We start from the raw sequence: 288,358 nt of genomic DNA, 5'->3' as shown, positions 1-288,358 counted from the left end.
TAATGAAGGGGATGGATAGGGTAGAGTTAGAGAGATTCTTCCTGCTTAGAAAGGATAGCAGGACTAGAGGACACAGCCTCAAGATAAGGGGGGGTGGTGCGGTTTAGATCAGAGTTAAAGAGGAACTTCTTCACTCAAAGGGTGGTGAATCTCTGGAATTCTCTGCCTGTTGAAGTGGTGGAGGCTATTTCGCTAAATATATTTAAGTCACGGGTAGATAGGTTTCTGATAGACAAGGGAATTAAGGGTTACGGGGAGAAAGCGGGAAAGTGGAACTGATCCACTTCAGATCAGCCATGATCTTATTGAATGGTGGGACAGGCTTGAAGGGCTAGATGGCCGACTCCTGCTCCTATTTCTTATGTTCTTAGGTTAAAGCGGGAATGGGATACTGAAAGTGCATGTTCAGCCATGATCATATTGAATGGTGGTGCAGGCTCCAGGGGCTGAATGACCTCCTCCTGCACCTATTCTCTATGTTTCTATAAATGGGCTCTTAAAGAAAGATTTTGAATAAAACAGCAAGGAATTCAGTGACTGACTGTGTTATTTTAACTGTTCCTCAGCTCCAGCCTCTCTGACTCTCGATCTGAATACAGCAAATCCCTGCTGATCCTGTCAAAGGACCAGACCAGTGTGAGACTCGGAGACAAGCTGCAGCCACTCCCTGACACCCCGCAGAGGGTTGATTTCTGGCCCTTTGTCTTGGGGTCAGAAGGATTCACAACAGGGAGACATTACTGGGAGGTGGGGGTGGGGAATGAGAATTGGTGGGGGGTGGGAATAGCCCGAGAGTCTGCAGACAGGAAAGGGGAATTTGCACTGAGACCCGAGACTGGTTACTGGGCTGTGTGGCTGAGTCCCAGCAAAGTCTACGTTGCCTTCACCACTTCTAATACCATCCTCGCCCGGAGTGCGAATCCCCGGAGGATCGGAGTTTACCTGGACTATGAGGGTGGACATTTTACAATGGGGACAACATGTCCCCTCCCCACACTTTCACTGAGAGAATCTTTCCCTTCTTCTATCTGGGATCGAATGAAGAACTACTGACTATCTGCGGGATTAAAATTTTCTAACAGATCAATCCCATAATTTCACAGCATCATCCTGCCTCCTGCCAGCTGTAACTGCTGGGTGTCAGTCTCCGTAGTGGGCCAGACAATGACAGGAATGAGATAGAGAAACTGGTGAACGGATGCGGCAACAATAATCTCTTCCTTAATGTCAACAAAACGAAGGAGATTACCATCGACTTGAAGAAGCGTGAGGAGAACATGCCCGTGTCTACATCAACAGGGATGAAAGGATCAAGAGCTTCAAGTTTTTAGGTGGCCAGATCACCAACAAGCTGTCCTGGTCCCCCCATGCTGACACTATAGTTAAGAAAGCCCACCAACACCTCTACTTTCTTAGGAGACTAAAGAAATTTGGCATGTCAGCTATGACTCTCACGAACTTTTACAGATGCACCACAGAAAACATTCCTTCTTATTGTATCACAGCTCGAGATGGGCTCCTGCTCTGCCCAAGATGCAAGAAACTACAAAAGGTCGCAAACTGGAGAAATTACAACTGATTTCTCAGAGAATAGAAAGTTGGGAGGGGATTTGAGAAAAGTATTCAAAATCCTGAGGTGTCTGGATGGAGCCAATAGGAAGAAACTGTTCCCATGCTTGAAAGGATCAGGAACATGAGGACATAGATTTAAAATAATTGGCTAGAGAAGAAGTAACAATGAGAAAATGCTTTTTCATGCAGCAGGAGATTTCAGGTCAGGAATGTACTGCCCGAGAATGTGGTGGACGCAGATTCAATCAAAAGGGAATGAGGCTGTTATCTGGAAAGGATGAATGTGCAGGGCTATGGAAAGAAGGCAGGAGAATGGCACTAAGTAAACTGCTCATTTGAAGAGTCAGCGTGGGCCAAATGGCCTTCTTCTGCACTGTAACAATTCTGTAATTCTGATGGGGACAGAGGTAAGGGAGCTGAGTGAAGACTGACCTGAGGCACACTCCCATGACTGGTGTTGAAATAGCCAAGGATAAAACCAAAGAGAGTAAACATGATGCTCACAATTGAAGAGGGAACTCAGCACAGCACACAGCTCCAACACAGTGTCTTAACTCAATCTTTGTAGAATTACACGGCTGTTCCTGGGACATGCTCTGTAAATACAAAGCTGAAAAAAGAAATCTTTTTATGAAGAGCCTCCATCTCACTGAGGAGGCTGCAGTCCAATCCACGTCCAACAATCTGCTCTGAAAACTCTGTTCAGTTTCTGAAAGCTGTGACATAATCAACCACAGCAGCGGAGACCATTCACCACATTCTAAAACAATCTGAATTCAACAACCCACGACATTCTCAAAGAGATATTTAATGTCCTGTCTCCCAATGTTAATGGATTCTTTTAAAAAATTGAAGGAGGCCTAGGGAGGTGAACAGAGAGGAATACAGAGGGTAGTGGTGGAGAGGCTAGGGGTAGGTGAGGAAGCAGGTCCTCCAGCTACTGGGCCTGAAGCAGGGGGAGGGGACACTGATGTTAAAAGGGGGCTTTTGTTGGAGGTGTCATCCACCTTCCCACCAAGATCTGAATCTGATTTGCTTTTGGGCTACCCCTACGCCTGGAAACTTTGATTGGCAGCCTGGAAACTGAAGCTGGGTGGGGAGCACCCCGTAGCGGTCAATAACTGGCCTAAGACCTCAATTAGGACAAGACCAGGTGCACTGGCTGAGACCGTGCCCACTTTAGTGTAAAACTGCAGATAGGTTGGGGCAGACAGGAGTCCAGCTTGTCAGCCCATCAAGGAATTTTACACTCTCCCTCACTGTCAAGGTTGAGAATGGGCGGGGGGGACTGTAAAATTCTGTCATAACCTCCATCTTCAATGGTTGAGATAATTACAGCCAAATAAATGCAGAGCAGCAATCAGTAAGCTGCTGGATTGTTAAATAGCCTGGTGTCTAGATCAGACAACTATAGACACTGTAGCAAAGGCTGGATTTGAGAAGGCTGGAGGAGTGATCTGGCCCATCTCCCTCCCACAGGTATAAAGGGGAACTTTCCTGTAGGATCCTCTTTAGCTGGGTTGCCAGCTGACAGTGCACACTGTAGTTCAGTCAAATATGGTAATCGGAACTGTACATCTAGAGAAACTGGGATCATTCTCCTCAGATATTCAATCGAAGGCTTCGATGAAGGGGTTTGATAAACAAAACTAAAGATAAATTCTTTCAATTAGCTAAAAATGTCAGCAACTGGAGGGTGGAAGCAATGCAGGGCCACTTAGAGGCAGAATCGAGAGTACGTGAGAGAATTAAACAACCATATTTGATTCAGAAGTTAGAGACTGACAGGCAATGCAGGATTGGGAGAGAGATCATCAAGTTGAAAAATGAAGAATATCTCTCAAGGGTGATGGTAAAGGTGGGGCGTGAGGGCAGCGGTCTCCAACCGTGGTGGCATGGACTGGACAAACTAATTCTAACAGGTGATACGTACAGATTTAAGAACATAAGAAATAGGAGCAGGAGTAGGCCATCTAGCCCTTCGAGCCTGCCCCGCCATTCAATAAGATCATGGCTGATCTGTCGTGGCTCAGTTCCACCTTCCCGCCCTCTCCCCATAACCCTTAATCCCCTCTCTTATCAAGAACCCATCAACCCGCTTCTTAAAAATATTTAGCGAGGCAGCCTCCACCACTTCAACGGGCAGAGAATTCCAGAGATTCACCACCCTTTGAGTGAAGAAGTTCCTCCTCAACTCCGTTCTAAACCGCCTCCCCTTTATCTTGAGGCTGTGCCCCCTAGTCCTACTGTCTTTTTTGAGCAGGAAGAGTCTCTCCACCTCTATCCTATCCATCCCATTCATCATCTTATATGTCTCAATGAGATCTCCCCTCATTCTTCTAAACTCTAACGAGTACAAGCCTAGTTTATTCAGCCTCTCCTCATAGCTCAATCCCCTCAACTCCAGTATCAGCCTAGTAAACCTCCTCTGCACTCCCTCCAGGGCCAAAATATCCTTGCGCAGGTGCGGCGCCCAAAACTGCACACAGTACTCCAGCTGCGGCCTCACCAATGCCCTATACAGCTGCAGCAAGACCTCCCTACTTTTATATTCAAAAACTTTTATATTTTATATTTTTATATTTTTACTTTTATATTTGTAGATACAAAGACAGGAAGTCAGTGGAAGCATTATACTCTGTTAAATATGTATGAGGACCCGAACAAACCTGATGACCACCCGTCTGGTGGGGACCAGCATTAATGTTTTCACAGGTTCCAGTTTACTCTGATGACTATCGTGGAATGGTGTACGTTCAGCTACTCACCGGAGGAACAGGAGAGTGGATAAAGAAACTCAATATCTGGATATTGCATCAAGCCACCCCCACCAATCATCGAACACAAGTAATCGAGCCATCATGGGGAGGAACTGACAGAGCATGAGGTTTTTGTACCCTGAGGAAAACCAGGCATGTCAATTCGAATTGCTGACCCAGGGGGTGGATGGGTTAAAAAAGGATGGGGCAGGAGTATAGTGTTCACCCTCTTAGGATGGAGTTTTGAAAAAGGTTTAAGGGGAGCATATTCATCAAACCCTGTGTGTTGGGATGATCAGTTGAGATAGACTCAGAGGGTAATTTAGTTATCAAAAGGATATAATATGATTCAAATACTGGATTTGTGGAGATATTTATTCAATGTCACAGAACCTGGCCAACATTGTCAAGAACTATGTAAACAAGTAATAGATAAGACGTGATTGTATAGATATTAGGTATTACCAGCTTAATACTTGTGGATATCAAAAACCTACCCAATGTCCAAACATGGTCGAGCCTCCCCCTGATGGGTTAGTTAGGACTGGGAAAGCTAAAACTTTATTACATGATGTGACAATGGTGTCTCCAGGGGTAACCAACAATACTTACAGAATTGCTCCTGAATCACAGATATGAGATATACTGGGCGATATTGGGGGATTGTTTGGGAGTGAAAACTCAGTATTTAATTCAGTACAACTGTCTGAACTGAATGGCTATTCCTCCTGGGTTGCCACGGAAAGGGATGACAGTTGGAGGCTATGGAACCGAGAATGCACTCACTGCCACAGACCTACAGGGTGATGGACTCATAAAAACATTGAATCAGGTAACTGAAGGGATAACTAAGACCACTGGGGCCTCAGTCAAAGGGTGGATGAAGAGTGAGAATCTTGCCAGAGATCTGATAGATGAGGTTAGGGAAGGATGTCCCGAGGCTTGGTACATTGGGGAGACCAAGCAGACATTACAACAACGGATGAATGAACACCGCTCGACAATCACCAGGCAAGACTGTTCTCTTCCTGTTGGGGAACACTTCAGCGGTCATGGGCATTCGGCCTCCAATCTTCGGGTAAGCATTCTCCAAGGCGGCCTCCACGACACACAACAGCGCAGAGTCGCTGAGCAGAAACTGTGGATCGCCTCAGCTGCGGTGCCCTTCGGCCCTCCCGGGCAGTTGGGTGGCCTCGGCCGGCGCCCAGCAGCTGACTTAGAACTGGTGCGGAGCAGGGGAATCCGAGTTCCACACACATGAGAACAGCCTCAACTGGGACCTTGGGTTCATGTCACACTATCTGTAACCCCCACAACTTGCCTGGACTTGCAAAATCTCACTCATGTTGCTGTCTGGAAACAATGCACATCTCTTTAACCTGTGCTTAAAGCTGTCTCCACTCACATTGTCTGTACCTTTAAGAATTGATTAGCTGTAAAGACTCACAGTCCAATCATTGTGCATGTAAATTGAGTTTGTGTCTTTGTGTCCTGTTTATGATCAGAACTCCCAGCCACCTGATGAAGGGATAGGCTGTCCCGAAAGCTTGTGGCTTTTGCTACAAATAAACCTGTTTGGACTTTAAGCTGGTGTTGTGGGATTTCTTTCTGGGATACCTGGTACTGGCAGCAATCCCAAAAACACAAAATGCTGAAACACTCAGCTGATCAGACAGTTCAGCAGCACCTTTCTTCACAACTGAAAGAGAATTAGATCAGAAAGAAAGGAGGGAAAATAAACATGAGCCTGGACTTCCCAATTCCATGTTCCTGTCACACACCGAGTCCCTATCGGGAAATTCCACACTGCCAGTCTGGACAATGTTCAAAAAAACCCAGGTTGGGAGAGTGAAATTTCCCAGTTTGGGATCTTGCTGTGTGTCAGGAGGTGAATTCAAAAATCTGGGCCTGTTTTCCGAGTACAGAGAAGATAAGAAAGTCCTCCTGGATTAATAACTGGGGGATTGGTGGATAGTTAGAATGTGAGAATGAAAGTGAAATCAGACAGAGCAACACCACCTCCCCCTGGCTCAGAATGGTATTGCAGCAATCAAATTCGATTTTTAAAATCCATGCAGCAGCTCCACCTAATGGCTTCCGGTGATACTGCAACAACATGTTTCCTTGTTCAATTCACCCGCAGATCAAATTAATACCAAAAGTGCTGGAAAAATGCTCAGCCGGTCTCGTCTGTGGAGAGAGAAAAACAGAGTTAACATCTCGAGTGGAATATGAATCTTTTTCAGACGATTTCCAGCATCAGCAGAATTTTGGTTTCATTATAACAGATGAAATTGTTTGATTGTATAAATACAGTTTACCTGATGCAACAACATTACTTGTCAACAAAATAGTAAATCTAAAGCCACAAACTGTCTGTGGATTTATTTTTAACCCAGTAATTTCTCAGAATCTTTATGTTACTCAGGACCTCAAATTGATTTAAATATTTATATCGTTCACACAACTTCATTTCCTGCCTGAAAGGCGATATCAGGATTTTAGTCAGTCCTATCTGATTATATTTCTCCAAGGTTTTCTTTGTATTGATGTTTATTAGGGTAAATCAATAAAAACACTTTTAACATAAACATCCTATTTTACATGGAGCAACACCGCCTCCTGCTGCCTGAGATCGGGACTCCACAGATTTATTTTTCCTGCATTACTGACTTTGGCCACCTGGTGGTGGTAGAACACCGTTGTTTCTTCACGGGAAGCTGATTCTGTAACTGCTTTAGTAACTGACAATAACTAGTGAAGGGTGCATTACAGTTTGTGTCAGTGAATGGCTGCATTAGTCTGTGTAGATATTAGGGATGGGCAACAAATGCTGCCTTTGCCATTGACACCCCCCCTGTTCTGAGCTGCCACCACGTTCTGAGATTGGGTTCTTGGGTTTGGACTCTGGGCCTGGAACTTGGTTCTTAGGCAGACTGTCAACAGATTTTACTATCTGCTTCAACACTTATTGATTAGAACTTCTTCTAAGCAGATGGGAGGAAACAGGAGCACCCGGAGGAAACGTACGCTGAAACAGAGAGAATATTCAAATTCCACACAGTTACCCAAGGCCAGAATTGAACCTGGGTCACTGACGCTGTGAGGTAGCAGTGCCACTGTGCTGCCGTTCCACCCATTTAACGAATTTGCTGGAGATATTTGAAGAGGTACCAGAAAGGGTCGATGAGGACTTGACAGAACCCTTAAGAGTATTGATAGGCAAAGGGATCTGGGTGTACAGATACACAGGTCACTGAAAGTGGCAATGCAGGTGGAGAAGGTCAAGAAGGCATACGGCATGCTTGCCTTCATCGGCCGGGGTATTGAGTTGAAAAATTGGCAAGTCATGTTGCAGCTTTATAGAGCTTTAGTTCGGCCACACTTGGAATATCGTGTTCAGTTCTGGTCGCCACACTACCAGAAAGCTTTCGAGAGAGTACAGAAAAGATTTACCAGAATGTTGCCCTGGTATGGAGGGCATTAGCTATGAGGAGAGGTTGAAGAAACTTAGTTTGTTTTCACTGGAACGACGGAGCTTGAGGGGTGACCTGATAGAATCTACAAGATTATGAGAGGCAGGGACAGAGTGGATAGTCAGAAACTTTTTCCCAGGGTGGAAGAGTCAATTACTAGGGGGCACAAGGTTTGAGGTGCGAGGGGCAAGATTTAAAGGAGATGTATGAGGCAGATTTTTTACACAGAGGGTAATGGGTGCCTGGAACTTGTTGCCGGAGGAGGTAATGGAAACGGATACGGTAGTGACTTTTAAGGAGCTTCTTGACAACTACATGAATAGGATGGGAATAGAGGGATATGGTCCCCGGAAGGGTAGGGGGTTTTAGTTGAGTCAGGCAGGATGGTCGGTGCAGGTTTGGAGGGCCGAAGGGCCTGTCCCTGTGCTGTAATTTTCTTTGTTCTTTGAAGCAAGGCTGCTTGGAGAGTCGAATCAACTCGCTCACTCTATGTGGTGAGTCGGTGGGTCACAAGGGTTGATGACATGGAGTGCGGTGACTTGGTGGCTCTGGGGATGATTTTGAGACCATTGCCAGTGAGACAGTGGATTCCCTCATTCCCTCACCATCAAGGAATTCTCAAAGTTTCCTGGGAGCAGCCAGTATCACTGCTGACTGTTAAACTATTTCTTCTGTTCTTATGTTCTTATTATCATTGTTCTGCCCACATACCATCAAGATATTGAACGAAGGTAAGTTGAGCAGGTTGGGATGTGTCAGCTGATGTAGTTTCTCACTGAACTGCAATGGGAATGGAAGTCAGGTTCCAGTCCCACTCCACTATCACATTAGGCAGAGGCTGCATTCACTTCTACAACCACCCTCAATATTAACAGGAGCAGGGAAGTCTACCTGACACCGGGAAGAGGTTTATGCACTGGCCCAGTGACCTCCCTGTCATTTAGATCCCTGGGAAGGTCAGAGTTTATCTCAGTTATGAATCTGGGACAGTTTCATGTTACAATGCAGACACCAAGTCCCATCTCCACACCTTCACTGGGAAAAAATTCACCCAGAAACTTTATCCTTTCTTCTGGACTGGGGATGAAAACCAGTTTTGAGGTGGTCACACCATCCCTGACAGCACAATGACTTGACACAGTGATTTGGGTCAGGGGCAGAGGTCAGGGGTTGGGTGTCAGAAACCACCATTGACAACAGGTTGTTACTAAATGTGATATTTAATTTCCAAATTGTAAAATCCCCATCAGACTGTAAATAAAAACATTACAAATAGAAATGTCAGAGGATTTAAATATAAAGTACATTAAATATCTTGTGTCTCTCCTTCCTTCATTTACTCCCTGCTTCAGTCAATCAAACAACCAGTCCCATCCTCCATCTCTTCCTCTGTTTCCCAGTCTGTAGCTGGGATTTCTTCCCCGTTTCCATTCCTCACTCTGCTCCCACACTTGACTCCAACGCCTGTTTTGTGAGCGGTGATCACAGTGACCATTCAGCCCAGAGTGTTGAACTTTCCCTTGCAGTTCATTGTAGTGACGATTTCAGCCAGAAGATGGTGATGTCGAGCTGTACAAAGATCAGTAAAGTTTAACAGTGCAATGTCGCCTCCTGCTGCTGGATACCTGGTACTGGCAGCAATCCCAAAAACACAAAATGCTGAAACACTCAGCTGATCAGATTTGATTTGATATTTGATTTGCTTTATTGCTGTGATATGTATTAGTATACGGTGAAAAGTATTGTTTCTTGCATGCTATACAAAACATACTATACATAGAGAAGGAAAGCAGAGAATGCAGAATGTAGTGTTACAGTCACAGCGAGTGTGGAGAGAAAGATCAATTTAATGCAAGGTAGGTCCTGATGGCAGCAGGGAAGAAGGTGTTCTTGAATCGGTTGGTACGTGACCTCAGCCTTTTGATCTTTTTCTCCACGGAAGAAGGTGGAAGAGAGCATGCCAGGGTGCCTGGGGTACTTGATTATGCTGGCGGCTTTTCCGAGGCAGCAGGAAGTGTAGACAGAGTCAATGGATGGGAGGTTGTGTGATGGACTGGTCTTCGTTCATAACCCTTTGTAGTGCCTTGTGTCTTGGACAGAGCAGGAGCCATACTAAGCTGTGATACAACCAGACAGAATGCTTTCTATATTGCATCTGTAAAAGTTGGTTAGAGACGTAGCAGATATGCCAAATTTCCTTTGCCTGCTGAGAAAGTAGAGGTTTTGGTGGGGCTTTCTTAACTATAGTGTCGGTCTGGAGGGACAGGGCAGGTTGTTGGTGATATGGACACCTAGAAACTTGAAGCTCTCGACCATTTCCACTTCATCCCTGTTGAGTTATTCAGGGGCATGCCCTCCATTACGCTTCCTGAAGTTGATGGCTATCTCCTTCGTTTTACTGATGTTGACAGAGAGATTGTCATCGCATCAATTCACCGGATTCACAGAATCCCATCAGTGCAGGAGGTGGCCATTCGGCCCATCGAGCCTGCACTGACAACAATCCCACCCAGACCCTATCCTCATAAACCCATGTATTTGCCCTACTAATCCCCCTGATACTAAAGGGCAATTTAGCATGGCCAATCCACCTAATCTGCACTTGTTCTTTCCTGTACTCCTTCTCATTGTTGTTTAAGATCTGTCCCACTGTGGTGGTGTCATCAACAAATTTGAGAACTGAGTTGGAGGGGAATTTGGCCACAAAGTCATATTTGATTTATTATTGTCACATGTATTAGTACAGTGAAAAGCATTGTTTCTTGTTTGCTATACAAAGCATACCATTCATAGAAAAGGGAAGGAGAGAATGTAGTGTTACAATCATAGCTGGGGTGTGGAGAAAGATCAACTTAACGGAAAGTAGGTCCATTCAAAAGTTTGATGGCAGCAGGGAAGAAGCTGTTCATGAGTTGGTTGGTACGTGTCCTCAGCCTTTTGTATTTCTTTCCCTATGGATGAAAGTGGAAGAGAGAATGTCCGAGGTGCATGGGGTCCTTGATGATACTGCTGCTTTTCTGAGGCAGTGGGAAGTGTAGACACAATAGATGGGAGGCTGGTTTGCGTGATGGGCTGGGCTTTGTTCATGACCCTTTGTAGTTCCTTGCAGTCTTGGACAGAACAGGAGCCATACCAAACTGTGATACAACCAGAAAGAATGTTTTCTATGGTGAATCTGTAAAAGTTGGAGTGAGTCGTAGCAGACATGCCAAATATCCTTAGTCTCCTGAGAAACTGGAGGTATTGGTGGGCTTTCTTAACTATAGTGACATTGAGGGAGAGGTTAGTGCCGTCGCACCAGTTCACCAGATTCTCCATCTCTTTCCTGTACTCAATCTCATCATCGCTTGAACCCAACCTACTAAGGTGGTGTCATAAAGAAACTTGAAAATCAAGTTGGAGGGGAATTTGGCCACACAGTCAGAGGTGTGTAAGGAGTATAGTAAGGGGTTGAGGACACAGCCTTGTAGGGCACTGGTGTGGAGGAGGTGTTGTTGCCTGTCCTTATTGATTGCGGTCATAGAACAGAATCATAGAATCCCTGCAGTGCATAAGGAGGCCATTCTGCCCATCGAGTCTGCAGCATCCACAATCCTACACAGGCCGTATCCCCATAACCTCATGCATTTACCCTAACTAGTCCCCCTGCCAATAAGGGGCAATTCAGCATGGCCAATTCACTGAACCTGCACATCTTCAGACTATGGGAGGAAACCGGAGTATCCGGAGGAAACCCATGCAGACACAAGAAGAATGTGCAAACTCCACACAGATAGTCACCCAAGCTGGGAATCGAATCCAGGCCCCTGGAGCTGTGAGGCAGCAGTGCTAACCACTGTGCCACCGTGCCGCCTGTGGATTAGAAGTTTAGGATCCAGTTGCAGAGGGAGGAGCCGAGCCCCAGGCCATGGAGTTTGGAGGTGAGTATTGTAGGAATAGTGGTGTTAAGGCTGACCTATAGTCAATAAATGGGAGACTGACAGGACTGTTCTTGTTATCCAGGGTTGAAGGTAAGGCCAGGGATATGATGTCTGCTGTGGACCTGTTGTGGTGAACTATAGTGAATCCAGGCAATATGGATCATTTAATTCAGAGAAGCATAGCATCGCGACAGTACAGGAGGCCATTCGGCCCATCGATCCTGCACTGATAGCAATCCTACCAGGTCCTATCCCTGTTACCCCATGTACTTTCCCTGCTAATTCTACTGACACTAAGAGGCAATTTAACATGGCCAATCCACCCAACCCCCACATCTTTGGACTGCGGGAAGAAATCAGAGCTCCCAGAAGAAACCCAAGCAGACACGGAAAGAACATGCAAACTCCACAGGGATAGTCACCCAAGGCCGGAATTGAAATCGGGATCTGTGAGGCAGCAGTGCTAACCACTGTGCCACTCCACAGGACATAAGAATAAGAACATAAGAAATAGGAGCAGGAGTAGGCCATCTAGCCCTTCGAGCCTGCCCCGCCATTCAATAAGATCATGGCTGATCTGTCATGGCTCAGTTCCACATTCCTGCCCTGTCCCCATAACCCTTAATCCCCTCGCTTATCAAAAACCTATCAACCCGCGTCTTAAATATATTTAGCGAGGCAGCCTCCACCACTTCAACGGGCAGAGAATTCCAGAGATTCACCACCCTTTGAGTGAAGAAGTTCCTCCTCAACTCCGTTCTAAACCGCCCCCCCTTTATCTTGAGGCTGTGCCCCCTAGTCCTACTGTCCTTTCTGAGCGGGAAGAGTCTCTCCACCTCTGTCCTATCCATCCCATTCATCATCTTATATGTCTCAATGAGATCTCCCCTCATTCTTCTAAACTCTAACAAGTACAAGCCTAGTTTATTCAGCCTCTCCTCATAGCTCAACCCCCTCAACTCCGGTATCAGCCTAGTAAACCTCCTCTGCATTCCCTCCAAGGCCAAAATATCCTTGCGTAAGTGCGGCAACCAAAACTGCACACAGTACTCCAGCTGCGGCCTCACCAATGCCCTATACAGCTGCAGCAAGACCTCCCTACTTTTATATTCAATCCCCCTCGCTATGAAGGCCAGCATCCCATTCGCCTTCCTGACCACCTGCTGCACCTGCAGGCTGGGTTTTTGTGACTCATGCACAAGGAACCCGAGGTCCCTCTGCACCGTCACCTGCTGCAGTTTTTCGCCACATAAGTAATAGTCCTTCCTACCATTATTCCTACCAAAGTGGACAACCTCACATTTGCCAACATTAAATTCCATTTGCCATTTCCTGGCCCATTCGCCCAGCCTATCTAGATCATTCTGCAGACTCTCCACACCCTCCGCACAATTTGCCGTTCCACCAATCTTGGTGTCATCAGCAAATTTCGACACCCTACACTCCAGATCATCTATATAAATGGTAAATAGCTGAGGCCCCAGCACCGACCCCTGGGGCACTCCACTAGTCACCAACCGCCAATCCGAATAGCACCCATTGACACCCACTCTCTGCCTCCTATTTGACAGCCAATGCTCTATCCACGCTAACACCCTACCCCCAACTCCATGCCCCCTGACCTTCTGCAATAACCTCTTGTGAGGTACCTTGTCAAACGTCTTCTGAAAATCAAGAAACACCACATCCACTGGTTCTCCTCTATCCACCGCCCTAGACACATCCTCATAGAATTCCAATAAATTCGTCAGACACAACTTCCCCTTAACGAAACCGTGCTGCGTCTGCTCTATCAAACAATTCTCCTCAAGATGCCTCACTATTTCCTCCTTGATGACGGATTCTAACATTTTACCTACAGCAGGCGTTAAACTAACCGGCCTATAATTCCCTGCCTTTTGCCTGGCACCCTTCTTAAACAACCGCGTAACATTAGCCGTTTTCCAATCTTCCGGCACTTCCCCGGAATTCAGCGACCTTTCTTCACAACTGAAAGAGAATTGGATCAGAGACAAAGAGGGAAAATAAACATGAGCCTGGACTTCCCAATTCCATGTTCCTGTCACACACCGAGTCCCTATCGGGAAATTCCACACTGCCAGTCTGGACAATGTTCAAAATAGCCCAGGTTGGGAGAGTGAAATTTCCCAGTTTGGGATCTTGCTGTGTGTCAGGCACTGAATTCAAAAATCTGGGCCTGTTTTCCGAGTACAGAGAGGAGATTAATTGGTAGGAAAGGTTTAAAAATATAGATCAGTTGGAGACTTGAGCAGAGAAATGGCAGATGGAGTTTAATCCGGACAAATGTGAGGTAATACATTTTGGAAGGTCGAACACAAATAGGAAATGTATTTCTTCACTTTGGGAATGTTCATTTACAATTAGATTCCTGATCTTAAACAAGGAATTAAAAAGTGACCCGGCAAAAAAGAGATCAGCAATTCCCCCAATGTCAGCAGCAGTCAGCAGCCCAGAACCAAACTGGCAGCATCCAAATGCATCAGGGAAGCTGCTCCCTCCCTCCAGAGGCAGTTCACAGAGACACTGAAACATCCAACTCAGTCCCCAGCCTGGAAATGGGAGTGGAAAATGCTACAAAGACACAAATCACTCGCTATCAGCTGTGGAGAGAGAGAATCCAGGTTAACATCGCGGCTCGAAAGCCTGTCTGTGAACTGGGAGCTGAGAGATCAGCAACGATCAGTGCAGAGCTGGGGGAAAGGAGGAGGGGGAGTGACACCGTTTAAAATCACACACATCTGATCAGAAAAGGGGCAGCAGGGAAATGGAAAAGCGGAGGGTTGGTCGGGGAGAGCTTCAGCTTCACCCCTCACTCTGACATTTCACTCACATCATTCAGGGAAATGTCTGAATCCAGCAACAAAACTCCACCGCAGCCCTTTCCCATCGCTCCCCCATTCATTTCTATTCAAACAGCAGATACAAGTTGTCTTCCCTCAGAGAACCCTGACCGTACAGGAGGAGGCCATTGGGCCCATCCAGTCTGCACCCACTCTCCCAAAGAGCATCTTCACCAGACCGATGAAGATGTGACATTTATTCCTGGGGGCTGCCTGGGGGAGACTTCAGGTCAAAGTGAGTGGAAACAGTTAGTGAATGATCAGAGACAGTGCCCGAGGTTTGTGTCAGACTCTTACTTCAGCCCTTGGCCCAGGATTTGACTCAAAACAACAACAATTTCCATTTGGACGGCAGCTTCAGCAGAGTGAAATGTGCCAAGGTGCTTCACAAGATGATTATCAAACACAATGTGACACTGAGACACATCAGGGCTGTGGGTCAGGTGCAGGAAGGTGGGATTAGAAAGGGCACCTGGGTGTCCTCAGACTGGCACAGACAAGATGGGCCGAATGGCCTCCTCCTGTGCTGTAACTTTTCAAAGGTCCTGAAGTGACCACGACACAACACCTAGAAAGTGACACAGCCTAATTCAGTTTGCTTTGTCTTTGTTTATAAAGCTTTGATCTTTAATAAAAAAAATTTATTGTCCTATTTGACACAGCAATAATTTCCATTCTTTCCTGCTCTGATGAAAAGTCTGTGCGAACAGTTTAAATGAAATCTGCCCAGATTAACTTCTGTCTTTGTTCTCTATTAGAATAATGTAAAAATACAGGAACAAAAATTGAGTGAGGCCAGTTATGGTGGTGATTTCTGGATCAAAATTAGTGAATAAATCTTGTTTATCAGTAATCTGTTTAGATTGCTCATTTTCTCCACCCCTTTCTGGGTGTGGTTTGAATCAGGAAATGAAACTGAAAGTATTTCACTGAACGTTGATCACCCTTTCACTCAGAGCAGAGACAAGGTGATCAGTCTGTCGAGATGGAAGATGAACTTTCCTGTGCTGTTTGCCATGATCTGTATAAAGATCCTGTTTTAATCGACTGTGATCACAGCTTCTGTCGATCCTGTATAACCCAGTACTGGGAGAAAGCTGTCACTGCCTCCTGCCCCATCTGTAGAAAAGAGACTTCCTCCAGGGATCTGAGACCGATCCGCACTCTCTCCAACATCGTGGAACTGTTTGTAAAAAGTGATAAAGGTGATAAAACGCAGCAGGAATGCAGCCGTCACCAGGAGAAGCTGAAAGTTTTCTGTAAAACTGACAATCAGCCCATCTGTGTCATTTGTCAGATTTCAAAAAATCATCAAAACCATGAGATGCTGCCAGTGGAAGAAGCTGCTGGAGAGTTTAAGATGAGGAGATCCTGTGTAAAATAAAACACAGAAACAGATAATGTGACAGAATCTTTGCATCTTCATTGGCCACAGGTGAGAACATAAGAAATAGGAGCAGGAGTAGGCCATCTAGCCCTTCGAGCCTGCCCCGCCATTCAATAAGATCATGGCTGATCTGTTGTGGCTCAGTTCCACTTTCCCGCCCTCTCCCCATAACCCTTAATCCCCTCTCTTATCAAGAACCCATCAACCCGCTTCTTAAAAATATTTAGCGAGGCACCCTCCACCACTTCAACGGGCAGAGAATTCCAGAGATTCACCACCCTTTGAGTGAAGAAGTTCCTCCTCAACTCCGTTCTAAACCGCCTCCCCTTTATCTTGAGGCTGTGCCCCCTAGTCCTACTGTCTTTTTTGAGCGGGAAGAGTCTCTCCACCTCTATCCTATCCATCCCATTCATCATCTTATACGTCTCAATGAGATCTCCCCTCATTCTTCTAAACTCTAACGAGTACAAGCCTAGTTTATTCAGCCTCTCCTCATAGCTCAACCCCCTCAACTCCGGTATCAGCCTAGTAAACCTCCTCTGCACTCCCTCCAGGGCCAAAATATCCTTGCGCAGGTGCGGCGCCCAAAACTGCACACAGTACTCCAGCTGCGGCCTCACCAATGCCCTATACAGCTGCAGCAAGACCTCCCTACTTTTATATTCAATCCCCCTCGCTATGAAGGCCAGCATCCCATTCGCCTTCCTGACCACCTGCTGCACCTGCAAGCTGGGTTTTTGCGACTCATGCACAAGGACCCCGAGGTCCCTCTGCACCGTCGCCTGCTGCAGTTTTTCGCCACGTAAGTAATAGTCCTTCCTACCATTCTTCCTACCAAAGTGGACCACCTCACACTTGCCAACATTAAATTCCATTTGCCATTTCCTGGCCCATTCGCCCAGCCTATCTAGATCCTTCTGCAGACTCTCCACACCCGAAAGAACTGGAGAATGGCCAATGTTATTCCTCTGAGAACAGAAACAGAGACAATCCCTGTAATTACAGGCCAGTGTCAGTGGTGGGGAAGCTGCTGGAGAAGATACTGAGAGACAGGATTTATTCACATTTGGAAATGAATGGATTTGATGGCAGCATGGTTTTGTGCAGGGAAGGTCATGTCTCACCAACTTGATTGAGGTTTTTGAGGAGTTGACAAGAATGATTGATGAGGGGAAAGGCTCTGGATATTTTCTATTTTCTATAAAATGTTGTAGGACATTTAACAGGCTGCTACAAAAGGTAATGTCTCATTGGATCTGGGGTGTGCTGGCTAGATGGATACAGAACTGGCTTGGTCATAGATGACAGAGAGTAGTGGTGGAAGGGTGCTTTTTGGAATGGACATCAGTAATTAGAGGTGTTCCACAGGGATCAATACTCGGACCTTTGTTGTTTGTAATATATATAAATGATCAGGAGGAAAGTGTAAGTGGTCCGATAGTAAGTTTATGGATGACACAAAAAATGGCGGAGTTGCAGATAATGATAGGGATTGTCAAAGGATACAGCAAGATATAGATATATTGCAGACTTTGGCAGAGAAGTGGCAGATGGAGTTTAATCCGGACAAATGTGAGATGGTGCATTTTGGAGGATCAAATTCAGATGCAAATTAGGTAGTAAATGATTTGATTTGATTTATTATTGTCAATGTATTCGTATACAGTGAAAAGTATTGTTTCTTGCACGCTATACAGACAAAGCATACCATTCATACAGAAGGAAATGAGAGAGTGCAGAATGCAGAAGCACTGGGGTTTGCTTAACTATAGTGTCAGCATGGGGGGACCAGTACATGTAGGTGATCTGGACACCTAAAACCTTGAAGCTTTTGACCATTTCTACATTGTCCTCTTTGATGTAGACAGGGGCCATTATACTCCATTATACTCCTTGAAGTCGATGCCTGTCCCCTTCGTTTTGTTGACATTGAAGGAGAGATTATTGTCATTGCACCAGTTCACCAGATTCTCTGTCTCATTCCTGTACTCTGTCTCATCATTGTTTGAGATCCGATCCACTATGACGGTGACATCTGCAAACTTGAAACTTGAGTGGAGGGGAATTTGGCCACACAAGGAGTATAGTAGGGAGTTGAGAACATAGCCTTGTGGGGCACTGGTATTGAGAATGATTGTGAAGGAGGTGTTGTTACCTATCCTTACTGATTGTGGTCTGTTAGAAAACATTAGTTAGGCCACATCTGAAGAACTGCGTTCAGTTCTTATTGCTACACTACTGGAAGGTCAAGGATGTTTTGGAGAGCGTGCAAAGATGATTTACCAGGACGTTCCCTGTTCTGGGGCGTTTTAGGTACAAGGAGAGGTTGGATTAACTTGGATTGTCTTCACTGTAAAGACGGGGGCTGAGGGTGACCTCATAGAGATCTATTAGGAGGCACAGATAAAATGAGTAGTCAGAGGCTTTTTCCAAGGGTGGAAAGGTAAATTACAAGAGGGCACAGGTTCAAGTTCAGAAGTGGAAAGTTGAAGGGAGACGTACGGGGAAAGCTTTTCACACAGAAGGTGGAGGGGGCCTGGAACTCACTGCCAGTGGAGATGGTGGAATCAGGCACATTAGCAAAGATCAAGGTACATCTTGATAGACACATGAACAGGAAGCGAACAGAGGGATAGAAACCACAAATGGGCAATAAGTAGGAGGTCTAAGTAAGGATTAGGAATCGGTGCAGGCTGGATGGGCTGATGGGCCTGTTCCTGTGCTGTTTTGTTCTTTGGAATCCTGAACAGGGAACATAGATTTGGGTTTTATTGTCTCTCAATTTTTATCATTTAATTACTCAGTCTTTCAATGAACTGCCATTTGTATTGCTGCTTCAGAAACCAGGCAGAGATTTTAGGGTGTGTTTAACTTCCAAATCTGAATCTGCCCTCATTCAATAGTAATTTGTTCTTTTGAGACTAACAATTTAGGTAATAGGAGACATAAGAACTAGGAGCAGGAGTAGGCCATCTGGCCCCTCGAGCCTGCTCTGCCATTCAATAAGATCATGGCTAATCTTTTCGTGGACTCAGCTCCACTTACCCGCCAGGTCACCATAACCCTTAATTCCTTTACTGTTCAAAAATTTAGGAGGCATAGATAGAGTGGATAGTCAGAGGCCTTTTCCTAGAGTGAAAAGGTAAACTACAAGAGGGCACAGGTTCAAGGTGAGAGGAGAAAAGTTGAAGAGAGACATACGGGGAAAGTTTTTCATGCAGATGGTGGAGAAAGCCTGGAACGCACTGCTTGTGGAAGTGGTGGAAGCAGGCAATCTAGTGATGTAACTCAGAAAACATTTATTAAGCAACAAACGTAATATTTAACAAACTGGACAGTGACTTTCCTGACTCAAAGTGGTTCTTATTTCCTGATCCAGTCTCATGCACAATGTAACATGTGGTCCAATCGTGCTCTCTCTCTCTCTCTGTCTGTCCCTTTCAGTTCTGAGTTCTCCTGCTCTTCTCTCTCTGTCTGTCTCTGTCTGTTCTGAGCTCTCCTGCTCTTCTCTCTCTGTCTGTCTGTCCTTGTCCATTCTGAGTTCTCCTGCCCTTCTCTCTCTGTCTGTCTCTTTCAGTTCTGAGCTCTCTTGCTCTCAGTTGGTGAGCAGTCTCTTTGGTTTCAAATTCAGCACCTGCCTGGCAGTTCAAAGCTTTTCATTCTTTCAAACCACAGCCCATCTGCCTGATTAATCATGTTTTTGAATTCTGATTGGCTTGAGCAGCACACCATCAGTCCCTGATTGGTTTAGATGGTGCAGGATCAGTTTCTGATTGGTTTGTCAACATCTATTGATCATTTCCTGTTGAATTCTGATTGGCCCTCTAATGTGTCAATTGTTTGTGGGATCATTCCTCCCTTTATATCTTTTTCTGTCATTTTATTCAATTTTATGATTTTCCACTGAGATTACAGATGTCTTTAGAATGTTTCGGCAGCCATGTATTTGGTTTTTTGATTTGATTTATTATTGTCACGTGTATTAGCATACAGTGAAAAGTATTGTTTCTTGCGCGTTGCACAGACAAAGCATACTGTTCATAGAGAAGGAAAGAAGAGAGTGCAAAATGTAGTGTTACAGTCATGGTTAAGGTGTAGAGAAAGAGAAGGAATTGAGATACAAGCGTGAATTATGTCAGTAATACTCAATGTTTGGGCTCTTTTTCCCAGGTGCCTAATTGGTGTAAAGATATCAATATTGTTTGTTCAGTAGAGCTCTCATTAAGACAGATGTTTATCAGTGTGCTTTGAAAGAATAAATTTGTAATTACCTGTTTTTGCCGTATCTGCCAGTGTTTGATATGAAATAATTAAAAATAACGAGAGAACTGAGTGGTGCATAGCCTTACAAAAATTACAAACTTCCAGAAATTACAGGAAGTATATATGTATTTTATATAGAATCAGCACAGAAAGATTATTGATGTGTTAAAGTTGGTTACAGGACACACATATAAAAACAGCAGAGTACATTCTATGTTCATCGAAATAAAAGCCAAGAGAACTACATCGTTATAAAAACTGAGTACAGAACTTAACAGAACCAAAGATGATTATTTATAATACTAAAGTGATCAGATCACTTCAACAGCAAAGACAGAGTAATGAAAAGGTTGCCACATGGTGGGTACATAACCAGTTAGTGGAGCTTTATTGCAGAGGTGTTGCTTGCTTACAACCCCAGATAGAAGCAGGGGAAAATCTTCCAAATGCCTCTGATAATATCACCACGTATTCATGTGACACACTTTACACCAAAATATTGGTTTAAAATACATAACATCCCTCCCCTTTTACTCCAATAGCATGACTACTGACATTAACTTTAACGCTGACTCACTATGAACAATAATTATTTTACCAAGTATCATTATATACAGTTTTATATCGATACAATCAGTTCAAGAGTCTTTTACATGGATGTCAGTTCTGCTTAGGGAAAACTGTCATTTGGAAGTCTTTGCTTTCATGCTCTCGATAGTCTGTTCACCACTTGGCTCAGGTACAATAGCTGATAAAATTGTTTCTGAATTCAGCTCATTTGTGATCATAGGTTCAGGGATTTCCAAACCTTGAGGGCCATCAGTTTGCACCGTATAAGAAATAGGTCCCACCTGCAAGTGTTATGGCAGATACCCACCTCTCACTTATTTAATCATTAACGAAGCTACCAACTAATTCTAAATAATTATTAAACCTAAACTTTTGTACATCAGAGAGTGAAAGATTTGCTTTAAATGGAGTTTGACTTCTGACCAACAACAAAATATTTGTCTAGCACCTTTAATGTAATAAACCATCCTGAGGCCCTTCACAGGAATGTTATAAAGTTCAATGAGCCACATCAGGCAAATTGGGACAGATGGAGCAAAACTTGGAAGCAGGAAGCAAATCACAGAGGTGGGGTTTTTGGGAATGTTTTCAAGGTTGAGAGGTGGAGAATCGGAAAAATTTAGGGAAAAAATTCCAGAGCTCAGGACCTCAGCAGTTAGAAGCAAACTTACCAATAGGGGAGGAATTAAAATCAGGGATAATCAAGAGGTCAGAATTCGATGAGAGCAGATTTCTCAGAACATTGTGGGGCTGAAGGAGATTATAGAAATAGAGAGGAGCAAAGACATGGACAGATTTTAAACAAAGGACATGGAAGATTTAAGCTGCTGGAGGCTCAGATTGCCCCAGATAGATGACCAAGAACTCATGAGTGTATTTAGGATAGTGTAAGTGTATTAAGAAGTTTAGATACGATGTACAATCTAAACAGGCAGAAAAGGCATACGACCCAAAACAAGTTTGTCTGTTTACTGTATCTTTATACCCATGATGGTTTTTTTTTACCCGTTAGGGAATAGTGGAAGATTTTTGAGCTGATTATCAGCCTGTTGAACCACGTTGAAAACTGCTTCTGTGGCCAACAAGTCCTGGTGTTGGAATTTGAACCCAGAGCTTCTGGTCTGAGTTGGGGCGCTACCACTACACCAAAAGACCTCCTGTCCTGAACAAGAGGGGAGAATTTACTGGTCCAATCGGACAAATGAAAGGGAGAATCAGGGGATGCTGATCTCCATGTTTAGGTGGCAGTCTCCTCAACGGATCAGATCTGAGTTCTGCAGTCCTGTCACATCCAGTCATGAATGGTGGTGGACAATTAAACAACTCACTTGAGGAGGAGGATCCGCAAATAGCCCCAAACTGAGTGATGGAGGAGCCCAGCACGTCAGTGCAAAAGATAAGGCTGGAGCATTCGCAGCAATCGTCAGCCAGAAGTGCTGAGTGGATGATCCATCTTAGCTTCCTCCAGTGGTCCCCAGCATCACAGATGCCAGTCTCCAGCCAATTCAGTTCACTCCATGTGATATCAAGAAATGGTTGGAGGCACTGGATACTGCAAAGGCAGTGGACGCTGATAAGATTCCGGCAACAGTACTGGAGGCTGGTGCTCCAGAACTTGCCGCTCCCCTAGCCAAGCTTTTCCAGTACACTTACAAAACTGGCATGTACCCAACAATGTGGAAAATTGCCCAGGTGTGTCCTGTACACAAAAAGCAGGACAAATCCAACCCGACCAATTACCGCCCAATCAGCCTACTCTCGATCATCAGTAAAGTGAGGGAAGGGGTCATCGACAGTGTTATCAAGCAGCACCTGCTCAGCAATAACCTGCTCAGTGACACCCATTTTGGGTTTCGGCAGGGTCACTAGCTTAATTCCAAATGTGAGGTGAGAATGACAGTCCTTGAGATGAAGGCTGCATTCGACCGAATGTGGCATCATGGAGCCCTCGGACAATTGGAATCAATGAGTATTGGATGCAAACTCTCCACTGGTTGGAGTCATATCTGGCAGATAGGAAGATGGTTGTGGTTGTGGAGGGTCAGTCATCTCAGCATCGGGACATTCCTGCACGAGTCCCTCAGGAATCCCCATTATCAATATCCTTGGGGTTACTGTTGACCAGAAACTCACTCCCTGCTTCTCAAAATCTATCCACCATCTACAAGGCACAAGTCAGGAGCGTGATGGATTGTTTGGATGGGTGCATCTCTAACAACACTCAAGAAGCTCGACACCATCCAGGACAAAGCAGCAGGCTTGATTGGCATCACATCCACTCCCTCCACCACCGACGCTCAGTAGCATATCTATAAGTTACTTCGGACTTTATAGAGTTATTATGTGGTGATTTCTTAAAGATAAGAACAGATAAAATCCAGGAGTTGTTTAACCAGGAGCCAGTGTAGGTCAGCAAGCGTCAGGTAGTGGGTGATTGGAACTTGGTTTGAGGAAGGAGAGGGGCAGCAGAGGTTTGGATGGTCTCAGGAGGGTAGAATGTGGGACAGCAGTCAGGAGGTGAGTTGGAATATTCTGGAGGGAGCAATGGTGTGACTGAACTTCTGTTTAAAATTCAAACTTGACAGGTTTTTCTCTATTGGCCAAGGTATTGCCCTGGGAGAGTGAACTGGGGAATGTTTGTTCCTCAAACTTTTGTTTGAATGTAAAAGGTGGAATGTGTGGATATGCTCCTTGTGTCGGTTAAGGACAGGGACTGTGTGTGAATATTTGTGGCTTCCAGTATATGTCAGTGAGCCATATTGTGAGCCTGACTGATAATCCTAAATTGGGCAATGTAATTCTGAACACAATCAGGATTGTTTCGAAATATTGGTGAACTGTGGATTCAATCCAGGAAGTTACCTGTTACATACTGCATTCTCCATGGCAATGACTCCAGCAATCAGAATTGAGTTGCCGACCATTCAGTACTTTCTTCTCATGCAGTTTAAATTGTTGTTCCCTGACTGTTGGTAATTTCTTGTGAGTTGTCCCATGAGTGCAAGGTGAAAAGTTTTGACAGCATGTCTCTTTTTCAGTAAAAACTGCTGAACGTGAAGCAAAAAGAGCCTCATAATAAAAACATTCAGATTTTTAATTTGAACATTATGGTATTCAATTTTGGGTATTTAATTCTGAAAATGTACAAACTAATCATTCTTTATTCAGGAGGAACTGCGAACCGAACTGGATCTGATCCAAGAGAAGCAGGACGAATGTGATGATATAAAGAGTGACTTTGAGGAAACATTAACCCACATTCAGGTAATTCTCATCTTTTGTTCTACATTTTGTACAGAATTATTGATGTCCAGAATTATTCTGTGCAGAATTCTGATCTCCATATTGTAAAATGGAAAAGGTGCAAAAGATATATGTATATGCTGATCCCAGAACTCAGAGATTATACCTTTCTGGAAAGATCAAACCAGCTGGAAAATAGAAGCTGTGAGGTGACCCGATTGAGTTCTTTGAAATTATGAAAGGGTTTGATGGTGTAGATACAGGGAAAATGTTTTATTTGAAGTTTAAATTCCAAGATAGTCACCAATAAACCAAACAGAGAAGTCAGCAAATAGATCCTCAGTTAGAGATTCCTCTCCTGAATAAATTATCATCTGGTAATCTATTGTCCAATGCAACTAATCTATAATCAATTATTTCACTGCATTCATTTTATTAATATAAAATAAGCTCCATCTTCTGAATCAATATCATCTGGTAATCTTGGTCTCGCTGTATTAGAGAATAGTTTTTTCTACATATAATAACTCATATACATTTCAATAAAGTTTAAAGTTTTTAAAGTTTACTTATTAGTGTCACAAGTAGGGTTACGTTAACACCACAATGAAGTTACTGTGAAAATCCCCTAGTTGTCACACTCCAGCATCTGTTCGGGTACACTGAGGGAGAACTTAGCATGGTCAATGCACCTAGCCAGCACATCTGGTGAAGAAAACATTCGGCATGCTTGGTTTCATTAGTCAGAAAATTGAATTACAGGAGTTGGACGTCTTGTTGCACTTGTACAAGACATTGTAAGGCCACACTTGGAATACTGCGTACAGTTCTGGTCACCCTATTATAGAAGGGATATTATTAAATTAGAAATAGGGCGGAAAAGATTTACTAGGATGCTACTGGGACTTGATGGTTTGAGTTATAAGGAGAGGTTGGATACACTGGGACTTTTTTCTTGGAGCGTAGGAGGCTTAGGGGTGATCTTAAAGAGGTTTATAAATAACGAGGGCGTAAATAAGGTAGACAGTCAACATCTTTTTCCAAAGGTCTGGGAGGCTAAAACTAGAGGCCATAGGTTTAAGGTGAGAGGAGAGAGAACAATCAGGGTCCAGAGAGATCACTTTTTCTTGCAGAGGGTGGCGAGTGTCTGGAACGAGCTGCCAGAGGTAGTAGTAGAGGTGGGTACAATTTTGCCTTTTAAAAAGCATTTAGACAGTTATGTGGGTATGACTGGGAAAGAGGGATATAGACGAAATGTGGGCAATTGAGACTAGCTTCATAGTAAAAACTGGGCAGCATGGACAAGTTATGTTGAAGGGCCTGTTTCCATGCTGTAAAGCTCTATGACACTATGATTCTATCTTTTGGACTGTGGGAGGAAACCGGATCATCTGGAGAAAACCCATGCAGACATGGGGAAGAAATAAATAATCAGGATTGGGAATTAACAGGATTGGGAATGTTTTTCTCTCTAACATTCCAACAAGAACAGAACTGCTCAGGCTGAACAACCTTTTGAACATCCTCATTTGATTTTTCAATCTCACTGATATTTTCTAAAGGACCAAAGTGTAAAGACAGAGAAACAGATTAAAGCTGAATTTGAAAAACTTCACCAGTTTCTCCGTGAGGAAGAGAGGATTGTGTTGGAAGATCTGAAACTGGAGAAAGAGAAAAAGAGTCAGGAGATGAAGGAGAGGATTGAGAAGATAACGGAGGAAATCTCATCGCTTTCAATCACTGTTCAGGATATTGAACAAGAGCTGAGTGAACAGGACAACATCAAGTTTTTAACGGTAACTGTTTCTTTATTTTTCTTTGCTTCACTGTCTTGAAGAATGAGGAGGTTTTGTCGTCAAAATCTAGAATATAAAACTCACTGACCAAAATTACCCCAATCACCTGTGACATTTGGATTTCTCTGTCTCACACCCAAGATCACTAATAACTGTCTTTAACATGGAAATGACTAAATCTGGAGCTTGTTTAGTGTAATATTACCGAAGGATAGTTTCATCAAATTAAACAATGCAGAAAATTAGCTTCATTTGAGTGAGAAACCCTCAGAATGGTCAGACCATTCTCCCCTGAGTTGGCCTGTGTGATGTACGTGTCCGCCTCCTCGCCCGCCATAGGAATTGGCACGGGTGAGGGAGCGGACAGTGGGAAGGTCCATTGACTTTGGGCGTGACTTTATGGTTTCGGGATGAGTGAAGCTGCAAAATCCCATCCATAGCAGTTTTTCATGTTTTGGGGAATGTTTTTAAGTTCAGCTTTTTTTCTAAAGGTGATTAGTCTGACTGGAGGGAATACAGTTCAGGTCCTGGGAGAGCAGAATAATTAGTCTTCAACCTGACAAGTGATTAGGTTAAGTAGAGTTAAGTTTGTTTACTTAAGTTCTCCTGGGATTTCAGATTAGAATGATTGACAGGGTTGTGTGACATTGTGGTTTATGTGTAGTCCTGGGTCTGTAGAAGTAGAAAAGACTTTTGCAGAAAGGAGTTGAAGTTTGGCAGTTCAGGTTGAAGTTAGGGGAGCTTTGCAGGTTTCTGAAAGCTCTCTTTGAAAACTCCAAGGCTGTCTACACTCATTCCAGCAAATATATTTGCAATTGCTAACTGTATTTAAAGTGGTTTTTAAGACTGTGAGAATAATGTTGCTTATTTGGAGCTGAAATTGTGATATACTGGAAAGTAGAGTTGTTTCTTTTCATGTTTAAAGATTGTTCATCTATTAAGAGTTGGTTAAGCTGTTCCGTTTTATGAGAGTCACGCTTATACCGTGTTGTGAATAGAACTTGTTTTGACAAAGATTCCCTAATTTGTCAGTGGAATGACTCCTAGAGTGAAGTATCCTTTCCTCACAGTTATGCAAAAATGGAAAATTTGTTGGTGTCTGGTCTGGCTTCATAATATACCTTGGGGTTCTGGTCCAGGACCCTAATGGTCTGAGACACGTGAACTACAATTCAGGATCCACTCAAGCAGTACTTTTGTATCTGCAAAAATATACTTTATTCGTACAGTATCTGAAAGACGTCTTACAAAATTTCAAATTATTATCACAGTAAAGTGCAGTGATGTTTACATATTGTCCAGAATTCCTGATGATCTGATGTGCTTCAGTTCATGAGAACATTACAAATGTTTCAATCCTCAATCTTTTGGCTAAAATCAAGTGTAGTCTTGATGTGCTGAACTTGTTTAAGGTCACAAGGTTACATTAAGGCTTCATTTGAAGCAATTTTTTAAAGCAGTATCTCGGCCTTTTGGTTAAGATGCAAATGAGATTGAGCCTTGGAGGAGGTGCAATGCCTGCTCCAATCAGATTGGATCATGTAGATCAAACCCAATAAGAAGTCTCACAACACCAGGTGAGAGTCCAACCAGTTTATTTGATGTTAATCCCACAAGCTTTCGGAAACGGTGTTCCTTCATCAGGTGTGTGGAAGTCCAACACCGGCACCTCTACATTATGACAATCAAACCCAAGACAGGTAGTGAGAAGCCTGTCTTGTCAGCTTGGATCGGGAATATCTCACTTGCTGACACTCTGAATTGGACTTTGATTGGATTGGACACATAAACAAAAAATATATCTTTTCATTAAAGAGAGTGCAATTCATTTCAAACAATAGACATTGGTCGTGTTGCATTCTGCAGTGTTTCAATACATTTCTATAGAGTTAGAATTAAGCACATAGTCTGAGGGGTTTGATAGTTACTAACCCCTTGTGTCATTGGCTGAATGGTCTTACACAATGGCCTTTCTCCATTGTGCCACTGCGGTGGCTGTCCTTGTGAACAGCTCGTAGAGCACAGAGTCCCGTGTCATGGAGCTACTTGGGATGAACCTCGACAAATGCCACTACATCTCTCTCCAGACTGTCATGCAAAGGCACATTCCACAAGGAGCTTGTGACTGTCTCTTCGCCCACAAATAACTCCGACAGTCTGCTCAGGGAACCATCTGACAGGATCCATCATTTCCGTTTCCCTCAGGGCCTCGAGGACATTCAGTGTAGACTGCTGCTTGATGGACTTATGGATTAAAAAAAGTGCTTTCTCTGGACACATTTTTCTATGAGGGACAGGTGATACAGCATAATTCAACTACTTGGAGCATTCTGTGGAAATGTGACCAGATCCATCCTTTGCAACATCGGGGATAGGTAGAACCTCAGTACTTGGCGGTACTTTGTATTTGTGTCCTGAGGAACTATATACAGCTTGAATCAGCCATGTATAAAGATGGCCATCAGGATGAAAGTACATATTTTCCTCCCTTATCCAGAGATTTGTGAATGGTATCTATTCAGACACAATCCATCTTGGATCTCCAGATTAATCTGAAGATGGCTCGGGTGACTGTTATGGGGGAGGATCGGGGTAAGGGCCCGACTTGCACCACATACAGCAACCCGAACAGTATCTCACACCTGGTGACCTGGTTTTTGCCTGCAATGGAGAGGGATCATTGCTCCCACATGCGCAATTTCTGCTTTACCTTGGCAATGCAGTCTTTCCAAATATTGGCGCCCACCCCAGCCACTCTGAACCATATACCCAGCATTTTTGGGTAATCAGACTTGATGGTGAAAGGGACAGAGGACTGGTCAAAACATTTCCCAAAGAAAATATTAATGTGAATCTCGTTAAACAATAAATTAAATCCAACAATCGGACTTTGATCAGGATTTTACAATTGGATTGTAATTCTGTGAGTTGTGTTGTGCAGGAAGCTGGAGTCATTTGTAATGTTGTGGAGGACAGGAAGAGGCAGTTCCATAAATTTCTATAGTTTAAATGTACCTTTCTGTGGAATTCAGTCTCTTTTTATGATAAAATGTTCTCCAAACACAAACAGTAATAATTGTTCTTGTTCCACAGAAATTTCCGGACATACAGAGAAGGTAAAATTTACACCCTTGATGTGATTTTTATTTCTAACATATTTCTCCCCCAGCCTGGAATGATCCAACACTGACCTTTATCTCCTGTTTCAGAGTGAAGCGAACTCTCCCAGAGCCACAGGAGGTTTACCCTTTAATAAATGTGGGGAAGTACATTTGCTCACTGCAGTACAGAGTGTGGAAAAAGATGCTGACGGTGATTAATACAGGTGGGTGTGAGCTTCCTGACACCAGCTATTAAACAGCTGTCTATTATTAGTAGAAGGGACTGGTCGCTTTAAAATAAATATATCACTGTATTTGTAACAGATTAGATTTTACTTCAGTCAGTTTTCTGTTAAAATACAGAATTGTCCGGTCAGAGAGTCACAGTGACCAGCTCCATCTGCTGAACACTCAGTATTGGGAAGGGATATTGTCCATTCAACCTCCCTTTGTGGGTCATTAATCCAGCATTCTGTTTTTCTTTTTTCCTTCTTCCACAAAACTAGAGCCATCAACATAAATATCTCATCCCTCAGGGTGGATTCCTGCCCTGAATCCTCCCCCAGTTTCCCAAACACCCTGTACGGTACAAGTATGGGCTTCTCCCGGATAGTTGAGATGAGCTGTGAGTTTAGGGTCATCCATTCTGTTTACCTTAATGTTTTTCCCACTTAGTAATAAAGTCCAGCTGGTTATTCTGACACTAGATCCTGTTCCTTCTTTGATTCTTCTGTCTAATTTGTGTTGGATTGTGGTGGGTCAGTAATGTAAGAGACTGGGTGTGGGTGAAAACAGTAAAATGTTTCACTAACAGCTCACTAACAGATGTCCCTCACAGGTGGAAAATCCCTTTTCCAGGTCTGCTGGGACTCTGCTCACATCAGTTCCCGGTCACAAGTGACTGTTTGTTTCCTGCAGAAGGACTTCACTGAAACTGATGTCAGTGGCTGCAGCTTCCAGATAAAAGTCCTTGTCGGGGTCCACAGCTCCCAGAGCTGGGCCAGTCTGCAAGTCCATTTTCAGTTTAATGAAAGCCTTTTCACATTTGTCATCTCAGTCCCAATACTCCCTGTTCCACTAGAGAGGCTACTGCCTTTTCCAGCTCTTTCTCCACGATCTTAAGGAAAGTCTGTTGGTTTTGCAGCTGGGACACGGGGGCGGGATGATTTTCCCCCAAAAAACTAAGCTCCCAACAGGCGGGAATACGGGAGATTTTCCCATCTGTTTTTTGGGCGAGTTTAGTTGAATGAATTTGCGGCACTGAGTGTATCACAGAGTCAAGGGATTTCCGTTGGTGGGGCGAGTGCACATGCACTGATTTCTCAGTCTGCCGGGAGATTGGTTGACAAGCGCATCCCCCCCTTACCTCCCCCGGACGCCTGATGGTCAGACCCGGTATCTGTTGGCCTCCCGATGACCGGACCCGGCCTCTGATCGCCGATCCGGCCCCCCGATGACCGCCATCTCACTAAAACCCATGTCCACTTTGTCTGGAGGGGGTCCCACCCTAAAACCTAAGGGTTTGGATATCGCTCCAGCCCCTGTATCAGCTGTAAATCTTCCCAATATAATGGATTCTCCTGTAGATCAGAGGAGAGGGTGAATCTACTCCCGTGTTGGACACTCCTGTCTCTACTACCTTTCTCTCCCTCCACTATAATATCTACACATTGTCTATCACACTCATCATACCTGAGTGGACAAGGATATGATGTGGGTATGCCGGCGTTGGACTGGTGTAAACACAGTAAAAAGTCTGACAACACCAGGTTTTAGTCCAACCTATTTATTTGATAATATTCTCGCAAGCTTGCGAGAATATTATCAAATAAATAGGTTGGACTAAAACCTGGTGTTGTCAGACTTTTTACTGTGTGGACAAGGATACTCAGGCTGGGTACAGTCCCTTCCTGCTGAATTTCCCGGGACACCCTCTCCCTGGGCCACATGGACCTGACCCTGGGGAGTGTTTTCGTGCTGACACCATTTCATTCATCTGTGGGATTTCTGGAAACTCGGGGTGTTTGTCTCGGGTGTCTCTTGACTCCGAGTCCCCTGACTCTGGCCCTTCATTGGTTTCCTCCACTCTCGGACAAACTGTCCACTTCCCCCACAATTGAAACAGGTCGGGATGATCTGCTTTTCCCCGGGTTTAAAGCGCTTCCCCTCTCGCTGCCACCTCAGTGGGGCCCCGTCATCAACCTGACCCCGCCCCCAGCCTGGTCCCGCCCCCAGACCCCATCTCCGCCCCCCCAAGATTGACCCGCCCCATTCGGGCCCTGCCCCCACCTAGCCCCGCCCCTCACCCTAGTCCCACCGTGGCTCCGCCCCCAACCTGACCCCGCCCCCCCCAGCCTGTCTCCATTTCTCTCTCTCTCTCTCTGCAACGGGGTTTCCTCAGCCTCACTGCAGGGTGTGGTGTCCGGGTAAAACCTTCCCCCCGGGCAGTGTCTTCCCCTTTCCCCTGTGCGCTGTTTAAACTCTTCCCCGGGGGATGAATTTCTAATTCTGGATCATTGCTGATTTTCCCAATCACTAACCGGCTGTGAAAGTTACAGTGAGTCTGACTAACATTTTATCCGTGTCCATCTGTTCCCAGCTCCAGTCACCTTCGACCCTAATACAGCCAGTCCTTCCCTTCTCCTGTCTGAGGACCTGAGCACCGTGAGATACACCGGGAAACGGCAGCAGCTCCCCGACAATCCGGAGAGATTTGATCCCTGTGTCTGTGTCCTGGGATCAGAGGGATTCACATCAGGAAAACATTCCTGGGAGGTGGAGGTGGGAAACAAGACTGACTGGGATGTGGGTGTGGCCAAGGAATCCATCAATAGGAAGGAGGGCATCACCATCAGTCCAGATAACGGATACTGGGCAATGGCACTGGAAGAAGGGAATGAATACTGGGCTTATGAAGAAACGCTGAAACGTTTAGATCTGAGTGTGAAGCCGAGAAAGATTCGAGTCTGTCTGGATTATGAGGGAGGGAAGGTGTCCTTTTATAACTCGGATAACAAGTCCCATATCTACACTTTCACTGGTACATTCGCTGAGAAACTCTATCCTTATTTCAGTCCAGGTCTCACTGATGGGGGTAAAAACACAGAACCCCTGAAAATCTGTCCCCGGACAGTAACAATCCAGGAGGATGAGGGTTTTAACCCTTCATCCAAATAAAGACAGTTTCTTGTAGGTGGGGGTGGGGGGGGGGGGCGGTTTGTCCCTCTGTGGAAGAGGGGTTGGTGTCATTCGCAGATCCTGCCCCCCTCCCATTATCACACACTGTCAGCGGGGGCCGTCCATTCCTCGGGAGGGTGAGGCGGATCCCTCCGGTCCGGCCTGTACCTCCCGGGGATGTGTGAGGACCCCTGCCTGAGGGAGGGCCGGAGGATCCACTCGATATAATCCAGTCACTTCTCACCAAGTCGGACACACTGGAGGCTGGGACGGGCAAGGTCGATGAGGCTGAGCCCACCCGGACACGGGCTGATATCCCCCAGGACCTGCTCGGCCTGATCGAGGAATCGATTAAAAAGACCCCACACACTGGGTCACTGGGTGGGGGAGGGGAAGGCCCCACACACTGGGTCACTGGGTGGGGGAGGAGAAGGCCCCACACACTGGGTCACTGGGGGTTGGGGGGGAAGGCTCTAAACACTGGGTCACTTGAGGGGGACGGGGATGGGGGGTTGAGTGGGGGGGGGTGGTGAAGGCCCCCATTCTCCATCTTTGATTTTAAACCCTGGGATCACTGGTTCTGGGGATGGAGCTCTTCCCTCAGTCACTGTGTGACCCATTGCATGAGGCAGAGCGGGATCCTGAACCACCGTCACCCTCTGACCCAGAACCTCGAGACCACCCCGGGGAGGTGCCCTCTGCGTTCGATCTTGGGGGAGGGGAGGGGAATGGTGACAGAGGCAGAACCAGCTGGGTTGGGTTGGTCCCTGACAGTGAGAAGACGGAAGATGACTGGGGCTCAATGGAGGGCACCGGGGAAGTTTTAGAGTCCGTCATCAGTGGGGATTCCCCCTCATCTTGCTCAGAGAATTCTGAGAATTCCCAGCTGACAGCTCGTGAAAATGTCCAGCTGACCCTCAACCGATGGTTGGAGCTGATGTTTCACAGAAACTTCACATCTTCTGTTGGGAATTTGTGACTATAACTGCTTGTGTATTTCTAAATTCTGAACTCTGACTGGCCTTAATGGTCTAAAGAGGGGCCGATCACGATAGTCTTCAATAAATCATTTTGAACCGTTCTGTGACCTTGTCTGGCTATTTGAGGGCAACGGTGATTATAAGTACATTAACGAGCAAAGCCTCCTCAAAGCCCCAGAACAAGGATCCGGCCCCATGGAAGGTGTACGGAGAGAAGAAGGGCGCTCTGAGGGAGCAGCAGATTATCGAGTTCTGTGGTGTGTTTGTGAGATCACAGATCCGGTTCCTTCAGGACCTAGACCTTGTCTCCCCATCTTCTACTCACTGGAAAAAAGGCAATGACTCCGTAAGCAGCTCCTGGGGCTGCTTCATGATGACGGATCCCTGGTCTTGAGTCAGAGAGTATCAGTGTCGAGGCCCCAGCCGACTCCCAAGCTCTCTTCTCTCTGGATCTGTCCCGTGATGATGCTAAGAACATAAGAAATAGGAGCAGGAGTCGGCCATCTAGCCCTTCGAGTCTGCCCCACCATTCAATAAGATCATGGCTGATCTGAAGTGGATCAGTTCCACTTTCCTGCTTTCTCCCCATAACCCTTAATTCCCCTGTCTATCAGAAACCTATCTACCCGTGACTCAAATATATTTAGCGAGGTAGCCTCCACCACTTCAACGGGCAGAGAATTCCAGAGATTCACCACCCTTTGAGTGAAGAAGTACCTCCTCAACTCCCATCTAAACTGCACCCCCCTTATCTTGAGGCTGTGCCCTCTAGTCCTGCTAGACATGCTGACAGAGGTTTGTGGGAGGATCTGTTGAAGGTCAGTGCAGAGGGTACCCCTTAGCCTGACTGAGCCGACCAGTGTCCCTGACCAGCTCTCGAGGGGCAAGTCCCCGGGGCTGGACAAGCTGACCATAGAGCAGGTTCTGGGATGTCCTGGGGGGTGGGCAGGGAGACTATGCATGGATCCTGAGGGAAAATCTAGTGACCAGAGAAATGTTGCTCTCCATTATTGTCCTGCTGCCCAAGAGGGGCGATCTCCTCCTGTTTATGAAGTGGTGCCCTTTCTCCCTCCTCAGACAGACTACAGGATCTTTGTCAGGACCATGTCTGCTCACCTTGGCACTGTGCTGACCCACAGGATCCACCCTGACCAATCCCACCTGGATCAGGAGAAAGAGTTTGTCGGTGGATCACCAATATTGTGGACATCAGATTCAGGGCCCATTTTGTTGGCGAATCCAGCTCCTGTCCATGGTTCCGGAGTGTCTGATTGAGGGTAACTCCCCTCTCTGCCATTCCACTCTGCCCGTGGAGTTCTATCCTTCACCACTGTCTTTCTGAAATATCACACAAGACTGAATCCTCCACACAAGACCGGCCTAACACTCTGAATCATTAATTTTAATGTAATTCAAAATTATTTCCAAATCTGGGTGCACAATCTTAAATTGAAATTAATAAACTCAATCAGTTACATTTTACTGTGTTATGAACTCAAAAAGTCAATTTTTATTTGATATTACCAGGCCAGGATTCTAAGAAATACATCCATGAACATTACTGAATGAAGAGACATGCTATCAAAGCTTTTCATCTTGCACTCATCAGGACAAATGCAAGAATATCAAATTTCGAAAGGGAGCAGCAATTTGTGCTGCAAAAGAGAAAGGTTGCTGATTGGTTGGCAAAGAAACTCTGATTGGTTGAGGCATTGCCATGGAGAATACACCAGGGAAGTTACAGTTTTTGCTAAATTCAAAAAAGACAGGTATTTGTGACATTCTTGTGTTGTCCTGATGAGTGCAAAATGAAAATGTTCAGCAGTATGGGTACAAACTTACCAAAAATGTTCTAAGTGCCTTAGTGGTGAGAAAACGGGAGTTATTTGCTCCAGTTTTTTCAGCACGCCCTGCACTGCAATCTTTCCTCATTTAGTGGAATGGAAGAGCCTCCGTGTGATTCTCGCTGGCATGGACTGTCCGTGTACGTGATTCACCCAAAGTGGCTGCAGCTGAGTGCCGTTAACAAGGTGAGCTGCATATAAGCATTAACGATGGGACTGATAGTCACGACAGGAAGATGGCAAAGATTTTAAGGTTTTGAATGATCAGATATGACTGAACCCATTCTGCTCCAAGCAGGATGGATTTTCTGTGGCAGCGAACGACAAGTGGAACAAGCTTTGCAGCAGCTTCAAGATATTTGAGAATTTAATTGCAGAGTTCCAATATTGTCCCAATCATCAGCCCGATTTCAAATCTGGAAAAAAGTTGGGGAGGGCATCTGGTAAGGAGTTACAGAAGACAGAATGGGTGGGGGAGTGCAAGGTTTGCATTCACTTCTATTAAACAATGTCTAGCAACAGTCCCAGCTCTGGGATCACCAGACCTGACTCACCATTCCACATATATTGTCACAACAATCGGAATTACTACACTGCTGTAGTAACCCAGCAGCATGGAGACCAAAAGCGACCCGTAGCATCCTATTCAAATAAACAATCAGCAGGTGCCACAGGGGTTAACCAGATGTATTCAAGCCCCTGGATTATTCAGCACGGACAGTCAGAGTAGGCAAACCAATTTGCTCAATGTTGGGGGAAGTAGCTTTGCACACAGAACACACTCTGGTACAAATTCTGAATATGGGAAGGTTGAAAACTGTGTCGGATGTGAGGCAGACTCAAGAGGAAAGCCTGCTCCTGCCAGCAAATAGGCGGATTACTATCGTCAGGGATGAGGAAAGTAACCCAGTGGGATAGATGAACATTGAAGGACCATGTGTGTGGTGTGCAGATGAGATGTGAGGAAGTGAACAGGCTCATAGGGGAGCTGATGTGACCCTGTTTGTCGACAGGTTACAGTAGAGTGAATAGAAAGCCAAGAACAGGATTAGCAATAGTTGAACAGATCGGATGGAATTAAAGGTGGGATTTATTTGATGGACAACGAGAATGGCAATGGTAATTAAAAAATTATTTAAAGTTATTCCAAGAAAACATACTCATTTTATGTGATATCTATGGATGTAGAAACAAAGATTTTTTAAAAGATGAGATCAGATAGGTATTAATGGACATTCGAAAGCCAACAACACGCTTTGAATTTGGGAGAATTCTGACATATGTGCTGTTAACAAGCTAACTTAAAAATAGAACATAGAACATTACAGCGCAGAACAGGCCCTTCGGCCCACGATGTTGCGCCGACCAGTTAAAAAACAATGACCCTCTAACCTAAACCAATCCCTTTCCATCCATAAACCTATCCACAGATCTCTTAAACGCCCCCAAACTAGGCGCATTTACAACTGCAGCAGGCAGGGCATTCCAATCCCTCACCACCCTCTGGGTAAAGAACCTACCCCTGACATCTGTCCTATAACTACCCCCTCTTAATTTAAAGCTATGCCCCCTCGTGCTAGCTTTCTCCATCCGAGGAAAAAGGCTATCACTGTCCACTCTATCTAAACCTCTAATCATCTTATATGTTTCAATAAGATCCCCTCTTAGCCGCCTTCTTTCTAACGAAAACAACCTCAAATCCCTCAGTCTCTCCTCATAGGACCTCCCCTCCATACCAGGCAACATCCTGGTAAACCTCCTCTGCACCCTCTCCAAAGCCTCCACATCCTTCTTATAATGTGGGGACCAGAACTGTACACAATACTCCAAGTGCGGCCGCACCAGAGTTTTGTACAGTTGCAACATGACGCTGCGACTCCTAAATTCAATCCCCCTACCAATAAACGCCAAGACACCGTATGCCTTCCTAACAACCCTATCTACTTGATTCCCAACTTTCAGGGATCTATGTACACATACACCTAGATCCCTCTGTTCATCCACACTACTCAGAGTAAAAATGATTAAAAATGATGCTATTTAAGTCAAAGAATGAGGAATCAAAATGGTAACTGCCTGGAATCAAATAGAAATGTTTGATTTCTGTTTTTAAAATGTTGTGAAGCAAACTGGATAGGATTAGGGTAGAAGATAGAGATCAGAAATTAAACAGCAAATGGGAATTGGGATATTGAGTGCAATTCAATTCAATGGAACATTTTGATCTGGCACTCATGTGTATTCTAGCGAAAGGAAAGTATAAATTGGCTAGTAAATTGGTAGCCTTCTCTTGGCGATATTTGTGTCCATGTCTATGTTTTGTAAGAGAACAGAATTTGATACTCTGACCAATACCTGAGGTATCCGGACCATATTTGGAGAGATGAGCAAAGACTTAGATAAGATCACCTGAGAGTCAGGAAAGTGTTGGTTTGATACTGAGATACTGCAAAAGTGTGCAGATGAGTTACGTACTAAGTAACTAATATGCAGAAAACCAGCCCAAAATAAACCCATTCAAGGGTTTGGAAGTTCTTGTATCTATACACTTAAGATCAGGTCTCAGACATGCACACTACTTGACAAACAACATGACATGAAATGGTTAATGGGGCCAAAGTGATCAAGGCACTGACACACATTCCATAGAGAAACCAATTTCAAAACAATTGGGGCAGAATTAAATGCATCAGTACCTGTCAAAAATGAACAAGAAGCAAAATTATTCTGAAAGGATAAATAATTTGGACAGGAACAATTAAGGGCCTAGTTGCAAATAAACCAGGCAAGGAATATCCATCAGATGGATACAGATAAATGGAGAGCTGGAGAATATTTGAAGTCCGTGCATGTTGTTATTTTGAATGATATTGAGTGAGGTGATCTGCAGGTGGGGAGTGTCAGGGAGAAAGAAGCATCAAGAGACCACATTCCAGTTAATATTAATGGAATTGAACACAAATCATGTGAAGATGAAGCTGGAGTTTACAAAAAGGGAGGATTGTCTTGTTGCACAGATTGCCCCACCCAAGGGTGAGAGAAGAGAAAGAAGTGATTGAGAATAATAATGAGACAAGTGTGGAAAGAGTTGGGGGCAACCCCAGATAGTGAAGGAGTGTGGAGGAAAGAAGGGGAAAGTGGTTGCCCCAAGAAGCATCAGAAAACTCTGAATGGGGATTTACCACCGGACAGGACAATATATTAGATTTAATGGGCTGGTGCTGGTATTGGAAGGGAATGGGAGGAGAAACTGCACAATGTTGCCAGCAATGCACTTTGTGTCCCCAGTACAACCTTGCAAAGGCAATAAAAATAAAACTACATCGCCAACCATGTCCCAGAGGACATTGGGATCGGATACTGATTGAGTTGACAGGTCCGCTACCCCCATCAAAAGGGAAGTGATCTTGCCTAGTAATTATAGATCAATTTACCAGGCGGGTGGAAGCATTCCCCATGAGGGATTCTTCCGCTTTAACAAATCATAGAGGGTGGAAGCAATGCAGGGCCACTTAGACGCAGGATCCGAGAGTACGTGAGAGAATTAAACAACTATATTTGATTCAGAAGTTAGAGACTGACAGGCAATGCAGGATTTGGAGAGAGATCAGCAAGTTGCAAAATGAAGAATATCTCTCAAGGGTGATGGTAAAGGTGGGGCGTGAGGGCAGTGGTCTCCAACCGTGGTGGCATGGACTGGACAAACTAATTCTAACAGGTGATACGTACAGATTTGTAGATACAAAGAGAGGAAGTCAGTGGAAGCATTATACTCTGTTAAAAATGTATGAGGACCCGAACAAACCTGATGACCACCCGTCTGGTGGGGACCAGCATTAATGTTTTCACAGGTTCCAGTTTACTCTGATGACTATCGTGGAATGGTGTACGTTCAGCTACTCACCGGAGGAACAGGAGAGTGGATAAAGAAACTCAATATCTGGATATTGCATCAAGCCACCCCCACCAATCATCGAACACAAGTAATCGAGCCATCATGGGGAGGAACTGACAGAGCATGAGGTTTTTGTACCCTGAGGAAAACCAGGCATGCCAATTCGAATTGCTGACCCAGGGGGTGGATGGGTTAAAAAAGGATGGGGCAGGAGTATAGTGTTCACCCTCTTAGGATGGAGTTTTGAAAAAGGCTTAAGGGGAGCATATTCATCAAACCCTGTGAGTTGGGATGATCAGTTGAGATAGACTCAGAGGGTAATTTAGTTATCAAAAGGATATAATATGATTCAAATACTGGATTTGTGGAGATATTTATTCAATGTCACAGAACCTGGCCAACATTGTCAAGAATTATGTAAACAAGTAATAGATAAGACTTGATTGTAGAGATATTCGATATTACCAGCTTAATAAGATATTACCAGCTTCCAGGGAAGTGCCGGAAGATTGGAAAACGGCTAATGTTACGCCGTTGTTTAAGAAGGGTGGCAGGCAAAAGGCAGGGAATTATAGGTCGGTTAGTTTAACGTCTGTTGTAGGTAAAATGTGAGAATCCATGATCAAGGAGAAAATAGCGAGGCATCTTGAGGAGAATTCTTTGATAGGGCAGACGCAGCACGGTTTCGTTGAGGGGAAGTCGTGTCTGACGAATTTATTGGAGTTCTATGAGGATGTGTCTCGGTCAGTGGATAGAGGAGAGCTGGTGGATGTGGTGTTTCTTGATTTTCAGAAGGCGTTTGATAAGGTGCCGCACAAGACGTTATTACAGAAGGTTAAGTGGCATGGAGTTGGGGATAGGGTGTTAGCGTGGATAGGGGATTGGCTGTCAAATAGGAGGCAGAGAGTGGGGGTCAATGGGTGCTATTCGGATTGGCGGTTGGTGACTAGTGGGGTGCCCCAGGGATCGGTGCTGGGGCCTCAGCTATTTACCATTTATTTTGATGATCTGGACGAGGGAACCGAGTGTATGGTGTTGAAATTTGCTGATGACACCAAAATTGGTGGAACGGCAAATTGTGTGGAGGGTGTGGAAAGTCTGCAGAAGGATCTAGATAGGCTGGGCGAATGGGCCAGGAACTGGCAAATGGAATTTAATGTTGGCAAGTGTGAAGTTGTCCACTTTGGTAGGAATAATGTTAGGAAGGATTATTACTTACATGGCGAAAAACTGCAGCAGGCAACGGTGCAGAGGGACCTCGGGGTCCTTGTGCATGAGTCGCAAAAACCCAGCCTGCAGGTGCAGCAGGTGGTCAGGAAGGCAAATGGGATGCTGGCCTTCATCGCGAGGGGGATTGAATTTAAAAGTAGGGTGGTCTTGCTGCAGCTGTATAGGGCACTGCTGAGGCCGCAGCTGGAGTACTGTGTGCAGTTTTGGTCGCCGTACTTACGCAAGGATATTTTGGCCTTGGAGGGAGTGCAGAGGAGGTTTACTAGGCTGATGCCGGAGTTGAGGGGGTTGAGCTATGAGGAAAGGCTGAATAAACTAGGCTTGTACTCGTTAGAGTTTAGAAGAATGAGGGGAGATCTCATTGAGACGTATAAGATGATGAATGGGATGGATAGGATAGAGGTGGAGAGGCTCTTCCCGCTCAGAAAGGACAGTAGGACTAGAGGGCACAGCCTCAAGATAAAGGTGGGGCGGTTTAGAACGGAGTTGAGGAGGAACTTCTTCACTCAAAAGGTGGTGAATCTCTGGAATTCTCTGCCTGTTGAAGTGGTGGAGGCTGCCTCGCTAAATATATTTAAGACGCGGGTTGATAGGTTTTTGATAGGCAAGGGGATTAAGGGTTATGGGGAGAGGGCAGGAAAGTGGAACTGATCCACTTCAGATCAGCCATGATCTTATTGAATGGCGGTGCAGGCTCGAAGGGCTAGATGGCCTAATCCTGCTCCTATTTCTTATGTTCTTATTAATACTTGTGGATATCAAAAACCTACCTAATGTCCAAACACGGTCGAGCCTCCCCCTGATGGGTTAGTTAGGACTGGGAAAGCTAAAACTTTATTACGTGATGTGACAATGGTGTCTCTAGGGGTAACCAACAATACTTACAGAATTGCTCCTGAATCACAGATATGAGATGTACTGGGTGATATTGGGGGATTGTTTGGGAGTGAAAACTCGGTATTTAATTCAGTACAACTGTCTGAACTGAATGGCTATTCCTCCTGGGTTGCCATGGAAAGGAATGACAGTGTGGAGGCTATGGAACCAAGAATGCACTCACTGCCACAGACCTACAGGGTGATGGACTCATAAAAACATTGAATCAGGTAACTGAAGGGATAACTAAGACCACTGGGGCCTCAGTCAAAGGGTGGATGAAGAGTGAGAATCTTGCCAGAGATCTGATAGATGAGGTTAGGAAAGGATGTCCCGAGGCTTGGTACATTGGGGAGACCAAGCAGACATTACAACAACGGATGAATGAACACCGCTCAACAATCACCAGACAAGGCTGTTCTCTTCCTGTTGGGGAACACTTCAGCGGTCATGGGCATTCGGCCTCCGATCTTCGGGTAAGCATTCTCCAAGGCGGCCTGCACGACACACAACAGTGCAGAGTCGCTGAGCAGAAACTGATAGCCAAGTTCCACACACATGAGAACAGCCTCAACTGGGACCTTGGGTTCATGTCACACTATCTGTAACCCCCACAACTTGCCTGGACTTGCAAAATCTCACTCATGTTGCTGTCTGGAAACAATACACATCTCTTTAACCTGTGCTTAAAGCTGTCTCCACTCACATTGTCTGTACCTTTAAGAATTGATTAGCTGTAAAGAGTCACATTCCAATTATTATGCATGTAAATTGAGTTTGTGTCTTTGTGTCCTGTTTATGGTCAGAACTCCCAGCCACCTGATGAAGGGATAGGCTGTCCCGAAAGCTTGCGGCTCTTGCTACAAATAAACCTGTTTGGACTTTAAGCTGGTGTTGTGGGATTTCTTTCTGGGATACCTGGTACTGGCAGCAATCCCAAAAACACAAAATGCTGAAACACTCGGCTGATCAGACAGTTCAGCAGCACCTTTCTTCACAACTGAAAGAGAATTAGATCAGAAAGAAAGGAGGGAAAATAAACATGAGCCTGGCCTTCCCAATTCCATGTTCCTGTCACACACCGAGTCCCTATCGGGAAATTCCACACTGCCAGTCTGGACAATGTTCAAAAAAAGCCCAGGTTGGGAGAGTGAAATTCCCCAGTTTGGGATCTTGCTGTGTGTCAGGAGGTGAATTCAAAAATCTGGGCCTGTTTTCCGAGTACAGAGAAGATAAGAAAGTTCTCCTGGATTAATAACTGGGGGACTGGTGGATAATTAGAATGTGAGAATGAAAGTGAAATCAGACAGAGCAACACCACCTCCCCCTGGCTCAGAATGGTATTGCAGCAATCAAATTAGATTTTTAAAATCCATGCAGCAGCTCCACCTAATGGCTTCCGGTGATACTGCAACAACATGTTTCCTTGTTCAATTCACCCTCAGATCAAATTAATACCAAAAGTGCTGGAAAAATGCTCAGCCGGTCCCGTCTGTGGAGAGAGAAAAACAGAGTTAACATCTCGAGTGGAATATGAATCTTTTTTAGACGATTTCCACCATCAGCAGAATTTTGCTTTCATTATAACAGATGAAATTGTTTGATTGTATAAATACAGTTGACCTGATGCAACAACATTACTTGTCAACAAAATAGTAAATCTAAAGCCACAAACTGTCTGTGGATTTATTTTTAACCCAGTAATTTCTCAGAATCTTTACGTTATTCAGGACCTCAAATTGATTTCAATATTCAATTCGTTCACACAACTTCATTTCCTGCCTGAAAGGCGATGTCAGGATTTTAGTCCGTACTATCTGATTATACTTCTCCAAGGTTTTCTTTGTATTGATGTTTATTAGGGTAAATGAATAAAAATACTTTTAACATAAACATCCTATTTTACATGGAGCAACACCGCCTCCTGCTGCCTGAGATCGGGACTCCACAGATTTATTTTTCCTGCATTACTGACTTTGGCCACCTGGTGGTGATGGAACACCGTTGTTTCTTCACGGGAAGCTGATTCTGTAACTGGTTTACGAACTTACAACAACTAGTGAAGGGTGCATTACAGTTTGTGTCAGCGAATGGCTCCATTAGTCTGTGTAGATATTAGGGATGGGCAACAAATGCTGGCTTTGTAATTGACACCCCCTCTGTTCTGAGCTGCCACCATGTTCTGAAGTTGGGTTCTTGGGTTTGGACTCTGGGTCTGGAACTTGGTTCTAAGGCAGACTGTCAACAGATTTTAGTATCTGCTTCAACACTTATTTATTAGAACTACTTCTAAGCAGATGGGAGGAAACAGGAGCACACGGAGGAAACGTACGCTGAAACAGAGAAAATATTCAAACTCCACACAGTCACCCAAGGCCAGAATTGAACCTGGGTCACTGACGCTGTGAGGCAGCAGTGCCACTGTGCTGCTGTGACACCCATTTAACTAATTTGCTGGAGTTGTTTGAAGAAGTACCAGAAAGGGTCGATGAGGACTTGGCAGAACCCTTAAGAGTATTGATAGGCAGAGGGATCTGGGTGTACAGGTACACAGGTCACTGAAAGTGGCAATGCAGGTGGAGAAGGTAGTCAAGAAGGCATACGGCATGCTTGCCTTCATCGGCCGGGGTATTGAGTTTCAAAATTGGCAAGCCATGTTGCAGCTTTATAGAACTTTAGTTAGGCCTCACTTGGAATATCGTGTTCAATTCTGGTCGCCACAGTATCAGAAGGATGTGGAGGCTTTCGAGAGAATACAGAAAAGATTTACCTGAATGTTTCCTGGTATGGAGGGCATTAGCTATGAGGAGAGGTTGAAGAAACTTAGTTTGTTTTCACTGGAACGACAGAGGCTGGGGGGCGACCGGATAGAAGTCTACAAGATTATGAGAGGCAGGGACAGAGTGGATAGTCAGAAACTTTTTCCCAGGGTGGAAGAGTCAATTACTAGGGGGCACAGGCTTAAGGTGCGAGGGGCAAGTTTTAAAGGAGACATACGAGGCAGATTTTTTACACAGAGGGTAATGGGTGTCTGGAACTCAATGCTGGGGGAGGTAATGGAAACGGATATAGTTGTGATTTTTAAGGAGCGTGTTGACAACTACATGAATAGGATGGGAATAGAGGGATATGGTCCCTGGAAGGGTAGGGGTTTTTGTTCAGTCGGGCAGGATGGTCGGTGCAGGCTTGGAGGGGGCGAAGGGCCTGTCCCTGTGCTGTAATTTTCTTTGTTCTTTGAAGCAAGGCTGCTGGGAGAGTCTAATCAACTCGCTCACTCTATGTGGTGAGTCGGTGGGTCACAAGGGTTGATGACATGGAGTGCGGTGACTTGGTGGCTCTGGGGATGATTTTGAGACCATTGCCAGTGAGACAGTGGATTCCCTCATTCCCTCATCATCAAGGAATTCCCCAAGTTTCCTGGGAGCTGCCAATATCACTGATAATTGTTAATCGTTGTTCTACCCACACACCATCAAGACATTGAATGAAGGTAAGTATGTTGAGCAGGTTGGGATGTGTCGGCTGATGTAGTTTCTCACTGAACTGCAATGGGAATGGAAGTCAGGTTCCAGTCCCACCCCAATATCACATTAGGCAGAGGCTGCATTCGCTTCTACAACCACCCTCAATATTAACAGGAGCAGAGAGATTGACAGCAGATTCAGACTTCAGACCTTTGGGAAGAGAAGTATGCAGTGTGTGTCCGTAAGGCAATGTATTATTTACCCTCTTGATGTCCAATCACTTTTTGACCATGTAATTGTTTCTGTATTTCCTGTATAGTGATTAATGTAAACCAGTTGGGGTGTAGTCCTGTGTGCGGAGTTTATCTCATGGTGGTAACATGGAACATTGAGGTAACATGGAAATATATCGCTGTTCCTTCACTGTCGCTGGGTCTGAATCCTGGAACTCCTGTGGTGTTTTTACAATCGTAACTTTTACAGGAAGCCAGTCGGATCCGGCTCATTGTGAAACTCACTTTCTCAACTTCAGTCAGAGGGAAGCAAACTCCAGGATGTGTAATTTGGGTCCACAGTGTCGAGCTATCTCTACACCCAAAGGAAGAAAGTCAGTCCAGAATGTTACCTTCCACCCAATAGCCTAAAATCCAACTGCATTCTTAGCTCGATTGTAATTTCCCGGATATTGTAAGGATCCGGAGGAGAACTCCTCAGAAATTATTTTCTCCCAAAGGGAATAGGAGTTGGGTCCGAGGAGTGTTTGATACAAAAGATTAAATGAGACAGTTTAAATTTTAAGTAAACAGATAAATTTAATATTATGAAAAAGCCTGTAACAGAGTGATTATACAGAGAATGTAAATTGCAACACTTAAATAATATTCCGAAAAGATAGTTAATTCTAATATCTATCAGAGAATCCCAAATGTAAACTCTTACTTAATACAAATATTAGATTCTAAAAGAGGAATTGAACATCCATGAAATATCAGAGTAATTTTTCCCTGATCCCCGAGAGTGTGAGACTTGTTAGGATGGATCTCAAAGGGAGCTGATCGCTATCACACTCTCCCCTAACAAATCTGATCATTCAAATTTTGTGGAGATATTTACAATGAGTTTTTGGTGTTGTATAATTAAAAGGCGATGTGGAAGATGATCATTCTCTAAATAATAGACCACCCGACTCATTACCCCATATCAGGTGAGAAAACCCTCCTATTATAATTAAGTTGACCATCCAATTTCTGTTTTTCTGAATTTATTTTTGAAAAACTCGGGCTGTGTTATGGTCATGTTGGTCAAACTGTTTGGTCAACATATCGCGTCCAATGAGACAATAAGACTTGGGGCCTCGTGTTCCTTTACCTGATTGTGGTTTTATTTCTCCCAGCTAACATTGTATTTTAGTGAGATTTGACATTGTGACGACCCTAAGGACAGTGACTTGTAGATGTGTGTAATCTTTATTAGCAATGTCACATTGATGTGAAGGGAGTTCACCATGTATCTGCTCAGTCAGCTTTCACTCTTAGAAAATGCAGCTTGCTGTAGGTTTTACTGAAAAGTAAATTTTAAATGAATTTCTTGTATCTATTCCATATATTAGAGCCCCTATTCCTTTCCACCAGTGGAGAGAATGGAAGAAACCAGACCAATTCTAAATGGGTTTTTTATACTCCATCCCCTTGCATTAAAGACCAATAAAACCATGTTGACTCTGCCTGTATGTGTGACTTATGAAATGTTTTGCTGCAATAAAAGTACAAAGTAGAGGCTAACTCAACTCGGCTTTACTAGAATTCTGACTAGAGAGAGGCAAACTGACAAATGGACAAGTGGAGCACAGCTCTGAGCTCAGTTGGAAAGAAGTTGTGTGTGTCGTGGGACAGTTGGAGCAGAATGAACCAGTGAATAAGGATTGGGAGACTAGAGACGGGAGAAAGATTCATGAGGAGAGGAATTGAACTATTGAATAATAATTGAATAAATTCATCAGACCACTTCAGGTCAGTACAGTTCGAAATTTGATAAAATAATCAAAGACTGGATAAAACTTGAGGTTGGGTTGGAATCACATAAAAATACAGAAAAGTGATTGTAAAAAAAAATTTAACACTCAAATTCTGCCAGAGATCCTGTGGCCAATGAATGTTATTCCTATATTTAAACCAGAAATAGATCAGGGTAAAAAAATCCATCCAGCAGGGAGCCGAGCATCAGTGTCAGGAAAGACACTGGGATCCTGACTCAGTAATGATTTTCTCCATTGCTCTTTCCTCTCAGTCTCTTATAGACTCGACTGTAAAATATATCTGACCGTCAGGAAGTTCAACAAAGAACAAAGAACAACACAGCACAGGAAACAGGCCCTTCGGCCCAACAAGCCCACGCCGCCATTTTCACATTGTGAGTGCCCTCTTCTACCTCTGACCTTTGTCTCCGCCTATTGGACTCCACAATAAAGGAACCATAACCAGATTGAGGGACGCCTAATTTAGGGACAATTTGTTAACACCAATCAGCCTAAGAGCACGTTTTTGGGGTATGGGAGGAAACCAGAGCACCCGGAGAAAACCCACGCAAGCACGGGGAGAATGTGCAAATTCCCACAGACACTGGCCCAAATCCATGTATCTGCACAGCAAACAGTGATAGTCACTGAGCTGTCGTGTTGCCCAGCATCTGGTCCAGTTTAAGCGTACACTAACGACGTGAAGCACTCGGCTACTCTCGAAACAACATCCAAGAGCAGCCCTCGCACGACCCACCGCGTGTATGTCTCTTGTTGGACAACAAGGCGGACCGAATCACCTGTGGATTAAAAGAAAGACATCAATCAACATGTACAACTTAGACAGACAGTCGCGGAATTCTCAGAAGCTCAAACGTTAAGACAAGTGAGCCATAAAATATGTTGGACGGTCCATAGGAATCAACTGATTCCCAGGAATGGCCTAAGGCTCTTGATCCTTATTTAGAACAATCTTTTATATCCCTCCATCTGTAGACCGCTCATGTGCCTATCTAAGTAAGCTTTAAACAACTCTAGCGTGCCTGCCTCCACCACCCTACTTGGCAGTGCATTCCAGGCCCCCACAACCCTCTGTGTGAAAAACCTCCCTCTAACATCCGAATTATACCTCGCCCCTCTCACCCTAAGCCCATGGCCCCTCGTAATTTTCATATCCAAACTGGGAAAAAGCTGACCACTCTTCACTCTATCTATACCCTTCATAATCTTATACATCTCTATTAGATCTCCCCTCATTCTCCACCTTTCTAAGGAGAACAGCCCCAATTTGCCCAATCTCTCCTCATAGCTCAGTCCTTCCATGCCAGGCAGCATCCTGGTAAACCTCCTCTGCACCCTCTCCAGGGTCTGCACGTCCATCCGGTAGTAAGGCGACCAGAACTGGACACAGTACTCCAAATGTGGTCTAACCAACGTTATATACAACTGCAACATTAGACGCCAGCTTTTATACTCTATACCCCTTCCTATAAAGGCAAGCATAAACCATCAACCTTCTTGGCCACCTTCTCCCCCTGTACTGCCACCTTCAAGGACTTGTGAACTTGCATACCTCGGTCCCTTTGCGTTTCTATACTCTTAATAGTCCTGCCATTTATCGTATAACTCCCCCCTACATTATTTCTTCCAAAAAGCATCACCTCGCATTTATCTGGATTAAATTCCATCTGTCATTTCTCTGCCCAATATACCAGCTTATCTATATCCTGCTGTATTGCTTGACACTGCTCATCACTATCAGCAAGTCCAGCCATCTTCCTGTCATCTGCAAACTTGCTGATCACACCAGTTATATACATAAATGACTTGGAAGAGGGAGTAACTGGTGTGATCAGCAAGTTTGCAGATGACACGAAGATGGCTGGACTTGCTGATTGTGATGAGCAGCGTAAACAGCAGAAAAGACTGGGAATATATGAAGTAAAATATACAATAAGACCACTACTAATAATAAATGGCTAACGGCTTTCATAGTTGCATTGTATTTGTAGCACTGAAACAGGCCATTTGGTCCGACAGGTCCGTGCGAGGGTTTGTGCTTCCCACGAGCCCATCCTCCATCTTTTGGTATTTAACTCCATCAAAGTATTCTTCCATTACATTCTCACTTGTACCTATTCAGCTTCCCTTCAAATGCATCAATACCAGTCACTAAGGTCTTCAGGATTATGAAGGAATCTGATTGGATAGATAGGGCAGCGTGGTCAGCACTGCTACCTCACAGCGCCAGGGACACAGGTTCGATTCCCAGCTTGGGTCACTGTATGTGCGGAGTCCGCACGTTCTCCCCTGTGTCTGCGTGGATTTTCTCCGGGTGCTCCAGTTTCCTCCACAGTCCGAAAGATGCGCTGGTTAGGTGCATTGGCCATGCTAAATTCTCCCTCAGTGTACCAAACAGGCGTGGAGTGTGGCAACTAGGGGATTTTCACTGTAACTTCATTGCAGTATCAATGTAAGCCTACTTGTGACTCATAAATAAATTTCCACATTCTAACCTCCGTCTGACCAAGGGGTTACTCCCGAATTTCCTCGAAGTTGGTGAAACAAACCGCTCATCGAATCCCTATAGTGGAGAAGGAGGCCATATGCCCATAATAAATTATTATTAATAATAATAAATAAAATCAAATTGAATGGAGTTTTTGTGCAGAGTTAACCAATTGTACAGATGGAAACAATGCAGTTGATGCATTGAATATATCCAATATTTTAGGTAGAAATGTAATATAAAAGTAGGGAGGTCTTGCTGCAGCTGTATAGGGCACTGGTGAGGCCGCAGCTGGAGTACTGTGTGCAGTTTTGGTCGTCGCACTTATGCAAGGATATTTTGGCCTTGGAGGGAGTGCAGAGGAGGTTTACTAGGCTGATACCAGAGTTGAGGGGGTTGAGCTATGAGGAGAGGCTGAATAAACTAGGCTTGTACTTGTTAGAGTTTAGAAGAATGAGGGGAGATCTCATTGAGACATATAAGATGATGAATGGGATGGATAGGATAGAGGTGGAGAGACTCTTCCCGCTCAGAAAGGACAGTAGGACTAGGGGGCACAGCCTCAAGATAAAGGGGGGGCGGTTTAGAACGGAGTTGAGGAGGAACTTCTTCACTCAAAAGGTGGTGAATCTCTGGAATTCTCTGCCCGTTGAAGTGGTGGAGGCTGCCTCACTAAATATATTTAAGACGTGGGTGGATAGGTTTTTGATAGGCAAGGGGATTAAGGGTTATGGGGAGAAGGCGGGAAAGTGGAACTGAGCCACGACAGATCAGCCGTGATCTTATTGAATGGCGGGGCAGGCTCGAAGGGCTAGATGGCCTACTCCTGCTCCTATTTCTTATGTTCTTATTACAAATAGCGAAGGTCCCAGTACTGAGCCCTGCAGCACACCACTAGTCACAGACCTCCAGCTGATTGTTCTTCGGAGCAGTGGATTTGGAAAGTGCTGGTGGCTGGTGGTGAGTGACTGATTTGCTGTGAATTTTTGAGTTTTCTTCTTTTCCGCTTCGTGGGGTTTTTTTGCTCTCTGTAGAGGAAGTTAGGCGCAGGGGTATTGAGCAACAAAATTAAAATGAAAGGGAGCGATGGGGTCAATATCGTATCAAGCCAGTTAAATCTCACCCACACGGGCTCAGTAAAATCGATTGCTTTTACTTGGCAGAGAAATGGTACATTGTCGATTATCCCTCTGGTTTCTATTGCAAATTAGATGGGAATGTTTCTCAGACACAGCAGAATACTGGTTGTTGCTGGAACCACAGCTGCAGTTTTCTTGGTTCAATATTTTCATTTCTCCTTCTGACAACAAACAGCAACAAATCGATCAAAGGAGGAAGTGACGGTGAACCAAACAGAACAGTCTCTGGCTGCACAATTCAGGACAACGTCTCAGATGATTTTCAGATGATTCTTTCCTCTCTATTAACTGCATTTCCAATTCGAATTTCATCCTCAAATTCTGATTTTCAGCTTCCTAACTCCTCATCATTGATTCAAATTATTAACAACTGTCGTCCCAGCCTTCATCCATGTGGAACATCACTTCGCACCTTCCACCAGTCTAAGTAAAGATTTTTAAAGTCTGACAGCATGTCTCTTTATTCAGCAATGCTCATGTTTGTATTTATTAGAATCCTGGCCTGGTAATAGCAAATAAAAATTGACACTTTGAGTTTATAACACAGTAAAATGTGACAGATTGAGTTTATTAATTTTAGTTTAAGATTGTGCACCCAGATTTGGAAATAACTTGGAATTGTGTTTAAATTAAAGATTCAGAGTTTTCGATCAATCTTAACATTTCAAACCATTTTGTCTGAGTTTATTCTAAAATCAGCCCAGGCTCAGTGACAGTAGAAAGACAGAACAGCGATAAAAGATTGGGAATGGAATGGAAATGTAGGCGAGATAAATAATATCAAAGTGAAACATCCCCTTTGAACCAATCAGTGATTCCGGGTGAGACTCTGTCCAACCAAAGCTTCTTGTGTGGAGGATTCACTGTCGCTCTCCTCCAAAGAGGATAGAACTGGAGCCAATCTTTACACACTTTTATCTGCATTTATTTACAGAATTACACATTAAAAGCATGTGCCTCCGAACCCAACAGTGACAGTTTCAGTCTATCTATTTATTCCTCTTTTGAGCAAATCTAAACAATGAAGTGTCCCATTTGAACGGGGCAGGAATAACCCACTGGAGCAAAGAGCCAAAACTTAACATTTGAACTTTAAGAAAGTTTAAAATTTTGAAACTTTAAAATTCAAATTACGGTTACTTTACAAGGCTGATGTTGCACTGAATCACCACTCCTCCACATTGCCCCCACCACCCTCACAACCCCTCCACACCACATCCCCCTCCATCTCCCCCCCATTCCCCCCCTCCCCTCCACACCCCCACCTCCACCCCCGCTCTGTGGTCATGGAAGGCCTCAAGTGTACCAGTGGGTAGGTGTGCACCTCATCCTTGAGGGACACCCAGGTGTAGCTGTGGAAGAGAGGCAGGCAGTTACACCAAATGATCCCACTGACTGCTCACTGCCTGGACCTGTTAATGGTCACCTTTACCAGGCCCAGGAACAGACCAATAAGGAGATCCTCTGCCCGCTCTCCTCAGCACCGTCTGCTCAAAGATCAGGAGAGTGGGGCTGAAGTGCAGCCAGAAATTGAGCAGCAGCCCCTTCAGATAATGGAAGAGGAGCTGGAATCTCTCACACTCGATAGAAATATTAAACACAGACTCCTCCAGGTTACAGAAATTACAGGCAGCCTGGGAATCAGTGAATTGATTTCACTCTCCATTGCACGGGACTGCCGTGTGTAACACCCTTCACCCCAAATCCCCGATGGACAGAAGGAGGATCCCACATGGACAGCATCCCACTGGGAGACTCTGCCTCCTCCGGACAACAGGACAGAACCTCACAGAGTGTCTGGATGGGCGATGAGATCGAGGGAGTGGAAGCTGTGCAAGAGCCCGTACAGGAAACCCCTCCGGGCAGAGTGGAATGGCAGAGAGGGGATTTACCCTCAATCAGACACTCCGGAACCATGGACAGGAGCTGGATTAGACACTCAGTCACTCAGCACCCTCTGTGCTGTCCTTCAACAGATTCTCCCACAAACCTCTGTCAGCATCATCACTGGACAGATCCGGAGAGAAGAGAGCTCTCCCTTCCTCTTTAGTGTGGGGGTGAAGGGTGTTACACCCTTCCCCTCCCCCACCCAGTGACCCAGTGTGTGGGGCCTTCCCCTCCCCCACCCAGTGACCCAGTGTGTGGGGGCCTTCCCCTCCCCCACCCAGTGACCCAGTGTGTGGGGCCTTCCCCTCCCCCACCCAGTGACCCAGTCTGTGGGGCCTTCCCCTCCCCCACCCAGTGACCCAGTGTGTGGGGCCTTCCCCTCCCCCACCCAGTGACCCAGTGTGTGGGGCCTTCCCCTCCCCCACCCAGTGACCCAGTCTGTGGGGTCTTTTTAATCGATTCCTCGATCAGGCCGAGCAGGTCCTGGGGGATATCAGCCCGTGTCCGGGTGGGCTCAGCCTCATCGACCTCGCCCGTCCCAGCCTCCAGTGTGTCCGACTTGGTGACGAGTGACTGGATTATATCGAGTGGATCCTCCGGCCCTCCCTCAGGCAGGGGTCTTGGAGGGAGTGCAGAGGAGGTTTACTAGGCTGATACCGGAGTTGAGGGGGTTGAGCTATGAGGAGAGGCTGAATAAACTAGGCTTGTACTCGTTAGAGTTTAGAAGAATGAGGGGAGATCTCATTGAGACGTATAAGATGATGAATGGGATGGATAGGATAGAGGTGGAGAGACTCTTCCCGCTCAGAAAGGACAGTAGGACTGGGGGGCACAGCCTCAAGATAAAGGGGGGGCGGTTTAGAACGGAGTTGAGGAGGAACTTCTTCACTCAAAGGGTGGTGCATCTCTGGAATTCTCTGCCCGTTGAAGTGGTGGAGGCTGCCTCGCTAAATATTTTTAAGAAGCGGGTTGATGGGTTTTTGATAAGAGAGGGGATTAAAGGTTATGGGGAGAGGGCGGGAAAGTGGAACTGAGACACGACAGATCAGCCATGATCTTATTGAATGGCGGGGCAGGCTCGAAGGGCTAGATGGCCTACTCCTGCTCCTATTTCTTATGTTCTTATGTTCTTATCCCCGGGAGGTACAGGCCGGACCAGAGGGATCCGTCTCACCCTCCCGAGGAATGGACGGCCCCCGCTGACAGTGTGTGATAATGGGAGGGGGGCAGGATCTGTGAAGGACCCCAACCCCTCTTCCACAGAGAAACAAACCCCCCCCCCCACCCCCACCGACATGAAACTGTCTTTATTTGGATGAAGGGATAAAACCCTCATCCTCCTGGATTGTTACTGTCCGGGGACAGATTTTCAGGGGTTCTGTGTTTTTACCCCCATCAGTGAGATATGGACTGAAATAAGGATAGAGTTTCTCAGTGAATGTACCAGTGAAAGTGTAGATATGGGACTTGTTATCCGAGTTATAAAAGGACACCTTCCCTCCCTCATAATCCAGACAGACTCGAATCTTTCTCGGATTCACACTCAGATCTAAACGTTTCCATGGTTTCTCACAAGCCCAGTATTTATTCCCCTCTCTCAGTGCCATTGTCCAGTATCCGTTATCTGGATTCAGGGTGATTCCCCCTTCCTATTGATGGATTCCTTGGCCACACCCACATCCCAGTTTGTCTTGTTTCTCACCTCCACCTCCCAGGAATGTTTTCCTGATGTGAATCCCTCTGATCCCAAGACACAGTAAAAAGTCTGACAACACCAGGTTTTAGTCCAACCGATTTATTTGATAGTAAACTCACAAGCTTTCGGGGTTAGCCTCTTCGTCAGGTGAATGGAGAGTTCTGGCCTCAGACAGAGCATATAAAGCACAGACAGTTTAGAGATTAATGATTAGAATGCGAATCCTTACACCTAACCTGCTGTTCAAGACCTGAAGTGGCTGACAATGTGAGTGGAAGGAGCACTGATCACAGGTTACAGAGATGTGTATTGTCTCCAGACAGTACAGTAAGTGAGGTTTTGCAAACCCAGGCAAGTCACGGGGGTTACAGATAGTGCGACATGAACCCAAGATCCCTGTTGAGACCGTCCTCATGTGTGTGGAACTTGGCTATCAGTCTCTGTTCAGCGACTCTGCGCTGTCGTGTGTCGTGAAGGCCGCCTTGGAGAATGCTTACCCGAAGGTCAGAGTCTGAATGCCCGTGACCACTGAAGTGTTCGCCAACAGGAAGGGAACAGTCTTGCCTGGTGATTGTCGAGCGATGTTCATTCATCCGTTGTCGTAGCGTCTGCATGGTCTCCCCAATGTACCATGCTTCGGGACATCCTTTCTTGCAACGTATCAGGTAGACAATGTTGGCCGAGTTGCAAGAGTATTTACCGTGTACCTGGTGGACGGTATTCTCACGTGTGATGATGGTATCCATGTCGATGATCCGGCATGTCTTGCAGAGGTTGCTGTGGCAGGGTTGTGTGGTATTGTGGTCACTGTTCTCCTGAAGGCTGGGTAGTTTGCTGCGAACAATGGTCTGTTTGAGGTTGTGTAGGGACAGGGATCAAATCTCTCCGGATTGTCGGGGAGTTGCTGCCGTTTCCCGGTGAAAATCAGCAATGATCCAGAATTAGAAATTCATCCCCCGGGGAAGAGTTTAAACAGCGCACAGGGGAAAGGGGAAGACACTGCCTGGGGGGAAGGTTTTACCCGGATACCACACCCTGCAGTGAGGCTGAGGAAACCCCGTTACAGAGAGAGAGAGACGGGACTCCGGGACTGAATCAGTGGTATGTAGAAATAGACAGTGAGAGAGAGAGAGCCGCAGGGCAGCCGGGCGCTAATCAGAGATCATCCACATTTCAATAATCCCAGCGCACAGGTTCTAACTGCTCCATTAACATTTCCTTGTTTGGAGAGAGAGAGGGTGGTCGGCCTCAACCGGGATCTTAGGTTCATATCACACTGTCTGTAACTCCCAGCACTCGCCTGGGTTTGTAAAATCTCACTTACTGTCCTGTCTGGAGACAGTACACATCTCTTTAACCTGAGCTTAACCCTCTCTCCACTCACATTGTCTGTACCTTTAAAACTTGATGACCTGTAAAGACTCGCATTCCAACCATTATCTTATAAATTCAATTTGTGTCTGTATCTGTCCTGTTTGTGAACACAATTCCCACTCACCTGATGAAGGGTTTGTGCTCCGAAAGCTCGTGGCTTGTGCTCCCAAATAAACCTGTTGGACTTTAACCTGTGAGACTGCTGACTGTGTTTACCCCAGTCCAACGCCGGCATCTCCACATTAAAGCAACTTGGACGTGGGAAATGTCAACGTCTCCACTGTTCAGAGACATGATTGACTGGGGGGTGAAGTCAGGGAGGCCACAAGTGCCAACTATAAAAACAACACACTTTCCCTAAGATCGTGGAGAAAGAGCTGGAAAAGGCAGTCGCCTCTCTAGTGGAACAGGGAGTATTGGGACTGAGATGACAAATGTGAAAAGGCTTTCATTAAACTGAAAATGGACTTGCAGACTGGCCCAGCTCTGGGAGCTGTGGACCCCGACAAGGACTTTTATCTGGAAGCTGCAGCCACTGACATCAGTTTCAGTGAAGTCCTTCTGCAGGAAACAAACAGTCACTTGTGACCGGGAACCGATGTGAGCAGAGTCCCAGCAGACCTGGAAAAGGGATTTTCCACCTGTGAGGGACATCTGTTAGTGAGCTGTTGGACAGTGAAACATTTTACTGTTTTCACCCACACCCAGTCCGCAATTCACCCGAAAAGGGATTACGTGCCACTCCTGCGGGGAAATGGAGGTCTTCCCTGCTGGTGCTGACACCGTCTGTCAGGTGGGATTCACCCATCTGAATGATGCAACCCACGTGATCCTCTGGGGAAGGAAATCTGCCGTCCTTACCTGGTCCGGCCTACATGTGACTCCAGAGTCAAAGCAACTTGGTTGACTCTCAACTGCCCTCCAAGGGCAACTAAGGATGGACAATAAATGCTGGCCAGCCAGCGACGCCCATGTCCCAGGAATGAATAAATAAAAAGCCCATCCAGAGAGACCTGCCAGCCAGCTCTGCTGTTTGGAGCTCGGGGTGCCGATTCTAAACAGTGCCGATGATCTCCACGGTTTGAGACAGACCCTGCTTCCCACAAAGAATGAAATGGTAATATCCCCCCCTCTACCTCCACCCACTGACCAGGGGAGTACCACCATCCCCCTCCTTCCAGTATACAAATAACGGGTCACCTCACACCTCCACACTATGCTGGCATGAGGGTGACCCCCCCCATTCGGCCTTCCCCCACAGAACCCCCTCCCCCATAAATCCCAAATCAGACCTCTTCCACCCTCACACCCCCCCTCAGCTCCGTCAGACCCTCCATTAAATCCCCACTCAGACTACAAGTCTTGGCAATGGTGCATTGGCATAGTGGCACTTTGGCACTGACATCCTGGTCTGGCATCTTGGGCCCTTAAAGGGGGGGGGTCAAGGATTTGATTTGATTTATTATTGTCACATGTATTAGCATAAGGTGAAAAGTATTGTTTCTTGCACACCATACAGACAAAGCATACCGTTCCGAGAGAAGGAAAGGAGAGGGTGCAGAATGTAGTGTTACCGTCATAGCTAGAGAAAGATCAACTTAATGCAGGATAGGTCGATTCAAAAGTCTGATGGCAGCAGGAAAGAAGCTGTTCTTGAGTCGGTTGGTCCGTGACCTCAGACTTTGTATCATTTTTCCAATGGAAGAAGGTGAAAGAGAGAATGCCTGGGGTGCCTAGGACCCTGAGTTATGCTGGCTGCTTTGCCAAGGTAGCAGGAAATGTAGACAGGGTCAATGGATGGGAGGCTGGTTTGCGAGATGGATCGGGCTAAATTCACCATTGATGGATTGGGCTACATTCAAAGCACCCTCCGTGCTCTCATCCCATGTACTCCCTGCGTTGGAGATCTCTGCTGCCTCCCAAAGATACACAAGGCAAACACTCCTGACCGTCCCATTGTATTGCGTAATGGGACCCTGTGCGAGAACCTCTCCGGCTACATCGAGGGCATCCTGTATTGTACAAAGAACCCCCAGCTTTTGTTGCGACACTACGGACTTAGAACATAAGAACATAAGAAATAGGAGCAGGAGTAGGCCATCTAGCCCTTCGAGCCTGCTCCACCATTCAATAAGATCATGGCTGATCTGTTGTGGCTCAGTTCCACTTTCCCGCCCTCTCCCCATAACCCTTAATCCCCTCTCTTATCAAGAACCCATCAACCCGCTTCTTAAAAATATTTAGCGAGGCAGCCTCCACCACTTCAACGGGCAGAGAATTCCAGAGATTCACCACCCTTTGAGTGAAGAAGTTCCTCCTCAACTCCGTTCTAAACCGCCTCCCCTTTATCTTGAGGCTGTGCCCCCTAGTCCTACTGTCTTTTTTGAGCGGGAAGAGTCTCTCCACCTCTATCCTATCCATCCCATTCATCATCTTATACGTCTCAATGAGATCTCCCCTCATTCTTCTAAACTCTAACGAGTACAAGCCTAGTTTATTCAGCCTCTCCTCATAGCTCAATCCCCTCAACTCCGGTATCAGCCTAGTAAACCTCCTCTGCACTCCCTCCAGGGCCAAAATATCCTTGCGCAGGTGCGGCGCCCAAAACTGCACACAGTACTCCAGCTGCGGCCTCACCAATGCCCTATACAGCTGCAGCAAGACCTCCCTACTTTTATATTCAATCCCCCTCGCTATGAAGGCCAGCATCCCATTCGCCTTCCTGACCACCTGCTGCACCTGCAAGCTGGGTTTTTGCGACTCATGCACAAGGACCCCGAGGTCCCTCTGCACCGTCGCCTGCTGCAAAAACTCAGCGCACATGGAGCAGTTGAACCAGGGGTACTCCTTGTCACAGTGGATGTCTCGGTGTTTCTGTACCAGCATCCCCCATGACGATGGCATTACTGCAACTGCCTCAGTACTCAACGCCAACAACTGCCAGTTTCCAGATGCAATTTTACAACTCATCTGCTTCATCCTGGACCACAATGTCTTCACCTTGAAGAACCAGTTCTTCATCCAGACACACAGAACAGCCATGGGGACCAAATTCTCACGTCAATATGCCAACATCTTCATGCACAGGCTCGAACAAGTCTTCTTCACCGCACAGGACCTTCAACCAATGCTATAAACTGGATACATCGATGACATTTTCTTCCTTTGGACTCATGATGAACAATCACTGAAATAACTATATGATGACATCAACAAGTTCCATCCCACCATCAGACTCACCATGGACTACTCTCCGGAATCAGTTACAATTTTGGACAAACGCATCTCCATCAAGGACGGTCACCTCAGCACCTCACTGTACCGCAAGTCCACAGATAACCTCACGATGCTCCACTTCTGCAGCTTCCACCCTAAACATGTTAAAGAAGCCATCCCCTATGGACAAGCCCTCTGTATACACAGGATCTGCTCAGATGAGGAAGATCGCAACAGACACTTCCAGACACTGAAAGATGCCCTCATAAGAACAGGACATGGTGCTCGACTCATCGATCGACAGTTCCAACGCACCACAGCAAAAATCCGCACCAACCTCCTCAGAAGACAAACAAGGGACACGGTGGACAGAGTGCCCTTTGACGTCCAGTACTTCCCCGGAGCAGAGAAGCCAAGACATCTGCTCCGGAGTCTTCAACATATCATTGATGAAGATGAACATCTTGCCAGGGCCATCCCCACACCCCCACTTCTTGCCTTCAAACAACTGCACAACCTCAAACAGACCATTGTTCGCAGCAAACTACTCAGCCTTCAGGAGAACAGTGACCACAATACCACACAACCCTGTCACAGCAACCTCTACAAGACTTGCTGGATCATCGACATGGATGACATCATTTCACGTGAGAACATCATCCACCAGGTACACGGCACATACTCTTGCAACTCGGCCAAAGTTGTCTACCTAATACGCTGCAGGAAAGGATGTCCCGAAGCATGGTACATTGGGGAGACCATGCAGATGCGACGACAATGAATGAATGAACACTGCTCAACAATCACCAGGCAAGATTGTTCCCTTCCTGTTGGCGAACACTTCAGCAGTCACGGGCGTTCGGCCTCTGATCTTCGGGTAAATGTTCTCCAAGGCGACCTTCGTGACACACGACAGCGCAGAGTCGCTGAGCAAAGACTGATAGCCAAGTTCTGCACACATGAGGACGGCCTCAACCGAGGTCTTGGGTTCATGTCATACTATCTGTAACCCCCCAACGACTTGCCTGAAGTTGCAACATCTCACTTACTGTCCTGTCTGGAGACAATACACATCTCTTTAACCTATGCTTAATGCTACCTTCACTCACATTGTCTGCACCTTTAAGACTTGAATAGCAGATTAGCTGCAAAGACTCGCATTCTAATCAGTATTCTGTAAACTGTGTGTTCCTTTATATGCCTGTTTCTGATCAGAACTCCCCACTCACCTGACGAAGGAACAGCGTCGTGGGGGATGCTGGGATTGAGCACCGAGACATCAATTGTGACGAGGACTGGTCCTGGTTCAACTGCTCCACGTGTGCTGAGTTTCTGTAGGAAGTCTGTAGTGTCGCGACAAAAGCTGGGGGTTCTTTGTACAATACAGGATGCCCTCGACGTAGCCGGAGAGGCTCTCGCACAGAGTCCCATTACCCAATACAATGGGACGGCCGGGAGTGTTTGCCTTGTGTATCTTTGAGAGGCAGCAGAGATCTCCAACGCAGGGAGTACGTGGGATGAGAGCACGGAGGGTGCTCTGAATGTAGCCCAATCCATCACGCAAACCAGCCTCCCAATCGTTTCTCACAAATTGTTTAATTTGATGAAACTATCCCTCTATAATATTACACTAAACAAGCTCCAGATTTAGTTATTTCCATGTTAAAGACAGCCATTAGTGATCTTAGTGTGAGACAGAGAAATCCAAATGTCACAGGTGATTGGGGTAATTTTGGTCAGTGAGTTTTATATTCTAGATTTTGATGACACAACCTGCTCATTCTTCAAGACGGTGAAGCAGAGAAACATAAAGAAACAGTTACCGTTAAAAACTTGATGTTGTCCTGTTCACTCAGCTCTTGTTCAATATTCTGAACAGTGACTGAAAGTGATGAGATTTCCTCGGTTATCTTCTCAATCCTCTCCTTCATCCCCTGACTCTTTTCCTCTTTCTGCAGTTTCAGATCTTCCAACACAATCCTCTCTTCCTCACGGGGAAGCTGGTGAAGTTTTTCAAATTCAGCTTTAATCTGTTTCTCTGTCTTTACACTTTGGTCCTTTGGAAAATATCAGTGAGATTGAGGATTTTTAAGAGGTTGTTTTGCCTGAACAGTTCTGCTCACATAAGAATATTATAGAGAAAAATCCCAATCCAGTTTATTCCCAGTCCTGATGATTTGGGGATGTGTATCTGAACATTATTTTCTAACACAGTGACATCTCGTTAATTAGAATTTGTAGTTGATAAATTACTCAGTGATAATTTATGCAGGAGAGGGAACTCTAAGAGGAGATCGAGTTGCTGATTTCCAAAGAAGAGTCATATGGATTCGCAATTCTGTTTCTCTCTCTGCAGATACTGCCAGACCTGCTGGAGTTTATCCAGTATTTTCTATTTTTATTGCTGATTCTCAGTTTGATTTAGTTGGGACTATCTTGGATTTAAAGTCCCCAAGTAGAAATATCTTCCGTATTTTACCTGAATTTTGCCCTCAGGGCAATGCCCAAGTCAGTACGGATGGGAGCAGATGTGAAACCTGCTTCAGCCTGAGATCATACTGCTAATGCGATATTACACAGGGGGGCCAATTAGGGCCAGTCCAGTATGTAACACGTCTACTGGTTGGGCTAATGCTGCATGGAGTGTGAATGCATCAAACATCTGGGTCCAATGAGGACCTGGCAGGGGATTTAAATTCTGAGAAGGCACCTCCCTGAAGGCTGCCAGGAGTTGTGGGGGACGCTGAGTGAGGTTTATTGAATAATTATAAGCAGTCTTGTGTACAGTCTTTGTCCCTCATCAGGAGTACATGGGAGGCAGGTGATCAAGTAAGGTGAACTCTCTGCTCCCCCCTTTCACCAATGAGTGCCTAATACAGATCAGTGCCAGGTGACATGTTCTGATGCCCAGGGATGGCAAGAGAAGGCCACTCCACCTGACTAAGGAGGCCTGGTTGGAGGTTGCCGTCCAGGTCAGCGGGCATGACATTGTGCAACATGTCTGGCTTTGGTGCTGCAAAAGGTTCATTGGTCTCCTGTGATCGGCAAGGAAAAGTGTAGCGATGGTGGGACCTGTGCAGAGAGGTACAGTCGGCTGGTCATTCCCCTGGGCACCCTGAATGTATGCCAACTGGCACTGAAGCCTGCCCTGCCAAGGCTGCACTGTCAGCACAATAGGCCACAATGAATTGGAGGAGGAGGTGTGCCACAGTGAAATGGCTCCCCCTGTGAGGGAGGGGAATTGTGAATGGACCTTAAGGAAGATGGAACATTCCCAGTCAGGGAAAAACAAGTCACAAAGCTGCAGAGTGTCGCTGAGCCGGTGGGGGAATCCCCAATCTGCTGGTCCTCACTCGGAGCGGAAGTGATGCTCTGGAGTTGGATTTCCACCAGCCAGCTAGTGAGACGAGGGTCTGGGATGATGGTAAGACTGCAGGCCCCCAGATGTGTGTGCCACAGATATGGGAAACATTACAGGCCCTTCTTATCAGAAAGTGAAGATGGCCTGCCCATCGCAGCTGTTCGAGCGTGACCAGTGCATCGATTCTGGTGAATGAGCTGCCTGTTGTCTCTGTGCCTCCTCTAAGGGTGTTCAACATGTGGAAAATTTCCAGATGTGGAAAATTAGTGTGTTGTTTTTCCGTTCACGTGAAGTAACATAAACATTGCTTTAATGGGCTGGATTGGTTGGATGTTTTAAATAGTGGTCAGATGGTGCACAAGTTGTGTGCTGTTGTGTGATGCTGGCATCTGGGTTGGGTTTCATTTAATGATTGTTGCGAGATAACCTCATTACAGCGTGAATGTATGCCTACTTGTGACTTGAAATAAATTTTAAAATAAAAACTTTAACTTTGAGCACAGATGCCTTGGGTGCCTCGTTGGATCACAACATCATTGGTGTTCCTGTCCCCTGAATGTTCGTCTGCCTCAACATCCTCACCCAGCACATCCCCAGGCTTTTCCTCTGATCTTTCAGTGGAGTCATCCTTGCTGTGGTCCTGTCTCATTCTCCTCAGGCTCCACTGGGCCCCCTTTGTCAGAGCTAGATTATACAGGGTGTAACCCATGCCCACTATGAGGGAGACACGCTCCGGAAGATATTGCAATGATTCCACAGATCGATCCAGGTATCGGAAGCACATCTTCAGCAGCCGGATGGACCTCTCCATCACCACTCTTATGGATGTATGACTCCTGTTATATTTCTCCTTTTTGCCTCAATTCTTGGGTGACGGAGTGAAACCATCAGCCTCCTCTTCAACGGATAGCCCTGTCACCTAGGAGCCATCCATCCAATCTTGCAGGAGCCATAAACAGCTTTGGGCCCTGGGAGTGCCAGGAGATGTATGTATCGTGTGAATTCCCTGGATAACTCTGGAGAACCTGTGTCCTGTGGTCACAGACAATCTGCACAATTATCGAGTGGTATCCCTTCCTGTTGATGAAAGCTCCCGATTCTCCTGTTGGTGCCCTGATGGAATCTATAACACCCTGCATGACAGGGATCCCAGACATCACTGTAAACCCTTGTGCTCTCTCTGCATGGCCAACCTCATCTGTCTGGTAATGGGTGAATGCCTGTCTGAAGATGGCATCAATCACAAGATTGACACAGCTGTGTGAGCGAATTGACAAACACCTCAGACCAATACTGAGCCCTGAGATGAACTGGAGGCTGAGAGTTTTCGGACAACTGTGACTTTTAAAGCACTGATACGTCCATTCCCTCCACATCCCCAATGCAGTTGGAGGCGAATTTGGGAGCGATCAGCTCGCATTTTGCTGTCACTGTGTCCCTGTAGCCTCTTGCAGCACTGGACCTCAAACATTATCAGCGGGTTAGTGCTCTGCCTGTATACTCTAACCAATGAGTAATGGTGTCTGTGGCATTCCCTCTTGTCTTGGTCTCCCTGCTGGCCCAGCACCAACTAAGCTCATGCCTCTTAATAGTCTCTGGCTGGGATCCTTACCTTGCCCCCTCTCCCTCTGTTCCTCTTCAGAGGAGATCGAACCAGGTAAATACATTCCTCCTATTAGATCAGATACAAAGGACCAATGCCTTGCAAATGAGGAATTGCTGTGCTTTAATCCTCAGGAAAATCTCCAAGGGACGATACAGTCCTGAAATGTTGAAAGGCAGGCTGGAAAAGCTGAAGAATTCCTGAGAAACTCAGGGTGAACTCTGTACTCACAGCGATGAGCAGAGAAAATGTTGCTGATCCTGGGGCCTTTTATCTCACACTTGGATGAAGGGAAATGTGAAAATTGTGACCAGCGCCCACTTGTTTTACCCATGCGAGGAGCTGAGAATCGCACTGGCTGTGTAAAATCGCAGGCATTGGCTTGTTCATGGCATTAATTGGCCCTTTAATTGTCAGCGAGCCACATCCGATTACCGTGTGCGTGATCATGCTCTATGAAGCACATTCAATGTCATTTGATGAAACTTATCCTGGGCTGAGTTGGACACGCACCCAAACCTCCGAACATAAAATTCTGCCCAATGTCTGGACTATCAAATCCTTTCTTCATTTGAAAGACCCCTATCAGGTCACCCCCTCAAACTTCTCTTTTCCAGAGAAAAGAGCCACAGCCGGTTCAATCTTTCCCATTTTAACCTTAGTTCTGGAGTCAACCTTGTGATTATTTTGCACACCATCTCCACTCTCACTTTATACCAATAATATGAGACCAGAATTCTGTACAATACAATTCTACAGCATGTACAGAATGTAGAACAAAATAAGATCAGAAGAACCCGAATGTGGTTAATGTTTTCTCGTAATCGCTTTTTTACAATCTTACGTTCCTTCTTCTTATCCTGGACTGGCTTCAATGAGGTTCATAGTTACTCCTGAACAAAAACATCAGTTAATTTGTATAATTTTCAGAAATAAACACCCAAAAAATGGAATATCATTCTATTAAAATTACAATTTTAATCAAAATTAAAATTTTGAGAGATCCCAGACTAATATAGGTCTTATTTTATTTTCTTCCTATTTAATTTGCACAGTGGGGGCAATGGGACATAATGGGAGATGTATATCATCTTGAGAGATGATGTGGACAATCCATTGTTGGATTGGGGTGGACACAGTAAGAAGTCTCACAACACCAGGTGAAAGTCCAACAAGTTTATTTGGTAGCACCAGCTTTCAGAGCGCTGCCCCTTCATCAGGTGGACTCACCTGCTGAAGGGACAGCGTTCCAAAAGCTCCTGCTACCAAATAGACCTGTTGGACTTTCACCTGGTGCTGTGCGACGTCTTACTGTGCCCATCTTGAGAAATACTCTGCACAATTTCTCGTCTTGATTTCAGAGAGGGATTTCAACCCAGGCATCCCTCCACCCATCTGGAATCTGTAGCTATTGTTGTGAGCCAACTTGTCCTGCCTGAAACCAGATATAGAGAGAGTAAGCAGGAGCATGCCAGGACATGAAAGGTGATGAGCAGATGATCTGCATGGGAAATGTAGATGTGTGCGGGGAAAGCGAGTGGGGTTCTCCCTTGAGCTGGCAGTGATTGAACCCTAGTGCCGAGCCTCCCTGTATGAGGGTAAAGGATGTCATGCTGCCCCTTCACTGCATCCAGCAGTCTGGTGAGGGAGGCTTCTGAGAACCTGGAGGCAGACGTCTTTGCAGCCATGAGTATCCATGGACCCAGAGGAAGTGGTTGGTGAATGCTGGATTGGATTTAAATGGAGCTCCCCATGAGTAATGTGCTTAGCATGAATCAGAGGCCGCCATCCATGGATGTGGTGTGACTCCACTGGAGAATTTTTTTTTTCCAAAGTGCCTTAACATATATTGGGAAAATCCACCATTTCCACGAGCGGATGGCACTCTGCCAAATTCACAGAGCATTCCATCAAATCCAGAGAATCCGTGCAGTGCAAAAGGAGACCATTTGCCCCATTAGGTTTGCACCAACTCTCCGAAAGCGAATCTTACCCAGGCCCACCCTAGTCACCTCACTATAGGAAGGACGTGACAGCACTAAGGGGGCACAGAGAAGATTCACCAGGATGCTGCCTGGGATGGAGCATTTGAGCTATAGAGATTAGATGGGCTTGGATTGTTTTCTTTAGAACAGAGAAGGTTAAGGGGGGCATGATTGTGGTGACTAAGATTCTGAGGGCTCTGGACAGAGTAGGGAACAGCTGCTCCCCTTGGTTGAGGGGGCAATTACGAGGGGGCACAAGGTAAAGGGCAGGAGATTCAGGGGGATTTGAGAAAAGTCTTTTTCACTCAAAAGATGGTGGGAATCTGGAACACACTACCTGGGAAGGTAGCGGAGGCTGGAAACATTACAACCTTTCAGAAATATTTGGATAGACACTTGGAATATCATAACAGTCATGGGTTTGGGACAAGTTCAGGAAAATGGGATTAGCAAGGCATTATTGGTAGTTATTGTTGGTGCAGGCTCGATGGGCCGAAGAGGCTTTTCTACACTGTATGATTCTATGACTCTACAATACCTGCCCTATCCCCATAATATTCACATTTACCATGGCTAATGCACAGAATTTACAGATCTTTGGACACAAAAGCGCTATTTGACATGGCCAATCCACTTATAGTGCATATCTTTGGACTGTGGAAAGAAAATGGATCACCTGGAGGAAATCCACGCAACACAGGGACAATATGCAGACTCCACACAGTCATAGGCTTGAATTCTCCAATGTTGTTCGCCGTGCCACTGTTGCCAGTAAGAATGGACAGTTTGGCACTCAGCCAAATCTCCAGTCATAGCAGCAGGACTGGAGAATCTCAGCTACAGATGAGATTGGAGAACTCTGGCCGTTCTCCCACATTCGACCCTTCGTAAACTACAAGTTATCCAAAACTCTGCTGTCCCTCTCCTCACTCACAGCCAGTCCCATTCTCCCATCACCTCTGTGCTCACTGAGCGACATTGGCTCCTGACCAAACAATACCTTGATTTTAACATTCTCATCCTTGTTTCAAATCCCTCACAATCTTCTAAAATATCTCCGCTGTTGAGAGCACAGCTGATAGTAAATGGAGGTTTATTCCAAATCCCAGAAGAGAAATTTAGAACAATTCCTCAAAATGAATTTTTGCAACTTGACATAATGTGAGGAAAGAGAATGATGTCCTGGTTTTTTGTGATGATTTTAAATGTTTATTAAACAATCAAATAAAAATCAATAAAGTCAACTAGAAGTACACTGAACTAAAACAATGGCTAAATACTGTATCATGAACTTTACCCTTTACATTGAAGACAGGAGCAGGAAGAGGCCATTTGGCCCTTCGAGCCTGCTCCACCATTCATTAAGATCATGGCTGATCATCCAACTCAATAGCCTAATCCTGCTTTCTCCCCATAACCTTTGATCCCATTCGCCCTAAGTGTTATATCCAGCCACCTTTTGAACACATTCAATGTTTTGGCATCAACTACTTCCTGTGGTAATGAATTCCACAGGCTCACCACTGTTTGGAGAAGAAATGTCTCCTCACTTCCTGAATCTCCCCTGAATCCTCAGACTGTGAACCCCTGGTTCTGCTCTCCCCCACCATTGGGAATATCCACCCTGGAGATACCCTGTTCTAGTCCTGTTAGAATTTTATAAATCTCTATGAGATTCCTCCCTCATTCATCTGAATTCCAGTGAAAACAATCCTAACCAAGTCAATCTCTCCTCATACATCAGTCCCGCCATCCCCGGAATCAGCTTGGTAAACCTTTGCTGCTCTCTCTCGAGGGCAAGAACATCCTTCCTCAGAAAAGGAGACCAAAGCTGCACACGATACTCTAGGCGTAGCCTCACCAAGGCCCTGTATAATTGCAACAACACATCCCTGCTCCTGTACTCGAAACCTCTCACAATGAAGACCAACATACCATTTGCCTTCTTTACTGCTTGCTGCCCCTGCATGCTTGCCTTCAGCGACTGGTGCACAAGGACACCCAGGACCTGCTGCACACTCCCCTCTCCCAATTTACAGCCATTCAGATAGTAATCCGCATTCTTGTTTTTGCTTCCGAAGTGAACAACCTCACACTTATCCAAATTATATTGCATCTGCCATTGATTAGCCCACTCACCCAACTTATTCAGGTCATTCTGAAGGATCTCCACATTCTCGTCACAGTTCACCCTCCCATCCAACTTGGTATCATCTGCAAAATTTGAGATGTTACATTTTGTTCCTTCAGCCAAATCATTAATATATATTGTGAATAGCTGAGGTCCCAGCACCAATCCCTGTGGCACCCCATTAGTTACTGCCTGTCAATTTGAAAAGCACACATTAATTCCTACACTTTGTTTCCTCTCTGCTAACCGGGTTTCTATCCAGCTCACTACACTTCCCCCAGTCCCATGTGCTTTAATCTTGCATGATAATCTCTTATGCAGGACTTTGTCAAACCATTTCTGAAAGTCCAAATATACTACATCGACTGGCTCCCTCTTGTCAACTCTACTGGTTACATCTTCAAAGAATTCCAACAGATTTGTCAAGCATGATTTTCCCTCCATAAATCCATGCTGACTCTGTGATCACAGCTGTTGCCATTGCTTTCTAAATACTCTGCTATAAAGTCCTTGATAATGGATTTGAGAGTTTTCCCCACTAACAATGTCAAGCTTATTGGTCTAAAAGTCCCTGTTTCCTCTCTGCCTCCCTTTTTGAATATTGGAGTGACATTAGCTACCCTCCAATCTGCAGGGACTGTTCCAGAGTCTATATAATCCTGGAAGATAACCACCAATGCATCCACTATTTCTAGAGCCACTTCCTTAAAACACTGGGATGTAGATTATTAGGCCCTGGGGATTTATCCGCCTTCAATCCCATCAATTTTCCCAGCGCCATTTCTCTATTAATATTGATCTCCCTCAGTTCTTCAATTTCACTAAATCTTGCATTCTCCAACATTTCTGATATCTGATTTGTATCCTTTGTGAGGACAGAATGAAAGTTTGTATTCGGCCATTTCTTTGTCCCCTATTATACATTCCCCGATTATACATTTCACTATCTTCAGAGCTATTTCTCCCCAAACCTCCACAGCATGTTATAGAGATTTAAAACTATAAAATAATTCAGCAATAGTTACTCCACCAGGCTGTTATATCGACTTTTGGTTGCTTCTGAAATAGAACAAAACAACCAGTTTTTCAAGGCAGGCTTTCATTACAGACAAGAGCTAAGACAGCTATTCCTGCTGTTGGCTGAGTTCTCAAAACAGCTACACTTGCATAGGTTAGAAGTTTCTGAGAAACAGGGGTCAAATTTACCAGCTCATCATGCCGGTCAATCAGCATGGCAAGCTGGTAATAGAATCATAGAGTCATTGAGGTTTATAGCATGGAAACAGGCCCTTCAGCCCAACCTGTCCATGCCATCCTTTTTTTAAACCCCGAAGCTACTCCCAATTGCCCGTATCCCTCTATACCCATCTTACCCACGTAACTGTCTAAATGCTTTTTAAAAGACAAAACTGTATCTGTCTCTACTACTATCTCTGACAGCTTGTTCCAGACACTCACCACCCTTGTGTGAAAAAATTGCTCCTCTGGACACTTTTGTATCTCTGCCCTCTCACCTTAAGCCTATGCCCGCTAATTTTAGACTCCCCTATCTTAGGGAAAAGATATTGACTATCCAGCTGATCTGTGCCCCTCATTATTTTATAGACCTCTATAAGATCACCTCTAAGCCTCCTACGCTCCAGAGAAAAAAATCCCAATCTATCCAGCCTCTCCTTATAACTCAAACCATCAAATCCTGGTAGCATCCTAGTAAATCTTTTCTGCACTCTTCTAGTTTAATAATATCCTTTCCATAATAGGGTGACCAGAACTTACACAGTATGCCAAGTGTGGCCTTACCAATGTCTTGTACAACTTCAACAAGACGTCCCAACTCCTGTATTCAGTATTCTGACCAATGAAACTAAGCATGCTGAATGCCTTCCTCAGCACTCTGTCCACCTGTGACTCCACTTTCAAGGAGCTACAAACATGTACTCCTAGAACTCTGTAATTCTCCCCAACGCCCTATCATTAATTGAATAAGTCCTGCCCTGGTTCGATCTACCAAAATGCATCACCTCGCATTTATCTAAATTAAACTCCATCTGCCATTCCTCAGCCCATTGGCCCAATTGATCAAGATCTCTTGTAATCTGAGATAACTTCCTTCACTGTCCACTATGCCACCAATCTTGGTGTCATCTGGAAACCTGCTAACCATGTCTCCTATATTCTTATCCAAATCATTAATATAACGACAAATAACAGTGGCCACTGTCCTGATCCTTGAGGCACACTGCTAAGATATAGTTAGATCATGATAGAGGTGAAAAAATGGGTTTGCACTCTGATTTTAATAACAGTGAACCCGGGACACAATCATCTGGGCTCACTTGTCTTCAAAGACTTGCAGTAGATGAGGGACAAGATGTGATGGCCTCATCAGAATCATTGGAAGCCATTGAGGTCCCCAGATTGTCAGGGCAGGGGGGGCAGTGCCTTTGACGAAGCTTTTGACCATCTGTCCTAATATCTCCTTATGTGATTTGGTGTCTAATTTTACTTTATATCTCAGGAAGGGCCCCAGGATGTTTTATTATATTAACAGTGTAACACAAGTTGTTGTTGATCAACTTCTATTAATGTCGTCTTTAGACTAAACTGAAGCTGTTTCACCCTCTGTTTCTGGTTTCTGAAGCAGCAATACCAATGACAGTTCATCTAAAGACTGCGTGATTAAATAATAAATATTGAGAGACACTCGAACCCAAATCTATGACTGTTCCCTGTTGAGGATTCTGTTATCTGTTTCTGTGTTTTATTTTACACAGGATCTCCTGACAAACTCTTCAGCAGCTTCTTCCACTGGCAGCATCTCGTGGTTTTGATGATTTTTTTGAAATCTGACAATGACACAGATGGGCTGATTGTCAGTTTTAATAATCTCAGTTTCGCTTTGTGACGGTTTCATTCCAGCTGCATTTTATCACCTTTATCACTTTTTACAAATGTTTCAACAATGTTAGCGAGCATGCAGTCGGGTCTCAGATCTCTGGAGGAAACCTGCTTTCTACAGATGGGACAAAAGGTTGTGTTAGCTTTCTCCCAGTACTGGGTTATACACGATCGACAGAAGCTGCGATCACAGTCCATTAAAACAGAATCTTGATACAGATCGTGGCAAACAACACAGGAAAGTTCAGTTTCCATCTCGACAGACTGATCACCTTGTTCTGTGCTCTGAGTAAAATGGTGATCAATGTTGATCCTGACCCTCCCAATCATGGCTTCCTTTCCAAACCCCTCCACTCTGAGCGAGGTCTAAGTGGAAGATGGGCAATAGGGAGTAAATGGGTGAAAGGAAAACAAGCTGGAGAGTCAGGCAGGGAAGCAGCGACTGGGACAGAATCTCAGGGAACGGAACAGGCTGCTCCAAAATGGCACCAATCAGGTCACCCAGGCTCCGTCACCCCGGCCCATAAACCACGGGAAAATGAAAGATTCAAAGGGCATTTTCACACCCAAGTTGAAGCATGGATTTTAACCCCTTAAAGATATTTAGGGGGACGATAGTAAAACCCTATCAAAATGATTTTCCCCTTCTTATTTCTCAGTTCTACCCATATAGACTCAATGGGTGAACCCTCGGATATATTCCCTCTCTGTGATAATTTCCCTTATCAAGCATGCAACTCCCCCTCCTCTGTTCTATCTTTCCTATAGCATCTGTACCCTGGAACATTGAGCTGCCAGTCCTATCCCTCCCTTAGCCATGTTTCAGTAATAGCTATGATATCTGTCCCATGTACCCATCCATGCCCTGAGTACATCTGCCTATGATGTGGATGTGCCGGTGTTGGACTGGGGTAAACACAGTAAAAAGTCTGACAACACCAGGTTTAAGTCCAACTGGTTTATTTGAGAGTTCTCCATTCACCTGAAGAAGAGGGAAACCCCTCGAAAGCTAGTGAGTTTACTATCAAATAAACCGGTTGGACTTAAACCTGGTGTTGTCAGACTTTTTACGACATCTGCCGAGCCAGTCAGGCCTCTTGCAGATTCAATCTGGACTTCCCCTGCTCTCTGTCTTGCTTTTGCCTGATCTGTCTGGTACTAGGATTACTGACACTGCCTTGGCTGTTTAATGTGCTCTCTTTAACTTCTGTGCTGCCCTGAACCTTCAGTCTCCCGACTGCTTTGGGTCCCACACTCTTGCCAAACTAGTTTAAACCCTCTGGATTGACTCTCTGTTAAACTAGTTTGACAAGTGGGGCAGGAGAGGGAAGGGCTCTACACATTGGACACTGAGTGGGGGAGGGGGGCATAGTGGTCACTGGGTGGGGGAGGGGAAGGCCCCACACACTGGGTCATTGGGTGGGGGAGGGGAAGGCCCCACACACTGGGTCACGGGGTGGGGGAGGGGATGGCCCCACACACTGGGTCACTGGGAGGGGAGGCGGGGAAGGCCCCACACACGGGGTCACTGGGTGGGGGAGGGGATGGCCCCACACACTGGGTCACTGGGAGGGGAGGCGGGGAAGGCCCCACACACTGGGTCACTGGGTGGGGGAGGGGAAGGCCCCACACACTGGGTGGGGGAGGGGAAGGCCCCACACACTGGGTCACTGGGTGGGGGAGGGGAAGGCCCCACACACTGGGTCACTGGGTGGGGGAGGGGAAGGTGCCACACACTGGGTCACTGGGTGGGGGAGGGGAAGGTGCCACACACTGGGTCACTGGGTGGGGAGGCGGGGAAGGCCCCACACACTGGGTCACTGGGAGGGGAGGCGGGGAAGGCCCCACACACTAGGTGATGAAGGAGGGGGGCGGGCGTAGTTATTGATGGAAAATCACTGTGTCAACCCAGAGGAGGGGGGGATCCTCAGTGGAGGAAGCGGGGATTTAGAGTCCATTGCCAATGAGGTGGTAAATACCCTCGAGTCTCCCATTGAGTCGCCCCTCATCCTCTCGGGGAATTCTGGGAGTTCCTAGCTGACAGCTTGGGTCACTGTGATAATGGCAGATGGCCCTTGCCTGATGGTCGGAGCTGACACTGCTTGTCAAGTCCGTCCACTTTGATAGAAAGACCACGGGGAGATGAGCAAGGACATGAATTGAATTGAGCTGCACAGGCTGGATATGTTCCTCATCGGGCTGCTGAGGGATAGAGGATCACAAGTGACTCCAGTCCCTCCCCACAGTCAGGTATTGCTGGTGATTGCATTAAACTTGTGTCATGAAGCCAACCATAGCCATGGCACGAATCAATTCCAGCTTCCAGACTACCTGGATCCACTACAGTTTGCCTACTGCTGCAACAGGCCCACAGCAGACACCATTTCCCTGGCCCTGCACTCAACCCTGGAACACCTAGATAACAAGGACACCTATGTCAGACTCCTATTTATCGACTACAGTTCAGCCTTCAACACTGATTCCCATGAAACTCATCTCCAAACTCCATGGCCTGGGCCTCGGCACCTCCCTCTGCGACTGGATCCTGAACTTCCGAACTCACAGACCACAATCAGTAAGGACAGGCAATATCACTTCCTCCATGATTATCCTTAACACCAGTGCCCCACAAGGATGTGTTCTCAGCCCCCGACTATACTCCTTATACACCTATGACTATGCGGCCAAATTCCCCTCCAATTCAATTATCAAGTTTGCTGACAGCACCACCGTAGTGGGTTGGATCTCAAACAATGACGTGACAGAGTACAGGAACTAGAGAATCTAGTGAACTGGTGTGGCAACAATAATCTCTCCCTCAAAGTCAACAAAATGAAGGAGATTGTCATCGACTTCAGGAAGCGTAAAGGAAAACATGCCCCTGTCTACATCAACAGGGATGAAGTAGAAAGGATCGAGAGCTTCAAGTTTTTCGGTGTCCAGATCACCAACAACCTGTCCTGGTCTCCCCATAGTAAGAAGTCTGACAACACCAGGTTTAAGTCCAACCAATTTATTTGATAGTCCCTCTATCAGATTTAAGGTTGGACTTAAATCTGGTGTTGTCAGACTTCTTACTGTGTTTACCCCAGTCCAATGTCAGCATCTCCACATCTGGTCTCCCCATGCCAAAACTATAGCTAAGAAAGCTCACCCACACCTCTACTTTCTCAGAAGATCAAGGAAATTTGGCGTGTCAGCTACGACTCTCACCAACTTTTACAGATACACCATAGAAAGCATTCTTTCTGGTTGTATCACAGCTTGGTATGGCTCCTGCTGTGCCCACGATCGCAAGGATCTACACAAGATCGTGAATGTAGCCCAATCTGTCACGCAAACCAGCCTCCCATCCGTTGACTGTGTCTACACTTCCCACTGCCTTGGCAAAGCAGCCAGCATAACTCAGGACTCCACGCACCGTGGACATTCTCTCTTCCACCTTCTTCCGTCAGGGAAAAGATACAAAAGTCTGAGGTCACGTCCCAACCGACTCAAGAACAGCTTCTTCCTTTCCGACTTTTGAATGGACCTACCTCACATTAAGTTGATCTTTCTCTACATCCTGGCTGCGACTGTAACACTACATTCTGCACTCTCTCATTTCCTTCTCTATCAACAGTATGCTTTGTCTGTATAGCGCACAAGAAACAACACTTTTCACTGTATGCTAACACAGGTGACAATAATAAATCAAATCAAATTAAATCAAAAAGTTGAATGGGGAGGCCTGGGGAACATTAATTAATTGGACAGTAGAGCACTGAGTGAGAATTACAATTTCTGATCAGATTAGGGTCAGTTTAGTGATTTGGATCCACTCTGCAAACCACTGGGGCCTTTAGGCCTGATTTTCATTCCTGAGGTGGGCAGCCCAAGTCACAAAATGTTCAAACTCTGTTCTCCCATTTTGGAATAAAGAGCCCTGAACAGTGTGATTTTCTCTCTGGGGCAGGTGTCTGAGTAATATCTTTAAGGGGTTAAAAACCATGCACTAACAGGGTATGAAAATGCCCTTTGAGTCTTTCATTTTCCCGTGGTTTATGGGCCGGGGTGACGGAGCCTGGGTGACCTGATTGGTGCCATTTTGGAGCAGCCTGTTCCGTTCCCTGAGATTCTGTCCCAGTCGCTGCTTCCCTGCCTGACTCTCCAGCTTGTTTTCCTTTCACCCATTTACTCCCTATTGCCCATCTTCCACTTAGCCCTCGCTCAGAGTGGAGGGGTTTGGAAAGGAAGCCACGATTGGGAGGGTCAGGATAGGGAAGCAGTGAGTGCAAGGATTGTGAGAGGGCGAGAGTCAGCAAATGAGAGAGTCAGTGAGTGAGAGAGAGCGAGTGAGGGAGTAAGGGAGAGTCACTGAGAGAGAGAGTCAGCGAGTGAGGGAGATTCAGAGAGTGAGGGAGAGTCAGTGAGGGAGAAAGGGAGAGTCAGCGAGAAAGAGAGTGAGCGAGGGAGATTCAGAGTAAGGGAGAGTCAGTGAGTGAACGAGAGTCAGCCTGTGTGAGGGAGTGAGGGAGAGTCAGTGAGTGGGAGAGAGCGAGTGAGGGAGAGTCAGTGAGTGAGGGAGAGTCAGCATGTGTGAGGGAGTGAGGGGGGTGAGCGAGTGACGGGGGCCAGCAAGTGAGAGAGTCAGTGAGTGAGGGGGTCAGCGGGTGAGGGGGGTCAGCGGGTGAGGGGGGTCAGCGAGTGAGGGGGGTCAGCGAGTGTGGGGGGTCAGCGAGTGTGGGGGGTCAGCGAGTGAGGGAGGGTCAGTGAGTGAGGGAGAGTCAGTGAGTGAGGGAAAGTCAGTGAGTGAGAGAGAGTCAGCCTGTGTGAGGGAGTGAGGGGGGTCAGCGAGTGAGGGGGTCAGCGAGTGAGAGAGTCAGTGAGTGAGGGGGGTCAGCAGTGAGGGGGGTCAGCGGGTGAGGGAGGTCAGCGAGTGAGGGGGGTCAGCGGGTGAGGGGGGTCAGCAGGTGAGGGGGGTCAGCGGGTGAGGGGGGTCAGCGGGTGAGGGGGGTCAGCGGGTGAGGGGGGTCAGCGGTTGAGGGGGGTCAGCGAGTGAGGGAGGGTCAGCGAGTGAGGGAGAGTCAGTGAGTGAAGGGGGTCAGCGAGTGACGGGGGTCAGCGAGAGAGAGAGTCAGCCTGTGTCATCAAGTAGAAATAGAGTTTGAATTTTTTGGCTCGATGTTGTAGGCTGACTTTTACATGAGATCGACAATTATGGTAATAAAAATCTACATTTTTACAAGAGCCGGCCTGTCAGGGTGGCAGATTCCCGAACAAAATTTGTGACTAACTTGGGTTTATCTGATTTCTGTTACGTATTTTCCTCACCCTTTTCTGGGTGTGGTTTATAATAATATTACTGTTGAAATCAGGAAGTGAAAGTGAAAGTATTTCACTGAACATTGATCACCATTTTACTCAGAGCAGAGACAAGGTGATCAGTCTGTCGAGATGGAAGATGAACTTTCCTGTGCTGTTTGCCACGATCTGTATAAAGATCCTGTTTTAATGGACTGTGATCACAGCTTCTGTCGATCCTGTATAACCCAGTACTGGGAGAAAGCTGTCACTGCATCCTGCCCCATCTGTAGAAAAGAGACTTCCTCCAGGGATCTAAGACCTAACCGCACTCTCTCCAACATGGTGGAACTGTTTGTAAAAAGTGACAAAGGTGATAAAATTCAGCCAGAATGCAGCCATCACCAGGAGAAGCTGAAAGTTTTCTGTAAAACTGACAATCAGCCCATCTGTGTCATTTGTCAGATTTCAAAAAATCATCAAAACCACGAGATGCTGCCAGTGGGAGAAGCTGCTGAAGAGTTTAAGGTGAGGAGATCCTGTGTAAAATAAAACACAGAAACAGATAACAGAATCCTCAACAGGGAACAATCATAGATTTGGGTTTGAGTATCTCTCAATATTTATTATTAAATTCTTCAGGATGCAAGTTGACAATAGAATTCAAAGTTACAGGCAAGAAATGAGAGAGAACCATGATGGTTGTTTTCAGCGAGCTGCCAGTTGCAATCTTATGGCACTTAGTGCAAAAAAAGAGCCAGAATGCAGTTCTTGCCAGTAGGGGGGAGGAGATGGAGCCTGAGCTCGCTGCGAAACAGTAAAAAGTCTGACAACACCAGGTTTTAGTCCAACCTATTTATTTGATAATATACTCGCAAGCTTTCGGGTTAGCCCCTTCGTCAGGTGAATGGAGAGTTCTGGCCTCAGACAGAGCATATAAAGCACAGACAGTTTAGAGATTACTGATTAGAATGCGAATCCTTACACCTAACCTGCTGTTCAAGACCTGAAGTGGCTGATAATGTGAGTGGAAGGAGCACTGATCACAGTTTAAAGAGATGTGTATTGTCTCCAGACAGTACAGTAAGTGAGGTTTTGCAAACCCAGGCAAGTCACGGGGGTTACAGATAGTGCGACATGAACCCAAGATCCCTGTTGAGACCGTCCTCATGTGTGCGGAACTTGGCTATCAGTCTCTGTTCAGCGACTCTGCGCTGTCGTGTGTCGTGAAGGCCGCCTTGGAGAATGCTTACCCGAAGGTCAGAGGCTGAATGCCCGTGACCACTGAAGTGTTCGCCAACAGGAAGGGAACAGTCTTGCCTGGTGACTGTCGAGCGATGTTCATTCATCCGTTGTCGTAGCGTCTGCATGGTCTCCCCAATGTACCATGCTTCGGGACATCCTTTCTTGCAACGTATCAGGTAGACAATGTTGGCCGAGTTGCAAGAGTATTTACCATGTACCTGGTGGACGGTATTCTCACGTGTGATGATGGTATCCATGTCGATGATCCGGCATGTCTTGCAGAGGTTGCTGTGGCAGGGTTGTGTGGTATTGTGGTCACTGTTCTGAAGGCTGGGTAGTTTGCTGCAAACAATGGTCTGTTTGAGGTTGTGTGGTTGTCTGAAAGCAAGAAGTGGGGGTGTGGGGATAGCCCTGGCGAGATGTTCGTCTTCATCAATGATATGTTGAAGACTCCAGAGAAGATGTCGTAGCTTCTCCGCTCCGGGGAAGTACTGGACGACGAAGGGTACTCTGTCCACTGTGTCCTGTGTTTGCCTTCTGAGGAGATCGGTGCGGTTTTTCGCTGTGGCGCATCGGAACTGCCGATCTATGAGTCGAGCACCATATCCTGTTCTTATGAGGGCATCTTTCAGGGTCTGGAGGTGTCTGTCACGATCCTCCTCATCTGAGCAAATCCTGTGTATACGGAGGGCTTGTCCATAGGGAATGGCTTCTTTAACATGTTTAGGGTGGAAACTGGAGAAGTGGAGCATTGTGAGATTGTCTGTGGGCTTGCGGTACAGTGAGGTGCTGAGGTGACCGTCCTTAATGGAGATGCGTGTGTCCAAGAATGCAACTGATTCTGGGGAATTCTTGGACACACGCATCTCCATTAAGGACGGTCACCTCAGCACCTCACTGTACCGCAAGCCCACAGACAATCTCACAATGCTCCACTTCTCCAGTTTCCACCCTAAACATGTTAAAGAAGCCATTCCCTATGGACAAGCCCTCCGTATACACAGGATTTGCTCAGATGAGGAGGATCGTGACAGACACCTCCAGACCCTGAAAGATGCCCTCATAAGAACAGGATATGGTGCTCGACTCATAGATCGGCAGTTCCGATGCGCCACAGCGAAAAACCGCACCGATCTCCTCAGAAGGCAAACACAGGACACAGTGGACAGAGTACCCTTCGTCGTCCAGTACTTCCCCGGAGCGGAGAAGCTACGACATCTTCTCCGGAGTCTTCAACATATCATTGATGAAGACGAACATCTCGCCAGGGCTATCCCCACACCCCCACTTCTTGCTTTCAGACAACCACACAACCTCAAACAGACCATTGTTTGCAGCAAACTACCCAGCCTTCAGGAGAACAGTGACCACAATACCACACAACCCTGCCACAGCAACCTCTGCAAGACATGCCGGATCATCGACATGGATACCATCATCACACGTGAGAATACCGTCCACCAGGTACATGGTAAATACTCTTGCAACTCGGCCAACATTGTCTACCTGATACGTTGCAAGAAAGGATGTCCCGAAGCATGGTACATTGGGGAGACCATGCAGACGCTACGACAACGGATGAATGAACATCGCTCGACAGTCACCAGGCAAGACTGTTCCCTTCCTGTTGGCGAACACTTCAGTGGTCACGGGCATTCAGCCTCTGACCTTCGGGTAAGCATTCTCCAAGGCGGCCTTCACGACACACGACAGCGCAGAGTCGCTGAACAGAGACTGATAGCCAAGTTCCGCACACATGAGGACAGTCTCAACAGGGATCTTGGGTTCATGTCGCACTATCTGTAACTCCCGTGACTTGCCTGGGTTTGCAAAACCTCACTTACTGTACTGTCTGGAGACAATACACATCTCTTTAAACTGTGATCAGTGCTCCTTCCACTCACATTATCAGCCACTTCAGGTCTTGAACAGCAGGTTAGGTGTAAGGATTCGCATTCTAATCAGTAATCTCTAAACTGTCTGTGCTTTATATGCTCTGTCTGAGGCCAGAACTCTCCATTCACCTGACGAAGGGGCTAACCCGAAAGCTTGCGAGTATATTATCAAATAAATAGGTTGGACTAAAACCTGGTGTTGTCAGACTTTTTACTGTGTTTACACCAGTCCAACGCCGGCATACCCACATCATGACTCGCTGGGAAAGCCAGCTGCAGAGATCTTGGCGTGCCGTTATACAAGGTCCCCGATCTCCCAGTGCAGTGGGAAATCTCCTACCTCCCAAATTGGGGTGGCACTTCGGCACACAGTGGTTACACTGCTGACTCGCACTGCCAGGAATCAGGGTCAATTCTTGAAGGACTGTGTGGAGTTTGCGCATTCTCTCCATGTCTGTGTGGGTTTTCTCCGACGCTTCGGTTCCCTCCCACACTCCAAAGGTGTGCAGGTTAGGTTGGTTGGCCATGCTAAATTGCCACTTAGTGTCCCCAAGATCTATATGTTAGGGGGATTAGCGGGGTTAATACGTGAGGTTACAGGGATAGAGGCTGGGGAAGATGCTCTGTCAGAGTGTCGGTGCAGGCTGATGGGTCAAATGGCTTCCCTCTGCATCGTAGGGAGTTTATGATTCTATGTGATAAGGGGATCTTACGACAGATGGTCAAAACTTTGGTCACAGAGGTAGTTTCTCTGGAATGTCTCCGAAGAAGAAAGACAGAGTTTTCAGGAGGAAATTGCAGAGTTTGAGGCCTAGTCAAGTGAGGGCACTACTGTCAATAATAGAGCAGATTCAGAGATATTCAAAAGGCAAGAAATATACAAGCTGCTAGAGAAAAATAATGATCACATGAAAATAGCAGGTACATCCAGTAAATTGGAATATTTTTGACTGGTTATATGTTTTAAAAAACTATTGGACTGCTTAAAGTCAGGGGCAGTTTGGATAGGTTAGTGCAGCTAGTGCTCGTACTTTTGATGAGACTAGCAACAGGTCAAACAGATGCTTTCCGAGGGCAAGCTGGTAACAATGTGAAATAGAACATAAAGGGTCTGAAGATGTATTAGCATTTCAAAGGAGGAAACTTTGCATTTACATTCTAAAATGGAAACTCACGAAACGAAGGTAATTAAGTTTCACTTCTGAAGAATGGTGGCACAGTGGTTAGCACTGATGCTTCACAGCACCAGGGACACTGGTTCAATTCCTGGCTTGGGTCATTGTCTGTGTGGAGTTTACATGTTCTCCCTGGGTGGGCTTCCTCCAGGGGATCTGGTTTCCTCCCACAGTCTGAAAGACATGCTGGTTAGGAGCATTGGCCTGAACAGGCACCAAAGTGTGGCGACTAGGGGAATTTTACAGTAACTTCATTGCAGTGTTAATGTAAACCAACTTGTGACTAACAAATAAACTTTAAGAGGCTAGTTCAGATACGGGAAGATCGAAAAGGAAAAAAACTATATCAGAAGTATCCAACTTGTCCAACTGTAGCTGTTTTAAGAACTCAGCCAACAGCAAGCTGCATCCACGAAGAAAGCCTGCCTTGTAAAACCAGTTGATTTGCTCTATTTCAGAAGCAACCCAAAATAGATAAAACTGCCTGGTATGGGAACTATTGTTGAATGTGTCACACTTTTTGAGATATGACCAACTCACTAAGTTAACATTTTATTACAAAAAACAGAACTTCTGTGGTAATCACTTATTGACTTTATGATGTCGACATCAGAGTTGTTTATTAGTAAGAGGCAGAAACAGAAAGGCAATGGGCTGAACAGTTGAATGAACACATTAACAGTAGAGATAATTTCTGAATACTACATAAGAACATAAGAAATAGGAGCAGGAGTAGGCCATCTAGCCCCTCGAGCCTGCCCCGCCATTCAATAAGGTCATGGCTGATCTGAAGTGGATCAGTTCCACTTACCCGCCTGCTCCCCATAATCCTTAATTCCCTTATCGATCAGAAATCTATCTACCTGTGACTTAATACTATTTTAAATTAGTTTCAGTTTAAATCAGAATACTATTTTAAATCAGTTTAAGACATAAAAATCAAAACATGGTTGAACTTCATACCTTGAGCAACATATTATTCTTTGATATTCCTAATTTCAATGTTTAGAAAGTCAGGTGGTGCCTAAATCTGGTGACTGATCCCAAACACCAGTTTTACACAGACAGCAAACTGAAAGTTTACATCAAACTGCTGCACGTGAAGAAACTGAAGCCTCATAAAAACCTGAGAGCTCAGAGAATTTTAATTTTAACCAAGTGTTATTTAATTTTTGGGTGTGTATTTCTGAAAATTGTACAAATTAACTGATGTTTTTGTTTAGGAAGAACTGCGAAACTCACTGAAGCCAGTCCAGGACAAGAAGGAGGAATGCTGCGCTGTAAAAAGTGATTACAAGAAAACATTAACCCACATTCAGGTATTTCTGATTTTATTTTACTTTCCATTCTATACACTTACAGAATTACAAGATGCAGGATTCTGTGTTCATATTATAGATATAAAGAGAGAGTGGAGATGGTGTATAAAATATTCACAAGGTTGATCCTGGAACTATGTGGGTGGCACGGTGACACAGAGGTTAGCACTGCTGTCTCAGAGCACTAGGGACCTGGATTCGATTCGTGGTTTGGGTCACTGACTGTGCAGAGTCTGCACGTTCTCCCCGTGTCATAGAGTCATAGATTCATAGAGATTTACAGCGTGGAAACAGGCCCTTCGGCCCAACTTGTCCATGCCGCCCTTTTTTTTTAAAACCCCTCAGCTAATCCCAATTGTCCGCATTTGGCCCGTATCCCTCTGTATCCATCGTACCCTTGTAATTATCTAAATGTTTTTTAAAAGATAAAATTGTATCCGCCTCTACTACTACCTCTGGCAGCTTCTTCCAGACACTCACCACCCTCTTTGTGAAAAAATTGCCCCTCTAAACACTTTGGTACCTCTCCCCTCTCACCCTAAACCTATGCCCTCTAGTTTTAGACTCCCCTACCTTTGGGAAAAGATATTGACTATCTAGCTGGTCTGCGCCCCTCATTATTTTATAGACCTCTATAAGGTCACCCCTCAGCCTCCTACGCTCCAGAGAAAAATGTCCCACTCTATCCAGCCTCTCCTTATAACGCAAACCATCAAGTCCCGGTAGCATCCTAGTAAATCTTTTCTGCACTCTTTCTAGTTTAATAATATCCTTTCTGCATGGGTTTCCTCTGGGTGCTCCCATTTCCTCCACAGTTCGAAAGATGTGCTGACTAGATGTACCCTCAGTGTACCCGAAAAGGCGCCGGAGTGTGGCAACTAGGGGATTTTCAGAGTAACTGCATTGCAATGTTAATGTAAGCTGACTTGTGACACTAACAAATAAACTTTAAAATTTAAAAGAGTTTAAATTGGAAAGATTGAACTGGCTGTGGCTCTTTTCTCTGAAAAAGATTATGGGGAATGGCGGGGGGGAGAGGGGGACCTGATAAGGGTCTTTCAAATGAAGAAAGGATTGATAGTCTGGAAGTGGGCCAGAATTTTATGCTTGGATGTGTATCTGACCTGGTCGAGAATAAAATTTCATGAAACAACATTGAGTACGATTTCCCGACATCACCACGCACGTGTAAAAATCGTATGCGGCCCACAGAGCAGCAACACTTTCTCTCATTCTGAGCTCATTGTTGTGTGAGTACAGAGTTGTTCCTGAGTTTCTCAGTAATTCTTTAGCTTTTATTAGCGTGCCCTTTCAGCATTTCGGGACTGCATCATCACAAGAAAATTTCCGTGAGGATTGGAGCAAGTGATCCCTCTGTATCTGCTCTAATGGGGAGAATGTATTCAGCTGGTGTGATCTCCTCTGAAGAGGAACAGAGGAACAGGAGGGAGAGGAGGCAAGGCGAGTGCAGGCAGGATCCCAGCCAGAGACCGTTGAGAGGCACAGGCTGAGTTGGTGGTGGGGCTCAGCAGGGAGACCAAGGCGGGTGGGGATGCCACAGACACCATTACTCATTGGTTAGAGTATACAAGCAGAGCACCAACCTGTAATAATGTCTGAGGTCCATGACATTGGAGGTTACGCCTCTCCAGGGATAGGGACTTATGCATCCTCGAGAGTGGTGGTGCAGAGGTCCAGTGGATTGCTCAAGATGCGCTTTTGATACTTTGACTGATCCAAAGGATTGCAAACACTATACAGTTACAAGCCCATGCAGCATCTGGCGACTGTTCAAAACACCTCAGCCCATTACAGTAAAGAAAACGCTTACATTAGCTTAGATTAACAGGAAAAGAACGTATACATTTGCCATCCCTAACACAAGCTTCAAAATGACAAATAATGTCACCCATAACACGTCCCTATTGTGCTGAAGGTGCCTTAGATTGACGCCTCTGGGTGCTGTGTCTTAGTGCACCCCTCACCATGACTTTCCCCTTCTCCCCTATCTGGCAGTGACATTGGAGGCAGCCTGCTGACTTTGCTGTCCAGGTGGCCGTTGGTGGTAGTCCTCTGACTGGTGGAGCCTGAGTTGTCTCCGGCTGGGAGGGAGAATCCAGCCCCATGGCTGGCCATTCCGCAGGAACTGTGGCTTCATCACGGCAAAGAGTGGAGAAGCTGCTGCCCTCGTTCGGAATGCCCTGTGAGAACATAAGAACATAAGAACATAAGGAATAGGAGCAGGAGTAGGCCATCTAGCCCTTCGAGCCTGCCCCGCCATTCAATAAGATCATGGCTGATCTGTCGTGGCTCAGTTCCACTTTCCCGCCCTCTCCCCATAACCCTCAATCCCTTCTCTTATCAAAAACCCATCAACCCGCTTCTTAAAAATATTTAGCGAGGCAGCCTCCACCACTTCAACGGGCAGAGAATTCCAGAGATTCACCACCCTTTGAGTGAAGAAGTTCCTCCTCAACTCCGTTCTAAACCGCCTCCCCTTTATCTTGAGGCTGTGCCCCCTAGTCCTACTGTCTTTTTTGAGCGGGAAGAGTCTCTCCACCTCTATCCTATCCATCCCATTCATCATCTTATACGTCTCAATGAGATCTCCCCTCATTCTTCTAAACTCTAACGAGTACAAGCCTAGTTTATTCAGCCTCTCCTCATAGCTCAATCCCCTCAACTCCGGTATCAGCCTAGTAAACCTCCTCTGCACTCCCTCCAGGGCCAAAATATCAAAGAACAAAATCAGCCCGGGAAACGGGCCCTTCGGCCCAACGAGCCCGCGCCGCCATCTCAACACCACCAGTCCCCCTCTCCACCTACGACCCCTGTCTATTGTTTTATGGCCATCCAGATTGAGGGAAACTGATTTAGGGACAATTTATTCCTGCCAACCAGCCGAATAGCACATCTTTGGGGTGTGGGAGGAAACCGGAGCACCCAGAGAAAACCCACGCAAGCACGGGGAGAATGCGCAAACTCCCACAGACACCGGCCCAAATCCATGTGTCTGCACAGCAAACAGTGATAGTCACTGAGCTGTCGTCTTGCCCAGTATCTTGTCCAGTTTAGGCACACACTAGCGACATGAAGCACTAGGCCAATCTCGAACAACCAAGAGCAGCCCCAGTACGACCCATCGCGTGTATGCCCCTCGCTGGACACGAGGTGGACCGACTTAAAACCTGTGAATGAAAAGAGAAAAAACATTGTCATACCATACCCATTTACATTACCAGGGACACCCCAATGCTAATGACCCTTATTTAAAACAATCTCCTATATCCACCCATCTCCAACCCAGTCATGTGCCTGTCCAAGTTACTCTTAAATGACTCTAGCGTGTTTGCCTCCACCACCTTACTTGGCAGAGCATTCCATACCCCACTACCCTCTGTGTGAAAAACCTCCCTCTAATATCTGTGTTGTACCTTTCCCCCCTCACCTTAAGTCCATGGCCCCTTGTCCTACGTGTCTCTATCATAGGAAATAGCTTACCTCTGTTTACTCTATCTATACCCTTCATAATCTTATATACCTCTATTAGATCCGCCCTCAGTCGGCGTCTTTCAAGGGAAAAGAACCCCAATTTCTTCAATCTTTCCTCATACCCCAGTCCTTCCATACCAGGCAACATCCTGGTAAACCTCCTCTACACTCTCTCCAGAGTCTCCACATCCTTCCGGTAGTAAGGCGACCAGAACTGGACGCAGTACTCCAAATGCGGCCTAACCAACGTTCTGTACAACTGCAACATTAGACTCTAGCTCTTATATTCTATACCCCTTCCTATAAAGGCTAACATACCATAGGCTTTCTTCACCACACTCTCCACTTGCACTGCCACCTTCAAAGACTTGTGCACTTGCAACCCCAGGTCTCGCTGCGATTCTATACTCCTTACAGGCTTACCCTTTACCATATAACTCCCCCCTACATTATTCCGGCCAAAATGCATCACCTCACATTTATCCGGATTAAACTCCATTTGCCATGTATCTGCCCAATCAACTAGCCTATCAATATCCCGCTGTATTGCCAGACACTGCTCCTCACTGCCCGCCAATCCAGCCATCTTGGTGTCATCAGCAAATCTGCTGATCACACCACCTACTCCCTCTTCCAAATCATTTATATACACTACAAAGAGAAGAGGTCCCAGTACTGAGCCCTGCGGCACACCACTAGTGACAGACCTCCAGCTAGAAAAAGACCCCTCCACTACTACTCTCTGACTCCTCTTTGCAAGCCAGTTCTCTACCCATCTGGATACCTGACCACATGTCCCATGAGCTTTAATCTTCTGTACCAACCTACCATGAGGGACTTTGTCAAAAGCTCTACTGAAATCCATATAGACGACATCAACAGCTCGTCCTTTGTCGACCATTTTTGTCACCTTCTCAAAGAATTCTACCAGATTTGTAAGGCAAGCCTTCCCCTTAACAAAGCCATGCTGCGAATCCTTAATCAGATCGCAACGCTCTAAGTGCACATAAATCCTATCCCTAAGAGTCCTCTCCATCAACTTACCTACCACTGACATCAAGCTCACCGGCCTATAGTTACCCGGGCTATCCCTCCTACCCTTTTTAAACAATGGTACCACGTTCACTATCCTCCAGTCCTCTGGGACCTCACCTGTGTCCAAAGAAGAGACAAAGATTCGCGTCAGAGGCCCAGCAATCTCATCCCGCGCCTCTCCAAGCAGCCTAGGATAAATGCAATCGGGCCCCGGAGATTTATCGGTTTTAATGCCATCTAAAAGCCCTAACACTTCTTCCCTCGTAATCGATAGATCTTTCAATTGGTCTACTGCTCCCTCAATGACCGTACTAGACATCAAGCCCCTCTCCTTCGTGAATACCGACGCAAAGTATTCATTCAGGATCTCCCCCATTCCCTCTGCCTCTAAGCACAATTCCCCACGTTTGTCCCTGAGAGGACCGATTTTACCCCTAGCCACCCTTTTGTTCTTAAGATAGGAGTAAAATGCCTTTGGATTCTCCTTAACCCTACCTGCCAAAGCCATCTCATGCCCCCTCTTTGCTCTCCTAACTCCCCGTTTGAGATCCCTCCTTCTCTCTCTGTATTCCTCCAACGCTCTCTCCGTTCCCAGCTGCTTAGACCTGACATATGCCTCTCGTTTCTTCCTAACCAGGTCTTCTATATCTCTAGTAATCCATCGTTCCCTAATCCTACCTTTCCCATCCTTTCTCCTAACTGGCACATGCCTTTCCTGCACCCTTTGCAGTTTTCCCTTGAAAGACTCCCACATGCCTAACCTGGTCTTGCCTTCCAACAGCCTATCCCAGTCTGTATCCCTAAGCTCCTGCCTAATCCGGCTGTATCTAGCCTTCCCCCAATTTAGCACCCTCCCCTTAGGACAGCTCTCGTCTTTTTCCATCCGTATCCTAAAGTAGACGGAGTTGTGGTCACTATTAGCCACATGTTCACCTACCGCAACCTCAACCACCTGACCCGGCTCATTTCCCAGAACTAAATCCAGTATCGCCCCCTCTCTAGTCGGGCTATCTACATACTGTTGCAAGGATCCTTCCAATACACATCTTACGAATTCCTCCCCATCAGACCCCCCAGCTCTAGGCACCTTCCAATCCACCCCAGGGAGATTAAAATCTCCCACTACAACAACCCTGTTCTTCCTACACTTATCCAAAATGTCCCTACATATACCCTCTTCCACTGCCTGTGGGCTATCGGGTGGCCTATAGTACACTCCTAGCATAGTCATGGCCCCCTTCCTATTCCTCAACTCCACCCACAGAGACTCAATTTCCAGCCCCTCCATGTTATCCTCCCTCTGCACCACTGTGATCTGCTCCCTAACTAAGAGTGCCACTCCCCCTCCTCTTTTCAACCTCCCTCTATCACACCTAAAACACTTATACCCTGGAATATTTAGCTGCCAGTCCTGCTCCTCCTTTAACCATGTCTCTGTCACTGCCACCACATCTAAATTCCTCGCGAACATCAAGGCCCTAAGTTCATCCGACTTTCCCGTCACACTCCTCGCATTAAAACAGATGCACCTAAGACCCTCAGGCCCTCTCGGATCCTTCTTCTCCTGGGGGATTTTCCTATCATCTAGACTTCCCCTGACCTCCAACTCACTCCCAGTGCCTGAGCTGTCTCTCTCCTCCCCACCCCACCGCCATACTAGTTTAAACCCTGCTTAAATACTCCAGCCAACCTCCCAGCTAAAATATGTGTCCCCTTCCCATTTAAGTGTTCCCTATCCCTCTTATACAAGTGCCCTTCCTTTGCAAAGACTTCCCAATGGTCAACAAAACTAAAACCCTCAGTCCTGCACCAATCCCTCAGCCACGCATTCAGCTGCAGGATCTCATTATTCTTATCCCTGCTATTGCTGGGCACTGGCAACAGCCCAGAGATCACCACCCTGGAGGCCCTGCACTTCAGCCTGGCTCCCAACTCCCTGAACTGCATACGTATTTCCCCCCTACTCTTCCTTCCTATGTCCTTCTCTCCTACATGTATAATTACATCCGCCTGGGTCCCTTGGCACTTCAACATTCCCTCTACCCTCTCCGACACATCCTGTACCCCTGCTCCAGGGAGGCAGACCACCATCCTGGAGTCCCGCTTTTGCCCACAGAACCGCCTATCAATTCCTCTAACCCTCCCGTCCCCCACCACTATCTCACATCCAGCCCCCTTCCTTCCCTCTGAGGCATTTTCCTCTTCCCCTTGTGCCCTTTCCACCTCAGTTGGTGCCTTACCCCTGCTATCTTGAGAGACTACCCCTGGGGTAGTCTTTGGAACATTACTCCTCTTCTTTTTCCCCTTCCTAACTGTAACCCACCCATCCCCCCTCCTTGGCTCTGGGATCCCCTCTTGAATCTGGTTCCTATTCATTAGTGCCTCATTTTCCCTCACTAAAAATAAATCCTCCAGCCTCAACTCCAGTTGCCTAACCCGGGCCCTCAAACGCTGCAACTCCAGACATTTGGTGCAGATGTGGACTCTCTGGAGATGCTGTGTCTCCAGGAACTCCCACATATTGCACCTTACACAGCTGACACGTCTCCCTGCCATTTATTTGACTACCCTTAGACCTATGGACACACTTTGAAAAATTTGACCGGTAACTCACCTTGCCTAACCCTGAGGAACCATAGAAACAACAGGAAGCTCAGCCAGCAGCGTGAATTGCATTTGGACCTCTCTGCTCATCAGTGATGGACAGCACTTAGCAGAGACACTTGGTTCCTCATCCATCACTCACACTGGCAGTGATCTCCTGAGGTCGCAGTCAGTGCGCTGGTTTGCAGGTTCAAACACTTCCCCTGGAATTCCTGAGGGTGTCCGTTAAGCTGTCTCTTCAGTCGTCACTCTGTCAATTGAGGAGGCTGTGCACTCAGTGCTCAGGGTTAACACAGTGCTCAGGTTCCACACAGATTCCTCAATGATGGAGACCATGGCATTCAGATCCTCGTGGATCTCTGCCCTTTCTGCCCACGCATCCCGCTGGATATGCAGCTTCAGAGGCTCACCATCTGCCCCGGACTCAGCATGGTCCTGGTCTTCAGCAGTGCTCCCAATGTCAGCATCCTGGGATCACTTTGCCTCTTCCACCTCCTCATGTGGGTGTGCTGGACCCTCACCACTGTGCACCACCTGTAAAGGTGATGACCTAACACCCACCAACATGTGAGTATCTGAACTGATGCCTGGCTCTGAGGTACAGCGTGACACAGGCGCCGGAGCAATGTTCCCTTGGCGCTTAGGGGGAGGTGCTTGGGGTGGACTGCGGCTGGTGCAGTTGGCTCATCTGTGGAAAGAAGCCACATCAGTCAATTCCATCATCAACGTCACTACACATGCAAGGCTGCCTGTTGAGACACTGGAGTGATGTTGTACTGTCTGTATTGGAGCTTCAGAGGCCACTCTGGCTGGGGCAGCTCACTTTCTAATGAGGGTCCCATGACATGTTCCTATGGCACACACATCTGGGACCTGCACTCTTACCTTCATCCCAGATCTCACCAGGACTGGAGGAATGAGCTGGCTGGTGGAAATTCAACTCGAGAGCATTTCTCTCACTCTGAGTGAGGACCAGCAGATTGGGGATTCCCCCACTGGCTCAGCGGCACTCTGCAGCTTTGTGACTTGTCTTCTCCTGACAGGGGAGACTTCCATCTTTCTTAAGGTTCATTCACAATGTCCCCTCCCTCACATTGGCAATTGGCAGACCATTAAACACTGGCACACCTTCGCCTGCAAAGCACCACAGCCTATTGTGCTGACAGTCCAGCCTTAGCAGGGCAGGTTTCAGTGCAGTTGATACACATACTCAGACCTCTGAGCACTGAGGAGACTGAACACCTAACTACACCTCTACACAGGTCCATGCCATCTCTGCACTAACCCTTATCAACCACAGAAGATTATCAAACCTTTTGCAGCACAGCAGCTAGGTACAGCACCACAACCTGGTGTCCACTGACCTGGGTGGTAGTCACCGACCAGGCCTTCTTTGTCAGGTGGGGCACTTTCTTTCCCTGAGCATCCAAATGTGCCACTTGGCACTGACATCCTGCACTAGCACATCCAGGCACGCATTGGTGAAACAGGGGGCAGGTAGCCCACCCAACTTGCCCACACGCTTTCCCTGCCTTCCTGGTGCCGATGGAGTGACTATACACAGCTATTTATAACTGTTAAATAAACCTCACTCAGCTTCCCCCACAACTCCAGCCAGTCTTCAGGGAATTGTCTCCTCCGAATTAAACCTCCTGCCCGTTCCTCATTGGACCCAGTGCCCGACACATTCACACCTGCGCACAGTGTTAGCCCAACTAGCAGACGCGTTACACTCTGGCCAGGCCTGAATTGGTCACCCAGTGTAATCTCACATTAACAACAGGAACAGTTTCACATCTGCTCCCACCCACACTGACTTCGGGTGCACCCCGAGAGGAACATCAGGCCATACAGGAGGTGTTTTTATTTGAGAAAGAATCTAAAACCTAGATTTTAAATCAAAAAATAGTCCCTACTAAAGCAAACAGAGAAATCAGCAACTCGATCCCCCAGTTAAAGCTCCCTCTCTTGAATAAGTGACCATCTGGTAATCATTTGTCTAAACATCTAATCGATTAACTAGATGTCACTACATTAAGGAATAATATTCTTTATATAAAATAAATCAGATAAACAGCCCCACTGGCTTGGTCATAGAAGACAGAGGGTAGCAGTGGAAGGGTGTGTTTCTGAATGGAAGGCTGTGACAAGTGGAGTTCCTCTGGGATCAGTGTTGGGACCTTTGCTGTTTGTAATATGTGTATAAATGATTTGGAGGAAAATATAACTGGTTTGACTAATAAGTTTGTGGGCGACACAAAGGTTGGTGGAATTGTGGATAGCGATGGAGACTGTCAGAGGATACAGCAAAATATAGATTGGTTGGACACTTGGACGGAGAGATGGCAGATGGAGTTTAATCCGGACAAATGTGAGGTAATGCATTTGGAAGGTCCAATACAGACAGGAAATATACAGTAAATGGCAGATTCCTTAAGAGTACTGATAGGCAGAGGGATCTGGGTGTGCAGGTACACAGGTCACTGAGAGTGACAATGCAGGTAGAGAAGGTAGTCAAGAAGGCACACGGCATGCTTACCTTCATCAGCCAGAGCACTGAGTTTAAAAATTGGCAAGTCATGTTGCAGCTTCACAGAATCTTAGTGAACCTGCCCTGCGAAGGCTGGACTGTCAGCACAATAGGCTGCAGTGCCCTTGGAATATAGTGTTCAGATCTGGTCGGCACACTACCAGAAGGATGTGAAGGTTTTAGAGAGGGTACAGAAAAAATTTACCAGGATGGTATGTAGAGCATTAGCTACAAGAATTAGCTTTGGAGAAACTTGGTTTGCTCTCACTGGAGCGACGGAGGTTGAGGGGAGACCTGATAGAAGTCTACAACATTATGACAGGCATGGACAGAATGGTTAGTCAGCAGCTTTTTCCGAGGGTCGAAGAATCAATTACTAGCGGGCGTAGGTTGAAAGTGCGAGGGACAAGGTTTAAAGGAGTGTAAGAGGCAAGTTTTTTATATAGAGGGTGGTGGGTGCCTGGAACTCGTTGCCAGGGGAGGTAGTGGAAGCAGATATGATGGTGAATTTTAAGGGGCATCTTGATAAATACATGAATAGGATGGGAATGGAGGGATATGGTCCCTGCAAGGGTAGGGGGTTTTAGTTCACTTGGGCAGCATGGTCGGTGCAGGCTTGGAGGGCCAAAGGACCTGTTCCTGTGCTGTAATTTTCCTTGTTCTTTGTCAAATTATCAGGATTGGAAATTAACAGGATTGGGAAGTTTTTCTCTCTAATATTCTGATATGGACAGAACTGCTCAGGCTGAACAACCTTTTAAACATCCTCATTTGATTTTTCAATCTCACTGATATTTTCTAAAGGATCAAAGTGTAAAGACAGAGAAACAGATTAAAGCTGAATTTGAAAAACTTCACCAGTTTCTCCGTGAGGAAGAGAGGATTGTGTTGGAAGATCTGAAACTTGAGAAAGAGAAAAAGAGTCAGGAGATGAAGGAGAGGATTGAGAAGATAACGGAGGAAATCTCATCGCTTTCAGTCACTGTTCAGGATATTGAACAAGAGCTGAGTGAACAGGACAATATCAAGTTTTTAACGGTAACTGTTTCTTTATTTTTCTCTGCTTCACCGTCTTGAAGAATGAGCAGGTTGTGTCATCAAAATCTAGAATATAAAACTCACTGACCAAAATTACCCCAATCACCTGTGACATTTGGATTTCTCTGTCTCACACTAAGATCACTAACGGCTGTCTTTAACATGGAAATGACGAAATCTGGAGCTTGTTTAGAGTAATATTATAGAGGGATAGTTTCATCAAATTAAACAATGAAGAAAATCAGCTTCATACAAAGTGAGAAACCCTCAGAATGATCAGACCATTCTCCCCTGAGTGTACATTTCCAGTACAGCTGTTGGTCTGAGACTGGGAACAACAATCCAGGATCCTGCCAGGCTTTGCTTTATGATTGCAAAAATATACTTTATTCATAAAATATCTTAAAGAACACGCCAAACATTTCAAAATGACCATCACACAAAGTGCAATAATATTCAGCTTCTTTATGTACATTCTGTTAAACATTGAGCTGCTTCAACACAAAGAAACATTATGGACATTTCAAAATGGCCCTTACAGATGGTGCTAAGGTATTGAAAGATTATCTGCAGAGATCAAGTTGCACCCTGAGTTGCATGAATACAATTGTGAGAAGGATAATATTTACTGTATACATTCAGTGACTCATTTGGTCCAAGAGGGTTCTGCTCCCTTCACTTTACTGTGGTTGAAAGGTCTTAGACAGTGACCTTCCCCAGTGGGATTCTGCAGCAGCTGCCCCAAGCTTCAGTGCGTCCCTCAGCACATCGTCCTGAGCTTTGGAATGTGCCAGTCTGCAGTTTCTTGCGCTGGAAGGCCAACAAGTTTCGGGCAGACCAAAGAGTGTCTTTCACGGCGTTGATGATTCTCCAGCAGCAGCTGATGATTATATTGGAGTGTATCCCTGGGAACAGCCCGTAGAGCACAGAGTCCTGTATCACGGAGCTGCTCATGATGAATCTTGACAAAACCACCTCATCTTTCTCCACACCTTCTTTGCAAAGGCTGATTTCACAAGAGGGTGGACAACAGTCTCTTCAAGGGCAATGTGCAGATGGGGTGAGACTCATGCCTGTAGGAAGGATCTGACGGGAGGGCCTTTCTCACTACCAGCCAAGTTAGGTTTTGGTACTTGTTTGAAATTTCTGGTGATGAGGTGTTCTGCCACATGACCTTAACAGTCTGCTCAGGGAACCATCCAACAGGATCCACCATCTCCTTTCCCTTCAGGGCCTCTAGGCATGCTGACCACTGCCAGATGGGCTTATCATCAAAGATGTTTCTCCACATAAACGTTTCCATGAAGGAAGGTGGTATGGCACAGTCTAAGTACTTGGAACGTTCTGTGGCAATGTGGCCAGACCCATTCTTTACAATACTGAGGACAGATAGAACCTCAGTACGTAGAGGCACCTAATGTTTGCGTACCGAGGATCTACGCACAGCTTCATGCAGCCAGACACAAAGGTGGCCATCAGGATTCGGACAATGTTTGGCATGCTTTTCTCCCCTTTATCTAGAGGTTTGTATATCACTACAAACATGGTCCATTTTTGACCCCCAAATGCAGCAGAAAATGGCTTGCGTGATTGCCACACACAGGAGTGGGGAACGAGTCTGACCTGTGCCATGTACACCAATACTGAGAGCACCTCACACCTGATGACCAGCTTCTTGCCTGCAATGGAGAGGGAGCATCATTCCCATATACCCAGGTTTTGGTTCATTATAGCTACTCGCTCTCTCCAGATTCTAATGCATGCCCTGATCCCTCCAAACCATATTTCCAGTATCCTCAAGCTGCCTGATTTGACAGTAAAGGAGACTAATTGTTGATCCACCCAGTTCCCAAAGAACATGGCCTCACTCTTCCCACGATTTACCATGGCTTCCCAGGCCTGTTTGAACTGGTTGCAGATGTTGATGTTTGTGCATCAACAGCGGATCCGAGCAAAAGACGGCAACATCATCCAAGCACAGTGCCTCTGCTGCCTGGGATTGTCACTGCTCTTATATTTGAATTCTTCCTGGTGGACTCAGCAAATGATTCTAAACAACACACAAACAGGAGAGAGGGGCAGCCCTGCCTGACTACAGATTTAATTGGAAAGCTTTCTGATTCTCACCCATTAACTGAAACTGCACTACTGGTGTTTGTGTCGAGCAGTTGGATTCAGATTCTCTCCCAAACCCCATTTTGGAGAGCACATCCATCATCTAGGTGTGCAATATTCTGTCAAAGACCTTCTCCTGCTCCAGTCTTATGACCTTTTACCTTCACCTGAACAGACAGCAGAGAGCTCGGTTTAACATCTCAGCTGAAAGCCGCTCCCTGTGACAATGGAGTTCCCACTCAGCTGGTTGCTCATTGAGCTCAGTGTGACTCACAGCAAGTGTAGCTGACATTAGAATTCATTCTGTATGCTTCAGCTTTCCAGCTTACACTAAGTGCTCTGACACTCTATCTGAACAAAAAACGAGGAACAGTACAGTACAGGAACAGGCCCTTCGACCCTCCAAGCCTGCACCAATCACGTCCTATCTAGACCAACTGTCTGTATCTCTCTATTCCCTGTCTGTTTATGTGTCAATCCAGATGAGTTTTAAATGTCGCAAATGTATCTGCCTCAATCAACACCCTTGGCGGTGCATTCCAGGCCAATACTGTCCTCTGTGTAAAAAACCTTCCCCCGCACGTCTCCACTGAACCTTTCCCCTCTTATCTTGAACTTGTGTCCCTTATAATTGTCATTTGTGTCCTGGGAAAAAGCTTCCAAAAATTCACCTTATCTATGCCCCTCATAATTTTATAAACTTCTTTCATGTCATCCCTCAGCCTCCGTCTTTCCAGGGAGAACAATCCCACTTTATTCAATCTCTCCTCATAGCTAATACCCTCCATACCAGGAAACATCCTGGTAAACCTTTTCTCTCTCCAAAGCCTCCACATCTTCCTGGTTGTGTGGTAACCAGAATTGGACACATATTACAAATCTGGGTGAACCAATGTTTTATATAACTAACATAATTTGCCAACTTTGATACTCGGTGCCCCAGCCAATGAAGGTAAGCATGCCATATGCTTTCTTCACCACCTTTTGCATCTTTGCTGACACTTTTAGGGATCTGTGGACCTGCACACCCAAACCTCTCTCTGTGTCTATGCTCCTGATTGTTCTGGAATTTATTTTACAGCTCCCACCTGAATTGGATCTACCAAGATGCATCACTTCGCATTTGTCCGGATTAAATTCCATCTGCCATTTCTCCACCCAATTGTCCAGCCTATCTGTATCCTGCTGTACTCTCTAACAATCTTCATCACTATCCACAACTCCAGCAAACTTAGTATCATCCACAAACTTGCTAATCAGACCAGCTATGTTTTCTTCCAAGTCATTAATATAGATTACAAACAACAGAAGTCCCAACACTGATCCCTGCGGAACATACCAGTTACAGACCTCCATTTAGAAAAGCATCCTTCCACCGTTATCCTCTGTCTTCTATGGCCAAGCCAATTCTGAGTCCATCTAGCTAGTTCACCCTTGATCCCATGTGGTTAAATCTTTTGCACCAACCTGCCATGAGGGACCTTGTCAAATGCTTTACTAACGTCCATGTAGACAACATCCACACCCCTTCCCTCATCAATCATTTTTGTCACCTCGTCAAAAGACTCAATTAAATTAGTGAGAGATGACCTCCCTCATGCAAAACCTTGTGTCGGTCGCGAATAAGACCATTCAGTTCCAAATATGTATAGATCCTAAGAGTCTTCTCCAACAATTTCACTATCACTGACATCAAGCTCACTGAACCATAATTACACAGATTATCCTTGCTACTCTTCTTAAATAACAGGACAACATTGGCTATCCTCCAATCCTCTGGGACCTCACCTGTGGCCAACGAGGAAGCAAAGATTTATGTTAAAGGACCGGTAATTTCATCTCTTGTCTCCCTCAGTTAGCTGAGATAGATGCCATCTGGCCCTGGGGATTTGTCTACCTTAATGCTTTTTAATACAGCTAACATTTCCTCCCTCGTAATGACGACTTGTTCTAAAGGGTTTACATATCCCTCTGAGACACCACCGATCCATGTATCCCTCTCCTTTTGAACACCAATGCAAAGTACAAAATAGGATAACTGCAGACAAAGATTCAAATGCAAGTTTGATGAGCCCCAAGGCTGAACGTAAAACTAACTTTGGAGCTTTATCCATCTTTCTCGGATAGATAGTGATTTAAGAACATAAGAACATAAGAAATAGGAGCAGGAGTAGGCCATCTGGCCCTTCGAGCCTGCCCCGCCATTCAATAAGATCATGGCTGATCTGTCGTGGCTCAGTTCCACTTTCCCGCCCTCTCCCCATAACCCTTAATCCCCTCTCTTATCAAAAACCCATCAACCCGCTTCTTAAAAATATTTAGCGAGGCAGCCTCCACCACTTCAACGGGCAGAGAATTCCAGAGATTCACCACCCTTTGAGTGAAGAAGTTCCTCCTCAACTCCGTTCTGAACTGCCCCCCCTTTATCTTGAGGCTGTGCCCCCTAGTCCTACTGTCTTTTTTGAGCGGGAAGAGTCTTTCCACCTCTATCCTATCCATCCCATTCATCATCTTATACGTCTCAATGAGATCTCCCCTCATTCTTCTAAACTCTAACGAGTACAAGCCTAGTTTATTCAGCCTCTCCTCATAGCTCAACCCCCTCAACTCCGGTATCAGCCTAGTAAACCTCCTCTGCACTCCCTCCAAGGCCAAAATATCCTTGCGCAGGTGCGGCGCCCAAAACTGCACACAGTACTCCAGCTGCGGCCTCACCAATGCCCTATACAGCTGCAGCAAGACCTCCCTACTTTTATATTCAATCCCCCTCGCTATGAAGGCCAGCATCCCATTCGCCTTCCTGACCACCTGCTGCACCTGCAGGCTGGGTTTTTGCGACTCATGCACAAGGACCCCGAGGTCCCTCTGCACCGTCGCCTGCTGCAGTTTTTCGCCACGTAAGTAATAGTCCTTCCTACCATTCTTCCTACCAAAGTGGACCACCTCACACTTGCCAACATTAAATTCCATTTGCCATTTCCTGGCCCATTCGCCCAGCCTATCTAGATCCTTCTGCAGACTCTCCACACCCTCCGCACAATTTGCCTTTCCCCCAATCTTGGTGTCATCAGCAAATTTCGACACCCTACACTCGGTTCCCTCCTCCAGATCATCTATATAAATGGTAAATAGCTGAGGCCCCAGCACCGACCCCTGGGGCACCCCACTAGTCACCAACCGCCAATCCGAATAGCACCCATTGACCCCCACTCTCTGCCTCCTATTTGACAACCAATCCTCTATCCACGCTAACACCCTACCCCCAACTCCATGTCCTCTGACCTTCTGCAGTAACCTCTTGTGAGGTACCTTATCAAACGCCTTCTGAAAATCCAGAAAGACCACATCCACCGGCTCTCCTCTATCCACCGCCCTAGACACATCCTCATAGAACTCCAGTAAATTGGTCAGACACGACTTCCCTTTAATGAAACCGTGTTGCGTCTGCCCTATCAAGCAATTCCCTTCAAGATGCCTCGCAATTTCCTCCTTAATGACGGATTCTAACATTTTACCTACCACAGACGTTAAACTAACCGGCCTGTAATTCCCCGCCTTTTGCCTGGCACCCTTCTTAAACAACGGCGTAACATTAGCCGTTTTCCAATCCTCCGGCACTTCCCCGGAATCCAGCGACGTCTGGAAAATAACCACCAAGGCATCCACTATCACCTCCGCCATTTCTTTCAGAACCCTCGGATGCATTCCATCCGGTCCTGGGGACTTGTCCACAATCAGCCCCTCCAGTCTGTCGCGCACCACCTCTCTAGTAACAGTAATGTCATTAAGACCCTCCAGTCCTACCACCTTTCCATCGCTAACACCCGGCAAATTATTCACGTCCTCCTCCGTGAAGACAGAAACAAAAAAGTTATTCAAGACCTTAGCCATATCCCCATCCCCTACCACTAGGTCCCCTTTCTCATCCGCTAAGGGACCAACGTTCACCCTAGCCAGCCTCTTCCTTTTTATATATTTATAAAAACTCTTGCTATCCTTTTTTATATTAAGTGCTAGCCCAGCTTCATAGCTTCTTCTACCCTCCTTTATCAACTTTTTTGTCAATCTTTGTTGACATTTAAACCTTTCCCAATCCTCTTCTCGCCCACTGCTCTTAGCTACTCTAAATTCCTCCGCTTTTAATTTAACACTTTCCTTCACCTCCTTCGTTATCCACGGCTTATTACCTCTCTTCCTACTGTCCTTTTTAACCATCGGAATAAATTTCTGCTGAGCACCAAGAAAGATCTCCTTAAAGATCCTCCACTGCTCCTCAGCAGACCTACCTTCCAACGCGCTCCCCCAGTCCACATTCGCCAATTCTTCTCTCATCCTACCATACTCCCCTCTATTCAAACAAAGGACACGTGTCCGGGAACCCACTTTCTCCTCCTCCATCTGCAACAGAAACTCCACCATACAATGATCACTCTCTCCAAGAGGATCCTTCACCTCAAGGTCCCTAATTCTACCCGCCTCATTACATAGCACCAGATCCAAGATAGCTCGCTCCCTCGTCGGCTCCAACACACACTGTTCCAGGAAACTATCCCGGCAGCATTCCAAGAACTCCTCCTCGAGCCCACCTCGTCCAACATGGGTCGACCAATCAATATGCAGATTGAAATCCCCCATAACTACTGCCGTCCCATTCCTGCACGCCGCACTTATTTGCGCGTTAACAGCCCGCCCCACCTCCAGATCATTATTCGGGGGCCTATAGACGACACCCACCAGCGTCTTCCTCCCTTTGCTGTTCCTAATCTCCACCCACAACGATTCCACTTTCTGCTCTTTGGCTCCGATATCATCCCTTGCTACCACCTTGATGCTGTCCTTAATCAGCAGAGCTACGCCACCCCCTCTTTCCTCCTGCCTATCCTTCCTAAACACTTGATAGCCCTGTACATTCATCTCCCAGTCCCTGTCACCTTGCAGCCACGTCTCTGTAATGGCCACCAGATCGTATCCATTTGTGTCGATCTGCGCCACCAGCTCATCCACTTTATTCCGAATGCTTCGTGCATTCAGATAAAGCGCTTTCATCCCAGCCTTCTTCTGGACCCTATTTGCCGTAACGCCACCACTTGGGACATCCTCAGCCTCTTCCCTTACCTGTACCCTATCCTTAACTGTAGACCTCCTAACATCACCTACCCTCGCACCCTCCCCCCCCCTAATTAGTTTAAAGCCCTGTCTACAGTTCTCTTTACTCGATTCGCCAGCACTCTGGTCCCAGCACGATTCAGACCAACCCCATCCCGCCCGAACAAGTCCCACCTACCCCAATACTGGTGCCAATGCCCCATAAATTCGATCCCATTCCTCCCACACCAATCTCTGAGCCACCCATTCACTTCCTTTATCCTGTCAACCCTACGCCCGTCTGCACTCGGTTCAGGCAGTAGCCCAGAGAAGACCACCTTGTCGGTTCTACTTTTTAATTCCATTCCCAGCTTCTCATACTCCCTCCCCAGATCCTCAGTCCGCACTTTGCCTACGTCGCTGGCACCCACATGTACCACCACAACTGGGTTCTCACCCTCCCACTCCAGATTCCTCTGCAGCCCAGCTGCGACATCCTGTACCCGAGCACCAGGCAGACAACACACCCTTCTGTGCACTTTGTCATTGTGACAAAGGACAGTGATTTCTATTGGATAACACTGGGAAAGGTTCACAAAAACATTTGTGTCCAGGACACATACAAATTATAAAATGAAAACATTAAAGTGAATCTCTTCAAACAATCAATTAATTCCAGTTATTGGATATTGATCAGGACTTTACAATTGGATTGTAACTCTGCAGGGGAAAGGTTCACATCCTGCCCACCATGGGAATTGTAGTGGGTGGGGAGCAAATCATGCACAAGTCCGTTGACCTCGGGTGGGATTTTCTGGATGAGGGGTGAGTGCAGCTGGAAAATCCCACTCTGTGAGTCATGTTGAGCAGGAAGATCGACTCATTTGTAATATTGTGGAGTAACTCACGGTCCAGGAAGAGGCAGTCCCATAACTTTCTATATGTAAAATGTACTTTTCTGTGGAATCCAGTCTCTTACTTTACTTTTTGTGATAAAATGTTCTCCAAACATAAACAGTAATAATTGTTCTTGTTCCACAGAAATTTCCGGATATACAGAAAAGGTAAAATTTACACCCTTGATGTGATTTTTATTTCTAACATATTTCTCCCCCAGTCTGGAATGATCCAACACTGACCTTTATCTCCTGTTTCAGAGTGAAACAAACTCTCCCAGAGCCACAGAGGGTTTACCCTTTAATAAATGTGGGGAAGTACATTTGCTCACTGCAGTACAGAGTGTGGAAAAAGATGCTGACGGTGATTAATACAGGTGGGTGTGAGCTTCCTGACACCAGCTATTAGACAGCTCTCTCGATCATTAGTAGAAAGGACTGGTCTTTTTAAAATAAATATACAATTGTATTTGTAACGGATTAGATTTTACTTCAGTCAATTTTCTGTTAAAATACAGAATTGACAGATCAGAGAGTCACAGGACCAGCTCCACCTGCTGAACACACAGTATTGGGAAAGGATATTGTCCATTCAACCTCCCTTTGTGGATCATTAATCCAGCATTCTGTTTTTCTTTTTCCTTCTTCCACAAAACTAGAGCCATCAACATAAATATCTCATCCCTCAGGGTTAATTCCTGCCCTGAATCCTCCCCCAGTTTCCCAAACACCCTGTACAGTACAAGTATGGGCTTCTCCTGGATAGTTGAGATGAGCTGTGAGTTTAGGGTCATCCATTCTGTTTACTTTCATGTTTTTCCCACTTAGTAATAAAGTCCAGCTGGTTATTCTGACACTAGATCCTGTTCCTTCTGTGATTTTTGTGTCTCACAATAGTTGGATTGGATTGTGGTGGGTCAGTAATGTAAGAGACTGGGTGCGGGCGAAAACAGTAAAATGTTTCACTGTCCAACAGCTCACTAACAGATGTCCCTCACAGGTGGAAAATCCCTTTTCCAGGTCTGCTGGGACTCTGCTCACATCGGTTCCCGGTCACAAGTGACTGTTTGTTTCCTGCAGAAGGACTTCACTGAAACTGATGTCAGTGGCTGCAGCTTCCAGATAAAAGTCCTTGTCGGGGTCCACAGCTCCCAGAGCTGGGCCAGTCTGCAAGTCCATTTTCAGTTTAATGAAAGCCTTTTCACATTTGTCATCTCAGTCCCAATACTCCCTGTTCCACTCGAGAGGCTACTGCCTTTTCCAGCTCTTTCCCCACGACCTTAAGGAAAGTCTGTTGGTTTTGTGGCTGGGACACGGGGCGGGATGATTTTCCCCAAAAACTAAGCTCCCAACAGGCGGGAATACGGGAGATTTTCCCATCTGTGTTTTGGGCGAGTTTAGTTGAATGAATTTTCGGCACTGAGTGTATCACAGAGTCAAGGGATTTCCGTTGGTGGGGCGAGTGCACATGCATTGATTTCTCAGTCTGCCGGGAGATTGGTTGACAAGCGCATCCCCCCCTCACCTCCCCCGGTCGCCTGATGGTCAGACCCGGTATCTGTTGGCCTCCCGATGACCGGACCCGGCCTCTAATCGCCGATCCGCCCCCCCGATGGCCACCATCTCACTAAAACCCATGTCCACTTTGTCTGGAGGGGGTCCCACCCTAAAACCTAAAGGTTTGGATATCGCTCCAGCCCCTGTATCAGCTGTAAATCTTCCCAATATAATGGATCCTCCTGTAGATCATAGGAGAGGGTGAATCTACTCCCGTGTTGGACACTCCTGTCTCTACTACCTTTCTCTCTCTCCACTATAATATCTACACATTGTCTATCACACTCATCATACCTGAGTGGACAAGGATACTCAGGCTGGGTACAGTCCCTTCCTGCTGAATTTCCCGGGACACCCTCTCCCTGGGCCACATGGACCTGACCCTGGGGAGTGTTTTCGTGCTGACACCATTTCATTCATCTGTGGGATTTCCGGAAACTCGGGGTGTTTGTCTCGGGTGTCTCTTGACTCCGAGTCCCCTGACTCTGGCCCTTCATTGGTTTCCTCCACTCTCGGACAAACTGTCCACTTCCCCCACAATTGAAACAGGTCGGGATGATCTGCTTTTCCCCGGGTTTAAAGCGCTTCCCCTCTCGCTGCCCCCTCGGTGGGGCCCCGTCATCAGTGACTGGAGTTTCCCTCCGCTGTACAAGGGGAGCCACAGGTTTTGGTGGATCAGGGGCTTCTAACAGGGGCTGCCGGACTGTCCGGTTTCTAACTCACTATCCCTCAAACTGAGGAACACTCACTTCTCCAACCAGCCCCGGGGACACGGCACAGACTAAACCACCATTGACTTGACTCTCTCGCTCTTTAATCCGTCTCTTGTATTCAGCACGGTCCAAGTGTGGCTGCTTGTTTCTGTAACAACCTGATGTTGCTTCACTCCGTCTCTCTCTCTCTGTCTCTCTGTCTCTCTCTCTCCGTCTCTCTGTCTGTCTCTCTCTCTCTCTCTCTCTCTGTGTTTCATGTCCCTGTTCTCCCAGTCCAGCTTTCTCTCTCTTGCAGCCATTGGACAGGATGGCAGGTCCCTCCGGGTCGCATCAGGACACAGGAGGGGAGGCACCTTCAGGGGTCGCATTCGTGTCACCAGCAGACGAGCCCCCCTCTCTCTGCCTGTCGCTCTGTCTCTCTCTCTGTTTCTCTTCCATCGTTTTTACAGATCCCTCATTCAGTTCTCCTGGGCCCCGGCCCCGCCCCCCCACCCAGAGATATGACCCGCCCCTGGCAATGCCACACCCCCCATTCAGGCCCTGCCCCCGCCTAGTCCCGCCCCATCCTGGCTCCGCCCCCAGTCTGACCCCGCCCCCCCAGCCTGTCTCCATTTCTCTCTCTCTGTCACGGGGTTTCCTCAACCTCACTGCAGGGTGTGGTGTCCGGGTAAAACCTTCCCCCCGGGTAGTGTCTTCCCCTTTCCCCTGTGCGCTGTTTAAGCTCTTCCCCGGGGGATGAATTTCTAATTCTGGATCATTGCTGATTTTCCCAATCACTAACCGGCTGTGAAAGTTACAGTGAGTCTGACTAACATTTTATCCGTGTCCATCTGTTCCCAGCTCCAGTCACCTTCGACCCTAATACAGCCCATCCTGAACTTCTCCTGTCTGAGGACCTGAGCACCGTGAGATACACCGGGAAACGGCAGCAGCTCCCTAACAATCCGGAGAGATTTAATTACTATCTCCGTGTCCTGGGATCAGAGGGATTCACATCAGGAAAACATTCCTGGGAGGTGGAGGTGGGAAACAAGACAAAGTGGAGTGTGGGTGTGGCCAAGGAATCCATCAATAGGAAAGGGAAAATCACCCTGTATCCAGGTTCCGGATACTGGGCAATGGCACTGAGAAAGAGGAATAAATACTGGGCTTGTGAGAAACCATGGAAACATTTAGATCTGAGTGTGAATCCGAGAAAGATTCGAGTCTGTCTGGATTATGAGGGAGGGAAGGTGTCCTTTTATAACTCGGATAACAAGTCCCATATCTACACTTTCACTGGTACATTCACTGAGAAACTCTATCCTTATTTCAGTCCATATCTCACTGATGGGGGTAAAAACACAGAACCCCTGAAAATCTGTCCCCGGACAGTAACAATCCAGGAGGATGAGGGTTTTAACCCTTCATCCAAATAAAGACAGTTTCATGTCGGTGGGGGTGGGGGTGGGGTTTGTTCCTCTGTGGAAGAGGGGTTGGTGTCCTTAGCAGATCCTGCCCCCCTCCCATTATCACACACTGTCAGCGGGGGTCGTCCATTCCTCGGGAGGGTGAGACGGATCCCTCCGGTCCGGCCTGTAACTCCCGGGGATGTGTGAGGACCCCTGCCTGAGGGAGGGCCGGAGGATCCACTCGATATAATCCAGTCACTCGTCACCAAGTCGGACACACTGGAGGCTGGGACGGGCGAGGTCGATGAGGCTGAGCCCACCCGGACACGGGCTGATATCCCCCAGGACCTGCTCGACCTGATCGAGGAATTGATTAAAAAGACCCCACACACTGGGTCACTGGGTGGGGGAGGGGAAGGCCCCACACACTGGGTCACTGGGTGGGGGAGGGGAAGGCCCCACACACTGGGTCACTGGGTGGGGGAGGGGAAGGCCCCACACACTGGGTCACTGGGTGGGGGAGGGGAAGACCCCACACACTGGATCACTGGGTGGGGGAGGGGAAGGTGCCACACACTGGGTCACTGGGTGGGGGAGGGGAAGGCCCCACACACTGGATCACTGGGTGGGGGAGGGGAAGGTGCCACACACTGGGTCACTGGGTGGGGGAGGGGAAGGCCCCACACACTGGATCACTGGGTGGGGGAGGGGAAGGCCCCACACACTGGGTCACTGGGTGGGGGAGTGGAAGGCCCCACACACTGGATCACTGGGTGGGGGAGGGGAAGGTGCCACACACTGGGTCACTCGGTTGGGGGGGTGGGGTAGGGGGAAAGCCCCCTTTCTCCATCTCTGATTTTAAACCTGGGGTTGCTTGTTCTGGGGTTAGAGCTTTTCCCTCAGTCACTGTGTGACCCGGTGCCTGAGGTGGAGCGGAGCCCAGAACCACTGTCACTCTCTGACCCAGAACCTCCAGAGCAGCCCAGGGAGCGGCTCTCTGCCCTCGATCCTGGGAGGGGGATGGTGACAGAGGCTGGTATGACTGGGGTGAGGGCTGGTGGTCACTGATAGTGAGAAGACTGAGGAGGACTGGGACTTAGTGGAGGGCACCGAGGAGGATTTAGAGTCCATCGTCAGTGGGGGACTCCCCTTCATCTCCCTCAGGGAATTCTGGGAATTCCGAGCTGACAGCTCGTGGCAAAGTCCAGCTGACCCTCAACCGATGGTTGGAGCTGACGTCTCGCAGAAGGTTCACATCTTCTGTCGGGAGACTGTGAGGGGTTCAATGAGGGGACAGAAGACCAGGATCGAGGGGTGGGAGCAGGAGGTGCTCGACCTGGAGTTCACTCTGAGTTGAGGACTGAGGGGGAATAGTACCCATACTAATAATTATAGAAGTGAAGAGTAGCCATATTAATAACTGTGTCAAGTGAAAGGTTAAACCACAAAAAAGCCTGCACACAGTTTAACAGCAGAGACATGCATATCAGGATAGTAAGCTGCTATTGCCAGGCAAAGGCCGAGTGTCTGAGTTACAGACCTTTCATATAAACAGAAGGGGAGGAAGATGCCTTTGTCTGGGACAGGCCATTGAAGCAGACATTTGGAATAGGAGGATTGATTTGTGTTCTCACACTCAGACACAGCTGGAGTGTCCAAAGATAGTTGGAACAATAACCTACAATCAAAACTCAACTCTGATTGGATATTACAATTAAGCAAGCGTAATGTGATTGTGATTTGTTTCAATATCTGTATCTTATGAATGATGTAACCTTAATCTATAACTGTGAGTGGATAGAGATAACTCCTGTACATTGATTGGTATATGTTAATTACTTGTAATCAAATTTGAAACTATAACTGCTTGTGTATTTCTAAATTCTGAACTCTGTCTGGCCTTTATGGTCTAAAGAGGGTCCGATCGCTACAGTCTTCAATAAATCATTTTGAACCATTCTGTGACTTTGTCTGGCTATTTAAGGGGAATGGTGATTATAAGTACATTAACGAGCAAAGCATCCTAGAAGCCCCACAACAAGGATCCGGCCCCGTGGAAGGTGTACGGAGAGAACAAGGGCGCTCTGAGGGAGCAGCAGATTATCGACTTCTGTGATGTGTTTGTGAGATCACAGATCCGGTTCCTTCAGAACCTGGACCTTGTCTCCCCATCTTCTACTCACTGGAAAAAAGGCAGCGACTCCGTAAGCAGCTCCTGAGGCTGCTTCATGATGACGGATCCCTGGTCTTGAATCAGAGAGTATCAGCGTTGAGGCCCCAGCCTATTCCCGAGCTCTCTTCTCTCTGGACCTGTCCAGTGATGATGCTGACAGAGGTTTGTGGGAGGATCTGTTGAGGGTCAGTGCAGAGGGTACCCCTTAGCCTGACTGAGCTGACCAGTGTCCCTGACCGGCTCTCGAGGGGCAAGTCCCCGGGGCTGGACAAGCTGACCATAGAGCAGGTTCTGGGATGTCCTGGGGGGTGGGCGGGGAGATTACACACTGGTCCTAAGGGAAAATCTAGTGACCGGAGAAATGTTCCTCTCCATTATTGTCCTCCTGCCCAAGAGGGGCGATCTCCTCCTGTTTATGAAGTGGTGCCCAGTCTCCCTCCTCAGCACGGATGACAGGATATTTGTCAGGACCATGTCTGCTCACCTTGGCACTGTGCTGGCCCACAGGATCCACCCTGACCAATCCCACCTGGAAAGAGTTTGACGGTGGATGATCAATATTGTGGACATCAGATTCAGGGCACATTTTGTTGGCTAATCCAGCTCCTGTCCATGGTTCCGGAGTGTCTGATTGAGGGTAAATCCCCTCTCTGCCATTCCACTCTATCCGGAGGGGTTTCCTGTACGGGCTCTTGCACAGCTTCCACTCCCTCGATCTCATCGCCCATCCAGACACTCTGTGAGGTTCTGTCCTGTTGTCCGGAGGAGGCAGAGTCTCCCAGTGGGATGCTGTCCATGTGGGATCCTCCTTCTGTCCATCGGGGATTTGGGGTGAAGGGTGTTACACACGGCAGTCCCGTGCAATGGAGAGTGAAATCAATTCACTGATTCCCAGGCTGCCTGTAATTTCTGTAACCTGGAGGAGTCTGTGTTTAATATTTCTATCGAGTGTGAGAGATTCCAGCTCCTCTTCCATTATCTGAAGGGGCTGCTGCTCAATTTCTGGCTGCACTTCAGCCCCACTCTCCTGATCTTTGAGCAGACGGTGCTGAGGAGAGCGGGCAGAGGATCTCCTTATTGGTCTGTTCCTGGGCCTGGTAAAGGTGACCATTAACAGGTCCAGGCAGTGAGCAGTCAATGGGATCATTTGGTGTAACTGCCTGCCTCTCTTCCACAGCTACACCTGGGTGTCCCTCAAGGATGAGGTGCACACCTACCCACTGGTACACTTGAGGCCTTCCATGACCACAGAGTGGGGGTGGAGGTGGGGGTGTGGAGGGGAGGGAGGGAAGGGGGGGGAAGGGCGAGGAGATGGAGGGGGATGTGGTGTGGAGGGCTTGTGAGGGTGGTGGGGGCAATGTGGAGGAGTGGTGATTCAGTGCAACATCAGCCTTGTAAAGTAACCGTAATTTGAACTGTAAAGTTTCAAAATTTTAAACTCTCTTAAAGTTCAAATGTTAAGTTTTGGATCTTTGCTCCAGTGGGTTATTCCTGCCCTGTTCAAATGGGACACTTCATTGTTGAGATTTGCTCAAAAGAGGAATAAATAGATACAGACTGAAACTGTCACTGTTGGGTTCGGGGGCACATGCTTTTAATGTGAAATTCTGTAAGTAAATGCAGATAAAAGTGTGTAAAGATTGGCTCCAGTTCTATCCTTCACCACTGTCTTTCTGAAATATCACTCTTTGGAGGAGAGTGACAGTGAATCCTCCACACAAGACTGGCCTAAGACTCTGAATCATTAAATGTAATTCAAAATTATTTCCAAATCTGGGTGCACAATCTTCAACTGAAATTAATAAACTCAATCAGTCACATTTTATTGTGTTATGAACTCAAAGTGTCGATTTTTATTCGATATTACCAGGCCAGGATTCCAAGAAATACATACATGAACACTGCTGAATAAAGTCACATGCTATCAAAGCTTTTCATCTTGCATTCATCAGGATAAATGTAAGAGTATCAAATTTCAAAAGGGAGCAGCAATTTGTGCTGCAAAAGAGAAAGTTTTGCTGATTGGTTGGCAAAGAAACTCTGATTGGTTGAGGCATTGCCATGGAGAATACACCAGGGAAGTTACAGTTTTTGCTAAAATTCAAAAAAGGCGAGTATTTGTGACATTCTTGTGTTGTCTTGATGAGTGCAAAATGAAAATGTTCAGCAGTATGGGTACAAACTTACCAAAAATATTCTAAGTGCCTTAGTGGTGAGAAAACGGGAGTTATTTGCTCTGGTTTTTTCGGCTCGCCCTGCACTGCAATCTTTCCTCATTTAGTGGAATGGAAGACCCTCCGTGTGATTCTCGCTGGCATGGACTGTCCGTGTACGTGATTCACCCAAAGTGGCTGCAGCTGAGTGCCGTTAACAAGGTGAGCTGCATATAAGCATTAACGATGGGACTGATAGTCACGACAGGAAGATGGCAAAGATTTTAAGGTTTTGAATGATCAGATATGAATGAACCCATTCTGCTCCAAGCAGGATGGATTTTCTGTGGCAGCGAACTCCAAATGGAACAAGATTTGCAGCAGCTTCAAGATATTTGAGAATTTAATTTTAGAGTTCCAATATTGTACCAATCATCAGCCCGATTTCAAATCTGGAAAAAAGTTGGGGAGGGCATCTGGTAAGGAGTTACAGAAGACAGAATGGGTGGGGGAGTGCAAGGTTTGCATTCACTTCTATTAAACAATGTCTAGCAACATCCCCAGCTCTGGGATTACCAGACCTGACTCACCATTCCACATATATTGTCACAATAATGGGAATTACTACACTGCTGTAGTAACCCAGCAGCATGGAGACCAAAAGCGACCCGTAGCATACTATTCAAATAAACAATCAGCAGGTGCCACAGGGGTTTACCAGATGTATTCAAGCCCCTGGATTATTCAGCACGGGCAGTCAGAGTAGGCAAACCAATTTGCTCAATGTTGGGGGAAGTATCTTTGCACACAGAACACACTCTGGTGTAAATTCTGAATATGGGAAGGTTGAAAACCGTGTCGGATGTGAAGCAGACTCAAGAGGAAAGCCTGCTCCTGCCAGCAAATAGGTGAATTACTATAGTCAGGGATGAGGAAAGTAACCCAGTGAGATAGATGAACATTGAAGGACCATGTGTGTGGTGTGCAGATGAGATGTGAGGAAGTGAACAGGCTCATAGGGGAGCTGATGTGACCCTGTTTGTCGACAGGTTACAGTACAGTGAATGGAAAGCCAAGGGCAGGGTGAGCAATGGTTGAACAGGTCGGACAGAATTAAAGGTGGGATTTATTTGATGGATAATGAGACTAACTGGTGATTAAAAAAACATTTCAAGTTATTTTAAGGAAACATACACACTTTATGTGGTATCTATGGATGTCGGAACAAAGATTTTTTTGAAGATGAGATCAGATAGGTATTAATGGACATTTGAAAGGCAACAACACTGTTTGAATTTGGGAGAATTCTGACATATACACTGTTAACAAGCTAACTTAAAAATGATGCTATTTAAGACAAAAAGGAATCAAAATGGTAACTGCCTGGAATCAAATAGAAATGTTTGATTTCTGTTTTTAAAATGTTGTGAAGCAAACTGGATAGGATTAGGGTAGAAGATAGAGATTGGAAATTAAACAGCAAATGGGTGTTGGGAGATTGAGTGCAATTCAATTCAATGGAACATTTTGATCTGGCACTGATGTGTATTCCAGCGAAAGGAAAGTATAAATTGGCTCGTAACTTGGTAGCCTTCTCTTGGCGATATTTGTGTCCTTGTCTATGTTTTTTAAGAGAACAGAATTTGATACTCTGACCAATACCTGAGGTATCCGGACGACATTTGCAGAGATGAGGAAAGACTTCGACAAGATCACCTGAGAGTCAGGAAGGTGTTGGTATGATATTGAGATACTGAATAAGTGTGCAGATGAGTTACATACTAAGTTACTAATATACAGGAAACCAGTCCAAAATAAACCCATTCAAGGGTTTGGAAGTTCTTGTATCTATACACTTAAGAGCAGGTCACAGGCATGCACACTACTTGACAAACAACATGACATGAAATGGTTAATGGGGCCAAAGTGATCAAGGCACTGACACACACTCCATAGAGAAACCAATTTCAAAACAATTGGGGCAGAATTAAATGCATCAGTACCTGTCAAAAATGAACAAGGACCAAAATTATCCTGAAAGGATAAATAATTCGGACAAAAACAACGGAGGGCCGGGTAGCTAATAAATTTGGCAAGGAATATCCATCAGATAGATACAGATAAATGGAGAGCTGGAGAATATTTGAAGTCCATGTTGTTATTTTGAATGATATTGAGTGAGGTGATCTGCAGGTGGGGAGTGTCAGGGAGAAAAGAGCATCAAGAGACCACATTCCAGTTAATATTAATGGAATTGAACACAAATCATGTGAAGATGAAGCTGGAGTTTACAAAAAGGGTGGATTGTCTTGTTGCACAGATTGCCCCACTGGAGGGTGAGAGAAGAGAAAGAAGTGATTGAGAATAATAATGAGACAAGAGTGGAAAGAGTTGCGGGGGCATCCCCAGATAGTGAAGGAGTGTGGAGGAAAGAAGGGGAAAGTGGTTGCCCCAAGAAGCATCAGAAGACTCTGAATGGGGATTTACATCCGGACAGGACAATATATTAGATTTAATGGACATAATATATTAGATGTATAATATATTCGATTAATATATTCGATTGGATATAATATATTAGATTTAATTTCAATTGTTTTGAAATTGGTTTCTCTATGGAGTATGTGGTATTGGAAGGGAATAGGAGGGGAAACTGCACAATTTTGCCAGCAATGCACTTTGTGTCCCCAGTACAACCTTGCAAAGACAATAAAAATTAAACTCGATCACCAGCCTCGTCCCAGAGGACCTTGGGATCAGATACAGATTGAGTTTACAGGTCCACTACCCTCATCAAAAGGGAAGTGATCTTGCCTAGTAATTATAGATCAATTTACCAGGTGGGTGGAAGAATTCCCCATGAGAGATTCCTCCGCTTTAACAAATCATAGAGGGTGGGAGCAATGCAGGGCCACTTAGAGGCAGGATCCGAGAGAACGTGAGAGAATTAAACAACTATATTTGATTCAGAAGTTAGAGACTGACAGGCAATGCAGGATTTGGAGACACATCAGCAAGTTGAAAAATGAAGAATATCTCTCAAGGGTGATGGTAAAGGTGGGGCGTGAGGGCAGCGGTCTCCAACCGTGGTGGCATGGACTGGACAAACTAATTCTAACAGGTGATACGTACAGATTTGTAGATACAAAGAGAGGAAGTCAGTGGAAGCATTATACTCTGCTAAAAATGTACGAGGACCCGAACAAACCTGATGACCACCCGTCTGGTGGGGACCAGCATTAATGTTTTCACAGGTTCCAGTTTACTCTGATGACTATCGTGGAATGGTGTACGTTCAGCTACTCACCGGAGGAACAGGAGAGTGGATAAAGAAACTCAATATCTGGATATTGCATCAAGCCACCCCCACCAATCATCGAACACAAGTAATCGAGCCATCATGGGGAGGAACTGACAGAGCATGAGGTTTTTGTACCCTGAGGAAAACCAGGCATGCCAATTCGAATTGCTGACCCAGGGGGTGGATGGGTTAAAAAAGGATGGGGCAGGAGTATAGTGTTCACCCTCGTAGGATGGAGTTTTGAAAAAGGTTTAAGGGGAGCATATTCATCAAACCCTGTGAGTTGGGATGATCAGTTGAGATAGACTCAGAGGGTAATTTAGTTATCAAAAGGATATAATATGATTCAAATACTGGATTTGTGGAGATATTTATTCAATGTCACAGAACCTGGCCAACATTGTCAAGAACTATGTAAACAAGTAATAGATAAGACGTGATTGTAGAGATATTAGATATTACCAGCTTAATACTTGTGGATATCAAAAACCTACCCAATGTCCAAACATGGTCGAGCCTCCCCCTGATGGGTTAGTTAGGACTGGGAAAGCTAAAACTTTATTACATGATGTGACAATGGTGTCTCCAGGGGTAACCAACAATACTTACAGAATTGCTCCTGAATCACAGATATGAGATGTACTGGGCGATATTGGGGGATTGGTTGGGAGTGAAAACTCGGTACTTAATTCAGTACAACTGTCTGAACTGAATGACTATTCCTCCTGGGTTGCCATGGAAAGGGATGACAGTGTGGAGGCTATGGAACCGAGAATGCACTCACTGCCACAGACCTACAGGGTGATGGGCTCATAAAAACATTGAATCAGGTAACTGAAGGGTTAACTAAGACCACTGGGGCCTCAGTCAAAGGGTGGATGAAGGGTGAGATTCTTGCCAGAGATCTGATAGATGAGGTTAGGTCTGAAACTAAAGATTCGAGATTTGGAACCAGTCCTCAACCTTGATTTGAACTCTGCGATTTGGTCTGGTTATTTGAAGGGTACAAATTAAAAGGCCTTCAACAATTAATAATCTTTCCACCTTGTTGTATTTAATTGTGGTAACAATATGGGTTATTAAATGGAAGACGGAGGTAACCAAACAGTTAAATGCAGAGTTATAGTGGTGTAAACAGGAATGCTTTATGTAATATATTAAGTGATGTATGTGATATAACACTGATACTGTGTAATTTGAATGAATTTATTTGATTGTCTTGCGGTTTGATTTTCACTTCCATGTTGATTTGGTCATGGGTAAGTGATCCATTTTGCCTGTGGCTTCAGGGATCAAGAGGAACGACTGTAGCCGAATAACTTTCAGAGATTCAACTTCAATCAAGCAAAGCAGGTTTTTGGTCAATGTTGTAAGCACGCTAGGATTTCCTGTGGCCAAGCTGGCCTGAGACTTATTCCAACGAAAGAGCTGAAGGCGGGGAGCCAGTGTCTCCTTATCTGGGCACTGGAATGCGGGCTACATGCAGTAAGGCATAAACATGATGGGGTCTGGTGGGTCCTGGCCCTCTGTGCTGGGTCTATCTGATTGGCTTCATCAAACAGTTTTTGATCAATTCATTGGCTGGCGGCCAAAGACCCATTGAGGCGTAGGAATGCTAACAAAGAGCTTGTGTTCAGGCAAAATCTGGACCAACATTCACAGAAAACAACAAAAGAAGACTGATAGTTACGTGGCAAAATCCTGGCCAGGTTTCGTATGCAAGTGGAAATCAGCCTCAATTTCAGTAACGGATAGAGAGTATTTATGCATTGCAGGAAATGACTAGTTTCTAAGTAGCTAAAAAATAAAGAAACAAAAACAGAAAAATGCTGGAAAATCTCAGTGGGTCTGACAGATCTGTGGAGAGAGTTAGAGCGAACATTTTGAGTCTGGATGAACCTGTGTTAGAGACCAGAATAATGAAAGTTGTGTTTAAACATTCAAAGACGACTTAGTGTTTTCATTCGCTATTAGAGGTTAAAACACACAAGTTTGAAGGACAAAATAAATTAAATATCTTGTGTCTCTCCTTCCTTCATTTACTCCCTGCTTCAGTCAGTCAAACCACCCAGTCCCATCCTCCATCTCTTCCTCTGTTTCCCAGTCTGTAGCTGGGATTTCTTCCCCGTTTCCATTCCTCACTCTGCTCCCACACTTGACTCCAACGCCTGTTTTGTGAGCGGTGATCACAGTGACCATTCAGCCCAGAGTGTTGAACTTTCCCTTGTAGTTCATTGTAGTGCCGATTTCAGCCAGAAGATGGGGATGTCGAGCTGTTCAAAGATCAGTGAAGTTTAACAGTGCAATGTCGCCTCCTGCTGCTGGATACCTGGTACTGGCAGCAATCCCAAAAACACAAAATGCTAAAACACTCGGCTGATCAGACAGTTCAGCAGCACCTTTCTTCACAACTGAAAGAGAATTAGATCAGAAAGAAAGGAGGGAAAATAAACATGAGCCTGGACTTCCCAATTCCATGTTCCTGTCACACACCGAGTCCCTATCGGGAAATTCCACACTGCCAGTCTGGACAATGTTCAAAAATGTGGATATGCCGGCGTTGGACTGGCGTAAACACAGTAAAAAGTCTGACAACACCAGGTTTTAGGTTGGACGAAAACCTGGTGTTGTCAGACTTTTTACAATGTTCAAAAGCCCAGGTTGGGAGAGTGAAATTCCCCAGTTTGGGATCTTGCTGTGTGTCAGGAGGTGAATTCAAAAATCTGGGCCTGTTTTCCGAGTACAGAGAAGATAAAAAAGTCCTCCTGGATTAATAACTGGGGGATTGGTGGATAGTTAGAATGTGAAAATGAAAGTGAAATCAGACAGAGCAACACCACCTCCCTCTGGCTCAGAATGGTATTGCAGCAATCAAATTAGATTTTTAAAATCCATGCAGCAGCTCCACCTAATGGCTTCCGGAGATACTGCAACAACATGTTTCTGTGTTCAATTCACCCGCAGATCAAATTAATACCAAAAGTGCTGGAAAAATGCTCAGCCGGTCTCGTCTGTGGAGAGAGAAAAACAGAGTTAACATCTCGAGTGGAATATGAATCTTTTTCAGACGATTCCCACCATCAGCAGAATTTTGCTTTCATTACAACAGATGAATTTTTTTGATTGCATCAATACAGTTGACCTGATGCAACAACATCACTTGTCAACAAAATAGCAAATCTAAAACTACAAACTATGGATTTATTTTTAACCCAGTAACTTCTCAGAATCTTTATGTTACTCAGGACCTCAAATTGATTTCAATATTCAATTCGTTCACACAATTTGATTTCCTGCCTGAAAGGCGATATGAGGATTTTAGTCCGTACTATCTGATTATATTTCTCCAAGGTTTTCTTTGTATTGATGTTTATGAGGCTAAATCAGTAAAAACACTTTTAACATCAAAATCCTATTTTACATGGAACAACACCGCCTCCTGCTGCCTGAGATCGGGACTCCACAGATTTATTTCTCCAGCATTACTGACTTTGGCCACCTGGTGGTGGTAGAACACCGTTGTTTCTTCACGGGAAGCTGATTCTGTAACTGGTTTGCTAACTGACAATAACTAGTGAAGGGTGCATTACAGTTTGTGTCAGTGAATGGCTCCATTAGTCTGTGTAGATATTAGGGATGGGCAACAAATGCTGCCTTTGTTATTGACACCCCCCCTGTTCTGAGCTGTCACCATGTTCTGAGATTGGGTTCTTGGGTTTGGACTCTGGGTCTGGAACTTGGTTCTTAGGCAGACTGTCGACAGATTTTAGTATCTGCTTCAACACTTATTTATTAGAACTTCTTCTTAGCAGATTGGAGGAAACAGGAGCACCCGGAGGAAACCTTTGCTGACACAGAGAGAATGTTCAAACTCCACACAGTCACCCAAGGCCAGAATTGAACCTGGGTCACTGACGCTGTGAGGCAGCAGTGCCACTGTGTTGCCGTGACACCCATTTAACTAATTTGCTGGAGTTGTTTGAAGAGGTACCAGAAAGGGTCGATGAGGACTTGGCAGAACCCTTAAGAGTATTGATAGGCAGAGGGATCTGGGTGTAGAGATACACAGGTCACTGAAAGTGGCAACGCAGGTGGAGAAGGTCAAGAAGGCATACGGCATGCTTGCCTTCATCGGCCAGGGTATTGAGTTTAAAAATTGACAAGTCATGTTGCAACTTTATAGAACCTTAGTGAGGCCACACTTGGAATATCGTGTTCAATTCTGGTTGCCATACTACCAGAAAGCTTTCGAGAGAATACAGAAAAGATTTACCAGAATGTTGCCCTGGTATGGAGGGCATTAGCTATGAGGAGAGGTTGAAGAAACTTAGTTTGTTTTCACTGGAATGACGGAGCTTGAGAGGCGACCTGATAGAATCTACAAGATTAGGAGAGGCAGGGACAGAGTGGATAGTCAGAAACTTTTTCCCAGGGTGGAAGAGTCAATTACTAGGGGGCACAGGTTTGAGGTGCGAGGGGCAAGATTTAAAGGAGATGTATGAGGCAGATTTTTTACACAGAGGGTAATGGGTGCCTGGAACTCGTTGCCGGGGGAGGTAATGGAAATGGATACGGTAGTGACTTTTAAGGAGCTTCTTGACATCTACATGAATAGGATGGGAACAGAGGGATATGGTCCCCGGAAGGGTAGGGGGTTTTAGTTGAGTCAGGCAGGATGGTCGGTGCAGGCTTGGAGGGGCGAAGGGCCTGTCCCTGTGCTGTAATTTTCTTTGTTCTTTGAAGCAAGGCTGCTGGGAGAGTCCAATCAACTCGCTCACTCTATGTGGTGAGTCGGTGGGTCACAAGGGTTGATGACATGGAGTGCGGTGACTTGGTGGCTCTGGGGATGATTTTGAGACCATTGCCAGTGAGACAGTGGATTCCCTCATTCCCTCACCATCAAGGAATTCCCAAAGTTTCCTGGGAGCTGCCAATATCACTGCTGACTGTTAAACTATTTCTTCTGTTCTTATGTTCTTACTATCATTGTTTTGCCCACATACCATCAAGATATTGAACGAAGGTAAGTTGAGCAGGTTGGGAAGTGTCGGCTGATGTAGTTTCTCACTGAACTGCAATGGGAATGGAAGTCAGGTTCCAGTCCCACTCCACTATCACATTAGGCAGAGGCTGCATTCGCTTCTACAACAACCCTCAATATTAACAGGAGCAGGGGAGTCTACCTGACACTGGGAAGAGGTTTATGCACTGGCCCAGTGACCTCCCTGTCAGTTAGATCCCTGGGAAGGTCAGAGTTTATCTCAGTTATGAATCTGGGACAGTTTCATGTTACAACGCAGACACCAAGTCCCATCTCCACACCTTCACTGGGAAAAAATTCACCCAGAAACTTTATCCTTTCTTCTGGACTGGGGATGAAAACCAGTTTCTGAGAATCTGCTCTGGTTCTGATCCAGATCTGGAAAATGGGTGGGTCCTTGAGGTGGTCACACCATCCCTGACAGCACAATGACTTGACCCAGTGATTTGGGTCAGGGGCAGAGGTCAGGGGTTGGGTGTCAGAAACCACCATTGACAACAGGTTGTTACTAAATGTGATATTTAATTTCCAAATTGTAAAATCCCCATCAGACTGTAAACAAAAACAATACAAATAGAAATGTCAGAGGATTTAGATATAAAGTACATTAAATATCTTGTGTCTCTCCTTCCTTCATTTACTCCCTGCTTCAGTCAATCAAACAACCAGTCCCATCCTCCATCTCTTCCTCTGTTTCCCAGTCTGTAGCTGGGATTTCTTCCCCGTTTCCATTTCTCACTCTGCTCCCACACTTGACTCCAACGCCTGTTTTGTGAGCGGTGATCACAGTGACCATTCAGCCCACAGTGTTGAACTTTCCCTTGCAGTTCATTGTAGTGCCGATTTCAGCCAGAAGATGGTGATGTCGAGCTGTTCAAAGATCAGTAAAGTTTAACAGTGCAATGTCGCCTCCTGCTGCTGGATACCTGGTACTGGCAGCAATCCCAAAAACACAAAATGCTGAAACACTCGGCTGATCAGATTTGATTTGATAGTTAATTTCATTTATTGCTGTCATATGTATTAGTGGAAGGTGAAAAGTATTGTTTCTTGCACGCCATACAAAGCATACCATACATAGAGAAGGAAAGCAGAGAATGCAGTCTGTAGTGTTACAGTCACAGCGAGTGTGGAGAGAAAGATCAATTTAATGCAAGGTAGGTCCTGATGGCAGCAGGGAAGAAGGTGTTCTTGAGTCGGTTGGTACGTGACCTCAGCCTTTTGATCTTTTTCTCCACGGAAGAAGGTGGAAGAGAGCATGCCAGGGTGCCTGGGGTACTTGATTATGCTGGCGGCTTTTCCGAGGCAGCAGGAAGTGTAGACAGAGTCAATGGATGGGAGGTTGTGTGATGGACTGGTCTTCGTTCATAACCCTTTGTAGTACCTTGTGTCTTGGACAGAGCAGGAGCCATACTAAGCTGTGATACAACCAGACAGAATGCTTTCTATATTGCATCTGTAAAAGTTGGTTAGAGACGTAGCAGATATGCCAAATTTCCTTTGCCTGCTGAGAAAGTAGAGGTTTTGGTGGGGCTTTATTAACTATAGTGTCGGTCTGGAGGGACAGGGCAGGTTGTTGGTGATATGGACACCTAGAAACTTGAAGCTCTCGACCATTTCCACTTCATCCCTGTTGATGTATTCAGGGGCATGCCCTCCATTACGCTTCCTGAAGTTGATGGCTATCTCCTTCGTTTTACTGATGTTGACAGAGAGATTGTCATCGCATCAATTCACCGGATTCATAGAATCCCATCAGTGCAGGAGGTGGCCATTCGGCCCATCGAGCCTGCACTGACAACAATCCCACCCAGACCCTATCCTCATAAACCCAAGTATTTGCCCTACTAATTCCCCCGATACTAAAGGGCAATTTAGCATGACCAATCCACCTAATCTGCACTTGTTCTTTCCTGTACTCCTTCTCATTGTTGTTTAAGATCTGTACCACTGTGGTGGTGTCATCAACAAACTTGAGAACTGAGTTGGAGGGGAATTTGGCCACACAGTCATATTTGATTTATTATTGTCACATGTATTAGTACAGTGAAAAGCATTGTTTCTTGTTTGCTATACAAAGCATACTGTTCATAGAAAAGGGAAGGAGAGAATGTAGTGTTACAATCATAGCTGGGGTGTGGAGAAAGATCAACTTAATGGAAAGTAGGTCCATTCAAAAGTTTGATGGCAGCAGGGAAGAAGCTGTTCTTGAGTTGGTTGGTCCGTGTCCTCAGCCTTTTGTATTTTTTTCCCTATGGATGAAAGTGGAAGAGAGAATGTCCGAGGTGCATGGGGTCCTTGATGATACTGCTGCTTTTCTGAGGCAGTGGGAAGTGTAGACACAATAGATGGGAGGCTGGTTTGCGTGATGGACTGGGCTTTGTTCATGACCCTTTGTAGTTCCTTGCAGTCTTGGACAGAACAGGAGCCATACCAAACTGTGATACAACCAGAAAGAATGTTTTCTATGGTGAATCTGTAAAAGTTGGAATGAGTCGTAGCGGACATGCCAAATATCCTTAGTCTCCTGAGAAACTGGAGGTATTGGTGGGCTTTCTTAACTACAGTGACATTGAGGGAGAGGTTAGTGCCGTCGCACCAGTTCACCAGATTCTCCATCTCTTTCCTGTACTCTATCTCATCATCGCTTGAACCCAACCTACTAAGGTGGTGTCATAAAGAAACTTGAAAATCAAGTTGGAGGGGAATTTGGCCACACAGTCAGAGGTGTGTAAGGAGTATAGTAAGGGGCTGAGGACACAGCCTTGTAGGGCACTGGTGTGGAGGAGGTGTTGTTGCCTGTCCTTATTGATTGCGGTCATAGAACAGAATCATAGAATCCCTGCAGTGCATAAGGAGGCCATTCTGCCCATTGAGTCTGCAGGAACCACAATCCCACACAGGCTCTATCCCCATAACCTCATGCATTTACCCTAACTAGTCCCCCTGACAATAAGGGGCAATTCAGCATGGCCAATTCACCGAACCTGCACATCTTCAGACTATGGGAGGAAACTGGAGCATCCGGAGGAAACCCATGCAGACACAGGGAGAATGTGCAAACTCCACACAGATAGTCACCCAAGCTGGGAATCAAACCCAGGCCCCTGGAGCTGTGAGGCAGCAGTGCTAACCACTGTGCCACCGTGCCGCCTGTGGATTAGAAGTTTAGGATCCAGTTGCAGAGGGAGGAGCCGAGCCCCAGGCCATGGAGTTTGGAGGTGAGTATTGTAGGAATAGTGGTGTTAAGGCTGACCTATAGTCAATAAATGGGAGACTGACAGGACTGTTCTTGTTATCCAGGGTTGAAGGTAAGGCCAGGGATATGATGTCTGCTGTGGACCTGTTGTGGTGAACTATAGTGAATCCAGGCAATATGGATCATTTAATTCAGAGAAGCATAGCATCGCTACAGTACAGGAGGCCATTCGGCCCATCGACCCTGCACTGATAACAATCCTACCAGGTCCTATCCCTGTTACCCCATGTACTTGCCCTGCTAATTCTACCGACACTAAGAGGCAATTTAACATGGCCAATCCACCCAACCCCCACATCTTTGGACTGCGGGAAGAAATCAGAGAACCCAGAAGAAACCCAAGCAGACACAGAAAGAACATGGAAACTCCACAGGGATAGTCACCCAAGGCCGGAATTGAAATCGGGATCTGTGAGGCAGCAGTGCTAACCACTGTGCCCCTCCACAGGACCTTTCTTCACAACTGAAAGAAAATTGGATCAGAAACAAAGAGGGAAAATAAACATGAGCCTGGACTTCCCAATTCCATGTTCCTGTCACACACCGAGTCCCTATCGGGAAATTCCACACTGCCAGTCTGGACAATGTTCAAAAAAACCCAGGTTGGGAGAGTGAAATTCCCCAGTTTGGGATCTTGCTGTGTGTCAGGCGCTGAATTCAAAAATCTGGGCCTGTTTTCCGAGTACAGAGAGGAGATTAATTGGTCGGAAAGGTTTAAAAATATAGATCAGTTGGAGACTTGAGCAGAGAAATGGCAGATGGAGTTTAATCCGGACAAATGTGAGGTAACACATTTTGGAAGGTCGAACACAAATAGGAAATGTATTTCTTCACTTTGGAAATGTTTATTTACAATTAGATTCCTGATCTTAAACAAGGAATTAAAAAGTGACCCGGCAAAAAAAAATCAGCAATTCCCCCAAAGTCAGCAGCAGTCAGCAGCCCAGAACCAAACTGGCAGCATCCAAATGCATCAGGGAAGCTGCTCCCTCCCTCCAGAGGCAGTTCACAGAGACACTGAAACATCCAACTCAGTCCCCAGCCTGGAAATGGGAGTGGAAAATGCTACAAAGACACAACTCACTCGCTATCAGCTGTGGAGAGAGAGAGAATCCAGGTTAACATTGCGGCTCGAAAGCCTGTCTGTGAACTGGGAGCTGAGAGATCAGCAACGATCAGTGCAGAGCTGGGGGAAAGGAGGAGGGGGAGTGACACCGTTTAAAATCACACACATCTGATCAGAAAAGGGGCAGCAGGGAAATGGAAAAGCGGAGGGGGTTTGGTCGGGGAGAGCTTCAGCTTCACCCCTCACTCTGACATTTCACTCACATCATTCAGGGAAATGTCTGAATCCAGCAACAAAACTCCACCGCAGCCCTTTCCCATCGCTCCCCCATTCATTTCTATTCAAACAGCAGATACAAGTTGTCTTCCCTCAGAGAACCCCGACAGTACAGGAGGAGGCCATTGGGCCCATCCAGTCTGCACCCACTCTCCCAAAGAGCATCTTAGCCAGGCTGATGAAGATGTGACATTTATTCCTGGGGGCTGCCTGGGGGAGACTTCAGGTCAAAGTGAGTGGAAACAGTTAGTGAATGATCAGAGACAGTGCCCGAGGTTTGTGTCAGACTCTTACTTCAGCCCTTGGCCCAGGATTTGACTCAAAACAACAACAATTTCCATTTGGACGGCAGCTTCAGCAGAGTGAAATGTGCCAAGGTGCTTCACGAGATGATTATCAAACACAATGTGACACTGAGACACGATGTGGGTATGCCGGCGTTGGACTGGCGTAAACACAGTAAAAAGTCTGACAACACCAGGTTTTAGTCCAACCTATTTATTTGACAATATACTCACAAGCTTTCGGGGTTAGTCCCTTCGTCAGGTGAATGGAGAGTTCTCCATTCACCTGACGAAGGGACTAACCCCGAAAGCTTGTGAGTATATTGTCAAATAAATAGGTTGGACTAAAACCTGGTGTTGTCAGACTTTTTACACTGAGACACATCAGGGCTGTGGGTCGGGTGCAGGAAGGTGGGATTAGGAAGGGCACCTGGGTGTCCTCAGACTGGCACGGACAAGATGGGTCGAATGGCCTCCTCCTGTGCTGTAACTTTTCAAAGGTTCTGAAGTGACCACGACACAACACCTAGAAAGTGACACGGCCTAATTCAGTTCGCTTTGTCTTTGTTTATAAACCTTTGATCTTCAGTAAAAGAAATTTATTGTCCTATTTGACAGAACAATAACTTACACTCTCTCCTGTTCTGATCAAAAGTCCATGTGAACAGTTTAAATTAATTCTGTCCAGATTAACTTCTGTCTTTGTTCTGTGAGAATAATGTAAAAATATATCTACATATTACAGGAACACAAGCCTGTCACAGTCGTGAATCCCTGAACAAAATTAGTGCATCAAATTTGTTTATAAGCAATTTATTTGTATTGCTCATTCCCCCACCCCGCCCTTTCTGGGTATGGTTTATAATACTGTGGGAAAGTATTTCACTGAACATTTCACCCCTTTTACTCAGAGCACAGAACAAGGTGATCAGTCTGTCGAGATGGAAGATGAACTTTCCTGTGCTGTTTGCCACGATCTGTATAAAGATCCTGTTTTAATGGACTGTGATCACAGCTTCTGTCGATCCTGTATAACCCAGTACTGGGAGAAAGCTGTCACTGCCTCCTGCCCCATCTGTGGAAAGGAAACTTCCTCCAGGGATCTGAGACCCAACCGCACTCTCTCCAACATCGTGGAACTGTTTGTAAAAAGTGACAAAGGTGATAAAATTCAGCCGGAATGCAGCCGTCACCAGGAGAAGCTGAAAGTTTTCTGTAAAACTGACAATCAGCCCATCTGTGTCATTTGTCAGATTTCAAAAAATCATCAAAACCACGAGATGCTGCCAGTGGAAGAAGCTGCTGGAGAGTTTAAGGTGAGGAGATCCTGTGTAAAATAAAACACAGAAACAGATAACAGAATCCTCAACAGGGAACAGTCATAGATTTGGGTTTAAGTATCTCTCAATATTTATTCTTTTAATTGCTCAGGCTGCAATTCTCCCATCCTGTGAATATTTTAGCAGAGCAGGCCAGGAGAATCCCATGGAGGTTGATTCGTGGGGTTTGCAGAAATGTTTGCGCCCTTTACAGATAAAGATCTGTATAAGGTCTTTACACAGATCGTGGCACACAGCACAGGAAAGTTCATCTTCCATCTCGACAGACTGATCACCTTGTTCTGTGCTCTGAGTAAAAGGGGGATCCATGCATCCTCCTCCGCTGGATTTCCAACTGGTCTGCTCCACATCGGAAATCAGTGGTGAGAAGCAGGAATGATTTAAATAATACAATTTAAATGAGATTAGCGGTCCCGGGACTACAGTCTCTAGGCCCACTTGCTGCTCCCACCCCAGAGTGTTTCACTCCAGTGGGGATTACACTTGCTCCCCATTTCCGGGGAACTAGCAGCTCCAGTCTGCTGGAGCGAAGTGGGGTGTAATTGGGGTACACCCCGGGATCGGGCAGCTGGGTGGTGACCCCTGGGCATGGACACCCTGGCAGTGCCAGCCTCTGCCACTGGTACTGCTGAAGGGGCAAAGTGAAAATGCCCAGGTGACACTGTGTCTTTGCCCTGGGCATCAGGCAGTGCCAAGGGACCAGGGCGTATCGGGGGGTCGGGGGGGGGGCGGTTCTGATGGAGTGAGGCCTACGGGGCAATCGCTGGGAGTTGGGGTTCCCACTGCCACTCTGCCTCGGTATCGATCGGGGAAGGAGGAGGTTAATGATCAGGGCGGGCTGGGGGTGTGGGCTCAGCCTGCTGGGGAGTCCTGAACTGCAGAGAGGGCACCGGGGCTGTGGGCGTAACTGTCAGGGGGAGAAATGGGGCTGGGGGGGCGAAGGTGGAGAGATCGGGGGATGGGCCGGAAGGGCAGGGCTCAGGGCTGGGCCTGGGAATTGTTGGGTGGCCAGTGATCGGGGGTGCGTTGCAGGGCTGGCCAGCAAAGAGATTGTCAGTGTGGGGCCACTGCGCATGCGGCAATCTTGGTGCTGACGGATCAGCGCGTGTGCAATGGTCTGCTCAGCACACTGAGTCCTCACCCTTCACTCCTAACCTGGGCAGCTCGATGACAGGGTAGTAATGTCCTAGTCCGTAACAATTTTTCTGGTGTCATGGTGACCATGGTGGCACTGTGGTTGGCACTACTGCCTCACAGCACCAGGACCTGGGTCCTGCCTTGGGTCACTGTCTATGTGGAGTTTACATGTTCTCACTGTGTCTGCGTGTGTTTCCTCCGGGTGCTCCAGTTTCCTCCCACACTCCAAAGATGTGCAGGTTACGTGGATTGGCCATGCTAAATTACTCCTTCGTGTTCAAAGATATGCAGGTTGGGTGGATTGGAGATAATCAACGCGCAGGATTATGAGGGTGGGGCAGGGAGTGGGCCTGGTTAAGATGCTCATTTGGAGGGTTGGGGACGACTCAATGGGCCCAATGCCTTCCTTCTGAATGGATTTGAGGGGAATAGTGAGTCATAGTTTGGATTTGGGAACTTTTTGAAAGTTTATTTCAAAATGTCGAACCCAGTAACCCGAACACCAGTTTTTCACAGACTGCAAACTGAACATCTACCTCAATCTGCTGAATAATAGAAGGATATTTAATTTTGTGGTTTCTATTTCTGAAAATTGTACAAATTAATTGATGTTTTTGTTCAGGAGGAACTGTGAGACTCACTGAAGCCAGTCCAGGTCAAGAAGGAGGAATGCGGCACTGTAAGAAGTGATTATGAGAGAACATTAACCCGCATTTAGGTTTTTTCTGATTTTGTTTTGTTCTACATTTTTACACACTGTCGAATTCTACTGATCTCTCTGTAATGAGAACTAGAAAGAGGCAGTGGAGTAAGTTAAAAAATAACCACAAAGATGATTCTAGAAATAAGACCTTAAACCTATTGGGAGAGATTAAGTCGACTGGATCTTTTCTCTGGAAAAGACAAGCTGAGTTATTTATCATTGTGACAGGGTTTGATAATGTAGATACAGAGAAAATGTTTCTACTTGACCTGGAATTTAAAATCCAAGAGAGAGTCACCAATAAGCTAAATAGAGAAATCGATCCCCAGTTAGAGATCCCTCTATTGAATAAATGATTACCTGGTCACCTTTAATAACCAATCTTATCGACAAGATTTCACTGTATTAAGGAACAGTTTTCTCTGTATATAAATTACACATTCCAATAAATTATCAGGATTGGGAATTAACAGGATTGGGAATGTTTTTCTCTCTAATATTCTGATATGGACAGAACTTTTCAGGCTGAACAACCTTTTAAACATCCTCATTTGATTTTTCAATCTCACTGATATTTTCTAAAGGATCAAAGTGTAAAGACAGAGAAACAGATTAAAGCTGAATTTGAAAAACCTCACCAGTTTCTCCGTGAGGAAGAGAGGATTGTGTTGGAAGATCTGAAACTTGAGAAAGAGAAAAAGAGTCAGGAGATGAAGGAGAGGATTGAGAAGATAACGGAGGAAATCTCATCTCTTTCAGTCACTGTTCAGGATATTGAACAAGAGCTGAGAGAGCAGGACAACATCAAATTTTTAACAGTAACTGTTTATTTGTTTTTCCTTCACCGTCTTGAAGAAGGAGCAGGTTCTGTCATCAAAATCTAGAATATAAAACTCACTGACCAAAATTACCCCAATCACCTGTGACATTTGGATTTCTCTGTCTCACACTAAGATCACTAACGGTTGTCTTTAACATGGAAATGACTAAATCTGGAGCTTGTTTAGTGTAATATTATAGACAGATAGTTTCATCAAATTAAACAATGAAGAAAATCAGCTTTATACAGAATGAGAAACCCTCAGAATGGTCAGACCATTCTCCTCTGAGTGTACATTTCCAGTACAGCTGTTGGTCTGAGACTGGGAACAACAATCCAGGATCCTGCCAGGAAGTAGCTTTGTGTTTGCAAAAATATACTTTATTCATATCTGAAAGAACATTCCAAACATTTCAAAATGACCATCACACAAAGTGCAATAATATTCAGCTTCTTTATCTACGTTCTGTTAAACATTGCGCTGCTTCAACACAAAGAAACATTATGGACATTTCAAAATGGTCCTTACAGATGGGGCAAAGGTTTTGAAAGGTTGTTTACAGAGTTCAAGTTGCACTCTGAGTTGCATGAATACAATTGTGATAAGGATAATATTTACTGTATACATTCAGTGACTCATTCGGCCCAAGGGGGTTCTGCTCCCCTCAGTTTACTGTGGTTGAAAGGTCTTTAACAGCAACGTCCTCCAATGGGACTCTACAGCAGCTTGATGGGGGTTAGTTTAGAATTCTACTGCTAGACCCTTCATTTTAGTTTTACCACAGTAAGTAGGCTAGGTTAAGGTAATTACAAAGTGCCTTATATATATAGTAAGAATTCACAATGTGCCTGGAACAATATAGGCCAATGTATTATAAACTGTATATCCACAAATTAATCAGGTATTATAAGCTTAAACCGTGTTTTCAACCTCTCTTGTGTGCCGTAGCCAACTTTGTTCTGAATGCAGCATGATGGGAAACACAGTGGTAGACAGACCAACTTCTTGAATACAGTGGAGCACAGAAAAGCAGCTTCCGTTATCTGTTTTTAGATATGCGAAAGGCAAGTTTATTCACAAGCTTGGTCTGTAAGGGAGTGGTTTTGTTCGTGGGTAGCGAGGCTGGAGCAGTCTCTGAAGCTGATAAAGAAGGTCCAGGTTCCAGCAAGAGAGTGATTCCTTTCACCAATGAAAAACTACAGATGTTAATAATAGCCTTGGTTACTGGTAGTGACGTGGGTTAGGTTTCCTGAGTAAAGGGGAAGGAACCTACATGGGCAATAAGCTAATAATCTCCTATTCCTGTAGAACGTTATCGGCTAAGATAATAATATTGAATGTTGTGATTAGACCCTGCAGTCTGATTGGCAAGATGAGGTGGGATATTGAAATGTGCAGAATAATATAATAATTCTATGGGCAATATTAGGTCAGAGAGCACAGTTAACCCTCAATGACTGTGTCTGTCCCCTGATGCATGCATTAGCAAATAAATTCCTTTTCGTTCTTTAAATATATGCTGTATTTCGCAATCTATGTATTGGTTGAGTGAGGTTCAACAAATACAGGGCACCTGAAGGGGAACACCCCTCAGAAAATTCCTCCTACAATGTCTGCCTTGATCTTGTTTTCTCCTTAATATCTCCTTATCTGGCTCAGTGTCAAATTTAGTTTGATATTGTTCTTGTGAACGTCTTTGGGACAATTTACTGCAGTAAAGGCTCTGTATAAATGTAAATTGTTGTTGTTTGATTCAAATCCAAGATCTAGGGTTGAAGTAACAGTTTAACACATACTGAGGGCACTGCCCTGGATAATCCAGTAATAACATCTCCTCCAGGATAATCCAGTAATAACATCTCCTCCAGGATAATCCAGTAATAACATCTGCTCCAGGATAATCCAGTATCAATGCCTCCACTCACTTTTAACCAGAGTGTCTCTCAGACATGTCCAGAAATAGATTCTATATCTTCACACCCACTTCACTGATTTTTAAACCTTTTCTACCTACTCATCTCCTCTCTGTACATGGAATACAGGCCCTGGTTTATGTACTCTTTCTCCACCTCTGACTGCATGGCCTAATTCCCTTCCAACTCGATCTTCTGGTTTGCTGATGACACCACTGTAGTGGGTCGCATCTCAAATAATGACGAGACAGAGTACGGGATAGACGTTCTGGTACAGGGTAGAGAATCTGGCGAACTGGTGAGATGACAATAATAAGATGACAATCTGCCTCAATGTCAACAAAACAAAGGAGATAGTCATTGACTTCATGGTGAAGCATAGTGGAGGACATGTCCCTGTTCACAGCAGTGGCTGAATTAGAAATGGTCGAGATTTTAGGTGTCCAGATCACCAACAACCTGTCCTGGATCCCCCCATGCCGATACTACAGTGGAGAAAGCCCACCAACGCCTCTACTTTCTCAGAAGACTAAGGAAATTTGGCATGATTGCTATGACTCTCACCAACTTTTAGAGATGCACCATAGAAAGCATTCTTTCTGTTTATATCACAGCTTGGTACGTCTCCTGCTTGGTATGTCTCCTGACTACAAGAAACTACAAAGGGTTGTGAATGAAGTCCAGCCCATCACACAGACCAGCCTCCCACCTATTGACACTGTCTACACTTCCAGCTGCCTCGAAAAAGAAGCCAGCATAATCAAGAACCCTTCGTACCCCGGACATTCTCCCTTCCACCTTCTTCCATCAGGAAAAGATACAGAAGTCTGAGGACACATGCCAACTGACTCAAGAACAGCTTCTTCCCTGCTGCCAGACCTCGCATTAAGTTGATCTTTCTCCATACCCTTGATATGACTATAACACTACATTCTGCACTCTCTCTTTTCCTTCTCTATGAAAATATGCTTTGTCTGTACAGCATGCAAGAAACAATACTTTTCATTGTATCCCCATACATATGGCAATAATAAAATCAAATCAAAAAAAAATTCCTGGACAAGTGATCACCCTCTGTTTTTCTGCCCCACAATGCCAGGAGGATTAGTGCCCACTCTCCTTGCCACCTGCTCAGTGCCATGGATACCTGTTTCCCATTGGCTGAAAGCTCTGTCCCTTTCATGTCACCCTTTCTGTGATTTAGGTAATTTTCTGGGTGAATCATGACTATCTCCCTACTGCGTATTCACCTCCAGTCAGCTGATGTATCCCAGACAGTATGTGCAGTCCATGTGCCCTTGTGAAATCTCAACACTTCCTGTTACAAGCTCTTAACAATTCGTTAATAACTTTAATTGGACTTATTTGGGGATCAAACAGGATTGTGTTTCTGGCCTCACCTTATGAATGTTGCTGGAAGCACGAACAGTGTCACAAAACCAACATACCAGCCCTCCTGATGCTTGGGATTCTGCCCTTTCTGCAGAAGATGTTGCTCATCACCAGTCAAGGCTTCTTCTGTGGAAGGTTTGCTGTAGCTCTCCTCCAAGGCCAATTGGTGAGTGAAAGAACTGGAGCCAATATTTAGGCATTTTATATACATTCATTTACAGAATGGCACATGAGAAGCAAGCCTCTCTCAACCTAACAGCCACAGTTTCAGACTCTTTGGGTGCCCATTACCAATTAGGAGGGTGGGAGAAATTTTTACCCAACTGTATCAAAAATGAAATCAAAATATATGTCCAGGGTTGATGGTTCAGTCCGGGAATCCCAATGCCCACCAGTCTCAGGACAACCTCAAATGTAATGGTGGACACTGTGTGCCCCCTCTCCAGGGTCACCCAGAGGGACATATCTGCAGAAGAGAGGCAGCCAGCCGAGTGAAATGATGCCTTGATCTGCCCACTGCCTAGATCTGTTCATGGCCATCATCACTAGGCCCTGAAACAGACCAACAAGAAGGTCCACAGCATCGGGTGGCCAATGATCAAGAATGTGGAGCTGAACTACAACCAGAAATTGAGGAGCAGTCCCTTCAGATAATGGAAAAACTGCCTTGCAAACACCATATAAATATTAAACACCGATTCTTCGAGGCTACAGAAATTACAGCCTATGAATTGGCCTAATACTCCATTGTATGGGACTGCCATGTCCCAACGCTCTCCATTCCAAATCCCTAATGGGCAGAGGGCAGCCTCCCACATGGACAGCATTTCACCAGGAATCTGCCTGCTTGAGATAGCAGGACAGAAGGTCAGGGCAAACTGGAACAACTAATGGTGATGTGCCTGAAGATTGGATGGTGACAAATGTTGTGCCTTTCTTTAAAAAAGGGCTGTAGGGAAACACCTACGAACTATAGGCCGGTGAGCCTCATATCTGTGATGGGTAAGTTGTTAGAAAGTATTCTGAGAGCAAGGTCTGCAGGCATTTAGAGATGCAAGGACTGATTAGGGACAGTCAGCATGGCTTTGTGAGTGGAAAATCATGTCTCACAAATTTGATTGAGTTTTTTGAAAGAGTAACCAAGAAGTTGGACGAGGGCAGTGCAGTTGATATTGTCTACATGGACTTTAGCAAGGCCTTTGACCAGGTACTGTGTGGTAGGTTATTGCATAAGGTTAAATCTCATGGGATCCAGGGTGAGGTAGCAAAATGGATACAAAATTGGCTTGATGACAGAAGCTAGAGGGTGGTTGAAGAGGGTTGTTTTTCTGGAGGCGTGTGACCAGCAGTGTGCCTCAGGGATCAGTGCTGAGTCCACTGTTATTTGTTATTTATATTAATGATTTTGATGAGAATTTAGGAGGATGATTAGTAAGTTTGAAGATGACACCAGGATTGGTGGTACAGCGTACGGTGAAGAAGTTGTCTAGGATTGCAACGGGATCTTGATCAGTTGGGCCAGTGGGCTGACAAATGGCAGATGGAGTTTAATTTGGATAAATGCGAGGCGATGCATTTTGTAGATCAAACCAGGGCAGAAGTTATTCAGTTAATGGTAGGTCGTTGGGGAGAGTTATAGAATAAAGAGATCTAGGGGGTACAAGTTCATAGCTCCTTGAAAGTGGAGTCATAGGTGGACTGAATCGTGAAGAAGGTATTCAGTATGTTTGGTTTCATCAGTCAGAACATTGAATACAGGAGTTGGGATGTCTTGTTGAGGTTGTACAAGACATTGGTAGGCCACACTTAGAATACTGTGTTCAGTTCTGGTCACCCTATTATAGAAAGGATATTATTAAACTAGAAACAGTGCAGAAAAGATTTATTAGGATGCTGAATGGGACTTGATGGTTTGAGTTATAAGGAGAGGCTAGATAGACTGAGACTTTTTTCTCTGGATGATAGGGGACTTTGGGGTGATCTTATAGAGGTCTATAAAATAATGAGGGGCATAGATCAGCTAGATAGTCAATATATTTTCTCAAAGGTAGGGGAGTCTGAAACTAAAGGGCATAGGTTTATAGTGAGAGGGAAGAGATACTATAGTTGAGAATTCTGATTAATTCGAAATACCCAACATGAGGATAATTAGTGGCTAATGTTTTAATGTGGTTTGAGAATAATAAAAAATATTTAAATAACAACTTAATAATGTCTCTAAGAAATGAATTTGTAACATGCCAGTAAAATTAAAGATGTATTCATGAAAGATACCAGCACAAATCAGACACAAGTTATGCCACAAAGTAAATTACCCAGGCTGGGAGATAATGTCAAAAGATAAAGGTGTCTTCATTTAGTATTGGATCTGATTTAACTGTTTAGAGAATTGCTGAATCGTTAGCCATTTTTGGGAGAGGACTTCTGTAAAACAGACAGATAAATGACAGATCAATATTTGAAGGTGTCAAAATATAATTGAAGGGCATGCCATTATTAGATTGACAGAAAAGTGAATGAATGAAATTGCTTTTAATTAATTGCTGGACTCATTAATCTAATGACAAAAACTATAACCATTCTGATTTTTGGCATGAAATTTAAGATCTTTTGAGAATACCTCATAGCACATTTGCTGTGTAGATGAATCAGAGATCCTCTGAAAGAAATTTGTCATGTTTTAATTGTATGGTTGTCTGAACATTTTTAATTTGTAATGTTTTTGATTCTAACATTTCAATGTTTTAATAAAAACTAGTTTAATTGAAGAATTTTGTTGAACTGAATAAACTTTTCTTGCCCTTGTGAAATGAAATGTTTAATGAAAAGATTTAGTCTTTCAATTAATCAGGCCACCTAGAAGAATTTCCCACTACAGATATCAAAGGGTCCAGAGGGGCAATTTTTTCCACAGAGGGTGGTGAGTGTCTGGAACAAGCTTCCAGAGGTAATAGTAGAGACGGGTACAATTTTGCCTTTTAAAAAGCATTTAGAAAGTTACATGGGCAAAATGAGCATAGAGAGATATGGGCCAAATGTGGGCAATTGGGACTAGCTTAGTGGTTAAAAAAAAGGGGGCAGCATGCACAAGTTGGACTGAAGGGCTTGTTTCCATGCTGTAAACCTCTATGACTCTATAAATTGGAGGATGTGTAGAGGAAACCGGGGGAATAAATTTAAGACAAAAACGGAAAATCTCAGCAGGTCTGACAGCATTTGTGGAGACAAAATAGAGCCAACATTGAGTCTGGATGACCCTTCATCAGAGCCAAAGATGCTGTCAGACCTGCTGAGATTTTCCAGCATTTTCTGTTTTTGTTCCAGATTCCAGCGCCTGCAGTATTTTGCCTTTCTCTTAGAAATAAACTTAAGGTCGGGGCAGGAGATTTAGAGGGGATTTGAGGAACATCTATTTCCCCAGAGGGCGGTGGGAATCAGGAACTCACTGTCTGAAAGGGTGATAAAGATGGGAACCCTCAGAACATTTACGAAGCATTTAGATAAATGCTTTAAATGCCATAGCATACAAGGTTGTGGAACAAGTGCTGGGAAATGAGGTTGGAATACATTGGCGTTTGATGGCTGGCACAGACACAATGGAACAATTTTGAGCCCGCAGTCTATCTGCAGGAATGGCAGCGAGCACTCAAAATCCAGAAAATGCAAGTTTGCGCTGGTGTGTTTTTGAATTCTTATCTTTCCGGTCCCTCACCTGCAGAAAAGTGTGAAATATGCCTGGGACCACAGAAAGCTCATTTTAATACATCATGCCAGCACCATTTACAACAGCTCGACATAAGTATGAACCAAGGGGGATTTTGGAGCTGAGCTCTCAGGCAGCCAGCACCCCCAGGGGCATTCATTGCACAGGAGACATCGGACAGGACTCGGAGGACACAGATAAATGACACCTGAGTGGGAATGAGAGTCTCACAATCTCCATTTCAGGGAGAGGGGTGGGAAAGGGTCACCTACAGGCCTTACTTCCCCTTCATGTCGATGCGCCCCTTGTTTTAAAGGGGTTACGGAGGCTGGTGTGCAGGCAATGCTCCCCATGATGTCCGTCCTGGGTTCCCATCCATATCGCAATTAGGGAGTACCTTTTCTTAGTAATGGTTGGCAAGAGGGTAGATGGGCTTGAAAACAAGAGGCTCAGCACAGGGGCAACTGTGAGTTACCCGGGGCGGGGCGGGGGGGGGTGGGGTGTCCCATAAGAGCCCAGGCTGTCAGGGCACAGATTCAGCAATGGGCTGCGTCTCCCCTCTTATGACCTGAAAGGCCTCACACTCAGGGGAGGATGACTGCATTGTGATTGGAACCCACACTCAGGAGACAGTGTGAGGACAAAGGGAGAGGCTGCTCAGAAGATCAAAATTATCAGGGATGTGCTGATGTGCAGGGTAGATCTCAATAGGTCATGGAAAGCTGCTCATCTTTGCACCTCTTGTGGCCTTGGAGAAAAAGGGTGCCCTCTGGGAATGAGCTGGATTTGCTCATTGCTGGCCTTACACCATTTAACTGTGCCTGATCTGTCACAAGAGACAGACACTTGGCTGAACAGCCACTCTAACCTCCCTTCACTGGTGATTATTGCCAGTAAATGTGTGCAGCCAGACAGCCCAGCTGTTTAGTGGAGGCCAATTGTTAACGCTTTTTAATCCGATGTCCCAGGCATTGAGCTGACATCCGCAGAAAGGTTACAAAATCGCACAGGTAACACTGATGTGCCCCCCCTTATGCAAGGTGTGATGGTGATGTCTATCACCAAACATCCCAGTCAAGGTCACGACAGGATGTATTGGTGAGGCCCCTCTTCAGGATGCAAACACTGGTCATGTGCAGCCACTTGATTGCCCTCTAACATGACGGCAGGTTTCTTTGCGCCAGGGGTGGTGTTTGGGGAATGCGGACACATTTGGTGCCACTGAGACCCTGGTGAGTTGATGCGCTGCATCCTGAAGTTGACAGGGACCAATGTGACTATAGTGCCCGAGTGGAGGGTGTTGAGGCACCTACTGAGTGTGCTGCAATTGGATGTTAGTCCCAGACGAATTGAGGGAGGAGGGTTGGGACTCTCTCAAGAACCTTCATAGCCCACTGTGCGATTCTTTTCTTTAAGGTGAACAGTCTGGGGGATCATGGAGCCTGTCGAGTTGCTGTCTTACTTACTGACACAGAGCAGCAGCAGACACATCAATGTGCTGTGGCACCAGGTCAGGACCAGTGCCTTACAGAGGAGGGAGAGACTGAGCCTCTCAGTGTTCCAGGGACGGCATCACAGATGCGTAGATACAGGCCGAAGGTATTCTGCTGTCGGGCATCATGTCGGCAGATGTCAGAGATGTCGTGTCGTAGAAAGCTCTCTGTCTCAGGGGACGGTGGAATACATCTGCCAGACTCTGCAAAAGCTGTCTTAGATACACTCAATAACCTGGCCTTTCATAACCCTCTGTGGCAATGAATTCCATAGATTCACCACCCTCTGGCTGAAGAAATTCCTCCTCATCTCAGTCCTACTCTGAGGCTGTGCCCTGGGATCTTAGTCTCTCGTATTATCAGTGATATGCCTGAAAGAGCCATCAAATAAGCTTATCACAGGTCTCGCACTCCAGGGATGCGCAGCATCAGCTATTATAGGGCCCACCAACATCAGGGATCCTGGTTCACATCCATCTTACATCTGAGGTGGGCAGTCTGGCAGCACCTCGACAGCCCTTGGCCTTTTGATCACTAGACAGCACTGTTAGACATTAGTGGGGTGAGCTTTGATGGAGGGAGGTGGGGGAGGATTCCAACAACAAAGAACAAAACAGCCTGGGAAACAGGCCCTTCGGCCCAATGAGCCTGCGCCGCCATTTTAACACCACCAGTTCCCCCCCTCCATCCATGACCTTATCTATTGTTTTATGGCCATCCACATTGAGGGAAACTAATTTAGGGACAATTTATTACTGCCAATCAGCCTAATAGCACATCTTTGGGGTGTGGGAGGAAACACCCCTATCATGGATGGAGTTTGGGGGTGGGGAGTGGAACTTGAGGGGGTGGGGGTGGCATGCCAGCAGCAATGCCTCCTTATTGAGTTGCTGGAGTGGGAGGGACATTGCACTGCCATTCTCACATTCCATAGGGATGAGGTGCCAGATGAGCATGTTGGTTCCCAAGCTTGGTGCACTATCAGACAGGATAGTGGCTCTGTGGTTGAACAAGGTGACATTTATTTCAAAACATTCAATACAAAATGGTGATCTACCTAGACTAGTGCCTATATTCACCTGCACCCACTGAGATCCTGCATTCAAGACTTGAGGAATAACAGCCTGATAACTTTGACCTTCTGATTCCTTTGTCCTCACATTGCCTCCTGAGTGTGGGTTCCAATCACTCTGTTTCTTAATCTTCCTCACTCTCACGCTATGTCTAGGTGTATCCCCAGGATCCATAGCTGAAGTTGAGGCAGCCTGCTGACTTCCATGCCCTGTTGCCTGAGATGACCTTGGTGGGCATCCTCTTGGGGAGCCAGGCCTTTGCCAACACCAGGCGTCAGATCATCCCTCCCCCACCCTTCCTTCCCCATCACCATGCTCCCCCCAGGAGCTGCTATGCACCTCACACTCCGGTTCCCACTCAAGCTCCATGCCTGCAACACTTCATCACTATCGTAAATGTCAACACTCCATTGCAGGACAAACTCAGATACAACGGGTGGCAGTGAGCACAGCCATCTGGAATTATATGGCAAATCCTCACACATTTTGAGGAACAAGCCCTCAAGCAGATGGGGGTGGAGGAAAACCGTGCCTGTGCTGCTGTTGAAGTGGAATCCTCAACACGTATGCTGTTATTCCTCAGTCTTGAGTGAATAATCAATGTTCCCTCAGTATCCCCTGTAACGCATGGATGATGCCATCTCCCTTCTTTTGCAGGCCAACCAGTAGAACAACGGAGTCCAACAACTCAGAGGGGGACTTCTCCAACCCCACCATTGAAGCGTCCCAGCTGTCAGCCACACCAGCGCAGATACTCACATCTCAGTGGGATAATGAAGCAGGCAGGCTCCTGAGTCACTCATTGGTGAGCACCACACACCTGATTATCTACAGCAGGTGGAAGCAGGGATGTCCCAGGAGAGCGGCAATCAGAGGATTGCTGGAGGCCAGGACTCTGCCGAGCCCCACTGCTGATGATGTGCCCCTGGGTCCAATCATCCCACAGCTGCTGAAGCTGCAAAGGCAGACTCATGAGTATCAGGAAGGGATGTCAGCATTCCTTCTCGGACTGCAAGGCCAACTGGAGCAGTCCCATCATCATCTATCTGAGGGGATGGTGCTGTCACTTCAGCACAGTGAGACCGACACTGCAAGAGTGGCGTCTGTGGTGGAGACCTTAGTGCAGGAACAGCGTTCCATGGCAGGAGATTCCTGATGTGGATATGCCGGCGTTGGACTGGGGTAAACACAGTAAAAAGTCCCTTTGTCAGGTGAATGGCGAAGTCACCTGATGAAGGGACTAACCCCGAAAGCTAGTGAGTTTACTATCAAATAAATCGGTTGGACTTAAATCTGGTGTTGTCAGGAGATGCCTGAACCATGGCTCAGCTCAATACCTCTATGGCTGAGCCTGTGAGCTCCGTGGTGCTGGTCTTCAGCTGCATGGTACAAGTGTGGACCCACCAGTGTCAGCACCAGAGGATGGTGGGGCTACTGGATGTCATTCCAGCTGCTCCTTTATCCCACGATTTCTTAAGACAAGCAACCTGGTTCACTGATGTCCTTTAGGGAAGGAAGTCTCTCATCCTTACAGGGTCTGACCTACATGTGACCCCAGAGCCACAGCAATGGCCTCTGAAGTAGCATATCACTCAGTTGTCTCAGGGTAATTGTATTTTGTTACAAATGCCAGTGGTGCCCACATTCAATGAGAGGGTAAAGAAAGTGAAAATATAAATAATACTGTGAATTAATTTACTAAGTTTGTTTTCTTTTGTATAAGTTAGGTTTTATTAATTGTATTTCTTGAAAATTACGTCTTTAGGTTTTTTTTAAGTTGATAATGATGATGTTCGATTGATGTGAAGTGTGTCCTTAAAGAGTTAATGAGAACAGAACACGAGAGCAGCCAAACACCTTATTTAGCGAGTGACTCACTTCGAAAGTGAAAGCTTTCTGGGATTAACTGATGCGAATTCTTTTACGCCTTACAGATCTGGTAAAAAAAATCGATTAGATAGTCAGAAAGTAAGAGGTAAGTAGCAAATATTCTTTATTTTCAGGGAAGGATGTACCTGTATCAGGGGAAAGGAGACAGAGGGTGTTTTATTACAGAAAACCATAAGAGTCAAACACAGTCCGGAAAAAGGCCGAAGCAGGAAGTCCCTTCGTGACAACTCGTAAATGAAACTTTTAAAATGAAATAATTTAGCCCTGTAGATAATTGCTCGATCTCCTGTTTAAGAAAAAAGCCATTTTATACAGTAGTCCATGTTGAGGAATTGCTACACTTGTTTCAGACAGTGATCCTGAACACTGAAGGGTGATCCGAGCAGCTCCTCTCTGACACTGCACGACAGCTCCGTCAATATTAACAAAAACCCAGTATTACAGATCGGTGTAAATCGGAAACATATACTGTATTAAAAAAACCCAGGAACAGGCAGCAGTTCAAACAACATCCGCATTAAAAATAATTTGTTATATACCTTGAACCGAAGGAGGGAATTAGACAGTTTAAAGTGCTCGAACATGGTAACTCTCTGGGAACTTTTACAAACTGTTATCCAACTTATTTAAAGTCTTTGAACTTGAACAGGAAATAAACAACAAGTAAAAGTGAAGGTGGAGGCACAGACTAAAATCTATACCTCGGGGACCGTGCCTGGTATAGACGTTTTATGAAATGTGGTCTTGTTCCCGTTCCACATTACCCTCCTCGTACTGATTTAAAAACTCTCATCTCATTTGGATTTTTAAGAACATAAGAAATAGGAGCAGGAATAGGCCACCTAGCCCCTCGAGCCTGCCCCGCCATTCAATAAGGTCATGGCTGATCTGAAAATGGTTCAATTCCACTTACCCGCCTGCTCCCCATAACCCTTAATTCCCTTATTGATCAGAAATCTATCTACCTGTGATTTAAACATATTCAACGATGTAGCCTCCACCACTTCAATGGGCAGAGAATTCCAGAGATTCACTACCCTGAGAGAAGTTCCTTCTCAACTCTGTTCTAAACTGATTCCCCCTTATTTTGAGGCTGTGTCCTTCAGTTCTTGTTTCCTTTCTAAGTGGAAAGAATCTCTCTGCCTGTTCTTTATCCAGCCCCTTCATTATCTTATGTCTCTATAAGATCACCCCTCGGCCTTCTAAACTCCAACGAGTACAGGCCCAATCTCTCCTCATAATCTAACCCCCTCGTCTCCGGTAAGAACCTGGTGAACCTTCTTTGTACTCCCTCCAAGGCCAATATATCCTTTCGCAAATAAGGGGACCAAAATTGCACACAGTACTCTAGTAGCAGCCTCACCAGTACCTTGTCCAATTGCAGCAAGACCTCCCTGCTTTTATATTCTATCCCCCTCGCTATAAAGGCCAACATTCCATTTGCCTTCTTGATCACCTGCTGCACCTGCAGACTGAGTTTTTGCGATTCATGCACAAGGACCCCCAGGTCCCTCTGCACAGTAGCAAATTGTAATTTTTCACCATTTAAATAATAGTCCATTTTACTATTATTCCTTCCAAAGTGGATAACCTCACACTTTCATAGTTCCAATCACTGAGGTTGGCCCAGAAAATTCCAGATATGCAGGGTAATTTTCAACCACAAAAATCCATCAGCTCAGACACCAGACGGACTATCTGTGAGCACAGTGAGTTGTCTAAGCTCTTATTTTCCCAAGACTCTTGGCAGTTCCGTGTTCTTCGTATTAGCATTAACCATAGCTGTGATTTCCCCTCTGGCTGTAAGTGCTATATATGAGGTGGGTGTGCTGGTAGTTACTGGATCCCTGCCAGGACAGTATTACCAGGTGATCTATATCCTTTTTCCACCAAACTCCTAAAATACTGGAATTTAATCTACTTTGCTGATTGTTAATGTTTTCCCTTCCATCAATATTCTCATTATTCACACATTTTGTTTTAGATTTCTATTTTTATTTCTTTGATCTTGTTCCACATTCTGTTCCATGTGGCTGATCACTTTTGCAATTTCATCGTGCTGTTTTGCAGGCAATGCAGAGGTCACTCTGTGTCTTTTCCTGTGTCCCTGTTTTCTTTCCTTGTTCCTTTTTAAATATTGTTCATTTGTAACATCTTCCTGTCCTGACAAAGGCTCTATCACTGAAACCAATGCTTGAATTTTTAAAATGCAGAGTACATCCAGACTCTAGGTTGCAACATTTGTTTCAAAAGGATTAAGCATCAGAGTTGACTTGGTAACAGACTTTTGCATTCTGTCAGCCTAGCCATTTTAAAAGGACAATCAACTATTAAGAGGCTATCAGATTTGAATTTGATAGTGTTGCCAGCATCAAACCAATCCTGGTGTAAGAAAATTGAGATTATCGCAGGTATAAAGGCCAGAGTGACGGCCATCTTAAAGCGAATATCTCCAGCGGCCAGGGCAGCCAGCATTCATCTCCATCCCCAGTTTAAATATCCCTTAAGAGAAGTATCCAGCTATCTAACAGAAGGATACCAAGTCAGACAGCAGACAACTACCAAAGAACTCCAAAAGCTTCTGAATTCCATCAAGCCTCAATGTAAAATTTCTATGTGACTAAAATTCCATTATTACTGTTTTTCATTTCTGGTAATACATTTATTGCTTGATGGCATGATGGCATGGTGACTAGCACTGCTGCCTCACAGTGCCATGGTATTCCAGTCTTGGGTGACTGTGTAGAGTTTGCATGTTCATCATTGCGTGGGTTTCTGTCTGGGTGCTGTGATTTCCTCCCACAGTTCAAAGATGTGCAGATTGGGTGGATTGGCTATGCTAAATTACCCCTTAGTGTCCCAAGATATGTAGATTATTGGGGTAAATGCACATAGATGGGAAGAGGGGGGTGGTGGACCTGGATAAGAAGCCCTGTCAGTGTCAGTGCAGATTCAGAGGGCTGAATGGCCTCCTTCTGCCCAGTAGGAACATCAGAACATAAGAAATAGGAGCAGGAGTAGGCCATCTAGCCCTTCGAGCCTGCCCTGCCATTCAATAAGATCATGGCTGATCTGTTGTGGCTCAGTTCCACATTCCCACCCTCTCCCCATAACCCTTAATCCCCTCGCTTATCAAAAACCCATCAACCCACGTCTTAAAAATATTTAGCGAGGCAGCCTCCACCACTTCAACGGGCAGAGAATTCCAGAGATTCACCACCTTTTGAGTGAAGAAGTTCCTCCTCAATTCTGTTCTACACCGCCCCCCCCTTTTATCTTGAGGCTGTGCCCCCTAGTCCTACTGTCCTTTCTGAGTGGGAAGAGTCTCTCCACCTCTATCCTATCCATCCCATTCATCATCTTATATGTCTCAATGAGATCTCCCCTCATTCTTCTAAACTCTAACGAGTACAAGCCTAGTTTATTCAGCCTCTCGTCATAGCTCAACCCCCCCAACTCCGGTATCAGCCTAGTAAACCTCCTCTGCACTCCCTCTAAGGCCAAAATATCCTTGTGTAAGTGCGGCGACCAAAACTGCACCCAGTACTCCAGCTGCGGCCTCACCAATGCCCTATACAGCTGCAGCAAGACCTCCCTACTTTTATATTCAATCCCCCTCGCTATGAAGGCCAGCATCCCATTCGCCTTCCTGACCACCTGCTGCACCTGCAGGCTGGGTTTTTGCGACTCATGCACAAGGACCCCGATGTCCCTCTGCACCGTCGCCTGCTGCAGTTTTTCGCCACGTAAGTAATGGTCCTTCCTACCATTATTCCTACCAAAGTGGACCACCTCGCACTTGCCAACATTAAATTCCATTTGCCAGTTCCTGGCCCATTCGCCCAGCCTATCTAGATCCTTCTGCAGACTCCCCACACCCTCCGCGCAATTTGCCATTCCACCAGTCTTGGTGTCATCAGCAAATTTCGACACCATACACTCGGTTCCCTCCTCCAGATCATCTGTATAAATGGTAAATAGCTGAGGCCCCAGCACCGACCCCTGGGGCACCCCACTAGTCACCAACCGCCAATCCGAATAGCACCCATTAACCCCCACTCTCTGCCTCCTATTTGACAACCAATCCTCTATCCACGCTAACACCCTACCCCCAACTCCATGCACCCTTACCTTCTGCAATAACCTCTTGTGAGGCACCTTGTCAAACGCCTTCTGAAAATCAAGAAAGACCACATCCACCGGCTCTCCTCTATCCACCGCCCTAGACACATCCTCATAGAACTCCAGTAAATTTGTCAGACATGACTTCCCTTTAACGAAACCGTGCTGCGTCTGTTCTGCCAAGCAATTCCCCTCAAGATGCCTCGCTATTTCCTCCTTGATGACGGATTCTAACATTTTATGTACGACAGATGTTAAACTAACCGGCCTATAATTCCCTGCCTTTTGCCTGCCACCCTTCTTAAACAACGGCGTAACATTAGCCATTTTCCAATCTTCCGGCACTTCCCCGGAATCCAGCGACGATTGGAAAATAACCACCAAGGCATCCGCTATCACCTCCGCCATTTCTTTCAGAACCCTCAGATGCATTCCATCCGGTCCTTGGGACTTGTCCACAATCAGTCCCTCCAGTCTGTCGAGCACCGCCTCTCTAGTAACAATAATGTCATCGAGACCCTCCAGTCCTACCACCTTTCCATCTCTAACACCCGGCAAATTATTCACGTCTTCCTCCGTGAAGACAGAAACAAAAATGTTATTCAAGACCTCAGCCATTTCCCCATCCCCTACCACTAAGTCCCCCCTCTCATCCTCTAAGGGACCAACGTTCACCCTAGCCAGCTCCTTCCCTTTTATATATTTATAAAAACTCTGGCTATCCTTTTTTATATTAAGCGCTAGCCCAGCTTCATAGTTTCTCCTACCCTTCTTTATCAACTTATTTGTCAATCTTTGTTGGCATTTAAACCTCTCCCAATCCTCTTCTCGCCCACTACTCTCAGCTACTCTAAACGCCTCCGCTTTTAATTTAACACTTTCCTTCACCTCCTTTGTTAACCACGGCTTATTACCTCTCCTCCTACTGTCCTTTTTAACCATCGGAATAAATTTCTGCTGAGCACCAAGAAAGATCTCCTTAAAGATCCTCCACTGCTCCTCAGCAGACCTACCTTCCAACGCGCTCCCCCAGTCAACATTCGCCAATTCTTCTCTCATCCTACCGTACTCACCTCTGTTCAAACAAAGGACGCGTGTCCGGGAACCCACTTTCTCCTCCTCCATCTGCACCAGAAACTCCACCATACAATGATCACTCTCCCCAAGAGGATCCTTCACCATAAGGTCCCTAATTCTACCCGCCTCATTACATAACACCAGATCCAAGATAGCTCGCTCCCTTGTCGGCTCCAACACACACTGTTCAAGGAAACTATCCCGGCAGCATTCCAAGAACTCCTCCTCGAGCCCACCGTGTCCAACATGGGTCGACCAATCAATATGTAGATAGAAATCCCCCATAACTATGGCCGTTCCATTCCTGCACGCCGCACTTATTTGCGCGTTAACAGCCCGCCCCACCTCCAGATCATTATTCGGGGGCCTATAGACGACACCCACCAGCGTCTTCCTCCCTTTGCTGTTCCTAATCTCCACCCACAACAATTCCACTTTCTGCTCTTTGGTTCCTATATCATCCCTTGCTACCACCTTGATGCTATCCTTAATCAGCAGAGCTACGCCCCCCACTTTTTCCTCCCGCCTATCCTTCCTAAACACTTAGGATACCCCTGGACATTCAGCTCCCAATCCCTGTCACCTTGCAGCCACGTCTCTGTAATGGCCACCAGATCGTATCCATTTGTGTTGATCTGCGCCACCAGCTCATCCACTTTATTCCGAATGCTTCGTGCATTTAGATAAAGTGCTTTCATCCCAGCCTTCACCTGGACCCTATTTGCCAGAACGCCACCAACCATACTCACGCCCCCGACTCCCTTTATTGTTGGGACATCCTCGGCCTCTTCCCTTACCTGTACCCTATCCTTAACTTTAGACCTCGTAATGTCACCTACCCTCGCACCCTCCCCCCCCCCTAATTAGTTTAAAGCCCTGTCTACAGTCCTATTTACACGATTCGCCAGGACTTTGGTCCCAGCACGGTTCAGACCAACCCCATCCCGCCCGAACAGGTCCCACCTACCCCAATACTGATGCCCCATAAATTCAAACCCATTCCTCCCACACCAATCCCTGAGCCACCCATTCACTTCCTTAACCTTATCAACCTTACGCCCGTCTGCACTCGGTTCAGGCAGTAGCCCAGAGATAACCACCTTGTCGGTTCTACTTTTTAATTCCATTCCCAGCTTTTCATACTCCCTCCCCAGATCCTCAGTTCGCATTTTGCCTACGTCGTTGGCACCCACATGAACCACAACGACCGGATTGTCACCCTCCCACTCCAGGTTCCTCTGCAGCCCAGATGTGACATCCTGGACCCGAGCACCAGGCAGACAACACACCCTTCTGTGCACTTTGTCATTGTGACAAAGGACAGTGTCAATACTCTTAACCCCACTATCCCCAATTACGACTACGTTCCTTTTCACCTTCTCTTTGCCTATGCCCTGCTGCATCACTGTACTGTGCGCAGTTTGCTCACCAACCTCACCTCCCTCGTTCTCGTCCAGGCTGGAAGCAAGAACCTCAAACCTGTTATGCAGATTGAGAGGCTGAGGCATCCGCTCCCCACCCTCCTCCCTCCGCTCCCCACCCTCCTCCCTCCGCTCCCCACCCTCCTCTTGTTCCTGACCCTTAGAGTTAGCCAGTCCAGGGGGGGTGGATGTCTCTTGCACCCCATTGTCAATGGCACCCTCTCTCCCCCTGATGAGCCTCAGTGTCTGTAGCTCAGAGGCCAGCTCATCTATCTTGAGCTGGAGCTCCCCCAGCAACTGCAGACACGGTCACTGGGAAGGACCCTGGGGTCCACCAGTTCCCACATCATACAGAAACAACACATCACATGCCCCTCGATTATTCACTGTAGTAATATTGAAAATTTCCACACAAACTTACCTGGCCCTTTTTCTCCCCAGCCCTTTTAATCCTAAGCCCTAATAGCTCACTCTGCGTCCCACTCACTCCGCTGCCCGCTGTCTACACCAGGCCTCCTTTTAAACCTGGCGCTGTTTTAAAACCTGCTCCCCCACAACTCCCTGCTATCCACTCCCTTACAATTCTTAAAGCAGTAGATACAAAAAGCCCGCAAAAATGCTTTTAAATGATTTAAACAGTTCTACAAGGTAAGTTCTTACTACGAAAGTGCTTTCAACTTATTTAAACAGGTTTTTAACAGATAATTTCTTATCTGTCTCTCTGCTCCTTCACTCGTCTGCTCCAGATATTTTGGCCTTGGAGGGAGTGCAGAGGAGGTTTACTAGGCTGATACCGGAGTTGAGGGGGTTGAGCTATGAGGAGAGGCTGAATAAACTAGGCTTGTACTCGTTAGAGTTTAGAAGAATGAGGGGAGATCTTATTGAGACGTATAAGATGATGAATGGGATGGATAGGATAGAGGTGGAGAGACTCTTCCTGCTCAGAAAGGACAGTAGGACTAGGGGGCACAGCCTCAAGATAAAGCGGGGGCGGTTTAGAATGGAGTTGAGGAGGAACTTCTTCACTCAAAGGGTGGTGAATCTCTGGAATTCTCTGCCCGTTGAAGTGGTGGAGGCTGCCTCGCTAAATATTTTTAAGAAGCGGGTTGATGGGTTTTTGATAAGAGAGGGGATTAAGGGTTATGGGGAGAGGGCGGGAATGTGGAACTGAGCCATGACAGATCAGCCATGATCTTATTGAATGGCGGGGCAGGCTCGAGGGGCTAGATGGCCTACTCCTGCTCCTATTTCTTATGTTCTTATGTTAAGCTTGCCGATTTCTTCTGGGCCAAAGGTGTGTTAAGGAGGCTCAAGCTTGAACCTTCCTGAGCTGGCCTGTATTTAGATGGAATTTCTCATAAGCACCAGCTCCCAAAATTCCCTCTGGAATGGTCACAACTTGAACCATCTCTGGGAAATTTCTTCCACACCATTCCACTCTGTGTGGAGAGATTTCCTGCATCACTGTTCCCTGCCATCACAAGATGGCTGCTAATATCTGAGAGGGAGGTTCAGGTATAGGGGAAATTAGAAAACCCAAATTGAAGGAGGAGGTAAGAGTGCAGGTTGGCAATGTGGCAGATGGTTACTAGACAATAAAAGAGAGGACAGAACTGGTGAATGTTTTTATGCACCAAGGAATTATAAAAGAGTAGGGAAATTTACCAGTAGAACAAATTTAAAAGCTTTGTATCTAAATGCATGGAGCATTCAGAATAAAATTAATGAGTTAACGGCACAAATAGAAACAGAAGGGTATGATTTGATGGTGATTACTGAGACATGGTTACAACAAGACCCGATCTTGGAACTGAATATCCAAGAGCACGCAGCATTTCAAGAAGATAGACTGGAAGAAAAAGGAGGTGATGCAGCTTTGCTAATGAAGGAAGGAATCACTGCCGTAATGAGAAATGACATAAACACAGAAGATCAAGATGTGGAATCAGTCTGGGTAGAAATAAGAAATAGCAAAGGGAAGAAGTACTTGGTAGGAGTAATCTATAGGTCCCCAAGGAGTAGTTCTGCAGAAGGACACAGTATAAACCAGGAAATATTGTGGGCTTGCAAGAAAGGAATGCCAATAATCATGGGTGATTTTAATATGCACATAGATTGGAAGAATCAAATTGGCAAGGGTAGCCTGGAGGCAGAGTTCATTGAATGTATTAGAGGTTATTTCTTGGAACAGTATATTGTGGGACCAACCAAGGAGCAGACTACTCTGGATTTGGAATTGTGTCATGATGAGGGATTAATTGATGACCTCACAGTTAAGGATCCTCTAGAGAGTAGTGACCATAGTACGATAAAATTCAAAATTCAGTTTGGGGGTGAGAAAGTGGAGTCCCACATGAGTTCTGGAATTAAACAAAGGAAATTAAATAGACATGAGGGCAGATTTGGCCCAAGCAGAATGGGCAGGAAGGTTAAAAGGTCGGACAATGGAAAAGCAGTGGCAGTTGTTTAAGGAGATATTCAAGTCCTCACAACTAAAATACATCCCAGTGAGGAAGAAAGATGGTAAGGGGGTAAAAACGATCCATGGCTAAACAAGGAGGCCAAGAACAACATAAAGACAAAAACTAAGGTACACATATTGCAAAGGCCAGTGGCAGGCTGGAAGATTGTGAAACTTTCAAACATAAACAAAGGGATACTAAAAAGTAATAAAAAGAGCTAAGGTAGCTTATGACAGAAAACTAGTGCAAAATATCAAGAAGGATAGCAAAAGCTTCTGTAAGTATATAAAAGGGAAGAGAGTTGCTAGGGTGAATGTTGGTCCCTTGGAAGATGAAACAGGAAAATTAATAGTGGGGAACACTGAAATGGCAATGATGCTAAATCAATACTTTGCCTCAGTTTTTACAGTGGAGGACACTAGTATCATTTCTATAGGAATGGGCAAGTCAGAGGTAATAGAAAGGGTAGAACTTAGAACAATCAACATCGATAGGGAAAAGGTACTCAGGAAATTATTGGGATGGAGGTCTGATATGTCCCCGGGCCTGAGGCCTACATCCTAGGATATTGAAAGAAGTGGTGGTGGAGATAGTGGATCCATTGGTTATAATATTCCAAAATTCCCTGGACAAATGAAAGGTTCCAATGGACTGGAAAAATGCTAATGTAAAGCCCTTATTGGGAAATTACACACCAGTTAATTTAACAACTGTTGTTGGGAAAGTGTTAGAATCAATTATCAAGGAAGAAATATCAGGACACTTGGAAAGTCAAAACACTATCCATCAGAGTCAGCATGGTTTTATGAAAGGCAAATCATGTTTGACTAATTTGCTAAAGTTCTTTGAGGATGTAATAGGCAAAGTGGATAATGGGGATCCTGTAGATATCCGGACTTCTGGAAGGTGCTTGATAAGGTGCCGGACAAAAGTTAATTCACAAGATTAGATTACATGGGATTAGGGGTAATTTATTAGCTTGGATATGTGACTGCCTGAGTGACAGAAGACAGAAAGTCAGGAAAAATGTTTTTTTTCTGGCAGGCATGAAGTAACGAGTGGAATGTCACAGGGCTCGGTCCTTGGGCCCCAACTATTTACAATGTAGGCTAATGACTTGGATAGAAGGTTCAATAGCCAAATTTGCAGATATCACAAAAATAGGCGGGACAGTAAGTTGCAATAAGGAAATAAAAACCTTACAAATTGATATAGATAGGTTAGGAGAGTGGATCAAATTGTGGCAAATTGAGTTTAATGTGGATAAGTGTGAGGTCATGCATTTCGGTCGCAAAAATGGCAAGGCGACGTATTATCTAAATGGTGAGAGACTTCGGGGTGCCCCAGTGCAGAGGGATCTAGGTGTCCTCGTTCATGAGTCACAGAAAAGTAGCATGCAGGTACAGCAGATAATAAAGAAAGTGAATGGAATGTTGTTATTGGTAGCAAAAGGAATAGAATATAAAGGTAAGGAAGTATACAAGGCATTGGTGAGGCCACACCTGGAGTATTTTGCACAGTTTTGGTCCCCATATTTGAGGAAAGATGTAGTGGCATTGGAGGCAGTTCAGAGGAGGCTCAGTAGATTGATTCCAGAGGTGACGGGCTTGTTGTATGAAGAGAGATTGAACAGTTTAGGCCTATACTCTCTGGAATTTAGAAGAATGAGGGGAGATCAAAGTGAGGTATTCAAGATGTTAAAAGGTATGGATAAAGTAAAGTGGAGCAGATGCTTCCTCTTGTGGGACATTCTAGGCTGAGAGGTCATAGTCTTAGGATAAGGGGTAGCACATTTAAAACAGAGTTGAGGAGAAACTACTTCTCCCAAAGGGTTATGAATTTGTAGAATTTGCTATCCCAAAGTGCACTAGATGCTGAGACAGTGAGTAAATTTAAGGAGGAGTTGGACAGATTTTTAATTGGTAATGGATTGAAGGGTTATGGGGAGAAGGCAGGAAAATGGGGATGAGGAACCTATCAGCTATGGTCCAATGGCAGAGTTGACACGATGGGCCGAATGGCCTAATTTTGCTCCTATACCTTATGAACTTACGACCGCATGCATATTAGTCTCTGCATGTGCTGAAATACAATGGGGTCACATTTGTTGGGCCAACATGGCGATGTAACAGGGTCCAGAGATGACATCAATTTCAGGGAAAACACCAAATGAACACAGAACTCTTTCCCTTTCCTGGGAAAAATCCTCAAAGGTGTCAGATGGGGAAGGCCCCAGGAAAAGCTGCAGCTGAGGAACAGTGAGATATAAGCGATTGAGGCTGGAGGGAAGAGTACAGTCACGGGAGATTGAGACTGGGCTGGTAGCAGGGAGTTCACAGCGGAGGGGTGGCATGGTGGCACAGTGGTTAACACTGCTGCCTCACAGCACCAGGGACTCAGGTTCAATTTTGGTCTCAGGTCACCTTGTAGAGTTTGCACATTTGTCTGTGTGGGTTTCTTCCGGGTGCTCCAGTTTCTTCCCACACTCCAAAGATGTGCAGGTTAGGTTGATTGGCCATGTTAAATTGACCCTCACGTCAGGGGGAATAGTGGGGTAAACTTATGGGGTTACGGGAATAGTGCCTGGGTGGGATTGTGGTTGGTGCAGATTCGATGGGCCGAATGGCCTCCTTCTGCTCTGTGGGGATTCTCTGGGAGAGCTTCACAGGTCTGCTTTATATTCATCAGGATTAATCTCTGATAGTTTTCTGGGCTGCTTTGTGAAATATGTTTCTAGAAATCTCCAAACATAAAATCTGTATTTGTTTGGCATTGTACATTGAAGCTGAAACAATGGACTGTGATCGGGTCACATACAATTACACTATTATTGATCAACATTCCTTTAACAGTTAATATTATATTAAATGCCCAATTTATTATTTACTGTTCCTAATTTTATACAAGTGGACGTTTCACACTGGCAGGAGTTAAAATCGATGAAAGAAATTCACTCTTCCTTGTTTCTGGACTATACCCCGCCCCATGCTCCTGAACCTCAGACTAACACACCGGATCTGTGCATGCACACACTGGCTACAAATGCAGCCCTCCTGCACAGTCTACACCCTCAATCTCCTCTTCCATCAAATCATACTCTGACATGTCAGCTTTCTGTCCTATAGAACTAGAGATCCCCAATGGAGAGCTCTCTCTCTCCCTGTCCTCATCTTTGACCACCCTGTGGGGAGAGTGACAGGAGGAAGTAGGAAACCTCATCACGAGCCAGACAGGCACTTAAACTAAATGCAGCCTATTGGCAGTGATCATCTCCCAGCCCAGCAGGAGAATTTAAATCAAATTCATAAACCTGGAACTAAAGCTACACTCAGTAATGGTGACCATGTCAACTCTCAGAAATTGTTCTCAAAACCAATCTGCTTCACTAATGTCCTCGCTAAATATTTTTAAGACGCAGGTTGATGGGTTTTTGATAAGAGAGGGGATTAAGGGTTATGGGGAGAGGGCGGGAATGTGGAACTGAGCCACGACAGATCAGCCATGATCTTATTGAATGGCGGGGCAGCCTCGAAGGGCTAGTTGGCCTACTCCTGCTCCTATTTCTTATGTTCTTATGTTTAGGGAAGGAAATCTGCCTTACCCAGTCTGGTCAACATGTGACTCCAGAGCCACAGCAATGTGGTTGACTGAAGTAACAAACCACTCAGTTGTCTCACTGCCACCTTCTGAGGGCAATTAGGGATGGGAAATGAATGCTAGTGCTGCCCACATTCCACAAAAAAAATTTTAAAAAGTTAAAACTCTAAATAATATTATTTATAATATTTAATATTTATGAGTAAATAATATTATGATTTAATTTATTAAGTTTCTTTTCTATTGTTTGAGTTGGGTTTTATTAATTGTCCCCATCCAAAATGATTTTCTCTGTTTGTCTCTTTAAGAGTTAACTGAAACTGTCCATGAGACCAGCTCAGCACCTTATCAGCAATAGGTAATTCAATTGGTAACTCATTAAAAAGTGAAAGTGAATGTTCAAGGACTAAGTGCTGTGAATTCTCTTACTCCTGATGGAACTGGTGAAAGGATGTGGAAAATCTTCAATTATTCAGTCAGAAACTAAGAGGTGAGTGCCGAATAATCTTTATTTCTCGGGGAAAGTTTGTCAGCAGGATTTGGATGTTCTTATCAGGAGGAAAGATTGAATTAAATTCAAGGATTTGAGCTGAGATCTGCTGGATAATCTCCAGTGAAACGCCTTAACAGGGTGTTAAACTGGGTCGATGTGTGTAAGGGAACAGGAGGCAGAGGGCATTTTATATATCAAACCATGATACCAGAGAGAGAGAGAGAGACAAAGGAGGAATGTTGTCTTTTTGACCTGTAAATTAACCTGGATATTTGAAGTCAAGTAAGTCAACTAAAATGAGGGCGGCATGTTAGCACTACTGCCTCTCACAGTACCAGGGATTCTAGCCTTGCGTGACTTTTTTATTTATTCGTGTGACATGGATATTGCTGGTTGGCTAGGTCGGCAGCTGGAGAACTTTCTGGAAGGTGTGCGGGAGTTCCCAAAGGCGGCTTTGAACTGAACTGCTGAAGCTTGAGAGCTTCGATGAAAACGAACTCCTAGCCACCTGACGAAGGGACAGGCTGTCCCGAAAGCTTGTGGCTTTTGCTACAAATAAACCTGTTTGGACTTTAAACTGGTGTTATGGGATTTCTTTCTGTTTTACCCCAGTCCAACGCCAGCATCTCCACATCATGTTGCTGGTTGGCCAGCATTTATTACCCATCCCTACGTGTCCTTGTTCAGAGGACAATTGTAAGTCAACCACATTACTGTGGTCTGGAGTCACATGTAGGTCAGAACAAGTAAGGACAGCAGATTTTCTTCCTTCAAGGACTTGATTGAACCAGATAGGTTTTTCCAACAATTGACAATGGTTTCGTAATCGTCAGTAGATTTTTAATTCCAGGTTTTTTTAAATTGAATTTAAATTTTACCATCTGCCGTGGCAGGTTTTGAACCCAGTCCCCAGAACATTAACTGAGTTTCGGGATTAATACCATGAGGCCATAGCTGTCCTGTCTGTGTGGAGTTTGCACATTCTCCCAGTGTCTGAGTGAGTTTCCTCCGGGTGTTCCAGTTTTCTCCCACAATCCAAAGATGGGCAGGTCAGGTTGATTGGCCATGCTAAATTGCCCCTTAGTGTCAGGGGGATTATCAGGGTAAATACATGAGGTTACGGGGAAAGAGCCTGGGTGAGATTGTTGTTGGTTCAGGCTCAAAGGGCTAAATGCCTTCCTTCTGCACTGTAGGGATTATATGATTCAATTCAGCTGTGCTGATAATTGCTCAATCTCCTGTTTGAGAAAGAAACCCCTTTTATTCAATAGTTTCACATTGAAGAATTTCCACACTCAATGTACCTTAAGTAGAATTTTCAGAGAGTGATCCAGAACACTGACTTTCTGCCTGAAGGGTAATCCGAGCAGATCCTCCCTGACACTGCACAATAGATCAGCCAATATTCATCAAAATACACAGCAACTACAGGTGGTAAAAACAAAAATGGAATACTTTCCAGTAGTAACATCAATTACGATTGGAACACACTGCCTACTCCAATGAGCAGTCCTTGCAGTCAACAGAGTTTGAATTGAAAAGGTCAGACTCTGGTTTTAGCAGTAGTTTTAAAATTCAGCCCAATAAACTCCCTTAAAAAGCAGATTCCCACCATTTTTAATCACATCCGAAGGTGTATGATTGCCTTTCTTGACTGCATTTGTTGCAGTGAACTGTGTACTTACTGAGCTTAATTGTCTTTTTAATTGATATCTAAATAACATGGGCGGGTTCCTGACCTTTTGACCTGCCCTGTGTACCGTATTATCAAAAACTGCTGTGATGATTTTGTAAACGGTGCCCAATGTCATCAGGCCCCATAATACACTCTGCGAAGCAGGAAAATGCTCCTGATCACAGAGTATATCATTCCAGCCCTTGTTTGGTGCCTGATGAAGGTGATCTGTGAGGTATGGCCTTGTTCCACATTCCACATGGGAAAGCAGTGATTCAAATCCTTAATTTGTGATGCGGATTTATTTGGTTCCAGTCAGCGGAAGAGTGTTGAAGGTGTGCAGGATACTTTACAAGAAGTAGTTTTGAAACTACAGCTACCTGTGAGTTGTGAATGCAATTAGTTAAATGTTCTCTTTTTACAAGGCTTGATACGAATGTAACAGCAGGGCATACCTCAGCATCATCAAAACACCAGGCTTTGTTAGGAACAAGAGATATTTCTTCATAAAGAGAAATCAGGTACAGGGAATATCAGTCAAGGCTGCCTTGGGGAAGGGCCCCAGTTCATACGTGCCTATACATGGCTGATTGATGCTTCTCCTGAGAGAGAGAGAACTCCACCCTCTGGTGTGACAGGTCTCTCAAGCCAGCTGACCCTATAAGAACATAAGAACATAAGAAATAGGAGCAGGAGTGGGCCATCTAGCCTTTCGAGCCTGCCCCGCCATTCAATAAGATCATGGCTGATCTGTCGTGGCTCAGTTCCACATTCCCGCCCTCTCCCCATAACCCTTAATCCCCTCGCTTATCAAAAACCCATCAACCTGCGTCTTAAAAATATTTAGCGAGGCAGCCTCCACCACTTCAACGGGCAGAGAATTCCAGAGATTCACCACCCTTTGAGTGAAGAAGTTCCTCCTCAACTCCGTTCTAAACCGCCCCCCCCCCCTTTATCTTGAGGCTGTGCCCCCTAGTCCTACTGTCCTTTCTGAGCGGGAAGAGTCTCTCCACCTCTATCCTATCCATCCCATTCATCATCTTATACGTCTCAATGAGATCTCCCCTCATTCTTCTAAACTCTAACGAGTACAAGCCTAGTTTATTCAGCCTCTCCTCATAGCTCAACCCCCTCAACTCCGGCATCAGCCTAGTAAACCTCCTCTGCACTCCCCCCAAGGCCAAAATATCCTTGCGTAAGTGCGGCGACCAAAACTGCACACAGTACTCCAGCTGCGGCCTCACCAATGCCCTATACAGCTGCAGCAAGACCTCCCTACTTTTATATTCAATCCCCCTCGCTATGAAGGCCAGCATCCCATTCGCCTTCCTGACCACCTGCTGCACCTGCAGGCTGGGTTTTTGCGACTCATGCACAAGGACCCCGAGGTCCCTCTGCACCGTCGCCTGCTGCAGTTTTTCTCCACGTAAGTAATAGTCCTTCCTACCATTATTCCTACCAAAGTGGACCACCTCACACTTGCCAACATTAAATTCCATTTGCCAGTTCCTGGCCCATTCGCCCAGCCTATCTAGATCCTTCTGCAGACTCTCCACACCCTCCGCACAATTTGCCGTTCCACCAATCTTGGTGTCATCAGCAAATTTCGACACCATACACTCGGTTCCCTCCTCCAGATCATCTATATAAATGGTAAATAGCTGAGGCCCCAGCACCGACCCCTGGGGCACTCCACTAGTCACCAACTGCCAATCGGAATAGCACCCATTAACCCCCACTCTCAGTGCGGGTACGCAGCGTCTCCGCCGTACCCGTGCGGGTACGCAGCGTCTCCGCCGTACCCGTGCGGGTACGCAGCGTCTCCGCCGTACCCGTGCGGGTACGCAGCGTCTCCGCCGTACCCGTGCGGGTACGCAGCGTCTCCGCCGTACCCGTGCGGGTACGCAGCGTCTCCGCCGTACCCGTGCGGGTACGCAGCGTCTCCGCCGTACCCGTGCGGGTACGCAGCGTCTCCGCCGTACCCGTGCGGGTACGCAGCGTCTCCGCCGTACCCGTGCGGGTACGCAGCGTCTCCGCCGTACCCGTGCGGGTACGCAGCGTCTCCGCCGTACCCGTGCGGGTACGCAGCGTCTCCGCCGTACCCGTGCGGGTACGCAGCGTCTCCGCCGTACCCGTGCGGGTACGCAGCGTCTTCAATTTCTTCCAAAGTATCCTGGGATTGATCCCATCTGGCCCTGGGGACTTGTCTACTTCAATGCCTTTTAACACACCAAACAACTCCTCTTTCATTATATTGACCTGCCTGAGAGTATTCACACACCCTACCTTAACCTCAAATCCCTCATGTCCCTCTATTTGGTGAATACAGATATAAAATACTCATTAAGGATCTCACCCACTTCCTTTGGGTCCACGCATAACCTCCCTGCATTATCCTTGAATGGGCCTATTCTTTCCCTAACTATAATCTTGCGCCTAATATAGGTATAAAATATTTTGGGATTCTCCTTAACCCTGCTGGCCAAGGACATTTCATTGCTCCTTTTGGCCTTCCTAACTTCCCATTTGAGCTCCTTCCTACTTTCTCTACATTTTTCAGGGCTTTGTTTGTTTCAAAGTTCATTTATTAGTTTCACAAGTAGGCTTACATTAACACTGCAATAAAGTTGGCGTGAAAATCCCCTAGTTTCCACACTCCGGTGCCTGTTCGGGTACACTGAGGGAGAATTTAGCATGACCAATGCACCTAACCAGCACATCTTTCAGACAGTGGGAGGAACCAAGAGAAAACCCACGCAGACATGGGATTACGTGCAGGCTCTGTACAGACAGTGACTCAAGCCAGGAATCGAACCCAAGTCCCTGGCATTGTGAGGCAGCAGTGCTAACCACTGTGCCACCGTGCTGCCCCACGTGATTTAGTTGCTGAGACCTCACGTATGCTCCCGGTTATTTTTGACGAAGCTGACAATTTCTGCTGTCATTGAGGGTTCCTGAATCTTGTTATTCCTGTCCTTTGCTCTCACAGGAACATGCCTGTCCTACACTCTAATCAACTGGTCTTAAAAGACTTCCCTATGTCAAATGTGGATTTACCCTCAAACAGCTGCTCCCAATCCACATGCTCCAATTCTTGCTAATTCAGTGATGGTTGGCCTTCCCCCAGTTGAGGACCACTCTTGTCTTTATCCATAAGTATCTGAAAACTTATGCCGGACCTGCCACACCAATGCTGAACACCCCCCTTCCCTCCCCTCCTACCTCTCCCCCAACCCCCCTCTTGGCCCTGCCCTCTGTGAGACCCTGGCCACTTGGCACAGCCCAGTGTTGGAGGCCTCAATAGCCTCCAGTTCCACCAGTGGGGCCATTACGTCTGGTTCCTGTTGCTGGGGACCAGGTGTGGACCTCCACAGCAAAGATGGGAAACTATCTGTGCCCGGAAAATTGCATCAGAGCTCGCTAAACAGATTTTAATCAGTCACTGAAAATTAAAATCAGCCTTGCGCCATTCATCAACTGTCTCACCTGTCTCAGGATTATCTTCTGATGAAAACCTGTCTTCGTGTTTTATGAAAGACTCCAGAGAAAGGCACTAAACAACATATAGAGGTAAAAAAAATGCAACCCACAAATGTTCATTAGGTTTCTTCAGGATTCAGGCCCAAGAGTCTTTTATATTTCACCAAAACCTTACCATCGCTGGTGCACAGCCTGTTTGACAGGTGTATATGAACACTGTACATATATGATTGACAAGACAATTAATGAGACTGTTTTCTCTCTGTCTCTCACAGGCGATGGTTCATCTGATAAGGTCTCAAGATGAGAGAGGTTCAGCGTATTGTGTTGCTGCTGTTTATGATTCTGGTCTCAGTACATGGTATGAATCATTATAGCTTCTTTAGTTACATTAGAAGTAGTTCACCAATGTTGTTTATCATTGATGAAAGATTCACTCTTCTATAGTATTGGCAATATTTATATAGTGTAGAGGATAATGTCAGGAACACTGATCATGTAGTGATTAAATAAATCCCAATTCCCAATAGGAATTGATGGGTGCTTTTCAAATGGTCAGGCAGTAACTACTGTTGTGTCACAGGGATCGGTGCTGGGACCCCAGCTATTCACAATATATATTAATGATTTGGATGAAGGAACAAAATGTAACATCTCAAAGTTTGCAGAGGATACCAAGTTGGATGGGAGGGTGTGAACTGTGACGAGGATGCAGAGATCCTTCAGAATGACCTGGACAGGTTGGGTGAGTGGTCAGATGCAGTATAATTTAGATAAATGTGAGGTTATTCACTTTGGAAGCAAAAACAAGAATGGCTGTAAATTGGGAGAGGGGAGTGTGCAGTGTGACCTGGGTGTCCTTGTGCACCAGTCACTGAAGGTGAACATGTGGGGGCAGCAGGTGGTAAAGAAGGCAAATAGTGTGTTAGTCTTCATTGCGAGAGGTTTTGAGTACAGGAGCAGGGATGTGTGTTGCAATTATACAGGGCCTTAGTGAGGCCACACCTAGAGTATTGTGTGCAGTTTTGGTCTCATTTTCTGAGGAAGGATGTTTTTGCTCTCGAGGGAGAGCAGCGAAGGTTTACCAGGCTGATTCCGGGGATGGTGGGACTGATGGATGAGGAGAGATTAACTGGGTTCGGATTGTTTTTGCTGGAGTTCAGATGAATAAGGGGAATCTCATAGAGACTTATAAAATTCTAACAAAACTAGACAGGGTAGATGCAGGGAGGACATTCTCAATGGTGGGGAGTCCAAAACCAGGGGTCACTGTCTGAGGATTCAGGGTAGACCATTTAGGACGGAGGTGAGGGGAATTTCTTCACCAAAGAGTGGTAAGCCTGTGGAATTCATTACCACAGGAAGTAGTTAATGCCAAAACATTGAATGCATTCAAGAGGCAGATGGATATAGCACCTGGGACGATTGGGATCAAAGGTTATGGGGAAGAAAGCAGAATTAGGCTATTGAGTTGGATGATCAGCCATGGTGAGAATGAACGGCGGAGCAGGCTCGAAGTGCCAAATGGCTTCCTCCTGCTCCTACCTTCTATGTTTAATTCCATTTTTATTTCCAAGTTGATTTTTATTAATAATGTGAATTTTCTATTGGTTTTTTGTTAATTCAGTTTTTCAGCTTTGGTCATTATTCTGTGAAAGCTACCAATAACTTCCCTTTATGTGTATTCATATACTAGGAATGTTATTCACAGATTTAATTGTGTGTTCTGACACACTCCTGCTATATAACTCTAGTGTAACCCACAGGAAACTGGAGAAGACCAGGTGACAAATAATTCTCACTGGTCCCAGGATTTCTCGGCTGGCCTTGTTAAGAATCACAAAGTTATGGCACAGGAGGCTATTTGGCCCATTGTGTCTGCACTAACTATCTGAGTGAGCAATGCACCTAGCACCATTTCACCAGTTACTCCCCTTAACTCTGCACATTCATCTTTTCAAATAACAAGGAGCAGAATCTTTATCCATCAGTGGCAGTGGGAATTCCCTGAAATGGAATATCCATGTCCCACTTTCAGAGGAAGAGAAGTCAGTCCACCAAGTGAGATGAAGCAGCCACTGTTCAAATGCTTACAAGTATGTCCCAGTGGAGATCCCAATTGTCTCTTGGGGAGCAACTTTAGACTGTGTGCAAAGTAGATTTATGAAGGTGTTCACAGAAAGTGGAAAAACCATTGAGATAAAAACAGAAAATGCTGGAAATAATCAGCAGGTCAGGCAGCATCTGTCTGGTGAAAACCCCAGAGTTAATGGCCAGACCTTGATGTGGCTGTGGCTGGTGAACACATGCCCGAGACATGAAGTCTGTTATATCACATGAAAAGACTTTGAGAGCGATTCCCTTGCAGCTGGTGTGGTCGGTTCATCTGTAGAAGGAAGGCAGAGCATCAATGAATTCAATCATCATCACTATACATGCTTGGTGGCCTGCTGAGACACTGGAGAGATGATGCCATCTGTATTGGAGCTTCAAAGGGTACTCTGGCTGGGAAAGCCCACTTTCAGTTAAGAGGGCCCATGACCTCTCCCGTATCTGTAGCACACATATCTGGGACCTACATTCTTACCCCCATCCCAGATGCCTGTCTCACCAAGATTGGAGGAGCAACTGGAAATCCAGCTCCAGAGCATTATTCACACTCCTGGTCAGGACCAAAACAGTTCATTTACAGGATGTGGGCTGTCTCGTTCAACATTTAGTGCCCATTCTTAGTTCCCATTCAGAAAATGGTGGGTAGCTGAAAAGTTTCCCATTTAGAAGGTGATGGGTAACTGATAAGTCTCCTGTTCAGAAGGTGCTGGTGAACTGATTAGTTTCCCATTCAGAAGATGGTGGTGAGCTGCCTTCTTGAACCTCTGCAGTCCCTGAGGTATAGGTAAACCACAGTGCTGTCAGGGAGCCTATTGAAGGCTAGTGCACCCGACTTGCCCACCAACTTTCCATGGCCACCTGATGCTGATGACATTGCTGGACAGCAGTAAAGTCATTGGTCTCAAGCCACAAAGTACCCTCAGCCTCTCCCACAAATCCTGACAGCCTTTAGGGAGCTAAAGCTCATCACTGGACCCTGTGCCCTACACATACCTGCCCTTGCTCACACAGACATCCAACCAGCAGACCAGTTACAAACTGGGTGGCCATTAATTGGCTACCCAGCATAATATCATGTTAACAGTGTGATCTCAGGTGGGACATTTACATTCACCCGTGCTGATTTCAGGCTTGTCAGGAGGGTAAAGGTCAAACTAATGTTTTAGGTCTGTGACCTTTCATTAGCATAAGGAAGTTAGAAAGATAATAGTTTTGATCAAATTAAAAGGAAGCAAGAAGAACAAAAGGGCAGCTCTGTGACAGGGTGGTGGGCAGCAGAGATGACATAAGAAAGGTTTTCACAGTACAAAGGCAAAATGAGTGTTAATTGATTAGGCAAAGAAACCAAAGATATGTCTGGATGGGGTTTGAATGGCTTGAAGAGCAGCTGTCCGAATGCACAGTGAAAGGTTTAATAAAGCAGTAAAATGAACCAGTAAAAAAACACATACATAAAACAAGATGGGGCCAGAGGTGATAATCTAAAATTGTAAAGGAATTTTCAGTGGGATGAGAAAGATCCATTTGTCACTGTCCACATGGACATTAATGACATAGGGAGGACTAAGAAGAAAGTTCTGCTGAGGCAATAGGAGCAGCTCAGGGACTAAATGAAAAAGCAGAATCACACATACAATAATCTCTGATTTACTAGCTAACCATGAGCAAAATGAGTGCGAGAAATTTGAGGAAACGTATTGAAATAGATAGAAACCTGGCTGGCAGAGAGGAAACAAAGGAATTTATGGTGCTTTTCAAATTGGCAGGCAATAACTAATGGGGTGCCACAGGGATCAGTGCTGGGACCCCAACTATTCACAATATATATTAATGATTTGGATGAGGGAACAAAATGTAACATCTCAAAGTTTGTAGATGACACCAAGTTGGGTGGGAGGATGAACTGTGACGAGGATGCAGAGATCCTTCAGAATGATCTGGACAGATTGGGTGAGTGGGCTAATCAATGGCAGATGCAGTATAATTTGGAGAAGTGTGAGGTTATTCACTTTGGAAGCAAAATCAAGAAGGCAGATTACTACCTGAATGGCTGTAAATTGGGAGAGGGGAGTGTGGAGCGGGACCTGGGTGCCCTTGTGCACCAGTCACTGAAGGCGAATATGCAGGTGCAGCAGACGGTAAAGAAGGCAAATGGCATGTTGGCTTTATTGTGAGAGGTTCTGAGTACAGGAGCAGGGATGTATTGTTCCAACTATACAGGGCCTTGGTGAGGCCGCACCAAGAGTATTGTGTGCAGTTTTGGTCTCCTTTTCTGAGGAAGGGTGTTCATGCTCTTGAGGGACTGCAGTGAAGGTTTACAAGGCTGATTCCAGGGATGGTGGGACTGACGTACGAGGAGAGATTGACAAAGTTAGGATTATTTTCGCTGGAGTTCAGACGAATGAGGGGAGACCTCATAGAGACTTACAAAATTCTAACAGGGTAGATGCAGAAAGGATGTTCCTGATGATGGGGGAGTCCAGAACCAGGGGCCACAGTCTGAGGATTCAGGGTAAACCATTTAAGATGGAGGTGAGGAGACATTTCTTCACCCAAAGAATGGTGAGCCTGTGGAATTCATTACCACAGGAAGTACTTGATGCCAAAACATTGAATGCGTTCAAGAGGCGGCTGGATATAGAACTTGGGGCAAATGCAATCAAAGGTTTTGGTCCCCTTATTTGCGAAAGGATATTTTGGCCTTGGAGGGAGTACTGAGAAGGTTCACCAGGCTGATACCAGACACGAGGGGGTTAGCTTATAAAAAGAACAAAGAACAACCCAGCACGGGAAACAGGCCCTTCGGCCCAACAAGCCCACGCCGCCGCATCACCCTACACCTATTCTACCCTGCGTATCTACAAATAGAACCCCTAACTTAGTCAGATTCAGGGGAGAATAGTGTCAATTTGGTAAACCAATCAGCCTAAAAGCACATCTTTGGGGTGTGGGAGGAAACCGGAGCGCCCGGAGGAAACCCACGCAACCACAGGGAGAATGCGCAAACTCCCACAGACACAGGCCCAAATCCATGTATCTGCACAGCTAGCAGTGCTAGTCACTGAGCTGTTGCGGCGCCCGTCTACCGGTCCAGGATCAAGCGCACACACCAACATGAAGTACTAGGCCACTCCTGGAACCTCCAAGAGTAGCCCACGCACGACCCACCGTGTGCATGCCCCTCGTTTGACACCGAGGTGGACCTCCACCTGCGGAATAAAAAGACAAAAACGTTAATCACAAGTCTGCCTTTCCGGTGTCTCCCGGGGTTCTAACCCTTATTTAATAACCCCTACCATAACCCTCCATCCTCGTTTCACTCGTGTCTATCTAACTAAACCTTAAACGAGTCCAACGTTCCTGCCTCCACCACCCCACTCGGTAGCGCGTTCCATACCCCCACAACTCTCTGCGTAAAGAACCTTCCTCTCATATCCAAATTATACCTCTCCCCCCTCACCCCTCACCCTTAAATCATGTCGTCTCGTATTTGTACCCAATCTAGGGAGCAGTCTCTCACCATTGACTCTGTCTATTCCCTTCAGTATCTTGTATACCTCTATCATGTCCCCCCTCAATCTCCGTCTTTCCAAGGAAAGACATATGCTTATGAGGAGGAATTAAATAGACTGGGCCTGTACTTGATGGAGTTTAGAAGGCTGAGGGGGATCTTATACAGACTTACAAGATAATGAAGGGGCTAGATAGGGTAGAGGTAGAGAGATTCTTTCCACTTAGAAAGGAAACCAGAACTAGAGGGCACAGCCTCAAGATAAGGGGGGGCAGTTTCGAACGGAGTTGAGGAGGAACTTCTTCACTCAAAGGGTGGTGAATCTCTGGAATTCTCTGCCCGTTGAAGTGGTGGAGGCTACCCCGTTGAATATATTTAAGTCACGGGTAGATAGATTTCTGGTAGACAAGGGAATTAAGAGTTATGGGGAGAAGATGGGAAAGTGGAACTGATCCACTTCAGATCAGACATGATCTTGTTGAAGGGCGGAGCAGGCTCGAAGGGCTAGATGGCCGACTCCTGCTCCTATTTCTTATGTTCTTATGTCCTTAAGTTATGGGGAAAAAACTCGATTAGGCTATTGAGTTGGATGATCAGCCATGATCTTAATGAATGACAGAGCAGGCTCAAAGGGCCAAATGGCCTCCTCTTGCTCCTATCTTCTATGTTTCTATTAAATTGGTAAATGGTAAATTAGATCAGAAAGTTGGATGCATGATAAAAGGATTGATGTGGGAGAAATAGGTTTTGATTCATGGGGCATGGCCCCAGTCAAGGTGAATGAGGGAGGTAACCCAGTGTGGCCTTCACCTGAACCATGCTGAGACTGGTGCCCTGGTGAATCATACAGCTAGGGCTGTAGAGAGGGGCTTTATACTAAATAGTATCAGAAGCATAAAGGGACTTGGGAGTCCTTGTTCAAGATTCTCTTGTGGTAAACGTGCAAGGTCATTTGGCAGTTAGGGAAGCAAATGCAATGTTCGCATTCATGTCAAGAATAGCATTCATGGCCAGGATACAAGAACAGGGATGTACGTTTGAGACTGTATAAGGCTCTGGTCAGAGCCCATTTGGAATATTGTGAGCAGTTTTGGGCCCTGTATCTAAGGAAGGATGTGCTGGCCTTGGAAAGGGTCCAGAGGAGGTTCACAAAAAAGATCCCTGGAATGAAAAACTTGCCGTACGAGGAGCGGTTGAGGACTCTGGGTCTGTACTCGTTGGAGTTTAGAAGGATGAGGTGGGGGGATCTTATTGAAACTTACAGGATACTGCGAGGCCTGGATAGCTTGGACGTGGAAAGGATGTATCCAACTGTAGGAAAAACTAGAACTGAAGAGCATTAGCAAATTCCCCTCCAGGATATTGGTACCCCTCTGGTTCAGGTGTAGACCATTCCGTTTGTATTCTGAGACCAACTCCTTCCAAAGTCTGAACCTGCTAAATTCTGAGCTTGCTTTTTCCAGGCGACGGTTGTCTTTGTCATCCAGCTAGTGTTGATGGAGGTGCCAACTCTACTTTCCTAATAGTTTCCTATCTAGCAGACATGACATGGACAGGGTGACCAGTATTGTATTTGAAGAGACTATCTCTTATTTTGATTTGATGACCCAGGACACTTTTTGACCCATATTTCTAGGTCAGTTTGTGGGTCTGGGAATCTGAATGATTGGTAAATGTATTTCTCCTTCTGCAGATTCATGAGTATCTATTTTATTTTCAATGCTATTGTTCACTAGGTAAGTTCATCATACAAGGACCTGATTATCCAGTTGTAACTGCTGCAGGTGAAGATGCTGTATTGGAATGTCAGCTTGTACCAGATCTATTCGTCAGAACCATGGTGGTGAGATGGATGAAAGCGGGTCTTGCTGCACCAGTACATGTGTACAGAAACGGAGGAGATGATTTTACTGTTCAGCACAATGATTACAGAGGAAGAACCGAACTGTTTAAAGATGAACTGACCAAAGGAAACATTTCTCTTCGAATAAAAAACACAACAGCATTTGATCAAGGAATGTACAGGTGTTTAGTTGATGACAAAACCGATTCTGAAAGATTTACAGTTGAACTGGAAGTTGTAGGTTAGTAAATCTCTACTCGCATGTTAAGATTTGGAGAAGTTATATCTTTGCCTTATTTAAATCACCTGTTTAAATTATAACTAATTTAAAATAGATTTATTCAGCAGTCGGTGTAATATGATATACTTGATAATTCTAAATGCCCATGCTCCCTGTGGTGAAGCTACAATTAACAGGGATGTGAGCGATGGGGCAATAACATTCTCAGGATGATGAAATTTGTCCTGCAGTAAAAGCTGATTTATGTCAGTAAATTTCATGAAGAATATATTATCAACACTGGCTTGTTAAAGAAAATATTCAGAATAACAGAAACTAAAGGATGTTTAAATTGAGGATAAAAGCTCAGTTTACCCAGCATTTTTTATATTTTTATTTAAATTGTTTGTTTACTATGGCTTAATTAAGAACACACTGGTAATAACATTCATTTTCTATTTCTGACTGAATTCTGAACTTTAAATCAATGAAGAATAATACTGGATCTGTCTATTTCAGCATCACATACATTCCATTGATGGAGTAGTCACAATCCTCTGGGGTGGACATTTCCAAGGTTCACAACTCTTTGAGTGAAGAAATTTCTCCTCATCTCAATTTAAATGATCGGCCCCTTTGTCCTGAGACTGTGCCCCCGTGTTTTCATTGCCCTGACCAGTGTGCAAACAATCTCTCAGCATCCACACTGACCAGCCTCTTCAGAATTCTGGATGTTTAAAGGAAATGTCCACTCGTATTTCTAAACTCCAGAGAATAGAGGCACAATTTACGCAGGCTGTCAGCATAAGATGCTTACAGAGACCAAAATTACACACGGTATTACAGGTGTAGTCTCAGCAAAGCTCTGTAGAATTAGAGCAGGAGAGTTTTATTCTTTTTTGGAAATCACCTCACAATAAAGGCCAATATACCTTTTGGCTTTCTAATTACTTGCTCTACCTGCGCGCGAGCTTCCTGTGTTCCTTCTATAAGTGTGACATTCCAAACTCTGGCCTATCTGACTTCACTACCCAGTCTGCAATATCTGCAGCCAGTTTTTTCACTTGAATTCACATTGTGTTGATTAGTATGAGTTGACACAAACCTGGTACAAAAGTTTATAAGGGGGCATGTGGATGTGTGGGGGGTTGGCATGTGGATGTGTGGGGGGTTGGCATGTGGATGTGTGGGGGGGTTGGCATGTGGATGTGTGGGGGGGTTGGCATGTGGATGTGTGGGGTGTTGGCATGTGGATGTGTGGGGTGTTGGCATGTGGATGTGTGGGGTGTTGGCATGTGGATGTGCGGGGGGTTGACATGTGGATGTGTGGGGTGTTGGCATGGAGAGTATGAGGAGTTATCGGAGGTGATGGAGGACAGGAATTTGCATGAATGGGCCTATGGGGACTGGGTGGAGAAGGGAGGGGTGTTGGGGTTTCGTTGCCCCCTTAAATGATCTTTGAACTTCAGGATTTATGAAAGAACAGTGTTGCACAGACTGTTGGGTTTAACCAAGATTTTGATGTTTATTGAAACCAACTGATGTCCCTAACATAGATACTTCTGTGATTAATATAAAACTCACAGTACAAAACCCCAAAATTTAAAACAGCCCAACACAATAAACAACACAAAAAGAAAACACACACCGCCAAAACACTCTGTCCCAAAGCTCCAGTTTCACCCACTGTGATTCCCAACCTTGATCCTCCATCCGACTGCAGCTCCAATATTCTGGGCTCTTCTTTTGTAATAATATACCTTCCCAAAACGTACCTCCTGATCTTCCAGTGTCCAGTTAGCTGATTCCAGGTAAGGTCCAGTTAGGTTTCTTCAGCTCCTGCTGGGTGAAACAATCCAGGGTTTTCAATGGAAGGTATATCCAAATGAATATTATCAGTTCTTATTGTGTGAGCAACTCTCCTGCTGTCTGAGGTGACCCAGTAACAGCACCTGGCTCCAAGGTTAATGAGGGTTTGAATGATCCAATCCCAGTATTACTGTCTGTGTACACACCAGATTTGCATAATCCCTTGAGCGTATATGGTATTGATCTGTCCTCTGGGCCGTTGTATTGGGGAATCTGACTTCTGGATTACATTAGTAAATGGAAGGTAATGGCATTTTCTTGGTACCATTGATTCTGACCTATCAGGACACAATGTGTAAATTTTTTGGATCAGCCACTGATTTTACCAGATATCTGAATTAACCCCTTGCTGTCCAGCCCTGAACGAGCTGCAGTCAGTTCCAGTCCTCAGATCAAAGCATTTCTGTAGATTTGAAATGTATATCCCATAAACTGCACAGTTGGAGGGGATTCCCATTTGCCGGAAGTGTGAGGGGTGAGAGATAGAGGCTCAATGTTTGACATTACAACTGAAACAAAACCACAGAGTCTTTTAAACGGATCTCCTCAGTGCTCAGCAGCCCCTGTGGCTGCCTGCGATTAGCATCCAGAGGTGGCAGCCTGACCTCATCCCCAATCCCCTAATCCCCTCCGGAGTGGAATTTGCACCATTTGGGGCACCGTTTTCCAAAGGTGGTTGTACAGAGTCAGAAGTATTCCATGATTGGGTCCACAAGCGGAATTCCAATCCCTCAGATTTTTTGCTGAAAACCTGGAGCTTGAACCCTCAGCTCTGTAAGAAATTTAGACACCTGGACCCAGATATCTGTGCCCCAGTGGAGCTGCTCATTTTCAACTGGGAATTCAGCTACAGCTGAAATGAGCCTGCACACCTTCTCCAGGATAAGCCCAGGGTAAACTCAGTGAGTGCAGGAGAGGCAAAGGGGATGGGAAAGCAGTTTGATTTTCAATTTGTGAAGGACTGAGTGAGACCAGGTATTAACCAGTGTAACATTTCCTGGGTAAGGATCCAGATAAGTCCCACATTTCTGATCCAAGTCTCTGACACTCAGCTCAGTGGTGGAGACATGATGTACCACAAACGAGCTCACTGGGGATTAAACTTCTGGACAATTACCATGTGTACACAAGCCAGAAATTCCAGAGTCCCAACACGTAACACAGACTCCAGTTTTTGCTGCTTTGGACATTGGAAGATGTGGCTGTACTTTTAATCAGCAACAATCTTCAGCTCAGATTTTTCTGTCTTTAATATCTTTTCCTCTGGTGAATTGAGATGATGGCCAGGGATTTTAATCCGTGGTTGGATCCTGGTAAAATCTGGCAGGATGTGCACTGTGCTATCTGACTGAACCATTGCTAACCCTGGTGAAATTTCCCAAGTGAAGATTATCCAGGATTCCTGCCAGTGTCTGGGAGTTCTCCATGGGGGTGTAGTCATGAGAAATGACAGCTAATGCTATTAGAGATAGAGGCCCCCGGAATCTTCCGAGAGGGGCAGTCACTGACAGCTGAACAACATTTACCTGGCACCAATAAGCTTACAAAATGATCCAACACTGTACAGCCAGTCAGTCATGTCTATATTCCAGTATCGTCCAATATCTTAACAATGTGTTTTAACTCCATTATTGCCAATGCTGGTGAAAAATCAGGCTTTGGCATCTGTCAATGCCACTTTGATTCAAACATTCCCAATTAATACCCCAAGAAGAAAAATCTGCAGGGTGGGCAAGATCTTGATCCTAATTTATAAATAACCTCATTCCTGCAGCTCAGAATATAAAGGAGAATATGAGAGAGAGAGGATGACAACAGAACTTTGAAAATCCATTGACATTACCAGGATTATTGCTCTGAGTCTAACATTATCACCTCCCATGTATATTTCTGTGTATTTGGTCAGTAATAAATGGATTTTTTTTGGTTTTAGCAATTTCCTCCCTCCCTCCCCTCCAAGTTGATTACATCTGCCATGGGTATTGGTGTCCTCTGCTGCCTTGCATAAATTGAAATTAATTAGTCTGAAGAACCTACATCTAATTTACATTAATCACCCGTGTCTACAAGAACATATTTAGATCATACTCACACCAAGGTCATGTTATTACCAGACTGTATTTAGATATTAATACTATTAAATGGATACTTCTCATTGACCACAGGAAATGTTCTTGGGGGATACATTAATGGCGTTATATCAATGAATGTTCTTGCTGTTGCTCCAAATAATTGTCTTTTTTGAACCTGTTCATTGTTTATTGCAGGGTTTGGGTGTGAGCCCTGGATTCAGATGAAGGGATATGTTGATAATGGAATTGAGCTAGTGTGTAAATCCAGTGGATGGTTTCCTCAGCCGGAGATACAGTGGACCAGTGAGGATGGACGTTATGTAATACAATCTGAAACAAGTTACCAGCAGGATTCCAGAGGTCTAATGGATGTCCAGAGCAACATTGTAATAACAAGAGAATCATCAAACAGGCTCAAGTGTCATCTACGCAACGTAGAATTGAAAACAGAACAAGAAATTTCAATCAGGATATCAGGTTTGTAAATTAAAACATTAGATCAATAAAGGAAAAGGTGATTTTTAAACTCCACAAATCGAAAGTAAGGTTTAGGGTTTGAGAAATTCTAACACTAGGGCCCTCAGCTTTGCTTCACCAACAAGGTACGAATAACCAGTATTTATGAATCAAGGAGAATTTATGAAGGAAAATTTTACATATACTTACAAGGAAACCGAGAAGACAGCATAGCCATTTCTCATCACTCAAGATCCTAGGAGTTCTTGGTACAGCCAACGCAGGCGATGTCTCTCTCTCTCTCTCCTTTTCCTTTGAAGTGGTATTGAATTGTGTCCAGAACAGCCAAAGCCCAGAAGCCAAGACTTCTCAACTTTTATCCCTCAGTCTCTCATTATTCAGGGTTTCTCTTATTTGGAAATAGTCTAAATTCACTTCTTCAATTGGCTGTGGAGTGCAATTCATCTTGTGTCACCCGCATCTGTAACTAAAGCCATATAGACGAAGGACAAATATTCATCCCTTTTCCCCTGGGTCCCTCCGAGTTTACATTCCATTACAAATACATTTTCTTCAGATACAGAGAAGCCATTCATAAAGCCACATACTCTTGTCAACAACGTTTTAACCATAATATTTGAAAAGTGTCCCTCTAATACAGAGCAATACAGGGGTTTGAAGTTTCATCCTAAGTTCAAACTACTTTAGCAATTCCTTCAAACTGATTTTTAAAAAACACCTGAACGTACTCTGGGCAATGAAGACAGTGTACAGCTACTCTGTGTAGGATGCAAAGGAACTGAAAGCTGTAAATCAATAAAATGATTCTGTTTCTCATAAACAACTGCCTTCCTGTAAAGAATTCAAACTAGCAGAAATTCAAACTGAATCATTTAGAAGATTTAAGGAATAAATTACACAGATATTACAGACCCTAAAAATAATAGAATAATCAAATTCTTACACAAACAACAGTCTTAACTGTCCTCAAGATGCCATACTCTGATAGTCCAAGACTAGAACAAAGGAACAAAGAAAATTACAACACAGGAACAGGCTCTTTGGCCCTCCGAGCCTGCACTGACCATGCTGCCCGACTGAACTAAAGCCCCCTACCCTTCCACATAGGGGACCACATCTCTCTGTCCCCATCTTCCTCATACATTTGTCATGATGCCCCTTAAAAGTAACTATCATATCTGCTTCCACTACCTCCCCTGGCAGTGAGTTCCAGGCACCCATCTCCCTCTGTGTAAAAGAAAACTTGCCTTGTACATCTCCTTTAAACATTGCCCCTCGCACCTTAATCATATGCCCTGAGTAATTGACTCTTCCATCATGGGAAAAAGCTTCTGACTATCCACTCTGTCCATGCCTCTCATAATCTTGTAGACTTCTATCAGGTCACCCCTCAACCTCTGTTGTTCCATTGAGAACAAATCAAGTTTCTCCAACCTCTCCTCATAGCTAATGCCCTCCATGCCAGGCAACATCCTCGTAAATCTTTTCTGTACCCTCTCCAAAGCCTCCACATGCTTCTGATAGCGTGACAACCAGAGTTGAACACTATATTCCAAGTGCAGCCTAACTGAGGTTCTATAAAGCTGCAACATGACTTGCCAAATTTTAAACTCAATGCCCCCGCCAATGAAGGCAAGCATGCTGTAATGCTTTCTTGACTACTTTCTCCACTTGCATTGCCACTTTCAGTGACCTGTGTGTCTGTACACCCAGATCCCTCTATCAATACTCTTAAGGGTTCTGCCATTTACTTTGTATCTCCCATCTGTATTAGACCTTCCAAAATGCATTATCTCACATTTTGTCTGGATTAAACTCCATCTGCCAGGGAAGATCTGGCAATGGGATCTTGGTCAACTGGACAATTGGGGTGAGGAGCAGCAGATGGAGTTTAATTCAGATAAACGTGAAGTGTTGGATTTTGGTAAGACAAACTAGGGAGGACTTAAACAGTTAATGGTAGGGTCTTGGGGAGTGTTGTCGAACAGAGAGATCTGGGGTGCAGGTACATAGTTCCTTGAAAGTGGCATCACAGGTAGACAGGGTGGTGAAGAAGACATTTGGCACACGTGCCTTCATTGGTCATAGCATTAAGTACAGGAGTTGGGATGCTATGTTCGAACTGTACAAGACATTGGTAAGGCCACGTCTGGAGTATTGCAAAAAAATTCTAGTTGCCCGGCTATTGATTTATTATTGTCACAGGTATTAGTATGTGGTGAAAAGTATTGTTTCTTGCTTGCTATACAGACAAAGCATACCATTTACTGAAAAGGAAAAGGTGCAGAATATAGTGTTACAGTCATAGCTAGGGTGTGGAGAAAGATCAGCTTAATATATGGTAGGTCCATTCAAAAGTCTGATGGCAGCAAGGAAGAAGCTGTTCTTGAGTCAGTTGGTAAGTGACCTCAGATTTTAGTATCTTTTTCCTGACAGAAGAAGGTGGGAGAGTGTATGTCCGGTGTGTGTAGGGTCCTTGATTATACTGGCTGCTTTGCTGAGGCAGCGGGAAGTGTAGACAGAGTCAATGGATGGGAGGCTGTTTTGCGTGATGGACTGGGTTTCATTCACAATCCTTTGTAGTTTCTTACGGTCTTGGACAGTGCAGGGTCATACCAGGCTGTGATACAACGGGAAAGAATGCTATCAGTGATGCCTCTGTAGAAGTTGGTGAGAGTTGATGTGTCAAATTTCCTTAGCCCCCTGAGAAAGTAAAGGTATTGGTCGGCTTTCTTAACTATAGTGTCGGCATGGGGGGACCAGGACAGGTTGCTGGTGATCTGGACACCTAGAAACTTGAAGCTCTTGACCATTTTCACTTCATCCCCACTAACGTAGACAGTGGCATGTTCTCCACTACGCTTTCTGAAGTTGGTGACTATCTCCTTTGTTTCGTTGACATTGAGGGAGAGATCAGTTCACCAGATTACCTATCTCTTTCTTATAATCTGTCTCATCTTTGTTTGAGATCTGATCCACCACATGGTGTCGTCAGCAAACTTGAAAATGGAGTTGGAGGGGAATTTGGCCACACAGTCAGAGGTGTATAAGGAGTAGTTCAGGAGAGGGGGCTCTGATATCCCAATGCCTGCGATGATGGGGAAGGTGGGCTTTAACTTTGATTTGAGATAAGGATGCTCCAATCCCTATGGAGCTGGCCTTGCCGGCATCTTTAGGTCCCACCCCTCAAAATAATGGCACAAAACATAACCACTGCTACTTTTTGCAGAAGTGTGGGACAATCTGGAGAGAAAACTTGCCTGTTCCTCTGGGGAGAAAGACACCGGTTTTCATTCAGTACCTGACACTTTAGCTGGAATTTTCCAGCTGTTTATTCCCTGTCGCCGCTGCCGGCAAAAATGGAGAATTTGGTGCTCGGCCAAATCTCCATTCACTGCAGCGGGATTAGAGAATCCCAGCTGTGAGTGAGTTCAGAGAATCCAGCCCTTTGCCATTTTTTGGGAAAATTCCACCCAAGCTCTTTCTCGCATCACTTCTGCATTTTGTGTTCAAAGCATTAACTTTGTGTCTGAGTCCTTGTACAATCAACCCATGAAAAAATGTCTACCCATTGTCTACATTATCCATACCTGTCTAATTTTGTATATTCTTATCAAATCTTCTCTGAATCTTCAAAGAGAACAATCCCAGCTTCTCCAACCTTGCCTTGCAGTTAAAATCATCTGGTAAATCTCCTCCACACACTCGAGGACCCTCACATCCTTCACAAACTGTTGGGAACCAGAACAGGATGCAGTGCTGTAGTTGGGGCCTAACCAGGGCTTTAGAAATGTTCAGCATAACTTTTTTATTCAGTACCTCAATATATTGAAGTTCAAGATCCCAAATCCTTTTCTCACAGCTCTCTTATTTGTCCTGCTACATTCAAAGATCCAAACACATCAACTCCCCTTTCCCTCTGTCCCTGTGCAATCTTTAGAGTTGCCTCTCTTTATCCTTCTGCCAAAATATATCACTTCATACTTCTCTGAATTCCAACTGCTAGTCATTTGTCAGTCTGTTAGCCTGTTTATGTCCCAGTCCAATGGATTGATATTAGCCTCACTGTCAGATGCACCTCTGAATTTGATAAAATCGGCAAATTTTGAAAATTTACTCTGCATTGGTATTCCAATTTCTAAATCCATATACATCAAAAAAACCAATGGTTATCTTACTGAGCAAAACCACTGCCTATCCTCCAATCTGAAAAGGAACCATGGGCCTGATTTTACCATTGCATTGCACTCATTTTCAGATGTGAAAACATGGTAAACATAAGAACATAAGAAATAGGAGCAGGACTAGGCCACCTAGCCCTTCGAGCCTGCCCCGCCATTCAATAAGATCATGGCTGATCTGTCGTGGCTCAGTTCCACATTCCCGCCCTCTCCCCATAACCCTTAATCCCCTCGCTTATCAAAAACCCATCAACCCGCGTCTTAAAAATATTTAGCAAGGTAGCCTCCACCACTTCAACGGGCAGAGAATTCCAGAGATTCACCACCCTTTGAGTGAAGAAGTTCCTCCTCAACTCCGTTCTAAACCGCACCCCCCTTTATCTTGAGGCTGTGCCCCCTAGTCCTACTGTCCTTTCTGAGCGGGAAGAGTCTCTCCACCTCTATCCTATCCATCCCATTCATCATCTTATACGTCTCAATGAGATCTCCCCTCATTCTTCTAAACTCTAACGAGTACAAGCCTAGTTTATTCAGCCTCTCGTCATAGCTCAACCCCCTCAACTCCGGCATCAGCCTAGTAAACCTCCTCTGCACTCCCTCCAAGGCCAAAATATCCTTGTGTAAGTACGGCGCCCAAAACTGCACACAGTACTCCAGCTGCGGCCTCACCAATGCCCTATACAGCCGCAGCAAGACCTCCCTACTTTTATATTCAATCCCCCTCGCTATGAAGGCCAGCATCCCATTCGCCTTCCTGACCACCTGCTGCACCTGCAAGCTGGGTTTTTGCGACTCATGCACAAGGACCCCGAGGTCCCTCTGCACCGTCGCCTGCTGCAGTTTTTCGCCACGTAAGTAATAATCCTTCCTACCATTATTCCTACCAAAGTGGACCACCTCACACTTGCCAACATTAAATTCCATTTGCCAGTTCCTGGCCCATTCGCCCAGCCTATCTAGATCCTTCTGTAGACTCTCCACACCCTCCGCGCAATTTGCCGTTCCACCAATCTTGGTGTCATCAGCAAATTTCGACACCATACACTCGGTTCCCTCCTCCAGATCATCTATATAAATGGTAAAAAGCTGAGGCCCCAGCACCGACCCCTGGGGCACTCCACTAGTCACCATCCGCCAATCCGAATAGCACCCATTGACCCCCACTCTCTGCCTCCTATTTGACAACCAATCCTCTATCCACGCTAACACCCTACCCCCAACTCCATGTCCCCTGACCTTCTGCAATAACATCTTGTGAGGTACCTTGTCAAACGCCTTCTGAAAATCAAGAAAGACCACATCCACTGGCTCTCTTCTATCCACCGCCCTAGACACATCCTCATAGAACTCCAGTAAATTTGTCAGACACGACTTCCCTTTCACGAAACTGTGCTGCGTCTGCTCTATCAAGCAATTCCCCTCAAGATGCCTCGCTATCTCCTCCTTGATAATGGATTCTAACATTTTACCTACAACAGACGTTAAACTAACTGGCCTATAATTCCCTGCCTTTTGCCTGGCACCCTTCTTAAACAACGGCGTAACATTAGCCGTTTTCCAATCTTCCGGCACTTCCCCAGAATCCAGCGACGTCTGGAAAATAACCACCAAGGCATCCACTATCACCTCCGCCATTTCTTTCAGAACCCTCGGATGCATTCCATTCGGTCCTGGGGACTTGTCCACAATCAGCCCCTCCAGTCTGTCGAGCACCGCCTCTCTAGTAACAGTAATGTCATCGAGACCCTCCAGTCCTACCACCTTTCCATCTCTAACACCCGGCAAATTATTCACGTCCTCCTCCGTGAAGACCGAAACAAAAAAGTTATTCAATACCTTAGCCATATCCCCATCCCCTAAAGTCGGGCGTAAGACGAATAGTGTAATCCGTGCCTGCTTCCATGCCGGTTCCCCCTTTATCATGGCCTGACAATTCACATACATTTAAATTGATTAATGGGCTGCATTTCCCCCTTTACCAACGTGTTCACCCATCGGTGTGAAACAGACCTGCTTCATATAAATCCGATTCGGGCGCTCCAGTTAGTGAGGGGGTCAGTGTCGAGCGTGCAGCGGCTCTCTGCGATCAGCTGGGAGGGAGGAGCAGCTGCCACACTGCCTGAGATCAGTGGAAGGGAAGGGGGGGGGGTCCGCTGCCACTCTGCCTGAGATTGGTGGGGGTGGGGGAGGGGTAAAGAGGAGGAGAGACCTGAGATCGGTCTGGGGGAGGGTGGGTGGAGAAGGGGTTCAGTAATGTTGTGGGGTGGGGCAATGTCTGTGGCGGCCAGGGGGAGGTATTATCCAGCCCGGGAGGGATGTGGCAGGGGAGCATTGGAGGAAATGACATTCCATTGTTTTTGTTTTCTGCGCAGTTGGAGGTGCCGATCGGAACTGTAGGGTTTCGGGTGGGTTCAGCCCCACCCACAGGCTTCTACAGTGAGATATTTTTGTCGGCAGAGTGTGTATCGGGGCACCTCAGAACGGGTCTAAAAGTCAAATTTGAAACACTGCCTGTTTCAAGTCCATCCAACACTTAGAATCAAAATGGTAAAATAAAGCCCCCATATCCCACCACTCACTGGTTTCTGTCCTGAAGCCATTTATAAAAATCCGAGCTGAGACTTACCCTCCAATTCTGTGCAGCTCAGTTTTGTTAACCAGCCTTTTACTTTGTGAAACATTTTATTATAATCCTTACAGGTGACATCTCTTGCCTTCCCTTCGTTAAGGTTGTTTGTTAATGCATCAAGAAATTTAATTAGATTGATCAAGCGTGACCTGTCCTTTACAAAACTGTGCTGACTTTCTTTATTTCACTCAAACCTTTCCGTGTCTGGTCATTTTTTCCTGATTATTCACCAAAATCTTGCTGCCGTTTACCCTGGCAGGATCTTCCAGTCCTGCCGATCGCGCACACCCCCACTGTGGGTCTCCCGGCAACAAGGGATGCATTAATTGGGAAAACCCTTTAACGACAGTGGGGCCAGAAGATCCCACCCCGGCAGTGACCGGTGCACTGCCTCCCACTGCCATGGAACACACCCCGGAGGATGAAAATCCTGCCCATTGTTTCTAAAACCTTATCCACCATAAATATTAAAGTGATCAGTCTGTAATTCCAAACACTGTCTGTCATCCTTCCCTGAACCAGGCTGTTATATTTGTCACTCTCTATTCCTCTGACACTATCCCTGTATCTTGGAGAGTTTATGAAAAATATTTCAACTACCTCCATCTCCACTTCCTCCAGCAGCCGCAGTTTCAAGCGATCCGAATCAGGTAACTCATCCATTTGACCATAGTCAGCCTTTCCAGTACACTCCTCCTATCAATTTTCACCCCATCCATTACCTCTTTCTCAGTAAACACTGATACTCATCAAGTATTTTCACTTTGCCCTGTATCTCTGTGTGTGTGTCACCCTCTTTGACCCGAATAGGCCCCACATTTTCCTCTTCCTCCCTGTTTACTATTTATATGCCTGTCAAAGATTTTTGGTTCCCTTTTGGGTTAACTGATATTCTATTCTCATATTCTGTCTTTGCCAGTCTTATTTTCCTCATCAATTCCTCTCTCAACTTTATATTTGGCCTGGCCCTCACCTGAAGAGTTCACCTGGACCTCTTTGATTTTGGTCCAGCAGCTTCTCAAACTCTCTCCTCATCTTTGGCCCCTTTAAAGATTCCCCATTATTCTGTTTGAGATTTTCCTGACTGTCTTTGATTCTATTTTACTCGGGCGAGCTCCCTTCTCATCCTATTCAAATAACCCTCTTTTTAGAAGTTTCACTTTAGTTTGTTTCTTGCTCTTCTCCATCACAAATCTAAACCTTTTGTTACAATGGTCACTTTCACACAAATGTAAAGACATTTGGTCCACTTGTGCCACCTCACTCCCCAGCACCAGATCCAGCAATCCCACCTTTCCGGTTGGACTGAGAAATACCGATCAAGGAAATTTTCCTGAACACACTTCAGAAATTCCTCCACGTCCTTTTCTCCTTTATGTTTGTATAATTCCAATGGATATTTTGGGTAATAAAATCTCCCAAATCACTACTCCCTGGTTTTAACATCCTTCTTAATTATTTTTTACTTTAAGAACATAAGAAATAGGAGCAGGAGTAGGCCATCTAGCCCTTCGAGCCTGCCCCGCCATTCAATAAGATCATGGCTGATCTGTCGTGTCTCAGTTCCACATTCCCGCCCTCTCCCCATAACCCTTAATCCCCTCTCTTATCAAAAACCCATCAACCCGCGTCTTAAAAATATTGAGCGAGGCAGCCTCCACCACTTCAACGGGCAGAGAATTCCAGAGATTCACCACCCTTTGAGTGAAGAAGTTCCTCCTCAACTCCGTTCTAAACCGCTCCCCCTTTATCTTGAGGCTGTGCCCCCTAGTCCTACTGTCCTTTCTGAGCGGGAAGAGTCTCTCCACCTCTATCCTATCCATCCCATTCTTCATCTTATACGTCTCAATGAGATCTCCCCTCATTCTTCTAAACTCTAACGAGTACAAGCCTAGTTTATTCAGCCTCTCCTCATAGCTCAATCCCCTCAACTCCGGTATCAGCCTAGTAAACCTCCTCTGCACTCCCTCCAAGGCCAAAATATCCTTGCGTAAGTACGGTGACCAAAACTGCACACAGTACTCCAGCTGCGGCCTCACCAATGCCCTATATAGCCGCAGCAAGACCTCCCTACTTTTATATTCAATCCCCCTCGCTATGAAGGCCAGCATCCCATTCGCCTTCCTGACCACCTGCTGCACCTGCAAGCTGGGTTTTTGCGACTCATGCACAAGGACCCCGAGGTCCCTCTGCACCGTCGCCTGCTGCAGTTTTTCGCCACGTAAGTAATAGTCCTTCCTACCATTATTCCTACCAAAGTGGACCACCTCACACTTGCCAACATTAAATTCCATTTGCCATTTCCTGGCCCATTTGCCCAGCCTATCTAGATCCTTCTGCAGACTCTCCACACCCTCCGCACAATTTGCCATTCCCCCAATCTTGGTGTCATCAGCAAATTTCGACACCCTACACTCGGTTCCCTCCTCCAGATCATCTATATAAATGGTAAAAAGCTGAGGCCCCAGCACCGACCCCTGGGGCACTCCACTAGTCACCATCTGCCAATCCGAATAGCACCCGTTGACCCCCACTCTCTGCCTCCTATTTGACAACCAATCCTCTATCCACGCTAACACCCTACCCCCAACTCCATGTCCCTCGACCTTCTGCAATAACCTCTTGTGAGGTACTTTGTCAAACGTCTTCTGAAAATCCAGAAAGACCACATCCACCGGCTCTCCTCTATCCACCACCCTAGACACATCCTCATAGAACTCCAGTAAATTTGTCAGACACGACTTCCCTTTAATGAAACCGTGCTGCGTCTGCTCTATCAAGCAATTCCCTTCAAGATGCCTCGCAATTTCCTCCTTAATGACGGATTCTAACATTTTACCTACCACAGACGTTAAACTAACCGGCCTATAATTCCCCGCCTTTTGCCTGGCACCCTTCTTAAACAACGACGTAACATTAGCCGTTTTCCAATCCTCCGGCACTTCCCCGGAATCCAGCGACGTCTGGAAAATAACCACCAAGGCATCCACTATCACCTTCGCCATTTCTTTCAGAACCCTCGGATGCATTCCATCCGGTCCTGGCGACTTGTCCACAATCAGCCCCTCCAGTCTGTCGAGCACCGCCTCTCTAGTAACAGTAATGTCATTAAGACCCTCCAGTCCTACCACCTTTCCATCGCTAACACCCGGCAAATTATTCACGTCCTCCTCCGTGAAGACAGAAACAAAAAAGTTATTCAATACCTTAGCCATATCCCCATCCCCTACCACTAGGTCCCCTTTCTCATCCTCTAAAGGACCAACGTTCACCCTAGCCAGCCTCTTCCTTTTTATATATTTATAAAAACTCTTGCTATCCTTTTTTATATTAAGCGCTAGCCAGCTTCATAGTTTCTCCTACCCTTCTTTATCAACTTCTTTGTCAATCTTTGTTGACATTTAAACCTCTCCCAATCCTCTTCTCGCCCACTACTCTTAGCTACTCTAAATTCCTCCGCTTTTAGTTTAACACTTTCCTTCACCTCCTTTGTTATCCACGGCTTATTACCTCTCCTCCTACTGTCCTTTTTGACCATCGGAATAAATTTCTGCTGAGCACCAAGAAAGATCTCCTTAAAGATCCTCCACTGCTCCTCAGCAGACCCTCCCTCCAACGTGCTCCCCCAGTCAACATTCGCCAATTCTTCTCTCATCCTACCGTACTCCCCTCTATTCAAACAACGTACGCGTGTCCGGGAACCCACTTTCTCCTCCTCCATCTGCACCAGAAACTCCGCCATACAATGATCACTCTCCCCAAGAGGATCCTTCACCGCAAGGTCCCTAATTCTACCCGCCTCATTACATAACATCAGATCCAAGATAGCTCGCTCCCTCGTCAGCTCCAACACACACTGTTCCAGGAAACTATCCCGGCAGCATTCCAAGAACTCCTCCTCGATCCCACCGCGTCCAACATGGGTCGACCAATCAATATGCAGATTGAAATCCCCCATAACTACGGCCGTCCCATTCCTGCACGCCGCACTTATTTGCGCGTTAACAGCCCGCCCCACCTCCAGATCATTATTCGGGGGCCTATAGACAACACCCACCAGCATCTTCCTCCCTTTGCTGTTCCTAATCTCCACCCACAACGATTCCACGTTCTGCTCCTTGGCTCCAATATCATCCCTTGCTACCACCGTGATGCTATCCTTAATCAGCAGAGCTACGCACCCCCCTTTTCCTCCCGCCTATCCTTCCTAAACACTTGATAGCCCTGTACATTCAGCTCCCCGTTCCTGTCACCTTGCAGCCACGTCTCTGTAATGGCCACCAGGTCGTATCCATTTGTGTCGATCTGCGCCACCAGCTCATCCACTTTATTCCGAATGCTTCGTGCATTCAGATAAAGTGCCTTCATCCCAGCCTTCACCTGGACCCTATTTGCCAGAACGCCACCAACCATACTCACGCCCCCTACTCCCTTTATTATTGGGACATCCTCAGCCTCTTCCCTTACCTGTACCCTCTCCTTAACTTTAGACCTCGTAACGTCACCTACCCTCGCACCAGCCTTTGAACAAGAACAACAAAGAACAGTACAGCACAGGAACAGGCCCTTCAGCCCATCAATCCTGTGTCAATCATGTTGTCCTATCCAGACCAACCGCCTGTATCCCTGTATACCCCTCCTGTTCATGTGTCTATCCAGATAAGCCTTAAATGTCGTTAACGTGGCTGCCTCAACCACCTCACTTGGCAGTGCATTCCAGGCCCCCATCACCCTCTGTGTAAAATACTCCCCCCGCACATCTGCACTGAACCTTCCCCCCCTCCGCCTACCTTGAACTTGTGTCCCCTTGTAATTGACATTTCTGCCCTGGGAAAAAGCTTCTAACAGTTCACCTTATCAATTTTAATCAATCCCCTCATAATTTTATAGACTTCTATCCAGCTGTCTCAGCTTTCGTCTTTCCAGGGAGAACGATCCCAGTTTTTTCAACCTGTCCTCACAGCTAATACCTTCCATGCCAGGCAACATCCTGGTAAACCTTTCCTCCAAAGCCTCCACATCCTTCTGGTAGTGTGGTGACCAGAATTGGACACAGTATTCCAAATATGGCCAAACCAATGTTTTATATTACTGTAATTTGCCAACTCTTATACTCGATGCCCCGGCCAATGAAGGCAAGCATACCATGTGCTTTCTTCACCACCTTTTCCTTTGACATCACTAAAACTAGCAGGGGAGGGCCCAGTTTAACAAAGAGTTCCAGTCCCTAGACAATGAGAGACATCAGTGATAGTGATTGAAATGGACAGAGGCTCCATTCACATCAAATCATTTAGTAATCTGCTAGCTAATTTTTGGCAGTTCCAGTGGACTGTTGAAGTTATATCAGGATGCTGTCCAAACAACTTGAGCTTTCCATTTCATGTACTTTTACCACTTTTGAATACTCTAAAAGAACAGTTTTTCTGGTATATGTTGTGGATAATATCATTATTGTAATTCTGGTTTTTACTTCACAGGTGATATCTTCCCTGTTGCTCCTGTTTGGCCGGCGCCTTTGCTCGTCACCATTTGCCTTCTAATTGTAGCCATTTCTGGTATGATTTATTGGAGTGTGAAATACATAAAGCCACGCATAAAAGGTACTTTCTCAATGTAACAAAATTATATATAAATACAGTCCTGGAAATCCCATGGGGATTCTCTATTCTCCTGCTGTAGATTCAGTGGAAATGGCAGAAAAACTGTTTCAGTGAGAGCTCAGTTGGTCTTCCATCGAGATAAGAACAGCTCCGTGGAATGACAGGATTATACCCGTACCCGATAAAATTGAGGACATGTCACGGGAGAATGGTAGAAAGGCTATTTGGGTAACATTACAGCACCCACTCCACACCCCCCACCCCCCAAATCTGCCAGAGGGCTCCTGTTAATTTCTTTTCTGGATTTGTTTCAACGTTAAATGTTTGGGCTCACACTGGTGGGTGGTGGAGTGAACATTGAAATGGAAAATGGAGGAATAATTCAACTCACTTTGTCAAATGATTATAAATACTAATAATTGTATTTTAATAGCATTCAGCATAGAAACATAGAGAATAGGAACAGGAGTAGCCCGTTAGGCACTTGGAGCCTGTTCTGAGATTTAATATGACCATGGGCTGATCCTGTATCTCAATGCCACATTCCAGTACGCTCCCTTTACCCCTTGACATTTCATCTTCCCCTTATCAACCTTTGCACATAAACTTTTACCTGTGTTAATTTTGTTCAAAACAAGCCCACAATTGCACAATCCATTGTAAAATAAAATGTTTTCATGTTCTCCATTGAAGTATATTTTTCTTTACCTTTATCTACATTAAAATCGCTTGGCCTATTGACAAAATAATTGTCCTACACTGTATTCTGAACATGACATCAAGTAAAGCGTCTTCTGTATAGTTTCAGAATAGAATAAAGAATAAGGAAATAAGTGTGAACACTTTTGTCATGTATTATTACTTCTGTTACTTATTAATCCTTTCTATTCCTAAAGCTCCCAAAAATATTTATTAGCTCTTCATCTATTTTGCTGTTTATTTCCCTGTTAATTACAAGATGTACCACATAAGAACATAAGAAATAGGAGCAGGAGTAGGCCATCTAGCCCCTCGAGCCTGCCCCGCCATTCAACAAGATCATGACTGATCTGAAGTGGTTCAGTTCCACTTTCCCGCTTTCTCCCCATAACCCTTAATCCCCTTGCCTACCAAAAACCTATCTACCCGCGTCTTAAATATATTTAGCGAGGTAGCCTTCACCACTTCAACGGGCAGAGAATTCCAGAGTTTCACCACCCTTTGAGTGAAGAAGTTCCTCCTCAACTCTGTTCTAAACTGCCCCCCCTTATCTTGAGGCTGTGCCCTCTAGTCCTGCTGTCCTTTCTGAGCAGGAAGAATCTCTCCACCTCTACCCTATCCATCCCCTTCATCATCTTATACGTCTCAATAAGATCCCCCCTCATTCTTCTAAACTCTAACGAGTTCAAGCCCAGTCTATTCAGCCTCTCTTCATAGTTCAACCCCCTCAACTCTGGTATCAGCCTAGTGAACCTCCTCTGCCCTCCCTCCAAGGCCAAAATATCCTTGCGCAAGTGCGGTGACCAAAACTGCACACAGTACTCCAGCTGCGGCCTCACCAGTGCCCTGTACAGTTGCAGCAAGACCTCCCTGCTTTTATATTCAATCCCCCTCACTATGAAGGCCAGCATCCCATTAGACTTCCTGACCACCTGCTGCACCTGCAGACTGGGTTTTTGTGACTCGTGCACAAGGACCCCGAGGTCCCTCTGCACCGTAGCATGCTGCAGCTTTTCGCCCTTTAAATAGTAGTCCCTCCTACTATTATTCCTGCCAAAGTGGGTAACCTCACACTTGCCAACATTGTATTCCATCTTCCAGGTCCTCGCCCACTCGCTCAGCCTATCTAGGCCCCTCTGCAGAATTTCTACACCCTCTGCACAATTTGCTTTTCCACTTATCTTTGTGTCATCAGCAAATTTCGACACCCTACATTCAGCTCCCTCCTCCAGATCATCTATATAAATGGTAAATAGCTGAGGCCCCAGCACCGATTCCTGGGGCACTCCACTAGTCACCAACCGCCAATCCGAATAGCACCCATTGACACCTTCTCTCTGCCTCCTATTTGACAGCCAATCCTCTATCCACACTAACACCTTACCCCCAACTCCATGCCCCCTAACCTTCTGTAACAACAAACTCTGTGTATTAGATTCTTTGGGTCTGGGATTTGCCACAGTCTTTACCTTTTAGAGTGATAGGGTCAATGTACACATCATGCCTTTGATTACTTGATACTCCATAATATCCATCTATCTATCCTTTAAATAACTGGTTTGGACTTTATATAATTTCACCAAAACTGAAGTAAAATAATTATTCAATTATCTATGTTCTGTTTATTCAGACCTGTTACCCTCACTTGAATTTGGTTCTTTCCTCCCTCCCCCTTTCTCTGTCTCTGTTTAAAACCTGTTAAATCTCTATTATTTCCAGCTCTGATGAAAGGACATCTTCCTGTTTCTCTCTCCATAGCTTCCACCTGACTCACTGGGTATTTCCAGCAGTTTTTGTTTTTATTTCCAGTTTCCAGCGTCTGTAATATTTTGCTTTTGATTTAATGAAGTTTTCTAACATTCAAAACAATGGTTTTCTTTATATTTTTTACAGAGCTCGAACTTCGGAAATTCATCGTCGAACTTGGTAAGAGTTCAATATTGAAATATTCACATTTTGCAAAGTACATTTGTTTTGGGATTAGCTAATTATACATAATGATGATATGACTATGCTTTAACCCAAAGGTGAATAAACTGATCATCTTTAGAATGAGTGAACATTTCAATAATGATTGACATTTGATTTAAATATATTAGGTAGCAATTTCCAGGATCTTGTGCTGCCACAGGAGTTTCAGAAAGACCAAACAGACAATAAGAAAAACGTGTATGATTCTGGTCCAACCACATAAAAACACGGTGCTCACTAATCTCACACAGATGGAATTATTTTGACCATTCTGAGTTACATTGATAACATAATTTGTGGAAACCTGTGGGTACATAATGTTGTACACACACCAGATACAAGATAGAGTTTGGCCCAAAATTGTTTCGCACAAGACCATGATAGCCCAGTAGAGGATGGAGAATTACATCATTAATCTGATTTTGATTTGATTTATTACTGTCACATGTATTAGTATACAGTATAAAGTAGTGTTTCTTATGCACTATACAGACAAAGGATACTATACATAATGGAAAGATGGCAGAATGTAGTGTTACAATCATAGCTAGGGTGTAGAAAAAGATCAACTTAATGCGAGGTAGGTCCATTCAAAAGTCTGATGGCAGCAGGGAAGAAGCTGTTCTTGAGTTGGTTGGTGTGTATCCTCAGACTTTTGTATCTTTTTCCCAACAGAAGAAGATGGAAGAGAATATGTCTGGGGTGTGTGGGGTCCTTGATTATGCTGGCTGTTTTTTCAAGGCATTGGAAAGTTCAGACAGAGTCAATGGATGGGGGCTAGTTTGAGTGAAAGACTGGGCTTTGTTCACAACCCTTTGTAGTTTGTCACAGTCTTGGACAGAGCAGGAGCCATACCAAGCTGTGATACAACCATAAAGAATGCTTTCTATAGTGCATCTGTAAAAGTTGAGAGTCATAGTGGACATGCCAAATTTTTTAGTGTCCTGAGAAAGAGAGACATTTCTTAACTGTGGTGTTGGTGTGGAGGGACCAGGACAGGTTATTGGTGATCTTTCCCTTTGTTCTCCTTCATTTTGTTGACATTGAGGGAGAGATTAATGTTGTCGCACCAGTTCATCAAATTCTCCATCTCTTCCTTGCACTGTGTCTCGTCATTGTTTGAGATTCAACCCATAAAGGTGGCGTCATCAGCAAACTTGAAAATCGAGTTGGGGGGAAATTTGGCGATACAGTCAAAGGTGTATAAGGAGTATAGTAAGGGGCTGAAGGGACAGCCTTGTGGGGGACCGGTGTTAAGGATGATCGTAGAGGAACTGTTGTTGCCTATCCTTACTGATTGCGGTGTGTGGGTTAGGAAGTCTAGGATCCAGTCACAGAGGGAGGAGCTGAGCACCAGGCCATGGAGTTTGGAGATGAGCCCCATAGGGATAATGGTGTTAAAGAATGAGCTGTAGTCTACAAAAAAAAGCCTGTTATGTTAACTAGTTGCCCCATGGTTGCGTGTAAGGCCAGGGAGATGGCATCTGCTGTGGACCTGTTGCAGCGATAGACTGTCTGGGAGGCCGGAATTGATTTGTGCCATGACTTATCCAGCTGAAAATCTCTGCCAGATCCCAGGTTTAAAGGAGAATGTATTGGGCCACCCATTGTAACAAATAGACAGATTGCTGTAATGCAATTTAATTATTGAATACCTTTTGATTCAATCTTCTTTACAGCTGCACTGCCTTTTTTCTAATGTTTAGTGAGTTTATAAAGTAGAGAAAGTACTTCTATTTATGCAGGATCTTGTATGTCCGCAACACATCCCGAAACACTCCGTGTGTGTAATTGTGACAGACAATGGCTGAATTCTCCGGCCGTTTATGTTGGTGGGATCATACGGTCCCGCAGACAGTGCACCCCTGCCATGGGTTTCCCGGCAGTGTGGGATGGATTCAGTGGGAAATACCATCGACAGCAGCAGGACCAGAAGATCCCACTGCCGGCAAATGGCACAGCAGCTCCTGCTCTGACAGGGAGGCCAGAGAATCCCGTCCAATTTTTTGATGTCATGGTCCCACAAAAAGCAATGCGGTAATGTCTGGTTAATCTGTTTTTACTGGTGCTGATTGGGAGATAAATAAATATTTTCCAGAACACTGGCAGAACTCCCCTGCCGTTCTTTGAATAGTACCATGGAATTTGTTATAGAAACGAGAAGCAAGAGTAGGCCATTCAGCCCTTCGAGCCTGCTCTGCCACTTGTTGTGATCGTGGCTGATCATCAAATCCAATATCCCGATTCCCCCGCCCAAGTTTCCCCCCATATCCCTCGATCCCTTTAACTCCAAGAGCTATATCTAATTTCTTCTTGAAATCAGGCAATGTTTTGGTCTGAACTACACTGTGGAAATGAATTCCCCATTTGCCACAGTTGAATTTAGAAATGCCAGCTTTTCGTGGTTGGCATAAAATCTCATCTAAAAGCTGGTATTTCCAAAAATGTAATGCTCCATCAACACTGCAGTGAAATTTCAACTTGGATTATGCTCTAGATTATGTACTAGAGTTTTACAGCACAGAAAGAGGCCCTTTGGCCCATTGGGTCTCTGCCAGCCATCAAATACCAATCTATTCTAATCCCATTATCCAACACTTGGCCCGTAGCCTTGTAAGCTAAGATGTTTCAAGAGCTCATCTAAATGTTAAGGGGTCCCGCTGCTTCCACTGTTTCAGGTTCCAGATTCCCAACACCCTCTGGGTGAAAAGCTTTCCCTCCAATCTCCTCTAAATCTCCAGCTCCTTACCTTATCTATGCCCCCTTGTTACTAACCCCTTTACTGAGGGGAAAAGCATTGTCCTATCTATTTTGTATCTACCCTATCGATATCCCTCATAATTTTGTACATAAGAACATAAGAAATAGGAGCAGGAGTAGGCCATCTGGCCCTTCGAGCCTGCCCCGCCATTCAATAAGGTCATGGCTGATCTGTCGTGGCTCAGTTCCACATTCTTGCCCTCTCCCCATAACCCTTAATCCCCTCTCTTATCAAAAACCCATCAACCCGCGTCTTAAAAATATTTAGCGAGGCAGCCTCCACCACTTCAACGGGCAGAGAATTCCAGAGATTCACCACCCTTTGAGTGAAGAAGTTCTTCCTCAACTCCGTTCTAAACCGCTCCCCCCTTTATCTTGAGGCTGTGCCCCCTAGTCCTACTGTCTTTTCTGAGCGGGAAGAGTCTCTCCACCTCTATCCTATCCATCCCATTCATCATCAACACCTCGGTAAGGTCCCCCCTCAGCCGCCTTTGCTCTAAGGAAAACAACCACAGCCTATCCAGCCCCTCTTCATAGCTGAAATGCTCCAGCCCAGGCAACATCCTGGTGAATCTTCTCTGCACCCTCTCCAGTGAAATCAAATCCTTCCTCTAGTATGGTGGCCAGAACCGTACACCGTACTCTAGCTATGGCCTAACCAGTGTTTTATACAGCTCTATCATATTGCTCTTATATTCTGTGCCTCAGATAATAAAGGGAAGTATCCCATATGCCTCCTTAATCACATTATCTACCTGTCCTCTTGACTTTAGTGATCTTTGGACTTGATGCAGAGCATTTTGATTTTAGAGTGCAACCACACAGACAAATAATTCCTGTTGTAAGTTAAATATATCCATTTTACAGAGAACTCTGTCCATTGTGCTGTGGAACCTTGTTGGAATTGTTAGTAAGTTTAGAAAGGTTTTCTGTGGAAAACAGAAGAAAAAGAGTTCTATGTCAGATGTTTTGACTGACAGTACTAAAAGGTGATAAGGAGCCACAATGTGGGTTTTGAACCAGTTCAATGCAGATTTATTTTAAGAGCCATTGCCAGGATGAAGTCTAACAGAGATAAGAACCTGTGAATGACTCTGGTGATATCATGTGACCCATGACACAGATGAATTGCTTTACAATACATAACATCCCTCACCCTTTACTTCACTAGTCCGACAACAAACTTTTAAACATTAATGATTATCCCCGATGAACATCAGTTACATTGCCAAGTGCTATTGTCTACATATGTACAATTAATCTGAGAGTCTTTTTGGTGGACATTGACTCCATTTTGGTGAGATACAACATTCTGGAGTCTGATCTTTGACATCTTCGCTGGTCTGTTCCTCTCAATTATCAGGTACTTCATCTTGTGGAGTTGCTTTGCGTCAGCTTCCAGAGATTTTGGCTGTTCTACTGGAGTAGAATCTGAACTTGGTTCTGTAGTAATCTTTGGCTCAGAAATTTCTCAACCTTGGGTTTCTGACGTACTGATACCGTCTCCGCTAATTCACTTATTGAATCGAGGATTAGATTTGTGTGTCTCTGTCATATTCTCTCATAAGTTGCATTGAATAAGAAATCAGCCCTGTCTTCGCTGGGATGATTGCAGGTGCCACTTCTCACTTGCCAAGTAGTTTCTTCTCCTTGTTTTAAAATTATAAACATTTTGTTTTGATGTTTGTTCACAGTGAATAACTTGTGCTTGTTGTTGCTCTATTCCTGTAGAATCAGTAGATCAAATCCAGTTCTCAGTTTCCTTCTCAGGAATTTCTGGTGAATTTTGTGTGGTGAGATGAGCTGTGTTCCAATGGGACATGAGAAGCTTGTTTCCTCTCATGGATAATGGACCTTCTTCTTTGAAACATGACATGAAAGAATCCAGTGAGTGTACTAGCCTTTCTGCCAATCCGTGAGTGGATGGATGATATGTGTTGCATACCATTACCTTCAGGTAATCCACAAATTCCTGGGATGTGAAATGTGTCTCATTATCACTGACTAGTTGTTCGGTTTCCAAATCTTGCTAACAATGCACTCAACCTCTATATGGTTCTTTCCATCATGATGGATTTCATTCTCCTGCATTTGGGCTGCTTTGAATGCAGATCCACCAGGACAAGTAAAATGTAGCCTTCAGTGGATCCCACGGAGTGATATATATCCTCTACCAAGGTTGTTTTAGCCTGTCCCATGGGAGAAACGGTTGTAAGAGGTGGAGTATTCCATATTCTAGTGCATGACTGACATTGCCCCACTTTTTTTTCTATTTGTGAGGAAAGCCCAACCACTAAAAATAAACTTGTGCTCGCTCTTTTATCTGCACTGTTCCTGGATTCAGCTTTGTAAGCACGGAGGGATATCTCCCTGATAGCAATACTCCATTTTGGACAGTTAATTCAAGTTCTTTCATTATATGAGGACTGAATTCAGGATTCTTCTTTTGTTTGTTCAGTGACGTACCTCTTAATATCATGTCTGTGACCCTACTAATTACCAGGTTATTCCTTGTCTGCCTTTGCTACTGGGACATTCTCTACCTGGGAGAAATAAAATTTGCTGATGTAGCTGTCTCTTGGTTTTGGTTTTGTCTTGTAGTGGAAATACATTAGCTTGCTGTTCTGATCTCTAATACTTGATTTTGTAATTATGCGCTGATAGTATCAATGCCCAACATTATAGACAACTTGTGGGTAATAATGGAATGGAGCAAAAATAGTTGTCAATATCCTGGGGTCAGTTAATGAAGTAACTTGTTGGCCAGACAGGTACTGGTGAAATTGTTTAATGCCAAAAATGAGGGGCTCTTTCTCAAGTTGTGCAAAATTTTGTTCTGTGCTTAATAACATTCCTGATACAAATGCTATTGACAATGCCTCCTCAGTGGCCATAATGTGAGATGCAGTAGTCCCCACCCCGTAGGGTGGTGCATCACATAGAAACATAGAAGGTAGGAGTAGGAGAGGCCATTTGGCCCTTCGAGCCTGCTCCGCCATTCATTACGATCATGGCGAATCGTCCAACTCTTTAGCCTAATCCTGCTTTTTCCCAATAACCTTTGATCCCATTCACCCTTAGTGCCACCTCTTGAATACATTCAGTGTTTTGGCATCAACTACTTCCTGTGGTAATAAATTCCACAGGCTCATCACTCTTTGGTGCAGAAATGTCTCCTCACTGCCATCCTAAATGGTCTACCTGAATCCTCAGACTGTGACCCCCCTGGTTCTGGACTCCCCCACCATTGGGAACATCCCTCCTGCATCTACCCTGTCTAGTCCTGTTAGAATTTTATAATTCTCTGAGATACCCGCTCATTCCTCTGAACTCCAGCGGAAACAATCCTAATCTAGTCAATCTCTCCTCATACATTAGTTCTGCCATCGCCAGAATCAGCCTGTAAACCTTTGCTGCACTCCCTCGAGAGCAAGAACCTCCTTCCTCAGAAAAGGAGACCAAAACTGCACACAATAGTCTAGGTATGACTTCACCAAGGCCCCATATAGCTGCAACAACACATCCCTGCTCCTGATCTCAAAACTTCTCGCAATGAAGGCCAACATACAATTTCCCTTCTTTACTGCCTGCTGCATTTGCATGCTTATCTTCAGTGACTGGTGCACAAGGACACCCAGGACCCAGCCATTCAGGTAGTAATCTGTTTTTGCTTCCAGAGCAAATAACCTCACACTTATTCAAATTATACTGCATCTGCCACTGATTTATCCACTCACCCAACCTGTCCAGATCATTCTGAAGGGTCTCTGCATCCTGGTCACAGTTTACTCTCCCACCCAACTTGGTATCATTTGCAAACTTTGAGATGTCACATTTTGTTCCCTCATCCAAATCATTAATATATATTGTGAATAGCTGGGGTCCCAGCACCGATCCCTGTGACACCCCATTCGTTACCACCTGCCAATTTTAAAAGCACACATTAATTCCTACTCTTTGTTTCCTCTCTGCCAACCAGTTTTCAATCCATCTCAATATACTTCCCCCAGTCCCATGTGCTTTAATCTTGCACGATAATCTCTCATGCAGGACTTTGTCAAACTCTTTCTGAAAGTCCAAATATACTATATCAACTGGCTCCCCCTTGTCAACTCTACAGGTTACATCTTCAAAGAATTGCAACAGATTTGTCAAGCATGACATTCCTCTTTATAAATCCACTCTCTGTCTGATCCTGCCACTGCTTTCTAAATGCTCCGCTACAGAGTCCTTGATATGGATTTGAGAATTTTCCCTACTACCGATGTTAAGCTTACTGGCCTATAATTCCCTGTTTTCTCTCTACTTCCCTTTTTGAATATTGGAGTAACATTAGCTACCCTCCAATCTGCAGGGACTGTTCCAGAGTCTATACATTCCTGGAAGATAATCACCAATGCATCCACTATTTCTAGAGCCACTTCCTTAAGTACTCTGGGATGTAGATTATCAGGCCCTGGGGATTTATCTGCCTTCAATCCCATCAATTTTCCCAGCACTATTTCTCTACTAATATTGATCTCCTCCCTCAGTTCTTCCCTCTCACTAAATTTTGCATTCTCCGATGTGTCTGGATCTGATTTGTGTCCTCTTTTGTGAAGACAGAAACAAAGTATGGATTCAGTTACTCAGCCATTTCTTTGTCCCCTATTATACATTCCCCTGTTTCTGCCTGTAGGGGACCTACATTTGTCTTTACCAACCTCTTTCTCTTCACAAGCTGGTTAAATATTCAACTCTGGGTTACAGTGAACCAATATTGTTGTTTGCATGAGCATCCTTTAACTCCTTTGTATACACTTTCACATTTCTTTATCAATTGCATTGCTGGTTAGCACACAATAAATTATGAAGTGGCTTTGGTGCTATTGCAAGGTTTGGGATGAAATTCCTGCAATAATTGATTAGTCCTTAAAATGATCACAACTGTGACATGTTCTGTGGTCTTGGCACATCTAGCATCACTGTCATTTTCTAAGCTTCTTTGTGGAGGCCATCTGTGTCTATTACGTGACCAAAATAACTGATAGATGATTTGAAATATTCACATTTTTCTTTCTTTAGGCGGAGATAGTTTAAGTTTATTTATTAGTGTCACAAGTAGGCTTACATTAACACTGTAATGAAGTTACTGTGGAAATCCCCTATTCGCCATAATCCAGCGCCTGTTCAGGTCCACTGAGGGAGAATTTAGCATGGCCAATGCACCGAACCAGCACATCTTTCGGACTGTGAGAAGAAACCAGAGAACCCAGAAGAGAACATGCAGACTCCGCACAGTCACCCAGTTGGGAATCGAACCCGGGTTCCTGGCGCTATAAGGCAGCAGTGCTAACCACTGTTCCACGCCACCCAAGACGCTCCAGTATTTCCTCTAAGATTTGTGAATGTTCTTGTTCAGTCCTACACGTGAGTAGAATGTCATCCAAATAATTCTGGAGACCGTTGAGGTCACTTAAGATTTAGTCCATTGATCTCTGGAATATGGCTGGTGCCGATGTTATTCTGAATGGTAGGTGCTCATACTGGAATAATCCCTTGTGGGTAACAATCATTGAGACTCAGTTACCACCCTCATCTGGAGGCATGCTTGGCACAATCCATCTTACTCAACAGCTAACCACCAGCCAGTCCAGAGAATAAGTGTTTGATTAGTGGTAAGGGATACTGACCAACACACAGTACTGGACTTATCGTCGCCTTAAAGTCCCCATTGATTCATACAGAATCCTCAGATTTAATGACTGGGTGATTTGGGTTTTCATTGTTACAGGTTCAATCACTCTGTCCTTGATCTATTTTTTGGTTCTACTTCTGCCTTCAGTTTAATTGTATAAGGCACAGGTCTTACCTTGAAGCATTTAGGGTTGCTATCAGGTTTGATTTTGAGCTTTGCTTCCAATCTCAATCATTGATCCTCGGGTATTCTCAAATATCTTCCTATAGTTCTCCAGAAGTTTTTGTAGTGTGTTCTTGCTGTCAACGTCCAGTTTAGTTTGATTTTGTGTAACCATGCTCTTCCAAAGAGTGCCGGAAATTTCCCATATGCAGGGGCAATTCTGCTGATTGACCTTTAGCTTCTAATTGAACCATGACATATCCCTACAGTGGAACTACCTCCTCAGGATGAATTGTATTTCAAGGTTTTAGTGGTAAATGTTTAAGCTTGTGATTGTATATGCTTTCTGGGAGAAGTGTGACAGCAGCATATCTATTTCCATCTTCTTGTCGGTCTAACTTTGGATAAACCCAGAGCCTTCACAAATACCTTTTGTGGATTGGACACCTAATTTAAGTTCTTGAATCTTTTCTAATCTTGTATCATCTTGGAAATTTTTGTCCTGATCAAATATTTTGTAGACCTATGTTTTTGGATCTTGATATGTTCTTGCATTTGCATACCTTTGAGGTTTGAGAAGTCTGTTATGTCCAAAATATCTCCATTGTGTGCCACAGTTTTTACATCTATTTTCTCTACTCCAACATTCATGTGACAAGTGTCCAGCCCGAGCACACCTATGGCATCCCTGCATTTTAAGACATTTCTTCTTGTCCATTTCCATCTTGTGCATTTTGGCTCCAATTTGGGAAGTTTCTTTCATGGCCAATTCCATGGACAATGTAATCTCAACAGCAAGCTTTACTGTTAAAGAACTTTGATGAGCAATCACTTTGAATTGTTTCATTTCAAAGTCCACAAACAAGTCTGTCTCACAAGAGTGTCTTTGAGGGTCGAGCCAACTTTGCAATTCTTCATTAACTTTCTCAGGGCTACAATGAATTGCAGTATTTTTTGCCCTCTTCTTGGCTGCATCAATAAAATTGGAATCTCTCAGCAATTATTAGTGGCTTAGATGAAAAATTACTTTGTCAGTTCCTTGTTAGTTTTTTCTGTAGGCTTCTCAAAATGGACAAGGTTCTGTAGCAATGTAAAGGGTTTACATGCTACTACACATAGGAAAATGACTACTTTAAGTTCATCCAATAGCTTGATAAATTTGAAATCTCTCTTTGTAAGCAATCCATGTTTCTGCATTTTCTTCAAAAGCCTCTATGTACCCTTTGGCCTTTGCCCACCATTTGCAGTTACTGGTTGTTAAATTGTACTTTCTTTGACTTCCTCACATTTTTTTTGTTGGACTTGTAGTTTTCTGGAAAATTTCAACTGCTTCTTTTGGGCAATAAATCTCCACTTCACTAAGCAAAGAAGGTTTTGCTTATAATTATTCCTTTTTTTGGAGTAGTAACTCCCCATTAAGAGTACAGAGACTCTCTCTCTTTGAGTGCCTCTGTTGCTGCAGCCCATCATGTGCGAGGACCCCACAGCCTGGAAATCTGTCCAATTTCGAAGTGGTAAGTAAATGTTCTCTTTCATCTGCTCACAATTTTTTTTCAACAATGTTGAAAATGACTCTGGTGATGTCACAGCACACCAAGTGACCAACCACACAAAGATGCATTTCTTTACAACGCATAACAAGAACCAATACCAAAAATTCTCAAAGGAATCATCAACTAGCCCTGTGTTAAAGACCAGATCAGAAACTCCAAGGCATTTTATGAAATTAGCCTAGGCCTATCTTTTACATTTGATTTTAGTATTAGGGTGAGCATAGGATGCTTCACACCAGGTATGATTCAAGTGATCCACTAGTAAGCTTTTATCAAACTTTATTTAAGAACACAGTTGGAACATAACAAAGGGAATTAGCATAACTTCTACAAATTAAAATACCAAAACATGACAAAGTATAATTCTTTACTGCTAGCTATCTATTTTGTTCCAATTTAACAATTTCCCACATAGATATAAATCCCTTCTTTAGAACGAGTTAGCACTGAAACCAAAGCTATGTATATAGGTACTAGATTTCCAGCCTTTTGCCACTTGTGGAGAGTGATCCATACAAACTTCTGTCTTATAATTCTCATGTCGCAACTTTCAGAGAAAGTTCCACCACAGACAGTAGAATCTCAGAGAAAGAGACTAATTTCTTAGCAGATTCCAGTCTCCAGACCTCAGAGAGCAAGAGATACAGAGAAAGTGATCTCTCTCTAAAGATTCCAAAATGCAGACTGCCTTGAGTTCTCTGAAAACCTAGCTGTACCCAGTCATATGATCTTTCCTGTCAATCAAGCTCTACTCAGAAATATCTCAGCAGAAAACACAAAATAACAGAACCCTGCATTAGTCTAGATTAGAACAAAGATTGTAGCAATTAAGATCAATTATGCTGCTGCAATATCAATATTGGATATCAATACTGCTGGATCCGGATAAAATGGCTCTGAATGATTGGAACAAACCCTGCACAAGAAATATGACTAAAATATATTTCCTTTAGCATCAGACCTCTCCCTTTAAGAAAAAAATGAATCATCAATATGCAAAAATGGCTACAAAACCTTTGTTTTCTACTTTATACACATGCACATGTACTGTCTGAGAATCCATCCTTTTCAGATGTTTAACTGAGGCTCCATCCACCCTCTTGGGTGAGTGCTAAATAGATCAAGCACTATTTTGGAAAGGAATGGAGCGTTTCTGCTCAATGTCTTGGTCAATAGTTAATTCTGAAGCAACATCACTAAACTGTATCATCTTTGATTTATTACTGTCACATATATTAGTATACAGTGAAAAGTATATTCCTTGTGCACTATACAGACAAAGCATATGGCTCATAGAGAAGGAGAGAGTGCAGAATGTGGTGGTACAGTCATAGCTAGGGTATAGAGAAAGATCAACTTAATATAAGGTAGGTCCATTCAAAAGTCTGACAATCTTAATTATTGATTGTTATTTGTGGAACATTTCTGTGCATAAATTATCAGTAAAACATTCAGGAACATCTTGAGGATGTCAAAAGTACTGAATAAAGGTAGTTTAGCTCAGTTGGCTGGATGGCTGGTTCATGACACAGAACAAGGCCAACAGTGTGGGTTCACTGTCCGTACTGGCTGAGGTTATTCATGATGGTCTGCCTTCTCAACCTTACCCCTCACCTGAGGTACGGCTATCCTCAGGCTAAAATCACCACCAGTCAGCACTCCCATTTGAGGCGCTGGTCATCTGAGACATGCTGACTTTACCTTGCCTTGTACAATTGCTCAGAAATTATTATAAGGTTCGACTTTGATTGAAAACAGTATTCAAAGCATTATAAAACTGAGGAATGGGACAATGTTTAATCAGACAATGATAATCAGATAAGTAAAATATTTTACTAAATTCCCTTTTATTTTGTAGATCAGTGGAAGCTTCTTGTTGAATCAGAAATGAAAGTATTTTACATAAACTGTTATGTATTAATTAACAAATCTCCGAGGGCTTATCATTGTTATTCAGAACTGTAACAGGATCAAGGTGTTTTGTGAAATAATACCAGGGACATTGACTAATTGGCATTGAGGTATCACTGGGTTGGAGGGCACTAAGGAGAGTGTCTGGGACAGCATGGGATCCAGTCTCCAGATGCAGAATTTTGAAAAGTTCCTCGGAAGGTTCTGAGAATAATGACCCGTGATGAAGGGTCAAGGAGTGGGGTCCAAGGATTTGGGATGGAAGTCTGTGTCTTGCTGTATTCTTTGCCTGGGGACTAGGGATCTGTGATCACTGAGACAGTCCCAGGTTCTGGAAGTTTGGGGGTGGGTAACGAGAAGCTACAGAAAAGATGCTCTGATATTCGCTAGACTGAGGAGGAGATTTGACAATGTTCAGAGTAGTCGTTGTTATGGAGATTGCCGGGATCTGTTAATACAGTGGGAAGAGGGGGAAGTTTCAGACTAGTTTGGAGGTGAGAATTACATCACCTGTTTTCATCGATACCTTGTGTCCACAACCTTGTTACGTCCTCAGAGCTCCCTCAACACCCCCCATTCCCTGCCCCCCCACCACCTCCGCAAACCGATTTGACATTATTAGTTGTTCTTGTCTTTACATTTCTGTCTTAAAACATTGAGTAATAAATGATCAGCTTCAAGCACCTCAAGACCAGGATACAATATAGAGAGTGAGGAAGGGTGTCTTAGTCTACAGGGAGACTTGGACAAGTTGCAGAGCTGGACCGAGAGGTGGCGGATGGAGTTTAATGCGGAGAAGTGTGAGGTAATTCACTTTGGTAGGAATAACAGATGTGTAGCGTATAGGGCTAACGGGAGGACTCTGAATAGTGTGGATGAACAGAGGGATCTAGGTGTATGTGTACATAGATCCCTGAAAGTTGGGAATCAAGTAGATAGGGTTGTTAGGAAGGCATACAGTGTCTTGGTGTTTATTGGTAGGGGGATTGAATTTAGGAGTCGCAGCGTCATGTTGCAACTGTACACAACTCTGGTGCGGCCGCACTTGGAGTATTGTGTGCAGTTCTGGTCCCTGCATTATAGGAAGGATGTGGAGGCTTTGGAGAGGGTGCAGAGGAGGTTTACCAGGATGTTGCCTGGTATGGAGGGGAGGTCCTATGAGGAGAGAGCGAGGGATTTGAGGTTGTTTTCGTTAGAAAGAAGGCGGCTACAAGAGGACCTTATTGAAACATATAAGATGATTAGAGGTTTAGATAGGGCGGACAGTGATAGCCTTTTTCCTCGGATGGAGAAAGCTAGCACGAGGGGGCATAGCTTTAAATTAAGGGGTGGTAGTTATAGGATGGATGTCAGGGGTAGGTTCTTTACCCAGAGGGTGGTGAGGGATTGGAATGCCCTGCCTGCTGCAGTTGTAAATGCGCCTAGTTTGGGGGCGTTTAAGAGATCCGTGGATAGGTTTATGGATGGTAAGGGTTTGGTTTAGGCTAGAGGGTCATTGTTTTTTAACTGGTCGGCGCAACATCGTGGGCCGAAGGGCCTGTTCTGCGCTGTAATGTTCTATGTTCTAATATCATGGTGTTGAATTACACCCTTTCAGTATTTCTCCCTCTGGGAGGGTGGGATTGATGGATTAGTGCCGTGTTGGTTAGATTCATTTCCTGAGGATATTTACTGTCAAACACATTTACTTCCAGATTCTCTGGATGGTGATAGTGCATTGACTCTGTCAGCTAAGCTCAGATATTTCTTAACACAGGCAGGTATCCTGATTTATCAGGGAGTCTCGTCCGGTACAGAAACTACAATAGGATATCCAACAAAACATTGAAACAAGAGCAGACCTGTGCCTTGTTTCATCCGTTTAAGGAGCTATTGTGTAACTATTTCCTGCTAACCCCAATGACAGGTCGAATTCGGACTCCAAAACTATTCAGGCTGACCCTGAGAATCCTTTGAGATTGGTTCAACTGAACTCTGACAAGACGCTGTGACAGAACACAGACACATCCGAGCAATCCCGAATACTATCAGATACTGACTCTGCATTGGGTTACCCCGAATGTTCCCAACACTCAGAACCCTCACTCCAACAAGTGAACAGTTTTCCTCACAAGGTCTCGGTGTTATATTTTCACAGTCTATTTCACCTGTCATTGTGAACAGTATATTTCAGATTCTCACATTCAGAACTCAGGCACGGGAACACTGCCGAGCTGAATGGGCTGATGGTGAAATTTGGACACAAGCTGCCCACAATTTGTCAATGAAGTTTCGTTTATGGAAGAATCTGTGACCGACACTCCCATCAGGCAAAACTCTTGTGTTTGGTCCCTGATGGGGGCCATCTGGGCAAACCTAACTTCCACTTCAAAATGAGTAAAGCCACAGGAGGTCCATGAGGAGGACCTACAGAATTCTGAAGGGATTTGATAGGGTGGATACTGAGAGATAGATTCCGCAACCAGCGGAAACAAAAACGAAGGGGCACAGTCTCAGGATAAGGGCCGATCATTTAGGACTGAGATGAGAAGAAATTTCTTCACTCAAAGAGTTCTGAATCTTTGTAATTCTCAATCCCAGAGGTTGTAGTGCTTCATTTGAGAACTTTTTAGGTTGGGATAGATAGATTTATAGTTTCTCAGGGGATTAAGGAGTATGGAGAGGAGGGGATAACGGATTTCAAAACCTAAGATTATCTGTGAACATACTGAATGGCAGAGCAGTTTCAACAGGCCATCTGGTCTAGTCCTGCTCCTATTTCTTGTGTTCCTGTATTGATTACATTTAAAACGTTTGTAAAACACTTGCTATGAAGTTATTTACAGATTAAGTCATAGAGAAAGACTGAGAGAAAGAACATTTCGGACAGAGTGAATTAATTCCTGTCTAATTTGTTTGTGTTTTCAGAGTGGAAGCGAATTTGTGAATGTGAAGGTAAGATCTTTATTATTGTAAAACACAATAAGAAAGAATAAATCAATACAAAACCTGATAAACTGTTTCAAAAAACTGACAGCTTAAAAAATAAACCAGACCAGGCCCAACAATCTTCAGCTTCTTCATCAATTACCTTCCCTACATCATAAGATCAGAAGTAGGGATGTTTGCCAATCTTTCACAATGTTCAGCACCATTCGTGACTCCCCAGATACTGAAGCAGTCCATGTTCAAATGCGACAAGATCTGGGCTTGGGCTGGTAAATGGCAAGTAAGCGCCACACAAATGCCAGGCAATGATCACCACCAATAAAAGACACCCTAACCACTGCCCCTTGACATTCAATGGTGTAACCATCACTGAATCCCCCACTGTCAACATTCTTGGGGTTACCATTGACAGAAACTGAACTGGACTCACCACATAAACACAATGGCTACAACAGCAGGTCAGAGGCTCGGAATACTGTGGTGAGTAACTCACCTCCTGACTCCCCAGTGCGTATCCACCATCTACAAGGCACAACTCAGGAGTGTGATGGAACACTCCCCACTTGCCAGGATGGCCAGCTCCAACAACACTCAAATAGCTTGACATCATCCAGGATGAAGCAGCCTGCTTGATTGGCACCACATCTACTAACATTCAATCCCTCTACCACCAATGCTCAGTAACATCAGTGTGTACTATCTCCAAGAAGCATTGCAGAAATTCACCAAAGATCTTTAGACAGCACCTTCCAAACCCACGACCACTTCCATCTCAAAGAACAAGGGCAGTAGATAAATGGGAACACCACCACATGCAAGTTCCCCTCTAAGCCACTTACCATCCTGACTTGGAAATATGTCATTGGGTTAAAATCCTGGAATTCCCTCCCTAACAGCAACCCACAGAACATGGACTGCAGCAATTCAAAAAGGCAGCTCACCACCACCTTCTCAAGGCAACTAGAGATGGACAATGAAACCAAAAGAGAAAATGCTGGAAAATCTCAGCAGGTCTGGCAGCATCTATACTGCTTACAGATGCTTCCTGACTTTCCAGCATTTTCTTTTTTGGTTTTCAGATTCCAGCATCCACAGTAATTTGCTTTTATATACAGATGGTCAATAAATGCTGGCCAGCCAGTGATGCCCATGACCCACAAATCAATACAAAAAGCTGGAAAATTGTCTTCAGTAAAGATCTAACATAAAGGCCACAGTTTCAGTGTGACCAAACAAGCGAAATTCATTTTGCATTGAATTTCAGAACTTTTAATTGTTGTTTTGAGATCCGATTCCACATTTTAGTTTGTTTGAATTCTCTCCCATATGAAATTGAAAAAGAATTAGTGACAATGGGAGAGCAGTGGGACAGACATTAACTTGTTCTGAATGATGCAGCTTCCATGTCCAATGTTGTAATTTAAAGGAAACAGGGTGGATGCTGAAAGGATGTTTCCCCTTGTGGGAGAGACTGGAACTCGGTGACACAGTTTAAAAATAGGGGGTTTCCCATTTAAACCAGAATGAGGAGTTATTTTTTCTCCTCCAGAGAGCAGGAGAGATAAGATCATTGAATATTTTTAAGGCAATGTTAGATTCTTCACTAGAACCAAAGAACCATAGAAAATTTACAGCTCACAAACAGACCTTTTGGCCCTTGTCTGTGCCGAACCATTTTTTTGCCAAGTTCCACTGACCTGCACTTGGACCATATCCCTCCACACCCCTCTCATCCATGTACCTGTCCAAAAGTGACCCCGCATTTACCACTTTATCCGGCAGCTCATTCCACATTCCCACCACTCTCTGCATGAAGAAGCCCCCACTAATATTCCCTTTAAACTTTTCTCCTTTCACCCTTAATCTATGCCCTCTGGTTTTTAGCTCCCCCAGCCTCAGTGGAAAAAGCCTGTTTGCATTCAATCTGTCTACACCCATCAAAATCTTATACACCTCTGTCAAATCTCCCCTCATTCTTCTTTGCTCTAGGGAATAAAGTCCTAACCCATTTAATCTCTCTCTGTAACTCAGCAAAGCAAAACTAACAAAGATTATCGGGGATGGGTGGGCAGGAATGTGAAGTTGAGACCATAATCAGATCAGCAAGTTCGAGGGGCTGAATGGCCTCCTGTTCCTAATCCGTATGTTTGTTTGTTCAGAACACCATTCCATTACATTTACCAACATTTTGAAGCATATTGTGATCCTTTGCTTTTCTCTGTATTTTTCTGTTTTTTATTTTATAGAACATAAGAACATAAGAAATAGGAGCAGGAGTAGGCCATCTAGCCCTTCGAGCCTGCCCCGCCATTCAATAAGATCATGGCTGATCTGAAGTGGATCAGTTCCACTTTCTGACTCTTAACTGCCTCTCCAAAACGGCCAAGCAAGCCACTCAGTTCAAGGGCAGTTAAGGATAGGCCACAAATGTTGTCCCAGCCAGTGACGTCCTCTTCCCATAAATTAATTTAAAATACAATCACCATCCCTGGATATGTCTTGTTCCACTGGCAGGACAGACCCGGCAAAGGTAACACATTCAGGAGGAATTTGCACTGACAATCCTCAACATTGACTCTGAGCCCCATGTAGTCTCATAGCATCAGGTCACACACAGGAAAGAAAATCTCTTGTGCAAGGAAACTTGTGCTCCAAATGTACCACCCCAGCCCACCCCTCTCAGCTGGTGAATCAGTACTCCCCCATGTTGAACACCACTTGGGGTAGCACTGAAAGTGGCAAGGGGCAAAATGTACTCTGGGTGGGCTCTTCAATGTCCATCACCAAGTGGCTCTGTGGTACCACCACAGTCCAGGCTAGCCTGGTCCTAAGGGGCAAAGCTGCTAGACTGGGACAGGTGGTGAGGGAACCAACAAAAGGGAAAAACTTATTAACCTCACCCTCATCAACCTGCCTGTCGCAGCTCCAGGCGTACCTGAAAGTGAGGTGTCATCCTGGTGAAACTACAACACAGGATGACTTGCATATTAAACATCATAAGCAGCAAGTCATAGACAGAGCAAAGCAATTACAGAATCAATGGGTCAGATCTAACCTGTGCAATCCTGCCACATCCAGTCGTGAATAGTGGTGATAATTAAACAACTCACTGGAGGAAGAGGCTGTACAAACATCTCCATCCTCAATGATGGGGAATCCAGCACATCAATGCAAAAGATAAGGCCGATGCATTTGCTACAATATTCTGAGTGGATGATCCATCTCAGTCTCCTCCAGAGGTCTAAGAACATAAGAAATAGGAGCAGGAGTAGGCCATCTAGCCCTTCGAGCCTGCCCCGCCATTCAATAAGATCATGGCTGATCTGAAGTGGCTCAGTTCCACTTTCCCGCTTTCTCCCCATAACCCTTAATCCCCTTGCCTACCAAAAACCTATCCACCCTTCATTATCTTATACATCGCTATAAGATCCCCCCTCATCCTTCTAAACTCCAACGAGTACAAACCCAGTCGATTCAACCTCTCTTCATAGTTCAACCCCCTCAACTCCAGTATCAGCCTAAGTGAACCTCCTCTGCACTCCTTCCAAGGCCAAAATATCCTTGCGCAAGTGCGGCGACCAAAACTGCACACAGTACTCCAGCTGCGGCCTCACCAGTGCCCTGTACAGTTGCAGCAAGACCTCCCTACTTTTATATTCTATCCCCCTCCAGTTTGATTGGAATCCAATCTGCAAACACTCACTCCCTCCACCACCAACAAACAAATTTCAGCCGAGTTTACCATCTACAAGATGCACTGCAGAAACTCAGCAAGGTTCCATAGGCAACACCTTGCAAACTTCCAAAAATAAGAGGTCTCTTTTTTAAAATCGATATAAGGAGATTATTTTTCTGAGAGTCAGTAGTCTGTATTATTTTTTCCAGAATGCATTGGAGGCTGGGTCATTGAATTTATTCTACACTGAATTTGATAGATTTCTGATTGACAAGGGAGTCATTATCGGGGTGGGGATACAGACATGAAAGTAGAGTTGAGACCACAATCAGATCAGTGAGAATGTTGTTGAATGATGGAGGAGCCTCGAGGGGCTGAATGGCCTACTCCTGCTCCGAGGCCCTATACCAACTTATGTTACTTTATAGCCCTGTGTATCCATCCACAGAGTGTACAATATGTACTGAATTGATGAGACAGATAATAACAATGGCATGTGTGGAGTTGCTAACACAAAACACACATTCACAAATCTTCTTTTGAAAAAATATTATTGTTTTTATACCACTATAAAGGCTTCAGACAGGCCAGTAAAGAATCAAACACAACAGTTTCAGCACCTCTTAAGTTGTGCAAATGAACACAATCACTGAAAGAATAATTTATTATAATCACTTAAGGATGTCAATCAAGAAAAGTCAACCTTTATGTCCAGGTGTGAAAACAGAACCCCACTGAGATCATCCTTTTGTGAATCTGGGCTCTCGGCCACTTGGGCTGTAGAAACCATAATATTTTTTGAAAAGACGATTAGTGAATAGGTGTTTTATTTCTGAGCAGTTCCACAGATGTCATTGCTACTGTATGGCTCATTGATTCTGTACATAGTCTACACTGGGTTAATGGGCATTGAAGGGCCATTGAGTTCACATGGGTGGATGGGAGGAGTGAGTTGGCACTGAGATGGAATGGAGTGAGGGGTGAATGGTGGGCGCATGGAAGGATCATGGGGGCACAGCTAAGACTCTTTTACTTTATCTGTCCCCGAATCCTGACTGTCACAGCTTCTCTGTAGGGCCGTGGACCATAAGTAATGGAGAGACTGGCCCAACTCAACAAAAATTAGGGAGAGCTATGAGATGCCTGACTCCACAACGGATCTGGCAAGATGCTACTCGCAACCTTATCCTGTATCAGCAAAGAATTGGGGGGGGGGGCCTGGGGGGTGGGCGAGGGGATGCTGTGAATGGGGCAGGAATCCCAGCATCAAATCAATGTTTTAGTTTCTTCTCAGTTCCCCTGTTGCTCTGCCTCTAGTGACTTTACCAATCTCTTAATTTATTCTGTGCATCTTTACCCAGTGATTGGGCTTTCTACAAAGTCCGCAGTTTGATCCTCAGGTGGGACATTTCCTTCTGCCAGTGAACTCATGTGGACATTCACAGCTCTTATCTTTCTGTCTGGTTTGCAGCCTTTTGTAGATGTTTCACTGCTGCCTTTCCTGTAATTTAGCTGAATACCAGCTGTTTGGATAGTCAGCGTCTTCATATCTCTGCTCCTGTTTCCATGTACTCTGGCAATGTCTACAGTCTCTGATATTCTGAACTTGTTCTTTCTAATCAGATCTTTTTATACATCAGGCTGTGTAGAATCGCAAATGAGCTGATCTCCCAACTTTCATCGCTTTCTCTGAATTTACATTTTCTGGCCACGTTTCTCAGTCTCATTCAGAAATTATCAACAGGTTCACCTCAAGATTTGAAATTCACATTGGTGAATCCATTGGTTTGACTTTGGCTGAAGATGAGTGCTGAATTGTTTTTAAGGTGAAAAGTTCTTAGCTGTGTCCCCATGCTCCTTCCATGCACCCATCATTCCCCCCACCTCACTCCATTCCATCTCAGTGCCAACTCACTCCTCCCATCCACCCATGTGAACTCAATGGCCCTTCAATGCCCATTAACCCAGTGTAGACTATGTACAGAATCAATGAGCCATACAGTAGCAATGACAGACGGGGAACTCCTCACTCATCTTCCAGTTGCTGGGAAGATGAATCCTTTCTGTCCTGCCCATAAAGGATGTAGCTGACCCTTTCCTCTTCACTATAGTGTCTTTTAGAAACTTACTGAATGTCAATCTGCACAAAACAAAATTTCACAAATGTCTCCACCAACATCATCAGCCTCCCATTTCATCCTGATCTGAAGCTGTGAGCTCATTGCTGTGGCAGTAATCATTTCATTTTCCTGCACTTCAGTCAGTTTGTTCTCTCTGCTATGAATTCAAGTTGATTTTTCTCAATCTAATTCAACATTCATTTTGTTTATACTGATTGAGTTTTACTCACACACTCTGGCTGCCATCTTATGGTTCCCAGAATCTGAAAGAATTACACTTTGTCTCAGCTCCAACCTTCAACCTTCTAAACTCCAAAGAGTACAAGCCCAGTCTACTCAATCTGTCCACATAAGCTAACCCCCTCATCTCCAGAATCAACCTGGTGAACCTTCTCTTTACCCTCTCCAAAGCTAATATATCCTTTCTTAAATAAGGGGACCAAAATTATACACAATACTCTAAGTGCGGCCTCACCAGTACCCTGTACAGTTGCAGCGTGACTTCCCTGCTTTTATATTCTATCCCCCTCGAGATAAAGGCCAACATTCCATTCGCCTTCTTGATCACCTGCTGCACCTGCAGACTGAGTTTTTGTGATTCATGCACAAGGACCCCCAGGTCCCTCTGCACAGCAGCATGTTGTAATTTTTCACCATTTAAATAATAGTCCATTTTACTATTATTCCTTCCAAAGTGGATAACCTCACACTTACCAACATTATACTCCATCTGCCAGATCCTTGCCCACTCACTTAGCCTATCCAAATCTCTCTGCAGACTTTGTGTCTTCCACGCAATTTGCTTTCCCACTCATCTTTGTATCATTTGCAAACTTTGTTACCCTACACTCAGTCCCCTCCTCCAGATCGTCTATGTATATGGTAAATAGTTGAGGCCCCAGCACCGATCCCTGCGGAATGCCACTAGTCACCGCCAACCAGAAAAGCACCTATTTATTCCAACTCTCTGCTTTCTGGTAGATAGCCGATCCTCAATCCACGCTAACACTTTACCCCCACTCTGTGTACCTTTATCTTATGCAGCAACCTTTTGTGAGGCATCTTATCGAATGCCTTCTGGAAATCTAACTACACCACGTTCACCGGTTTCCCTCAGTCAACTGCACTCGTTATATCCTCAAAAAATTCCAGTAAATTACTCAAACATGACTTTCCCTTCATGAATCCATGCTGCGTCTGCTTGATTGAACCATTTTTTTTCCAGGTGTCCTGCTATTTCTGCCTTAATGATAGATTCCAGCATTTTCCCAACTGCAGATGTTAAGCTAACCCGCCTGTAGTTACCTGCCTTTTGTCTACCTCCTTTTTTAAACAGTGGCGTTACATTCGCTGTTTTCCAATCAGCTGGCACCTCTCCAGAGTCCAGTGAATTTTGATAAATTACAACTCATGCATTTGCTATTACTTCTGCCATTTCTTTTAATACCCTGGGATGCATTCCATCCAGACCAGGGGACTCGTCTACCTTTAGTCCCATTAGCGTACCGAGCACTACCTCTTTAGTAATAGTGATCGATTTAAGGTCCTCACCCCCCTACAGTCCCATGACCATCAATTATTGGTATGTTATTTGTGTCCTCCACTGTGAAGACCGACACAAAGAACTTGTTTAAAGCCTTGGCCATTTCCTCGTTTCCCATTATTAAATCTCGTCTTCTAAGGGACCAACATTTACTTTAGCCACTCTTTTCTGTTTTATATATTTGTAAAAGCTTTTACAAATCAGTTTTTATATTTTGTGCTAGTTTCCTTTCATAATCTATCTTTCCTTTCTTTATTGATTAGTAATTCTTTGTTGTTTTTTAAAGCTTTCCCAATCTTCTAGTTCCCCACTAATTTTGGCCACTCTGTATGCATTGGTTTTTAATTTGATACTTTCCTGTATTTCCTTAATTACCCATGGCTGATTATCCCTTTTCATACATTCCTTCTTTTTCACTGGAATATATTTTTGCTGGCTACTGAGAAAAATCTCCTTAAAAATCCACCACTGTTCCTCAACTGTCCCACCAATTAGTCTGTGTTCCCAGTCTACATTAGCCAACTCCGCCCTCATCCTATTGTAATCCCCCTTGTTCAAGCAGAGGACACTGGTTTGGGACGCTACTTTCTCACTCTCCATCTGTATTAGAAATATTGTGATCACTCATTCCAAGAGGATCCCTCACAAGGAGATCATTAATTTTACCTGTCTCATTACACAGGACCAGATCCAAGATAGCTTGCTCCCTCGTAAGTTCTGTAACATACTGTTCGAGGAAACTATCGCGACAGCATTCTAAGAACTCTTCCTCAAGTCCACCGCATCCGACTTGAGTTGACCAATCAATATGGAGGTTAAAATCCCCCATGATTGTTGCTGTTCCATTTTTACATGCATCCGTTATTTGTTTGTTTATAGCCCACCCCACCTTGAAGTTATTATTTGGGGGTTATATACTATGTCCACCAGTGACTTTTTCCCCTTACTATTCCTTATCTCCACCCACACTGATTCCACATTTTGCTCCTTAGAGCTTATATCGTCTCTCACTGCTGCCCTGATGTTATCCTTAATTAACAGAGCTAGCCCACCTCCTTTTCCTTCCTGTCTGTCCTTCCAAATTGTCTGATACCCCTGGATATTTAATTCCCAGTCCTGGTCACCCTGCAACCATGTTTCGTAATGGCCACTGATTTGTGCTGTCAACTCATTCACTTTGTTTCGAATGCTACGTACATTCAGGTAAAGTGTCTTTATGTTAGTCTTTCTGACCTGGACCCGATTTGTTAGTGCATTCCTTTGTTTGCATGCTCTTTCCCTTCCTGTCACAGACTGGTTATTCTTCCCCAGACCATCTCCCTGCACTGCGTTGACACCTCCCTTCTCATGCCTGTCACCCATTTTACTCTGCCTGACGTTAGATTCCTGCCACCTTCTATTCTCTCTGTTCTATTACGTGCTCTGGAAACTTTACTAACCTCTCCTGAGCCCTCGGCTCCTTTAACTAGTTGAAAGTCCTCATCATTAACCTGCATTCCTACCCTCTCCTTTACCTTTGATTTTCTAATTCTCCAAACAACTGAACTCTCCCCCACCACTATTTAGTTTAAAGCCCTATCTACAGCCCTAGTTATACGATTCACCAGGACTCTGGTCCCAGCACGATTCAGATGAAGACCATCCCATCGGAACAGGTCCCCTCTTCCCCAATACTGGTGCCAATGTCCCATGAATTCAAACCCATTCCTCCCACACCAATCTTTGAGCCACGCGTTTACCTCCCTCATCTTATTGACCCTGTGCCAATTCGCTTGTGGCTCAGGTAGTAATCCAGAGATTATTACCTTTTTGGTTCTGCTTTTTAATTTTGCTCCTTGCTTTTCATATTCCCTCAGTAGAACCTCTGTTCCTGTTCTACCTGTGTCGTTGGTACCTACGTGGACCACAACTGGATTTTTACCCTCCCAGTCTAAGTTCCTCTGCAGCCCAGATGAGATATCCTGAACCCAAGCACCAGGCAGGCAACACAACCTTCGGGATTCTCGATCCTGGTCACAGAGAACTGTGTCAATGCCCCGAACTATACTATCCCCCAACTACGACTACATTTCTTTTTTCTCCCCCCACTTGAACGGCTCCCTGTACCACGATGCTGTGGTCAGTTTGCTCATCCTCCCTGCAGGCCCCGTTCCTGACAACACAGAGAGCAAGAATCTCAAACCTGGACAGGTTCAGGGACTGAGGTTCCTGGAACTCTACCTCCTGGATCCCTCTACCTGCCTCATTCGCAGTCACACCCTCTTGTCCCTGACCACTGGCTGAATTCAAGTTAGTTAGTCTAAGGGGTGTGACTGCTTCCTGAAACACAGCGTCCAGGTAACTCTCCCCCTCCCTGATGTGTCGCAGTGTCCGAAGCTCAGAATCCAGCTCATCAACCCTGAGCTGGAGTTCCTCACACAACCAACACTTACTGCAGACATGCTCACTGGGAACCACAATGGGGTCCACCAGCTCCCACATCATGCAGGAAGAACACATCACCTGACCCTCCATCCTCATTTTATTTACTTAGTTTTTAAGTTTAACTGAGAACTAAACCTACCCTGCCTCACCTGTTTCTGCCTAAGCCTGTTGAACCTAAGCCCGTTGAACCAAAGCCCTTCAGCCCTCACTCTGCTATCTGCTCACTCCACTGTCCGCTAACAATGCTGCCCGCTGGATAGTGCGGCCTGCTTTTTAAACCTCCCGCGTGCTTAAAAAAGTTTTAAAATCTTTCCCAGGTCACCCCGCGGCCGGCCTACTTCCGCTTTTCACTGAAACCAGCGGAAAAAGAAACCCCGCGATAAAGTAAGGAAAAAAGTCAATCCCTTCCCCTTTTTACTCCAGCCACACATCGCTCCTCTCTGCCTTGCTCCGGTCAAACAATGAGAATCAAAATCATTTTGGAAAAAAGTAACAATATAACAACAACCTGACAGTCTTTAACATGAAGAAGGGGACAGAATCTTTCCAATATCTCCTTCATCCTCTCTCTCCCTTCAGCCAGTTTTCAGTTTCTGATGTTTATCACTGAACCTCATTTGGAGAAAGTCAGAAATGTCTTTAATCTGATATCTGTCATAAACGGTCGCAGTTTTCTTTATATAAACACCGTGAATGCAATGAAAGCAAAGTGTTTTGAGAAATTCAAAACTGAATTTCAACCGAATATCTTCAAAGCTTCACGACTGAGGCTTATCTTTTATAAAAACAAACTCTCTGGTACATTTCACAACAGCAAAACTAAATTCAAGCTCTGAAAAAATAACAAATTTTAAATTGGCAGCATTAAAGGAAATGAAAGAAAGAGTTAATGACTTATAGCTGTGCAGAGCAGGGTGTATACTGCCATCACAGAGAATTTTCTGGAGACAGACTTTCATTCTGCAGACAGAAACTTTCCATCCATTCTCACACACACACACTGAAAACAAAATCTAATTGCCTTTCGTATGAGCTTCTCCCGGATAGTTGAGATGAGCTGTGAGTTTAGGGTTATCCATTCTGTTTACCTTAATGTGTTTCCCACTTTGCAATAAAGTCCAGCTGGTTATTCTGACACGAGATCCTGTTCCTTTCTGTGATTTTTGTGTCTAACAATAGTTGGATTGAATTGTGGTGGGTCAGTAATGTAAGAGACTGGGTGTGGGTGAAAACAGTAAAATATTTCACTGTCCAACAGCTCACTAACAGATGTCCCTCACAGGTGGAAAATCCCTTTTCCAGGTCTGCTGGGACTCTGCTCACATCGGTTCCCAGTCACAAGTGACTGTTTGTTTCCTGCAGAAGGACTTCACTGAAACTGATGTCAGTGGCTGCAGCTTCCAGATAAAAGTCCTTGTCGGGGTCCACAGCTCCCAGAGCTGGGCCAGTCTGCAAGTCCATTTTCAGTTTAATGAAAGCCTTTTCACATTTGTCATCTCAGTCCCAATACTCCCTGTTCCACTAGAGAGGCTACTGCCTTTTCCAGCTCTTTCTCCACGATCTTAGGGAAAGTCTGTTGGTTTTGCAGCTGGGACACGGGGGCGGGATGATTTCCCCCAAAAACTAAGCTCCCAACAGGCGGGAATACGGGAGATTTTCCCATCTATTTTTTGGGCGAGTTTAGTTGAATGAATTTCCAGCACTGAGTGTATCACAGAGTCAAGGGATTTCCGTTGGTGGGGCGAGTGCACATGCACTGATTTCTCAGTCTGCCGGGAGATTGGTTGACAAGCGCATCCCCCCATCACCTCCCTCGGTCACCTGATGGTCAGACCCGGTATCTGTTGGCCTCCCGATGACCGGACCCGGCCTCTGATCGCCGATCCGGCCCCCCGATGGCCGCCATCTCACTAAAACCCATGTCCACTTTGTCTGGAGGGGGTCCCACCCTAAAATCTAAGGGTTTGGATATCGCTCCAGCCCCTGTATCAGCTGTATATCTTCCCAATATAATGGATCCTCCTGTAGATCAGAGGAGAGGGTGAATCTACTCCTGTGTTGGACACTCCTGTCTCTACTACCTTTCTCTCCCTCCACTATAATATCTACACATTGTCTATCACACTCATCATACCTGAGTGGACAAGGATACTCAGGCTGGGTACAGTCCCTTCCTGCTGAATTTCCCGGGACACCCTCCCTGGGCCACATGGACCTGACCCTGGGGAGTGTTTTCGTGCTGACACCATTTCATTCATCTGTGGGATTTCTGGAAACTCGGGGTGTTTTTCTCGGGTGTCTCTTGACTCCGAGTCCCCTGACTCTGGCCCTTCATTGGTTTCCTCCACTCTCGGACAAACTGTCCACTTCCCCCACAATTGAAACAGGTCGGGATGATCTGCTTTTCCCCGGGTTTAAAGCGCTTCCCCTCTCGCTGCCCCCTCGGTGGGGCCCCGTCATCAGTGACTGGAGTTTCCCTCCGCTGTACAAGGGGAGCCACAGGTTTTGGTGGATCAGGGGCTTCTAACAGGGGCTGCCGGACTGTCCGGTTTCTAACTCACTATCCCTCAAACTGAGGAACACTCACTTCTCCAACCAGCCCCGGGGACACGGCACAGACTAAACCACCATTGACTTGACTCTCTCGCTCTTTAATCCGTCTCTTGTATTCAGCACGGTCCAACTGTGGCTGCTTGTTTCTGTAACAACCTGATGTTGCCTTCACTCCGTCTCTCTCTCTGTCTCTCTCTCTCTCTCTGTCTCTCTCTGTGTTTCATGTCCCTGTTCTCCCAGTCCAGCTTTCTCTCTCTTGCAGCCATTGGACATGATGGCAGGTCCCTCCGGGTCGCATCAGGACACAGGAGGGGAGGCACCTTCAGGGGTCGCATTCGTGTCACCAGCAGACGAGCCCCCCTCTCTCTGCCTGTCGCTCTGTCTCTCTCTCTGTTTCTCTTCCATCGTTTTTACAGATCCCTCATTCAGTTCTTCTGGGGTCTGGCCCCGCCCCCAACCTGACCCCGCCCCCGGCCTGGCCCCACCCCCACAATCCTTCCCACCCCGCCCAGCATTGACCCGCCCCTGGCCTTCCGCGCCCCCCACTCAGGCCCTGCCCCCGGCCTGCACCCGCCCCCGAGTAGCCCCGCCCCTCACCCTGGCTCCGCCCCCAGACTGGCCCCGCCCCCAGCCTGTCTCCATTTCTCTCTCTGTAACGGGGTTTCCTCAGCCTCACTGCAGGGTGTGGTGTCCGGGTAAAACCTTCCCCCCGGGCAGTGTCTTCCCCTTTCCCCTGTGCGCTGTTTAAACTCTTCCCCGGGGATGAATTTCTAATTCTGGATCATTGCTGATTTTCCCAATCACTAACCGGCTGTGAAAGTTACAGTGAGTCTGACTAACATTTTATCCGTGTCCATCTGTTCCCAGCTCCAGTCACCTTCGACCCTAATACAGCCCATCCTAAACTTCTCCTGTCTGAGGACCTGAGCACCGTGAGATACACCGGGAAACGGCAGCAGCTCCCCGACAATCCGGAGAGATTTGATGACTATCTCGATGTCCGTGTCCTGGGATCAGAGGGATTCACATCAGGAAAACATTCCTGGGAGGTGGAGGTGGGAAACAAGACTGAGTGGGATGTGGGTGTGGCCAAGGAATCCATCAATAGGAAGGAGGAAATCACCCTGAGTCCAGATAATGGATTCTGGGCAGTGATACTGAGAGAGGGGAATGGATACTGGGCTTGTGATAAATCATGGAAACGTTTAGATCTGAGTGTGAATCCGAGAAAGATTCGAGTCTGTCTGGATTATGAGGGAGGGAAGGTGTCCTTTTATAACTCGGATAACAAGTCCCATATCTACACTTTCACTGGTACATTCACTGAGAAACTCTATCCTTATTTCAGTCCAGGTGTCAGTTATTGGGGTGAAAACACAGAACCCCTGAAAATCTGTCCCCGGACAGTAACAATCCAGGAGGATGAGGGTTTTAACCCTTCATCCAAATAAAGACAGTTTCTTGTAGGTGGGGGTGGGGGTGGGGTTTGTCCCTCTGTGGATGAGGGGTTGGGGTCCTTCGCAGATCCTGCCCCCCTCCCATTATCACACACTGTCAGCGGGGGCCGTCCATTCCTCGGGAGGATGAGACGGATCCCTCCGGTCCGGCCTGTACCTCCCGGGGATGTGTGAGGACCCCTGCCTGAGGGAGGGCCGGAGGATCCACTCGATATAATCCAGTCACTCGTCACGAAGTCGGACACACTGGAGGCTGGGACGGGCGAGGTCGATGAGGCTGAGCCCACCCGGACACGGGCTGATATCCCCCAGGACCTGCTCGGCCTGATCGAGGAATCGATTAAAAAGACCCCACACACTGGGTCCCTGGGTGGGGGAGGGGAAGGCCCCACACACTGGGTCACTGGGTGGGGGAGGGGAAGGCCCCACACACTGGGTCACTGGGTGGGGGAGGGGAAGGCCCCACACACTGGGTCACTGGGTGGGGGAGGGGAAGGCCCCACACACTGGGTCACTGGGTGGGGGAGGGGAAGGCCCCACACACTGGGTCACTGGGTGGGGGAGGGGATGGCCCCACACACTGGGTCACTGGGTGGGGGAGGGGAAGGCCCCACACACTGGATCACTGGGTGGGGGAGGGGAAGGCCCCACACACTGGGTCACTCGGTTGGGGGAGGGGAAGGCCCCACACACTGGGTCACTGGGTGGGAGAGGGGAAGGTGCCACACACTGGGTCACTCAGTTGGGGGGGTGGGGTAGGGGGAAAGCCCCCGTTCTCCATCTCTGATTTTAAACCTGGGGTTGCTTGTTCTGGGGTTAGAGCTTTTCCCTCAGTCACTGTGTGACCCGGTGCCTGAGGTGGAGCGGAGCCCAGAACCACTGTCACTCTCTGACCCAGAACCTCCAGAGCAGCCCAGGGAGGGGCTCTCTGCCCTCGATCCTGGGGGTGGGATGGTGACAGAGGCTGGTATGACTGGGGTGAGGGCTGGTGGTCACTGATAGTGAGAAGACTGAGGAGGACTGGGACTTAGTGGAGGGCACCGAGGAGGATTTAGAGTCCATCATCAGTGGGGGACCCCCCCTCATCTCCCTCAGGGAATTCTGGGAATTCCGAGCTGACAGCTCGTGGCAAAGTCCAGCTGACCCTCAACCGATGGTTGGAGCTGACGTCTCGCAGAAGGTTCACATCTTCTGTCAAGAGACTGTGAGGGGTTCAATGAGGGGACAGAAGACCAGGATCGAGGGGTGGGAGCAGGAGGTGCTCGACCTGGAGTTCACTCTGAGTTGAGGACTGAGGGGGAATAGTACCCATACTAATAATTATAGAAGTGAATAGCAGCCATATTAATAACTGTGTCCAGTGAAAGGTTAAACCACAAAAAAGCCTGCACACAGTTTAACAGCAGAGACATGCATATCAGGATAGTAAGCTGCTATTGCCAGGCAAAGGCCGAGTGTCTGAGTTACAGACCTTTCATATAAACAGAAGGGGAGGAAGATGCCTTTGTCTGGGAGAGGCCATTGAAGCAGACATTTGGAATGGGAGGATTGATTTGTGTTCTTACATTCAGACACAGCTGGAGTGTCCAAAGATAGTTGGAATAATAACCTACAATCAAAACTTAACTCTGATTGGATATTACAGTTAAACAAGCGGAATGTGATTGTGATTTGTTTCAATATCTATCTTATGAATGATGTAACCTTAATCCATAACTGTGAGTGGATAGAGATAACTCCTGTACATTGATTGGTTTATGTTAATTACTTGTAATCAAATTTGAAACAATGACTGCTTGTGTATTTCTAAATTCTGAACTCTGTCTGGCCTTTATGGTCTAAAGGGAGTCCGATCGCTATAGTCTTCAATAAATCATTTTGAACCATTCTGTGACTTTGTCAGGCTATTTAAGGGGAATGGTGATTATAACTACATTAACGAGCCCCACAACAAGGATCCAGCCCCGTGGAAGGTGTACGGAGAGAAGAAGGGCGCTCTGAGAGAGCAGCAGATTATCGAGTTCTGTGATGTGTTTGTGAGATCACAGATCCGGTTCCTTCAGAACCTGGACCTTGTCTCCCCATCTTCTACTCACTGGAAAAAAGGCAGCGACTCCGTAAGCAGCTCCTGGGGCTGCTGCACAATGACGGATCCCTGGTCTTGAATCGGAGACTGTCAGTTTCGAGGCCCCAGCCTATTCCCGAGCTCTCTTCTCTCTGGATCTGTCCAGTGATGATGCTGACAGAGGTTTGTGGGAGGAACTGTTGAAGGTCAGTGCGGAGGGTACCCCTTAGCCTGACTGAGCTGACCAGTGTCCCTGACCGGCTCTCGAGGGGCAAGTCCCTGGGGCTGGACAAGCTGACCATAGAGCAGGTTCTGGGATATCCTGGGGGGTGGGCAGGGAGACTACACACGGGTCCTGAGGGAAAATCTAGTGACTGGAGAAATGTTGCTCTCCATTATTGTCCTCCTGCCCAAGAGGGGCGATCTCCTCCTGTCTATGAAGTGGTGCCCAGTCTCCCTCCTCAGCACGGACTACAGGATCTTTGTCAGGACCATGTCTGCTCACCTTGGCACCGTGCTGGCCCACAGGATCCACCCTGACCAATCCCACCTGGATCAGGAGAACGAGATTGACAGTGGAACAGCAATATTGTGGACATCAGATTCAGGGCCCATTTTGTTGGCTAATCCAGCTCCTGTCCGTGGTTCCGGAGTGTCTGATTGAGGGTAAATCCCCTCTCTGCCATTCCACTCTATCCGGAGGGGTTTCCTGTACGGGCTGCTCTTGCACAGCTTCCACTCCCTCGATCTCATCGCCCATCCAGACACTCTGTGAGGTTCTGTCCTGTTGTCCGGAGGAGGCAGAGTCTCCCAGTGGGATGCTGTCCATGTGGGATCCTCCTTCTGTCCATCGGGGATTTGGGGTGAAGGGTGTTACACACGGCAGTCCCGTGCAATGGAGAGTGAAATCAATTCACTGATTCCCAGGCTGCCTGTAATTTCTGTAACCTGGAGGAGTCTGTGTTTAATATTTCTATCGAGTGTGAGAGATTCCAGCTCCTCTTCCATTATCTGAAGGGGCTGCTGCTCAATTTCTGGCTGCACTTCAGCCCCACTCTCCTGATCTTTGAGCAGACGGTGCTGAGGAGAGCGGGCAGAGGATCTCCTTATTGGTCTGTTCCTGGGCCTGGTAAAGGTGACCATTAACAGGTCCAGGCAGTGGGCAGTCAATGGGATCATTTGGTGTAACTGCCTGCCTCTCTTCCACAGCTACACCTGGGTTTCCCTCAAGGATGAGGTGCACACCTATCCACCGGGATGCTTGAGGCCTTCCATGACCAATGCTGCGGAGTGGGGGTGGAGGCGGGGAGGGAGTGTGGAGGTAGAAGTGCAGGAAGTGTTGGAGAGAGAGCATGTGGGGGCCGTGGGGGTGATGTGGAAGGGTGGTGTCTCAGTGCAACATCAGTCCAGGTAAAATAATTTAAAGTTTTGGAGCATTGATCAAATTTGTTCAAATGGGACACTTCATTGTTTAGATTTGTTCAAAAGAGGAATAAATAGATACAGACTGAAACTGTCATTGTTGGGTTCGGAGGCACATGCTTTTAATGTGAAATTCTAAATAAATGCAGATAAAAGTGTGTAAAGATTGGCTCCAGTTCTATCCTTCACCACTGTCTTTCTGAGCTATCATTCTTTGGAGGAGAGTGACAGTGAATCCTCCACACAAGACTGGCCTAAGACTCTGAATCATTAATTTTAATGTAATTCAAAATTATTTCCAAATCTGGGTACAGAATCTTAAATTGAAATTAATAAACTCAATCATTCACATTTTATTGTGTTATGAACTCAAAGTGTCGATTTTTATTTGATATTACCAGGCCAGGATTCTAAGAAATATATACATGAACACTGCTGAATAAAGAGACATGCTATCAAAGCTTTTCACCTTGCACTCATCAGGATAAATGCAAGAGTATCAAATTTCAAAAGGGAACAACAATTTGTGCTGCAAAAGAGAAAGTTTTGCTGATTGGTTGGCAAAGACACTCTGATTGGTTGAGGCATTGCCATGGAGAATACACCAGGGAAGTTACAGTTTTTGCTAAAATTCAAAAAAGGCGAGTATTTGTGACATTCTTGTGTTGTCCTGATGAGCACAAAATGAAAATGTTCAGCAGTATGGGTACAAACTTACCAAAAATGTTCTAAGTGCCTTAGTGGTGAGAAAACGGGAGTTATTTGCTCCGGATTTTTCGGCACGCCCTGCACTGCAATCTTTCCTCATTTAGTGGAATGGAAGAGCCTCCGTGTGATTCTCGCTGGCATGGACTGTCCGTGTACGTGATTCACCCAAAGTGGCTGCAGCTGAGTGCCGTTAACAAGGTGAGCTGCATATAAGTATTAACGATGGGACTGATAGTCACAACAGGAAGATGGCAAAGATTTTAAGGTTTTGAATGATCAGATATGAATGAACCCATTCTGCTCCAAGCAGGATGGATTTTCTGTGGCAGCTAACTCCAAATGGAACAAGATTTGCAGCAGCTTCAAGATATTTGAGAATTTAATTTTAGAGTTCCAATATTGTACCAATCATCAGCCCGATTTCAAATCTGGAAAAAAGTTGGGGAGAGCATCTGGTAAGGAGTTACAGAAGACAGAATGGGTGGGGGAGTGCAAGGTTTGCATTCACTTCTATTAAACAATGTCCAGCAACATCCCCAGCTCTAGGATTCCCAGACCTGACTCACCATTCCACATATATTGTCACAATAATGGGAATTACTACACTGCTGTAGTCACCCAGCAGCGTGGAGACCAAAAGTAACCCGTAGCATACTATTCAAATAAACAATCAGCAGGTACCACAGGGGTTAACCAGATGTATTCAAGCCCCTGGATTATTCAGCACGGGCTGTCAGAGTAGGCAAACCAATTTGCTCAATGTTGGGGGAAGTAACTTTGCACACAGAACACACTCTGGTACAAATTCTGAATGTGAGAAGGTTGAAAACCGTGTCGGATGTGAGGCAGACTCAAGAGGAAAGCCTGCTCCTGCCAGCAAATAGGCAGATTACTATAGTCAGGGATGAGGAAAGTAACCCAGTGGGATAGATGAACATTGAAGGACCATGTGTGTGGTGTGCAGATGAGATGTGAGGAAGTGAACAGGCTCATAGGGGAGCTGATGTGACCCTGTTTGTCGACAGGTTACAGTAGATTGAATGGAAAGCCAAGGACGGTGAGCAATAGTTGAACAGATCGGACGGAATTAGAGGTGGGATTTATTTGATGGATAATGAAACTTACTGGTGATTAAAAAAACGTTTAAAGTTATTTTAAGAAAACATACATACTTTATGTGGTATCTATGGATGTCGGAACAAAGATTTTTTTGAAGGTGGGATAAGATAGGTATTAATGGACATTTGAAAGGCAACAACACTGTTTGAATTTGGGAGAACTCTGACATATACACTGTTAACAAGCGAACTTAAAAATGATGCTATTTAAGACAAAAAGGAATCAAAATGGTAACTGCCTGGAATCAAATCGAAATGTTTGATTTCTGCTTTTAAAATGTTGTGAAGCAAACTGTTGTGAAGACACTGTCGACTTTAAATATTTAAACACAACTTTCTTTATTCTGGTCTCTAACACAGGCTCATCCAGACTTGAAATGTTCGCTCTAACTCTCTCCACAGATCTGTCAGACCCACTGAGATTTTCGTGCATTTTTCTGTTTTTGTTTCTTTATTTTTTGCTACTTAGAAACTAGTCAATACCTGCAATGCATAAATACTCTCTATCCGTTACTGAAATTGAGGCTGGTTTCCACTTGTATACGAAACCTGGCCAGGATTTTGCCACGTAACTATCAGTCTTCTTCTTCCAGATGTTGTTGTCTTCTGTGAATGTTGGTCTGGATTTTGACTGAACACAAGCTCTTTGTTAGCACAACAAGGGAGGAAAGATTATTAATTGTTGAAGGCTTTGACATTCAGCCTTTAAATTTGTACCCTTCAAGTAACCAGACCAAATCACAGAGTTCAAATCAAGGTTGAGGACTGGTTCCAAATCTCAAATCTTTAGTTTCAGACCTAACCTCATCTATCAGATCTCTGGCAAGAATCTCACCCTTCATCCACCCTTTGACTGAGGCCCCAGTGGTCTTAGTTAACCCTTCAGTTATCTGATTCAATGTTTTTATGAGTCCATCACCCTGTAGGTCTGTGGCAGTGAGTGCATTCTCGGTTCCATAGCCTCCACACTGTCATCCCTTTCCGTGGCAACCCAGGAGGAATAGCCATTCAGTTCAGACAGTTGTACTGAATTAAATACCGAGTTTGCACTCCCAAACAATCCCCCAATATCGCCCAGTATATCTCATATCTGTGATTCAGGAGCAATTCTGTAAGTATTGTTGGTTACCCCTAGAGACACCATTGTCACATCATGTAATAAAGTTTTAGCTTTCCCAGTCCGAACTAATCCATCAGGGGGAGGCTCGACCATGTTTGGACATTGGGTAGGTTTTTGATATCCACAAGTATTAAGCTGGTAATATTGAATATCTCTACAATCAAGTCTTATCTATTACTTGTTTACATAGTTCTTGACAATCCTGGCCAGGTTCTGTGACATTGAATAAATATCTCCATAAATCCAGTATTTGAAGGCATACAGCATGCTTGCCTTCATCGGCCAGGGCATTGAGTTTAAAAATTAGCAAGTCATGTTGCAGTTTTATAGGATCTTACTTAGGCCACACTTGGAATATAGTGTTCAATTCTGGTCACCCACATTACCAGAAGAATGTGGAGGCTTTAGAGAGGATACAGAAAAGATTTATCAGGGTGTTGCCTGGTATGGAGGGCATTAGCTATGAGGAGAGGTTGGAGAAACTTGGTTTGTTCTCACTGGAGCGATGGAGGTTGAGGGGAGACCTGACAGAAGTCAATAAGATTATGAGAGGCGTGGACAGAATGGATTGTCAGAAGCTTTTTCCCAGGGTGGAAGAGTCAAGAGGGCATAGGTTCAAGGTGCAAGAGGCAAGGTTTAAAGGAGATGTATGAGGCAGATTTTTTTACACAGAGTGGTGGGTGCCTGGAACTCATTGCTGGGGGAGGTAGTGGAAGTGGATACAGTAGTGACTTTTAAGCGGTGTCTTGACAAGTACATGAATAGGATGGGAATCGAGGGATATGGGCCCCGGGTTTTAGTTAAGTCAGGCAGCATGGTCGGTGCAGGCTTGGAGGGCCGAAGGGCCTGTTCCTGTGCTGTAATTTTCTTTGTTCTTTGAATTACAGGAGACCTTGAGGAACCTCCAGGTGATGGTTTTAACAGGTATCTGCTGCTCTCATGGGGATAGGCCAAGATAATTGGAGGTCAGTTAGCTCAGTTGGCTGGACAGCTGGTTCATTGTGCAGAGTAATGCCAACAGCATGGGTTCAATTTCCATACTGGTTGAGGTTATTTTTGAAGGCCTGCCTTCTCATCCTAGCCCCTCACCTAAGGTGTGGTGATTGTCAGGTTAAATCACCACCAGTGAGCTCTCCCCCTCAAAGGTGGGGGTGGGGGTCAGGGAGGGGGAGGGATTCATCTGATACTTTTTACCTTCAAAACTGTAATGATGGTGAGTTTGGAATTGGTGAGTTCCTGCAGTGCATCTTGTAGACAGAACATATTGCTGTCAAGGCCACTATCCTGAAGAACTCCTGCAGTGATGTCCAGGAACTGAGAGATTTGCTGTCCTGATGTTGTCAAACGTGCCTTGGTGAATTGCCAGTCTCTGATCTTATCGTGTCACCACAGTATTTATATGCTGGGCCAGTTCAGTTTCTGGTAAGTAGTAACCTCCAAGATATTGACAGTGGAAGTTTCAGTGATTGTACTGTGATTAAAGAGGGGATGGTTAGATTCTATAGTGTTGGAGATGATCATTGCCTGGAACTTGTGTGGCACGGAAGTTATTTGCTCCTATCAGCCCAGGCCTTGGGCTGAAACAGACTGTTTCAGTATCTATGAGGTTACAAATGAAACTGAACACTGCAGTAATCATCAGCACAGCGATGGTGGAGCAGCTGGAGATGGTTGGGCCGATGACACTAACATGAGGAACCCCTCCTGAGCCTGAGGTCACAGCCTTGTGGGGCACCGGTGTTGAGGATGGTCATGGAGGAGGTGTTGTTGCCTCTCCTTACTGATTGCAGTCTGTGGGTTAGGAAGTTCAGAATCCAGTTGCAGAGAGAGGAACTGAGCCCCAGGCCACAGAGTTTGGAGATGTGTTTCACAAGAATAACGTGTTGAAAGATGAGCTGCAGTCAATAAATAGGAGTCTGACACAGATGTCTTTGTTACCGAGGTGTTCCAGGGTTGAGTGCAGGGCCAGGGAGATGGCATCGCTGTGGGTCTGTTGCAGCAGAAGGTGAACTCTAGTGGATCCAGGCATTCTGGGAGGCCAGAATTGAATCTGGGCATGAATAACCTTTCTCAGTGATGGATATCAGAGCCACAGGGCGATAGTCATTAAGCTGTCTGGCTTTTCTTTGGTACAGGAATGATGGCCGTCTCCTTGAAGCAGATAGGTTGAAAATGTCTGTAAAAACTCCACCAGCTGGTCTGCGCAGGATCTGAGTGCTCATCTGGATACCTCGTCTTGGGTTCATGTCACACTATCTGTAACCCCCATGACTTGCCTGAGCTTGCAAAATCTCACTAACTGTCCTGGCTGGAGAGAATACACACCTCTCTAACTTGTGCTTGGTCCTCTCTCCATTCACACTGTCTGTACCTTTAAGACTTGATTCCCTTTAAAGACTCACATTCCAACCATTATCTTGTAAATTGAGTTTGTGTCTATATATGCCCTGTTTGTGAACACAACTCCCACTCACCTGATGAAGGGGCAGTGCTCCAAAAGCTTGTGCTGCCAAATAAACCTGTTGGACTTTAACCTGGTGTTGTGAGACTTCTTACTGTGCCTACCACAGCCCAACACCAGCATCTCCTCATCATACCCCATCTGGGGCAGTCACTTTCCATGGGTTGACCTTCGAGAAGGCTGCTCTGACATCGGATGTGGGCTCATCTGAGGCTTCTGAGGTGGAGGACACGCTCTCGCTGACCTCTTACTCGAAATGGGCATTCAACGCGCCAAGCTCATCGGGAAGGGGTGCATTGGAGCCGGCGATTTTACATGCCTGTATCTTGTAGCCTGTTATGTCTTGCAACCCTTGCCATAATCGGTGGGAGTATGTGTGGCTAGCCTGGGACTCCAGCTTGGTCCGTTACTCTGTTTTGGCACCTTTGATGGATTCTTCAGCAAGAGATGTCTCTCTTGGAGCTAAAGGGATCACGAGATCTGGGGGGAGGGGGGAATCACAAAATTGAATTCGATGATCAGCCATGATCGAAATGAATGGTGGAGCAGGCTCGAAGGGCTGAATGGCCCACTCCTGCTTCTAGTCTTCATGTTTCTATCGTAAAGAATGACGGAGCAGGCTTGAAGGGCCGAATGGCCTCCTCCTATTTTATATCACCTTTTAAATTTATTATTGTCACATGTATTGGGACACAGTGAAAAGTATTGCTTCTTACATGCAATACAGACAAAACATCCCATTCAGAGTATATAGGGGAGAAGTAAAGAAAGAATAAAGAATATAATGTTACACTCATAGCGAAGGTGTAGAGAAAGATCAGATTAATATAAGGTAGATCCATTCAAACATCTGATGGCAGCAGAGAAGAAGCTGATCAGTCAAATGATGAAACCCAATGACTCAGATGCCAGGTACTTACAACCAATCTGTGCCTTGAGTCACCTCCTTAACTCATTGCGCACACATTCCAAAGACCGTGCTACTCCACTGGGAGGGAGAGTGGGAATAAAGTCACCAGTGGTTTGGAGCTCTGATCGACATCACTAAACTGACCCAAATCTGATCAGAAATTTTAATTCTCACTCAGTGCTCTACTGTCCAATCAATTAATGTTCCGCAGGCCTCCCCGTTCTATTTATAGAACTAGAGAATCATACAACAGAAGAAGAGGCCATTCAGCCCACTGTGTCTGTTCTAGCTCTTTGAAAGAGCTATCCAATAATTTCACTCCCCTGTCCCTTCTCGGGTATTGATCCAATTTTCTTTTGAAAGTTCCTATTGAATCTGCTGGATCTGAGATTGATGGACACAAACCTGATCAAACACAAGAGGCGTCAGAGATGGCAATGGAAGGTGAGCAGGGAACAGAGACAAAGGGAAGTCACGTCAAAGAAAGGAGCAGAACTTCCTGGAGGTGGACATTCAGCTCCACTGCTCACACTTTGAGCTGCCTGTTCTCTAAACACTTTGGAATGATTTCCCCAAATTGACACTAAGTGCCCATGCCAGCCAGAAAACCGGAATGTGAATTCCTGTGCCCCAAAATCTGGAAACATGACTACGTATTTGGAGAAACACAATATTCCTTCCTCCCGTCACTCCTGCCCCCCGACCTCTCAGCTTTCCCCCCAATACCTTCACCCTCCCCCAGCTTTAACGCCATCCTCAACACCTTCATCAGCCCCATCCCAGCTTTACCCACTCTTAGGCCCTCCTTTCCAACCCACACATTTGCTGCATCCTTACCAGTGCATGGAGAAGATCCTGAATTTCTGAAGCAAATCCCACCTCAGTGAAGCTGAACCGGTTACATGGAGACCTCCCACCTTCCGAGAGCTGCTCCCCGTTGGTGTCATATGCATGAGGATCCACCCACCACTTGATGCTTGATGTGTTCCTCTGGGGTCTGGTAGCTGAATGACTCCATTATCTTCTCATTGAACATCGATGATATGAGCAAGGCTCTGAAGGTAAATCAGTTTGACACATGGAATAGCCTTCTTATCGGTTTGACACATGGAATAGCCTTTTCCTGAGTGAGGTACTGCATGAATATACTGTCACAAAAGGAAAATTACCTTTCAAATAGCTAAATCGCAGAATCACAGAATTGTTATAGCACAGGAGACCATTCAGCCCATCATGTCTTCAACAGCTTCTCAAATGAACATTATAACTTAACACCATTCACCAGCCTTGTGAATGCACATAGAATTATCCATTGCTAGGAGAAACTTTGTGAAAAAGAATTTTCCCACAGAAATGTGTACAAGTTCCACAAAGACACACTGGAAGGGAATCCATTCCACTGTGAGGTGAGTAAGGCTTTGTTTCAGGTTCCTTCTCCCTTATTTGTTCTTTTCTGGGATATGAGCATCATTTGCAAGGCCAGCATTTATTCTCCATCCTTAATTGCCCTGAACTGAGTGGCTTGCTGGACCTTTTCAGAGGGCAGTTAAGACATCGCTGTGGGTCTGGAGTCACATGTAGGCCAAGCCTGGTAAGTGTGACAGATTTTCTTCCCTAAAGGACATTAATGAACCAAATGGGTTTTTATAGCAATTGATCATATTTCATGGTCAATATCGTTGAAATTAGCTTTTCAATTCTCGATTTTATTGACTGAATTTAAACTGCACCATCTGCTGTGGTTTGATTTAAACCTTTGTCCAAAACAAGAACCTGGGCCTGTAGATTACCAATGACAATATGCTACTGTCTCTCTAAAGAGTCATCTGATGATAAACAACAACAAATGGACTTTCTGACATGAAAAAGACGCATCCTAGTGAGAAGAAGAATATTTGTTCATTATCGTTATTAGACATCTGACTGGTTGTCTCCCTCCAGCGAGCTCAGCGTACAGGAAGTCCTTGTGTATATGACTGACTTCCATCATGTGGGTGTGTTCTAGCCAATTAAACCACCTCTGCTTCACGAGCAGTAACAAACTTCGAAGCTCTGCCTTTGAGAGGAAGACCACATTTACCATTTTGTCCAGTCAGGTTACACCGCAGACAGTGAAGATGGAAATCGTTGAGCTTCTTTTCCTGCTGGCTGTAAGTTGTCCCTGATTCCGTCACACAGCAAGGTGCTGAGAACATCGGCCTATAAACTATCAGCTCGGTCCTAAAAGTCAGCCGGGCGTTATTCCATGTGTGTTTCATGAGTGGTCCAGAACTGGTGCCCCCACCACCTCCCCACCACCAACCCCCCCACCCCACCTCACTCCCGTAACAAATTCTACTGCCTTGGTCAGTGTCAACCAATCTGTCCCTTGATGCAAAACTTGACTGCATCACCTCCCAGTAATCCCATTTCTCGAGGAGAGAAGGCAGTCTGTTCAAACCTTCCAATAGTTCCAATCTATCAGCTCTGATAACATTCTTGTAATGTGTTTGCATTTCACAGGTTGTCCTCTATCCTACATTTAAATCATCTTTCTGTCTGGTGTCTGCTGCAATGGAAATGAGAAATTCTCAGCAGTTTTTAAGAATATGTATTTTAGTATTGCTGTTTGGATAGAGACAATCAGCCTCTGTCAACTCAGCCACGTGTTTTATTTATTTCAGGAGGAAGCTGACAGGAAAAGGAGGTCGGGCATGGCCTTTACTGGAACTCTGCGCAATTTGATAAAATAACTAGAAAAGTCCATTTCTAACCAACTCTTTGACATTTACAGGATTCGGGAGGATTATAATATGCCACCCCAGCTACTGAAAAATTCTTCAGCTCTTTGCAGTACAGAGTGTGGAGAGAAATGCTCGATACCTTCGACCCTGGTAAAGCTCATATATGTTCATTTGTCTGCTTTATAACTCATATCTTTATGTTGTGAATCAGATATCAACCAGACTAGGTTTTAGTACCAAACTGTTGTTTAACATCCTCATTAAATACAACCTTCAATGGAATTAAAGTGTTATTCATTCACCAGATTCAACTTCTAAAAGGCCTTCAACAAGTCACCTGAATATTTCAGCTTCTCCAACAGAAGTAACTCAGGGATCCTGGGCTGAAGCACTGCCTCCAAAAACCTGCAATACTTTCCTGAATTCAGTAAGAGACAGTTCATCCATTTTACCTCCCTCATCCCAACCATGGCCTTTCCTTCCTCACAGAATCTTGCCTTTTCCACAATATAGCTTTCTCCCGATGTACTTCCACCTTGTGTATCCAACTCACGATCATGAATAAGATTGGGCAGAAAGCCTGGGAATGAAGCCTTGTTTATCCATGCTGAGAGGAGAGAAGTTACAGGGTGATATGGAGTTAGCTGTGTTCACTGTGGGCATGGAGAACAAGCACTGGCTTTTAACCCACTCCCTGAAAGTGTCACCAAGGTTTATTTCCTCAGTTATCCTGAGGAAATATTCCACTCTCCCTAAACGAATGTCTTTTCTCCATAATCCAGGAAAGGAATCAGGGTTTGACAGTGTGGCCACTAAATAGTGGGAGCAACTGCAGAGTAGAGACAAGGCAGAAGAGAAAGCTATTGTTATTGGAAATAAAAACCATGAAGCAATATATAGATCAAATCCAATAGTAAATCAACAGATGAGAATAAAGATTATAAAAAAGAATGAAAGCATAAAACTAAAAGTTCTGTATCTGAATGCATGTAGCATTCCAAACAGGACAAAAGAACTGGGAGCACACATAGAAATAAAGATGTTCTGTCAAGGGGTTATTTAGACTCAAAATGTTGGCTCTACTCTGTCTCCACAGATGCTCATGATGTGAGTATGCCGGCGTTGGACTGGCGTAAACACAGTAAAAAGTCTGACAACACCAGGTTTTAGTCCAACCTATTTATTATCAAATAAATAGGTTGGACTAAAACCTGGTGTTGTCAGACTTTTTACTGTGTCCACAGATGCTGTCAGAGCTGCTGTGATTTTCCAGCATTTTTCTGTTTTTGTTCCAGATTCGTAAAGATGATCTGATAGCCATTATGGAGACATCGTTGCGGAAGTACATGAATTGAAACCTAAATATTGAAGGGGATGGAATATTCATGAAGGGCAGGAAGAGAGGAAAAGATAAAGGGGTGGCTGTGTGAGTTAATAATGATATTAGCACAATAGAGAAAGATAACCAACATTCAGGAAACCAGAATGTGATTTGTGCAGAGTTGAAAAATGTTAAAGGCAAGAAGTCACTATGGAGTCATGTACAGATTGTGTAACAGTAACCACTTCGTAGGATCGAGCATAAAAAAAATTAGAACTTGTCAGAAAGGCAATAATTCTGGGAGATTTTAATTTATATATAGATGGGAAAGGTCAGATGGGCAAAGGTAGTCTAGTGAATGTTTTCAGGATAGTTAGAATATATTCTGGAAACAACCAGAGAGCAGGCTATACTAGATCTGGCACTGTGCAGGGAGATGGAAGTAATTAACGATCTCACAGTGAAGGTATCTCTAGATAACAGTGAACCCAATTTTACATTCAGTTTGAAGGAGAGAGCAGTGGGCCTGAGACTATGTTTTTGAAACTGAAATAAGGGAAATTATGCGACATGAAAACTGAGCTGGCTCAAGTGAACTGGCAAATTAGGTTAAGTGACAGATCAATAGAGATGCAGTAGCAAACATTTATCGGGACATTTCAGAATACACATAATAGTTACACTTCAACTAGTGAGAAAAACTACAAAGGACAGGCCCAACGTACATGGTTTACTAGAAAGGTCAAAGGTGGAATGAGACTTAAGGAAAAAACAAATAATTGTGCAAAGACAGGGGAAACATCAGAAGATTGGACAGAATATAAGGGGCAGCAAAGGAAGACTAAAAGATTAATAAGGAAGGAAAAATTAGAGTACAAGGGAAAACTAGTCAGAAATAGCCAAAAATATAGCAAGAAATTTTATCAATATCTAAAAATGGAAGTAGTTAACAAGTGAGTGTTAATCCTATATAAAATGGAGAATTAATAATTGAAAACAAGGAGATGGCAAGTGAATGGAACAGATATTTTGCATTGGTCTTCATTATAGAAGATAGAAGTAACTTTCCAGAATCCTGTAAACCTGGAAATGGAATGGAGAAAGGAAGTCAGGAAAACTGCAGTCACCAGAGAAGTGGTACTGAGTAAATCTTTGATCGATGTGCTGACCGGAGCTTGGGTTTTAATAGACTTCATCCTAGAATCTTAAAAGAAGTGGCTACTGAGATAGTTGTTGTATTGGTTTTAATTTTGCAAATATAACTCTATTAATCAAACACGAGAGGAAGACAGAAAGGGGAAACTACAGACCAGCTAGCTTCGCAACTGTCATTGGGAAAATGATAGAAGGTATTGTTAAAAAAAGTTATAGCAGGACATTTGGATCAGTTCAACATAATCAGCCAGAGTCAACATGGCTGTGTGAAAGTGAAATGTTGTTTAACCGACTTACCAGAGGTTTTTGAGGAAGGAGCTGTGGATGTGGACTTAATATTGTGCAACATCAAAAATTATTACAAAAAATAAAAGCTCATGTTATAGGGGTAACGTTGGCCAGATAGAAGATTGTTTGTCTAACAGACATCATAGAGTAGGCATAAATAGGTCTTTTTTAGGTTTGCAGCAAATAATGTCACAGGGATCAATGCTGTAACCTCAATTGTTTACAGTTCGTATAAATTGTATGAAGAGGTAGATGAGATAGTTGCCAAATTTGCTGATGACACAAAGATAGGTAGGAAAGTAAGTTGTGAAGAGGACATAAAGAGGCTACAAAAAGATATTGATAAGTTCAATGAGTGGGCAAAGATCCAGCAAATGGTGTATAATGTTGGAAAATGTGAATTTGTTCATCTTAGCAGGAAGAATAAAAAAATTATTTAAATGGTGAGAAATTTTAGTGCTCCTAGGTGCAGAGGGATCTTGGTATCTTTGTGCATGAATCACAATAGGCTAATACACAGGGATAGCAAGTAATTAGGAAAGCAAATAGAATGTTATTGTTTTCTGTGAGGGAAATTGAATCCAAAAGTAGAGAGGTTAGGCTTCAGTTGTATAGACCAATAATGAGACTACATCTGTAGTACTGTGTACAGTACTCGTCACCTTATTTAAGTATGTAAATGCATTGGAAGTAGTTCAGAGAGGTTTTATGAGACCAATTCCTGGAATGGGGAGGTTGCCTGATGGAGAAATGTTGGACAGACCAGGTTTGTATCTGCTGGAGTTTGGAAGAATAAGATATCATTTGATTGGCCATATAAGATCCTGAGGGGTTTTGACAGGGTGAATATGGAGAACATGTTTCTTCTTGTGGGGGAAACTAGAACTATGGGGGAGGGGCAGGGAGCAGAGATGGGAGGGAGGGGGGGTCACTATTTTAAAATAAGGATTGCCTATTTAAAATGGAGATAAGGCAAAATGTATTCACTCAGAGGGTTGTCTTTGGAACTCTCTTCCTGAAAAGGTGATGGAAGCAAAGTCTTGGATACTTTTAAGGCAGAGGTTGATAGATTCTTGGTGAGCAAGGGGGCATGTTGATATTGTGGGTAGGTGGGATGTGGATTGAGAACTATTAGAATTTGTTAAATGGTGGAGAGACTTGAGGAACCTCATTTATTTGTTAGTGTCACAAGTCGGCTTACTTTAACACTGCAATGAAATTACTGTGAAAATCCCCTAATCGCCACACTCCAGCGCCTGTTTGGGGACACTGAGAGAGAATTTAGCATGGCCAATGCACCAACCAGCACGTCTTTCGGACTGTGCGGGGAAACCAGAGCACCTGGAGGAAACCCACACACAGGGAGAATGTGCAAACTCCACGCAGACAGTGACTCAAGCCGGGAATTGAACCTGGGTTCCAGGCGGTGAGGCAGTAGTGCTAACCACTGTGCCAACCTGCCACCCAAATGGCCTCTTGTTCATGTAACTATGTATTTCTTATGTATGTATCAACACCTCCAGGATTAATATTGTAAACTGTAAAAATAAAACAGAATGTGGACCCAGTCCCTGCTCAACTCTCACCACATTGGACAGTCAGAGTGATCCCAGAAATGTAACCCTCAGGTTGGAGCAGATTTCAATAATACTGGAATTCCTGGCAATTCCCATGAGTTGGCCAGAAACAGCAGCAAACCCAAGGACTGGGAAAATTTAAAATTCAGCAGAGGAGGACAAAGGGTTTAATTCGGAAAGGGAAATTAGAATACAAGAGTAAGCTTACAGCAAATGTTACAGTTCTATGTTCTATGTTCTATGTTCTATGTTCTATGTTCTAAATATAAAAACTGACAGCAAAAGCGTCAATAGATATGTGAAGAGAATAAGACTGGTGAAAACAAATGTAAGTCCCTTACAGTTAGAATCAGGTTAATTCATAATGGGCAACGAGGAGATGGCAAACCAGCTGAACAAATACTTTGAGAATATTTTCACTAAACAGGACACAAATAACCTTCCAGAAATATGAGAAAACAGAGGGTCTAGCATTAAGGAAAAACTGAAGGAAATCCTTATTAGTCAGGAAATTGTATTGGGGAAATTGCTGGGATTAAAACCCAATAAGTGCCGAGGGCCTGATGCTGTGCATCCCAGAATACTAAAGAAATGGTCCAAGAAATAATGGATGCATTGGTGATCATTTTCCAGCATTCTATAGACACTGGAAGGGCTCCAACTGATTGGAGGATAGCTAATGTAACCCCACTTTTTAAAAATGGAGGGAGAGAGAAAATGGGACTGGTAGTGTGGAAAATGCTGGAGTCAATTATTAAGGATGTAATAATAACTGAGCATTTGGAAAGCAGTGACAGCATCAGTGCAAGTCAGCATGGAGATATCAAAGGGAAATTGCACTTGACAAATCGACTGGAATTTTTGAGGATGTGACGAGTAGAGTGGACAAAGGTGAACCAGTGGATGTTGTATGTCTGGACTTTCAAAAGGCTTTTGGCAAGGTCCCACACAAGAGATTATTAAGCAAAATTAAAGCTTATGGCATTGGGGGGTCATGTATTGACATGAATAGAGAATTGGCTGGCAGACAGGAAGCAGAGAGTGGAAATAAATGGGTCCTTTTCAGAGTGGCAGGCAGCGACTAGTGGGATACCACAGGGTTCAGTGCTGAGACCCCAGCTGTTCACAATATACATTAATGATTTAGACAAAGGAATTGAATGCAGTATCTCCAAATTTGCAAATGAGCCTCAGCTGGCTGATAGTGTTTGCTGTGAAGAGGATGCTCAGAAGCTGCAGGGTGACTTCGACAGGCTGACTGAGTGAGCAAATACTTGGCAAATGTAATATATTATCGATAAATGTGATGTTATCCATTTTGGTGGTAAAAACAGGAAGGAAGATTGTTATTTGAATGGTGGCAGTTTAGGAAAAGGGTGAGTGTATCGTGACCTGGGTGTTATGGTGGAACAGTCGCTGAATGTTGGCATGCAGGTACAGCAGGCGGTGAGGAAAGCTAATGGCATGCTGGCCTTCATAACAAGAGGATTTGAGTATAGGAGTAAGGATGTCTTGCTGCAGTTATACAGGGCCTTGGTGAGGTCACACCTTGAGTATTGTGTGCAGTTTTGTTCTCCTAGTCTGAGGAAGGACATTCTTGCGAAGGAGTCAGCGAAGGTTCACCAGACTGATTCCCAGAATGGCAGGATTGACATATGAAGAAAGACTGAATCGACTGGGCTTGTTCTCACTGGAATTTAAAAGAATGAGAGGGAAACTCATAAACATATACAATCCTGATGGGACTGAGCAGGCTAGAAGCGGGAAGAATGTTGGGAAAGTCCAGTACTAGTGGGTCACAGTTTAAGAATAAGGGGGTCAGCCATTCAGGACTGACATGTGGAAGAAATTCTTCACTCAGAGAGTTGGGAACCTGTGGAATTCTCTACCACAGAAAGCTGTTGGGGTCAGTTCATGAGATATGTTTGACAGGGAACTGGACATGGCCCTTGCGGCTAAAGGGATCAAGGGATATGGAGAGTACTGTGTGCAGTTTTGGTCGCTGCACTTGCGGAAGGATATATTGGCCTTGGAGGGAGTGCAGAGGACGTTCACTAGGCTGATACCGGAGATGAGGGGGTTGGCCTATGAGGAGAGATTGAATAGACTGGGTCTGTACTCATGGGAGTTTAGAAGGATGGGGGGGGATCTTATAGAGATGTATAAGATAATGAAGGGGATGGATAGGGTAGAGGTAGAGAGATTCTTCCTGCTTAGAAGGGATAGCAGGACTAGAGGGCACAGCCTCAAGATAAGGGGGGGGAGGTGGTGTGGTTTAGATCAGAGTTGAGAAGGAACTTGTTCACTCAAAGGGTGGTGAATCTCTGGAATTCTCTGCCTGTTGAAGTGGTGGAGGCTGCCTCGCTAAATATATTTAAGTCACGGGTAGATCGGTTTTTGATAGACAAGGGAATTAAGGGTTGTGCGGAGAAAGCGGGAAAGTGGAACTGATCCACTTCAGATCAGTCACGATCTTATTGAATGGTGGGGCAGGCTTGAAGGGCTAGATGGCCTACTCCTGCTCCTATTTCTTATGTTCTTAGGTTAAAGCGGGAATGGGATACTGAAAGTGCATGTTCAGCCATGATCATATTGAATGGTGGTGCAGGGTCCAGGGGCTGAGTGACCTCCTCCTGCACCTATTCTCTATGTTTCTATAAATGGGCTCTTAAAGAAAGATTTTGAATAAAACAGCAAGGAATTAAGTGACTGACTGTGTTATTTTAACTGTTCCTCAGCTCCAGCCTCTCTGACTCTCGATCTGAATCCAGCAAATCCCTGCTGATCCTGTCAAAGGACCAGACCAGTGTGAGACTCGGAGACAAGCTGCAGCCACTCCCTGACACCCCGCAGAGGGTTGATTTCTGGCCCTTTGTCTTGGGATCAGAAGGATTCACAACAGGGAGACATTACTGAGAGGTGGAGGTGGGGAATGAGAATTGGTGGGGGGTGGGAATAGCCCGAGAGTCTGCAGACAGGAAAGGGGAATTTGCACTGAGACCCGAGACTGGTTACTGGGCTGTGTGGCTGAGTCCCAGCAAAGTCTACGTTGCCTTCACCACTTCTAATACCATCCTCGCCCTGAGTGCGAATCCCCGGAGGATCGGAGTTTACCTGGACTATGAGGGTGGACATTTTACAATGGGGACAACATGTCCCCTCCCCACACTTTCACTGAGAGAATCTTTCCCTTCTTCTATCTGGGATCGAATGAAGAACGACTGACAATCTGCGGGATTAAAATTTTCTAACAGATCAATCCCATAATTTCACAGCATCATCCTGCCTCCTGCCAGCTGTAACTGCTGGGTGTCAGTCTCCGTAGTGGGCCAGACAATGACAGGAATGAGATAGAGAAACTGGTGAACGGATGCAGCAACAATAATCTCTTCCTTATTGTCAACAAAACGAAGGAGATTACCATCGACTTGAAGAAGCGTGAGGAGAACATGCCCGTGTCTACATCAACAGGGATGAAAGGATCAAGAGCTTCAAGTTTTTAGGTGGCCAGATCACCAACAAGCTGTCCTGGTCTCCCCATGCTGACACTATAGTTAAGAAAGCCCACCAACACCTCTACTTTCTTAGAAGACAAAAGAAATTTGGCATGTCAGCTATGACTCTCACAAACTTTTACAGATACACCACAGAAAACATTCCTTCTTATTGTATCACAGCTCGGTATGGGCTCCTGCTCTGCCCAAGACGCAAGAAACTACAAAAGGTCGTGAATGTAGCCCAATCCATCACTCAAACCAGCCTCTCATCCACTGACTTTGTCTACACTTCCCCCTGGCTTGGAAAAGCAGCCAGTATAATGAAGGACCCTGTGCACATTCTTTCTTCCACCTTCTTCCATCGGGGAAAAGATACAAAAGTCTAAGGCCATGTACCAAACAACTCAAGAACAGTTTCTTCCCTGCTGCCATCAGACTTTTGAATGAACCTACCTTGTATTAAGTTGATCTTTCTCTACATCCTAGCTATGGCTGTAACAATACATTCTGCACTCTCTCATTTCCTACTCTATGAATGGTATGCTTAGTATAGCTCGCAAGAAACAATGCCTTTCACTGTATGCTAATACATGTGACAATAATAAACCAAATTAAATCAGGTGATGCAGATGGCCCTAGTGTTACCTGAGGTCAGACTGAGTACAACCCAATTACAATGTCTTGCTGGTGATATTTCTTTGGTTAATCGGTACAATGGAATAAGTTCATGGCAGCTACTCCAGAGACTCCTGTAAAATTATATAACATCAAAAACATTGTGAATCAATAGGCCACAGAGGGAGACTTAAAACACAATCACTGTTCTCTCAGCACTGAAGTGTCACCTCGGATTCTGTGCTTAAGCCTGTGTGAACGGCCCCAAGGATGCTGAACATCAGTTATATAGACAAACTGGAGAAATTACAACTGATTTCTCAGAGAATAGAAAGTTGGGAGGGGATTTGAGAAAAGTATTCAAAATCCTGAGGTGTCTGGATGGAGCCAATAGGAAGAAACTGTTCCCACGCTTGAAAGGATCAGGAACATGAGGACATCGATTTAAAATAATTGGCTAGAGAAGAAGTCACAATGAGAAAATGCTTTTTCATGCAGCAGGAGATTTCAGGTCAGGAATGTACTGCCTGAGAATGTGGTGGATACAGATTCAATCAAAAGGGAATGAGGCTGTTATCTGGAAAGGATGAATGTGCAGGGCTATGGAAAGACGGCAGGAGAATGGCACTAAGTAAACTGCTCATTTGAAGAGTCAGCGTGGGCCAAATGGCCTTCTTCTGCACTGTAACAATTCTGTAATTCTGATGGGGACAGAGGTAAGGGAGCTGAGTGAAGACTGACCTGAGGCACACTCCCATGACTGGTGTTGAAATAGCCAAGGATAAAACCAAAGAGAGTAAACATGATGCTCCCAATTGAAGAGGGAACTCAGCACAGCACACAGCTCCACCACAGTCTCTTAACTCAATCTTTGCAGAAATACACGGCTGTTCCTGGGACATGCTCTGTAAATACAAAGCTGAAAAAAGAAATCTTTTTATGAAGAGCTTCCATCTCACTGAGGAGGCTGCAGTCCAATCCACGTCCAACAATCTGCTCTGAAAACTCTGTTCAGTTTCTGAAAGCTGTGACATAATCAACCACAGCAGCGGAGACCATTCACCACATTCTAAAACAATCTGAATTCAACAACCCACGACATTCTCAAAGAGATATTTAATGTTCTGTCTCCCAATGTTAATGGATTCTTTTAAAAAATTGAAGGAGGCCTAGGGAGGTGAACAGAGAGGAATACAGAGGGTAGTGGTGGAGAGGCTAGGGGTAGGTGAGGAAGCAGGTCCTCCAGCTACTGGGCCTGAAGCAGGGGGAGGGGACACTGATGTTAAAAGGGGGCTTTTGTTGGAGGTGTCATCCATCTTCCCACCAAGATCTGAATCTGATTTGCTTTTGGGCTTCCCCTACACCTGGAAACTTTGATCGGCAGCCTGGAAACTGAAGCTGGGTGGGGAGCGCCCCGTAGCGGTCAATAACTGGCCTAAGACCTCAATTAGGACAAGACCAGGTGCACTGGCTGAGACCGTGCCCACTTTAGTGTAAAACTGCAGATAGGTTGGAGCAGACAGGAGTCCAGCTTGTCAGCCCATCAAGGAATTTTACACTCTCCCTCACTGTCAAGGTTGAGAATGGGCAGAGGGACTGTAAAATTCTGTCATAACCTCCATCTTCAATGGTTGAGATAATTACAGCCAAATAAATGCAGAGCAGCAATCAGTAAGCTGCTGGATTGTTAAATAGCCTGGTGTCTAGATCAGACAACTATAGATACTGTAGCAAAGGCTGGATTTGAGAAGGCTGGAGGAGTGATCTGGCCCACCTCCCTCCCACAGGTATAAAGGGGAACTTTCCTGTAGGATCGTCTTTAGCTGGGTTGCCAGCTGACAGTGCACACTGTAGTTCAGTCAAATATGGTAATCGGAACTGTACATCTAGAGAAACTGGGATCATTCTCCTCAGATATTCAATCGAAGGCTTCGATGAAGGGGTTTGATAAACAAAACTAAAGATAAATTCTTTCAATTAGCTAAAAATGTCAGCAACTGGAGGGTGGAAGCAATGCAGGGCCACTTAGAGGCAGAATCGAGAGTACGTGAGAGAATTAAACAACTATATTTGATTCAGAAGTTAGAGACTGACAGGCAATGCAGGATTGGGAGAGAGATCATCAAGTTGAAAAATGAAGAATATCTCTCAAGGGTGATGGTAAAGGTGGGGCGTGAGGGCAGCGGTCTCCAACCGTGGTGGCATGGACTGGACAAACTAATTCTAACAGGTGATACGTACAGATTTGTAGATACAAAGACAGGAAGTCAGTGGAAGCATTATACTCTGTTAAAAATGTATGAGGACCCGAACAAACCTGATGACCACCCGTCTGGTGGGGACCAGCATTAATGTTTTCACAGGTTCCAGTTTACTCTGATGACTATCGTGGAATGGTGTACGTTCAGCTACTCACCGGAGGAACAGGAGAGTGGATAAAGAAACTCAATATCTGGATATTGCATCAAGCCACCCCCACCAATCATCGAACACAAGTAATCGAGCCATCATGGGGAGGAACTGACAGAGCATGAGGTTTTTGTCCCCTGAGGAAAACCAGGCATGTCAATTCGAATTGCTGACCCAGGGGGTGGATGGGTTAAAAAAGGATGGGGCAGGAGTATAGTGTTCACCCTCTTAGGATGGAGTTTTGAAAAAGGCTTAAGGGGAGCATATTCATCAAACCCTGTGAGTTGGGATGATCAGTTGAGATAGACTCAGAGGGTCATTTAGTTATCAAAAGGATATAATATGATTCAAATACTGGATTTGTGGAGATATTTATTCAATGTCACAGAACCTGGCCAACATTGTCAAGAACTATGTAAACAAGTAATAGATAAGACTTGATTGTAGAGATATTAGGTATTACCAGCTTAATACTTGTGGATATCAAAAACCTACCCAATGTCCAAACACGGTCGAGCCTCCCCCTGATGGGTTAGTTAGGACTGGGAAAGCTAAAACTTTATTACATGATGTGACAATGGTGTCTCTAGGGGTAACCAACAATACTTTCAGAATTGCTCCTGAATCACAGATATGAGATGTACTGGGCGATATTGGGAGATTGTTTGGGAGTGAAAACTCGGTACTTAATTCAGTACAACTGTCTGAACTGAATGGCTATTCCTCTTGGGTTGCCACGGAAAGGGATGACAGTGTGGAGGCTGTGGAACCGAGAATGCACTCACTGCCACAGACCTACAGGGTGATGGACTCATAAAAACATTGAATCAGGTAACTGAAGGGTTAACTAAGACCACTGGGGCCTCAGTCAAAGGGTGGATGAAGGGTGAGATTCTTTCCAGAGATCTGATAGATGAGGTTAGGTCTGAGACTAAAGATTCGAGATTTGGAACCCGTCCTCAACCTTGATTTGAACTCTGCGATTTGGTCTGGTTATTTGAAGGGTACAAATTAAAAGGCCTTCAACAATTAATAATCTTTCCACCTTGTTGTATTTAATTGTGGTAACAATATGGGTTATTAAATGGAAGACAGAGGTAACCAAACAGTTAACTGCAGAGTTATGGTGGTGTAAACAGGAATGCTTTATGTAATATATTAAGTGATGTATGTGATATAACACTGATATTGTGTAATTTGAATGAATTTATTTGATTGTCTTGCAGTTTGATTTTCACTTCCATGTTGATTTGGTCATGGGTAAGTGATCCATTTTGCCTGTGGCTTCAGGGATCAAGAGGAAGGACTGTAGCCGAATAACTTTCAGAGATTCAACTTCAATCAAGTAAAGCAGGTTTTTGGTCAATGTTGTAAGCACGCTAGGATTTCCTGTGGCCAAGCTGGCCTGAGACTTATTCCAAAGAAAGCGCTGAAGGAGGGAAGCCAGTGTGTCCTTATCTGGGCACTGGAATGTGGGCTACATGCAGTAAGGCATAAACATGATGGGGTCTGGTGGGTCCTGACCCTCTGTGCTGGGTCTATCTGATTGGCCTCATCGAACAGTTTTTGATCAATTCATTGGCTGGCGGCCAAAGACCCATTGAGGTATAGGAATGCTAACAAAGAGCTTGTGTTCAGGCAAAATCTGGACCAACATTCACAGAAAACAACAAAAGAAGACTGATAGTTACGTGGCAAAATCCTGGCCAGGTTTCGTATGCAAGTGGAAATCAGCCTCAATTTCAGCAACGGATAGAGAGTATTTAGTTTCTGCATTGCAGGAAATGACTAGTTTCTAAGTAGCTAAAAAATAAAGAAACAAAAACAGAAAAATGCTGGAAAATCTCAGTGGGTCTGACAGATCTGTGGAGAGAGTTAGACCGAACATTTTGAGTCTGGATGAACCTGTGTTAGAGACCAGAATAATGAAAGTTGTGTTTAAACATTCAAAGTCGACTTAGTGTTTTCATTCGCTATTAGAGGTTAAAACACACAAGTTTGAAGGACAAAATAAATTAAATATCTTGTGTCTCTCCTTCCTTCGTTTACTCCCTGCTTCAGTCAGTCAAACCACCCAGTCCCATCCTCCATCTCTTCCCCTGTTTCCCAGTCTGTAGCTGGGATTTCTTCCCCGTTTCCATTTCTCACTCTGCTCCCACACTTGACTCCAACGCCTGTTTTGTGAGCGGTGATCACAGTGACCATTCAGCCCAGAGTGTTGAACTTTCCCTTGCAGTTCATTGTAGTGCCGATTTCAGCCAGAAGATGGTGATGTCGAGCTGTTCAAAGATCAGTAAAGTTTAACAGTGCAATGTCGCCTCCTGCTGCTGGATACCTGGTACTGGCAGCAATCCCAAAAACACAAAATGCTGAAACACTCGGCTGATCAGACAGTTCAGCAGCACCTTTCTTCACAACTGAAAGAGAATTAGATCAGAAACAAAGGAGGGAAAATAAACATGAGCCTGGACTTCCCAATTCCATGTTCCTGTCACACACCGAGTCCCTATCGGGAAATTCCACACTGCCAGTCTGGACAATGTTCAAAAACCCAGGTTGCGAGAGTGAAATTCCCCAGTTTGGGATCTTGCTGTGTGCCAAAAGGTGAATTCAAAAATCTGGGGCTGTTTTCCGAGTACAGAGAAGAAAAGAAAGTTCTCCTGGATTAATAACTGGGGGATTGGTGGATAGTTAGAATGTGAGAATGAAAGTGAAATCAGACAGAGCAACACCACCTCCCCCTGGCTCAGAATGGTATTGCAGCAATCAAATGAGATTTTGAAAATCCATGCAGCAGCTCCACCTAATGGCTTGCGGTGAAACTGCAACAACATGTTTCCTTGTTCAATTCACCCGCAGATCAAATTAATACCAAAAGTGCTGGAAAAATGCTCAGCCGGTCTCGTCTGTGGAGAGAGAAAAACAGAGTTAACATCTCGAGTGGAATATGAATCTTTTTCAGACGATTTCCACCATCAGCAGAATTTTGCTTTCATTTCAACAGATGAAATTTTTTGATTATATCAATACAGTTTACCTGATGCAACAACATTACTTGTCAACAAAATAGTAAATCTAAAACCACAAACTATGGATTTATTTTTAACCCAGTAACTTCTCAGAATCTTTATGTTACTCAGGACCTCAAATTGATTTCAATATTCAATTCGTTCACAGAATTTGATTTCCTGCCTGAAAGGCGATATCAGGATTTTAGTCCGTACTATCTGATTATATTTCTCCAAGGTTTTCTTTGTATTGATGTTTATGAGGCTAAATGAATAAAAATACTTTTAATAAAAAAATCCTATTTTACATGGAGCAACACCGCCTCCTGCTGCCTGAGATCGGGACTCCACAGATTTATTTTTCCTGCATTACTGACTTTGGCCACCTGGTGGTGCTGGAACACCGTTGTTTCTTTCCGGGAAGCTGATTCTGTAACTGGTTTACTAACTTCCAATAACTAGTGAAGGGTGCATTACAGTTTGTGTCAGTGAATGGCTGCATTAGTCTGTGTAGATATTAGGGATGGGCAACAAATGCTGCCTTTGCCATTGACACCCCCTCTGTTCTGAGCTGCCCCCATGTTCTGAGATTTGGTTCTTGGGTTTGGACTCTGGGTCTGGAACTTGGTTCTTCGGCAGACTGTCGACAGATTTTAGTATCTGCTTCAACACTTATTTATTAGAACTTCTTCTAAGCAGATGGGAGGAAACAGGAGCACACGGAGGAAACGTACGCTGAAACAGAAAGAATATTCAAATTCCACACAGTCACCCAAGGCCAGAATTGAACCTGGGTCACTGACGCTGTGAGGCAGCAGTGCCACTGTGCTGACACCCATTTAACTAATTTGCTGAAGTTGTTTGAAGAGGGACCAGAAAGGGTCGATGAGGACTTGGCAGAACCCTTAAGAGTATTGATAGGCAGAGGGATCTGGGTGTACAGATACACAGGTCACTGAAAGTGGCAATACAGGTGGAGAAGGTCAAGAAGGCATACGGCATGCTTGCGTTCATCAGCCGGGGTATTGAGTCTAAAAATTGACAAGTCATGTTGCAACTTTATAGAACCTTAGTGAGGCCTCACTTGGAATATTGTGTTCAATTCTGGTCGCCACACTACCAGAAAGCTTTCGAGAGAATACAGAAAAGATTTACCAGAATGTTGCCCTGGTATGGAGGGCATTAGCTATGAGGAGAGGTTGAAGAAACTTAGTTTGTTTTCACTGGAACGATGGAGCTTGAGAGGCAACCAGATAGAAGTCTACAAGATTAGGAGAGGCAGGGACAGAGTGGATAGTCAGAAACTTTTTCCCAGGGTGGAAGAGTCAATTACTAGGGGGCACAGGTTTGAGGTGCGAGGGGCAAGATTTAAAGGAGATGTACGAGGCAGATTTTTTACACAGAGGGTAATGGGTGCCTGGAACTCGTTGCCGGAGGAGGTAATGGAAACGGATACGGTAGTGACTTTTAAGGAGCTTCTTCACGTCTACATGAATAGGATGGGAATAGAGGGATATGGTCCCCACAAGGGTAGGGGGTTTTAGTTGAGTCAGGCAGGATGGTCAGTGCAGGCTTGGAGGGGTGAGGGGCCTGACCCTGTGCTGTAATTTTCTTTGTTCTTTGAAGCAAGGCTGCTTGGAGAGTCCAATCAACTCATTCACTCTATGTGGTGAGTCAGTGGGTCACAAGGGTTGATGACATGGAGTGTGGTGACTTGGTGGCTCTGGGAATGATTTTGAGACCATTGCCAGTGAGACAGTGGATTCCCTCATTCCCTCACCATCAAGGAATTCCCAAAGTTTCCTGGGAGCTGCCAATATCACTGCTGACTGTTAAACTATTTCTTCTGTTCTTATGTTCTTATTATCATTGTTCTGCCCACATACCATCAAGATCTTGAACGAAGGTAAGTTGAGCAGGTTGGGATGTGTCGGCTGATGTAGTTTCTCACTGAACTGCAATGGGAATGGAAGTCAGGTTCCAGTCCCACTCCACTATCACATTAGGCAGAGGCTGCATTCGCTTCTACAACAACCCTCAATGTTAACAGGAGCAGGGGAGTCTACCTGACACCGGGAAGAGGTTTATGCACTGGCCCAGTGACCTCCCTGTCAGTTAGATCCCTGGGAAGGTCAGAGTTTATCTCAGTTATGAATCTGGGACAGTTTCATGTTACAATGCAGACACCAAGTCCCATCTCCACACCTTCACTGGGAAAAAATTCACCCAGAAACTTTATCCTTTCTTCTGGACTGGGGATGAAAACCAGTTTCTGAGAATCTGCTCCGGTTCTGATCCAGATCTGGAAAATGGGTGGGTCCTTGAGGTGGTCACACCATCCCTGACAGCACAATGACTTGACCCAGTGATTTGGGTCAGGGGCAGAGGTCAGGGGTTGGGTGTCAGAAACCACCATTGACAACAGGTTGTTACTAAATGTGATATTTAATTTCCAAATTGTAAAATCCCCATCAGACTGTAAACAAAAACAATACAAATAGAAATGTCAGAGGATTTAGATATAAAGTACATTAAATATCTTGTGTCTCTCCTTCCTTCATTTACTCCCTGCTTCAGTCAATCAAACAACCAGTCCCATCCTCCATCTCTTCCCCTGTTTCCCAGTCTGTAGCTGGGATTTCTTCCCCGTTTCCATTCCTCACTCTGCTCCCACAATTGACTCCAAAGCCTGTTTTGTGAGCGGTGAGTGTTGAAGCCCAGAGTGTTGAACTTTCCCTTGCAGTTCATTGTAGTGCCGATTTCAGCCAGAAGATGGTGATGTCGAGCTGTTCAAAGGTCAGTAAAGTTTAACAGTGCAATGTCGCCTCCTGCTGCTGGATACCTGGTACTGGCAGCAATCCCAAAAACACAAAATGCTGAAACACTCGGCTGATCAGATTTGATTTGATAGTTAATTTCATTTATTGCTGTCATATGTATTAGTGGAAGGTGAAAAGTATTGTTTCTTGCACGCCATACAAAGCATACCATACATAGAGAAGGAAAGCAGAGAATGCAGTATGTAGTGTTACAGTCACAGCGAGTGTGGAGAGAAAGATCAATTTAATGCAAGGTAGGTCCTGATGGCAGCAGGGAAGAAGGTGTTCTTGAGTCGGTTGGTATGTGACCTCAGCCTTTTGATCTTTTTCTCCACGGAAGAAGGTGGAAGAGAGCATGCCAGGGTACGTGGGGTATTTGATTATGCTGGCGGCTTTTCCGAGGCAGCAGGAAGTGCAGACAGAGTCAATGGATGGGAGGTTGTGTGATGGACTGGTCTTCGTTCATAACCCTTTGTAGTACCTTGTGTCTTGGACAGAGCAGGAGCCATACTAAGCTGTGATACAACCAGACAGAATGCTTTCTATATTGCATCTGTAAAAGTTGGTTAGAGACGTAGCAGATATGCCAAATTTCCTTAGCCTGCTGAGAAAGTAGAGGTTTTGGTGGGGCTTTCTTAACTATAGTGTCGGTCTGGAGGGACCAGGGCAGGTTGTTGGGGATATGGACACCTAGAAACTTGAAGCTCTCGACCATTTCCACTTCATCCCTGTTGATGTATTCAGGGGCATGCCCTCCATTACGCTTCCTGAAGTTGATGGCTATCTCCTTCGTTTTACTGATGTTGACAGAGAGATTGTCATTGCATCAATTCACCGGATTCATAGAATCCCATCAGTGCAGGAGGTGGCCATTTGGCCCATCGAGCCTGCACTGACAACAATCCCACCCAGACCCTATCCTCATAAACCCATGTATTTGCCCTACTAATCTCAATATAAAGGGGGTGCGGTTTAGAACGGAGTTGAGGAGGAACTTCTTCACTCAAAGGGTGGTGAATCTCTGGAATTCTCTGCCCGTTGAAGTGGTGGAGGCTGCCTCGCTAAATATTTTTAAGACACGGGTTGATGGGTTTTTGATAAGAGAGGGGATTAAGGGTTATGGGGAGAGGGCGGGAAAGTGGAACTGAGCCACGACAGATCAGCCATGATCTTATTGAATGGCGGGGCAGGCTCGAAGGGCTAGATGGCCTACTCCTGCTCCTATTTCTTATGTTCTTATGTTCTCTCTCTGTCTGTCTCTGTCAGTTCTGAGTTTTCCTGCTCTTCTCTCTCTGTCTATCTGTCTCTTTCAGTTCTGAGCTCTCTTGCTCTCAGTTGGGTAGCAGTCTCTTTGGTTTCAAATTCAGCACCTGCCTGGCAGTTCAAAGCTTTTCATTCTTTCAAACCACAGCCCATCTGCCTGATTAATCATGTTTTTGAATTCTGATTGGCTTGAGCAGCACACCATCAGTCCCTGATTGGTTTAGATGGTGCAGGATCAGTTTCTGATTGGTTTGTCAACATCTATGGGTCATTCCCTGTTGACTTCTGATTGGCCCTCTAATGTGTCAATTGTTTGTGGGATCATTCCTCCCTTTATATCTTTTTCTGTCATTTTATTCAATTTTATGATTTTCCACTGAGATTACAGATGTCTTTAGAATGTTTCGGCAGCCATGTATTTGGTTTTTTGATTTGATTTATTATTGTCACATGTATTTAGCGTACAGTGAAAAGTATTGTTTCTTGCGTGTTGTACAGACAAAGCATACTGTACATAGAGAAAGAAAGAAGAGAGTTCAGAATGTAGTGTTACAGTCATGGTTCGGGTGTAGAGAAAGAGAAAGATTTGAGATACAAGCTTGTATTCTGTCAGTAATACTCAATGTTTGGGCTCTTTTTCCCAGGTGCCTAATTGATGTAAAGATATCAATATTGTTTGTTCAGTAGAGCTCTCATTAAGACAGATGTTTATCAGCGTGCTTTGAAAGAACAAATTTGTAATTACCTGTTTTTGTCATATCTGCCAGTGTTTGATATGAAATAATTAAAAATAATGAGAGAACTGAGTGGTGCATAGCCTTACAAAAATCACAAACTTCCAGAAATTACAGGAAGTGTATATGTATTTTATATAGAATCAGCGCAGAAAGATTATTAATGTGTTAAAGTTGGTTACAGGACACACATATAAAAACAGCAGAGTACATTCTATGTTCATCGAAATAAAAGCCAAGAGAACTACATCGTTATAAAAACTGATTACAGAACTTAACAGAACCAAAGATGGTTATTTATAATACTAAAGTGATCCGATCACTTCAACAGCAAAGACAGAGTAATGAAAAGGTTGCCACATGGTGGGTACGTAACCAGTTAGTGGAGCTTTATTACAGAGGTGTTGCTTGCTGACAGCCCCAGATAGAAGCAGGGGAAAATCTTCCAAATGCCTCTGATAATATCACCACGTATTCATGTGACACACTTTACACCAAAATATTGGATCAGATCTCCACAGCAGTCAGGAGGTGAGTTGGAATATTCTGGAGGGAGCGAAGGTGTGACTGAACTTCTGTTTAAAATTCAAACTTGACAGGTTTTTCTCTATTGGTCAAGGTATTGCCCTGGGGGAGTGAACCGGGGAATATTTGTTCCTCAAACTTTTGTTTGAATGTAAAAGGTGGAATGTGTGGATATGCTCCTTGTGTCGGTTAAGGACAGGGACTGTGTGTGAATATTTGTGGCTTCCAGTATATGTCAGTGAGCCATATTGTGAGCCTGACTGATAATCCTAAATTGGGCAACGTAATTCTGAACACAATCAGGATTGTTTCGAAATATTGGTGAACTGCAGATTCAATCCAGGAAGTTACCTGTTACATGCTGCATTCTCCATGGCAATGACTCCAGCAATCAGAATTGACTTGCCAACCATTCAGTACTCTCTTCTCATGCAGTTTAAATTGTTCCCTGACTGTTGGTAATTTCTTGTGAGTTGTCCCATGAGTGCAAGGTGAAAAGTTTTGACAGCAAGTCTCTTTTTCAGTAAAACTGCTGAACGTGAAACAAAAAGAGCCTCATAATAAAAGTGTTCAGATTTTTAATTTGAACATTATGGTATTCAATTTGGGGTATTTAATTCTGAAAATGTACAAACTAATCATTCTTTGTTCAGGAGGAACTGCGAACCGAACTGGATCTGATCCAAGAGAAGCAGGACGAATGTGATGATGTAAAGAGTGACTTTGAGGAAACATTAACCCACATTCAGGTAATTCTCATCTTTTGTTCTACATTTTGTACAGAATTATTGATGTCCAGAATTGTTCTGTGCAGAATTCTGATCTCCATATTGTAAAATGGAAAAGGTGCAAAAGATATATGTATATGATGACCCCAGAACTCAGAGATTATACCTTTCTGGAAAGGTCAAACCAGCTGGAAAAAAGAAGCTGTGAGGTGACCCGATTGAGTTCTTTGAAATTATGAAAGGGTTTGACGGTGTAGATACAGGGAAAATGTTTTATTTGAAGTTTAAATTTCAAGATAGTCACCAATAAACCAAACTGAGAAGTCAGCAAATTGATCCTCAGTTAGAGAATCCTCTCCTGAATAAATTATCATCTGGTAATCTATTGTCCAATGCAACTAATCTATAATCAATTATTTCACTGCATTCATTTTATTAATATAAAATAAGCTCCATCTTCTGAATCAATATCATCTGGTAATCTTGGTCTTGCTGTATTAGAGAATAGTTTTTTCTGCATATAATAACTCATATTCATTTCAATAAAGTTTCAAGTTTTTAAAGTTTACTTATTAGTGTCACAAGTAGGCTTACATTAACACCACAATGAAGTTACTGTGAAAATCCCCTAGTTGTCACACTCCAGCACCTGTTCAGGTACACTGAGGGAGAACTTAGCATGGTCAATGCACCGAGCCAGCACATCTGGTGAAGAAAACATTCGGCATGCTTGGTTTCGTTAGTCAGAAAATTGAATTACAGGAGTTGGACGTCTTGTTGCACTTGTACAAGACATTGTAAGGCCACACTTGGAATACTGCGTACAGTTCTGGTCACTCTATTATAGAAGGGATATTATTAAATTAGAAATAGGGCGGAAAAGGTTTACTAGGATGCTACTGGGACTTGATGGTTTGAGTTATAAGGAGAGGTTGGATACACTGGGACTTTTTTCTTGGAGCGTAGGAGGCTTAGGGGTGATCTTAAAGAGGTTTATAAATAATGAGGGCATAAATAAGGTTGACAGTCAACATCTTTTTCCAAAGGTCTAGGAGGCTAAAAGTAGAGGCCATAGGTTTAAGGTGAGAGGAGAGAGATACATAAGGGTCCGGAGAGATACGTTTTTCATGCAGAGGGTGGCGAGTGTCTGGAACGAGCTGCCAGAGGTAGTAGTAGAGGTGGGTACAATTTTGTCTTTTAAAAAGCATTTAGACAGTTATGTGGGTATGACTGGTATAGAGGGATATAGATGAAATGTGGGCAATCGAGACTAGCTTAATAGTAAAACCTGGGCGGCATGGACAAGTTATGTTGAAGGGCCTGTTTCCATGCTGTAAAGCTCTATGACACTATGATTCTATCTTTCGGACTGTGGGAGGAAACCGGATCATCTGGAGAAAACCCATGCAGACATGGAGAAGAAATAAATAATCAGGATTGGGAATTAACAGGATTGGGAATGTTTTTCTCTCTAACATTCCAACAAGAACAGAACTGCTCAGGCTGAACAACCTTTTAAACATCCTCATTTGATTTTTCAATCTCACAGATATTTTCCAAAGGACCAAAGTGTAAAGACAGAGAAACAGATTAAAGCTGAATTTGAAAAACTTCACCAGTTTCTCCGTGAGGAAGAGAGGATTGTGTTGGAAGATTTGAAACTGGAGAAAGAGAAAAAGAGTCAGGAGATGAAGGAGAGGATTGAGAAGATAACGGAGGAAATCTCATCGCTTTCAGTCACTGTTCAGAATATTGAACAAGAGCTGAGTGAACAGGACAATATCAAGTTTTTAACGGTAACTGTTTCTTTATGTTTCTCTACTTCACTGTCTTGAAAAATGAGGAGGTTTTGTCGTCAAAATCTAGAATATAAAACTCACAGCCCAAAATTACCCCAATCACCTGTGACATTTGGATTTCTCTGTCTCACACCCAAGATCACTAATGGCTGTCTTTAACATGGAAATGACTAAATCTGGAGCTTGTTTAGTGTGATATTACAGAAGGATAGTTTCATCGAATTAAATAATGCAGATAATTAGCTTCATTTTTGAGTGAGAAATCCTCAGAATGGTCAGACCATTCTCCCCTGAGTTGGCCTGTGTGATGTACGTGTCTGCCTCCTCGCCCGCCATAGGAATTGGCACGGGTGAGGGAGCGGTCAGTGGGAAGGTCCATTGACTTTGGGCGTGACTTTATGGTTTCGGGATGAGTGAAGCTGCAAAATCCCATCCATAGCAGTTATTTTATGTTTTGGGGAATGTTTTTAAGTCCAGCTTTTTTTCTAAAGGTGACTAGTCTGACTGGAGGGAATACAGTTCAGGCCCTGGGAGAGCAGAATAATTAGTCTTCAACCATACAAGTGATTAGGTTAAGTAGAATTAAGTTTGTTTCCTTAAGTTCTCCTGGGATTTCAGATTAGAGCGATTGACAGGGTTCGGTGATATTGTGGTTTATGTGTAGTCCTGGGTCTGTAGAAGTAGAAAAGACTTTTGCAGAAAGGAGTTGAAGTTTGGCAGTTCAGGTTGAAGTTAGGAGAGCTTTGCAGGTTTCTGAAAGCTCCCTTTGAAAACTCCAAGGCTGTCCACACTCATTCCAGCAAAGACATTTGTAATTGCTAACTGGATTTAAAGTGGTTTTTAAGACTGTGAGAATAATGTTGCTTATTTGGAGCTGAAATTGTGATATACTGGAAAGTAGAGTTGTTTCTTTTCTTGTTTAAAGATTGTTCATCTATTAAGAGTTGGTTAAGCTGTTCCACTTTATTAGAGTCACGCTTATACCGTGTTGTGAATAAAACTTGTTTTGACAAACGTTCCCTAATTTGTCAGTGGAATGACTCCTAGAGTGAAGTATCCTTTCCTCACAGTTATGCAAAAATGGAAAATTTGTTGGTGTCTGGTCTGGCTTCGTAATATACCTTGGGGTTCTGGTCCAGGACCCTAACGGTCTGAGGCATGTGAACTACAGTCCAGGATCCACTCAAGCAGTACTTTTGAATCTGCAAAAATATACTTTATTTGTACAGTATCTGAAAGACGTCTTACAAAATTTCAAATTATTATCACAGTAAAGTGCAGTGATGTTTACATATTGTCCAGAGTTCCTGATGATCTGATGTGCTTCAGTTCATGAGAACATTACAAATGTTTCAATCCTCGGTCTTTTGGCTAAAATCAAGTGTGGTACTGATGTGCTGAACTTGTTTAAGGTCACAAGGTTACATTAAGGCTTCATTTGAAGCAATTTTTTAAAGCAGTATCTCGGCCTTTTGGTTAAGATGCAAATGAGATTGAGCCTTGGAGGAGGTGCAATGCCTGCTCCAATCAGCTTGGATCATGAAGATCAAACCCAATAAGAAGTCTCACAACACCAGGTGAGAGTCCAACCAGTTTATTTGATATTAATCCCACAAGCTTTCGGAAACGGTGTTCCTTCATCAGGTGTGTGGAAGTCCAACACCGGCATCTCTACATCATGACAATCAAACCCAAGGCAGGTAGTGAGAAGCCTGTCTTGTCAGCTTGGATTGGGAATGTCTCACTTGCTGAGACTCTGAATTGGACTTTGATTGGGTTGGACACATAAACAAAAAATATATCTTTTCATTAAAGAGAGTGCAATTCATTTCAAACAATAGACATTGGTCATGTTGCACTCTGCAGTGTGTCAATACATTTCTATAGAGTTAGAATTAAGCACACAGTCTGAGGGGTTTGATCGTTACGAGCCCCTTTTGTCATTGGCTGAATGGTCTTACACAATGGCCTTTCTCCATTGTGCCACTGCGGTGGCTGTCCCTGTGAACAGCTCGTAGAGCACAGAGTCCCGTGTCACGGAGCTACTTGGGATGAACCTCAACAAACACCACTACATCTCTCTCCAGACTGTCATGCAAAGGCACATTCCTTGTGACTGTCTCTTTGCCCACAAATAACTTCGACAGTCTGCTCAGGGAACCATCCGACAGGATCCATCATTTCCGTTTCCCTCAGGGCCTCGAGGACATTCAGTGTAGACTGCTGCTTGATGGACTTATGGATTTAAAAAAGTGCTTTTTCTGGACACATTTTTCTATGAGGGACAGGTGATACAGCATAATCCAACTACTTGGAGCATTCTGTGGAAATGTGACCAGATCCATCCTTTGCAACATCGGGGATAGGTAGAACCTCAGTACTTGGCGGTACTTTGTATTTGTGTCCTGAGGAACTATATACAGCTTGATTCAGCCATGTATAAAGATGGCCATCAGGATGAAGGTACATATTTCCCTCCCTTATCCAGAGATTTGTGAATGGTATCTATTCAGACACAATCGATCTTGGATCTCCAGATGAATCTGAAGAAGGCTCAGGTGACTGTTATGGGGGAGGATCGGGGTATGGGCCCGACTCACACCACAAACAGCAACCCGAACAGTATCTCACACCTGGTGACCTGGTTTTTGCCTGCAATGGAGAGGGATCATTGCTCCCACATGCGCAATTTCTGCTTTATCTTGGCAATGTGGTCCTTCCAAATATTGGCACCCACCCCAGCTGCTCTGAACCATATACCCAGCATTTTTGGGTAATCAGACTTGATGATGAAAGGGACAGAGGACTGGTCAAAACAGTTCCCAAAGAAAATATTAAAGTGAATCTTGTTAAACAATAAATTAAATCCAACAATCGGACTTTGATCAGGATTTTACAATTGGATTGTAACTCTGTGAGTTGTGTTGTGCAGGAAGCTGGAGTCATTTGTAATGTTGTGGAGGACAGGAAGAGGCAGTCCCATAACTTTCTATATTTTAAATGTACTTTTCTGTGGAATTCAGTCTCTTTTTGTGATAAAATGTTCTCCAAACACAAACATTAATAATTGTTCTTGTTCCACAGAAATTTCCGGATACACAGAAAAGGTAAAATTTACACCCTTGATGTGATTTTTATTTCTAACATATTTCTCCCCCAGTCTGGAATGATCCAACACTGACCTTTATCTCCTGTTTCAGAGTGAAGCGAACTCTCCCAGAGCCACAGAAGGTTTACCCTTTAATAAATGTGGGGAAGTACATTTGCTCACTGCAGTACAGAGTGTGGAAAAAGATGCTGATGGTGATTAATACAGGTGGGTGTGAGCTTCCTGACACCAGCTATTAAACAGTTCTATGATTAGTAGAAGGGACTGGTAGCTTTAAAATAAATATATCATTGTATTTGTAACGGATTAGATTTTACTTCAGTCAGTTTTCTGTTCAAATACAGAATTGTTCGATCATGGGGGTGATTTTCCAACCTCACCACGCCTGGCGCGCATTGTGCCACTCCCAGAAAATCATGTGTGGGATTAAAAATCAGTTTCACACTCAGTGCCAAACTTTACAATCATCCCGTTCACTTTCTAATGGAGCAAACCGGATTGCACTCAAAAATTCTAAGTGCTGAACGAGGAGAAAGGAGCTGTCTTTAAAATAAATATATAATTGTATTTGTAACAGATTAGATTTTACTTCAGTCAGTTTTCTGCTAAAATATAGAATTGTCAGGTCAGAGAGTCACAGGACCAGCTCCATCTGCTGAACACTCAACAGTATTGGGAAGGTATATTGTCCATTCAACCTCCTTTTGTGGATCATTAATCAGCATTCTGTTTTTCTTTTTCCTTCTTCCAGAAAACTAGAGCCATCAACATAAATATCTCATCCCTCAGGGTGGATTCCTGCCCTGAATCCTTCCCCAGTTTCCCAAACACCCTGTATGGTACAAGTATGGACTTCTCCCGGATAGTTGAGATGAGCTGTGAGTTTAGGGTAATCCATTCTGTTTACTTTAATGTGTTTCCCAATTAGCAATAAAGTCCAGCAGGTTATTCTGACACTAGAACCTGTTCCTTCTTTGATTCTTCTGTCTAATTTGGATTGGATTGTGGTGGGTCAGTAATGTAAGAGACTGGGTGTGGGTGAAAACAGTAAAATGTTTCACTGTCCAACAGCTCACTAACAGATGTCCCTCACAGGTGGAAAATCCCTTTTCCAGGTCTGCTGGGACTCTGCTCACATCGGTTCCCGGTCACAAGTGACTGTTTGTTTCCTGCAGAAGGACGTCACTGAAACTGATGTCAGTGGCTGCAGCTTCCAGATAAAAGTCCTTGTCGGGGTCCACAGCTCCCAGAGCTGGGCCAGTCTGCAAGTCCATTTTCAGTTTAATGAAAGCCTTTTCACATTTGTCATCTCAGTCCCAATACTCCCTGTTCCACTAGAGAGGCTACTGCCTTTTCCAGCTCTTTCGCCATGATCTTTAGGAAAGTCTGTTGGTTTAGCGGCTGGGACACGGGGGCGGGATGATTTTCCCCAAAAACTAAGCTCCCAACAGGCGGGAATACGGGAGATTTTCCCATCTGTTTTTTGGGCGAGTTTAGTTGAATGAATTTGCGGCACTGAGTGTATCACAGAGTCAAGGGATTTCCGTTGGTGGGGCGAGTGCACATGCACTGATTTCTCAGTCTGCCGGGAGATTGGTTGACAAGCGCATCCCCCCCTCACCTCCCCCAGTCGCCTGATGGTCAGACCCGGTATCTGTTGGCCTCCCGATGACCGGACCCGGCCTCTGATCGCCGATCCGGCCCCCCGATGGCCGTCATCTCACTAAACCCATTTCCACTTTGTCTGGAGGGGGTCCCACCCTAAAACCGAAGGGTTTGGATATCGCTCCAGCCCCTGTATCAGCTGTAAATCTTCCCAATATAATGGATCCTCCTGTAGATCAGAGGAGAGGGTGAATCTACTCCCGTGTTGGACACTCCTGTCTCTATTACCTTTCTCTCCCTCCACTATAATATCTACACATTGTCTATCACACTCATCATACCTGAGTGGACAAGGATACTCAAGCTGGGTACAGTCCCTTCCTGCTGAATTTCCCGGGACACCCTCTCCCTGGGCCACATGGACCTGACCCTGGGGAGTGTTTTCGTGCTGACACCATTTCATTCATCTGTGGGATTTCTGGAAACTCGGGGTGTTTGTCTCGGGTGTCTCTTGACTCCGAGTCCCCTGACTCTGGCCCTTCACTGGTTTCCTCCACTCTCGGACAAACTGTCCACTTCCCCCACAATTGAAACAGGTCGGGATGATCTGCTTTTCCCCGGGTTTAAAGCGCTTCCCCTCTCGCTGCCCCCTCGGTGGGGCCCCGTCATCAGTGACTGGAGTTTCCCTCCGCTGTACAAGGGGAGCCACAGGTTTTGGTGGATCAGGGGCTTCTAACAGGGGCTGCCGGACTGTCCGGTTTCTAACTCACTATCCCTCAAACTGAGGAACACTCACTTCTCCAACCAGCCCCGGGGACACGGCACAGACTAAACCACCATTGACTTGACTCTCTCGCTCTTTAATCCGTCTCTTGTATTCAGCACGGTCCAAGTGTGGCTGCTTGTTTCTGTAACAACCTGATGTTGCTTCACTCCGTCTCTCTGTCTCTCTCTCCGCGCCCCCCAGCCTGGCCCCGCCCCCAGTCCCCTTCCTCCCCCGGCCTCACCAGCCATCGAATCGTCCTGGGCCATGCCACGCCCCCCATTCAGGCCCTGCCCCCAGCCTGCACCCGCCCCCACCTAGCCCCGCCCCTCATCCTGACCCCGCCCCCCAGCCTGTCTCCATTTCTCTCTCTCTCTGTAACGGGGTTTCCTCAGCCTCACTGCAGGGTGTGGTGTCCGGTTAAAACCTTCCCCCCGGGCAGTGTCTTCCCCTTTCCCCTGTGCGCTGTTTAAACTCTTCCCCGGGGGATGAATTTCTAATTCTGGATCATTGCTGATTTTCCCAATCACTAACCGGCTGTGAAAGTTACAGTGAGTCTGACTAACATTTTATCCGTGTCCATCTGTTCCCAGCTCCAGTCACCTTCGACCCTAATACAGCCCATCCTTACCTTCTCCTGTCTGAGGACCTGAGCACCGTGAGATACACCGGGAAACGGCAGCAACTCCCCGACAATCCGGAGAGATTTCATCGCTATCCCTGTGTCCTGGGATCAGAGGGATTCACATCAGGAAAACATTCCTGGGAGGTGGAGGTGGGAAACAAGACCAACTGGGATGTGGGTGTGGTCAAGGAATCCATCAATAGGAAGGGGAAAATCACCCTGAATCCAGATAACGGATTCTGGACAATGAAACTGAGAGAGGGGAATGAATACTGGGCTTGTGCTAAACGTTCAGATCTGAGTGTGAATCCGAGAAAGATTCGAGTCTGTCTGGATTATGAGGGAGGGAAGGTGTCCTTTTATAACTCGGATAACAAGTCCCATATCTACACTTTCACTGGTACATTCACTGAGAAACTCTATCCTTATTTCAGTCCATGTCTCACTGATGGGGGTAAAAACACAGAACCCCTGAAAATCTGTCCCCGGACAGTAACAATCCAGGAGGATGAGGGTTTTAACCCTTCATCCAAATAAAGACAGTTTCTTGTAGGTGGGGGTGGGGGTGGGGTTTGTCCCTCTGTGGAAGAGGGGTTGGGGTCCTTCGCAGATCCTGCCCCCCTCCCATTATCACACACTGTCAGCGGGGGCCGTCCATTCCTCGGGAGGGTGAGACGGATCCCTCCGGTCCGGCCTGTACCTCCCGGGGATGTGTGAGGACCCCTGCCTGAGGGAGGGCCGGAGGATCCACTCGATATAATCCAGTCACTCGTCACCAAGTCGGACACACTGGAGGCTGGGACGGGCGAGGTCGATGAGGCTGAGCCCACCCGGACACGGGCTGATATCCCCCAGGACCTGCTCGGCCTGATCAAGGAATCGATTAAAAAGACCCCACACACTGGGTCACTGGGTGGGGGAGGGGAAGGCCCCACACACTGGGTCACTGGGTGGGGGAGGGGAAGGCCCCACACACTGGGTCACTGGGTGGGGGAGGAGAAGGCCCCACACACTGGGTCACTGGGTGGGGGAGGCGAAGGCGCCACACACTGGGTCACTGGGTGGGGGAGGGGAAGGCCCCACACACTGGGTCATTGGGTGGGGGAGGGGAAGGCCCCACACACTGGGTCACTGGGTGTGAGAGGGGAGGCCCCCAACATACTGGATCACTGTGTGGGAGAGGGGAAGGTGCCACACACTGGGTCACTCGGTTGGGGGGGTGGGGTAGGGGGAAAGCCCCCATTCTCCATCTCTGATTTTAAACCTGGGGTTGCTTGTTCTGGGGTTAGAGCTTTTCCCTCAGTCACAGTGTGACCCGGTGCCTGAGGTGGAGCGGAGCCCAGAACCACTGTCACTCTCTGACCCAGAACCTCCAGAGCAGCCCTGGGCGGGGCTCTCTGCCCTCGATCCTGGGGGTGGGATGGTGACAGAGGCTGGTATGACTGGGGTGAGGGCTGGTGGTCACTGATAGTGAGAAGACTGAGGAGGACTGGGACTTAGTGGAGGGCACCGAGGAGGATTTAGAGTCCATCGTCAGTGGGGGACTCCCCCTCATCTCCCTCAGGGAATTCTGGGAATTCCGAGCTGACAGCTCGTGGCAAAGTCCAGCTGACCCTCAACCGATGGTTGGAGCTGACGTCTCGCAGAAGGTTCACATCTTCTGTCGGGAGACTGTGAGGGGTTCAATGAGGGGACAGAAGACCAGGATCAAGGGGTGGGAGCAGGAGGTGCTCGATCTGGAGTTCAGTCTGAGTTGAGGACTGAGGGGGAATAGTACCCATACTAATAATTATAGAAGTAGAAGTGAATAGTAGCCATATTAATAACTGTGTCAAGTGAAAGGTTAAACCATAAAACAGCCTGCACACAGTTTAACAGCAGAGACATGCATATCAGGATAGTAAGCTGCTATTGCCAGGCAAAGGCCGAGTGTCTGAGTTACAGACCTTTCATGTAAACAGAAGGGGAGGAAGATGCCTTTGCCTGGGAGAGGCCATTGAAGCAGACATTTGGAATGGGAGGATTGATTTGTGTTCTTACGTTCAGACACAGCTGGAGTGTCCAAAGATAGTTGGAACAATAACCTACAATCAAAACTTAACTCTGATTGGATATTACAATTAAGCAAGCGTAATGTGATTGTGATTTGTTTCAATATCTATCTTATGAATGATGTAACCTTAATCTATAACTGTGAGTGGATAGAGATAACTCCTGTACATTGATTGGTATATGTTAATTACTTGTAATCAAATTTGAAACTATAACTGCTTGTATATCTCTAAATTCTGAATTCTGTCTGACCTTTATGGTCGAAAGAGGGTCTGATTGCTATAGTCTTCAATAAATCATTTTGAACCATTCTGTGACTTTGGCTATTTGAGGGCAACGGTGATTATAAGTACATTAATGAGCAAAGCATCCTAGAAGTCCCACAACAAGGACCCGGCCCCATGGAAGGTGTACGGAGAGAAGAAGGGCGCTCTGAGAGAGCAGCAGATTATCGAGTTCTGCGATGTGTTTGTGAGATCACAGATCCGGTTCCTTCAGGATCTGGACCTTGTCTCTCCATCTTCGACTCACTGGAAAAAAGGCAGCGACTCCATAAGCAGCTCCTGGGGCTGCTGCACGATGACGGATCCCTGGTCTTGAATCGGAGACTATCAGCGTTGAAGCCCCAGCCTACTCCCGATCTCTCTTCTCTCTGGATCTGTCCAGTGATGATGCTGACAGAGGTTTGTGGGAGGATCTGTCGAAGGTCAGTGCAGAGGGTACCCCTTAGCCTGACTGAGCCGACCAGTGTCCCTGACCGGCTCTCGAGGGGCAAGTCCCCGGGGCTGGACAAGCTGACCATAGAGCAGGTTCTGGGATGTCCTGGGGGGTGGGCAGGGAGACTACACACGGGTCCTGAGGGAAAATCTTGTGACCGGAGAAATGTTCCTCTCCATTATTGTCCTCCTGCCCAAGAGGGACGATCTCCTCCTGTTTATGAAGTGGTGCCCAGTCTCCCTCCTCAGCACGGACAACAGGATCTTTGTCGGGACCATGTCTGCTCACCTTGGCACCGTGCTGGCCCACAGGATCCACCCTGACCAATCCCACCTGGATCAGGAAAAAGAGTTTGACGGTGGATCATCAATATTGTGGACATCAGATTCAGGGCACATTTTGTTGACTAATCCAGCTCCTGTCCTTGGTTCCGGAGTGTCTGATTGAGGGTAAATCCCCTCTCTGCCATTCCACTCTGCCCAGAGGGGTTTCCTGTACGGGCTGCTCTTGCACAGCTTCCACTCCCTCGATCTCATTGCCCATCCAGACACTCTGTGGCATTCTGTCCTGTTGTCCGGAGGAGGCAGGGTCTCCCAGTGGGACCCTGGAGAGATCCTCCTTCTGTCCATCGGGGATTTAAGAACATAAGAACCTCAGAAATAGCAGCAGGAGTAGGCCACCTAGCCCTTCGAGCCTGCCCCGCCATTCAATAAGATCATGGCTGATCTGAAATGGCTCAGTTCCACTTTCCCGCTTTCTCCCCATAACCCTTAATCCCCTTCCCTACCAAAAACCTATCTACCCGCGTCTTAAATATATTTAGCGAGGAAGCCTCAACCACTTCAACGGGCAGAGAATTCCAGAGATTCACCACCCTTTGAGTGAAGAAGTTCCTCCTCAACTCTGTTCTAAACTGCGCCCCCCTTTATCTTGAGGCTATGCCCCCTAGTCCTGCTGTCCTTTCTGAGCGGGAAAAGTCTCTCCACCTCTATCCTATCCATCCCATTCATCATCTTATACGTCTCAATGAGATCTCCCCTTATTCTTCTAAACTCTAACGAGTACAAGCCCAATTTATTCAGCCTCTCCTCATAGCTCAACCCCCTCAACTCTGGTATCAGCCTAGTGAACCTCCTCTGCACTCCCTCCAAGGGCAAAATATCCTTGCGCAGGTGCGGCGACCAAAACTGCACACAGTACTCCAGCTGTGGCCTCACCAGTGCCCTGTACAGTTGCAGCAAGACCTCCCTACTTTTATATTCAATCCCCCTCGCTATGAAGGCCAGCATCCCATTTGCCTTCCTGACCACCTGCTGCACCTGTAGGCTGGGTTTTTGCGACTCATGCACAAGGACCCCGAGGTCCCTCTGCACCGTCGCATGCTGCAGCTTTTCGCCGTGTAAGTAGTAGTCCTTCCTACCATTATTCCTACCAAAGTAGATAACTTCACACTTGCCAACATTGTATTCCATCTGCCAGGTCCTCGCCCACTCGCTCAGCCTATCTAGATCCTTCTGCAGACTTTCCACACCCTCCGCACAATTTGCCGTTCCACCAGTCTTTGTGTCATCAGCAAATTTCGACACCTTACACTCGGTTCCCTCCTCCAGATCATCTATATAAATGGTAAATAGCTGAGGCCCCAGCACCGATCCCCGGGGCACCCCACTAGTCACCAACCGCTAACCCGAATAGCACCCATTGACCCCCACTCTCTGCCTCCTATTTGACAGCCAATCCCCTATCCACGCTAACACCCTACCCGCAACTCCATGCCCCCTAACCTTCTGTAACAACCTTGTGTGCGGCATCTTATCAAATGCCTTCTGAAAATCGAGAAACACCACATCCACCGGTTCCCCTCTATCCACCGCACTAGACACATCCTCATAGAATTCCCATAAATTCGTCAGACACGACTTCCCCTTAATGAAACCGTGCTGCGTCTGCTCTATCAAACAATTCTCCTCAATGTTGGGGTGAAGGGTGTTACACACGGCAGTCCCGTGCAATGGAGAGTGAAATCAATTCACTGATTCCCAGGCTGCCTGTAATTTCTGTAACCTGGAGGAGTCTGTGTTTAATATTTCTATCGAGTGTGAGACATTCCAGCTCCTCTTCCATTATCTGAAGGGGCTGCTGCTCAATTTCTGGCTGCACTTCAGCCCCACTCTCGTGATCTTTGAGCACATGGTGCTGAGGAGAGCGGGCAGAGGATCTCCTTATTGGTCTGTTCCTGGGCCTGGGAAAGGTGACCATTAACAGGTCCAGGCAGTGGGCAGTCAATGGGATCATTTGGTGTAACTGCCTGCCTCTCTTCCACAGTTACACCTGGGTGTCCCTCAAGGATGAGGTGCACACCTATCCACTGGTACGCTTGAGGCCTTCCATGACCAATGCTGCGGAGTGGGGGTGGAGGTGGGGAGGGAGTGCGGAGGTAGAAGTGCAGGAAGTGTCGGAGAGAGAGCACGTGGGGACTATGGGAGAGATGTGGAAGGATGGTGTCTCAGTGCAACATCAGCCCAGGTAAAATAATTTAAAGTTTTGGTGCTTTGATCAAATTTGTTCAAATGGGACACTTCATTGTTTAGATTTGTTCAAAAGAGGAATAAATAGATACAGACTGAAACTGTCATTGTTGGGTTTGGAGGCACATGCTTTTAATGTGAAATTCTGTAAGTAAATGCAGATAAAAGTGTGTAAAGATTGGCCCCAGTTCTATCCTTCACCACTGTCTTTCTGGAATATCACTCTTTGGAGGAGAGTGACAGCGAACCCTCCACACAAGACTGGCCTAAGACTCTGAATCATTAAATGTAATTCAAAATTATTTCCAAACCTGGGTGCACAATCTTAAACTGAAATTAATAAACTCAATCAGTCACATTTTATTGTGTTATGAACTCAAAGTGTCGATTTTTATTTGATATTACCAGGCCAGGATTCGAAGAAATACATACATGAACACTGCTGAACAAAGAGACATGCTATCAAAGCTTTTCATCTTGCACTCATCAGGATAAGTGCAAGAGTATCAAATTTCAAAAGGAAACAACAATTTGTGCTGCAAAAGAGAAAGTTTTGCTGATTGGTTGGCAAAGAAACTCTGATTGGTTGAGGCATTGCCATGGAGAATACACCAGGGAAGTTACAGTTTTTGCTAAAATTCAAAAAAGGCGAGTATTTGTGACATTCTTGTGTTGTCCTGATGAGTGCAAAATGAAAATGTTCAACAGTATGGGTACAAACTGTTCTCTGGAGCTGTGATTTCGACGAGTGGCTGCCTTTTGGTGAGTGTGCTGCATTGTAATTACTGTATTTTGACTTAATTCTAGTTCGGGAGGGTTTTTTGTTTATTTTGGCGCTCCGTAGCGGGAGATAGGCGCGGGGGCTGCTGGGAAGGGAGCGCGGGAGTATAAAAAGAAGGCCAAGGTAGATAGCGGGCAGCGTCGGGAGCGGGCAGCGGAGTGAGGCGGGAAGCAGAGTGAGAGGTAAAAGGGCTTAAGCTCACTGGGCTTGGCCGAGCGCAGGCTTGGTAACAGGAATTAATAGGACACCTTAATCGGGGACAAACATAATGGCAGGGTCTAGGGTTACACGTGTTCACTGTGTTCGTTGTCATATGTGGACATTTCTGGAGACAGCACATCTCCCGAAAGCCCACATATGCGGGAAATGTCTAGAGGTGCAGAGATTAAGGGCCCGGGTGAGGCAGCTGGAACTGAGGCTGGAGGATATGTTTTTAGTTAGGGAAAATGAGGAAATAATAGATAGGGACAGTAACACTGAGCAGATACCAGGACCTAGGAGGAGAGATGGATGGGTTACAGTTAGGAAGAGCAAAAAGAAAAGGAGTCATAGCACTAGGACCACCCCGGAGGAATTACCCCGGAATATCAAGGGTGGGGTGACAGCTGGGGTAGAGAAGGCAAGGGAGGGAGATCAGAATACCTCGGAGGAAGGGAAGAGTGCAGGGTGTGAGATAGTAGTGGGGGATGGGAGAGTCAAAGGGATTGACAGGCGGTTCTGTGGGCAAAAGCGGGACTCTAGGATGGTAGTCTGCCTCCCTGGAGCAGGGGTACAGGATGTTTCAGAAAGGGTAGAGGGAATTTTGAAGGGTGGAGGGACCGAGTCTGATGTGATAGTGCACGTAGGAGAGAAGGATGTAGGAACAAAGTGCAGGGGGGACATACGTAGGCAGTTCAGGGAGTTGGGGGCTAAGCTGAAATGTAGGGCCTCCAGGGTGGCGTTCTCTGGGCTGCTGCCGGTGCCTGGGGCTAGCAGGGCTAGAAATAATGAGATACTCCAACTAAATGCGTGGTTGAAGGATTGGTGTAGGGCAGAGGGTTTTAGATTCGTAGACCACTGGGAAGTCTTTATGAAAGAGGGGCAAATATACAAGAGGGATGGGGTACAGTTAACTGGGAAGGGTGTGCATATCTTAGCTGGAAGGTTAGCTGGAGTGTTTCGGCAGGGTTTAAACTAATATGGAGGGGGGGTGGGGATGTGGACGGAACTGGGATTGGGGATAGGGTAAGCCCGGAGGGTAGGAAGAAGGATCGGATTGTTTCTGAGGGTCTTCGGTGCATGTGTTTCAATGCTAGGAGTGTGACTGGCAAAACAGATGAACTGAAGGCAATAATGTTCGAAAGGAAGTTGGAAGTGGTGGCGGTGACAGAGACTTGGTTAAAGGAAGGGCAGGACTGGCAGTTGAATGTTCCTGGGTATAAGTGCTTCAGGCGTGATAGGGGTGGGTCGCTGAGAGGTGGGGGAGTGGCGTTGTTAGTTAAGGATTGCATCATAGCAGTGCAGAGGGAGGGAGGTATAGAGGATATAGGAATCGAGTCGCTATGGGTGGAGTTGAGGAATAGGAAGGGAGATGTTTCTATGTTGGGTGTGTACTACAGACCGCCCAACAGCCCGAGGGCTGTGGAAGAAGGGATAAGCAGGGACCTTCTAGATAAGTGCAGGAAGAATAGGGTGGTGGTAGTGGGAGATTTTAATCTCCCCGGGGTAGACTGGAAGGTGCCGAGATCAGAGGGTGCTGACGGGGAGGAATTTGTACAGTGTGTAATGGAAGGATCCCTGGAGCAGTATGTGGATAGCCCGACCAGAGAGGGGGCTATACTGGACTTGGTTCTGGGGAATGAGCCTGGGCAGGTGGTTGACGTTGAAGTAGGAGAGCAGGTGGCTAACAGTGACCACAACTCTGTCTGGTTTAAGATATCAATGGATAAAGATGAAGCCTGTCCTAAGGGGAGGGTGTTAAACTGGGGGAGGGCTAGATACAACCGGATTAGGCAGGATCTTAAAGATACGGACTGGGGTAAGCTGTTTGATGGCAGGTCGACGCTGGGTATGTGGGAGTCTCTCAAGGGAAAACTAAAATCTTTGCAGGAAAGACATGTGCCGGTCAAGAGGAAGGATGGGAAGGGTAGGATTAGAGAGCTGTGGGTAACTAGGGATATTGAGGACCTGGTCAGGAGGAAGAGGGAGGCGTACATTAGATCTAGGCATTTGAGGACAGAGATAGCGTTAGAAGAATACAGAGAATGTAGGAGAGAACTTAAAAGGGGCATCAGAAAGGCAAAAAGGGGCCACGAAATGGCTTTGGCGGGTAGGATTAAAGAAAATCCTAAGGCATTTTACTCCTATGTTAGAAATAAAAGGATGGTTAGAGGGAAGATTGGTCCTCTCAGGGACAGAGGAGGGGAACTATGCTCGGAGCCTGGGGGAATGGGGGAGATCCTGAATGAATACTTTGCGTCGGTATTCACGCAGGAGAGGGGCCTGATGTCTGGTGCTGTACTTGAGGAGTTTGAGGATCCGTTGAGGGAAATAGTCATCACGAGGGAAGAGGTGTTGGGACTTTTAGACAGTATAAAGACGGATAAATCTCCGGGGCCTGATGGCATCTATCCCAGGCTGTTAAGGGAGGTGAGGGATGAAATTGCTGGGCCTCTGACGCAAATCTTTGTCTCTTCTTTGGACACAGGTGAGGTCCCAGAGGATTGGCGCATTGCAAATGTAGTACCGTTGTTTAAAAAGGGTCAGAGGGATAGCCCAGGGAATTATAGGCCGGTGAGCTTGACTTCAGTTATAGGCAAGCTAATGGAGAGGATCATCAAGGATAGGATGTATGAACATCTGGAGCGCTGCAATCTGATCAGGGATACGCAGCATGGCTTCGTTACAGGGAGGTCGTGCCTTACGAATCTAGTGGAATTTTTTGAAGAGGTGACAAAAACGGTTGACGAAGGACAAGCCGTTGATGTCGTCTATATGGATTTCAGTAAGGCGTTTGACAAGGTCCCTCATGGTAGGCTGATAGAAAAGGTGAAGGCTCATAGGATACAAGGCCAGGTATGTAGATGGGTGGAGAACTGGCTTGGGAGGAGGAGACAGCGAGTAGTAGTGGAAGGCTCCTTTTCCAATTGGAGGTCTGTCACCAGTGGTGTGCCGCAGGGCTCGGTACTAGGACCTCTTCTATTTGTGGTATATATTAATGACTTGGAAGGTAGGTGGTGTGATCAGCAAATTTGCTGATGACACTAAGATGGCTGGATTGGCGGGTACTGAGGAGCAGTGCCTGGCAATGCAACAGGACATAGACAGGCTGGTAGATTGGGCAGATAGATGGCAAATGGAATTTAATCTGGAGAAATGCGAGGTGATGCACTTTGGCCAGAATAATGTGGAGGGGAGTTATACGATAAAAGGTAGAACTATCCGGAGTATAGATACGCAGAGAGACCTGGGGGTGCAAGTGCACAAGTCCCTGAAGGTGTCGGCGCAGGTGCAGAATGTGATGAGGAAAGCGTATGGTATGTTAGCCTTCATAGGAAGAGGTATAGAATATAAGAGTAGGAGTCTGATGTTGCAGTTGTATAGAACGTTGGTTAGGCCTCACTTGGAGTACTGTGTCCAGTTCTGGTCGCCGTACTACCGGAAGGATGTAGAGATCCTGGAGAGAGTGCAGAGGAGATTTACCAGGATGCTGCCTGGTATGGAAGGGCTGTCTTACGAGGAAAGATTGAACGAACTTGGGCTGTTTTCCCTTGAGAGACGTCGGCTGAGGGGGGATCTAATAGAGGTTTATAAGATTATGAAGGGGATAGATAGAGTAAATGGTGGTAAGCTTTTTCCTCTATTAGAAATGGATAGAACGAGGGGTCACGGGCTTAGGGTGAGGGGGGCTAGGTATAAGACAAATATTAGAGGGCAGTTTTTCACGCAAAGGGTAGTGGGGGTGTGGAATGCACTGCCGAGTAAGGTGGTAGAAGCAGGCATGCTAGGGTTGTTTAAGAGTCACTTAGACAGCCACATGAGCGGGCTACATATAGGGGGATATAGTAGGCCTTACTAAACATTGTAGGCTTGGGAATACGTTTTGCCTCAGGGATGTTAGTCTTTGCCTGTTTAATAATGAATTTTTTTGTCTCCACAGGCATTTAAGTCCAGCAAGGGGCATGCATGCGGCAGGTTGTAGTGGGCTGCTCTTGGACGTTGCTTCCGGAGTTGCCTATTGCTTCATGTCGTTAGTGTGCTTAAACTGGACCATCTCAAGGGCAACATGACAGCTCAGAGACTATCTCTGTTACTGTGCGGACACATGGATTTGGGCCTGTGTCTGTGGGAGTTTGCACGTTCTCCCCGCGGTTGCGTGGGTTTCCTCCGGGTGCTCCGGTTTCCTCCCACATCCCCAAAGATGTGCTTTTAGGCTGATTGATTGGGTACTAAATTGTCCCTAAATTGGACCTCCCTGATCCTCGCACATTAGGTGTAGACTAAAATCATGAATAGGTCACTGAGACAGTGGGACGGCGGCGCGGGCTCGTTGGGCCGAAGGGCCTGTTTCCCGTGCTGTGTTGTTCTTTGTTCTAAAAACGTTCTAAGTGCCTTAGTGGTGAGAAAACGGGAGTTATTTGCTCTGGTTTTTTCGGCACGCCCTGCATCACAATCTTTCGTCATTTAGTGGAATGGAAGAGCCTCCGTGTGATTCTCGCTGGCATGGACTGTCCATGTACGTGATTCACCCAAAGTGGCTGCAGCTGAGTGCCGTTAACAAGGTGAGCTGCATATAAGCATTAACGATGGGACTGATAGTCACAACAGGAAGATAGCAAAGATTTTAAGGTTTTGAATGATCAGATATGAATGAACACATTCTGCTCCAAGCAGGATGGATTTTCTGTGGCAGCGAACTCCAAATGGAACAAGATTTGCAGCAGCTTCAAGATATTTGAGAATTTAATTGCAGAGTTCCAATATTGTACCAATCATCAGCCCGATTTCAAATCTGGAAAAAAGTTGGGGAGGGCATCTGGTAAGGAGTTACAGAAGACAGAATGGGTGGGGGAGTGCAAGGTTTGCATTCACTTCTATTAAACAATGTCTAGCAACATCCCCAGCTCTCGGATTACCAGACCTGACTCACCATTCCACATATATTGTCACAATAATGGGAATTACTACACTGCTGTAGTAACCCAGCAGCATGGAGACCAAAAGTAACCCGTAGCATACTATTCAAATAAACAATCAGCAGGTACCACAGGGGTTAACCAGATGTATTCAAGCCCCTGGATTATTCAGCACGGGCAGTCAGAGTAGGCAAACCAATTTGCTCAATGTTGGGGGAAGTAACTTTGCACGCAGAACACCCTCTGGTACAAATTCTGAATATGGGAAGGTTGAAAACCGTGTCGGATGTGAGGCAGACTCAAGAGGAAAGCCTGCTCCTGCCGGCAAATAGGCGGATTACTATAGTCAGGGATGAGGAAAGTAACCCAGTGGGATAGATGAACATTGAAGGACCATGTGTGTGGTGTGCAGATGAGATGTGAGGAAGTGAACAGGCTCATAGGGGAGCTGATGTGACCCTGTTTGTCGACAGGTTACAGTAGAGTGAATGGAAAGCCAAGGACAGGGTGAGCAATAGTTGAACAGGTCGGACGGAATTAGAGGTGGGATTTATTTGATGGATAATGAGACTAACTGGTGATTAAAAAAACATTTAAAGTTATTTTAAGAAAACATACACACTTTATGTGGTATCTATGGATGTCGGAACAAAGATTTTTTTGCAGATGAGACAAGATAGGTATTAATGGACATTTGAAAGCCAACAACACTGTTTGATTTTGGGAGAATTCTGACATATGCGCTGTTAACAAGCTAACTTAAAAATGTTGCTATTTAAGACAAAAAGGAATCAAAATGGTAACTGCCTGGAATCAAATAGAAATGTTTGATTTCTGTTTTTAAAATGTTGTGAAGCAAACTGGATAGGATTAGGGTAGAAGATAGAGATCGGAAATTAAACAGCAAATGGGTGCGGGGAGATTGAGTGCAATTCAATTCAATGGAACATTTTGATCTGGCACTGATGTGTATTCTAGCGAAAGGAAAGTATAAATTGGCTAGAAAATTGGTAGCCTTCTCCTGATGATATTTGTGTCCTTGTCTATGTTTTTTAAGAGAACAGAATTTGATACTCTGACCAATACCAGAGGTATCTGGACCATATTTGCAGAGATGAGGAAAGACTTTGACAAGATCACCTGAGAGTCAGGAAGGTGTTGGTATGATATTGAGATACTGCATAAGTGTGCAGATGAGTTACGTACTAAGTAACTAATATGCAGGAAACCAGTCCAAAATAAACCCATTCAAGGGTTTGGAAGTTCTTGTATCTATACACTTAAGAGCAGGTCTCAGACATGCACACTACCTGACAAACAACATGACATGAAATGGTTAATGGGGCCAAAGTGATCAAGGCACTGACACACATTCCATAGAGAAACCAATCTCAAAACAATTGGGGCAGAATTAAATGCATCAGTACCTGTCAAAAATGAACAAGGAACAAAATTATTCTGAAAGGATAAATAATTCGGACAGGAACAATTAAGGGCCTAGCAGCTAATAAACTTGGCAAGGAATATCCATCAGATAGATACAGATAAATGGAAGGCTGGAGAATATTTGAAGTCCATGCATGTTGTTATTTTGAATGATATTGAGTGAGGTGATCTGCAGGTGGGGAGTGTCAGGGAGAAAGGAGCATCAAGAAACCACATTCCAGTTAATATTAATGGAATTGAACACAAATCATGTGAAGATGAAGCTGGAGTTTACAAAAAGGGTGGATTGTCTTGTTGCACAGATTGCCCCACTGGAGGGTGAGAGAAGAGAAAGAAGTGATTGAGAATAATAATGAGACAAGAGTGGAAAGAGTGGGGGGCGTCCCCAGATAGTGAAGGAGTGTGGAGGAAAGAAGGGGAAAGTGGTTGCCCCAAGAAGCATCAGAAGACTCTGAATGAGGATTTACATCCAGACAGGACAATATATTAGATTTAATGGATATAATATATTAGATTTATAATATGTTTGATTAATATATTAGATTGGACATAATAGATTTTATTTCAATTGTTTTGAAATTGGTTTCTCTGTGGAGTATGTGGTATTGGAAGGGAATAGGAGGGGAAACTGCACAATTTTGCCAGCAATGCACTTTGTGTCCCCAGTACAACCTTGCAAAGGCAATAAAAATTAAACTCGATCACCAGCCTCGTCCCAGAGGACCTTGGGATCAGATACAGATTGAGTTTACAGGTCCGCTACCCTCATCAAAAGGGAAGTGATCTTGCCTAGTAATTATAGATCAATTTACCAGGTGGGTGGAAGAATTCCCCATGAGAGATTCCTCCGCTTTAACAAATCATAGAGGGTGGAAGCAATGCAGGGCCACTTAGAGGCAGGATCTGAGAGTACGTGAGAGAATTAAACAACTATATTTGATTCAGAAGTCAGAGACTGACAGGCAATGCAGGATTTGGAGAGAGATCATCAAGTTGAAAAATGAAGAATATCTCTCAAGGGTGATGGTAAAGGTGGGGCGTGAGGGCAGCGGTCTCCAACCGTGGTGGCATGGACTGGACAAACTAATTATAACAGGTGATACGTACAGATTTGTAGATACAAAGAGAGGAAGTCAGTGGAAGCATTATACTCTGTTAAAAATGTATGAGGACCCGAACAAACCTGATGACCACCCGTCTGGTGGGGACCAGCATTAATGTTTTCACAGGTTCCAGTTTACTCTGATGACTATCGTGGAATGGTGTACGTTCAGCTACTCACCGGAGGAACAGGAGAGTGGATAAAGAAACTCAATATCTGGATATTGCATCAAGCCACCCCCACCAATCATCGAACACAAGTAATCAAGCCATCATGGGGAGGAACTGACAGAGCATGAGGTTTTTGTACCCTGAGGAAAACCAGGCATGTCAATTCGAATTGCTGACCCAGGGGGTGGATGGGTTAAAAAAGGATGAGACAGGAGTATAGTGTTCACCCTCTTAGGATGGAGTTTTGAAAAAGGTTTAAGGGGAGCATATTCATCAAACCCTGTGAGTTGGGATGATCAGTTGAGATAGACTCAGAGGGTAATTTAGTTATCAAAAGGATATAATATGATTCAAATACTGGATTTGTGGAGATATTTATTCAATGTCACAGAACCTGGCCAGTATTGTCAAGAATTATGTAAACAAGTAATAGATAAGACTTGATTGTAGAGATATTAGGTATTACCAGTTTAATACTTGTGGATATCAAAAACCTACCCAATGTCCAAACATGGTCGAGCCTCCCCCTGATGGGTTAGTTAGGACTGGGAAAACTAAAACTTTATTACATGATGTGACAATGGTGTCTCTAGGGGTAACCAACAATACTTACAGAATTGCTCCTGAATCACAGATATGAGATATACTGGGCGATATTGGGGGATTGTTTGGGAGTGAAAACTCGGTACTTAATTCAGTACAACTGTCTGAACTGAATGGCTATTCCTCCTGGGTTGCCACGGAAAGGGATGACAGTGTGGAGGCTATGGAACCGAGAATGCACTCACTGCCACAGACCTACAGGGTGATGGACTCATAAAAACATTGAATCGGGGAACTGAAGGGATAACTAAGACCACTGGGGCCTCAGTCAAAGGGTGGATGAAGAGTGAGATTCTTGCCAGAGATCTGATAGATGAGGTTAGGTCTGAAACTAAAGATTCGAGATTTGGAACCAGTCCTCAACCTTGATTTGAACTCTGCGATTTGGTCTGGTTATTTGAAGGGTACAAATTAAAAGGCCTTCAACAATTAATAATCTTTCCACCTTGTTGTATTTAATTGTGGTAACAATATGGGTTATTAAATGGAAGACGGAGGTAACCAAACAGTTAAATGCAGAGTTATGGCGGTGTAAACAGGAATGCTTTATGTAATATATTAAGGGATGTATGTGATATAACACTAATGTGTAATTTGAATGAATTTATTTGATTGTCTTGCAGTTTGATTTTCACTTCCATGTTGATTTGGTCATGGGTAAGTGATCCATTTTGCCTGTGGCTTCAGGGATCAAGAGGAACGACTGTAGCCGAATAACTTTCAGAGATTCAACTTCAATCAAGCAAAGCAGGTTTTTGGTCCATGTTGTAAGCACGCTAGGATTTCCTGTGGCCAAGCTGGCCTGAGACTTATTCCAAAGAAAGCGCTGAAGGCGGGGAGCCAGTGTCTCCTTATCTGGGCACTGGAATGTGGGCTACATGCAGTAAGGCATAAACATGATGGGGTCTGGTGGGTCCTGACCCTCTGTGCTGGGTCTATCTGATTGGCCTCATCGAACAGTTTTTGATCAATTCATTGGCTGGCAGCCAAAGACCCATTGAAGCGTAGGAATGCTAACAAAGAGCTTGTGTTCAGGCAAAATCTGGACCAACATTCACAGAAAACAACAAAAGAAGACTGATAGTTACGTGGCAAAATCCTGGCCAGGTTTCGTATGCAAGTGGAAATCAGCCTCAATTTCAGTAACGGATAGAGAGTATTTAGTTTATGCATTGCAGGAAATGACTAGTTTCTAAGTAGCTAAAAAATAAAGAAACAAAAACAGAAAAATGCTGGAAAATCTCAGTGGGTCTGACAGATCTGTGGAGAGAGTTAGAGCGAACATTTTGAGTCTGGATGAACCTGTGTTAGAGACCAGAATAATGAAAGTTGTGTTTAAACATTCAAAGTCGACTTAGTGTTTTCATTCGCTATTAGAGGTTAAAACACACAAGTTTGAAGGACAAAATAAATTAAATATCTTGTGTCTCTCCTTCCTTCGTTTACTCCCTGCTTCAGTCAGTCAAACCACCCAGTCCCATCCTCCATCTCTTCCCCTGTTTCCCAGTCTGTAGCTGGGATTTCTTCCCCGTTTCCATTTCTCACTCTGCTCCCACACTTGACTCCAACGCCTGTTTTGTGAGCGGTGATCACAGTGACCATTCAGCCCAGAGTGTTGAACTTTCCCTTGTAGTTCATTGTAGTGCCGATTTCAGCCAGAAGATGGTGATGTCGAGCTGTTCAAAGATCAGTGAAGTTTAACAGTGCAATGTCGCCTCCTGCTGCTGGATACCTGGTACTGGCAGCAATCCCAAAAACACAAAATGCTGAAACACTCGGCTGATCAGACAGTTCAGCAGCACCTTTCTTCACAACTGAAAGAGAATTAGATCAGAAAGAAAGGAGGGAAAATAAACATGAGCCTGGACTTCCCAATTCCATGTTCCTGTCACACACCGAGTCCCTATCGGGAAATTCCACACTGCCAGTCTGGACAATGTTCAAAAAGCCCAGGTTGGGAGAGTGAAATTCCCCAGTTTGGGATCTTGCTGTGTGTCAAGAGGTGAATTCAAAAATCTGGGCCTGTTTTCCGAGTACAGAGAAGATAAGAAAGTTCTCCTGGATTAATAACTGGGGGACTGGTGGATAGTTAGAATGTGAGAATGAAAGTGAAATCAGACAGAGCAACACCACCTCCCCCTGGCTCAGAGTGGTATTGCAGCAATCAAATTCGATTTTTAAAATCCATGCAGCAGCTCCACCTAATGGCTTCCGGTGATACTGCAACAACATGTTTCCTTGTTCAATTCACCCGCAGATCAAATTAATACCAAAAGTGCTGGAAAAATGCTCAGCCGGTCCCGTCTGTGGAGAGAGAAAAACAGAGTTAACATCTCGAGTGGAATATGAATCTTTTTCAGACGATTTCCACCATCAGCAGAATTTTGCTTTCATTACAACAGATGAAATTGTTTGATTGCATCAATACAGTTGACCTGATGCAACAACATTACTTGTCAACAAAATAGCAAATCTAAAACTACAAACTATGGATTTATTTTTAACCCAGAAACTTCTCAGAATCTTTATGTTATTCAGGACCTCAAATTGATTTCAATATTCAATTCGTTCACACAATTTCATTTCCTGCCTGAAAGGCGATATGAGGATTTTAGTCCGTACTATCTGATTATATTTCTCCAAGGTTTTCTTTGTATTGATGTTTATTAGGGTAAATCAATAAAAACACTTTTGACATCAAAATCCTATTTTACATGGAACAACACCGCCTCCTGCTGCCTGAGATCGGGACGCCACAGATTTATTTCTCCAGCATTACTGACTTTGGCCACCTGGTGGTGCTGGAACACCGTTGTTTCTTTACGGGAAGCTGATTCTGCAACTGGTTTACTAACTTACAACAACTCGTGAAGGGTGCATTACAGTTTGTGTCAGTGAATGGCTGCATTAGTCTGTGTAGATATTAGGGATGGGCAACAAATGCTGCCTTTGCCATTGACACCCCCCCTGTTCTGAGCTGTCACCATGTTCTGAGGTTGGTTTCTTGGGTTTGGATGCTGGGTCTGGAACTTGGTTCTTATGATGTGGGTATGCCGGCGTTGGACTGGCGTAAACACAGTAAAAAGTCTGACAACACCAGGTTTTAGCCCAACCTATTTATTTGATAATATTCTCACAAGCTTTCGAGGGGTTACCCTCTTCGTCAGGCACCTGACGAAGAGGGTAACCCCTCGAAAGCTTGTGAGAATATTATCAAATAAATAGGTTGGACTAAAACCTGGTGTTGTCAGACTTTTTACTTGGTTCTTAGGCAGACTGTCGACAGATTTTAGTATCTGCTTCAACACTTATTTATTAGAACTTCTTCTTAGCAGATGGGAGGAAACAGGAGCACCCGGAGGAAACCTTTGCTGACACAGAGAGAATGTTCAAACTCCACACAGTCACCCAAGGCCAGAATTGAACCTGGGTCACTGACGCTGTGAGGTAGCAGTGCCACTGTGTTGCCGTGACACCCATTTAACTAATTTGCTGGAGTTGTTTGAAGAGGTACCAGAAAGGGTCGATGAGCACTTGACAGAACCCTTAAGAGTATTGATAGGCAGAGGGATCTGGGTATAGAGATACACAGGTCACTGAAAGTGGCAATGCAGGTGGAGAAGGTCAAGAAGGCATACGGCATGCTTGCCTTCGTCAGCCAGGGTATTGAGTTTAAAAATTGACAAGTCATGTTGCAACTTTATAGAACCTTAGTGAGGCCACACTTGGAATATCGTGTTCAATTCTGGTTGCCATACTACCAGAAGGCTTTCGAGAGAGTACAGAAAAGATTTACCAGAATGTTGCCCTGGTATGGAGGGCATTAGCTATGAGGAGAGGTTGAAGAAACTTAGTTTGTTTTCACTGGAACGACGGAGCTTGAGAGGCGACCTGATAGAATCTACAAGATTAGGAGAGGCAGGGACAGAGTGGATAGTCAGAAACTTTTTCCCAGGGTGGAAGAGTCAATTACTAGGGGGCACAGGTTTGAGGTGCGAGGGGCAAGATTTAAAGGAGATGTATGAGACAGATTTTTTACACAGAGGGTAATGGGTGTCTGGAACTCGTTGCCGGGGGAGGTAATGGAAACGGATACGGTAGTGACTTTTAAGGAGCTTCTTGACATCTACATGAATAGGATGGGAATAGAGGGATATGGTCCCCGGAAGGGTAGGGGGTTTTAGTTGAGTCGGGCAGGATGGTCGGTGCAGGCTTGGAGGGGCGAAGGGCCTGTCCCTGTGCTGTAATTTTCTTTGTTCTTTGAAGCAAGGCTGCTTGGAGAGTCCAATCAACTCGCTCACTCTATGTGGTGAGTCGGTGGGTCACAAGGGTTGATGACATGGAGTGTGGTGACTTGGTGGCTCTGGGGATGATTTTGAGACCATTGCCAGTGAGACAGTGGATTCCCTCACTCCCTCATCATCAAGGAATTCCCAAAGTTTCCTGGGAGCTGCCAATATCACTGATGACTGTTAAACTATTTCTTCTGTTCTTATGTTCTTATTATCATTGTTCTGCCCACATACCATCAAGATATTGAACGAAGGTAAGTTGAGCAGGTTGGGATGTGTCGGCTGATGTAGTTTCTCACTGAGCTGCAATGGGAATGGAAGTCAGGTTCCAGTCCCACTCCACTATCACATTAGGCAGAGGCTGCATTCGCTTCTACAACAACCCTCAATATTAACAGGAGCAGGGGAGTCTACCTGACACCGGGAAGAGGTTTATGCACTGGCCCAGTGACCTCCCTGTCAGTTAGATCCCTGGGAAGGTCAGAGTTTATCTCAGTTATGAATCTGGGACAGTTTCATGTTACAACGCAGACACCAAGTCCCATCTCCACACCTTCACTGGGAAAAAATTCACCCAGAAACTTTATCCTTTCTTCTGGGCTGGGGATGAAAACCAGTTTCTGAGAATCTGCTCCGGTTCTGATCCAGATCTGGAAAATGGGTGGGTCCTTGAGGTGGTCACACCATCCCTGACAGCACAATGACTTGACCCAGTGATTTGGATCAGGGGCAGAGGTCAGGGGTTGGGTGTCAGAAACCACCATTGACAACAGGTTGTTACTAAATGTGATATTTAATTTCCAAATTGTAAAATCCCCATCAGACTGTAAACAAAAACAATACAAATAGAAATGTCAGAGGATTTAGATATAAAGTACATTAAATATCTTGTGTCTCTCCTTCCTTCATTTACTCCCTGCTTCAGTCAATCAAACAACCAGTCCCATCCTCCATCTCTTCCTCTGTTTCCCAGTCTGTAGCTGGGATTTCTTCCCCGTTTCCATTCCTCACTCTGCTCCCACAATTGACTCCAAAGCCTGTTTTGTGAGCGGTGATCACAGTGACCATTCAGCCCAGAGTGTTGAACTTTCCCTTGCAGTTCATTGTAGTGCCGATTTCAGCCAGAAGATGGTGATGTCGAGCTGTTCAAAGATCAGTAAAGTTTAACAGTGCAATGTCGCCTCCTGCTGCTGGATACCTGGTACTGGCAGCAATCCCAAAAACACAAAATGCTGAAACACTCGGCTGATCAGATTTGATTTGATATTTAATTTCATTTATTGCTGTCATATGTATTAGTGGAAGGTGAAAAGTATTGTTTCTTGCACGCCATACAAAGCATACCATACATAGAGAAGGAAAGCAGAGAATGCAGTATGTAGTGTTACAGTCACAGCGAGTGTGGAGAGAAAGATCAATTTAATGCAAGGTAGGTCCTGATGGCAGCAGGGAAGAAGGTGTTCTTGAGTCGGTTGGTATGTGACCTCAGCCTTTTGATCTTTTTCTCCACGGAAGAAGGTGGAAGAGAGCATGCCAGGGTACGTGGGGTACTTGATTATGCTGGCGGCTTTTCCGAGACAGCAGGAAGTGCAGACAGAGTCAATGGATGGGAGGTTGTGTGATGGACTGGTCTTCGTTCATAACCCTTTGTAGTACCTTGTGTCTTGGACAGAGCAGGAGCCATACTAAGCTGTGATACAACCAGACAGAATGCTTTCTATATTGCATCTGTAAAAGTTGGTTAGTTACGTAGCAGATATGCCAAATTTCCTTAGCCTGCTGAGAAAGTAGAGGTTTACATAAGAACATAAGAACATAAGAACATAAGAAATAGGAGCAGGAGTAGGCCATCTAGCCCTTCGAGCCTGCCCCGCCATTCAATAAGATCATGGCTGATCTGTCGTGGCTCAGTTCCACTTTCCCGCCCTCTCCCCATAACCCTTAATCCCTTCTCTTATCAAAAACCCATCAATCCGCTTCTTAAAAATATTTAGCGAGGCAGCCTCCACCACTTCAACGGGCAGAGAATTCCAGAGATTCACCACCCTTTGAGTGAAGAAGTTCCTCCTCAACTCCGTTCTAAACCGCCTCCCCTTTATCTTGAGGCTGTGCCCCCTAGTCCTACTGTCTTTTTTGAGCGGGAAGAGTCTCTCCACCTCTATCCTATCCATCCCATTCATCATCTTATACGTCTCAATGAGATCTCCCCTCATTCTTCTAAACTCTAACGAGTTTTGGTGGGGCTTTCTTAACTATAGTGTCGGTCTGGAGGGACCAGGGCAGGTTGTTGGGGATATGGACACCTAGAAACTTGAAGCTCTCGACCATTTCCACTTCATCCCTGTTGATGTATTCAGGGGCATGCCCTCCATTACGCTTCCTGAAGTTGATGGCTATCTCCTTCGTTTTACTGATGTTGACAGAGAGATTGTCATTGCATCAATTCACCGGATTCATAGAATCCCATCAGTGCAGGAGGTGGCCATTTGGCCCATCGAGCCTGCACTGACAACAATCCCACCCAGACCCTATCCTCATAAACCCATGTATTTGCCCTACTAATCCCCCTGATACTAAAGGGCAATTTAGCATGGCCAATCCACCTAATCTGCACTTGTTCTTTCCTGTACTCCTTCTCATTGTTGTTTAAGATCTGTCCCACTGTGGTGGTGTCATCAACAAACTTGAGAACTGAGTTGGAGGAGAATTTGGTCACACAGTCATATTTGATTTATTATTGTCACATGTATTAGTATAGTGAAAAGCATTGTTTCTTGTTTGCTATACAAAGCATACCATTCATAGAAAAGGAAAGGAGAGAATGTAGTGTTACAATCATAGCTGGGGTGTGGAGAAAGATCAACTTAACGGAAAGTAGGTCCATTCAAAAGTTTGATGGCAGCAGGGAAGAAGCTGTTCTTGAGTTGGTTGGTCCGTGTCCTCAGCCTTTTGTATTTTTTTCCCTATGGATGAAAGTGGAAGAGAGAATGTCCGAGGTGCATGGGGTCCTTGATGATACTGCTGCTTTTCTGAGGCAGTGGGAAGTGTAGACACAATAGATGGGAGGCTGGTTTGCGTGATGGACTGGGCTTTGTTCATGACCCTTTGCAGTTCCTTGCAGTCTTGAACAGAACAGGAGCCATACCAAACTGTGATACAACCAGAAAGAATGTTTTCTATGGTGAATCTGTAAAAGTTGGAGAGAGTCGTAGCAGACATGCCAAATATCCTCAGTCTCCTGAGAAACTGGAGGTATTGGTGGGCTTTCTTAACTATAGTGACATTGAGGGAGAGGTTAGTGCCGTCGCACCAGTTCACCAGATTCTCCATCTCTTTCCTGTACTCAATCTCATCATTGCTTGAACCCAACCTACTAAGGTGGTGTCATAAAGAAACTTGAAAATCAAGTTGGAGGGGAATTTGGCCACACAGTCAGAGGTGTGTAAGGAGTATAGTAAGGGGTTGAGGACACAGCCTTGTAGGGCACTGGTGTGGAGGAGGTGTTGTTGCCTGTCCTTATTGATTGCGGTCATAGAACAGAATCATAGAATCCCTGCAGTGCATAAGGAGGCCATTCTGCCCATTGAGTCTGCAGCAACCACAATCCCACACAGGCTCTATCCCCATAACCTCATGCATTTACCCTAACTAGTCCCCCTGACAATAAGGGGCAATTCAGCATGGCCAATTCACCGAACCTGCACATCTTCAGACTATGGGAGGAAACTGGAGCATCCGGAGGAAACCCATGCAGACACAGGGAGAATGTGCAAACTCCACACAGATAGTCACCCAAGCTGGGAATCGAACCCAAGCCCCTGGAGCTGTGAGGCAGCAGTGCTAACCACTGTGCCACCGTGCCGCCTGTGCATTAGAAGTTTAGGATCCAGTTGCAGAGGGAGGAGCCGAGCCCCAGGCCATGGAGTTTGGAGGTGAGTATTGTAGGAATAGTGGTGTTAAGGCTGACCTATAGTCAATAAATGGGAGACTGACAGGACTGTTCTTGTTATCCAGGGTTGAAGGTAAGGCCAGGGATATGATGTCTGCTGTGGACCTGTTGTGGTGAACTATAGTGAATCCAGGCAATATGGATCATTTAATTCAGAGAAGCATAGCATCGCTACAGTACAGGAGGCCATTCGGCCCATCGACCCTGCACTGATAACAATCCTACCAGGTCCTATCCCTGTTACCCCATTTACTTGCCCTGCTAATTCTACCGACACTAAGAGGCAATTTAACATGGCGAATCCACCCAACCCCCACATCTTTGGACTGCGGGAAGAAATCAGAGCTCCCAGAAGAAACCCAAGCAGACACGGAAAGAACATGCAAACTCCACAGGGATAGTCACCCAAGGCCGGAATTGAAATCGGGATCTGTGAGGCAGCAGTGCTAACCACTGTGCCACTCCACAGGACATAAGACATAGGAGCAGGAGTAGTCCATCTACCCCCTCGAGCCTGCCCCGCCATTCAATAAGATCATGGCTGATCTGTCGTGTCTCAGTTCCACATTCCCGCCCTCTCTCCATAACCCTTTGAGTGAAGAAGTTCCTCCTCAACTCCGTTCTAAACCGCCCCCCCTTTATCTTGAGGCTGTGCCCCCTAGTCCTAATGTTACGCGGTTGTTTAAGAAGGGTGCCAGGCAAAAGGCAGGGAATTATAGGCCGGTTAGTTTAATGCCTGTTGTAGGTAAAATGTTAGAATCTGTCATCAAGGAGGAAATAGCAAGGCATCTTGAGGAGAATTGTTTGATAGAGCAGACGCAGCACGGTTTCGTTAAGGGGAAGTCGTATCTGACGAATTTATTGGAATTCTATGAGGATGTGTCTCGGGTGGTGGATAGAGGAGAGCTGGTGGACGTGGTGTTTCTTGATTTTCAGAAGGCGTTTGACAAGGTACCTCACAAGAGGTTATTGCAGAAGGTCAGGGGGCATGGAGTTGGGGGTAGGGTGTTAGCGTGGATAGAAGATTGGTTGTCAAATAGGAGGCAGAGAGTGGGGGTCAATGGGTGCTATTCGGATTGGCGGTTGGTGACTAGTGGAGTGCCCCAGGGGTCGGTGCTGGGGCCTCAGCTATTTACCATTTATATAGATGATCTGGAGGAGGGAACCGAGTGTATGGTGTCGAAATTTGCTGATGACACCAAGATTGGTGGAACGGCAAATTGTGTGGAGGGTGTGGAGAGTCTGCAGAAGGATCTAGATAGGCTGGGCGAATGGGCCAGGAAATGGCAGATGGAATTTAATGTTGGCAAGTGTGAGGTGGTCCACTTTGGTAGGAATAATGGTAGGAAGGATTATTACTTACGTGGCGAAAAACTGCAGCAGGCGACGGTGCAGAGGGACCTCGGGGTCCTTGTGCATGAGTCGCAAAAACCCAGCCTGCAGGTGCAGCAGGTGGTCAGGAAGGCGAATGGGATGCTGGCCTTCATAGCGAGGGGGATTGAATATAAAAGTAGGGAGGTCTTGCTGCGGCTGTATAGGGCGTTGGTGAGGCCGCAGCTGGAGTACTGTGTGCAGTTTTGGGCGCCGTACTTGCGCAAGGATATTTTGGCCTTGGAGGGAGTGCAGAGGAGGTTTACTAGGCTGATGCCGGAGTTGAGGGGGTTGAGCTATGAGGAGAGGCTGAATAAACTCAGCTTGTACTCGTTAGAGTTTAGAAGAATGAGGGGAGATCTCATTGAGACATATAAGATGATGAATGGGATGGATAGGATAGAGGTAGAGAGACTCTTCCCGCTCAGAAAGGATAGTAAGACTAGGGGGCACTATCTCAATATAAAGGGGGTGCGGTTTAGAACGGAGTTGAGGAGGAACTTCTTCACTCAAAGGGTGGTGAATCTCTGGAATTCTCTGCCCGTTGAAGTGGTGGAGGCTGCCTCGCTAAATATTTTTAAGACACGGGTTGATGGGTTTTTGATAAGAGAGGGGATTAAGGGTTATGGGGAGAGGGCGGGAAAGTGGAACTGAGCCACGACAGATCAGCCATGATCTTATTGAATGGCGGGGCAGGCTCGAAGGGCTAGATGGCCTACTCCTGCTCCTATTTCTTATGTTCTTATGTTCTCTCTCTGTCTGTCTCTGTCAGTTCTGAGTTTTCCTGCTCTTCTCTCTCTGTCTATCTGTCTCTTTCAGTTCTGAGCTCTCTTGCTCTCAGTTGGGTAGCAGTCTCTTTGGTTTCAAATTCAGCACCTGCCTGGCAGTTCAAAGCTTTTCATTCTTTCAAACCACAGCCCATCTGCCTGATTAATCATGTTTTTGAATTCTGATTGGCTTGAGCAGCACACCATCAGTCCCTGATTGGTTTAGATGGTGCAGGATCAGTTTCTGATTGGTTTGTCAACATCTATGGGTCATTCCCTGTTGACTTCTGATTGGCCCTCTAATGTGTCAATTGTTTGTGGGATCATTCCTCCCTTTATATCTTTTTCTGTCATTTTATTCAATTTTATGATTTTCCACTGAGATTACAGATGTCTTTAGAATGTTTCGGCAGCCATGTATTTGGTTTTTTGATTTGATTTATTATTGTCACATGTATTTAGCGTACAGTGAAAAGTATTGTTTCTTGCGTGTTGTACAGACAAAGCATACTGTACATAGAGAAAGAAAGAAGAGAGTTCAGAATGTAGTGTTACAGTCATGGTTCGGGTGTAGAGAAAGAGAAAGATTTGAGATACAAGCTTGTATTCTGTCAGTAATACTCAATGTTTGGGCTCTTTTTCCCAGGTGCCTAATTGATGTAAAGATATCAATATTGTTTGTTCAGTAGAGCTCTCATTAAGACAGATGTTTATCAGTGTGCTTTGAAAGAACAAATTTGTAATTACCTGTTTTTGTCATATCTGCCAGTGTTTGATATGAAATAATTAAAAATAATGAGAGAACTGAGTGGTGCATAGCCTTACAAAAATCACAAACTTCCAGAAATTACAGGAAGTGTATATGTATTTTATATAGAATCAGCGCAGAAAGATTATTAATGTGTTAAAGTTGGTTACAGGACACACATATAAGAACAGCAGAGTACATTCTATGTTCATCGAAATAAAAGCCAAGAGAACTACATCGTTATAAAAACTGATTACAGAACTTAACAGAACCAAAGATGGTTATTTATAATACTAAAGTGATCAGATCACTTCAACAGCAAAGACAGAGTAATGAAAAGGTTGCCACATGGTGGGTACGTAACCAGTTAGTGGAGCTTTATTACAGAGGTGTTGCTTGCTGACAGCCCCAGATAGAAGCAGGGGAAAATCTTCCAAATGCCTCTGATAATATCACCACGTATTCATGTGACACACTTTACACCAAAATATTGGATCAGATCTCCACAGCAGTCAGGAGGTGAGTTGGAATATTCTGGAGGGAGCGAAGGTGTGACTGAACTTCTGTTTAAAATTCAAACTTGACAGGTTTTTCTCTATTGGTCAAGGTATTGCCCTGGGAGAGTGAACCGGGGAATATTTGTTCCTCAAACTTTTGTTTGAATGTAAAAGGTGGAATGTGTGGATATGCTCCTTGTGTCGGTTAAGGACAGGGACTGTGTGTGAATATTTGTGGCTTCCAGTATATGTCAGTGAGCCATATTGTGAGCCTGACTGATAATCCTAAATTGGGCAACGTAATTCTGAACACAATCAGGATTGTTTCGAAATATTGGTGAACTGCAGATTCAATCCAGGAAGTTACCTGTTACATGCTGCATTCTCCATGGCAATGACTCCAGCAATCAGAATTGACTTGCCAACCATTCAGTACTCTCTTCTCATGCAGTTTAAATTGTTCCCTGACTGTTGGTAATTTCTTGTGAGTTGTCCCATGAGTGCAAGGTGAAAAGTTTTGACAGCAAGTCTCTTTTTCAGTAAAACTGCTGAACGTGAAGCAAAAAGAGCCTCATAATAAAAACGTTCAGATTTTTAATTTGAACATTATGGTATTCAATTTGGGGTATTTAATTCTGAAAATGTACAAACTAATCATTCTTTGTTCAGGAGGAACTGCGAACCGAACTGGATCTGATCCAAGAGAAGCAGGACGAATGTGATGATGTAAAGAGTGACTTTGAGGAAACATTAACCCACATTCAGGTAATTCTCATCTTTTGTTCTACATTTTGTACAGAATTATTGATGTCCAGAATTGTTCTGTGCAGAATTCTGATCTCCATATTGTAAAATGGAAAAGGTGCAAAAGATATATGGATATGATGACCCCAGAACTCAGAGATTATACCTTTCTGGAAAGGTCAAACCAGCTGGAAAAAAGAAGCTGTGAGGTGACCCGATTGAGTTCTTTGAAATTATGCAAGGGTTTGACGGTGTAGATACAGGGAAAATGTTTTATTTGAAGTTTAAATTTCAAGATAGTCACCAATAAACCAAACTGAGAAGTCAGCAAATTGATCCTCAGTTAGAGATTCCTCTCCTGAATAAATTATCATCTGGTAATCTATTGTCCAATGCAACTAATCTATAATCAATTATTTCACTGCATTCATTTTATTAATATAAAATAAGCTCCATCTTCTGAATCAATATCATCTGGTAATCTTGGTCTTGCTGTATTAGAGATTAGTTTTTTCTGCATATAATAACTCATATTCATTTCAATAAAGTTTCAAGTTTTTAAAGTTTACTTATTAGTGTCACAAGTAGGCTTACATTAACACCACAATGAAGTTACTGTGAAAATCCCCTAGTTGTCACACTCCAGCACCTGTTCAGGTACACTGAGGGAGAACTTAGCATGGTCAATGCACCGAGCCAGCACATCTGGTGAAGAAAACATTCGGCATGCTTGGTTTCGTTAGTCAGAAAATTGAATTACAGGAGTTGGACGTCTTGTTGCACTTGTACAAGACATTGTAAGGCCACACTTGGAATACTGCGTACAGTTCTGGTCACTATTATAGAAGGGATATTATTAAATTAGAAATAGGGCGGAAAAGATTTACTAGGATGCTACTGGGACTTGATGGTTTGAGTTATAAGGAGAGGTTGGATACACTGGGACTTTTTTCTTGGAGCGTAGGAGGCTTAGGGGTGATCTTAAAGAGGTTTATAAATAATGAGGGCATAAATAAGGTTGACAGTCAACATCTTTTTCCAAAGGTCTGGGAGGCTAAAAGTAGAGGCCATAGGTTTAAGGTGAGAGGAGAGAGATACATAAGGGTCCGGAGAGATAAGTTTTTCATGCAGAGGGTGGCGAGTGTCTGGAACGAGCTGCCAGAGGTAGTAGTAGAGGTGGGTACAATTTTGTCTTTTAAAAAGCATTTAGACAGTTATGTGGGTATGACTGGTATAGAGGGATATAGATGAAATGTGGGCAATTGAGACTAGCTTAATAGTAAAACCTGGGCGGCATGGACAAGTTATGTTGAAGGGCCTGTTTCCATGCTGTAAAGCTCTATGACACTATGATTCTATCTTTCGGACTGTGGGAGGAAACCGGATCATCTGGAGAAAACCCATGCAGACATGGAGAAGAAATAAATAATCAGGATTGGGAATTAACAGGATTGGGAATGTTTTTCTCTCTAACATTCCAACAAGAACAGAACTGCTCAGGCTGAACAACCTTTTAAACATCCTCATTTGATTTTTCAATCTCACAGATATTTTCCAAAGGACCAAAGTGTAAAGACAGAGAAACAGATTAAAGCTGAATTTGAAAAACTTCACCAGTTTCTCCGTGAGGAAGAGAGGATTGTGTTGGAAGATTTGAAACTGGAGAAAGAGAAAAAGAGTCAGGAGATGAAGGAGAGGATTGAGAAGATAACGGAGGAAATCTCATCGCTTTCAGTCACTGTTCAGAATATTGAACAAGAGCTGAGTGAACAGGACAATATCAAGTTTTTAACGGTAACTGTTTCTTTATGTTTCTCTACTTCACTGTCTTGAAAAATGAGGAGGTTTTGTCGTCAAAATCTAGAATATAAAACTCACAGCCCAAAATTACCCCAATCACCTGTGACATTTGGATTTCTCTGTCTCACACCCAAGATCACTAATGGCTGTCTTTAACATGGAAATGACTAAATCTGGAGCTTGTTTAGTGTGATATTACAGAAGGATAGTTTCATCGAATTAAATAATGCAGATAATTAGCTTCATTTTTGAGTGAGAAATCCTCAGAATGGTCAGACCATTCTCCCCTGAGTTGGCCTGTGTGATGCACGTGTCCGCCTCCTCGCCCGCCATAGGAATTGGCACGGGCGAGGGGGCGGACAGTGGGAAGGTCCATTGACTTTGGGCGTGACTTTATGGTTTCGGGATGAGTGAAGCTGCAAAATCCCATCCACGGCAGTTTTTTTATGTTTTGGGGAATGTTTTTAAGTCCAGCTTTTTTTCTAAAGGTGACTAGTCTGACTGGAGGGAATACAGTTCAGGCCCTGGGAGAGCAGAATAATTAGTCTTCAACCTGACAAGTGATTAGGTTAAGTAGAATTAAGTTTGTTTCCTTAAGTTCTCCTGGGATTTCAGATTAGAGTGATTGACAGGGTTCGGTGATATTGTGGTTTATGTGTAGTCCTGGGTCTGTAGAAGTAGAAAAGACTTTTGCAGAAAGGAGTTGAAGTTTGGCAGTTCAGGTTGAAGTTAGGAGAGCTTTGCAGGTTTCTGAAAGCTCCCTTTGAAAACTCCAAGGCTGTCCACACTCATTCCAGCAAAGACATTTGTAATTGCTAACTGGATTTAAAGTGGTTTTTAAGACTGTGAGAATAATGTTGCTTATTTGGAGCTGAAATTGTGATATACTGGAAAGTAGAGTTGTTTCTTTTCTTGTTTAAAGATTGTTCATCTATTAAGAGTTGGTTAAGCTGTTCCACTTTATTAGAGTCACGCTTATACCGTGTTGTGAATAAAACTTGTTTTGACAAAGGTTCCCTAATTTGTCAGTGGAATGACTCCTAGAGTGAAGTATCCTTTCCTCACAGTTATGCAAAAATGGAAAATTTGTTGGTGTCTGGTCTGGCTTCGTAATATACCTTGGGGTTCTGGTCCAGGACCCTAACGGTCTGAGACACGTGAACTACAGTCCAGGATCCACTCAAGCAGTACTTTTGAATCTGCAAAAATATACTTTATTTGTACAGTATCTGAAAGACGTCTTACAAAATTTCAAATTATTATCACAGTAAAGTGCAGTGATGTTTACATATTGTCCAGAGTTCCTGATGATCTGATGTGCTTCAGTTCATGAGAACATTACAAATGTTTCAATCCTCGGTCTTTTGGCTAAAATCAAGTGTGGTACTGATGTGCTGAACTTGTTTAAGGTCACAAGGTTACATTAAGGCTTCATTTGAAGCAATTTTTTAAAGCAGTATCTCGGCCTTTTGGTTAAGATGCAAATGAGATTGAGCCTTGGAGGAGGTGCAATGCCTGCTCCAATCAGCTTGGATCATGTAGATCAAACCCAATAAGAAGTCTCACAACACCAGGTGAGAGTCCAACCAGTTTATTTGATATTAATCCCACAAGCTTTCGGAAACGGTGTTCCTTCATCAGGTGTGTGGAAGTCCAACACCGGCATCTCTACATCATGACAATCAAACCCGAGGCAGGTAGTGAGAAGCCTGTCTTGTCAGCTTGGATTGGGAATGTCTCACTTGCTGAGACTCTGAATTGGACTTTGATTGGATTGGACACATAAAGAAAAAATATATCTTTTCATTAAAGAGAGTGCAATTCATTTCAAACAATAGACATTGGTCATGTTGCACTCTGCAGTGTTTCAATACATTTCTATAGAGTTAGAATTAAGCACACAGTCTGAGGGGTTTGATAGTTACAAGCCCCTTTTGTCATTGGCTGAATGGTCTTACACAATGGCCTTTCTCCATTGTGCCACTGCGGTGGCTGTCCCTGTGAACAGCTCGTAGAGCACAGAGTCCCGTGTCATGGAGCTACTTGGGATGAACCTCAACAAACACCACTACATCTCTCTCCAGACTGTCATGCAAAGGCACATTCCTTGTGACTGTCTCTTTGCCCACAAATAACTTCGACAGTCTGCTCAGGGAACCATCCGACAGGATCCATCATTTCCGTTTCCCTCAGGGCCTCGAGGACATTCAGTGTAGACTGCTGCTTGATGGACTTATGGATTTAAAAAAGTGCTTTTTCTGGACACATTTTTCTATGAGGGACAGGTGATACAGCATAATCCAACTACTTGGAGCATTCTGTGGAAATGTGACCAGATCCATCCTTTGCAACATCGGGGATAGGTAGAACCTCAGTACTTGGCGGTACTTTGTATTTCTGTCCTGAGGAACTATATACAGCTTGAATCAGCCATGTATAAAGATGGCCATCAGGATGAAGGTACATATTTCCCTCCCTTATCCAGAGATTTGTGAATGGTATCTATTCAGACACAATCCATCTTGGATCTCCAGATTAATCTGAAGATGGCTCGGGTGACTGTTATGGGGGAGGATCGGGGTATGGGCCCGACTCGCACCACAAACAGCAACCCGAACAGTATCTCACACCTGGTGACCTGGTTTTTGCCTGCAGTGGAGAGGGATCATTGCTCCGACATGCGCAATTTCTGCTTTATCTTGGCAATGTGGTCCTTCCAAATATTGGCACCCACCCCAGCTGCTCTGAACCATATACCCAGCATTTTTGGGTAATCAGACTTGATGATGAAAGGGACAGAGGACTGGTCAAACAGTTCCCAAAGAAAATATTAAAGTGAATCTTGTTAAACAATAAATTAAATCCAACAATCGGACTTTGATCAGGATTTTACAATTGGATTGTAACTCTGTGAGTTGTGTTCTGCAGGAAGCTAGAGTCATTTGTAATGTTGTGGAGGACAGGAAGAGGCAGTCCCATAACTTTCTATATTTTAAATGTACTTTTCTGTGGAATTCAGTCTCTTTTTGTGATAAAATGTTCTCCAAACACAAACATTAATAATTGTTCTTGTTCCACAGAAATTTCCGGATATACAGAAAAGGTAAAATTTACACCCTTGATGTCGCATCAGGACACAGGAGGGGAGGCACCTTCAGGGGTCGCATTCGTGTCACCAGCAGACGAGCCCCCCTCTCTCTGCCTGTCGCTCTGTCTCTCTCTCTGTTTCTCTTCCATCGTTTTTACAGATCCCTCATTCAGTTCCCAATCTGACCCCGCCCCCAGCCTGGTCCCGCCCCCAGACTCCCTCCGGCTCCACCCCCAGCATTGGCCCGCCCCTGGCCCCGTCCTCACACTGGTCACGCCCCCTGACTGACCCCGCCCCAGACTGGCCCCGCCCCCCACTTCCCCCCGCCCCCCCCCCCTTCCGGGATGCAGGTACACCCGGCCATGCCACGCCCCCCGTTCGGGCCGTGCCCCCGCATAGCCCCGCCCTGTACTGGCTCCGCCCCCAGCCTGTCTCCATTTCTCTCTCTCTCTGTAACGGGGTTTCCTCAGCCTCACTGCAGGGTGTGGTGTCCGGGTAAAACCTTCCCCCCGGGCAGTGTCTTCCCCTTTCCCCTGTGCGCTGTTTAAACTCTTCCCCGGGGGATGAATTTCTAATTCTGGATCATTGCTGATTTTCCCAATCACTAACCGGCTGTGAAAGTTACAGTGAGTCTGACTAACATTTTACCCGTGTCCATCTGTTCCCAGCTCCAGTCACCTTCGACCCTAATACAGCCCATCCTAAACTTCTCCTGTCTGAGGACCTGAGCACCGTGAGATACACCGGGAAACGGCAGCAACTCCCCGACAATCCGGAGAGATTTGATCTCTGTCTCTATGTCCTGGGATCAGAGGGATTCACATCAGGAAAACATTCCTGGGAGGTGGAGGTGGGGAACCAGACAAAGTGGAATGTGGGTGTGTCCAAGGAATCCATCAGTAGGAGTATGCTACGGGTCGCTTTTGGTCTCCACGCTGCTGGGTTACTACAGCAGTGTAGTAATTCCCATTGTTGTGACAATATATGTGGAATGGTGAGTCAGGTCTGGTAATCCGAGTGCTGAGACTGTTGCTCGACATTGTTTAATAGAAGTGAATGTAAACCTTGCACTCCCCCACCCATTCTGTCTTCTGTAACTCCTTACCAGATGCCCTCCCCAATTTTTTTCCAGATTTGAAATCAGGCTGATGATTGGTACAATATTGGAACTCTAAAATTAAATTCTCAACTAGCTTGAAGCTGCTGCAAATCTTGTTCCATTTGGAGTTAGCTGCCACATAAAATCCATCCTGCTTAGAGCAGAATGGGTTCATTCATATCTGATCATTCAAAACCTTAAAATCTTTGCCATCTTCCTGTTGTGACTATCAGTCCCATCGTTAATACTTATATGCAGCTCACCTTGTTAATGGCACTCAGCTGCAGCCACTTTGGGTGAATCACGTACATGGACAGTCCATGCCAGCGAGAATCACACGGAGGCTCTTCCATTACACTAAATGAGGAAAGATTGTGATGCAGGGCGAGCTGAAAAAACCGGAGCAATAACTCCCATTTTCTCACTGCTACGGTACTTAGAACTTTTTGGTAAGTTTGTACCCATCCTGCTGAACATTTTCATTTTGCACTCATCGGGACAAACATAAGAATGTCACAAATACTCGCCTTTTTTGAATTTCAGTAAAAACTGTAACTTCCCTGGTGTATTCTCCATGGCAATGCCTCAACCAATCAGAGTACCTTTGCCAAACAATCAGGAAACTTTCCCTTTTGCAGCACAAATTGTTGGTCCCGTATGAAATTTGGTATTCTTGCATTTGTTCTGATGAGTGCAAGATGAAAAGTTTTGATAGCAGGTCTCTTTATTCAGCAGTGTTCATGTATGTGTTTCTTAGAATCCTGGCCTGGTAATATCAAATAAAAATTGACACTTTGAGTTCATAACACAGTAAAAATGCAACTGATTGAGTTTATTAATTTCAGTTTAAGATTGTGCACCCAGATTTGGAAATAACTTTGAATTACATTTAATGATTCAGAGTCCGAGGCCAGTCTTGTGTGGAGGATTCACTGTCACTCTCCTCCAAAGAGTGATATTTCAGAAAGACAGTGGTGAAGGATAGAACTGGGGCCAATCTTTACACACTTTTATCTGCATTTATTTACAGAATTACATATCAAAAGTATGTGCCTCCGAACCCAACAATGACAGTTTCAGTCTGTATCTACTTATTCCTCTTTTGAACAAATCTAAATAATGAAGTGCCCCATTTGAACACGGCAGGAATAACCCACTGGAGCAAAGATCCAAAATTTAAAAATTTAAATTATTTTACCTGGGCTGATGTTGCACTGAGACACCACCCTTCCACATCACCCCCATAGCCCCCACGTGCTCTGTCTCCAACACTTCCTGTGCTTCTATCTCCGCACTCCCTCCCCGCCTCCACCTCGACTCCGCAGCATTGGTCATGGAAGACCTCAAGCGTACTGGTGGATAGGTGTGCACCTTATCCTTGAGGGACACCCAGATACAGGTGTAACTGTGGAAGAGAGGCAGGCAGTTACACCAAATGATCCCATTGACTGCTCACTGCCTGGACCTGTTAATGGTCACCTTTACCAGGCCCAGGAACAGACCAATAAGGAGATCCTCTGCCCGCTCTCCTCAGCACCGTGTGCTCAAAGATCAGGAGAGTGGGGCTGAAGTGCAGCCAGCAATTGAGCAGCATCTCCTTCAGATAATGGAAGAGGAGCTGGAATCTCTCACACTCAATAGAAATATTAAACACAGACTCCTCCAGGTTACAGAAATTACAGGCAGCCTGGGAATGAGTGAGTTGATTTCACTCTCCATTGCACAGGACTGCCGTGTGTAACACCAAATCCCCAATGGACAGAAGGAGGATTCCAAACGGACAGCATCCCATTGGGAGACCGTGCCTCCTCCAGACAAAAGGACAGAATGCCACAGATGGGCAATGAGATCGAGGGAGTGGAAGCTGTGTAAGAGCAGCCCGTACAGGAACCCCCTCTGGGCAGAGTGGAATGGCAGAGAGGGGATTTACCCTCAATCAGACACTCCGGAACCATGGACAGGAGGTGGATTAGCCAAGAAAATGGGCCGTGAATCTGATGTCCACAATACTGGTGATCCACCGTCAAATTCTTTCTCCCGATCCAGGTGGGATTGGTCAGGGTGGATCCTGTGGGCTAGCACAGTGCCAAGGTGAGCAGACATGGTCCTGCCAAAGATCCTGTAGTCCGTGCTGAGGAGGGAGACTGAGCACCACTTCATAAACAGGAGGAGATCGCCCCTCTTGGGCAGCAGGGCAATAATGGAGAGGAATATTTCTCCAGTCACTAGATTTTCCCTCAGGACCCATGTTTAGTCCCCCCGCCACCCCCAAGGACATCCCAGAACATGCTCTATGGTCAGCTTGTCCAGCCCCGGGGACTTACCCCTTGAGAGCCGGTCAGGGACACTGGGTCGGCTCAGTCAGGCTAAGGGGAAAATCGAGTCACTCAGCACCTTCTGTGCTGACCTTCAACAGATCCTCCCACAAACCTCTGTCAGCATCATCACTGGACAGATCCAGAGAGAAGAGAGCTTGGGAGTCGGCTGGGATCTGGACACTGATACTCTCCGATTCAAGGCTGGGATCCATCATCGTGCAGTGGCCCCAGGAGCTGCTTATGGAGTTGTTGCCTTTTTTCCAGTGAGTAGAAGATGGGGAGACAAGGTCCAGGTCCTGAAGGAACCAAATCTGTGATCTCAGAAACACATCGCAGAACTCGATAACCTGCTGCTCCCTCAGAGTGCCCTTCTTCTCTCCGTACACCTTCCACAGGGCCGGATCCTTGTTGTGGGGCTTCTAGGATGCTTTGCTCGTTAATGTACTTATAATCACCATTCCCCTCAAGTAGCCAAAGTTACAGAGTAGTTCAAAATGATTTATTAAAGACTATAGCGATCGCAAACGTTTTAGATCATTAAGGCAAGACGACAGCTCAGTGACTATCGCTGATTGCTGTGCAGACACATGGATTTGGGCCGGCGTCTGTGGGAGTTTGCGCATTCTCCCCGTGCTTGCCTGGGTTTTCTGCGGGTGCTCCGGTTTCCTCCCACACCCCAAAGATGTGCTGTTAGGCTGATTGGCAAGAATAAATTGTCCCTAAATCAGTTTTCCCTCAATCTGGATGGCCATAAAACATTAGATAAGGGTCATGGGTAGAGAGGTGGACTGGTGGTGTTGAGATGGCGGCGCGGGCTCATTGGGCCGAAGGGCCTGTTTCCCGGGCTGATTTTGTTCTTTGTTCTAAGGCGAGTCAGAGTTCAGAATTTAGAAGTACACAAGCAGTTACAGTTTCAAATTTGATTACAAGTAATTAACATAGACCAATCAATGTACAGGCATTATCTCTATCCACTCACAGTTATTGATTAAGGTTACATCATTCATAAGATAGATATTGAAACAAATCACAATCACATTCCGCGTGCTTAATTGTAATATCCAATCAGAGTTAAGTTTTGATTGTAGGTTATTGTTCCAACTATCTTTGGACACTCCGGCTGTGTCTGACTGTGAGAACACAAATCAATCCTCCCATTCCAAATATCTGCTTCAATGGCCTCTCCCAGACAAAGGCATCTTCCTCCCCTTCTGTTTATATGAAAGGTCTGTAACTCAAACACTCGGCCTTTGCCTGGCAATAGCAGCTTACTATCCTGATATGCATGTCTCTGCTGTTAAACTGTGTGCAGACTTTTTTGTGGTTTAACCCTTTCACTGGACACAGTTATTAATATGGCTGCTATTCACTTCTATAATTACTAGTATGGGTACTATTCCCCCTCAGTCCTCAACTCAGAGTGAATTCCAGGTCGAGCACCTCCTGCTCCCACCCCTCGATCCTGGTCTTCTGTCCCCTCATTGAACCCCTCACAGTCTCTTGACAGAAGATGTGAACCTTCTGTGAACGTCACCTCCGATCATCCGTCAAGGGTCAGCTGGACTTTGCCACGAGCTGTCAGCTAGGAATTCCTTCCCTGAGGGAGATGAGGGGAATTCCCCCACTGACGATGGACTCTAAATCCTCCCGTATGCCCTCCACTGAGTCCCAGTCTTCCTCCGTCATCTCACTGTCAGGGACCAACCCACCCCAGCTGGTTCTGCCTCTGTCACCATCCCACCCCCAGGATCGAGGGCAGTGGGCCTCTCCCCGGGCTGCTTTGGATGTTCTGCGTCAGAGGGTGACGGTGGTTCAGGATCCCGCTCCACCTCAGGCACTGGGTCACACAGTGACTCAGGGAAAAGCTCCATCCCAAGAACCAGTGACTCCTGGCTTTAAAATCAGAGAT

General features: G+C 45.3%; 4 protein-coding genes across 4 annotated transcripts; all 4 read left to right on the top strand.

The window, feature by feature from the left end:
* Nucleotides 1-15,540: 15,540 nt before the first annotated feature.
* On the top strand, nucleotides 15,541-32,125 carry LOC145337283 (zinc-binding protein A33-like). The gene is made up of 6 exons (XM_080182075.1): nucleotides 15,541-15,963; nucleotides 23,977-24,072; nucleotides 25,614-25,847; nucleotides 28,941-28,963; nucleotides 29,057-29,172; nucleotides 31,548-32,125. Exons 1-6 carry the CDS (start codon nucleotides 15,574-15,576, stop codon nucleotides 32,123-32,125), a joined length of 1,437 nt encoding a protein of 478 aa, XP_080038201.1. The 5' UTR covers nucleotides 15,541-15,573.
* A 43,340-nt stretch (nucleotides 32,126-75,465) lies between these two features.
* On the top strand, nucleotides 75,466-103,627 carry LOC145337284 (zinc-binding protein A33-like). The gene is made up of 6 exons (XM_080182076.1): nucleotides 75,466-76,038; nucleotides 81,049-81,144; nucleotides 91,610-91,843; nucleotides 100,085-100,107; nucleotides 100,201-100,316; nucleotides 103,050-103,627. The coding sequence occupies exons 1-6, from the start codon at nucleotides 75,664-75,666 to the stop codon at nucleotides 103,625-103,627; spliced, it is 1,422 nt and encodes a 473-aa protein (XP_080038202.1). The 5' UTR covers nucleotides 75,466-75,663.
* An 18,467-nt stretch (nucleotides 103,628-122,094) lies between these two features.
* LOC145337231 (zinc-binding protein A33-like) lies at nucleotides 122,095-251,800 on the top strand. Its single transcript, XM_080182023.1, has 6 exons — nucleotides 122,095-122,469; nucleotides 243,288-243,383; nucleotides 244,925-245,158; nucleotides 248,246-248,268; nucleotides 248,362-248,477; nucleotides 251,232-251,800. Exons 1-6 carry the CDS (start codon nucleotides 122,095-122,097, stop codon nucleotides 251,798-251,800), a joined length of 1,413 nt encoding a protein of 470 aa, XP_080038149.1.
* LOC145337303 (butyrophilin subfamily 1 member A1-like) lies at nucleotides 155,224-210,890 on the top strand. Its single transcript, XM_080182101.1, is given in 8 exon segments — nucleotides 155,224-155,243; nucleotides 155,245-155,306; nucleotides 162,305-162,652; nucleotides 166,768-167,049; nucleotides 179,340-179,462; nucleotides 182,055-182,087; nucleotides 197,103-197,129; nucleotides 210,307-210,890. Coding segments are annotated over 8 exon segments (1,479 nt in total).
* Nucleotides 251,801-288,358: the final 36,558 nt, after the last annotated feature.

Source organism: Carcharhinus amblyrhynchos, unplaced genomic scaffold (assembly GCF_965287045.1).
Source record: "Carcharhinus amblyrhynchos unplaced genomic scaffold, sCarAmb.v2.hapA scaffold_45, whole genome shotgun sequence".
Classification (NCBI taxonomy): domain Eukaryota; kingdom Metazoa; phylum Chordata; class Chondrichthyes; order Carcharhiniformes; family Carcharhinidae; genus Carcharhinus; species Carcharhinus amblyrhynchos.
The sequence above is the reverse complement of the archived record's forward strand: the minus strand, read 5'-3'. Positions and strand labels throughout refer to the sequence as shown.

What these genes read in the sequence shown, in the direction of transcription:
- LOC145337284 (XM_080182076.1), top strand. Translation starts at nt 75,664, where the DNA reads ATGGAAGATGAACTTTCCTGTGCTGTTTGCCACGATCTGTATAAAGAT. An exon ending in AAGCTGCTGAAGAGTTTAAG is followed by an intron (nt 76,039 to 81,048) that starts GTGAGGAGATCC and finishes GTTTTTGTTTAG; the next exon opens with GAAGAACTGCGAAACTCACT. An exon ending in TTTCCGGATATACAGAAAAG is followed by an intron (nt 100,108 to 100,200) that starts GTAAAATTTACA and finishes CTCCTGTTTCAG; the next exon opens with AGTGAAACAAACTCTCCCAG.
- LOC145337283 (XM_080182075.1), top strand. Translation starts at nt 15,574, where the DNA reads ATGGAAGATGAACTTTCCTGTGCTGTTTGCCATGATCTGTATAAAGAT. An exon ending in AAACATTAACCCACATTCAG is followed by an intron (nt 24,073 to 25,613) that starts GTAATTCTCATC and finishes TATTTTCTAAAG; the next exon opens with GACCAAAGTGTAAAGACAGA. An exon ending in TTTCCGGACATACAGAGAAG is followed by an intron (nt 28,964 to 29,056) that starts GTAAAATTTACA and finishes CTCCTGTTTCAG; the next exon opens with AGTGAAGCGAACTCTCCCAG.
- LOC145337231 (XM_080182023.1), top strand. Translation starts at nt 122,095, where the DNA reads ATGGAAGATGAACTTTCCTGTGCTGTTTGCCACGATCTGTATAAAGAT. An exon ending in ACAATATCAAGTTTTTAACG is followed by an intron (nt 245,159 to 248,245) that starts GTAACTGTTTCT and finishes CTTGTTCCACAG; the next exon opens with AAATTTCCGGATACACAGAA. An exon ending in GCTGATGGTGATTAATACAG is followed by an intron (nt 248,478 to 251,231) that starts GTGGGTGTGAGC and finishes ATCTGTTCCCAG; the next exon opens with CTCCAGTCACCTTCGACCCT.